General features: G+C 42.1%; 1 protein-coding gene across 2 annotated transcripts; it reads left to right on the top strand.

Annotated features, from left to right (window-relative positions):
* The first annotated feature begins 50,165 nt into the window (after window positions 1-50,165).
* Window positions 50,166-277,573, top strand: svila (supervillin a). Of its 2 annotated transcripts, none has more exons than XM_034172410.1 (36): window positions 50,166-50,370; window positions 125,628-125,691; window positions 150,582-150,673; window positions 153,754-153,817; window positions 158,432-158,559; window positions 158,678-159,287; window positions 168,949-169,818; window positions 172,362-172,532; window positions 173,373-173,407; window positions 175,550-175,614; window positions 184,694-184,830; window positions 185,047-185,332; window positions 189,639-189,704; window positions 190,594-191,086; window positions 195,019-195,178; window positions 200,128-200,257; window positions 208,817-208,982; window positions 212,675-212,755; window positions 213,426-213,618; window positions 218,227-218,384; window positions 221,907-222,053; window positions 224,355-224,491; window positions 230,340-230,487; window positions 240,062-240,207; window positions 240,359-240,534; window positions 247,398-247,539; window positions 247,633-247,906; window positions 252,920-253,074; window positions 253,218-253,320; window positions 261,427-261,634; window positions 264,707-264,840; window positions 264,948-265,103; window positions 266,473-266,616; window positions 268,223-268,344; window positions 272,786-272,903; window positions 275,705-277,573. In XM_034172410.1, exons 1-35 carry the CDS (start codon window positions 50,313-50,315, stop codon window positions 272,888-272,890), a joined length of 6,324 nt encoding a protein of 2,107 aa, XP_034028301.1. In that variant the 5' UTR covers window positions 50,166-50,312; the 3' UTR covers window positions 272,891-272,903; window positions 275,705-277,573. The 2 variants fall into 2 exon arrangements, with proteins under 2 accessions (XP_034028301.1, XP_034028293.1); XM_034172402.1 differs by having other exon boundaries at window positions 247,627-247,906.
* Window positions 277,574-288,358: the final 10,785 nt, after the last annotated feature.

Below are 288,358 nucleotides of genomic sequence, written 5' to 3'. Positions count from 1 at the left end.
CCAATTTCACAGACTTTTACCTCGGAAAAAAAAGTCCTGTTAGAAGTGACTTTTCATAAGCTAAATTAAATGTGATAAAAAAAATTCCAATCCACCTAACCTGCGTGTCTTTGGATTTGGGAGGAAACCAGAGCGCCCAGAGGAAACCCACACCAACACGGAGAGAACATGCAAACTCCACACATAAAGGTCACATAGGGGAATTGAACCCATGACCTTCTCACTGTGAGACAACAGTGCTAACCACTAATCCACCATGCTGCTCACTTTTTCATTTTCTGAATTCTTTTTGACATAATTTTCACAGAAAATTGGTTATCTCTGCTATGCACAAATTTGTCATTGCTTTTTGGCACTTGGTTTCCGACTGATAACTCGAAGATAGACAAACAGTAAAAAGACACATAAAAAGACATTGTAGAACCTTCAGCGCCACATCTGTGTGTATATATTTGAGCCTGCAGGTATAATTTCGACCCTGTCAAAAAAAACCCCAAAAAAACCCCAAATCTTGTTTTTAAAGTAATTTATGTTGTGTGTTGTGGGTGTGGAGGGACTGTCTTGGATGTGATGTCTCTTCAACATTGCGTTGAGATCTGGGACAGTGCCTAGGGAGTGGCAAACTGGGGTGGTGGTCCCCGTATTTAACAAAGGGGGAACAGAGAGTGTGTGCCAGTTACAAGGGCATCACATTACTCAGTCGCCCTGGTAAAGTCTACTCCTGGGTGATGGTGATAGTCGAACCTGTGATTGAAGAGGAACAATGTGGGTTCTGCCCTGGTCGTGGAACAACCGATCAGCTCTTCACTCTCACAAGGATCCTGGAGGGGGCCTGGGAGTATGCCCATCCAGTCTACATGTGTGTTGTGGACTTGGTGTAGGCGTATGATTGGGTACCCCAGGAGACACTGTGGGAGGTGCTGCGGGAGTTTGGAGTGAGGGGGTCCCTCCTCACGGCCATCCAATCTCAGTACTCACAAAGTGAGAGCTGTATTCGGGTGCTCGGCAGTAAGTCAGACTTGTTTCTGGTGGGGGTTGGCCTCCACCAGGGCTACGCCTTGTCACCAATGGTGCTTGTGATATTCATGGACAGAATATCGAGGCGGAGTTGGGGGGAGGAGGGTTTTCAGTTTGGTGGGCTCAGGGTCTCATCACTGCTTTTTTGCAGATGATGTGGTCCTGTTGGCTTCATCGGCCAAAAAATTTGCTGCCAAATGACAGAATTTCCAGTAAGTGATTGAATGACCCTACTGGGTCCTGCCTCTCATGAGAACTGAGCATTCTAGTGAGGCTGTCAGGAGGCCTGTAATTGTATTTGTCATGGTGACAAATGAGTAAGTCCCGCAAAATATTACATTTAGTTTGCTGCTATAACGTCGTCTCTTATGACACAGAACAAGCTCTCCATTTCTCACTTTGTCCAAATGTACCATGTCATATATTTTAGAATGCCATGTGACACTTTCTGGACACTGTGTGACCTGTAATAGCAGGAAAAGTGTTTCCATTGCAGTTTTGCAAAATGAAGCCTTGTCGAATTTCCTGAAAAAACAAAACATAGTGAGCATACAAACATTTGTTCAATATTTGAGAGGGCTTTCCCTTGAATTTACAAATTTCTATTGAATGTATTTTCAATTTCCTACATCAATTTGTGAATTTTGGAGGCTAATGGAAACCCGCCTACTGACTCCAAATACAAAGCTATACTGTATCGACACTGATACTTCAAAAACAGCAATAACTCAAGTGGCCACACTAGTCCAACTCTGAAACAGAAACAGAATTTTTTTTAGAGCTGAAAGCAGCTGTTAGCTCTGAGGCAACATTTTTACTCCTCTACACTTCACTTCTCTGTTTGTTTGGTTGTTTATCCACTTCCTTGTTTTCATAATCATCTGGTATTTAAAACCCTTCACCTGTCTGCATGTCCTCAAACATCACAGCTGACTCGAATAATGGATTTAAACATGACTTGTTTTTGCGCAGTAATAGAAGAAGTTCATAAGTTATATCTGGAGAAGTATCAGCCTCATAATATTTAGGAGACACAGAACCTATGTCACCTATCGCTGACCTCACACCCTGTGTCACTTCTAATCTTATTTGCTGACTGAACATCATCCCAGCTTTGGAGATGTGGAGGTCTTGCTGTCAGCTTTCCAAACCTGGAAATGAGTCACCATTCAAATTGGGAAAGCTTCTGGAAAGAACATGTACCTGAACAAACCAGAGCTGCCAGGTGCATGAATGTTCTCTGAGTACTTCAATTAATCATGTACTTGAATGTAGGATGATAGCTGTGTCACTCTGAAAATCAGGCTTAGTGAGCTTGTGTGCGCATACTAGTGGTGTTTAATCTTTCAGAGGGTTTCTCTTTCATTAAAATCTTTCTCACAAAGAAACCCTGTCAGAATACTACAGATAGGGTAGTCATATCAGGTAACTTCTGGTTATATTCCTCTTGAGCTCCTTTTCTGCAGTAATTTTTGGTCACCCATAGGCAAACTGTATAGAGAACACTAGTTCACCCATTCTGTGAGATTTGTTATTGGGTAAACACACACACGCACAGCCACACACACCATAAGAATATGGAATACTTTATTTTTCTTCTTCTAAATAATCTCCTTTGATATTACAATAAGAAAAAAAAATTATTGTAGACTGAAAACATTCTGTACATACAAACCTGACAGAATAAATAATTTTTCTCCATACATATGTACGTTAACAGAAGCTCATGTAATACTGCTATACACAGACATACACTGGCCTGCATGTGACCGTGTCATCATAACAAACAATCATAAAAACCTTCATCAAGCCTTTTTTAGTCTGCTGCTCAAAATAATTGAATACATATTTGGTTAACTTAACCCTATTTGTTGGACTTTCTACATTTAACCCTCATTTGACCAAGTGGGGTCATGTACAGTTTGACCCCGGGCATATACACTCAACAAAAATATAAATGCAACACTTTTGGTTTTGCTCCCATTTTGTATGAGATGAACTCAAAGATCTAAAACTTTTTCCACATACACAATATCACCATTTCCCTCAAATATTGTTCACAAACCAGTCTAAATCTGTGATAGTGAGCACTTCTCCTTTGCTGAGATAATCCATCCCACCTCACAGGTGTGCCATATCAAGATGCTGATTAGACACCATGATTAGTGCACAGGTGTGCCTTAGACTGCCCACAATAAAAGGCCACTCTGAAAGGTGCATTTTATCACACAGCACAATGCCACAGATGTCGCAAGATTTGAGGGAGCGTGCAATTGGCATGCTGACAGCAGGAATGTCAACCAGAGCTGTTGCTCGTGTATTGAATGTTCATTTCTCTACCATAAGCCATCTCCAAAGGCGTTTCAGAGAATTTGGCAGTACATCCAACCAGCCTCACAACCGCAGACCACGTGTAACCACACCAGCCCAGTACCTCGACATCCAGCATGTTCACCTCCAAGATCGTCTGAGACCAACCACTCGGACAGCTGCTGAAACAGTCGGTTTGCATAACCAAAGAATTTCTGCACAAACTGTCAGAAACCATCTCAGGAAAGCTCATCTGCATGCTCGTCGTCCTCATCGGGGTCTCGACCTGACTCCAGTTTGTCATCGTGACCGACTTGAGTGGGCAAATGCTCACATTCACTGGCGTTTGGCACGTTGGAGAGGTGTTCTCTTCATGGATGAATCCCGGTTCACACTGTCCAGGGCAGATGGCAGACAGCGTGTGTGGCGTTGTGTGGGTGAGCGGTTTTCTGATGTCAATGTTGTGGATCGAGTGTCCCATGGTGGCGGTGGGGTTATGGTATGGGCAGGCATCTGTTATGGACAAAGAACCCAGGTGCATTTTATTGATGGCATTTTGAATGCACAGAGATACCATGATGAGATCCTGAGGCCCATTGTTGTGCCATACATCCAAGAACATCACCTCATGTTGCAGCAGGATAATGCACGGCCCCATGTTGCAAGGATCTGTACACAATTCTTGGAAGCTGAAAATGTCCCAGTTCTTGCATGGCCGGCATACTCACCGGACATGTCACCCATTGAGCATGTTTGGGATGCTCTGGACTGGCGTATACAACAGCGTGTACCAGTTCCTGCCAGTATCCAGCAACTTCGCACAGCCATTGAAGAGGAGTGGACCAACATTCCACAGGCCACAATTGACAACCTGATCGACTCTATGCGAAGGAGATGTGTTGCACTGCATGAGGCAAATGGTGGTCACACCAGATACTGACTGGTATCCCCCCCCCCCCCCAGTAAAACAAAACTGCACCTTTCAGAGTGGCCTTTTATTGTGGACAGTCTAAAGCACACCTGTGCACTAATCATGGTGTCTAATCAGCATCTTGATATGGCACACCTGTGAGGTGGGATGGATTATCTCAGCAAAGGAGAAGTGCTCACTATCACAGATTTAGACTGGTTTGTGAACAATATTTGAAGGAAATGGTGATATTGTGTATGTGGAAAAAGTTTTAGATCTTTGAGTTCATCTCATACAAAATGGGAGCAAAACCAAAAGTGTTGCGTTTATATTTTTGTTGAGTGTATTTTTGTGGGCAATATTTCTAATTTGAATCAGAAAAAAGTTTCCTACCATGAATTTGTCAATCTATTTGCCCTGCATTTTTTCACAGAATTTCACAAGGATCGGCCAGTCCGTGTGGTAAGTATAATCCAAAATTGTGCGGGGTGACTTATGACCCGGGGAAGATCCATGAGATTTTCAACATATCTTCAGATGGCATTGTAATTTGCCAACTCTAATCATTATATTTTATACTCCCATCACACATACGCCGATTGAGGCCGAATTGCGTCAGAATGACACATCTGGCCATAATCGGGAAATGTTGAGGTGCAGTCTGAAGACCATTGGATGGCAGTCTGTGAGCATCTACATATTTGGTCCCATTTGCTCAGCTATCCTGAGTGTTTTGCACATGTTTAAAACACTCTTGGCACCAATGAGATGCAATGCACATCTGATGGTGGCCTCTGTGCACTTTTTGCATCATCTGATCACAGTCTACATATTCTGACGGCATCAAAACAGCATCTGAAATGATATGATCACGGATGATTGAGCTCTGAGATCAATCGGTCACAGCAAAGCCTGCCGGCATGTTGTGCCACATTTGTCCCCTTCCACTGGACCCCAGCCAGGGAGGGCAAAGGAAATGTTAATAATTGATAATGTTGATAATGTTGTAATAACATGCATGTGGCACTGCATGCGCGTCAGAGGCTCGGTGCAGCGCCCGGCAATGCAGCTGAACAGGATGTCCCCCCTGTAATGCACGTATTACTACATGTTCACCTCCTACGTCTGTAGCAGGTATGACGTGGAACTGTTTGCCCAGCACATGATACCATAAATAAACATGCAACTCACCTCCAGTACCTCGTGTTCCACAGCATAGCGGAGACAGGTGGTGAAGTCCCTTTCACTTGGCTGCGCTGTGTGCTGGCAATGTCGATCAGCTGACAAAGATGCATAATGCATCTCTGGCATAAATAAATCCTATGTAAAGTGCCATCCCACACCAATAATCCAACTACAGTTGTGTTAAGATGTGTATCAAATAAAATGGCTACAAAAAAGAGTTTAAAGAAAGAAGAAAAGGTTCGTTGGCCGTGTCTGAAGAATGTTGCGCAGATGGAGAAGTTGGCGCACTGCCAGCACAGTTCAGCAGCAGCTATGGAGTCCAGCTGGACAAATAAAATCTAGCAATGCAAGTATATACTGATCAAACACCTAAAGGGATTTTTCTGTACACAAGCAGGTGATCACTGACCGCTGTCAGCCTTTTTGTTCGCTCTCTGGATGGACAACTCCTGTGCATGCACTCACTGAGAGGCTCGTATAGCCATTATGAAGACAGATACACACTGCTGAGCGCACATTTCAGCCACACCCTCGCACGCCGCTTTGATCACCTGTTCTACGCACGTAGGCACAACGCACACTGCGCGCACATGTGCGTAGCGGCTCGTTCAGCCATTATGAACTCACGTGCACAGCTGAGTAAACATTTCATCTGGCCACACACTCGCACCCTGTTTGGATCACTTGTTCTATGCATGTACATGCGTGTCATGTGAGACACACACACTCCTGCCAGCACACCCTCCTCCTGATGAGAGGTCAGTTTAGCACTCAGAACTCTAAACGCTGTGAGGATGAGTGGAGATTTGATTCCGTGGGTGAGTGAGTGGGTGAGTGACAGCTCCAATGTCAGTACTGTCTGACAGCAGTCTGTGTCATCTGACTGTTGTATGAAATATGTTTGGGCAGCATCCTGCAGGTGTGCACGAGGCAGTCTGGCTGCATTCTGACACAGCAGACCATGCCTCTGTTCCTCCCGACTGCGGCCGGATTATGACCATATTACCTTGTTGGCCTTGTTCCTGCACATTCTTGCTGTGAGATGAGATGAGATATACTTTATTGATCTCACAGTGGAGAAATTATGTTTACACTCCAGTTACCTCAGACAACAATTAGTCCACAATTATTACTTGTTTACCGTAATAATGGCACACATTGTTGGGAAAGTGTAGTGACACGGACCCACAGCAGGGGGCGTAAATGAACGGACAATAGAGGGAGTTAAATTAGAACACTTTACTGTTGTGAATGTCACAACCACACACAGCAGATTATAGAATAGATACAAGTCAATGAATGAAGGTGTCGTGTGGGCAGGCTCGACGATAGGAGACGCCCGTCTGGAGATGAACCGGAACCACACGATTTCCACCGCCACCGAACCCGAAGGATACTGGAGCCGCCAAGTCCCGAAGTCCCCAGGTGGCCACCGTCTCAGCGTGTCGGATCTGGTACTGCTGGCGGAGAACAAAGACAGTCAAGTATGGGTGTGTATACACCCCGTAACAATAACGGTGGGAATTCCACCTCCACCTCTAACACACACTCGTGCAGCGTCTGTTTAACCACTTATCTGACGGGAAGTAGGACGAAACAGTCACGACCCACGCTGGTCCTCTGGTTAGACAGCTGCAACACAATAGCTCTTGGAATCAATCAATACAGGCAGAGAAAGTTACCTCTCAAAGAAGTCGATATCTCGGCGACGTGGTGGAGGTGTCATCCTGCTTTTATCCAGGGTGAGATGCAGATGATCGGTGACAGCTGTCATAGTTGATGAGTGACAGCTGTCACCTCGGCTGTTCCTGTAAGGCGGCAGCGCCCTCTCGTGCCTGAAGCCCGCACTTCAGGCAGGGCGCCCTCTGGTGGTGGGCCAGCAGTACCTCCTCTTCTGGTGGCCCACACAACACACATCAGAATTAAGAACAGCACATACACATTTGACATTGTTTATGTGCACTAAATTTGAAGAAGTCCATCATCCAAATTGAGGAAAGTGGGTGAAGGTCGTGCAGCAACCCTGAGTTGCGCCACCGTCAGCTTGTGGGGGGGACCAGCAGCAGCTAAAATGTGCTGCCCTCGCAGAAGGGAAGGGAGGTGATGTGAGCTGAAGCCGGAGTGTGGGGTGTGTGATGGGGAGTAGGAGGGGGGTGGGGAGAGGGAATGAAGCATACTTCAGCCCTATGAAAACAGTTTATTGTCTTTGTGGGTTGAGATAAGAAAGAAAGGAGCCAAATAATCACCAAGGCCAGAAGACATTCCTCTGGAGGAAAACAGTCGGGCAATTTGTCCTTCAGGCTTGATAAGCCTGCCGTGTTGTGGTTTGAGCAGTGAAAAACACATTTTACAGTTCCACTTGAACAACCAAATCCCAATTATGAATTAAGAATATTCCTAATATATATAGAATATTTCACCCTCGTCGGAGTCCCAAGCCGAATTTTGACGTGTGACAGGGGCTTTACTGTTTTGCAAGGAAGCATGGCCAACAGACCTAGAATAGCAAGATTTAGAGCTGCACAAGCATTGATAGATAGATAGATAGATAGATAGATAGATAGATAGATAGATAGATAGATAGATAGATAGATAGATAGATAGATAGATAGATAGATAGATAGATAGATAGATAGATAGACAGATAGATAGATAGATAGATAGATAGATAGATAGATAGATAGATAGATAGATAGATAGATAGATAGATAGATTTGTCATTACAACAAGTGCAACGAAACTACAAGTGCAACAAAATTATCTTCACACCCAATCACCTCAGACAAAAATACAGCAATTAATCCACAATTATTACTATTTGAACATAATAATGGCACACATCAAAATTAAAACAACCATACATATACATGTGATTGTTTATGTACGCTAAACTTTAAGACAGTCCGTCATCCGAATTGAGGCAGTGTGAGTGTGGCGTGGCCACAGCAGTATCCCGTGCAGCCACGAACTTGGGGGGAGTGGGAGGGTGCGGACACAAAGGGAGGGAGTGGTGGTGGTGGGGCGGGGGAGCGTGCGTCATGTGTGCAGATGAGATGAGTTTGTATCAGTCAGATGAGTTTGTAATAAACATGAAGAACCTTAAAACAATAATTTACATAGAAGTATTACAATATAAAGTTAATGGGGTCATAAATAATCCCATTCGCTCATATTAGTCACTAAAATAGCTTGGTCGCTTGAGGGTTAAATCATCTGAGTAATGTAAAGTTGACAAATTTCCTCACAATATGCAAAATTTACAATTTGGTATGTTATTTTTATGTGTGTATGTTACTGGTTCCTAGATAAGACAAAATATCCATACTCTGCATTATTTTTCTGTTTTAAAATGACAATGTTGTAGTGACTACAACAGTGGCTCTGTATGTTTTGACATTAATATGCCACGTTTATTTCTGCAGCAAAGGTAATGTTGTACCTGCATGTGTTAGTCAGATGCTGCTGAACCAGTTGATCATTACTAATACCGGACGATGTCTGTGTGCATGTGGCCGGGGTGTCGAGGGTTCTGGTTTCTCACTTAACTCCTCACTCATGTACTGCCAGGTAGAAATAATGAAAATCCCTGTAAATTTGTGCAGAAGACATCAGAGCCATTGGTCTCCTTATGAAATGAAATGCTGATAGCTGTGGATAATTGCAGACCTCAGCACAACTAAGTACAACCAGGACACTGAGAGACATCTGACACTACCAGGCAAGTTTTGTTTATAGTTAGGAATATTGTTCTTGTAGTTTATCTTGTATCTTATTTCCTTTGTCAGCTTTAATGTTCAGAATAGGTTGTCTCTTTTTTGATGTTGTTAGCCTGTTTTATTTTTTTCTTTGAGTTGATTTCATGCATTTTTGGTGTAGCATCTGTCTTCATTTCACAGTTTATGGGAAGTGCTTCTTCTCCTTCAGTTCTTGATGCATTTTGATTCAAATGGTTTTGTTTGCTTTGTCTAAACACTGCTCACAAATATTCCATATGGAATTTTGAAATTTAAAAATTTCAGGGAAAATATGGATTTTGTGGTGACAGCTGTGACATTTTCCCAAAATGCTTCTTCTCCTTCAGAAATGTTGAATTTTGGGAAAATAAAGACCTTTGGTGATGAAAACACAGAAATGCACCTAAAATAGGGAATGTTCTCCAATTTCACAGTTGTTGAGAAAACATTTCATCAAAATAACACAACATTCAAAAAAAAAAAAAAAATGACACATTGTCGTAAACATTTTGGAAGAGAACCACAATTATGAGCAAAAAAATATTTAGAGCAGTGTGTAAATTATAATCTCCTAAAACAGTTTACACACAGCTGCATTTCATTTTGGTAGATCAGGTTTCATTCAAAGGTATTTACACAATAGTGTTATTGCTAAAATGACTCTGAAAAAAGGATTATATCTATTGGTAAAGAATTTTATTAACAATATCTCATCATTTTCTTCAACTACATAATGTGTGGAAATAGTTTGTCCTGTCCAGTGAGAGTTGTAGACTCTCATTCGCTTGATGCTACACTCTAAAACATGCTGCTGCGTTATTATGTCCACTTGCTACCTTTCTTTAACATAAAGAGTTCTTACAAGTTTTGGATGTTAAAGTTGAGTTCAACATCCAAAACTTGTAAGAGCTCTTTATGTTAAAGAGAGGTAGCAAGTGGACATAATAACTAAATGCAAGAGCATGTTTTAGAGTGTACGGAGATAAGCGCCAGCACCAATGGGCCTCAGGGCTTATATAGATCTTTCTTGTCAGGTTTCAGCTCTGTTATGGTCTTGGTTCTCATTTTTCTCCTTTTCACTGTGTGATATTGTAGTCATTAGTTTTGTTTTCATTTATTCTCTGGTTATTCTGCTTTAGTCATGTGTCGTTTCTGCCCAGGCTTTGTTTTTTCCATTATGTATGCTTTTGTCACTGGTTTTATTTTCTGCTTTTCTTGGTGTAGTCATTAGTTGTATCATTCCTTGTTCTGTGCATTATACAGTTGTCTCGGGTTTTGTTTTCTGTTCTTTAGTTATGCTGTTTAGTCTATAGGTTACTTCGTTATCTTTATCATCTTTTAGACTTTTAGCCATGTCTTGAGTGTCATTCTAGTTTAGTTTAGTTGCATCTGTTATTCTGTAGTTACTGATTGTACTCTGTTGTTTTCACCGTTAGTATGTTATTCACTTTCTCACTTGCACCTACCTGTCTCATCTTTGTCTTTGTCTGCCTCATTCATGCACTCACACTCTTGCACCCGCCTGTTTCATCTTTGTCTCTGTCTGCCACAATCACTCCCTCTCTCTCTTGCCTCTCTTCCCGCCTCTTGGATTCACTTCACCACGCCACCCTTCCAGAACATTCAGTGACACCTGCGTCTTGTTTCCCTAATTACTGCACCTGTGTTATTTAAGCTCCTCACTTTCTCTAGTCCCTGCCAGTTTGTTGATCTTCGGATCCTTGTTCCAGCCTTTTTTCATAGTTTCATAGTTAGTTTCATATTTTGGCACACTGTGTATCAACCTTGCTTTGTTTTATGGACCTTTCTTTTTGCTTCAGCCCATGTTACAGTGTCTCTCCGTGTGTTTGAACCCAGCCTGTTTTTTGACCACGTTTTTGCCTTGTACTTACCTGTACCTCTGCTTCGCTGCCTGCCTTCCTGTGTACCGATCTCCCACCTGTTTAAAAGATGAAGTCTATTTTTTTTACCTCCAACGCTTTGTCGACGAGTCTGCATATTGTGTCCTCCCACTTTCGGTGCCATGCATCCTCGTGCCATGACATTTCTTCATTGTCTTTGTACTTCTTGAAAACAAAATTAAAGGCACAGTTTGTAGCACACCTTAAGTGACTGCCCGGGCAGCTCCACGATGTCCTCCTTGATGTCATATTGTTTTTCTGGAGCTCAGTAGACTCAGGCTCCGGACAGCATGTCTCAAGTAGAGCGTAAAGTGGCAGAGGCTGTTTGCTCTGAACATCCTCCATTCATGTGAACACACAACTGCTTTGATTTCACTGCAACATTGCATTGAGATTTACACAAATATTTCACTGTGACAATATTGCAAATCTGTATTTCACAGTATTATTTAAACACTGTAATTAATCTGTGGTTCATATGCAGTGCCAAACTGGGTGGGGGTGGGTTCTGTACCAATCACAGATTGATTGGTCCATTAAAACACTAGATTTCATGCATGTGCATCCTGGGCATGGTGCTGCGCTGCAACTTGGGATAGCAGGTGTCCCTCCATCCTACAGGTGCAATAATCATTTTTTAGAGGTTGATGGTGAGAGTGGTTCTGAGGCCACCGTATAACATTTAGTAATGATCAACCTGAAAAAGAACTTTTACTTCTGTACTCCATGTGAGTAATTGCAGCTGCCTTCCCTCAGAGAGGAGCGCACTCCAAAGGGGATAGGGAAAGCCTTTTGGGGCTTCATCTCTGGAAAAGATGAAAACACAGGAAAGCACCTAATATCTTGTCTTTGGAGGGTGGTGATGGATACAGTGCTGAGGGATTGTCCGCTGCATGGCATTATCCAGTTCCAAATCAGAAGCAAATCACACACAAGGACAACCATCTTTCACTGCTTGTAAATCTCCACATTGCAGTTGTTGCACTGTCTGAAGTACGGTGGATCTCAAAAGTATTCACAGCGCTTCACTTTTTCCACATTTTTTATGTTACAGCCTATTTCCAAAATGGATGAAATTTATTTTACCCTCACAATTCTACACACAACACCCCATCATGACTACGTGAAAAAGTTTTTTATTTTTTGAGATTTTTACAAATTTATTGAAAATAAAAAACACTAAGAACACACGTGCATAAGTATTTAAAGCCTTTGCCATGAAGCTCAGGTTCCAACACTGATCATCCTTGAGATGTTTCCACATTTTAACCACAGAGTCCACCTGAGGTAAATTCAGTTGATTGGACATGATTTGGAAAGACACACACATCGACATATAAGGTCCCACACAGTTGACAGTGCATGTCAGAGCACAAACCAAGCAAACTGAACTTTTATAAAGTGTATTCTTTTTTATCATCTGATGTGAACTTTCTACATGCAAATATTATGTGGTTTATGTGTGTTTGTGCATGACAATAAAAAACTTTTAACTCTTAAGTAACTTTGAACGATATTAAGTTGAGGAGTTTCATTTGCATTAATTTTGAATTGTTACTTACTGAAAATAGTAGTCAGTTTATAGTCACGTTTTAGTCATTTTGTTTCTATTGCTTTAGACTGAAGACAGGGGTGTAGGCAGAAATCATAAAATGGGTGGGCCCAGAAAAAATCAGACGGGCCCAACCTTTGGGGTTGTAGGTAAGGTGTAGGTATTATAATACACCGTTTGAAAAAGTATGCCTCATTTGGACATCGCAAGCAACGTTATCACTTAGCCTACAGCACTGGCAAAGTGAGCACACAGACACGACACGTCAGACACAAGTACTCTTCATGGATAATGCAAGCTGCAGTGCAGCGCCACACACACACACACACACACACACACACACACACACACACACACACACACACACACACACACACACACACACACACACACAATCAGTGCAAGTCTGGTAGCCTACTTGGCTCGGCCTAAACCCAAAACGTCAATAGGTATTTAAATAAGGCATTGTTTCAAAAATGAATTCCAAGTTTAATGATGAACACATCTCAGCCTTACACAGACGCAAAGTGTCAGACACAAGCACCCCATGGACAATGCAAGCAGCAACACAACGCTTAGTCATGTAAAGTCCTTTAAAATTAAAATTCAAAATATATCCGCAACATGAAAACAGGTTGGCTCGGCGGCCAAATTATGAAATTGATAAACAATGGAAACCATGGCTCAGCGGCCAAATTAAAAACCATCAGAACGGACACCAACATGATTCGTGGCAGTTGCAATATAATATTAACAATTAGGCCTATTTAGAATAAAAAAGTAATTAATGGTCTCACACTTACATTTGACGAATCCTTTTAATGCTACAGCAGGAGACGACGGGGTTTTTTGTTGAACTCTCTTATCATGTCATCATAGTCCAACGATTCAATCAGTTTTCTTTCAAGGGAAAGCACGGAGAGTGCATTCAGTCTGTGAGTCAACATGGATGTTCTGGTGGACATTTTTATCCATTTAACAGTAGAAAACAGCCGTTTGACAGTGCATGTTGTTATTGGCATTGTGATGAGGGCCGGCAGAAGACTATATTTATTTGAGGAAAAATGTGCTCCCTCGTTTATTGCGGGAGTTACGTTCAAAAATAACCCGCGATAAATGAAATCTGCGAAGTAGTCAGCGCTATTCTTTGCAATTATTATAGATGTTTTAAGGCTGTAATCCCCTCACTACACACTTTTCTCAAATAGGCATTAACATTTTCCCACTTTTCTCTCCTGTGTAAACACTCTCTTTTTCTTCTGTGCGAGAAGATTATAAACAGACACACGCAGAACACAATGCGCGTGCTCTCCCTTCGCTCACTGCCTCCAGAGGTACGGATGAGGGACCCGCAAAGAATCCAAGTCCTCTCTCGGTGGCCACAGAGCTCTGCGGCTGCAGTCAACATCCGGATCAAAACAGCGAGCGTAGTCTCTGACCTGTTGCCAGATTTGGCGCAATTCCGCACAGCAGACAGGAGAGCGGTGTGGCCCGCTGCTGCATTTACTGAGCCCGCAGAAAGCGCATCGGAGGCAGTGAGAGCAATCGCGGTGATGCCGACCGGTGCCACGAACGGCCCGCCTGATAAGGACGCAGAACACAATGCGCCGTTTTTAAAAAAAAAGCATGCAAAATTGCACTAAAAAAATCCATAAAAACTGCGAGGCCGCGAAAGGTGAACTGCGTTATAGCGAGGGACCACTGTACTCTGAAAATGAATTAATAAAAATCACAGAAGATGAACCAGATTTTTTTGACAAAATTTATTAATTGTCGCTCAGTGCTAATGCAATACCATATAATAGGAATACAATGAGGCAACAACAGGTGACTGTCGAGTGTCGACTCAGCCTTCTCATTGGATGGGGCGGGCCTGGCTGACAAGTGGGCGGGCCCAGGCCCATCCAGGCCCACCCAGGCCCACCCTTGGCTACGCGTAAGACTGAAGATACTGTTTGGTAGTTATTTTGCTGAGGGACAATCTTCCACAACAGATATTGAATGTTTCTGGGAACTGATAGGGGCCAATTTGACTTTTTGCCTATTCACAAATAAATGAATGATAAACACTCTGTTGTGTGGGCCGCTGAAGAGGAGGTACTGCTGGCCCACCACCACTAGAGGGCGCCCTGCCTGGAGTGCGGGCTCCAGGCACCGGAGGGCGCTGCTGCCTTACAGGAGCAGCCAGGACAACAGCTGTCATCCATCACTGGAGACAGCTGATCCCAATCAATACGGAGGTATATCAGCAGGACGGCATCTCCACCTCATTTGCCGAGATATCGCCTGACCAAAGAGGTAACAATCTCTGCCCATACATATAATTAACCATTGTTGTATTTCTTGTGGAGCATTTGTAGGACAGCTGACTACTGAACAACTTTTGGATAAGTACTCACCTTCCTACACTCCTGTATCGTTGTTAACGAGAGGTGGAGGTGGACTCTCCACCCTCTGTGTTACTGGGTGCAGCCGCATCCACACCTGACTGTTTTTGTTCCTTGCCAGCAGTACCGGATCCGACGAGCGGAGGCAGTGGCCACCTGGGGATTCGGGACTTGGCGGCTCCAGTATTCCCGGGGTTCGGTGGCAGAGGAAATCGGGTTGGTTCCGGTTCGACTTGGACAGACGTCTCCTATCGTCGAGCCTGCCCACACGACACCGTTGTTATTGGACTCAGTCTCAATATTGTAATCGGCTGTGTTGTTGTGCCTGTTTTCACAACAGTAAAAACAGTGTTATTTGATTCCTCCATTGTCCGTTCATTTGCGCCCCCTGTTGTGGGTCTGTGTTCCTACACTTTCACAACAGGATATCTCGGCCAGCGTCATGGATCCCGAGGGGCGTCAACCGGCTGTTGAACGGCCAATGGAAGAACAGGACGCGCAGGCGTCCTCGGGAGGGGTGATCGGTGAGTTGCAGCGGATCCTCACCGCTTTCACGACTCGGATGGATTTAATGACCGAGCAGAACGTCCTCCTGAACCGCAGGGTGGAGGCTCTCGCCGCACAAGTGGAAGCGCGCCCCCCGGGCGCCGCTGCGGCTCTCCCTCCCGTCGACCCTGTGCGTAACAGCGATGTTCCACTGGTCGTTCAACGACCCCACCCACCTTCCCCTGAAGCTTACATAAGCCCCCCAGAACCGTACGGAGGCTGTGTGGAGACGTGCGCAGATTTTCTTATGCAGTGCTCGCTCGTCTTCGCACAGCGTCCCATCATGTACGCGACTGACGCTAGCAAAGTAGCTTATGTAATAAACCTGCTTCGCGGTGAGGCAAGCGCTTGGGCTACAGCGCTCTGGGAGCAGAATTCACGGCTCCTTCTGACATATGATGGGTTTGTAAGGGAGCTCAGAACCGTGTTCGATCACCCTAATAGAGGAGAAACCGCTTCAACCGTGCTACTGTCAATGAGACAGGGGCGTCCGGAGCGCAGCTGCCTATGCAGTCGACTTCCGCATTGCGGCTGCGAGGTCCGGCTGGAATAGCACTGCCCTCCACGCCACCTTTGTAAACGGACTGTCTTTGGTTCTTAAGGAGCACCTGGTGGCTAAGGACGAACCGCGGGATTTAGATGAGCTCATCAATCTTGTCATACGGTTAGACAACCGGTTAGAAGAACGTCGGCGGGAACGAGACGAAGGGCGTGGCCGGGCACGTGCCGTCCCTCTCCCTTCCGGTTCCGACCGCGCTCCGCCTTCCCCACGCTCCACGGCCCCTGCGCTCCGTGGGGCCACAGCTCCCCCTGCTGACGAAGCTATGGACACGAGTAGGGCAACATTTAGGGCACCAGATGCACAGAGGAGACGGGCCAACGGAGCTTGTTTTGTTTGTGGTGCAATAGAGCACCATATGAGAGACTGCCCCGAGCGGTTAAACTCCAACGCCCGCCCCCTAGAAACTGGGCTAGGGGTGGGCCGAGACATTCACGTGGGACACACCCACATTGCCACACGACTCCCAGTTACGATCCTTTATGAGGACTCAACCCTGAAGGCCCCAGCACTGGTGGACACGGGCTCTGAGGGGAATCTGTTGGACAGCAGATGGGCCAGGGAGATAGGGCTCCCTCTGGTGGCGCTTACCTCGCCTGTACAGGTTCGGGCACTAGATGGCTCCCTACTCCCTCCGATCACGCATAAGACACCACCTGTAACTCTGGTGGTGTCAGGAAATCACCGGGAGGTGATCGAGTTTTTTGTGACTCAGGCCACCTCCCGTGTGGTTTTAGGATTTCCCTGGATGTTGAAGCACAATCCCCGGATCGATTGGCCGTCCGGGGTAGTGGTTCAGTGGAGCGAGACCTGCCATCGGGTGTGTCTAGGTTCCTCGGTTCCTCCTGGCTCCCAAGCTAAGGAGGAGGTCAGAGTCCCGCCCAATCTGGGGATGGTGCCGGTGGAGTACCATGACCTTGTCGACGTGTTCAGCAAGGATCTGGCTCTCACACTTCCCCCCCACCGTCCGTATGATTGTGCCATTGATTTGGTTCCGGGCAGTGAGTTCCCGTCCAGTAGGCTGTACAACCTCTCACGGCCTGAGCGCGAATCAATGGAGACCTACATCCGGGACTCATTAGCTGCCGGGTTGATCCGGAATTCCACCTCCCCGATGGGCGCAGGTTTCTTTTTTGTGGGTAAAAAAGACGGCGGACTTCGTCCATGCATTGATTATAGGGGGCTGAACGAAATCACGGTTCGCAACCGATACCCGTTGCCCCTGTTGGATTCGGTGTTCACACCCCTGCATGGAGCCCAAATCTTCACCAAGCTCGATCTTAGAAATGCGTATCATCTGGTTCGGATCCGGAAGGGAGACGAGTGGAAAACGGCATTTAACACCCCCTTAGGTCACTTTGAGTACCTGGTCATGCTGTTCGGCCTCACAAACGCCCCCGCGACGTTCCAAGCATTAGTTAATGATGTCTTGCGGGATTTCCTGCACCGGTTCGTCTTCGTATATCTAGACGATATACTCATCTTTTCTCCGGATCCTGAGACTCATGTCCGGCATGTACGTCAGGTCCTGCAGCGGTTGTTGGAGAACCGGCTGTTTGTGAAGGGCGAGAAGTGTGAGTTCCACCGCACGTCTTTGTCCTTCCTGGGGTTCATCATCTCCTCCAACTCCGTCGCTCCTGATCCGGCCAAGGTCGCGGCGGTGAGAGACTGGCCCCAACCCACAAGCCGTAGGAAGTTGCAACAGTTCCTAGGCTTTGCTAATTTCTACAGGAGGTTCATTAAGGGCTACAGTCAGGTAGTTAGCCCCCTGACAGCCCTGACCTCACCAAAAGTCCCCTTCACCTGGTCGGATCGGTGCGATGCCGCATTCAAGGAGTTGAAACGGCGCTTCTCGTCTGCACCTGTTCTGGTGCAGCCCGATCCTAGTCGCCAGTTAGTGGTTGAAGTGGACGCCTCGGACTCAGGGATAGGAGCCGTGCTGTCCCAGAGCGGGAAGACCGATAAGGTCCTTCACCCGTGTGCCTATTTTTCCCGCAGGTTGACCCCAGCCGAACGGAACTATGACGTCGGCAATCGAGAGCTCCTTGCGGTGAAAGAGGCTCTTGAGGAGTGGAGACATCTGTTGGAGGGAACGTCTGTGCCATTCACGGTTTTCACTGACCACCGGAACCTGGAGTATATCAGGACCGCCAAGCGGCTGAATCCCAGGCAAGCCCGCTGGTCACTGTTCTTCGGCCGTTTTGACTTCCGGATCACCTACCGTCCCGGGACCAAAAACCAAAGATCGGATGCTTTGTCCCGGGTACATGAAGATGAGGTCAAAATGGAGTCGTCGGATCCCCCGGATCCCATCATCCCGGAGTCCGCTATCGTGGCCGCCCTCACCTGGGACGTGGAGAAGACCGTCCGGGAGGCCCTGACACGAGACCCGGACCCCGGAACCGGACCGAAGAACAAACTCTACGTCCCACCAGAAGCCAGGGCTGCAGTTCTGGACTTCTGTCACGGTTCTAAGCTCTCCTGTCATCCTGGGGTGCGAAGAACCGTGGCAGTCGTCCGGCAGCGCTTCTGGTGGGCGTCCCTGGAGGCCGACGTCCGGGGTTACATCCAGGCCTGTACCACCTGCGCCAGGGGCAAGGCCGACCACCGCAAGACATTGGGATTGCTACAGTCGCTGCCCGTGCCTCATCGCCCCTGGTCTCACATCGGCCTGGATTTTGTCACGGGTCTCCCGCCGTCCCAGGGAAACACCGTCATTCTCACAATAGTGGACCGATTCTCCAAGGCGGCCCACTTCGTGGCCCTCCCGAAGCTACCTACGGCCCAGGAGACAGCGGACCTCCTAGTCCACCACGTCGTCCGTCTGCATGGGATACCATCAGACATCGTCTCCGATCGCGGTCCCCAGTTCTCCTCGCATGTTTGGAGGAGCTTTTGCCGGGAACTGGGGCTACGGTCAGTCTCTCGTCCGGGTATCACCCCCAGACCAACAGACAAGCAGAACGGGCCAACCAGGAGATGGAGCAGACCCTACGCTGTGTGACAGCCGCGCACCCGACGGCCTGGAGTACCCACCTGGCCTGGATCGAGTACGCCCACAACAGTCAAGTGTCGTCAGCCACCGGCCTCTCCCCTTTCGAGGTGTGCTTGGGGTATCAACCCCCATTGTTTCCGGTGGTTGAGGGGGAGGTCGGTGTGCCCTCGGTCCAGGCCCACCTACGGAAGTGCCGTCGGGTGTGGCGTGCTGCCCGTTCTGCTTTGTTAAAGGCCCGGACGAGGGCGAAGAACCATGCAGACCGGCGGCGGGCCCCGGCTCCCACGTATCGTCCTGGGCAGGAAGTGTGGTTGTCCACCAAGGACATTCCCCTTCAAGTGGACTCCCCAAAACTGCAAGAACGATACATCGGCCCTTACAAGATACTCAAGGTCATCAATCCCGCCGCAGTGAGGCTCCAGCTTCCGGCCTCACTGCGGATTCATCCAGTATTCCACGTCTCCAGGATTAAACCCCATCACACCTCACCCCTCTGCACTCCGGGTCCGGCGCCACCTCCTGCCCGGATCATCGACGGAGAGCCGGCTTGGACCGTGCGCCAGCTCCTCGACGTCCGACGAATGGGCCGGGGTTTTCAGTATCTGGTGGACTGGGAGGGGTACGGCCCCGAAGAACGCTCCTGGGTGAAGAAGGGCTTCATCCTGGACCCAACCCTCCTGGCCGACTTCTACCGTCGCCACCCTGACAAACCCGGTCGTGCGCCAGGAGGCGCCCGTTGAGGGGGGGGTCCTGTTGTGTGGGCCGCTGAAGAGGAGGTACTGCTGGCCCACCACCACTAGAGGGTGCCCTGCCTGGAGTGCGGGCTCCAGGCACCGGAGGGCGCTGCTGCCTTACGGGAGCAGCCAGGACGACAGCTGTCATCCATCACTGGAGACAGCTGATCCCAATCAATACGGAGGTATATCAGCAGGACGGCATCTCCACCTCATTTGCCGAGATATCGCCTGACCAAAGAGGTAACAATCTCTGCCCATACATATAATTAACCATTGTTGTATTTCTTGTGGAGCATTTGTAGGACAGCTGACTACTGAACAACTTTTGGATAAGTACTCACCTTCCTACACTCCTGTATCGTTGTTAACGAGAGGTGGAGGTGGACTCTCCACCCTCCGTGTTACTGGGTGCAGCCGCATCCACACCTGACTGTTTTTGTTCCTTGCCAGCAGTACCGGATCCGACGAGCGGAGGCAGTGGCCACCTGGGGATTCGGGACTTGGCGGCTCCAGTATTCCCGGGGTCCGGTGGCAGAGGAAATTGGGTTGGTTCCGGTTCGACTTGGACAGACGTCTCCTTTCGTCGAGCCTGCCCACACGACACCGTTGTTATTGGACTCAGTCTCAATATTGTAATCGGCTGTGTTGTTGTGCCTGTTTTCACAACAGTAAAAACAGTGTTATTTGATTCCTCCATTGTCCGTTCATTTGCGCCCCATTGTGGGTCCGTGTTCCTACACTTTCACAACACAGTCAAAACTACTAAATTTCAAATAATTGTTTTCATTTATTATTATTATTATTATTATTATTATTATTATTAATATGCATATGTCGCGGACATGAATGAGTGAAGCTCGTCAGCATCTCACCATGTCATTTAGGTCCTTCAGACTTTATTTTGAGTAAATGCTTCAGGGGAGGATTAGCATTGGAAAAAAACCTTTCAGCTTCTGGGGGGCTCTGCCCCCACAGGCCCCCTGCCTTTTTAAGCATTTTTCTTTATTTGCCTCTCACATGCCTGGAAAAGCTCCTCACCATCTAACCATGTCCTTTAGATCCTTCAGACTTTTTTCAGGAAAATGGTTCTTGGGAGCATGCCTAAAACCTTTTAGCTTCTGGAGGGGCTCCACCCCCCCAGACTCTCCACCTTTTTAAGTATTTTTCTTTTTTGCTTTTCAGCTGACCCCCCTCATTACAGCCCTCTTAACCCCCTGCCACTTTAAGCATTTTTTTAATGTAGATGTAAATTAATACTCAAAGTTTTCAGCTAGCTGACAGTAGCGCTGTACAATATGGCCAAATTATCATATCTCAATGTTGTCATATAAATTGTCAGTGTCACTTATATACAACCCCTGGCAAAAATTATGGAATCACTGGCCTCGGAGGATGTTCATTCAGTTGTTTAATTTTGTAGAAAAAAAAAAAGCAGATCACAGACATGACACAAAATTAAAGTCATTTCAAATGGCAACTTTCTGGCTTTAAGAAACAGTATAAGAAATCAGGAAAAAAAATTGTGGTAGTCAGTAATGGTTAATTTTTTAGACCAAGCAGAGGGAAAAAAAAAAATATGGAATCACTAATTTCTGAGGAATAAATTATGGAATCACCCTGTAAATTTCCATCCCCAAAACTAACACCTGCATCAAATCAGATCTGCTCGTTAGTCTGCATCTAAAAAGAAGCGATCACACCTTGGGGAGCTGTTGCACCAAGTGGACTGACATGAATCATGGCTCCAACACGAGCGATGTCAATTGAAACAAAGGAGAGGATTATCAAACTCTTAAAAGAGGGTAAATCATCACGCAATGTTGCAAAAGATGTTGGTTGTTCACAGTCAGCTGTGTCTAAACTCTTGACCAAATACAAACAACATGAGAAGGTTGTTAAAGGCAAACATACTGGTAGACCAAGGAAGACATCAAAGCGTCAAGACAGAAAACTTAAAGCAATATGTCTCAAAAATCGAAAATGCACAACAAAACAAATGATGAACGAATGGGAGGAAACTGGAGTCAATGTCTGTGACCGAACTGTAAGAAACCGCCTAAAGGAAATGGGATTTACATACAGAAAAGCTAAATGAAAGCCATCATTAACACCTAAACAGAAAAAAAACAAGGTTATAATGGGCTAAGGAAAAGCAGTCGTGGACTGTGGATGACTGGATGAAAGTCATATTCTGTGATGAATCTCGAATCTGCATTGGGCAAGGTGATGATACTGGAACTTTTGTTTGGTGCCGTTCCAATGAGATTTATAAAGATGACTGCCTGAAGAGAACATGTAAATTTCCACAGTCATTGATGATATGGGGCTGCATGTCAGGTACATCATCAATAAATGCACAAGTTTACGTTGATATTTTGGACACTTTTCTTATCCCATCAATTGAAAGGATGTTTGGGGATGATGAAATCATTTTTCAAGATGATAATGCATCTTGCCATAGTGCAAAAACTGTGAAAACATTCCTTGCAAGAAGACACATAGGGTCAATGTCATGGCCTGCAAATAGTCCGGATCTTAATCCAATTGAAAATCTTTGGTGGAAGTTGAAGAAAATGGTCCATGACAAGGCTCCAACCTGCAAAGCTGATCTGGCAACAGCAATCAGAAAAAGTTGGAGCCAGATTGATGAAGAGTACTGTTTGTCACTCATTAAGTCCATGCCTCAGAGACTGCAAGCTGTTATAAAAGCCAGAGATGGTGCAACAAAATACTAGTGATGTGTTGGAGCGTTCTTTTGTTTTTCATGATTCCATAATTTTTTCCTCAGGATTGAGTGAGTCCATATTTTTTTCCCTCTGCTTGGTCTAAAAAAGTAACCGTTACTGACTGCCACAATTTTTTTTCCTGATTTCTTATAGTGTTTCTTAAAGCCAGAAAGTTGCCAAAGTTACCAAATGACTTTAGTTTTGTGTCATGTCTGTGATCTGCTTTTTTTCTACAAAATTAAACAACTGACTGAACATCCTCCGAGGCCGGTGATTCCATAATTTTTGCCAGGGGTTGTATATGCTGTCCATATTCTTGAGCTGCTTAGGTGGGTAGGGAGAGTTCCCATGGGATAAAAAAGCTTTTCAACCTACCATCCTCAAGACTGATTGGTTCTCAAGACCAGGCACCTAAGTGGCTCTATTCTCTCTCTCTCTCTCTCTCTCTCCTCTCTCTCTCTCTCTCTCTCTCTCTCTCTCTCTCTCTCTCCTCTCTCTCTCTCTCTCTCTCTCTCTCTCTCTTTTTTAAAGATATTTTGGTGTGCCTTAATAAACACTAGTAGAGTTCCACCTTAGATTTGGCATGTATAATAGAAGATATACGTTACTGCATTTTCATATCAATATGATAAACGATATGTCTATGATTTGACACAAAGTGCAGCAACAGTGAAAATTAAACATTCTTAAACAAAACAGTAATAATACCACACTCATTTTGCACTCATCATAAGGTTAGGATACTGTGCCCTCCAAAAGTATTGGAACACTTGGAATTTCACACATTTTAATTTGTTTATGCCATTTTAAATACAAGAAATACAAAAAAAAAAAAAAAAAAAATTCAAATTTCTAAAATTATTTTTCTCAAACTCAAACTGAAAGCAAATCTCTAAAACTTGATAAAACACTGTAAATAATAATCAGTTTTATTGCCAGTTTTCTTCAGACAAGTCAGGGGATGGAAACATGAACATTTCCAAGTCACTGAATATGTCATTGAATATGTACATTATTTACATCAATTATGAAGAAATACAAAAGTTTCTTTCACCAAAACATCAAATCTAGGCTTTCATCTCAAATGTACTTTCTGTCAAATTGTAGCTGAACTTTCAGGTCTTCTTCTTAAGAAAATCCTCCTCTACACTACTTCATCAGGAAGCTGGATTTCATATTTTTAATTCATTTATATCAAGTTAGACCCCATTCCTACCAGGCTGCTCAAGGAAGCCCTACCATTAATTAATGCTTCGATTTTAAATATGATCAATCTATCTTTATTAGTTGGCTATGTACCACAGGCTTTTAAGGTGGCAGTAATTAAACCATTACTTAAAAAGCCATCACTTGACCCAGCTATCTTAGCTAATTATAGGCCAATCTCCAACCTTCCTTTTCTCTCAAAAATTCTTGAAAGGGTAGTTGTAAAACAGCTAACTGATCATCTGCAGAGGAATGGTCTATTTGAAGAGTTTCAGTCAGGTTTTAGAATTCATCATTGTACAGAAACAACATTTGTGAAGGTTACAAATGATCTTCTTATGGCCTCAGACAGTGGACTCATCTCTGTGCTTGTCCTGTTAGACCTCAGTGCTGCTTTTGATACTGTTGACCATAAAATTTTATTACAGAGATTAGAGCATGCCATAGATATTAAAGGCACTGCGCTGCGGTGGTTTGAATCATATTTATCTAATAGATTACAATTTGTTCATGTAAATGGGGAGTCTTCTTCACAGACTAAGGTTAATTATGGAGTTCCACAAGGTTCTGTGCTAGGACCAATTTTATTCAATTTATACATGCTTCCCTTAGGCAGTATTATTAGAAAGCATTGCTTAAATTTTCATTGTTACGCAGATTTTGACTTTATCTATCCATGAAGCCAGAGGACACACACCAATTAGCTAAACTGCAGGATTGTCTTACAGACATAAAGACATGGATGACCTCTAATTTCCTGCTTTTAAATTCAGATAAAACTGAAGTTATTGTACTTGGCCCCACAAATCTTAGAAACATGGTGTCTAACCAGATCCTTACTCTGGATGGCATTACCCTGACCTCTAGTAATACTGTGAGAAATCTTGGAGTCATTTTTGATCAGGATATGTCCTTCAATGCGCATATTAAGGAAATATGTATGACTGCTTTTTTGCATTTGCGCAATATCTCTAAAATTAGAAAGGTCTTGTCTCAGAGTGATGCTGAAAAGCTAATTCATGCATTTATTTCCTCTAGGCTGGACTATTGTAATTCATTATTATCAGGTTGTCCTAAAAGTTCCCTGAAAAGCCTTCAGTTAATTCAAAATGCTGCAGCTAGAGTACTAACAGGGACTAGAAGGAGAGAGCATATCTCACCCATATTGGCCTCTCTTCATTGGCTTCCTGTTAATTCCAGAATAGAATTTAAATTCTTCTTCTTACTTATAAGGTTTTGAATAATCAGGTCCCATCTTATCTTAGGGACCTCGTGGTACCATATTACCCCAATAGAGCGCTTCGCTCTCAGACTGCAGGCTTACTTGTAGTTCCTAGGGTTTGTAAGAGTAGAATGGGAGGCAGAGCCTTCAGCTTTCAGGCTCCTCTCCTCTGGAACCAGCTCCCAATTCGGATCAGGGAGACAGACACCCTCTCTACTTTTAAGATTAGGCTTAAAATTTCCTTTTTGCTAAAGCTTATAGTTAGGGCTGGATCAGGTGACCCTGAACCATCCCTTAGTTATGCTGCTATAGACTTAGACTGCTGGGGGGTTCCGATGATGCACTGAGTGTTTCTTTCTCTTTTTGCTCTGTATGCACCACTCTGCATTTAATCATTAGTGATTGATCTCTGCTCTCTTCCACAGCATGTCTTTTTCCTGATTCTCTCCCCTCAGCCCCAACCAGTCCCAGCAGAAGACTGCCCCTTCCTGAGCCTGGTTCTGCTGGAGGTTTCTTCCTGTTAAAAGGGAGTTTTTCCTTCCCACTGTCGCCAAGTGCTTGCTCACAGGGGGTCGTTTTGACCGTTGGGGTTTTTCTGTAATTATTGTATGGCTTTTGCTTTACAATATAAAGCGCCTTGGGGCAACTGTTTGTTGTGATTTGGCGCTATATAAATAAAATTGATTTGATTTGATTTGCTGCCTGACAGCAGAGCACCAACACTGCACCTGACCCACCACATTTTAAGACCAGTGTGCCCATAGGTGCACAGATAAGTGCAAGTACATTTGGTAGTTACACAGTGTGAGAGCTGTGTATTAAAAAGACAGTTGTGTTGGAAACCAGTAATGATATTTGTGCTTTGCAGCAGGTAGCATATGACCCTATTTCTTCAGGTGCAAAATGTGAGAATGTGAGGTGTCAGTGTTATTGTAGTTAAACTTTGTGATTTGTTAAAAAAAAAAAAAAGAAAAAGCCCCAGAGCATAAGTACGTTTTGTAAGAAGCACATGTTTTTGTTTTTTGTAATAAAACAATTTCCTCAATGGGTGACAGCTGCACTGCGCAACACCTGAATGAATGAGGTCAACAGGAAATGCTGTGAAAAAACAAAACAAGCAAACAAACAAAAAAGTACAAAAATTGATTGCAATTTGGCATGACATCCCTGATCCCCGCCCCAAGTATTTTCTTTCTTCTTTTCATCAGTTGGTCAGCAGAGTTCAATTTGAAATGTACAAATGCAATCCTGTTCTATTAAAACTCATGTGTTTTCTGTTTCATTGCATAAACTCAAAAACGTCATGAAGTCATGAACTTCTTTTTCAAATGTAAAAAAACAAATAAATAAATAAAAATGATTTCTTTGGAGGTGTCCAGCCTGGAGCATGACAACACAAATAGATTTACTAATAATCATTTAATAAAATGATTGGAAAAACCAGATGAAATATCACCCAGTTTCATTATGAATAGCAAAGAGCACTTCAAAGAAATTTCTTTTCAAGCAGAAAAGGGTTCACACACTTTATATTCACTGCTCTTTATTTATATGAATTTTTAGCAACATTTTATTATTTTCTTTATTACAAGGAAATAGATTACACATTTTTTTCAATTTACAAAATCAAAAAGTCAAGCTATAAATGCAATAATCTATTAGGTTCCTTCTTAAAAAACACTTCATACTGAGTAATAAATCACCAACACAGCATTACAAAATCAGTTTTCTATATGTATATTTCTATTTATATTATTTTTCCCCCCACCACATTAAAATGTATGCTTCAGCTTCTGCTCTATATCAGTTCAGACAGTGTGGCTGTGTACACGGGGTCCTGTGCAGCTTTCTCACCAACAAGATGGATATCATGTCATCTGTGAAGGAGCCCACATGGGAATGTTTCCTTCTCTCTGTCTTCCCTCTGACACGTTTTCTTTGCGTGACGATGGTGCAGTCATTAGGTTTTTCTCAGACCTGCTGGGGCGGGAGGCAGAGGTCATGTAAAGTGCAATATGGTCCGAGTGGAAGTGTTTTTCTAATAATAACGCGCTGACTGTAAATGTGAGACTGTGCAGACTGAAATAGCACAGCTGAATGAACATCTGGGGGGAAGATCAGTGTTAAGCTCTGCGTCTGTGCTCCTGTGATAATAAACATAACCCAAATCACCCTCTGTCATCTTTAATTTGGTCATTTGGAATGACTTCTCTTTGATTTTTTAAATATGATTCTTCAATATACTCAACAAAAATATAAACGCAACACTTTTGGTTTTGCTCCCATTTTGTATGAGATGAACTCAAAGATCTAAAACTTTTTCCACATACACAATATCACCATTTCCCTCAAATATTGTTCACAAACCAGTCTAAATCTGTGATAGTGAACACTTCTCCTTTGCTGAGATAATCCATCCCACCTCACAGGTGTGCCATATCAACATGCTGATTAGACACCATGATTAGTGCACAGGTGTGCCTTAGACTGCCCACAATAAAAGGCCACTCTGAAAGGTGCCTAAGGTCTAAGGTCTAAGGTCTCTTTGGGTGCCACTGTAATGTCAAACAAACAGTGCCTTCGGGAGAGTAAGCTACGGAGGATCACTTAATGGAGTGTCTGCATCATTTTGGCTCTGTACTGCATTTGGCTGTGCATGATCCAGCACACAGGCGCAGTGTTGAGGACCCCATTGGCTGAAAAAGGCCAAATGGATGCCTATATTTCACCTGGCTGTGCAGATATAGTGTTATTTTAAAAAGGTGAGGATGGAGCAGTTGTGTGACTCATTAAATGGTGAGTTAAAATATGTAAATGGAATTCTTTTCTGTTATTAAATGTGGAAAAGCTTTGAGTTTTAACATGTTAGTTTGTAAACATTTTCATTTGTACATATGATAGATATGCTTCGGATTCCAGTGATTTTGAGTCTGTCTCCCCCTGTTGACTTACAAGTGCAGTACTCTTCCACCCCTTGCCACTGGGAAAAGGGTAGTTTGTGATGTAAGTGTGCATGCATGCAGTGTGGGAAAAATGAGCTCATGAGAGAAGGAGCAAAACACCCCAAGTCTCCAACTTCATGCACTCAAGTTGAGCTGCACTGTAGATCTTGATGTGGAACTCAGTTACAAAAGAAATACATAGTGACATAATAATATGAAGTGGTAATACTGCTGCAATGGATGGCACAGTGATGATGAGCCCACCCACATCCATTGCACATGTGGAGTTGTGCTAGGAGAGGAATATGATGTATAATCTGTGCCAAATCAAGATCTGGATCGATACCAGATCAGCTGTAGTGAGTGGGAGCAGCCAAAACTTCCCAACAGCTTGACTTTCCCCTGTTTTACCACAGCTATGTGAGTGACAGCTGAGTCACTCAGCTGCCGTGGCTCGAACACATGCATGTAGTTAGGGGCATTTCAGATGCATTTACTGTGTCTTGCATCACTGCTCAATCTTTCAACATCATTTGTCTTTGAAGATGGCTTTCTCCCACACTCTATACCTCTTTGTGGTTTGGGAGTGATTTATACAGGGTGGAATCCCCTGTTTCTTGTTGTTTTTAAACCAGCACATGCAGCTGATCTTACCTATACGAGGTCTGTTAGAAAACTAGACGACCTTTTTATTTTTTAAAAAACTATATGGATTTGAATCATGTGTGATTGCATCAGCCAAGCTTGAACCTTCGTGCGCATGTGTGAGTTTTTTCACGCCTGTCGGTTGCGTCATTCGCCTGTGGGCAGGCTTTGAGTGAGCACTCGTCCACCCCTCTCGTCGGATGTTCATTGTCAGGGAAATGGCTGAGCGATTGGAGCAGCGCTGAATCAAATTTTTTCCAGAAACTGTGAGAGACAGCCAGGTGGAAACCATTCGGAAGATTCAGACGGCTTTCGGTGAGGATACTCTGGGCGTCGAATGACAGGTATGAAAAAACTCACGCATGTGCACGAAGGTTCAAGCTTGGCTGATGCAAGCGCACATGATTCAAATCTATATAGTTTTAAAAAAAAAAATAAAAAGGTCGGATAGTTTTCTAACAGACCTCGTGTATATATATATATATATATATATATATATATATATATATATGTGTGTGTGTGTGTGTGTGTGTGTAAATTTATAAATACACCATCGACTCACCATCTGAACCAACAGTTTTTCCTTTGTCAGATTTTATTATCTACATTGTTTGAGGGGTCATAATTTTTGTTAGTTTAGTTGTGCAGAGAAGTGACTTAGTATAACTGAAGAGCAGCCATTTGACTGTTTTAAGTTGCTGAAATGGATAGAAAAATATATATATTTTTATGTCTGTGATCGCTTTACTAATCACAAAAACTCTGTGTTGCAACAATAAAATCTTTCACCTGGTGGTGCTGTTGTGGATGACTGTTGCCGCGCTTTTGCGCTTTGATGCTTTGTGGCCAGAACCATTTCCTTGCCAGAAAAGCTCTCACTTTGAAGTTCATCATCTTAATATCAGTGTGTCAGGTGATGGCACACTTGTGTTTTAAAGGAATAGAGAGGTGGCACTCATGCCCAAAACACACCCATGACTAAACAAGTCACTAATTGTAAACGGTTTGCACCTGTCTTTACTCTCAGATTATACAGCCAAGTGGAGTTGGAAATGCTCCATATACACTTGCGCTGTGCACTTTAGACTGCACCAAAGTTCAGCCATAGAGGGCCCACAGTATTTTTAGGATGATGATACAATTGTTCATGTTACCCTCATTGTACATGTTTAGACACTTTTTCTCTGTTGCTGTTATTCCACCACTCTATTACTTTTTCTTCCCTTTGTTTCTAATCACTCTCCTTTCCAGCTTCTCATGACTATGCTGTTCGTATTATTTTGTCTGATGAAACATGCTGGAATTTCTCATCTGCTTGAAAGTGCCTTTTCTTTTGCACTCTTTGTTTTCATTTCTTCCCCTTGGTGAGAATCTTTCTTTGGCATCCGTTGTGTGTGTGTCAGCCAAAGGCTGTTGTGTCCTGGGACCTCGTAACCATTGCACTTCTCTCTCTGCAGCCTGGAGGATGTTTGCTGGCTGTGTTGGTGTTGTAGGAATAAGGTCTGGGTAACTCTGGCTGACTAATGAGCCTATGCTAAGCAGCTTTTCATGCTTTGTGCTGTTGTCGTGAACCTGGTTTGGATCTCAGCAGTCAGGAGGAGTGGAACTCTTACTGCCGTGAGGATCACCTCTACCAGAACTGCAGCTGGGACGCTGATAATCTTTTACTCTCAACCCTCCCTCCCCATCCTCTCTCTCCTCTCTCTCTCTCTCTCTCTCTTGCTCTCTCTCTCTCTCTCTCTTGCTCTCACTCTCTAATGCAACCTGACTCCTTTCTGTTTCTCCCTCTCAGTCTGGCCCAGAGCACTGACAAATCGCTTTTGTAGCTGCATCGCCTCCTTGGCAGTTGTCTATCTATCTACTTTCTACTTCATCTGTCTTTTTGGCTTCTTACCTTCCACTGTGATTTTGTTGTTGCCAAAATGTACCAGGACCCGTGGATCTCGAATTATCCAAGTCACTCTAGGTTTGGCAGCCAAGGTAAGAGGTTGTAGGTCTGTGAATTCTGCAGATCTGAGATTTGGAGCTGGTGCGGAGCGGCGTGAGACAGGTTGAGTTTTTGTGCTTCAGGGAGTTGGCATGGAACAAACTGCAGATTTTTTTTTTTTTTTTGCTGTGTCCTGCTTTAAGCCTGATGTCCTTGTGGTGTATCTGTAGCCTCCAGTGACACAGAACATATCTGCAGCAGTGATAAGGGACTCCTATGAGCACTGATTTAGGGCGGCTGCTATTTCAGGCCTTTGCGCCTCATTTAGAGTCTGAGTTGAGTGAAGTTACATGGGCATGTTCGAGCATATTCTTAGTATTAACATGTGCATTCTTGTCTGTTTGTGTACAAACATGAAAACCGGTGTGGTGACAGGTTGCAAGTTGCTGTCATTTCCAAATCAAGTTTCTCCATTGTTGACTGGCTTGAACCCTGCAACAGGTGGTGCACACTCTCAGACGCTGCGGCAATAGGAACCATGGTTTCCATAGGAAAGGAAGTGCTTATGTGGGAGTCTAGGTTAGAGAAGTATGGACTATCTTCAGCTCTCTATTTCTGTTTGAGATATTAAGTCAGCTCTAACATGTTTGTGTATGCATTCAGTACTGGTGTTAAGGAGATAATTAGCTTACTGTCACATCCTGTTTTTAGGTCTGTTTGAAGCTCCATCTGCTTCGCTCTCAGCAAACTTGTGCTTCTTCATTTGTCTTACATACTTTAATGAGCACCTTCACTGGAGGTGCACGCTCTTGTCGTCTCCTGTGTAACTATGTACTATCATATTCATTCATTTTATATTCCTGCTTAGGGCCCCTTCACACATAGTACGAATGTGGTCAAATTGCACATGAATTGCGCATGAAGCAGGAATCATATGCAATACGTGTAAAATTTGAGCTGCCTCTAACGCCTCGTACACCTGTTGCTACAACTATATGCGCACACCAGCAGCTGAAAACAGTCAGGAAATGATTACTTTCGAGCTGGATGTGAAATTGTCTAAGTGCCCCCACAACTGTGGAGTTGCAAAAAGCAACACACATGTGGTGCATGTGTCTCACATGTGTGCGTGTGTCCTCCCACCACACACACACACACACACACACTCACTCCAACACATGTGGCGTGCCGGGGGGGCACACTTGCATTAAATGCTTACAGTTGTTTGCAAAGGTTTGGGCACCCCTGATAATTTTCATGATTTTCCTTTATAAATCATTGGTTGTCTGGATCAGAAACTTCAGTTAAATATATCATACGAGGTCTATTACAAAAGTATCCGACCTTATTATTTTTTTCAAAAACCATATGGATTTGAATCACGTGTGATTGCGTCAGACAAGCTTGAACCCTCGTGCGCATGCGTGAGTTTTTCCACGCCTGTCGGTTGCGTCATTCGCCTGTGAGCAGGCTTTGAGTGAGGAGTGGTCCACCCCCTCGGCGGATTTTCATTGTCAGGAAATGGCGGACTGATTTGGGCTTTTTTTCCATCAGAATTTTTTCAGAAACTGTTAGAGACTGGCAGCTGGAAGCCATTCGAAAATTTATCTGGCTTTCGGTGAAAATTTTACGGGCTTCACAGAGAATAAGGACTGTTACTACAGCTTTAAGGACGGCTTTATGATAAATTTTTCGAATGGCTTCCAGCTGCCAGTCTCTAACAGTTTCTGAAAAAATTCTGATGGAAAAAAAGCCCAAATCATTCTGCCATTTCCTGACAATGAAAATCCATCGAGGGGGTGGACCATTCCTCACTCAAAGCCTGCTCACAGGCGAATGACGCAACCGACAGGCGTGGAAAAACTCACGCATGCGCACGAGGGTTCAAGCTTGTCTGACACAATCACACGTGATTCAAATCCATATGGTTTTTGAAAAAAATAATAAGGTCGGATACTTTTCTAATAGACCTCGTATATCAGATGAACACACTGATATTTGACAAGTGAAATGAAGTTGCTAGTATTTACAGAAAGTGTGCAATATTTTTTTTAAACAAAATTGCACCTGCTATTACTGCTATTATATACAGTTTCTTACAACCACTAATACCTGGTGTCCAATACCTTTAACGCTTTTTCAAAACTCTTTACACAGTTACCACAACATCAGCCTGTGTGGGCTACACATTTAACACAATTGTTCTTCTTTTGACACAAAATACAAACATTTTACATGTTTAAAATTAGTTTCAACTCCTTTTACACACAAGCTCAGTCATGACCAAAACAGCAGGTGTTAACTGGTGAATTTCCAGTTGCTTTCACACAGTTTGTCAAAACAGAAAACCTCATGTTCAAAACTAATGGTTTGAAGATTACATTGATCACAATTCCCCTCTCACCCAGCTCAGGTGCTGGGCTTTTTTCAATCACATCACCAATATTTATTGGCGTATCTTGTGAGGGAAAAGAACAAACGACAAGACAAGGGAGAAGGTGGAGTACTTGCAAAAAACAAGTGAGAAAAATGCCTAGAGGTAGAGGTAGAGGGAGAGTTAGAATGCGTGGTGGGGCTCAGTGTTGGGAAAGTGTAGGAACACGGACCCACAACAGGGGGCGCAAATGAACGGACAATGGAATAGGTCAAATAACAACACTTTACTGTTGCGAACGTGCACAACAAACACAACAAATTACAACAATGGACAAAGGTCAATTCACAAAGGTGTCGTGTGGGCAGGCTCGAAGATAGGAGACGCCTCTCCAAAGTAGAACCGGAACCACACGGTTTCCTCCGCCACAGGACCCCGGGAATACTGGAGCCGCCAAGTTCCGAACTCCCAGGTGGCCACTGCCTCCGCGTGTCGGACCTGGTACTGCTGGCGAGGAACAAGAACACAATTAACGTGGGCGCGTTTGCACCCAGCAACCTGTACGGCAGGGAAGCTACCTCCACCTCTCGTTGGAGAAAAAAGTCTGCAATCACTCACAAAAATCACAAAGGTTACTGTCAAGCAGTCAGCTGAGATTATTACCTTCCAGATAGAACAATATCTCGGCGATGAGGTGGAGATGCCGTCCTGCTGATATACCCCAGTGATAATTGCCGTCAGCTGTCTCAGGTGATGGGTGACAGCTGTTACCGAGGCTGCTCCTGTGGGGCGGCGGCGCCCTCTGGTGGTGGTGGGCCAGCAGTACCTCCTCTTCAGCGGCCCACACAACAGGACCCCCCCCTCAACGGGTGCCTCCTGGCGCCCGACCGGGCTTGTCCGGGTGGCGACGGTAGAAGTCGGCCAGGAGGGCCGGGTCCAGGATGAAGCTCTTCTTCACCCAGGAGCGTTCTTCGGGACCATACCCCTCCCAGTCCACCAGATATTGAAAGCCCCGGCCCATCCGACGGACGTCCAACAACCGGCGCACTGTCCAAGCCGGCTCACCATCGATGATCCGGGCAGGAGGTGGTGCCGGACCGGGTGTACAGAGGGGCGAGGTGTGATGGGGCTTGAGCTTCGACACATGAAACACAGGATGGATCCGCAGTGAGGCTGGAAGCTGAAGCCTCACTGCGGCGGGATTGATGACCTTGAGGATTTTAAACGGTCCTATGTACCTGTCCTGTAGTTTAGGGGAGGCCACTTGTAGTGGGATGTCCTTTGTGGACAACCACACTTCCTGCCCGGGGCGATACGTAGGGGCCGGGGTCCGCCGCCGGTCTGCATGGGTCTTCGCCCTCATCCGGGCCTTCAACAAAGCAGAACGGGCGGCGCGCCACACCCGACGACACTTCCGCAGGTGGGCCTGGACCGAGGGCACACAGACCTCCCCCTCAACCACCGGGAACAACGGGGGCTGATACCCCAAACACACCTCAAAGGGGGAGAGGCCGGTGGCTGATGACACTTGACTGTTGTGGGCGTACTCGATCCAGGCCAGATGAGTACTCCAGGCCGCCGGGTGCGCGGCTGTCACACAACGCAGTGTTTGCTCCATTTCTTGATTGGCCCGCTCTGCTTGCCCGTTGGTCTGGGGGTGATACCCGGACGAGAGACTGACCGTGGCCCCCAGTTCCCGGCAAAAGCTCCTCCAGACATGCGAGGAGAACTGGGGACCGCGATCGGAGACGATGTCTGATGGTATCCCATGCAGGCGGACGACGTGGTGGACCAGGAGGTCCGCCGTCTCCTGGGCCGTAGGGAGCTTCGGGAGGGCCACGAAGTGGGCCGCCTTGGAGAATCGGTCCACTATCGTGAGGATCACGGTGTTTCCCTGGGACGGCGGGGAGGCCCGTGACAAAATCCAGGCCGATGTGGGACCAGGGGTGATGAGGCACGGGCAGCGGCTGTAGCAGTCCCGGAGCCTTGCAATGGTCGGCCTTGCCCCTGGCACAGGTGGTACAGGCCTGGATATAGTCCCGGACGTCGGCCTCCAGGGACGCCCACCAGAAGCGCTGCCGGACAACTGCCACGGTTCTTCGCACCCCTGGGTGACAGGAGAGCTTAGAGCCGTGACAGAAGTCCAGGACTGCAGCCCTTGCCTCTGGTGGGACGTAAAGTCTGTTCTTTGGTCCAGTCCTGGGTCCGGGCTTCGTGCCAGGGCCTCCCGGACGGTTCTCTCTACGTCCCAGGTGAGGGTGGCCACGATAGTGGACTCCGGGATGATGGGTTCCGGTGGATCCGACAACTCCGCTTTGACCTCGTCTTCGTGTACCCGGGACAAGGCATCCGACTTCTGGTTCTTGGTCCCGGGCCGGTAGGTGATGCGGAAGTCAAAACGGCCCGAAGAACAGTGACCAGCGGGCTTGCCTGGGATTCAGCCGCTTGGCGGTCCTGATATATTCCAGGTTCCGGTGGTCAGTGAAAACCGTGAATGGCACGGATGTTCCCTCCAACAGGTGTCTCCACTCTTCAAGAGCCTCTTTCACCGCAAGGAGTTCTCGGTTGCCGACGTCATAGTTCCGTTCAGCCGGGGTCAACCTGCGGGAAAAATAGGCACACGGATGAAGGACCTTATCGGTCTTCCCACTCTGGGACAGCACAGCTCCTATCCCTGAGTCCGAGGCATCCACTTCAACCATTAACTGGCGACTAGGATCGGGCTGCACCAGAACGGGTGCAGACGAGAAGCGCCGTTTCAACTCCTTGAACGCGGCATCGCAACGATCCGACCAGGTGAAGGGGACTTTTGGTGAGGTCAGGGCTGTCAGGGGGCTAGCAACCTGGCTGTAGCCCTTAATGAACCTCCTGTAGAAATTCGCAAAGCCGAGGAACTGTTGCAGCTTCCTACGGCTTGTGGGTTGGGGCCAGTCTCTCACCGCTGCAACCTTGGCCGGATCAGGAGCGACGGAGTTGGGGGAGATGATGAACCCCAGGAAGGACAAAGAAGTGCGGTGAAACTCACACTTCTCGCCCTTAACAAACAGCCGGTTCTCCAATAACCGCTGCAGGACCTGACGTACATGTCGGACATGGGTCTCAGGATCCGGAGAAAAGATGAGTATGTCGTCTAAATATACGAAGACGAATCGGTGCAGGAAGTCCCGCAAGACATCATTAACCAATGCTTGGAACGTCGCGGGAGCATTTGTAAGACCGAACGGCATGACCAGGTACTCAAAATGACCTAACGGGGTGTTAAATGCCGTCTTCCACTCGTCTCCCTTCCGGATCCGAACCAGGTGATACGCATTCCTAAGATCAAGCTTGGTGAATATCTTGGCTCCATGCAGGGGCGTGAACACCGAATCCAACAGGGTAAGGGGTATCGGTTACGAACCGTGATTTCGTTCAGCCCCCTGTAATCAATGCATGGACGTAATCCGCCATCCTTTTTCCCCACAAAAAAGAAACCCGCACCCATCGGGGAGGTGGAATTCCGGATCAACCCGGCAGCCAAAGAGCCCCGGATGTAGGTCTCCATTGATTCGCGTTCAGGTCGTGAGAGGTTGTACAGCCTGCTGGACGGGAACTCAACGCCTGGAACCAAATCAATGGCACAATCATACTGGCGGTGCGGGGGAAGGGTGAGTGCCAGATCCTTGCTGAACACCTCCGCAAAGGTCATGGTACTGCACCGGCACCGTCCCTAGATTGGGCGGGGCTCTGACCTCCTCCCTGGCCTGGGAACCGGGAGGAACCGAGGAACCTAAACATACCCGATGGCAGGTCTCGCTCCACTGGACCACTACCCCGGACGGGCCAATCGATCCGGGGATTGTGCTTCAACATCCAGGGAAAACCTAAAATCACACGGGAGGTGGCCGGAGTTACAAAAAACTCGATCTCCTCCCGGTGATTCCCCGACACCACCAGAGTTACTGGTGGTGTCTTGTGGTGATTGGAGGGAGTAGGGAGCCATCTAGTGCCCGTACCTGCACAGGCGAGGTAAGCGCCACCAGAGGGAACCCTATCTCCCTGGCCCATTTGCTATCAAGCAAATTCCCTTCTGAGCCCGTGTCCACCAGTGCTGGGCCTTCAGGGTTAAATCCTCATAAAGGATTGTAACTGGGAGTCGTGTGGCGATGTGGGTGTGTCCCAACGTGAACGTCTCGGCCCCCCCCTAGCCCAGTGTCTAGGGGCGGGCGTTGGTGTTTAACCGTTCGGGGCAGTCTCGTACCTGATGCTCAATCGAGCCACAAACAAAACACGCTCCGCGGGCCAGCCTCCTTTGTGTGACCGGTGCCCTAAATGTTGCCCTACTCGTGTCCATAGCTTCGTCAGCAGGGGGAGCTGTGATCGCACGGAGCGCAGGGGCCGTGGAGCGTGGGGAGGGCGGAACGCGGTCGGAACCGGAAGGGAGAGGGAACGACGCGTGCCTGGCCACGCCCTTCGTCTCGTTCTCGACGGCGCTCATTTAACCGATTGTCTAATCGTATGACAAGATCGATAAGCCCATCCAAAATCCCGCGTTCGTCCTTAGCCACCAGGTGCTCCTTGAGGGCCAATGACAGTCCGTTTACGAGGCGGTGCGGAGGGCAGTGGCTATTCCAGCCGGACCTCGCAGCCGCGATGCGGAAGTCGACTGCATAGGCAGCTGCGCTCCGGCGCCCCTGTCTCATTGACAGCAGCACGGCTTGAAGCGGTCTCTCCTCTATTAGGGTGATCGAACACTGTTCTGAGCTCCCTCACAAACCCATCATATGTCAGAAGGAGCCGTGAACTTTGCTCCCAGAGCGCTGTAGCCCAAGCGCGTGCCTCACCACGAAGCAGATTTATCACATAAGCTACTTTGCTAGCGTCGGTCCGCGTACATGACGGGACGCTGTGCGAAGACGAGCGAACACTGCATAAGGAAATCCGCGCACGTCTCCACACAGCCTCGTACGCTCTGGGGGGCTTATGTATGCTTCAGGGGATGGTGGGGGGGGTCGTTGGAAACAACCAGTGGAACGTCGCTGTCACGCACAGGGTCTACGGGAGGGAGAGCCGCAGCGGCGCCCGGAGGGCGCGCTTCCACCTGCGCGGCGAGAGCCTCCACCCTGCGGTTCAGGAGGGCGTTCTGCTCGGCCATCAGTCTAACCGAGTCGTGAAAGCGGTGAGGATCCGCTGCAACTCACCGATTACCCCTCCTGCGGACGCCTGTGCGCCTTGTTCTTCCATTGGCCGTTCAACAGCCGGTTGACGCCCCTCGGGATCCATGACGCTGGCCGAGATATCCTGTTGGGAAAGTGTAGGAAACACGGACCCACAACAGGGGGCGCAATGAACGGACAATGGAATAGTCAATACAACACTTTACTGTTGCGAACGTGCACAACAAACACAACAAATTACAACAATGGACAAAGGTCCAATTCACAAGGTGTCGTGTGGGCTAGGCTCGAAGATAGGAGACGCCTCTCCAAAGTAGAACCGGAACCACACGGTTTCCCTCCGCCACAGGACCCCTGGAAACTGGAGCCGCCAAGTTCCGAAGCTCCCAGGTGGCCACTGCCTCCGCGTGTGGTACCCTGGTACTGCTGGTGAGGAACAAGAACCAATTAACGTGGGCGCGTTTGCACCCGAGCAACCTGTACGGCAGGTAAGCTATGCCTCCACTCTCGTTGGAGAAAAAAAGTCGGCAATCACTCACAAAAATCACAAAGGTTACTGTCAAGCAGTCAGCTGAGATTATTACCTTCCAGGTAGAACGATATCTCGGCGATGAGGTGGAGATGCCGTCCTGCTGATATACCCCAGTGATAATTGCCGTCAGCTGTCTCAGGTGATGGGTGACAGCTGTTACCGAGGCTGCTCCTGTGGGGCGGCGGCGCCCTCTGGTGGTGGTGGGCCAGCAGTACCTCCTCTTCAGCGGCCCACAAAACACTCAGGGCTGGATAAGGCATGCAAAAAGATACTTCCCAAGATGCCTGGCCAGAGAAGACATCAGGTGTAATGTCGATGAAAATATGTGGCCCAATGCTGACGACCAAGCAGATTAGCTTTTTTTCTTCCTCTTTTACAGCGATTTGTTCTGCTCCTTTTTCTTTTTGTGTATTTGACAATCCACTAATGAATGACAGCTAAATGCTGATTTTTTTTTCTTCTTTACTGTACTGTAAGTCATTTTCATTTGCAATACAGTAAAGTGTTTAACTCCAAATCCTGTCATTTACTGACGGTAAGTGCACAATCAGGTGTTACCATTTTAATAATGCAATGTTACCAACCTATATCTCATAAAATAATGCCATTAGAGATATTAGAAGCTATTGCTAAGACCCTTGGGCATACCTTTATCTGTGTCGTGCTTTTTACAGTTTGGAAATGCATAAAACAACCTCAAAAATGGTGAATATATGGTGAAAAAATGCAATTTTTTGCATGTTACCTCATTTCTTGTGAAATTTGCTCATTATATAATAAAGCTGATATTTATCCTCTCGAACCTTTCAAAGAACTACACCAATCAGTGACATTCCAGTATTTCTCTGGTCATGACACAAGTTACGGAATCAAAATATCTTCACTTGGAGCCAAGCAGCAGTCATTTGAGTAAAAAATAGGTTTGTAACCAGAATCCAAATTTGTCAATTCATTTGAGAAAACACTATGTTCTAAACATAAATCCTTTGATTTCATAATTCCTGTTTATTAGATTTGACACCTAAATGGATCCCCTACAAAACAGTGCTAGTAATTGTTTCAGTTTTATTGCTGGAACTTCTGGGAAATTCACATAATCAGGGATGTGGATGTCCCCCAAAATATTGTAGTCTCCGTAGTAGCATACTCACAGAGAGGCAACACTAGGTGCAGGAATGATACCAATATTTCACTAGAGTGTCTTTGTCTCAACCATGATCTAGAAATGGAAGTGATATATTTATTTTTAGTACCTCAAGAATGACAATTTGTGCCAAATGTAGTCTCCGTAGAGCCTTGTAGTCTCCGTAGTAGTAGCTCTATACTGGAATCACTTGTAAAACTATGATGGAGGTTTTACAGCAGATTTTGGTCCAGTCTTTTGACTCACATTATAGACACAGAAATAACACCATTTCCAATGCTTTGGTGTGTAACTTTTGGAATAAGAGTTCTTCACAAACCTAATGTAGTCTCCGTAGTACCTGTTTTTGTTCACAAGGATCAAGCACTCAGTCACCAAAAAAATCTAAATGGTATTTGCTCATGAAATTCTGCATGAAGATCCCTTGGGATGTTGTTATCATTGTGAAACAAACTATTAAGCATTATACTGAATTTCATTTTTCGCCAAAAGTGAAACACTAGTGGTACACCTGATTGTGCAATTACTGTGTCTTCTTCCCTCATAAACATTCTGCAAAGCTGCTTTGACATGGGTCATTTTTTGTGCTGAGTGTTGTACAAAAAAAGGACTAACTAAATGTTTCTGTTAGAAGACAACGTATGTCAGTGCTTTGGTAGATTTGGTGAACTGTGTTAGTGTACAAGGTCTGTTAGAAAAGTATCCAACCTTTTTATTTTTTTCAAAAACCTGATGGATTTGAATCACGTGTGCTTGCATGAGCCAACCTTGAACCTTCATGCGCATGCGTGATTTTTTCACGCCTGTCGGTTACGTCATTTGCAGCCTTTGTGTGAGGATGGGTGTAGTCTCTCGTTGTTTTTTCTTTTCAAGGAAATGGTGGAACGACTGGAGCAGCGCGACTGCATCAAATTTTGCCAGAAACTGGGCGACAGCCAGGTGGAAACCATTCGGATTATTCAGACGGCTTTCGGTGACAATCCTCTGGTCATCACACAGATTAAGGAGCGGTACAGCCGGTTTAAAGACGGCTGCACAACGGTGGAGAGCGCGCCATGCTCCGGGTGGCCATCAACATGCAGAAATGACCAGATCATTTCCAAAGTGAACGCTGTGATGATGCGGGACCGTCGTGTGACTATCTGAGAAATTGTGGAAGAGGTGGAAATCAGCACTTTTTCGGCACATTCCACTGTGACAGAAGATTTTGCCATGAAAAGAGTGGCAGTGAAATCCATCGGCATGAAGCTGATGGTGGAACAAAAGCGCCTCCGTGTTGAAGTCTCACAGGACATGCTGTAACATGCCCACCTCTTCCACCATTCGGAAGATTCAGACGGCTTTCGGTGGCTTTTCAGTCGTGTGATTATCCGAGAAATTGTGGAAGAGCTGGGCATGTTACAGCATGTCCTGTGAGACTTCAACACGGTGGCGCTTTTGTTCCGCCATCAGCGGAACTTGATCTGGTCATTTACTTTTCTAACAGACCTCGTATTATTGTATTTTGGAGGTGTGTGTGTTTATTTACACTGCGTGCATTTGATCATGAAATTACCTGTTTGGGGAATTGTGTGTTTCAGGTATGATGTGCGTTGACAGTTTTGAAAAAGTGGTTAAGGTTCTAACCAACAGGTCATAGCAGTTGTAAAAAACTGTAACTATTAAATTAACAGATATGGTAAAATTCCAAACAAACCTGATCTTGTACAAGGCAAAAAATGACCTTTTACCAAAAAACATACAGAAATTGTTCAAGGATCAAGAGGGGGGATATCAATTACGAGGGAAATAAAACTTCAAAATGAACAAAATCCGCACAAACGATTCTGCATTTCATTCTGTGGGGTGAGACTGTGGAACAGTATGAATGAGGAGTTAAAGCAGTGTCCAAACATTCAACAGTTTAAAACAAAATATAAAAATGTGTTTTCGTGGTATACAGGGATGAAGTGTGAGAGTTACTAGGTGTTCACTGGAAACTGTTATTGATTATTTATTTCTGTGTTTTTTTGTATTTATTTATGTTCATTGTTAGTTGGGTCTATCTTTTCTGTTGTGTTTTTTTTTGTTGGGTTTCTTATGTCATTGTCTTTTTCTCAAATTGTATTGTATCATTGTATCATTATTGTTACTATTAGCATTATTGTTGTTGCTATTATTATTATTATCATGATTGCAAATAGTAGTATTTTTAAAGAAACAGGGGTTGACATTTTGATATTTGATATATTTGATCATTATACAGGGAGAAGGGGTGGGATTAGATAAGTTTGGACTTCTCACTGCTTTTTGAACTAACTTTAATTTTATGTTGTCTGTTTTATTTTTTTTTCTTTTGTTATGTTCAAAATAAATCTTCTTCAATTCAGTTCAGTTCAATATCTCAGCAGTCATAGGGCACAAGCCATGCCCAGTGAGGGGAATGGATCAGAGTTAAGATGGACAGCGAAAGTTTAGCACACTGATAAGGCAAACAGCTCCCAAGTAGGATTCCGATCCTTCGTTCATACAATTTTAACGGTTAAATCAAAAACTCATATCCTAAATCTGACAAAAACAGCTGGCAAAATCATTAGTATAGTGGTTGGTACCTGTAATTCCCCAAGATTTGTTCGAACAAGCAATCCTCAGACTTGCAGACAATATTTTATCAGATGTGTCTTATGTACTGCACTCGGAATGTATTTTACTTAACTCAGGAAGGGGGTACAGAGCTCCTCTTTGTAAATATAACCAATGCAAACAGTCATGAGCAGATGGCTCAGGATGGACAGAAAAGATAGTATAAGGTCATGCTGTGCTGAATTTGAACTGAGATGCTGGTATGATTTTGTTGATTATATATCTGTATTTTAATTTTGATGTATTATGCTTTTTTTTTTTTTTTTTTTGATGCATGGGTGTGTTTGGATGTGTTGTTTGTGCAGCAGACCCCTCTGTGCAAGACAAATTTCTCACTAAAGAGACTAATAGACACTTTGACTTTGACTTTGAAAGCTTTTGAAAAGAATCAGATTGTTCATGAATGGCAAAATACTAGCATTGGGATTCGGCACAAGTTTTATGCCAGATGCCTTTCCTGATGCAACTCCAGTGCTACACGGGGAAACACACCCAAGCAGTCTCCCAGCCAAGAACTTATCAGGACCTACTCTGCTTCAATTCTGTCTCTCTCGCTCCTCCCTCTCTCTCTCTCTCTCTCCTCTCTCTCTCTTCTCTCTAAAGATATTTTGGTGTGCCTTAATAAACCTAGTAGAGTTCCACCTTAGATTTGGCATGTATAATAGAAGATATACGTTACTGCATTTTCATATCAATATGATAAACGATATGTCTATGATTTGACACAAAGTGCAGCAACAGTGAAAATTAAACATTCTTAAACAAAACAGTAATAATACCACACTCATTTTGCACTCATCATAAGGTTAGGATACTGTGCCCTCCAAAAGTATTGGAACACTTGGAATTTCACACATTTTAATTTGTTTATGCCATTTTAAATACAAGAAATACAAAAAAAAAAAAAAAAAAATTCAAATTTCTAAAATTATTTTTCTCAAACTCAAACTGAAAGCAATCTCTAAAACTTGATAAAACACTGTAAATAATAATCAGTTTTATTGCCAGTTTCTTCAGACAAGTCAGGGGATGGAAACATGAACATTTCCAAGTCACTGAATATGTCATTGAATATGTACATTATTACATCAATTATGAAGAAATACAAAAGTTTCTTTCACCAAACATCAAATCTAGGCTTCATCTCAAATGTACTTTCTGTCAAATTGTAGCTGAACTTTCAGGTCTTCTTCTTAAGAATCCTCCTCTACACTACTTCATCAGGAAGCTGGATTTCATATTTTTAATTCATTTATATCAAGTTAGACCCCATTCCTACCAGGCTGCTCAAGGAAGCCCTACCATTAATTAATGCTTCGATTTTAAATATGATCAATCTATTTTATTAGTTGGCTATGTACCACAGGCTTTTAAGGTGGCAGTAATTAAACCATTACTTAAAAAGCCATCACTTGACCCAGCTATCTTAGCTAATTATAGGCCAATCTCCAACCTTCCTTTTCTCTCAAAAATTCTTGAAAGGGTAGTTGTAAAACAGCTAACTGATCATCTGCAGAGGAATGGTCTATTTGAAGAGTTTCAGTCAGGTTTTAGAATTCATCATTGTACAGAAACAACATTTGTGAAGGTTACAAATGATCTTCTTATGGCCTCAGACAGTGGACTCATCTCTGTGCTTGTCCTGTTAGACCTCAGTGCTGCTTTTGATACTGTTGACCATAAAATTTTATTACAGAGATTAGAGCATGCCATAGATATTAAAGGCACTGCGCTGCGGTGGTTTGAATCATATTTATCTAATGATTACAATTTGTTCATGTAAATGGGGAGTCTTCTTCACAGACTAAGGTTAATTATGGAGTTCCACAAGGTTCTGTGCTAGGACCAATTTTATTCAATTTATACATGCTTCCCTTAGGCAGTATTATTAGAAAGCATTGCTTAAATTTTCATTGTTACGCAGATTTTGACTTTATCTATCCATGAAGCCAGAGGACACACACCAATTAGCTAAACTGCAGGATTGTCTTACAGACATAAAGACATGGATGACCTCTAATTTCCTGCTTTTAAATTCAGATAAAACTGAAGTTATTGTACTTGGCCCCACAAATCTTAGAAACATGGTGTCTAACCAGATCCTTACTCTGGATGGCATTACCCTGACCTCTAGTAATACTGTGAGAAATCTTGGAGTCATTTTTGATCAGGATATGTCCTTCAATGCGCATATTAAGGAAATATGTATGACTGCTTTTTTGCATTTGCGCAATATCTCTAAAATTAGAAAGGTCTTGTCTCAGAGTGATGCTGAAAAGCTAATTCATGCATTTATTTCCTCTAGGCTGGACTATTGTAATTCATTATTATCAGGTTGTCCTAAAAGTTCCCTGAAAAGCCTTCAGTTAATTCAAAATGCTGCAGCTAGAGTACTAACAGGGACTAGAAGGAGAGAGCATATCTCACCCATATTGGCCTCTCTTCATTGGCTTCCTGTTAATTCCAGAATAGAATTTAAATTCTTCTTCTTACTTATAAGGTTTTGAATAATCAGGTCCCATCTTATCTTAGGGACCTCGTGGTACCATATTACCCCAATAGAGCGCTTCGCTCTCAGACTGCAGGCTTACTTGTAGTTCCTAGGGTTTGTAAGAGTAGAATGGGAGGCAGAGCCTTCAGCTTTCAGGCTCCTCCCTCTGGAACCAGCTCCCAATTCGGATCAGGGAGACAGACACCCTCTCTACTTTTAAGATTAGGCTTAAAATTTCCTTTTTGCTAAAGCTTATAGTTAGGGCTGGATCAGGTGACCCTGAACCATCCCTTAGTTATGCTGCTATAGACTTAGACTGCGGGGGGTTCCGATGATGCACTGAGTGTTTCTTTCTCTTTTGCTCTGTATGCACCACTCTGCATTTAATCATTAGTGATTGATCTCTGCTCTCTTCCACAGCATGTCTTTTTCCTGATTCTCTCCCCTCAGCCCCAACCAGTCCCAGCAGAAGACTGCCCCTTCCTGAGCCTGGTTCTGCTGGAGGTTTCTTCCTGTTAAAAGGGAGTTTTTCCTTCCCACTGTCGCCAAGTGCTTGCTCACAGGGGGTCGTTTTGACCGTTGGGGTTTTTCTGTAATTATTGTATGGCTTTTGCTTTACAATATAAAGCGCCTTGGGGCAACTGTTTGTTGTGATTTGGCGCTATATAATAAAATTGATTTGATTTGATTTGCTGCCTGACAGCAGAGCACCAACACTGCACCTGACCCACCACATTTTAAGACCAGTGTGCCCATAGGTGCACAGATAAGTGCAAGTACATTTGGTAGTTACACAGTGTGAGAGCTGTGTATTAAAAAGACAGTTGTGTTGGAAACCAGTAATGATATTTGTGCTTTGCAGCAGGTAGCATATGACCCTATTTCTTCAGGTGCAAAATGTGAGAATGTGAGGTGTCAGTGTTATTGTAGTTAAACTTTGTGATTTGTTAAAAAAAAAAAAAAGAAAAAGCCCCAGAGCATAAGTACGTTTTGTAAGAAGCACATGTTTTTGTTTTTTGTAATAAAACAATTTCCTCAAGGGTGACAGCTGCACTGCGCAAACACCTGAATGAATGAGGTCCACAGGAATGCTGTGAAAAAACAAAACAGCAAACAAACAAAAAAGTACAAAAAATTGATGCAATTTGGCATGACAATCCCTGATCCCCCGCCCCAAGTATTTTCTTTCTTCTTTCATCAGTTGGTCAGACAGAGTTCAATTTGAATGTACAAATGCCATCCTGTTCTATTAAACTCATGTGTTTTCTGTTTCAGTGCATAAACTCAAAACGTCATGAAGTCATGAACTTCTTTTTCAAATGTAAAAAAACAAATAAATAAATAAAAATGATTTCTTTGGAGGTGTCCAGCTGGAGCATGACAACACAAATAGATTTACTAATAATCATTTAATAAATGATTGGAAAAACCAGATGAAATATCACCCGTTTCATTATGAATAGCAAAGAGCACTTCAAAGAAATTTCTTTTCAAGCAGAAAAGGGTTCACACCACTTTATATTCACTGCTCTTTATTATATGAATTTTTAGCACATTTTATTATTTTCTTTATTACAAGGAAATAGATACACATTTTTTTTCATTTACAAAATCAAAAGTCAAGCTATAAATGCAATAATCTATTAGGTTCCTTCTTAAAAACACTTCATCCTGGAGTAATAAATCACCAACACAGCATTACAAACTCAGTTTTCTATATGTATATTCTATTTATATTATTTTTCCCCCCACCACATTAAAATGTATGCTTCAGCTTCTGCTCTATTCAGTTCAGACAGTGTGGCTGTGTACACGGGGCCTGTGCAGCTTCTCACCAACAAGATGGATATCATGTCATCTGTGAAGGAGCCCACATGGGAATGTTTCCCTTCTCTCTGTCTTCCCTCTGAAACGTTTTCTTTGCGTGACGATGGTGCAAGTCATTAGGTTTTTCTCAGACCTGCTGGGGCGGGAGGCAGAGGTCATGTAAAGTGCAATATGGTCCGAGTGGAAGTGTTTTCTAATAATAACGCGCTGACTGTAAATGTGAGACTGTGCAGACTGAAATAGCACAGCTGAATGAACATCTGGGGGAAGATCAGTGTTAAGCTCTGCGTCTGTGCTCCTGTGATAATAAACATAACCCAAATCACCCTCTGTCATCTTTAATTTGGTCATTTGGAATGACTTCTCTTTGATTTTTTAAATATGATTCTTCAATATACTCAACAAAATATAAACGCAACACTTTTGGTTTTGCTCCCATTTTGTATGAGATTGAACTCAAAGATCTAAACTTTTTCCACATACACAATATCACCATTTCCCTCAAATATTGTTCACAAACAGTCTAAATCTGTGATAGTGAACACTTCTCCTTTGCTGAGATAATCCATCCCACCTCACAGGTGTGCCATATCAACATGCTGATTAGACACCATGATTAGTGCACAGGTGTGCCTTAGACTGCCCACATAAAAGGCCACTCTGAAAGGTGCCTAAGGTCTAAGGTCTAAGGTCTCTTTGGGTGCCACTGTAATGTCAAACAAACAGTGCCTTCGGGAGAGTAAGCTACGGAGGATCACTTAATGGAGTGTCTGCATCATTTTGGCTCTGTACTGCATTTGGCTGTGCATGATCCAGCACACAGGCGCAGTGTTGAGGACCCCATTGGCTGAAAAAAGGCCAATGGATGCCTATATTTCACCTGGCTGTGCAGATATAGTGTTATTTAAAAAGGTGAGGATGGAGCAGTTGTGTGACTCATTAAATGGTGAGTTAAAATATGTAAATGAATTCTTTTCTGTTATTAATGTGGAAAAGCTTTGAGTTTTAACATGTTAGTTTGTAAACATTTTCATTTGTACATATGATAGATATGCTTCGGATTCCAGTGATTTTGAGTCTGTCTCCCCCTGTTGACTTACAAGTGCAGTACTCTTCCACCCCTTGCCACTGGGAAAAGGGTAGTTTGTGATGTAAGTGTGCATGCATGCAGTGTGGGAAAAATGAGCTCATGAGAGAAGGAGCAAACACCCCAAGTCTCCAACTTCATGCACTCAAGTTGAGCTGCACTGTAGATCTTGATGTGGAACTCAGTTACAAAAGAAATACATAGTGACATAATAATATGAAGTGGTAATACTGCTGCAATGGATGGCACAGTGATGATGAGCCCACCCACATCCATTGCACATGTGGAGTTGTGCTAGGAGAGGAATATGATGTATAATCTGTGCCAAATCAAGATCTGGATCGATACCAGATCAGCTGTAGTGAGTGGGAGCAGCCAAAACTTCCCAACAGCTTGACTTTCCCCTGTTTTAACCACAGCTATGTGAGTGACAGCTGAGTCACTCAGCTGCCGTGGCTCGAACACATGCATGTAGTTAGGGGCATTTCAGATGCATTTACTGTGTCTTGCAGTCACTGCTCAATCTTTCAACATCATTTGTCTTTGAGATGGCTTTCTCCCACACTCTAGTACCTCTTTGTGGTTTGGGAGTGATTTATACAGGGTGGAATCCCCTGTTTCTTGTTGTTTTTAAACCAGCACATGCAGCTGATCTTACCTATACGAGGTCTGTTAGAAAACTAGACCGACCTTTTTATTTTTTAAAAAACTATATGGATTTGAAGCATGTGTGATTGCATCAGCCAAGCTTGAACCTTCGTGCGCATGTGTGAGTTTTTTCACGCCTGTCGGTTGCGTCATTCGCCTGTTGGGCAGCTTTGAGTGAGCACTCGTCCACCCCTCTCGTCGATGTTCATTGTCAGGGAAATGGCTGAGCGATTGGAGCAGCGCTGAATCAAATTTTTCCAGAAACTGTGAGAGACAGCCAGGTGGAAACCATTCGGAGATTCAGACGGCTTTCGGTGAGGATACTCTGGGCGTCGAATGACAGGTATGAAAAAACTCACGCATGTGCACGAAGGTTCAAGCTTGGCTGATGCAAGCGCACATGATTCAAATCTATATAGTTTTAAAAAAAAAATAAAAAGGTCGGATAGTTTTCTAACAGACCTCGTGTATATATATATATATATATATATATATATATATATATATATATATATATATGTGTGTGTGTGTGTGTGTGTGTGTAAATTTATAAATACACCATCGACTCACCATCTGAACCAACAGTTTTTCCTTTGTCAGATTTTATTATCTACATTGTTTGAGGGGTCATAATTTTTGTTAGTTTAGTTGTGCAGAGAAGTGACTTAGTATAACTGAAGAGCAGCCATTTGACTGTTTTAAGTTGCTGAAATGGATAGAAAAATATATATATTTTTATGTCTGTGATCGCTTTACTAATCACAAAACTCTGTGTTGCAACAATAAAATCTTTCACCTGGTGGTGCTGTTGTGGATGACTGTTGCCGCGCTTTTGCGCTTTGATGCTTTGTGGCCAGAACCATTTCCTTGCCAGAAAGCTCTCACTTTGAAGTTCATCATCTTAATATCAGTGTGTCAGGTGATGGCACACTTGTGTTTTAAAGGAATAGAGAGGTGGCACTCATGCCCAAAAACACACCCATGACTAAACAAGTCACTAATTGTAAACGGTTTGCACCTGTCTTTACTCTCAGATTATACAGCCAAGTGGAGTTGGAAATGCTCCATATACACTTGCGCTGTGCACTTTAGACTGCACCAAAGTTCAGCCATAGAGGGCCCACAGTATTTTTAGGATGATGATACAATTGTTCATGTTACCCTCATTGTACATGTTTAGACACTTTTTCTCTGTTGCTGTTATTCCACCACTCTATTACTTTTTCTTCCCTTTGTTTCTAATCACTCTCCTTTCCAGCTTCTCATGACTATGCTGTTCGTATTATTTTGTCTGATGAAACATGCTGGAATTTCTCATCTGCTTGAAAGTGCCTTTTCTTTTGCACTCTTTGTTTTCATTTCTTCCCCTTGGTGAGAATCTTTCTTTGGCATCCGTTGTGTGTGTGTCAGCCAAAGGCTGTTGTGTCCTGGGACCTCGTAACCATTGCACTTCTCTCTCTGCAGCCTGGAGGATGTTTGCTGGCTGTGTTGGTGTTGTAGGAATAAGGTCTGGGTAACTCTGGCTGACTAATGAGCCTATGCTAAGCAGCTTTTCATGCTTTGTGCTGTTGTCGTGAACCTGGTTTGGATCTCAGCAGTCAGGAGGAGTGGAACTCTTACTGCCGTGAGGATCACCTCTACCAGAACTGCAGCTGGGACGCTGATAATCTTTTACTCTCAACCCTCCCTCCCCATCCTCTCTCTCTCTCTCTCTCTCTCTCTCTCTCTTGCTCTCTCTCTCTCTCTCTCTTGCTCTCACTCTCTAATGCAACCTGACTCCTTTCTGTTTCTCCCTCTCAGTCTGGCCCAGAGCACTGACAAATCGCTTTTGTAGCTGCATCGCCTCCTTGGCAGTTGTCTATCTATCTACTTTCTACTTCATCTGTCTTTTTGGCTTCTTACCTTCCACTGTGATTTTGTTGTTGCCAAAATGTACCAGGACCCGTGGATCTCGAATTATCCAAGTCACTCTAGGTTTGGCAGCCAAGGTAAGAGGTTGTAGGTCTGTGAATTCTGCAGATCTGAGATTTGGAGCTGGTGCGGAGCGGCGTGAGACAGGTTGAGTTTTTGTGCTTCAGGGAGTTGGCATGGAACAAACTGCAGATTTTTTTTTTTTTTTTTGCTGTGTCCTGCTTTAAGCCTGATGTCCTTGTGGTGTATCTGTAGCCTCCAGTGACACAGAACATATCTGCAGCAGTGATAAGGGACTCCTATGAGCACTGATTTAGGGCGGCTGCTATTTCAGGCCTTTGCGCCTCATTTAGAGTCTGAGTTGAGTGAAGTTACATGGGCATGTTCGAGCATATTCTTAGTATTAACATGTGCATTCTTGTCTGTTTGTGTACAAACATGAAAACCGGTGTGGTGACAGGTTGCAAGTTGCTGTCATTTCCAAATCAAGTTTCTCCATTGTTGACTGGCTTGAACCCTGCAACAGGTGGTGCACACTCTCAGACGCTGCGGCAATAGGAACCATGGTTTCCATAGGAAAGGAAGTGCTTATGTGGGAGTCTAGGTTAGAGAAGTATGGACTATCTTCAGCTCTCTATTTCTGTTTGAGATATTAAGTCAGCTCTAACATGTTTGTGTATGCATTCAGTACTGGTGTTAAGGAGATAATTAGCTTACTGTCACATCCTGTTTTAGGTCTGTTTGAAGCTCCATCTGCTTCGCTCTCAGCAAACTTGTGCTTCTTCATTTGTCTTACATACTTTAATGAGCACCTTCACTGGAGGTGCACGCTCTTGTCGTCTCCTGTGTAACTATGTACTATCATATTCATTCATTTTATATTCCTGCTTAGGGCCCCTTCACACATAGTACGAATGTGGTCAAATTGCACATGAATTGCGCATGAAGCAGGAATCATATGCAATACGTGTAAAATTTGAGCTGCCTCTAACGCCTCGTACACCTGTTGCTACAACTATATGCGCACACCAGCAGCTGAAAACAGTCAGGAAATGATTACTTTCGAGCTGGATGTGAAATTTGTCTAAGTGCCCCCACAACTGTGGAGTTGCAAAAAGCAACACACATGTGGTGCATGTGTCTCACATGTGTGCGTGTGTCCTCCCACCACACACACACACACACACACACTCACTCCAACACATGTGGCGTGCCGGGGGGGCACACTTGCATTAAATGCTTACAGTTGTTTGCAAAGGTTTGGGCACCCCTGATAATTTTCATGATTTTCCTTTATAAATCATTGGTTGTCTGGATCAGAAACTTCAGTTAAATATATCATACGAGGTCTATTACAAAAGTATCCGACCTTATTATTTTTTTCAAAAACCATATGGATTTGAATCACGTGTGATTGCGTCAGACAAGCTTGAACCCTCGTGCGCATGCGTGAGTTTTTCCACGCCTGTCGGTTGCGTCATTCGCCTGTGAGCAGGCTTTGAGTGAGGAGTGGTCCACCCCCTCGGCGGATTTTCATTGTCAGGAAATGGCGGACTGATTTGGGCTTTTTTTCCATCAGAATTTTTTCAGAAACTGTTAGAGACTGGCAGCTGGAAGCCATTCGAAAAATTTATCTGGCTTTCGGTGAAAATTTTACGGGCTTCACAGAGAATAAGGACTGTTACTACAGCTTTAAGGACGGCTTTATGATAAATTTTTCGAATGGCTTCCAGCTGCCAGTCTCTAACAGTTTCTGAAAAAATTCTGATGGAAAAAAAGCCCAAATCATTCTGCCATTTCCTGACAATGAAAATCCATCGAGGGGGTGGACCATTCCTCACTCAAAGCCTGCTCACAGGCGAATGACGCAACCGACAGGCGTGGAAAAACTCACGCATGCGCACGAGGGTTCAAGCTTGTCTGACACAATCACACGTGATTCAAACCCATATGGATTTGAAAAAAATAATAAGGTCGGATACTTTTCTAATAGACCTCGTATATCAGATGAACACACTGATATTTGACAAGTGAAATGAAGTTGCTAGTATTTACAGAAAGTGTGCAATATTTTTTTAAACAAAATTGCACCTGCTATTACTGCTGTTATATACAGTTTCTTACAACCACTAATACCTGGTGTCCAATACCTTTAACGCTTTTTCAAAACTCTTTACACAGTTACCACAACATCAGCCTGTGTGGGCTACACATTTAACACAATTGTTCTTCTTTTGACACAAAATACAAACATTTTACATGTTTAAAATTAGTTTCAACTCCTTTTACACACAAGCTCAGTCATGACCAAAACAGCAGGTGTTAACTGGTGAATTTCCAGTTGCTTTCACACAGTTTGTCAAAACAGAAAACCTCATGTTCAAAACTAATGGTTTGAAGATTACATTGATCACAATTCCCCTCTCACCCAGCTCAGGTGCTGGGCTTTTTTCAATCACATCACCAATATTTATTGGCGTATCTTGTGAGGGAAAAGAACAAACGACAAGACAAGGGAGAAGGTGGAGTACTTGCAAAAAACAAGTGAGAAAAATGCCTAGAGGTAGAGGTAGAGGGAGAGTTAGAATGCGTGGTGGGGCTCAGTGTTGGGAAAGTGTAGGAACACGGACCCACAACAGGGGGCGCAAATGAACGGACAATGGAATAGGTCAAATAACAACACTTTACTGTTGCGAACGTGCACAACAAACACAACAAATTACAACAATGGACAAAGGTCAATTCACAAAGGTGTCGTGTGGGCAGGCTCGAAGATAGGAGACGCCTCTCCAAAGTAGAACCGGAACCACACGGTTTCCTCCGCCACAGGACCCCGGGAATACTGGAGCCGCCAAGTTCCGAACTCCCAGGTGGCCACTGCCTCCGCGTGTCGGACCTGGTACTGCTGGCGAGGAACAAGAACACAATTAACGTGGGCGCGTTTGCACCCAGCAACCTGTACGGCAGGGAAGCTACCTCCACCTCTCGTTGGAGAAAAAAGTCTGCAATCACTCACAAAAATCACAAAGGTTACTGTCAAGCAGTCAGCTGAGATTATTACCTTCCAGATAGAACAATATCTCGGCGATGAGGTGGAGATGCCGTCCTGCTGATATACCCCAGTGATAATTGCCGTCAGCTGTCTCAGGTGATGGGTGACAGCTGTTACCGAGGCTGCTCCTGTGGGGCGGCGGCGCCCTCTGGTGGTGGTGGGCCAGCAGTACCTCCTCTTCAGCGGCCCACACAACAGGACCCCCCCCTCAACGGGTGCCTCCTGGCGCCCGACCGGGCTTGTCCGGGTGGCGACGGTAGAAGTCGGCCAGGAGGGCCGGGTCCAGGATGAAGCTCTTCTTCACCCAGGAGCGTTCTTCGGGACCATACCCCTCCCAGTCCACCAGATATTGAAAGCCCCGGCCCATCCGACGGACGTCCAACAACCGGCGCACTGTCCAAGCCGGCTCACCATCGATGATCCGGGCAGGAGGTGGTGCCGGACCGGGTGTACAGAGGGGCGAGGTGTGATGGGGCTTGAGCTTCGACACATGAAACACAGGATGGATCCGCAGTGAGGCTGGAAGCTGAAGCCTCACTGCGGCGGGATTGATGACCTTGAGGATTTTAAACGGTCCTATGTACCTGTCCTGTAGTTTAGGGGAGGCCACTTGTAGTGGGATGTCCTTTGTGGACAACCACACTTCCTGCCCGGGGCGATACGTAGGGGCCGGGGTCCGCCGCCGGTCTGCATGGGTCTTCGCCCTCATCCGGGCCTTCAACAAAGCAGAACGGGCGGCGCGCCACACCCGACGACACTTCCGCAGGTGGGCCTGGACCGAGGGCACACAGACCTCCCCCTCAACCACCGGGAACAACGGGGGCTGATACCCCAAACACACCTCAAAGGGGGAGAGGCCGGTGGCTGATGACACTTGACTGTTGTGGGCGTACTCGATCCAGGCCAGATGAGTACTCCAGGCCGCCGGGTGCGCGGCTGTCACACAACGCAGTGTTTGCTCCATTTCTTGATTGGCCCGCTCTGCTTGCCCGTTGGTCTGGGGGTGATACCCGGACGAGAGACTGACCGTGGCCCCCAGTTCCCGGCAAAAGCTCCTCCAGACATGCGAGGAGAACTGGGGACCGCGATCGGAGACGATGTCTGATGGTATCCCATGCAGGCGGACGACGTGGTGGACCAGGAGGTCCGCCGTCTCCTGGGCCGTAGGGAGCTTCGGGAGGGCCACGAAGTGGGCCGCCTTGGAGAATCGGTCCACTATCGTGAGGATCACGGTGTTTCCCTGGGACGGCGGGAGGCCCGTGACAAAATCCAGGCCGATGTGGGACCAGGGGTGATGAGGCACGGGCAGCGGCTGTAGCAGTCCCGGAGCCTTGCAATGGTCGGCCTTGCCCCTGGCACAGGTGGTACAGGCCTGGATATAGTCCCGGACGTCGGCCTCCAGGGACGCCCACCAGAAGCGCTGCCGGACAACTGCCACGGTTCTTCGCACCCCTGGGTGACAGGAGAGCTTAGAGCCGTGACAGAAGTCCAGGACTGCAGCCCTTGCCTCTGGTGGGACGTAAAGTCTGTTCTTTGGTCCAGTCCTGGGTCCGGGCTTCGTGCCAGGGCCTCCCGGACGGTTCTCTCTACGTCCCAGGTGAGGGTGGCCACGATAGTGGACTCCGGGATGATGGGTTCCGGTGGATCCGACAACTCCGCTTTGACCTCGTCTTCGTGTACCCGGGACAAGGCATCCGACTTCTGGTTCTTGGTCCCGGGCCGGTAGGTGATGCGGAAGTCAAAACGGCCGAAGAACAGTGACCAGCGGGCTTGCCTGGGATTCAGCCGCTTGGCGGTCCTGATATATTCCAGGTTCCGGTGGTCAGTGAAAACCGTGAATGGCACGGATGTTCCCTCCAACAGGTGTCTCCACTCTTCAAGAGCCTCTTTCACCGCAAGGAGTTCTCGGTTGCCGACGTCATAGTTCCGTTCAGCCGGGGTCAACCTGCGGGAAAAATAGGCACACGGATGAAGGACCTTATCGGTCTTCCCACTCTGGGACAGCACAGCTCCTATCCCTGAGTCCGAGGCATCCACTTCAACCATTAACTGGCGACTAGGATCGGGCTGCACCAGAACGGGTGCAGACGAGAAGCGCCGTTTCAACTCCTTGAACGCGGCATCGCAACGATCCGACCAGGTGAAGGGGACTTTTGGTGAGGTCAGGGCTGTCAGGGGGCTAGCAACCTGGCTGTAGCCCTTAATGAACCTCCTGTAGAAATTCGCAAAGCCGAGGAACTGTTGCAGCTTCCTACGGCTTGTGGGTTGGGGCCAGTCTCTCACCGCTGCAACCTTGGCCGGATCAGGAGCGACGGAGTTGGGGGAGATGATGAACCCCAGGAAGGACAAAGAAGTGCGGTGAAACTCACACTTCTCGCCCTTAACAAACAGCCGGTTCTCCAATAACCGCTGCAGGACCTGACGTACATGTCGGACATGGGTCTCAGGATCCGGAGAAAAGATGAGTATGTCGTCTAAATATACGAAGACGAATCGGTGCAGGAAGTCCCGCAAGACATCATTAACCAATGCTTGGAACGTCGCGGGAGCATTTGTAAGACCGAACGGCATGACCAGGTACTCAAAATGACCTAACGGGGTGTTAAATGCCGTCTTCCACTCGTCTCCCTTCCGGATCCGAACCAGGTGATACGCATTCCTAAGATCAAGCTTGGTGAATATCTTGGCTCCATGCAGGGGCGTGAACACCGAATCCAACAAGGGTAAGGGGTATCGGTTACGAACCGTGATTTCGTTCAGCCCCCTGTAATCAATGCATGGACGTAATCCGCCATCCTTTTTCCCCACAAAAAAGAAACCCGCACCCATCGGGGAGGTGGAATTCCGGATCAACCCGGCAGCCAAAGAGTCCCGGATGTAGGTCTCCATTGATTCGCGTTCAGGTCGTGAGAGGTTGTACAGCCTGCTGGACGGGAACTCAACGCCTGGAACCAAATCAATGGCACAATCATACGGGCGGTGCGGGGGAAGGGTGAGTGCCAGATCCTTGCTGAACACCTCCGCAAGGTCATGGTACTGCACCGGCACCGTCCCTAGATTGGGCGGGGCTCTGACCTCCTCCCTGGCCTGGGAACCGGGAGGAACCGAGGAACCTAAACATACCCGATGGCAGGTCTCGCTCCACTGGACCACTACCCCGGACGGCCAATCGATCCGGGGATTGTGCTTTAACATCCAGGGAAAACCTAAAATCACACGGGAGGTGGCCGGAGTTACAAAAAACTCGATCTCCTCCCGGTGATTCCCCGACACCACCAGAGTTACTGGTGGTGTCTTGTGGGTGATTGGAGGGAGTAGGGAGCCATCTAGTGCCCGTACCTGCACAGGCGAGGTAAGCGCCACCAGAGGGAACCCTATCTCCCTGGCCCATTTGCTATCAAGCAAATTCCCTTCTGAGCCCGTGTCCACCAGTGCTGGGGCCTTCAGGGTTAAATCCTCATAAAGGATTGTAACTGGGAGTCGTGTGGCGATGTGGGTGTGTCCCACGTGAACGTCTCGGCCCCCCCCTAGCCCAGTGTCTAGGGGCGGGCGTTGGTGTTTAACCGTTCGGGGCAGTCTCGTACCTGATGCTCAATCGAGCCACAAACAAAACACGCTCCGCGGGCCAGCCTCCTTTGTGTGACCGGTGCCCTAAATGTTGCCCTACTCGTGTCCATAGCTTCGTCAGCAGGGGGAGCTGTGATCGCACGGAGCGCAGGGGCCGTGGAGCGTGGGGAGGGCGGAACGCGGTCGGAACCGGAAGGGAGAGGGACGACGCGTGCCTGGCCACGCCCTTCGTCTCGTTCTCGACGGCGCTCATTTAACCGATTGTCTAATCGTATGACAAGATCGATAAGCCCATCCAAATCCCGCGGTTCGTCCTTAGCCACCAGGTGCTCCTTGAGGGCCAATGACAGTCCGTTTACGAAGGCGGTGCGGAGGGCAGTGCTATTCCAGCCGGACCTCGCAGCCGCGATGCGGAAGTCGACTGCATAGGCAGCTGCGCTCCGGCGCCCCTGTCTCATTGACAGCAGCACGGCTGAAGCGGTCTCTCCTCTATTAGGGTGATCGAACACTGTTCTGAGCTCCCTCACAAACCCATCATATGTCAGAAGGAGCCGTGAACTTTGCTCCCAGAGCGCTGTAGCCCAAGCGCGTGCCTCACCACGAAGCAGATTTATCACATAAGCTACTTTGCTAGCGTCGGTCGCGTACATGACGGGACGCTGTGCGAAGACGAGCGAACACTGCATAAGGAAATCCGCGCACGTCTCCACACAGCCTCCGTACGGCTCTGGGGGGCTTATGTATGCTTCAGGGGATGGTGGGGGGGGGTCGTTGGACAACCAGTGGAACGTCGCTGTCACGCACAGGGTCTACGGGAGGGAGAGCCGCAGCGGCGCCCGGAGGGCGCGCTTCCACCTGCGCGGCGAGAGCCTCCACCCTGCGGTTCAGGAGGGCGTTCTGCTCGGCCATCAAGTCTAACCGAGTCGTGAAAGCGGTGAGGATCCGCTGCAACTCACCGATTACCCCTCCTGCGGACGCCTGTGCGCCTTGTTCTTCCATTGGCCGTTCAACAGCCGGTTGACGCCCCTCGGGATCCATGACGCTGGCCGAGATATCCTGTTGGGAAAGTGTAGGAACACGGACCCACAACAGGGGGCGCAAATGAACGGACAATGGAATAGGTCAAATAACAACACTTTACTGTTGCGAACGTGCACAACAAACACAACAAATTACAACAATGGACAAAGGTCAATTCACAAAGGTGTCGTGTGGGCAGGCTCGAAGATAGGAGACGCCTCTCCAAAGTAGAACCGGAACCACACGGTTTCCTCCGCCACAGGACCCCGGGAATACTGGAGCCGCCAAGTTCCGAACTCCCAGGTGGCCACTGCCTCCGCGTGTCGGACCTGGTACTGCTGGTGAGGAACAAGAACACAATTAACGTGGGCGCGTTTGCACCCAGCAACCTGTACGGCAGGGAAGCTACCTCCACCTCTCGTTGGAGAAAAAAGTCTGCAATCACTCACAAAAATCACAAAGGTTACTGTCAAGCAGTCAGCTGAGATTATTACCTTCCAGGTAGAACGATATCTCGGCGATGAGGTGGAGATGCCGTCCTGCTGATATACCCCAGTGATAATTGCCGTCAGCTGTCTCAGGTGATGGGTGACAGCTGTTACCGAGGCTGCTCCTGTGGGGCGGCGGCGCCCTCTGGTGGTGGTGGGCCAGCAGTACCTCCTCTTCAGCGGCCCACAAAACACTCAGGGCTGGATAAGGCATGCAAAAAGATACTTCCCAAGATGCCTGGCCAGAGAAGACATCAGGTGTAATGTCGATGAAAATATGTGGCCCAATGCTGACGACCAAGCAGATTAGCTTTTTTTCTTCCTCTTTTACAGCGATTTGTTCTGCTCCTTTTTCTTTTTGTGTATTTGACAATCCACTAATGAATGACAGCTAAATGCTGATTTTTTTTTCTTCTTTACTGTACTGTAAGTCATTTTCATTTGCAATACAGTAAAGTGTTTAACTCCAAATCCTGTCATTTACTGACGGTAAGTGCACAATCAGGTGTTACCATTTTAATAATGCAATGTTACCAACCTATATCTCATAAAATAATGCCATTAGAGATATTAGAAGCTATTGCTAAGAACCCTTGGGCATACCTTTATCTGTGTCGTGCTTTTTACAGTTTGGAAATGCATAAAACAACCTCAAAAATGGTGAATATATGGTGAAAAAATGCAATTTTTTGCATGTTACCTCATTTCTTGTGAAATTTGCTCATTATATAATAAAGCTGATATTTATCCTCTCGAACCTTTCAAAGAACTACACCATTCAGTGACATTCTCAGTATTTCTCTGGTCATGACACAAGTTACGGAATCAAAATATCTTCACTTGGAGCCAAGCAGCAGTCATTTGAGTAAAATAATAGGTTTGTAACTAGAATCCAAATTTGTCAATTAATTTGAGAAAACACTATGTTCTAAACATAAATCCTTTGATTTCATAATTCCTGTTTATTAGATTTGACACCTAAATGGATCCCCTACAAAACAGTGCTAGTAAATTGTTTCAGTTTTATTGCTGGAACTTCTGGGAAATTCACATAATCAGGGATGTGGATGTCCCCCAAAATATTGTAGTCTCCGTAGTAGCATACTCACAGAGAGGCAACACTAGGTGCAGCAATGATACCAATGTATTTCACTAGAGTGTCTTTGTCTCAACCATGATCTAGAAACTGGAAGTGATATATTTATTTTTAGTACCTCAAGAATGACAATTTGTGCCAAATGTAGTCTCCGTAGAGCCTTGTAGTCTCCGTAGTAGTAGCTCTATACTGGAATCACTTGTAAAACTATGATGGAGGTTTTACAGCAGATATTTTGGTCCAGTCTTTTGACTCACATTATAGAACACAGAAATAACACCATTTCCAATGCTTTGGTGTGTAACGTTTTGGAATAAGAGTTCTTCACAAACCTAATGTAGTCTCCGTATAGTACCTGTTTTTGTTCACAAGGATCAAGCACTCAGTCACCAAAAAAATCTAAATGGTATTTGCTCATGAAATTCTGCATGAAGATCCCTTGGGATGTTGTTATCATTGTGAAACAAACTATTAAGCATTATACTGAATTTCATTTTTCGCCAAAAGTGAAACACTAGTGGTACACCTGATTGTGCAATTACTGTGTCTTCTTCCCTCATAAACATTCTGCAAAGCTGCTTTGACATGGGTCATTTTTTTGTGCTGAGTGTTGTACAAAAAAAGGACTAACTAAATGTTTCTGTTAGAAGACAACGTATGTCAGTGCTTTGGTAGATTTGGTGAACTGTGTTAGTGTACAAGGTCTGTTAGAAAAGTATCCAACCTTTTTATTTTTTTCAAAAACCTGATGGATTTGAATCACGTGTGCTTGCATGAGCCAACCTTGAACCTTCATGCGCATGCGTGATTTTTTCACGCCTGTCGGTTACGTCATTTGCAGCCTTTGTGTGAGGATGGGTGTAGTCTCTCGTTGTTTTTTCTTTTCAAGGAAATGGTGGAACGACTGGAGCAGCGCGACTGCATCAAATTTTGCCAGAAACTGGGCGACAGCCAGGTGGAAACCATTCGGATTATTCAGACGGCTTTCGGTGACAATCCTCTGGTCATCACACAGATTAAGGAGCGGTACAGCCGGTTTAAAGACGGCTGCACAACGGTGGAGAGCGCGCCATGCTCCGGGTGGCCATCAACATGCAGAAATGACCAGATCATTTCCAAAGTGAACGCTGTGATGATGCGGGACCGTCGTGTGACTATCTGAGAAATTGTGGAAGAGGTGGAAATCAGCACTTTTTCGGCACATTCCACTGTGACAGAAGATTTTGCCATGAAAAGAGTGGCAGTGAAATCCATCGGCATGAAGCTGATGGTGGAACAAAAGCGCCTCCGTGTTGAAGTCTCACAGGACATGCTGTAACATGCCCACCTCTTCCACCATTCGGAAGATTCAGACGGCTTTCGGTGGCTTTTCAGTCGTGTGATTATCCGAGAAATTGTGGAAGAGCTGGGCATGTTACAGCATGTCCTGTGAGACTTCAACACGGTGGCGCTTTTGTTCCGCCATCAGCGGAACTTGATCTGGTCATTTACTTTTCTAACAGACCTCGTATTATTGTATTTTGGAGGTGTGTGTCTGTTTATTTACACTGCGTGCATTTGATCATGAAATTACCTGTTTGGGGAATTGTGTGTTTCAGGTATGATGTGCGTTGACAGTTTTGAAAAAGTGGTTAAGGTTCTAACCAACAGGTCATAGCAGTTGTAAAAAACTGTAACTATTAAAATTAACAGATATGGTAAAATTCCAAACAAACCTGATCTTGTACAAGGCAAAAAATGACCTTTTACCAAAAAACATACAGAAATTGTTCAAGGATCAAGAGGGGGGATATCAATTACGAGGGAAATAAAACTTCAAAATGAACAAAATCCGCACAAACGATTCTGCATTTCATTCTGTGGGGTGAGACTGTGGAACAGTATGAATGAGGAGTTAAAGCAGTGTCCAAACATTCAACAGTTTAAAACAAAATATAAAAATGTGTTTTCGTGGTATACAGGGATGAAGTGTGAGAGTTACTAGGTGTTCACTGGAAACTGTTATTGATTATTTATTTCTGTGTTTGTTTATGTATTTATTTATGTTCATTGTTAGTTGGGTCTATCTTTTCTGTTGTGTTTTGTTTTGTTGGGTTTCTTATGTCATTGTCTTTTTCTCAAATTGTATTGTATCATTGTATCATTATTGTTACTATTAGCATTATTGTTGTTGCTATTATTATTATTATCATGATTGCAAATAGTAGTATTTTTAAAGAAACAGGGGTTGACATTTTGATATTTGATATATATTGATCATTATACAGGGAGAAGGGGTGGGATTAGATAAGTTTGGACTTCTCACTGCTTTTTGAACTAACTTTAATTTTATGTTGTCTGTTTTATTTTTTTTTCTTTTGTTATGTTCAAAATAAATCTTCTTCAATTCAGTTCAGTTCAATATCTCAGCAGTCATAGGGCACAAGCCATGCCCAGTGAGGGGAATGGATCAGAGTTAAGATGGACAGCGAAAGTTTAGCACACTGATAAGGCAAACAGCTCCCAAGTAGGATTCCGATCCTTCGTTCATACAATTTTAACGGTTAAATCAAAAACTCATATCCTAAATCTGACAAAAACAGCTGGCAAAATCATTAGTATAGTGGTTGGTACCTGTAATTCCCCAAGATTTGTTCGAACAAGCAATCCTCAGACTTGCAGACAATATTTTATCAGATGTGTCTTATGTACTGCACTCGGAATGTATTTTACTTAACTCAGGAAGGGGGTACAGAGCTCCTCTTTGTAAATATAACCAATGCAAACAGTCATGAGCAGATGGCTCAGGATGGACAGAAAAGATAGTATAAGGTCATGCTGTGCTGAATTTGAACTGAGATGCTGGTATGATTTTGTTGATTATATATCTGTATTTTAATTTTGATGTATTATGCTTTTTTTTTTTTTTTTTTTGATGCATGGGTGTGTTTGGATGTGTTGTTTGTGCAGCAGACCCCTCTGTGCAAGACAAATTTCTCACTAAAGAGACTAATAGACACTTTGACTTTGACTTTGAAAGCTTTTGAAAAGAATCAGATTGTTCATGAATGGCAAAATACTAGCATTGGGATTCGGCACAAGTTTTATGCCAGATGCCTTTCCTGATGCAACTCCAGTGCTACACGGGGAAACACACCCAAGCAGTCTCCCAGCCAAGAACTTATCAGGACCTACTCTGCTTCAATTCTGAGATCTGACAGGATCAGATGTACACATAGGCTGGCTGTGAGCTTTTATTTTAACTTATTTATTTATTGTGTGAGTAATCATAAGTATATATGTTCATGTGTCATACTGCCTTTGTTACAACCAGTGTGCTCCAAATAGAATGGAGAACACACACAGCACCTCCATTGGCACCGAGACACATGATGTGGATCAGAGGAATCATTGGCTGTTTTTGAACTATGACAGGAATGTATTGATGGAAGACACAGAACATCTTACATCCGTATTCATTCCAAAATCTAAGACAGTTACATGATTTAGAGTTTGCTACACATCCCAAGAAACTCTGGAATCTCCGTTTTTAAAAACATCCAACCTCCAAACCTCCACAAGCACATTGAAAGCATTCTTATAGTCTATTTTATAAAGGGCTAAGAAATGTCCAAACAGCTTATTTTCCAAGTATCATGTGTCATTTATGGTTGTGATTAGCAAACATTTTTCCAGCAGTATCTTCGTTTTAACTGCATGCGCAATTGTGCATTGTGAAGTTGGAGTGCACTGTCTCACACAGTGCACTCTAGCTCCACAACACTTCCTACTGTTGAACAGAAATTGCAGTTATAAATAAATATGCATGCACAGGCCGGAGCTGGTGATGTTTTGTCAGTTTGTCAGCTCAGCAGCAGTGCAACAAAAACTGGCTAATAACATAATGCATGTTCCTGTTTTAATTATTCTGATCAATGTAAAAAGTGCACGAGCCCAGCACATTGTTCCACCAAGTGCAGCCCGTGTGCACATGTGCCTGCCTCACACAGGTGCACACAAGTATTTCACCTTGCTGGAGTGATAATCTGCACCGCAAGTGTGCTGAGACAGAGTATGTGAGTTTGAGTTCTGGGTGCATAAACACAGATTTATTTTTAAAAATTTTTCTGTGATTTGTTTCCTATTGTTTTGATTGTGATTTGTTTGTATATTCAGTGCAGATTGTCTAAATTCAGAGTGAAAACAGCTGTATGATCTGTTTCTGAGTACAACAGAAGATCTAAAATGTCACCACAACTTTCATTCTGTTGTTTTCATACAGATGAAAATCAGGTTCAACTCTCTCTCCGCCTCTTTGTGTGTGTGTGTGTGTGTGTGTGTGTGTGTGTGTGTGTGTGTGTGTGTGTGTGTGTGTGTGTGTGTGTGTGTGTGTGTGTGTGTGTGTGTGTGTGTGTGTGTGTGTGTGTGTGTGCGCTCCACTTGAACTCTCTCTTAACATGGATCATAACAATAAAAAACTAAACCAAAACAAAACACACCACCCGGGACGTGAACCTTTCAAAACCTCTGATTCTCAGTCAGAGACTTTACCACTGAGCTATGGAGCTGTTCTTTGAAAGTTGCAGGAATCTGCTTCATATCAGGAAGGACATGGAAGTATTACAAAAAAATAAAAAAAAATCCCACACCATATAAAAACACTGCATTTATCAAGCAAGCAATACAAATATGATCCGTCTGTTCCTCTGTAGACGACCCATGGTCACAGACATACAGTCATGAAATGACATGAATGAGAAGCAGTGTGCTCTGATCATGTCCACATCTACTGGTCAGGTGCGTCCAGTCAGCCACACGCATTTTCCGCCCGACACGCATGTCTTGTGGACAGAGCACTACAGCACAGACACTGCATTATGTGGAACAGAGCTCACATGGGTGACGTGACGGTCAGATCGTCCATTGCATGTTCTGATCTGACGGTCCATTTCAACCTGGGGGGCTGTCAGTGTCCGTTCCGTGTGCGCACTTGCTTGCTGCAGCTTGTCGCCACCACGGCGATATATGTATTTATATCCATGTAAATACAGCAATCAGACACACGTGGCTCACAGTGGACAGTTGTTAGTCCATGACTGTCCAAACATAGTAGGTGTTGTCCAACTGGATTGTTTAGAATGGCAGATCACCACAGCTGCTTCTGTCAGAAGCCACGCCTCCTGTGAGTGGAGTGCACATATCCATCCATATAATTGCAAACACGTGGGTGTGCATACATGCCAACCTATACGGATTGTCTGTAAATTATACAGATTTTCCAAGTTTCAGAATCATATGGATGTACAAATAAAGTCTTAGGGATATTCAGGGTTTGGTCTGCAGCGGCTCTGTAATCAACCATTTCTGCTGCGCGACTCCACTTTGATGCATGAACCAAATGAAGCAATGCTTCGAACCACTGGCTCATGGTTCTTTGATTTGCTGCTCTTCAGAAGCGGCAAGTCCACTTCTTAACTCCTCTCAAAGCCATTAAAATATCGTGAGTCGCTTTTGTGTGGATTAAAGTCACTAACTGGGACTCTTGTCATGTTGTAGTCAAGAAACGAGAATCGTCCTCTGTTCCGTTGACACAAAATTGCCGCTTTAAATAAAATGACACCTCTTTCCAAATGCTATAATACAGAAAATAAACTACAATCGACTAAAACTTTTTTTTCTTCCCAAAATGAGACGTCCTGTGTTCTTTATGAATTAAACTGATGCTGATGTGAAGCACAGTGAGCTGTAAGAGCTCAGCTCAGATATATGGAAAGACGTTCATGCCAAAATGTCTGAAAGGAAATGCTTTTGACAAAACTACATATTTTGTTTATTTCTATTTATGTCCAGAGATCAAGGATCCACCATGTAGAGTTTATTATGTCCAAAGTTTAAGGATCCAGTTACCAATTTCATATTTATTTACTTTAAGACTCAATAAAATGTTGTTCAATTCAATTTCAATTTAATCGGCTTATGAAGCGCCAAATCACAACAAAAGCCATCTCAAGGTGGCTCACATAGAACAGTTCAACATAAAAAATTAAAATAAATAAATAAAAATAAAAAAAATAAAAATACATAATTAAAAACAGAAGTAAAAAAATAAAACATGTTATGTGGGCCGCTGAAGAGGAGGTACTGCTGGCCCACCACCACCAGAGGGCGCCCTGCTTGGAGTGCGGGCTCCAAGCACGAGAGGGCGCCAGACCCAGAAGAAGTGACAGCTGTCATTCATCCCCTGCACCAGCTGTCACTCATTCATCATCATCATCACCATCATAAAAGCCGGACTGCAACTCCACCTCCTCGCCGAGAAATCGACTACTACTGAAGAGGTAATTTCTCTGCTGACTGACACTTTGTGTGTATAACCTGAACTTCTGTTGCAGCCGTTTTCCTGGAGTGTTGCCTTGTCTGGGGAATTGGCGTTTGGTGTGACAGCGACGGCTTCGCCTCACATCCCAACCCAGATAAGTGGTTAACCAGGAGCTGCATGAGTGTGTGATTGGAGGTGGAGGTGCTCCCTCCTAACTGTGTATGGACTGTGGATTACTGAGTGTGCGGACTCACACTCATTCATCTTATCTCTGCTTTCTGCCAGCAGTACCAGGGTCGACAGCCGAAGACAGAGGCCACCTGGGGACTCGGGACTTGGCGGCTCCGGTGTTCCTCAGACCGTTGGTGGTGGAAGCCGTGTGGGACGCGGCTTCTCTCTCGTTGGGGGTCTTCTATCTTCGAGCCTGCCCACACGTCACCTGGTGTTAATTGACTGTGCAAATTTCTGTGAATTTAGTTGTGTATTATCACAACATTAAATTGTTACTTTTTGGCTTACTCATTGTCCGTTCATTTGTGCCCCCTGTTGTGGGTCCGTGCTACGACACCTTCCCAACAAAACAGATAAAAATAAAAACTATTCATAAGAAAGAGAATAAAAATAGGGTTTAAGTCTTGACTTAAAAATGTCCATGGACTCCAACTGCCTTACGGTCGCAGGACGACCGTTCCACAGAGCGGGTGCACGATAAGAAAAAGCTCTTTGACCCACTGACATAGAAAACCTGTAAAGCCTACTTTTAGTACACAAAAAAATCACGAGGTATCGATAAGGAATCAGATCAATAAGCGGAATCGATAATGGTATTGATAAAATCTTATCGATACCCATCCCTAATAAACACACGGGGCGAAGTCGAGGATCATTGACATGCCCGTCTGCAACATCGGCACTGGCGAGGCGATTTTCGATACACTTGATGAGGTTCTGAGGTATGTTTTATTTTGTTCATTATATTCAATTTATTTTTCATGATTTTATTAAAGGGGATAGAGAATCAAAATCATCTTTTTCATGTTTTTGGTGTTAGTTCAGAGTCTCCCCGCTGTGGGGAATACACACGAAATGCCAGCAACTTTCAAAACCTCTATTTCAAGTATTTCTCCTTTTTTGAATGGCCCCTAGAAAACAGGCCAATTCGTTTTTGAGAGAAAACTTATGTCACTTTTTCACCAATAGCCCCCCCCCCCCCACACACACACACACACCCACCCCCTTTCACACACGCCCCTTCTAAATTAATTATTCATAAGGTTGTGCCCACCCATTCGTAACACTTGAAGAGGAGCAATGGCGAGCTACAGGTGTGCTTTCCCAGGCTGTTTTAGCGGACTACGATCTTCCCACGGAAAGCAATGTACGCGATCCCTGGCTTTTATTCATTTTTAACCGCATCCCCAGTACATACAACCGCCGACTATTTCTTTGCTCTGCGCATTTCACGGAGGACTTGCACAATTTCGAGCTGGCTTCAGTCGGCATTTAGTACTCAGTAGAGGGTCAGTTCCGACTCTGTGACAAAATCAACCCCAGCAATCAGTACAGCCTGTAATTATCACATTTTCTTTTGTTTTACATTTGTGTTGCGCTATATTCCTGTTGTAAGAATTGTACGTTAGAATGGCACTTTAGCTCTGGTTTGTTACTCTAAAGGGAATGAGCTAATCCCTTAGCAGCTAGGGATGGGTATCGAGAACCAGTTCCTTTCGGGTATCGTTAAGAAATGACTCGATCCACCGACATCAATAAGCTTTGTGCTTAACGATTATGTTATCGGTCCTTCAAAGTGGCCGTTGTTTTGGGGGGTGTTTGTCAGGAAAGTGATCATTTCTGTATTGATTACAGACCCTGCAGCGGGTCTGTAAACAACTTTTCTGCAGCGCGGCTTTGCTTTGAACCTTGAACCAATCGAAGCAGTGCTTCGCAGATTGAAGCATGCTTCGATTATTCTTTCTTTCTTTCGCTTAATTTTCTCCTGCTAAAACCGTAAAGAGCATACGTCTGTGAGTATTATTTACCTTTTCTATGTTAAACCGACCTGTTATGTTCTTCTGAACATAACAGACGGAGCGATGCTAACGCGTTAGCATGTCTATGGCATTTTCAATGTTAAAAGTTAGCATTGCAGCTGTCATCACGTTCGGGTGCATTTGTTTTCAAATAGTAATATTTCTTAAATTTATTTTTGTTTATATATTAATAATCTAATGATTATTATATACAATTTTAGAGAAAGAGGCAAAAAAACCTGAATAGAAACACAACAGAAAATCAATCAATTTCAATTCAATCAATTTTTTTTTATATAGCGCCAAATCACAACAAACAGTTGCCCCAAGGCACTTTAGATTGTAAGGCAAAGCCATACAATAATTATGTAAAACCCCAAGGGTCAAAACGACCCCCTTTGAGCAAGCACTTGGCTACAGTGGGAAGGAAAAACTCCCTTTTAACAGGAAGAAACCTCCAGCAGAACCAGGCTCAGGGAGGGGCAGTCTTCTGCTGGGACTGGTTGGGGCTGAGAGAGAGAACCAGGACAAAGACATGGTGTGGAGGGGAGCAGAGATCGATCACTAATGATTAAATGCAGAGTGGTGCATACAGAGCAAAAAGAGAAAGAAACAGTGCATCATGGGAACCCCCCAGCAGTCTACGTCTATAGCAGCATAACTAAGGGATGGTTCAGGGTCACCTGATCCAGCCCTAACTATAAACTTTAGCAAAAAGGAAAGTTTTAAGCCTAATCTTAAAAGTAGAGAGGGTGTCTGTCTCCCTGATCTGAATTGGGAGCTGGTTCCACAGGAGAGGAGCCTGAAAGCTGAAGGCTCTGCCTCCCATTCTACTCTTACAAACCCTAGGAACTACAAGTAAGCCTGCAGTCTGAGAGCGAAGCGCTCTATTGGGGTGATATGGTACCATGAGGTCCCTAAGATAAGATGGGACCTGATTATTCAAAACCTTATAAGTAATAAGAAGAATTTTAAATTCTATTCTAGAATTAACAGGAAGCCAATGAAGACAGGCCAATATGGGTGAGATATGCTCTCTCCTTCTAGTCCCCGTTAGTACTCTAGCTGCAGCATTTTGAATTAACTGAAGGTTTTTTAGGGAACTTTTAGGACAACCTGATAATAATGAATTACAATAGTCCAGCCTAGAGGAAATAAATGCATGAATATAAAAGCAAATATAAAATAATATATAAAAGCAATGAAAATAAATAATGCTTTCTTTTCAGTGAGAGCAAGGGCAGCCAATCAAACAACGGCAACCGATCAGCGCCAACACCTACTTACATTTCATAATGAGGTTGCCAAATAAGCTCCGAAACGACGCCATTAAAGGAAAATGAGGCATTCTAAACCCAGCATAGTAACATAGCTGTTTCAGAGAGCCTTTTAGGAAGGTTCTGAGTCATTACAGACCCAAACAATTTTTGGGGGTTACATATCACATCACAGAACAAGGATTAATGCCCCATTCAACCTCTCTCTGTCACCTTTAATGTATTTCCACTAGTGACACACAGTTCTTGTTTCTGTAAAAAATAACTAAATTGGACACATTCAGTTCTATAAAATTCAGCTTGATGCATGAATACTAGATCTCTATTGTTTGAAATTCAACTGTGGAGGAAATACTAATGATCCTGACTTTAATGTCATTGTGGCAACTCATAATATGTGGACAAAAACCCAGTTACGTGATACCGCTATGCAGTTGTGTGTACTGTAATAAAACTGATTTTGGTGCGATTTGGAGGTTATAAGGTTTTGTGCTGATTTTATGGATTTTCTCACTTGGTTATACAGGTGGACCCTCACAGGGGTTGACATGTATGGGTGTGTTAAATGTTCATCAAGTGCATCTCTGATGTGCACATCACTCTGATTTCATGTTTTCACACTATTAATGGTTTCCTGCATCACCTGTATGTGTCAGAGATGGCACAATAGCTGTTGAAACATACATATGTATGCCAGGATTTTTGCGTGATGCACCACATGTTTCCACGGTCGTTTCACTTTTGATACATCTGAATGTGAGCATGGGGACAGGCATATGTCACATTTTTGTGTATATGCACGTTTAGTACATGAGGCCCCTGGTCTTCTGCAGGAAGCTGGTTGGTTCTCTGCTAAAAATTGTGATTGGTTATGGTGTTCGGCCAATGGGAGATCTGTGGCTGTGATAAATTAACCAATGTTTAGGCTTAACGAGTGTTTAAGAGCTTCCACTCAGTCTGTTACTGAACACACAAAACACATTTTAGATATTTCTGTGTCCATTATTAAATCAGGTTACTGCAGAAAAACTGAACAAAGCTCTTTAATCCATGTTTTTTGCTTTGTGACTTCTTGTTCACTGAAGCCGGCACCATCACTCTGAATATTCCATCAGGATAGATGACATCAGACACAACCCTGTTCAAAGTGAAAGAGTGACAAACATCATACCTTAACAAGCAGATAGTCTAAACCACAGTGAGGCACAGTGACGTCGTTCCTCATACTCAAATCACGCACTGCGCGTAGGGCACCATGCTGTCTGGGGGGGGGGGGTCCCAAAAAATCAAGCTTATGAAGAATCATCATAATAGGCTACTAGTAACGATATATCTGAAATTTGTGTAAAACATGTTATCGGGTATAAGCAAAATCGGAGGAGGAGGCACGCAGGCAGGAAGCGGCGTGAGCAGCCTCTGTGCGTGTGGCAACGCCTATGTCACAGCAGACAGTTTTCCACTGATGACAAAGGCTGCCGCAGCCCGCGTGTCTCAGCACTGCGCTACAGACAAGAGGAGAGCTCCACATTGTCTTGTCCCACCTGGGAGAAGACTTCCCTGGGGGAAGTGCGCGGACTGTACAGGGCTCTCCTATTGTTTGCTCCCAGACTGGGAGTACCTCGTGCAAGGACTGATTGATCTTGCAGGAAATGACTGTGCAATGGAATCATTGTTGCCACATCGGAATGTTGCAATATTTATTTTTTTTTTACAAGAAGAAAATCACACTGTTCTCATCTTTAACATTTCAGGAGAGTGAAAGTACAATGACTTGGAAGATTAGTGAGTTTTTTTCCTGCTGTTTTCATGTAAGACTCTTCTAAATCCAGACTATGTTTTTTTTAAGCCACTGGATCACTTTAATAGTCTCTAGTGTGACCTCACCTGGATCGTTTTTGGAATCATGTTTTCTGGAATTAGGCTACAGAGAGCTGAATAATCCTTTGTTTACAGTCAGGGCTCTTTAACACTCGCTTTAAATTTCACGTGCGATTAAATTCCCACTTATGCTCACTGATGTTAAATAAGCCTTAACTGTTGTGTAATTGAACATTTTATATCAAAATCACAATTTAGATCCTGCTGAATGTTTTAGTTCTGTATGCCATGTTTAACACTGCAGCTGCTGATTCTTCTCATTATTACTCTGATTATTTTCAGAATGAATTTAGTGTGTAAAATGTCAAATATTTGTGAAAAATTACAATGACTTTGTGATGTTTCCTCCATGAAATGGTACAAAAATATAAAGAGAATTGAATTGGCAATGATCTAAGTGGGAGAAAAGCACGAAATCCTGAATAAGCACAAAGCACAGGATGTGAACCAAATGGCAAGCACCAGCCCTGGTGAGGCAACCTTACAGAACCCGGGAGAGGTCACTTAAAGTGATATTTTTTTCTGGCCCTGATAATTTGTGAACACGCTTTCCTTTAATTGAGCCCTCGAATTAATAAAATGTGAGCACATTATACGCCTAAATTGAGTTCTAAAAATATGAACTTTGTGTTTACATTTAGTCATTTTGAAAGGACATACTTTGACAAAAACTCAGTAATGTCACATTTATGGTTTCATTTCACCATGGTAATTTGTTGACGGTCCCCTAATAGGCTACTCTTTTGTGCACACAATTTAATCTCTTTGTAGGTGCATTTTAGTAAATCGAGATCTCGAATATACTATAACATGCTCATGTTTGAGTGCATGTTTTACAAATTGTGGCCATGTTTAAGTAGATTGTGCACACAATGTTTCATCACGGTAAATTGCATTCTCATTATACTAAATTGTTCCATCATTTTAATAAATCATGCCCTTGTTTTAATAAATTATTGCTTTGTTTTACTAAATTGTGTGCTCGTTTTAGAAATTGTCCTCATTTTACGTACTAAATTGTGCATTCATTTTAAAATGCTTATATGAAAACGAGAACACAATATCGTAAAACGAGAGCACAATTTAATGAAATGTACGCACAATTTAGCAAAATAAGTGTACAATGTAGTAAAAGGAGTGCACATTCTCTCGGTATGAAAAACATTTAACAATGACACTTCTAGGGCTCCATACAACCCAGAGAAAAAGAAAATTAAAAGCAAAAGCTCAAAATGTTTTATTAGTTTCTCATAGACAACTTTGATTTAAATGGTAAATGGACTGCATTTATATAGCGCTTTTCCATCTGCATCATACGCTCAAAGCGCTTTACAATTACGCGTCACATTCACCCCGATGTCAGGGTGCTGCCATACAAGGCACTCACTGCACACCGGGAGCAATAGGGGATTAAAGGCCTTGCCCAAGGGCCCTGAGTGATTTTCCAGTCAGACGGGGATTTGAACCCATGATCTTCTGGACTCAAGCCCAACACCTTAACCACTAGACCATCACCTCCCGATTTGTGGACATTAATGCTGGATTTTATGGTCGCAATTGAATTTTATAAAGAAGATGGTAAAAAAAAGGAGTTTTACCAGCAACGCGTTAGCGGAGCCGGTAAAACAGATATTTGCGACCATAATCCAGCATTAATGTCTGCAAATCATCAGAATAGGGTTATTCCCATTCTAATCCAATTCCATTGTTTCCACGGTTTATTTTTCTGTAAGTAATTCAACCTGGACGAGATGCCTCTCTGCAGGGTCACTTTCCAAATCATTGTGAAAGGTGTGGTTGGCTTGTCAAAGCTTACCGTAGCAGCAGCATCTTCATGCCAAACTGGAAATCCTGTGAGTAGACCCAGATATTTCTCCATCTTGTCAGCTGCATTGAGTTATTCTGTATAAGAATCCACATCAATACTTTCGTATGGCAGTTTAAATCCACTTATTTTGGCATCGTCGTCGTTTCTCTCACTTTCAGCTGACAGCACCATTATTGACACCTGCGTAACAACGCAGTCAGGGCGCGGAGTAATACATCAAATGTGTCGAATATGTGGCCACCGACAGTGCGATATTTTGTGGTCTGAAATCTCACACAATTTACCAAACAGATTTGTGGAACAAATGTATTTGGATTAGAATCTCAAATTCAATCTCAAATGTCAAAATTCTGGTCCCATTCTAAGATATAGGAAAATGCATAATTTTATGGAAGTTAGCTCAGATCAATTGTGGTTAGTGATCTTGACTGTTTATAAGCTCATGTAACATTTTCTCCACATGCCTGATACTTTGAAATGTGGGTATGATGCAGTTTGGGTCATGCTGTAACTTACACTCAACAAAAATATAAACGCAACACTTTTGGTTTTGCTCCCATTTTGTATGAGATGAACTCAAAGATCTAAAACTTTTTCCACATACACAATATCACCATTTCCCTCAAATATTGTTCACAAACCAGTCTAAATCTGTGATAGTGAGCACTTCTCCTTTGCTGAGATAATCCATCCCACCTCACAGGTGTGCCATATCAAGATGCTGATTAGACACCATGATTAGTGCACAGGTGTGCCTTAGACTGCCCACAATAAAAGGCCACTCTGAAAGGTGCAGTTTTGTTTTATTGGGGGGGATACCAGTCAGTATCTGGTGTGACCACCATTTGCCTCATGCAGTGCAACACATCTGCACGAACTGGAGTCAGGTCAAGACCCCGATGAGGACGACGAGCATGCAGATGAGCTTCCCTGAGACGGTTTCTGACAGTTTGTGCAGAAATTCTTTGGTTATGCAAACTGATTGTTTCAGCAGCTGTCCGAGTGGCTGGTCTCAGACGATCTTGGAGGAGACGGCTTATGGTAGAGAAATGAACATTCAATACACGAGCAACAGCTCTGGTTGACATTCCTGCTGTCAGCATGCCAATTGCACGCTCCCTCGAATCTTGCGACATCTGTGGCATTGTGCTGTGTGATAAAACTGCACCTTTCAGAGTGGCCTTTTATTGTGGGCAGTCTAAGGCACACCTGTGCACTAATCATGGTGTCTAATCAGCATCTTGATGTGCCATACCTGTGAGGTGGGATGGATTATCTCAGCAAAGAAGTGCTCACTATCACAGATTTAGACTGGTTTGTGAACAATATTTGAGGGAAATGGTGATATTGTGTATGTGGAAAAAGTTTTAGATCTTTGAGTTCATCTCATACAAAATGGGAGCAAAACCAAAAGTGTTGCGTTTATATTTTTGTTGAGTGTAGTTAAGGGCCCCTTCACACATAGTGCAAATATGTACAACTCAGGACGACTCGCGGCGAAACAGCTTGTATGAGCGAACCACAAAACATTGTGCATGATCCCAGTGTGATGGTTCATGCACACGATGGTGTCTTTCGATACACACAGTTAAAAATTGCTTGGGTGTATGAAGGTCTTGAAATGAAGGACTTTTAAATAGACTGACGCAATTTGTTAATGATAAACTATTGTAGGCTTCAGTGATACACACATATGGGTTTTGTTTTGATATTTTGCTATGAGACAAAAATCTTCCCGCATCTGTCAGTTTGCAGAGGTAATAAAGTATCATGTCATTTGGGTCCTGTAGACTTTTTCAGTAAAATTGTTCTGGGGAACATGTGCAGGGCTACCTTCAGTTTTTCAAGCATTTTTCTTTATTTGGCTCTCACATGCCTGGAAGCACTTCACCATGTCATTTAGGTCCTTCAGACTTTTTTATCAGCAAATGTTTCTGGGGAGCATGAGCATGGCTAATACCCTTCAGCTTCTGTATTGGAATGAGTGGGGACACCAGCGATCATAACCTGATTGCAGAAAAGTCAAATAAATTTGATTCAGAGAAATAAATTGGCAGAAACATCACCTAGAATAAAGGCCCCTTCACACATAACACGAAAGACACAGAAACCTGAAGAAAATCCACAAACCAAAGACGAAATGGGGAACCACGAACCATCCACCTGCTGTTGTGAGGGATACACAATCGCACAAGCGTGCACGACACATTGGCGATGGTTTCATGCACGCTCGTGTGCATACACAAACACAGTGCGAGCAGCTGAGACATGTTGCACCACATCGCGCTGCTGATGTGAAGAAACATCAAATAAAAACCAGCTGTATAATTAGTGAAGATCACTGGGTTGATATAAATAATACATAAAAGGGGATGCAATACAGAACCCCACGGTTAAATAACCCTGGTTAAATAAAAAAATGCCACGGGATTCAAACCCACACACTCTGATTACCAGCTGGAAGCTTTACCACTGCACTACAATCACTGTCTTGTAACAAGAGCGTGAAATGGCTAAAATCAACAAGCAGATAGACGCATTTCCTAAAAAAGAGGAAAAAGTGCTGTCATAACTGACCAAACTTGTTTGTTACGGCGTATTTCTGCTGATATGTGACTGAAAGTGGCATATTTGTCACACTGACTACGTTTACATGCAGCCAATAACCCTTTCATAACCGGAATATTAGCAATAACCTGGTTGTGCACGGCCATGTAAACACCCGCAAAAACCCAAATATGCTGGTTTTTAAAAACCCGAATAAGACCCCTGGGTTACTCCTAACCCGACTAGCAGGTCATATAAACGCGCATCGGGATATCCCCATAGAAAGGAACATTATTTTGTGTTCTGCGCATGTCCTATCCGCAAGGAATCTTGGTCTTTTGAGTATGGCAACTACTTGTATGCGGCGCGCGCAACCCACCGGACACCACAGAAGCAGAGATAAACAGCGCATTGTGTTCTGCTTCCTTATCAGGCGGGCCGGTCGTGGCACCGGTCGGCTTCACCGCAGTTGCTCTGCCTCTGATGCGCTTACTGAGTCTGCGGGCTCGGTAAATGCCGCAGCAGGCCACTCACACCGCCCCCTCTCTGCTGTGTGGAGCTGCGGCAACTGTGGCAACAGGTCCAGAGACTACGCTCGCTGTTTTGATGTGGAGGCTGCCCGCAAGGATAGATTTCTTGCGGAAAAATTCCACAGTGCCGCAGGGTCTCGGTATACCGCAGCTGCAGAGCTCCGTGGCCATGACTTGGATTCTTTGCAGGTCCCGCATCCGTATCCCTGGAGGCAGTGAGCGAAGGGATAGCATGCGCATTGTGTTCTGCGTGTGTCTATTTATAATCTTCTGGCCCAGAAAAAAAAGAGTGTTTACACAGGAGAGAAAAGTGAAAAAAACGTTAATGCCTGTTTTGAGAAAAGTGTATAAAGTGTGTAGTGAGGGGTTTTACACGAAGCAGGATTTGCATGAATGCCAGACCAAATCAAGCACCGGTGGAAGACGTGCGTCGCTGTTTAGATGGGGATATTCCAAATGATACCAATGACCATGTATACAAGAGTAACTCTGTCTGCTTAAGCATGTAAATGGATTATTCCTAATGATTCAGAAACCGGAATATTGACCTTAACCCGAATATTAACGGCATCTAAACGTAGTCGCTGTTGGCTTGTCCTGGTCCTGCGGTGCGCCGCTCACAGCCCTCACGGCCATCACAGCCTGACATGTGCGTCCTGTCAGACATGACATTCAGATCGCCTTCTGTGTGTCAAAACGGCCCATTTCTCCTCCCATCGCAAAAGCCATATATGTTTTCATGTATTTCCACACAAGCACACGTGTGTCTGTCAAAACACGGGACGTGTGCCACAGCTGTGAGGTCCAAAATCTGAGCTGTCTCAACAGCCGTGGGCAGCCAGCCACACCCCCTGTCCTGTCAGCATACAGATCAAGATGTCACTCTGTGATCAGATGAGAGATGCCTCGTCTTTTGGGGGCGGAACCACACGCAAACATGTTGGGGGGGGGCGCGAACCACACGTGTTGTGGGGGAGGGGGCCCACACTCTGGCACATCACATGCACCCTGCAACTTCACACTCATGGGGCACTTTGACAAATTTCACATCAAGCTTGACAGTGATTGTCTGCAGACTGTTTTTGTGCCAATAGTACGAATGGCCACACATTTTCGAAGTGCCATGCAAGCGGTGTTAGATGTTTGTGCGTGTCACCTGGAATTTGGCTGACACCTGCTGCGAGACGGTTTGATGGGCTCTCACAGGGCACACTGTCTTTCAGCCGCTGGTGTGCGCAAATAGCTGTAGCAACAGGTGTACGAGGATGCAGCTACAATTTTACGTTTTGTATACGATTCCTGCTTCATGCGCACTTTATGTGCAATTCAACCAACTTCACACTATGTGTGAAGGGGCCCTAAGGCATGAGGGTGAAGACAGATTGGGTGGACAAATGTTCTCCTCAGACTTGCACAAAGACTGAAACAATTCTTCCCGTTCTGCTTTATTACCTCTGCAAACTGACAGATGCGGGAAGATTTTTGTCTCATAGCAAAATATCAAAACAAAATTATTATTATTGTTATTATTATTATTATTATTAATAATAATAATGCTTGACAGGGGTGGTGGTCAAGTGGTTCGTGCACTTGTTTTCAGACCAGAAGGTTCCTGCTTCAAGACCACCATTCTTCATGTAATGTGGAGAGTTGTGTCAGGAAGCCCATCCAGTGTGAAACGTGCCAAATCAACATGCAGATCCAGCTTCGATCTGCTGTGGTGACTCCAAGTTTTTGGAAAAAAGGGAGAAGCCAAAGAGATTTGCTATTATAATGAAGTGGTTCAGTTACAGTTTGTGGAGACAAACTTGGTTCAGGAAAATGTTGACTGAATTTTCCCAGTGATCAAGGTCATCCTCAGAAGTGTTTATTTTACAATTTATTGAATAGGACAAGATTTCATTATATTACTGATGTTCATATTTGATCCTTATGATAGCACAAACATCTTATGGAGGAAAATTCAGAACTATGACATTTATTCTCTTTTAGGTAGCAGAGGTAATAATGGGTCATCTTTGTTATTCAGGTTTGTGTTCTCTGTTACATATAAAACATGATTCCACACATTATTCAGATAGATAGATAGATAGATGTGCTGTTGTTGATTGGAAGTTGTCTCCCCTTTTTGCTTCCTTTTTTGCTTGTTTGGGAAAAATTGTTGCTTTGTGGGGCACCCCTAAACAAAGTACAGTTACAATAAAATTTGGCACAGATCTTTTATTTTATTAGTAGAACAATAACAACATGTGACCCAAAAGATTTTGTAACATTTGACATTTTGAACTGGTCTACTGCACAGTCACTCAGTTTTTGAGAACTATCTACTCCATGCAGATTTACAAAAACGGCGTGAACCACATTGTCAAAATCTTCTAAAAGATTATCGGAGTGAAAGAAAGAGATTTAAACTCTTTTTGTAATCAAGAGATCCTCCAGAAGGCAGTAAGCATTTTGTCTTTGTCAGGTCATGTTATGTCAGGGGAATTTTCTCTGTTGCCTCCAGTGCACCGTTGTGCTTTACTAGTCTGAAAAACTAACATTTTTTTCAAAGTCATTTATCCCCTCGGCGATTTGACTTTTAAATGCTCCGTAGGTCTGGTTGTTTATTTGTTTGTTTTGGTTTTTAACCTGGCTACTCATTTTAACTCCTTGACAAAGTCTGTTTTATCTTTTTTGTTTTGTTTTGTTTTATTGTTCTTAAATATTGACCCTTGTGGGATAAATAAAGTAGTCTGAAGTTGAAGTTGAAACTTAAGTTTACCATAGAGTGCCATACTGTTTGTATTTCTTTGTAATTGATGTAAATAAAGCCCAAGACTTATACAGTGGCAGCTTTACCATCAGAGAGCCTCATCGACAACTACCACAAAAGACTCCAAGCTGTCACTGATGTTAAATGGGGCAGTACACTGTATTAAGAACAAGGGTATGTCAGCTTTTGATCAGGGTCATTTAGGTAGTTTCTGTTGTCATTATGGTTTAAAAAGAGTAAACACAGTTGTTTGATAATAAATGGCTTCACCCAACCACTAACCATGAGTGAAAAAAGTTTCTGAGGAATCAATTTTGGTGATTCACATTTACCTATCCACACACAGGGAGGACAATAAGTTGTCTTAGGTGATGCTAATATGAGCATCATGTGACTTGTTTTCCTCCATGTTTCTTCATGTACAGTAAATGTCGATAATTTATTATTTACATTTATAATTATTATAATTATATTATATACTGTATAATATTCATACCTCTAAAGATTTCAGGCATTAGTGGTTGAATGGTGTAGAATGTGGTATTTTGGTGATTGTGAGCCTCGGGCACAAGAGCATAGCAGTGGTGGGCACAGTTCTGCTAATCCGCTAACTGCTAATTAGCGAAGCTAACTTTTTTTATTTGTGGATTAGCTTTTCAGTTAATTTTGAAAACCATCAGCAGACCAATTAGCTTCTGCTAAATTTAGTTCAGCTAACTTTCAGTCCACTAACATTTTCTTGCTGGCATAGTGAGGACAGCTTAATGGCCAAAAACATTTGTAAACCCTAAAATCATACATCTTAGTTCCTGTCTGTTGCATGTTTTGCAACAGTTAGACCGCTGTGAGGAGCTCAGTCCTCCCAGAGCAGAAGGGGGTGGGGCAGCAAAAAAAACAAAAAAAAACAAAAAACCAAAAGTCATTTACTTTCCACATGCAACAACACAGACAGTGAGCAGGAGACATGAAATGGAAAGCACTTTTCACTCATGGTTTCATTTCTAAAACAATTAATTCCGGACAGTTTATCAACATAACAGCAACTCTGTCATTTTTACAAAGTGAAACTATCGCACATATCTTTTAAAGTGATGTGCTAATTCTGAAGGTTTGAACGTTAAACACACATGGCAAAAGGCATTATCGGAAAAATGAATCTCTTTTTAATGACCTCCCCCCCACTCAAAATGCATAGAACACTGACATCTACTGGACGAGAGTTTGAATAGCGACCAAGGTGTGACTGGTTGCTAGTCGTTGTGAATCACACTTAACAGAATTTTCAGTTTTGCAAATGCCTTTTTGTACAAATGAAAAAGAGATGACATATTTACGAATGCACATTTATTTGTAAAAAAAAACCCAACACACACAGTACAGTAACTTGTGTGTTGGTTTTTTACAAATAAATAAACCAACCAACCAGTGACTGAAAGGAGACTAATTTTTCCCGTAATGCCTTGTGGTGCGTGTGTCTGTTAACACCTTCAGAATTAGCGCATTACTTTAAAAGATATGTGCGATATTTTCATTTTATAAAAATGACAGAGTTGCCGTTAAGACGATAAACTGTCCGGAATTAAATTTGTTTATAAGTGAAACCATGAGTGAAAAGTGCTTTGCGTTTCAGGTCTCCTGCCCACTGTCTGTGTTGTTGTATGAGGAAAGTAAATGAGACTTTTTTGGGCACAGAGCAGCAGTGAGCAGGGTGCATAAAGACAGAAGCTCTGGCTCGTTCTTTTGGGGTTTGTGATTACTCAGAAGCCTCAGCGGAGCTTAAACTTGAAACTGGCTTATCAGTAGCTGACAGTGTATCAAGTCAGTACTAAAGTTAGCAGTTAGCTGTAACTTCTGTTAAATTTTTTTGGCGGATTTATCGGTTGGTTTGCAGTGAGGGTGTGCACTTTGTGAGTGACCTTCTTGCTGGTTGATGCTATTTCTTCAGGGAGGCAGATTATACAGTAGTGTTTAGAATAATAGTAGTGCTATGTGACTAAAAAGATTAATCCAGGTTTTGAGTATATTTCTTATTGTTACATGGGAAACAAGGTACCAGTAGATTTAGTAGATTCTCACAAATCCAACAAGACCAAGCATTCATGATATGCACACTCTTAAGGCTATGAAATTGGGCTATTAGTAAAAAAAAAAAAAGTAGACAGGGGTGTTCACAATAGTAGTAGTGTGGCATTCGGTCAGTGAGTTTGTCAATTTTGTGGAACAAACAGGTGTGAATCAGGTGTCCCCTATTTAAGGATGAAGCCGGCACCTGTTGAACATGCTTTTCTCTTTGAAAGCCTGAGGAAAATGGGACGTTCAAGACATTGTTCAGAAGAACAGCGAAGTTTGATTAAAAAGTTGGAGAGGGGAAAACCTGCAAAAATTATAGGCTGTTCATCTACAATGATCTCCAGTGCTTTAAAATGGACAAAAAAAAAAAACAGAGACGCATGGAAGAAAATGGAAAACATGGTAAAGGCTCACCCATTGATCATCTCCAGGATTATCAAAGACAGTCTGGAATTACCTGTAAGTGCTGTGACAGTTAGAAGATGCCTGTGTGAAGCTAATTTATTTGCAAGAATCCCCCGCAAAGTCCCTCTGTTAAATAAAAGAAGTGCAGAAGAGGATACAATTTGCCAAAGAACACATGGCCTAAAGAGAAATGGAGGAACATGGTGGTGCAAGCATCATGATATGGGCATGTTTCTCCTACTATGGTGTTGGGCCTATATATCACATACCAGGTATCATGGATCAGTTTGGATATGTCAAAATACTTGAAGAGGTCATGTTGCCTTATGCTGAAGAGGACATGCCTTTGAAATGGGTGTTTCAACAAGACAATGACCCCAAGCACACTATTAAATGAGCAAAATCTTGGTTCCAAAGCAACAAAATTAATGCCTCGCAGATGTGAAGAAATGAAAAACTGTGGTTATACAACTAAATACTAGTTTAGTGATTCACAGGATTGCTAAAAAAGCAGTTTGAACATAATAGTTTTGAGTTTGTAGCGTCAACAGCAGATGCTACTATTATTGTGAACACCCCCCTTTTCTACTTTTTTTTACTAATAGCTCAATTTCATAGCCTTAAGAATGTGCATATCATGAATGCTTGGTCTTGTTGGATTTGTGAGAATCTACTGAATCTACTGGTACCTTGTTTCCTATGTAACAATAAGAAATATACTGAAAACCTGGATTAATCTTTTTAGTCACATAGCACTACTGTTATTCTGAACACTACTGTATGTATATATTAATGTGGAAGAAAGCCAAGGACCTATTGACATGGAAAGTTCTTTCTTTTTAAACCTGAGTTTTTAGGTTCCATTGCCCCAGTGTCTTTGGGGTACTTTTATTGATGGTTATTTCTAGTTTTGAAAACATATACTAATCTACATGAAACCTGCAGGGATCTGTGTCTTAACTCTTCCAGGCTGGTGGAGATACTGTTCTTGGTACATTCAATCTTTACCTCTATCTGAGAAACAGGTATTATTCCAACATGTGGAATGATACCTGATACCTCTGATACCTCTGTGGATACGAGACCGTCGACCATCAGCTTAGAAATGATCTGGCGTTTTCTGCCTCGTTGTCGCAGCTCAGAGCGCGGCCCGCCGAGCGTCCTTAAATCCGTCCTTAAAGCTGTAGTAACACTCCTTATTCTCTGTGAAGCCCGTAAAATTTTCACTGAAAGCCAGATAAATTTTTCGAATGTTTCCAGGTGCCAGTCTCTAACAGCTTCTGAAAAAATTCTGATGGAAAAAAAGTCCAAATCATTCCGCCATTTCCAGACAATGAAAATCCGAGGAGAGAACGGGACCACTCCTTCCACAAGGCGTGCTCGCAGGCGAATGACGTCACCGACAGGCGTGGAAAAACTCACGCATGCGCACGAGGGTTCAAGCTTGTCTGATGTAAAAACATATGAATGAAATCCATATAGTTTTTGAAAAAAAAAAAGGACTGTTACTTTATTGACAGACCTCGTATATAAAAGTATTCCAATATAGAGTCAATGGGGTCATAAATAACCCCACTTGTATATTAGGTGCTAAAATAGCTTGGTTGCTTGAGAGTTAATTCAGTTGATCTAGTAGCTCTGTGGGATATCTTAAGAATTTGTGGGATCCCTAATAACTTGATGGCCATTGTAGCCAGCTGATACACAGGTACTGTGAGTGCTTGGCAGATAGGGGAGCAGAATCTCTGATGTCTTCCCAGTGATATGTGGTGTTCATCGGGGCTGTGTTCTGACTCATTCTCTGAGTGTCAGGTAGGGTTGTGGAGTTCAGCATCTTGAGTGCCTTTGTTGGTGAAGTCAATTTTGCTGACCTTGACTTTACAGAGGATGCTGCTACTGATCCTTGTGGAATACTTGATAAACTTTGTGGACACTTGACAAGCTGGTAAAGAAGTTATAGAGTTCCTGGGTTTCTGGATTTAGCCATCAAAAGTGTATCTGTGTGTGATGAAAGATTCACTTTGCCAATCATAGCATTCAAGACTGCAGGAGCTCACCATGTGAGATAAAGAGAGCTCTGGGAAGAGCTTATAGAGTCATGAGGTTGCTGGACAGAGGTGCATGGCAGTACTGATTCCTTTGCAAGAGAATGAAGGCCCAAATGTTTCGAGTCTTAGGACTTCCTGTCTTACAGTATGATTATGAAACCTGGCCTGTACACAGTGACCTAAGTCAACAAATGCAAGTCTCTGAAACTCAGTGTCTCTGGAAGATATTTGGGTATCACTGGAATGATTTTGAGTCAGATCAGCTGTTGCTTATGCCACTGTCAGTCCAGAGTAAAATGTGACAGACTCTCTATCGGACAATGAAAAGAATGGTGGTTACATGGTTATTGCAGTGAATCATGTCACTGCCTGCAACCATTTGCAAGGAGATGTGGCGCCCACTTTCTGTTGCAAAGCGATCTCCTGATGGGAGGTGACCTATATCCAAATGACCCGGGTATGACTCACTCTCAGACAGACTGGCGAAGTTTGCAAATCCATCTATTTCATAAATGCAGACTAATTGCCAATACGCTGATTGCAAACAATCAGTCAGTCTGCCACCAGTCACAAACCACACATATGTATGTTAGTGATGCATGGATCAGCTCTAACATCATTTGAAGATGTGGTTTCACATAAATCATCTAACCCAGGGGTCACCAACCCTGTTCTTGGAGGGCACCTATCCTGCATGTTTTCCAAGTCTACTTACTCAAGTTACACCAGATTTTTTTTTAAAAGTGGCATTTTCCAGTTCTTGATTGGCTGAGCACACCTGATAGATTTAATTGCCTGGGAGTGGAACAGGGAGAGTTAGAAAACATTCAGGGCAGGTGCCCTCCAGAAACAGGTTTGATGGCCCCTGATCTTACCGATATCCATCTGCACCACTGACTGTCTTCTATATTATAATAGCCAATTAATGTTAGCTTAACAGTGTTGTTAGTGTCATTGATTTATTGTGTTATTGTAGTTCAATTGATTTAGTCAGTTCAATTAAGTGTCATCTTGCCATTATCACAAGTAAGTTAAGTGTGATATTGCCGTTACCATGAGTGATAAGTGTAGTGTGCTTGATGCCTTCAGCCACCCTTCTCTGTTAGTGGGTGTGTAAAAATAAAAGGACCTGCCTGTGGCAAAATGCAGAAAAGATAAAAAGCTCTCTCTCTGTGTGTGTGTGTGTGTGTGTGTGTGTGTGTGTGTGTGTGTGTGTGTGTGTGTGTGTGTGTGTGTGTGTGTGTGTGTGTGTGTGTGTGTGTGTGTGTGTGTGTGTGTGTGTGTGTGTGTGTAACTTCAATCACAGACAAACTGGATAGAGCTGACATTTACTGTTTGGTATGCTTATGTATTTTGGGTCAAGGATGAATGCTGGAACGCTGACAGGACTAATATTTTTTGGAGAAACTATGGATATTTGCTAACAACGCTGAGCAATGGACGTTGATAATTACATTCTGGACTCACATGCCATTCCAGCAGGGGGCAATAAATCATTTCTATATTAAAAGTGTGGGGGTGTGGGTGATTTTATTTAGTAAGTTCAATGTAAGTATATAATATAATTCTAAATACATTAATAAAAATACATGGATGACACAAGACAGTGAAAACACATTTCCGTTGTCCATTTAAAAATCAATGACAAAATAGAAGTTATAATGAAATAAAATAATAATAATTTAATGTTTCATTTTATTTCATTCATATAGCGCCAAATCACAACAAAGCTGTCTGAAGGTGCTTCACATGAGTAAGATCTAACCTTACCAACCCCTAGAGTAAGTACACATGTAACAGTGGTAAGGAAAAACTCCCTTAGATGATGTTGTGGAAGAAACCTCAAGCAGTCCAAACTCAGAGGGTTCACCCACTGCTTAGGCCATTCTAACAAGGTTTTACAAAGTTTTTACAAAGCTGAAGAAACAGGAAACATAAAACCAGAATAACATCAAAAACACAGTCCATTATGGAGTTGAGTACACAAGCAATTGTGCCACAGGCAGGGGGTCACTCAGCACCCTGGGATGCAGGGCCAGCCTTCATCCCTCATGGCATCAGTGGCCCCATCCTCCTGGTAGAATATATTCCAAAGGCAGACTGTAGCGTGCTGCGTCAGCCATGGCATCTTGTAGTCAGCCCAGCACCCTGTGGTGTGCAGCTGTCAGCCTTGTGAGATGTCATCTGTACTTCAGACAGAGAGAGAAAAAAAAAAAAAGCAGAATCAGTCACCCAGAAAAACTGCACCTAAGCCATGAGTTCCCCAGCAATAAATCGACAGGGAAGCAGAGAGAATAGTAATGTGATCGCCGGCTACTAGCCATAAGCTTCACTAACAGGCCCAGACTTTAGATGAAGCCCCCCCCTTTCACACACGCCCCTTCTAAATTAATTATTCATAAGGTTGTGCCCACCCATTCGTAACACTTGAAGAGGAGCAATGGCGAGCTACAGGTGTGCTTTCCCAGGCTGTTTTAGCGGACTACGATCTTCCCACGGAAAGCAATGTACGCGATCCCTGGCTTTTATTCATTTTTAACCGCATCCCCAGTACATACAACCGCCGACTATTTCTTTGCTCTGCGCATTTCACGGAGGACTTGCACAATTTCGAGCTGGCTTCAGTCGGCATTTAGTACTCAGTAGAGGGTCAGTTCCGACTCTGTGACAAAATCAACCCCAGCAATCAGTACAGCCTGTAATTATCACATTTTCTTTTGTTTTACATTTGTGTTGCGCTATATTCCTGTTGTAAGAATTGTACGTTAGAATGGCACTTTAGCTCTGGTTTGTTACTCTAAAGGGAATGAGCTAATCCCTTAGCAGCTAGGGATGGGTATCGAGAACCAGTTCCTTTCGGGTATCGTTAAGAAATGACTCGATCCACCGACATCAATAAGCTTTGTGCTTAACGATTATGTTATCGGTCCTTCAAAGTGGCCGTTGTTTTGGGGGGTGTTTGTCAGGAAAGTGATCATTTCTGTATTGATTACAGACCCTGCAGCGGGTCTGTAAACAACTTTTCTGCAGCGCGGCTTTGCTTTGAACCTTGAACCAATCGAAGCAGTGCTTCGCAGATTGAAGCATGCTTCGATTATTCTTTCTTTCTTTCGCTTAATTTTCTCCTGCTAAAACCGTAAAGAGCATACGTCTGTGAGTATTATTTACCTTTTCTATGTTAAACCGACCTGTTATGTTCTTCTGAACATAACAGACGGAGCGATGCTAACGCGTTAGCATGTCTATGGCATTTTCAATGTTAAAAGTTAGCATTGCAGCTGTCATCACGTTCGGGTGCATTTGTTTTCAAATAGTAATATTTCTTAAATTTATTTTTGTTTATATATTAATAATCTAATGATTATTATATACAATTTTAGAGAAAGAGGCAAAAAAACCTGAATAGAAACACAACAGAAAATCAATCAATTTCAATTCAATCAATTTTTTTTTATATAGCGCCAAATCACAACAAACAGTTGCCCCAAGGCACTTTAGATTGTAAGGCAAAGCCATACAATAATTATGTAAAACCCCAAGGGTCAAAACGACCCCCTTTGAGCAAGCACTTGGCTACAGTGGGAAGGAAAAACTCCCTTTTAACAGGAAGAAACCTCCAGCAGAACCAGGCTCAGGGAGGGGCAGTCTTCTGCTGGGACTGGTTGGGGCTGAGAGAGAGAACCAGGACAAAGACATGGTGTGGAGGGGAGCAGAGATCGATCACTAATGATTAAATGCAGAGTGGTGCATACAGAGCAAAAAGAGAAAGAAACAGTGCATCATGGGAACCCCCAGCAGTCTACGTCTATAGCAGCATAACTAAGGGATGGTTCAGGGTCACCTGATCCAGCCCTAACTATAAACTTTAGCAAAAAGGAAAGTTTTAAGCCTAATCTTAAAAGTAGAGAGGGTGTCTGTCTCCCTGATCTGAATTGGGAGCTGGTTCCACAGGAGAGGAGCCTGAAAGCTGAAGGCTCTGCCTCCCATTCTACTCTTACAAACCCTAGGAACTACAAGTAAGCCTGCAGTCTGAGAGCGAAGCGCTCTATTGGGGTGATATGGTACCATGAGGTCCCTAAGATAAGATGGGACCTGATTATTCAAAACCTTATAAGTAATAAGAAGAATTTTAAATTCTATTCTAGAATTAACAGGAAGCCAATGAAGACAGGCCAATATGGGTGAGATATGCTCTCTCCTTCTAGTCCCCGTTAGTACTCTAGCTGCAGCATTTTGAATTAACTGAAGGTTTTTTAGGGAACTTTTAGGACAACCTGATAATAATGAATTACAATAGTCCAGCCTAGAGGAAATAAATGCATGAATATAAAAGCAAATATAAATAATATATAAAAGCAATGAAAATAAATAATGCTTTCTTTTCAGTGAGAGCAAGGGCAGCCAATCAAACAACGGCAACCGATCAGCGCCAACACCTACTTACATTTCATAATGAGGTTGCCAAATAAGCTCCGAAACGACGCCATTAAAGGAAAATGAGGCATTCTAAACCCAGCATAGTAACATAGCTGTTTCAGAGAGCCTTTTAGGAAGGTTCTGAGTCATTACAGACCCAAACAATTTTTGGGGGTTACATATCACATCACAGAACAAGGATTAATGCCCCATTCAACCTCTCTCTGTCACCTTTAATGTATTTCCACTAGTGACACACAGTTCTTGTTTCTGTAAAAAATAACTAAATTGGACACATTCAGTTCTATAAATTCAGCTTGATGCATGAATACTAGATCTCTATTGTTTGAAATTCAACTGTGGAGGAAATACTAATGATCCTGACTTTAATGTCATTGTGGCAACTCATAATATGTGGACAAAAACCCAGTTACGTGATACCGCTATGCAGTTGTGTGTACTGTAATAAAACTGATTTTGGTGCGATTTGGAGGTTATAAGGTTTTGTGCTGATTTTATGGATTTTCTCACTTGGTTATACAGGTGGACCCTCACAGGGGTTGACATGTATGGGTGTGTTAAATGTTCATCAAGTGCATCTCTGATGTGCACATCACTCTGATTTCATGTTTTCACACTATTAATGGTTTCCTGCATCACCTGTATGTGTCAGAGATGGCACAATAGCTGTTGAAACATACATATGTATGCCAGGATTTTTGCGTGATGCACCACATGTTTCCACGGTCGTTTCACTTTTGATACATCTGAATGTGAGCAATGGGGACAGGCATATGTCACATTTTTGTGTATATGCACGTTTAGTACATGAGGCCCCTGGTCTTCTGCAGGAAGCTGGTTGGTTCTCTGCTAAAAATTGTGATTGGTTATGGTGTTCGGCCAATGGGAGATCTGTGGCTGTGATAAATTAACCAATGTTTAGGCTTAACGAGTGTTTAAGAGCTTCCACTCAGTCTGTTACTGAACACACAAAACACATTTTAGATATTTCTGTGTCCATTATTAAATCAGGTTACTGCAGAAAAACTGAACAAAGCTCTTTAATCCATGTTTTTTGCTTTGTGACTTCTTGTTCACTGAAGCCGGCACCATCACTCTGAATATTCCATCAGGATAGATGACATCAGACACAACCCTGTTCAAAGTGAAAGAGTGACAAACATCATACCTTAACAAGCAGATAGTCTAAACCACAGTGAGGCACAGTGACGTCGTTCCTCATACTCAAATCACGCACTGCGCGTAGGGCACCATGCTGTCTGGGGGGGGGGGTCCCAAAAAATCAAGCTTATGAAGAATCATCATAATAGGCTACTAGTAACGATATATCTGAAATTTGTGTAAAACATGTTATCGGGTATAAGCAAAATCGGAGGAGGAGGCACGCAGGCAGGAAGCGGCGTGAGCAGCCTCTGTGCGTGTGGCAACGCCTATGTCACAGCAGACAGTTTTCCACTGATGACAAAGGCTGCCGCAGCCCGCGTGTCTCAGCACTGCGCTACAGACAAGAGGAGAGCTCCACATTGTCTTGTCCCACCTGGGAGAAGACTTCCCTGGGGGAAGTGCGCGGACTGTACAGGGCTCTCCTATTGTTTGCTCCCAGACTGGGAGTACCTCGTGCAAGGACTGATTGATCTTGCAGGAAATGACTGTGCAATGGAATCATTGTTGCCACATCGGAATGTTGCAATATTATTTTTTTTTTACAAGAAGAAAATCACACTGTTCTCATCTTTAACATTTCAGGAGAGTGAAAGTACAATGACTTGGAAGATTAGTGAGTTTTTTCCTGCTGTTTTCATGTAAGACTCTTCTAAATCCAGACTATGTTTTTTTTAAGCCACTGGATCACTTTAATAGTCTCTAGTGTGACCTCACCTGGATCGTTTTTGGAATCATGTTTTCTGGAATTAGGCTACAGAGAGCTGAATAATCCTTTGTTTACAGTCAGGGCTCTTTAACACTCGCTTTAAATTTCACGTGCGATTAAATTCCCACTTATGCTCACTGATGTTAAATAAGCCTTACTGTTGTGTAATTGAACATTTTATATCAAAATCACAATTTAGATCCTGCTGAATGTTTTAGTTCTGTATGCCATGTTTAACACTGCAGCTGCTGATTCTTCTCATTATTACTCTGATTATTTTCAGAATGAATTTAGTGTGTAAATGTCAAATATTTGTGAAAAATTACAATGACTTTGTGATGTTTCCTCCATGAAATGGTACAAAAATATAAAGAGAATTGAATTGGCAATGATCTAAGTGGGAGAAAAGCACGAAATCCTGAATAAGCACAAAGCACAGGATGTGAACCAAATGGCAAGCACCAGCCCTGGTGAGGCAACCTTACAGAACCCGGGAGAGGTCACTTAAAGTGATATTTTTTCTGGCCCTGATAATTTGTGAACACGCTTTCCTTTAATTGAGCCCTCGAATTAATAAAATGTGAGCACATTATACGCCTAAATTGAGTTCTAAAAATATGAACTTTGTGTTTACATTTAGTCATTTTGAAAGGACATACTTTGACAAAAACTCAGTAATGTCACATTTATGGTTTCATTTCACCATGGTAATTTGTTGACGGTCCCCTAATAGGCTACTCTTTTGTGCACACAATTTAATCTCTTTGTAGGTGCATTTTAGTAAATCGAGATCTCGAATATACTATAACATGCTCATGTTTGAGTGCATGTTTTACAAATTGTGGCCATGTTTAAGTAGATTGTGCACACAATGTTTCATCACGGTAAATTGCATTCTCATTATACTAAATTGTTCCATCATTTAATAAATCATGCCCTTGTTTTAATAAATTATTGCTTTGTTTTACTAAATTGTGTGCTCGTTTTAGAAATTGTCCTCATTTTACGTACTAAATTGTGCATTCATTTTAAAATGCTTATATGAAAACGAGAACACAATATCGTAAAACGAGAGCACAATTTAATGAAATGTACGCACAATTTAGCAAAATAAGTGTACAATGTAGTAAAAGGAGTGCACATTCTCTCGGTATGAAAAACATTTAACAATGACACTTCTAGGGCTCCATACAACCCAGAGAAAAAGAAAATTAAAGCAAAAGCTCAAAATGTTTTATTAGTTTCTCATAGACAACTTTGATTTAAATGGTAAATGGACTGCATTTATATAGCGCTTTTCCATCTGCATCATACGCTCAAAGCGCTTTACAATTACGCGTCACATTCACCCCGATGTCAGGGTGCTGCCATACAAGGCACTCACTGCACACCGGGAGCAATAGGGGATTAAAGGCCTTGCCCAAGGGCCCTGAGTGATTTTCCAGTCAGACGGGGATTTGAACCCATGATCTTCTGGACTCAAGCCCAACACCTTAACCACTAGACCATCACCTCCCGATTTGTGGACATTAATGCTGGATTTTATGGTCGCAATTGAATTTTATAAAGAAGATGGTAAAAAAAGGAGTTTACCAGCAACGCGTTAGCGGAGCCGGTAAAACAGATATTTGCGACCATAATCCAGCATTAATGTCTGCAAATCTCAGAATAGGGTTATTCCCATTCTAATCCAATTCCATTGTTTCCACGGTTATTTTTCTGTAAGTAATTCAACCTGGACGAGATGCCTCTCTGCAGGGTCACTTTCCAAATCATTGTGAAAGGTGTGGTTGGCTTGTCAAAGCTTACCGTAGCAGCAGCATCTTCATGCCAAATGGAAATCCTGTGAGTAGACCCAGATATTTCTCCATCTTGTCAGCTGCATTGAGTTATTCTGTATAAGAATCCACATCAATACTTTCGTATGGCAGTTTAAATCCACTTATTTTGGCATCGTCGTCGTTTCTCTCACTTTCAGCTGACAGCACCATTATTGACACCTGCGTAACAACGCAGTCAGGGCGCGGAGTAATACATCAATGTGTCGAATATGTGGCCACCGACAGTGCGATATTTTGTGGTCTGAAATCTCACACAATTTACCAAACAGATTTGGTGGAACAAATGTATTTGGATTAGAATCTCAAATTCAATCTCAAATGTCAAAATTCTGGTCCCATCTAAGATATAGGAAAATGCATAATTTTATGGAAGTTAGCTCAGATCAATGTGGTTAGTGATCTTGACTGGTTTATAAGCTCATTGTAACATTTTCTCACATGCCTGATACTTGAAATGTGGGTATGATGCAGTTTGGGTCATGCGTAACTTACACTCAACAAAAATATAAACGCAACATTTTGGTTTGCTCCCATTTGTATGAGATGAACTCAAAGATCTAAACTTTTTCCACATACACAATACACCATTCCTCAAATATTGTTCACAACCAGTCTAAATCTGTGATAGTGAGCACTTCTCCTTTGCTGAGATAATCCATCCCACCTCACAGGTGTGACCATTTATCAAGATGCTGATTAGACACCATGATTAGTGCACAGTGTGCCTTAGACTGCCCACAATACAAGGCCACTCTGAAAGGTGCAGTTTTGTTTTATTGGGGGGAGGATACCAGTCAGTATCTGGTGTGACCACCATTTGCCTCATGCAGTGCAACACATCTGCACGAACTGGAGTCAGGTCAAGACCCCTGAGGACGACGAGCATGCAGATGAGCTTCCCTGAGACGGTTTCTGACAGTTTGTGCAGAAATTCTTTGGTTATGCAAACTGATTGTTTCAGCAGCTGTCCGAGTGGCTGGTCTCAGACGATCTTGGAGGAGACGGCTTATGGTAGAGAAATGAACATTCAATACACGAGCAACAGCTCTGGTTGACATTCCTGCTGTCAGCATGCCAATTGCACGCTCCCTCGAATCTTGCGACATCTGTGGCATTGTGCTGTGTGATAAAACTGCACCTTTCAGAGTGGCCTTTTATTGTGGGCAGTCTAAGGCACACCTGTGCACTAATCATGGTGTCTAATCAGCATCTTGATGTGCCATACCTGTGAGTGGGATGGATTATCTCAGCAAAGAAGTGCTCACTATCACAGATTTAGACTGGTTTGTGAACAATATTTGAGGGAAATGGTGATATTGTGTATGTGGAAAAAGTTTTAGATCTTTGAGTTCATCTCATACAAAATGGGAGCAAAACCAAAAGTGTTGCGTTTATATTTTTGTTGAGTGTAGTTAAGGGCCCCTCACACATAGTGCAAATATGTACAACTCAGGACGACTCGCGGCGAAACAGCCTTGATGAGCGAACCACAAAACATTGTGCATGATCCCAGTGTGAGGTTCATGCACACGATGTGTGTCTTTTCGATACACACAGTTAAAAATTGCTTGGGTGTAATGAAAGTCTTGAAATGAAGGACTTTTAAATAGACTGACGCAATTTGTTAATGATAACTATTGTAGGCTCAGTGATACACACATATGGGTTTTGTTTTGATATTTTGCTATTGAGACAAAAATCTTCCGCATCTGTCAGTTTGCAGAGGTAATAAATAGTCTCTGTCATTTGGGTCCTGTAGACTTTTTCAGTAAAATTGTTCTGGGGAACATGTGCAGGGCTACCTTCAGTTTTTCAAGCAGTTTTCTTTATTTGGCTCTCACAGCCTGGAAGCACTTCACCATGTCCATTTAGGTCTTCAGACTTTTTTATCAGCAAATGTTTCTGGGGAGCATGAGCATGCTAATACCCTTCAGCTTCTGTATTGGAATGAGTGGGGACACCAGAGATCATAACCTGATTGCAGAAAAGTCAAATAAATTGATTCAGAGAAATAAATTGCAGAAACATCACCTAGAATAAAGGCCCCTTCACACATAACACGAAAGACACAGAAACCTGAAGAAAATCCACAAACCAAAGACGAAATGGGGAACCACGAACCATCCACCTGCTGTCATGTGAGGGATACACAATCGCACAAGCGTGCACGACACATTGGCGATGGTTTCATGCACGTCGTGTGCATACACAAACACAGTGCGCGCAGCTGAGACATGTTGCACCACATCGCGCTGCTGATGGAAGAAACATCAAATAAAAACCAGCTGTATAATTAGTGAAGATCACTGGGTTGATATAAATAATACATAAAAGGGGATGCAATACAGAACCCCACGGTTAAATAACCCTGGTTAAATAAAAAATGCCACGGGATTCAAACCACACACTCTGATACCAGCTGGAAGCTTTACCCACTGCACTACAATCACTGTCTTTAACAGAGAGTGAAATGGCTAAAATCAACAAGCAGATAGACGCATTTTCCTAAACAAGAGGAAAAAGTGCTGTCTAACTGACCAAACTGTTTGTTACGGCGTATTCTGCTTGATATGTGACTGAAAGTGGCATATTTGTCCACATGACTACGTTACATGCAGCCAATAACCCTTTCATAACGGAATATTAGCAATAACCTGGTTGTGCACGGCCATGTAAACACCCGCAAAAACCCAAATATGCTGTTTTTTAAAACCCGAATAAGACCCCTGGGTTACTCTAACCCGACTAGCAGGTCATATAAACGCGCATCGGGATATCCCCATAGAGAAGGAACATTATTTTGTTGTTCTGCGCATGTCCTATCCGCACAGGAATCTTGGTCTTTTGAGTATGGCAACTACTTGTATGCGGCGCGCGCAACCCACCGGACACCACAGAAGCAGAGATAAACAGCGCATTGTGTTCTGCTTCCTTATCAGGCGGGCCGGTCGTGGCACCGGTCGGCTTCACCGCAGTTGCTCTGCCTCTGATGCGCTTACTGAGTCTGCTGGGGCTCGGTAAATGCCGCAGCAGGCCACTCACACCGCCCCCTCTCTGCTGTGTGGAGCTGCGGCAACTGTGGCAACAGGTCCAGAGACTACGCTCGCTGTTTTGATGTGGAGGCTGCCCGCAAGGATAGATTTCTTGCGGAAAAATTCCACAGTGCCGCAGGGGTCTCGGTATACCGCAGCTGCAGAGCTCCGTGGCCATGACTTGGATTCTTTGCAGGTCCCGCATCCGTATCCCTGGAGGCAGTGAGCGAAGGGATAGCATGCGCATTGTGTTCTGCGTGTGTCTATTTATAATCTTCTGGCCCAGAAAAAAAAGAGTGTTTACACAGGAGAGAAAAGTGAAAAACGTTAATGCCTGTTTTGAGAAAAGTGTATAAAGTGTGTAGTGAGGGGTTTTACACGAAGCAGGATTTGCATGAATGCCAGACCAAATCAAGCACCGGTGGAAGACGTGCGTCGCTGTTTAGATGGGATATTCCAAATGATACCAATGACCATGTATACAAGAGTAACTCTGTCTGCTTAAGCATGTAAATGGATTATTCCTAATGATTCAGAAACCGGAATATTGACCTTAACCCGAATATTAACGGCATCTAAACGTAGTCGCTGTTGGCTTGTCCTGGTCCTGCGGTGCGCCGCTCACAGCCCTCACGGCCATCACAGCCTGACATGTGCGTCCTGTCAGACATGACATTCAGATCGCCTTCTGTGTGTCAAAACGGCCCATTTCTCCTCCCATCGCAAAAGCCATATATGTTTTCATGTATTTCCACACAAGCACACGTGTGTCTGTCAAAACACGGGACGTGGCCACAGCTGTGAGGTCCAAAATCTGAGCTGTCCTCAACAGCCGTGGGCAGCCAGCCACACCCCCTGTCCTGTCAGCATACAGATCAAGATGTCACTCTGTGATCAGATGAGAGATGCCTCGTCTTTTGGGGGCGGAACCACACGCAAACATGTTGGGGGGGGGCGCGAACCACACGTGTTGTGGGGGAGGGGGCCCACACTCTGGCACATCACATGCACCCTGCAACTTCACACTCTATGGGGCACTTTGACAAATTTCACATCAAGCTTGACAGTGATTGTCTGCAGACTGTTTTTGTGCCAATAGTACGAATGGCCACACATTTTCGAAGTGCCATGCAAGCGGTGTTAGATGTTTGTGCGTGTCACCTGGAATTTGGCTGACACCCTGCTGCGAGACGGTTTGATGGGCTTCTCACAGGGCACACTGTCTTCAGCGCTGGTGTGCGCAAATAGCTGTAGCAACAGGTGTACGATGGATTGCAGCTACAATTTTACGTTTTGTATACGATTCTGCTTCATGCGCACTTTATGTGCAATTCAACCAACTTCACACTATGTGTGAAGGGGCCCTAAGGCATGAGGTGAAGACAGATTGGTGGGACAAATGTTCTCCTCAGACTTGCACAAAGACTGAAACAATTCTTCCCGTTCTGCTTTATTACCTCTGCAAACTGACAGATGCTGGGAAGATTTTTGTCTCATAGCAAAATATCAAAACAAAATTATTATATTGTTATTATTATTATTATTATTAATAATAATAATGCTTGACAGGGGTGGTGGTCAAGTGGTTCGTGCACTTGTTTTCAGACCAGAAGGTTCCTGCTTCAAGACCACCATTCTTCATGTAATGTGGAGAGTTGTGTCAGGAAGCCCATCCAGTGTGAAACGTGCCAAATCAACATGCAGATCCAGCTTCGATCTGCTGTGGTGACTCCAAGTTTTTGGAAAAAAGGGAGAAGCCAAAGAGATTTGCTATTATAATGAAGTGGTTCAGTTACAGTTTGTGGAGACAAACTTGGTTCAGGAAAATGTTGACTGAATTTTCCCAGTGATCAAGGTCATCCTCAGAAGTGTTTATTTTACAATTTATTGAATAGGACAAGATTTCATTATATTACTGATGTTCATATTTGATCCTTATGATAGCACAAACATCTTATGGAGGAAAATTCAGAACTATGACATTTATTCTCTTTTAGGTAGCAGAGGTAATAATGGGTCATCTTTGTTATTCAGGTTTGTGTTCTCTGTTACATATAAAACATGATTCCACACATTATTCAGATAGATAGATAGATAGATGTGCTGTTGTTGATTGGAAGTTGTCTCCCCTTTTTGCTTCCTTTTTTGCTTGTTTGGGAAAAATTGTTGCTTTGTGGGGCACCCCTAACAAAGTACAGTTACAATAAAATTTGGCACAGATCTTTTATTTTATTAGTAGAACATAACAACATGTGACCCAAAAGATTTTGTAACATTTGACATTTTGAACTGGTCTACTGCACAGTCACCTCAGTTTTTGAGAACTATCTACTCCATGCAGATTTACAAAACGGCGTGAACCACATTGTCAAAATCTTCTAAAAGATTATCGGAGTGAAAGAAGAGATTTAAACTCTTTTTGTAATCAAGAGATCCTCCAGAAGGCAGTAAGCATTTTGTCTTTGTCAGGTCATGTTATGTCAGGGGAATTTTCTCTGTTGCCTCCAGTGCACCGTTGTGCTTTACTAGTCTGAAAAACTAACATTTTTTTCAAAGTAATTTATCCCCTCGGCGATTTGACTTTTAAATGCTCCGTAGGTCTGGTTGTTTATTTGTTTGTTTTGGTTTTTAACCTGGCTACTCATTTTAAACTCCTTGACAAAGTCTGTTTTATCTTTTTGTTTTGTTTTGTTTTATTGTTCTTAAATATTGACCCTTGTGGGATAAATAAAGTAGTCTGAAGTGAAGTTGAAACTTAAGTTTACCATAGAGTGCCATACTGTTTGTATTTCTTTGTAATTGATGTAAATAAGCCCAAGACTTATACAGTGGCAGCTTTACCATCAGAGAGCCTCATCGACAACTACCACAAAAGACTCCAAGCTGTCACTGATGTTAAATGGGGCAGTACACTGTATTAAGAACAAGGGTATGTCAGCTTTTGATCAGGGTCATTTAGGTAGTTTCTGTTGTCATTATGGTTTAAAAAGAGTAAACACAGTTGTTTGATAATAAATGGCTTCACCCAACCACTAACCATGAGTGAAAAAAGTTTCTGAGGAATCAATTTTTGGTGATTCACATTTACCTATCCACACACAGGGAGGACAATAAGTTGTCTTAGGTGATGCTAATATGAGCATCATGTGACTTGTTTTCCTCCATGTTTCTTCATGTACAGTAAATGTCGATAATTTATTATTTACATTTATAATTATTATAATATATTATATACTGTATAATATTCATACCTCTAAAGATTTCAGGCATTAGTGGTTGAATGGTGTAGAATGTGGTATTTTGGTGATTGTGAGCCTCGGGCACAAGAGCATAGCAGTGGTGGGCACAGTTCTGCTAATCCGCTAACTGCTAATTAGCGAAGCTAACTTTTTTTATTTGTGGATTAGCTTTTCAGTTAATTTTGAAAACCATCAGCAGACCAATTAGCTTCTGCTAAATTTAGTTCAGCTAACTTTCAGTCCACTAACATTTTCTTGCTGGCATAGTGAGGACAGCTTAATGGCCAAAAACATTTGTAAACCCTAAAATCATACATCTTAGTTCCTGTCTGTTGCATGTTTTGCAACAGTTAGACCGCTGTGAGGAGCTCAGTCCTCCCAGAGCAGAAGGGGGTGGGGCAGCAAAAAAAACAAAAAAAACAAAAAACCAAAAGTCATTTACTTTCCACATGCAACAACACAGACAGTGAGCAGGAGACATGAAATGGAAAGCACTTTTCACTCATGGTTTCATTTCTAAACAATTAATTCCGGACAGTTTATCAACATAACAGCAACTCTGTCATTTTACAAAGTGAAACTATCGCACATATCTTTTAAAGTGATGTGCTAATTCTGAAGGTTTGAACGTTAACACACATGGCAAAAGGCATTATCGGAAAAATGAATCTCTTTTTAATGACCTCCCCCCCACTCAAAATGCATAGAACACTGACATCTACTGGCGAGAGTTTGAATAGCGACCAAGGTGTGACTGGTTGCTAGTCGTTGTGAATCACACTTAACAGAATTTTCAGTTTGCAAATGCCTTTTTGTACAAATGAAAAAGAGATGACATATTTACGAATGCACATTTATTTGTAAAAAAAAACCCAACACACACAGTACAGTAACTTGTGTGTTGGTTTTTTACAAATAAATAAACCAACCAACCAGTGACTGAAAGGAGACTAATTTTTCCCGTAATGCCTTGTGGTGCGTGTGTCTGTTAACACCTTCAGAATTAGCGCATTACTTTAAAAGATATGTGCGATATTTTCATTTTATAAAAATGACAGAGTTGCCGTTAAGACGATAAACTGTCCGGAATTAAATTTGTTTATAAGTGAAACCATGAGTGAAAAGTGCTTTGCGTTTCAGGTCTCCTGCCCACTGTCTGTGTTGTTGTATGAGGAAAGTAAATGAGACTTTTTTGGGCACAGAGCAGCAGTGAGCAGGGTGCATAAAGACAGAAGCTCTGGCTCGTTCTTTTGGGGTTTGTGATTACTCAGAAGCCTCAGCGGAGCTTAAACTTGAAACTGGCTTATCAGTAGCTGACAGTGTATCAAGTCAGTACTAAAGTTAGCAGTTAGCTGTAACTTCTGTTAAATTTTTTTTGGCGGATTTATCGGTTGGTTTGCAGTGAGGGTGTGCACTTTGTGAGTGACCTTCTTGCTGGTTGATGCTATTTCTTCAGGGAGGCAGATTATACAGTAGTGTTTAGAATAATAGTAGTGCTATGTGACTAAAAAGATTAATCCAGGTTTTGAGTATATTTCTTATTGTTACATGGGAAACAAGGTACCAGTAGATTTAGTAGATTCTCACAAATCCAACAAGACCAAGCATTCATGATATGCACACTCTTAAGGCTATGAAATTGGGCTATTAGTAAAAAAAAAAAAAGTAGACAGGGGGTGTTCACAATAGTAGTAGTGTGGCATTCGGTCAGGGAGTTGTCAATTTTGTGGAACAAACAGGTGTGAATCAGGTGTCCCCTATTTAAGGATGAAGCCGGCACCTGTTGAACATGCTTTTCTCTTTGAAAGCCTGAGGAAAATGGGACGTTCAAGACATTGTTCAGAAGAACAGCGAAGTTTGATTAAAAAGTTGGAGAGGGGAAAACCTGCAAAAAATTATAGGCTGTTCATCTACAATGATCTCCAGTGCTTTAAAATGGACAAAAAAAAAAACAGAGACGCATGGAAGAAAATGGAAAACATGGTAAAGGCTCACCCATTGATCATCTCCAGGATTATCAAAGACAGTCTGGAATTACCTGTAAGTGCTGTGACAGTTAGAAGATGCCTGTGTGAAGCTAATTTATTTGCAAGAATCCCCCGCAAAGTCCCTCTGTTAAATAAAAGAAGTGCAGAAGAGGATACAATTTGCCAAAGAACACATGGCCTAAAGAGAAATGGAGGAACATGGTGGTGCAAGCATCATGATATGGGCATGTTTCTCCTACTATGGTGTTGGGCCTATATATCACATACCAGGTATCATGGATCAGTTTGGATATGTCAAAATACTTGAAGAGGTCATGTTGCCTTATGCTGAAGAGGACATGCCTTTGAAATGGGTGTTTCAACAAGACAATGACCCCAAGCACACTATTAAATGAGCAAATCTTGGTTCCAAAGCAACAAAATTAATGCCTCGCAGATGTGAAGAAATGAAAAACTGTGGTTATACAACTAAATACTAGTTTAGTGATTCACAGGATTGCTAAAAAAGCAGTTTGAACATAATAGTTTTGAGTTTGTAGCGTCAACAGCAGATGCTACTATTATTGTGAACACCCCCCTTTTCTACTTTTTTTACTAATAGCTCAATTTCATAGCCTTAAGAATGTGCATATCATGAATGCTTGGTCTTGTTGGATTTGTGAGAATCTACTGAATCTACTGGTACCTTGTTTCCTATGTAACAATAAGAAATATACTGAAAACCTGGATTAATCTTTTTAGTCACATAGCACTACTGTTATTCTGAACACTACTGTATGTATATATTAATGTGGAAGAAAGCCAAGGACCTATTGACATGGAAAGTTCTTTCTTTTAAACCTGAGTTTTTAGGTTCCATTGCCCCAGTGTCTTTGGGGTACTTTTATTGATGTTATTTCTAGTTTGAAAACATATACTAATCTACATGAAACCTGCAGGGATCTGTGTCTTAACTCTTCCAGGCTGGTGGAGATACTGTTCTTGGTACATTCAATCTTTACCTCTATCTGAGAAACAGGTATTATTCCAACATGTGGAATGATACCTGATACCTCTGATACCTCTGTGGATACGAGACCGTCGACCATCAGCTTAGAAATGATCTGGCGTTTTCTGCCTCGTTGTCGCAGCTCAGAGCGCGGCCCGCCGAGCCGTCCTTAAATCCGTCCTTAAAGCTGTAGTAACACTCCTTATTCTCTGTGAAGCCCGTAAAATTTTCACTGAAAGCCAGATAAATTTTTCGAATGGTTTCCAGGTGCCAGTCTCTAACAGCTTCTGAAAAAATTCTGATGGAAAAAAAAGTCCAAATCATTCCGCCATTTCCAGACAATGAAAATCCGAGGAGAGAACGGGACCACTCCTTCCACAAGGCGTGCTCGCAGGCGAATGACGTCACCGACAGGCGTGGAAAAACTCACGCATGCGCACGAGGGTTCAAGCTTGTCTGATGTAAAAACATATGAATGAAATCCATATAGTTTTTGAAAAAAAAAAAAGGACTGTTACTTTATTGACAGACCTCGTATATAAAAGTATTCCAATATAGAGTCAATGGGGTCATAAATAACCCCACTTGTATATTAGGTGCTAAAATAGCTTGGTTGCTTGAGAGTTAATTCAGTTGATCTAGTAGCTCTGTGGGATATCTTAAGAATTTGTGGGATCCCTAATAACTTGATGGCCATTGTAGCCAGCTGATACACAGGTACTGTGAGTGCTTGGCAGATAGGGGAGCAGAATCTCTGATGTCTTCCCAGTGATATGTGGTGTTCATCGGGGCTGTGTTCTGACTCATTCTCTGAGTGTCAGGTAGGGTTGTGGAGTTCAGCATCTTGAGTGCCTTTGTTGGTGAAGTCAATTTTGCTGACCTTGACTTTACAGAGGATGCTGCTACTGATCCTTGTGGAATACTTGATAAACTTTGTGGACACTTGACAAGCTGGTAAAGAAGTTATAGAGTTCCTGGGTTTCTGGATTTAGCCATCAAAAGTGTATCTGTGTGTGATGAAAGATTCACTTTGCCAATCATAGCATTCAAGACTGCAGGAGCTCACCATGTGAGATAAAGAGAGCTCTGGGAAGAGCTTATAGAGTCATGAGGTTGCTGGACAGAGGTGCATGGCAGTACTGATTCCTTTGCAAGAGAATGAAGGCCCAAATGTTTCGAGTCTTAGGACTTCCTGTCTTACAGTATGATTATGAAACCTGGCCTGTACACAGTGACCTAAGTCAACAAATGCAAGTCTCTGAAACTCAGTGTCTCTGGAAGATATTTGGGTATCACTGGAATGATTTTGAGTCAGATCAGCTGTTGCTTATGCCACTGTCAGTCCAGAGTAAAATGTGACAGACTCTCTATCGGACAATGAAAGAATGGTGGTTACATGGTTATTGCAGTGAATCATGTCACTGCCTGCAACCATTTGCAAGGAGATGTGGCGCCCACTTTCTGTTGCAAAGCGATCTCCTGATGGAGGTGACCTATATCCAAATGACCCGGGTATGACTCACTCTCAGACAGACTGGCGAAGTTTGCAAATCCATCTATTTCATAAATGCAGACTAATTGCCAATACGCTGATTGCAAACAATCAGTCAGTCTGCCACCAGTCACAAACCACACATATGTATGTTAGTGATGCATGGATCAGCTCTAACATCATTTGAAGATGTGGTTTCACATAAATCATCTAACCCAGGGGTCACCAACCCTGTTCTTGGAGGGCACCTATCCTGCATGTTTTCCAAGTCTACTTACTCAAGTTACACCAGATTTTTTTTTAAAAGTGGCATTTTCCAGTTCTTGATTGGCTGAGCACACCTGATAGATTTAATTGCCTGGGAGTGGAACAGGGAGAGTTAGAAAACATTCAGGGCAGGTGCCCTCCAGAAACAGGTTTGATGGCCCCTGATCTTACCGATATCCATCTGCACCACTGACTGTCTTCTATATTATAATAGCCAATTAATGTTAGCTTAACAGTGTTGTTAGTGTCATTGATTTATTGTGTTATTGTAGTTCAATTGATTTAGTCAGTTCAATTAAGTGTCATCTTGCCATTATCACAAGTAAGTTAAGTGTGATATTGCCGTTACCATGAGTGATAAGTGTAGTGTGCTTGATGCCTTCAGCCACCCTTCTCTGTTAGTGGGTGTGTAAAAATAAAAGGACCTGCCTGTGGCAAAATGCAGAAAAGATAAAAAGCTCTCTCTCTGTGTGTGTGTGTGTGTGTGTGTGTGTGTGTGTGTGTGTGTGTGTGTGTGTGTGTGTGTGTGTGTGTGTGTGTGTGTGTGTGTGTGTGTGTGTGTGGTGTGTGTGTGTGTGTGTGTGTAACTTCAATCACAGACAAACTGGATAGAGCTGACATTTACTGTTTGGTATGCTTATGTATTTTGGGTCAAGGATGAATGCTGGAACGCTGACAGGACTAATATTTTTTGGAGAAACTATGGATATTTGCTAACAACGCTGAGCAATGGACGTTGATAATTACATTCTGGACTCACATGCCATTCCAGCAGGGGGCAATAAATCATTTCTATATTAAAAGTGTGGGGGTGTGGGTGATTTTATTTAGTAAGTTCAATGTAAGTATATAATATAATTCTAAATACATTAATAAAAATACATGGATGACACAAGACAGTGAAAACACATTTCCGTTGTCCATTTAAAAATCAATGACAAAATAGAAGTTATAATGAAATAAAATAATAATAATTTAATGTTTCATTTTATTTCATTCATATAGCGCCAAATCACAACAAAGCTGTCTGAAGGTGCTTCACATGAGTAAGATCTAACCTTACCAACCCCTAGAGTAAGTACACATGTAACAGTGGTAAGGAAAAACTCCCTTAGATGATGTTGTGGAAGAAACCTCAAGCAGTCCAAACTCAGAGGGTTCACCCACTGCTTAGGCCATTCTAACAAGGTTTTACAAAGTTTTTACAAAGCTGAAGAAACAGGAAACATAAAACCAGAATAACATCAAAAACACAGTCCATTATGGAGTTGAGTACACAAGCAATTGTGCCACAGGCAGGGGGTCACTCAGCACCCTGGGATGCAGGGCCAGCCTTCATCCCTCATGGCATCAGTGGCCCCATCCTCCTGGTAGAATATATTCCAAAGGCAGACTGTAGCGTGCTGCGTCAGCCATGGCATCTTGTAGTCAGCCCAGCACCCTGTGGTGTGCAGCTGTCAGCCTTGTGAGATGTCATCTGTACTTCAGACAGAGAGAGAAAAAAAAAAAAAGCAGAATCAGTCACCCAGAAAAACTGCACCTAAGCCATGAGTTCCCCAGCAATAAATCGACAGGGAAGCAGAGAGAATAGTAATGTGATCGCCGGCTACTAGCCATAAGCTTCACTAACAGGCCCAGACTTTAGATGAAGCCCCCCCCTTTCACACACGCCCCTTCTAAATTAATTATTCATAAGGTTGTGCCCACCCATTCGTAACACTTGAAGAGGAGCAATGGCGAGCTACAGGTGTGCTTTCCCAGGCTGTTTTAGCGGACTACGATCTTCCCACGGAAAGCAATGTACGCGATCCCTGGCTTTTATTCATTTTTAACCGCATCCCCAGTACATACAACCGCCGACTATTTCTTTGCTCTGCGCATTTCACGGAGGACTTGCACAATTTCGAGCTGGCTTCAGTCGGCATTTAGTACTCAGTAGAGGGTCAGTTCCGACTCTGTGACAAAATCAACCCCAGCAATCAGTACAGCCTGTAATTATCACATTTTCTTTTGTTTTACATTTGTGTTGCGCTATATTCCTGTTGTAAGAATTGTACGTTAGAATGGCACTTTAGCTCTGGTTTGTTACTCTAAAGGGAATGAGCTAATCCCTTAGCAGCTAGGGATGGGTATCGAGAACCAGTTCCTTTCGGGTATCGTTAAGAAATGACTCGATCCACCGACATCAATAAGCTTTGTGCTTAACGATTATGTTATCGGTCCTTCAAAGTGGCCGTTGTTTTGGGGGGTGTTTGTCAGGAAAGTGATCATTTCTGTATTGATTACAGACCCTGCAGCGGGTCTGTAAACAACTTTTCTGCAGCGCGGCTTTGCTTTGAACCTTGAACCAATCGAAGCAGTGCTTCGCAGATTGAAGCATGCTTCGATTATTCTTTCTTTCTTTCGCTTAATTTTCTCCTGCTAAAACCGTAAAGAGCATACGTCTGTGAGTATTATTTACCTTTTCTATGTTAAACCGACCTGTTATGTTCTTCTGAACATAACAGACGGAGCGATGCTAACGCGTTAGCATGTCTATGGCATTTTCAATGTTAAAAGTTAGCATTGCAGCTGTCATCACGTTCGGGTGCATTTGTTTTCAAATAGTAATATTTCTTAAATTTATTTTTGTTTATATATTAATAATCTAATGATTATTATATACAATTTTAGAGAAAGAGGCAAAAAAACCTGAATAGAAACACAACAGAAAATCAATCAATTTCAATTCAATCAATTTTTTTTATATAGCGCCAAATCACAACAAACAGTTGCCCCAAGGCACTTTAGATTGTAAGGCAAAGCCATACAATAATTATGTAAAACCCCAAGGGTCAAAACGACCCCCTTTGAGCAAGCACTTGGCTACAGTGGGAAGGAAAAACTCCCTTTTAACAGGAAGAAACCTCCAGCAGAACCAGGCTCAGGGAGGGGCAGTCTTCTGCTGGGACTGGTTGGGGCTGAGAGAGAGAACCAGGACAAAGACATGGTGTGGAGGGGAGCAGAGATCGATCACTAATGATTAAATGCAGAGTGGTGCATACAGAGCAAAAAGAGAAAGAAACAGTGCATCATGGGAACCCCCCAGCAGTCTACGTCTATAGCAGCATAACTAAGGGATGGTTCAGGGTCACCTGATCCAGCCCTAACTATAAACTTTAGCAAAAAGGAAAGTTTTAAGCCTAATCTTAAAAGTAGAGAGGGTGTCTGTCTCCCTGATCTGAATTGGGAGCTGGTTCCACAGGAGAGGAGCCTGAAAGCTGAAGGCTCTGCCTCCCATTCTACTCTTACAAACCCTAGGAACTACAAGTAAGCCTGCAGTCTGAGAGCGAAGCGCTCTATTGGGGTGATATGGTACCATGAGGTCCCTAAGATAAGATGGGACCTGATTATTCAAAACCTTATAAGTAATAAGAAGAATTTTAAATTCTATTCTAGAATTAACAGGAAGCCAATGAAGACAGGCCAATATGGGTGAGATATGCTCTCTCCTTCTAGTCCCCGTTAGTACTCTAGCTGCAGCATTTTGAATTAACTGAAGGTTTTTAGGGAACTTTTAGGACAACCTGATAATAATGAATTACAATAGTCCAGCCTAGAGGAAATAAATGCATGAATATAAAAGCAAATATAAAATAATATATAAAAGCAATGAAAATAAATAATGCTTTCTTTTCAGTGAGAGCAAGGGCAGCCAATCAAACAACGGCAACCGATCAGCGCCAACACCTACTTACATTTCATAATGAGGTTGCCAAATAAGCTCCGAAACGACGCCATTAAAGGAAAATGAGGCATTCTAAACCCAGCATAGTAACATAGCTGTTTCAGAGAGCCTTTTAGGAAGGTTCTGAGTCATTACAGACCCAAACAATTTTTGGGGGTTACATATCACATCACAGAACAAGGATTAATGCCCCATTCAACCTCTCTCTGTCACCTTTAATGTATTTCCACTAGTGACACACAGTTCTTGTTTCTGTAAAAAATAACTAAATTGGACACATTCAGTTCTATAAAATTCAGCTTGATGCATGAATACTAGATCTCTATTGTTTGAAATTCAACTGTGGAGGAAATACTAATGATCCTGACTTTAATGTCATTGTGGCAACTCATAATATGTGGACAAAAACCCAGTTACGTGATACCGCTATGCAGTTGTGTGTACTGTAATAAAACTGATTTTGGTGCGATTTGGAGGTTATAAGGTTTTGTGCTGATTTTATGGATTTTCTCACTTGGTTATACAGGTGGACCCTCACAGGGGTTGACATGTATGGGTGTGTTAAATGTTCATCAAGTGCATCTCTGATGTGCACATCACTCTGATTTCATGTTTTCACACTATTAATGGTTTCCTGCATCACCTGTATGTGTCAGAGATGGCACAATAGCTGTTGAAACATACATATGTATGCCAGGATTTTTGCGTGATGCACCACATGTTTCCACGGTCGTTTCACTTTTGATACATCTGAATGTGAGCATGGGGACAGGCATATGTCACATTTTTGTGTATATGCACGTTTAGTACATGAGGCCCCTGGTCTTCTGCAGGAAGCTGGTTGGTTCTCTGCTAAAAATTGTGATTGGTTATGGTGTTCGGCCAATGGGAGATCTGTGGCTGTGATAAATTAACCAATGTTTAGGCTTAACGAGTGTTTAAGAGCTTCCACTCAGTCTGTTACTGAACACACAAAACACATTTTAGATATTTCTGTGTCCATTATTAAATCAGGTTACTGCAGAAAAACTGAACAAAGCTCTTTAATCCATGTTTTTTGCTTTGTGACTTCTTGTTCACTGAAGCCGGCACCATCACTCTGAATATTCCATCAGGATAGATGACATCAGACACAACCCTGTTCAAAGTGAAAGAGTGACAAACATCATACCTTAACAAGCAGATAGTCTAAACCACAGTGAGGCACAGTGACGTCGTTCCTCATACTCAAATCACGCACTGCGCGTAGGGCACCATGCTGTCTGGGGGGGGGGGTCCCAAAAAATCAAGCTTATGAAGAATCATCATAATAGGCTACTAGTAACGATATATCTGAAATTTGTGTAAAACATGTTATCGGGTATAAGCAAAATCGGAGGAGGAGGCACGCAGGCAGGAAGCGGCGTGAGCAGCCTCTGTGCGTGTGGCAACGCCTATGTCACAGCAGACAGTTTTCCACTGATGACAAAGGCTGCCGCAGCCCGCGTGTCTCAGCACTGCGCTACAGACAAGAGGAGAGCTCCACATTGTCTTGTCCCACCTGGGAGAAGACTTCCCTGGGGAAGTGCGCGGACTGTACAGGGCTCTCCTATTGTTTGCTCCCAGACTGGGAGTACCTCGTGCAAGGACTGATTGATCTTGCAGGAAATGACTGTGCAATGGAATCATTGTTGCCACATCGGAATGTTGCAATATTTATTTTTTTTTTACAAGAAGAAAATCACACTGTTCTCATCTTTAACATTTCAGGAGAGTGAAAGTACAATGACTTGGAAGATTAGTGAGTTTTTTTCCTGCTGTTTTCATGTAAGACTCTTCTAAATCCAGACTATGTTTTTTTTAAGCCACTGGATCACTTTAATAGTCTCTAGTGTGACCTCACCTGGATCGTTTTTGGAATCATGTTTTCTGGAATTAGGCTACAGAGAGCTGAATAATCCTTTGTTTACAGTCAGGGCTCTTTAACACTCGCTTTAAATTTCACGTGCGATTAAATTCCCACTTATGCTCACTGATGTTAAATAAGCCTTAACTGTTGTGTAATTGAACATTTTATATCAAAATCACAATTTAGATCCTGCTGAATGTTTTAGTTCTGTATGCCATGTTTAACACTGCAGCTGCTGATTCTTCTCATTATTACTCTGATTATTTTCAGAATGAATTTAGTGTGTAAAATGTCAAATATTTGTGAAAAATTACAATGACTTTGTGATGTTTCCTCCATGAAATGGTACAAAAATATAAAGAGAATTGAATTGGCAATGATCTAAGTGGGAGAAAAGCACGAAATCCTGAATAAGCACAAAGCACAGGATGTGAACCAAATGGCAAGCACCAGCCCTGGTGAGGCAACCTTACAGAACCCGGGAGAGGTCACTTAAAGTGATATTTTTTTCTGGCCCTGATAATTTGTGAACACGCTTTCCTTTAATTGAGCCCTCGAATTAATAAAATGTGAGCACATTATACGCCTAAATTGAGTTCTAAAAATATGAACTTTGTGTTTACATTTAGTCATTTTGAAAGGACATACTTTGACAAAAACTCAGTAATGTCACATTTATGGTTTCATTTCACCATGGTAATTTGTTGACGGTCCCCTAATAGGCTACTCTTTTGTGCACACAATTTAATCTCTTTGTAGGTGCATTTTAGTAAATCGAGATCTCGAATATACTATAACATGCTCATGTTTGAGTGCATGTTTTACAAATTGTGGCCATGTTTAAGTAGATTGTGCACACAATGTTTCATCACGGTAAATTGCATTCTCATTATACTAAATTGTTCCATCATTTTAATAAATCATGCCCTTGTTTTAATAAATTATTGCTTTGTTTTACTAAATTGTGTGCTCGTTTTAGAAATTGTCCTCATTTTACGTACTAAATTGTGCATTCATTTTAAAATGCTTATATGAAAACGAGAACACAATATCGTAAAACGAGAGCACAATTTAATGAAATGTACGCACAATTTAGCAAAATAAGTGTACAATGTAGTAAAAGGAGTGCACATTCTCTCGGTATGAAAAACATTTAACAATGACACTTCTAGGGCTCCATACAACCCAGAGAAAAAGAAAATTAAAAGCAAAAGCTCAAAATGTTTTATTAGTTTCTCATAGACAACTTTGATTTAAATGGTAAATGGACTGCATTTATATAGCGCTTTTCCATCTGCATCATACGCTCAAAGCGCTTTACAATTACGCGTCACATTCACCCCGATGTCAGGGTGCTGCCATACAAGGCACTCACTGCACACCGGGAGCAATAGGGGATTAAAGGCCTTGCCCAAGGGCCCTGAGTGATTTTCCAGTCAGACGGGGATTTGAACCCATGATCTTCTGGACTCAAGCCCAACACCTTAACCACTAGACCATCACCTCCCGATTTGTGGACATTAATGCTGGATTTTATGGTCGCAATTGAATTTTATAAAGAAGATGGTAAAAAAAGGAGTTTTACCAGCAACGCGTTAGCGGAGCCGGTAAAACAGATATTTGCGACCATAATCCAGCATTAATGTCTGCAAATCATCAGAATAGGGTTATTCCCATTCTAATCCAATTCCATTGTTTCCACGGTTTATTTTTCTGTAAGTAATTCAACCTGGACGAGATGCCTCTCTGCAGGGTCACTTTCCAAATCATTGTGAAAGGTGTGGTTGGCTTGTCAAAGCTTACCGTAGCAGCAGCATCTTCATGCCAAACTGGAAATCCTGTGAGTAGACCCAGATATTTCTCCATCTTGTCAGCTGCATTGAGTTATTCTGTATAAGAATCCACATCAATACTTTCGTATGGCAGTTTAAATCCACTTATTTTGGCATCGTCGTCGTTTCTCTCACTTTCAGCTGACAGCACCATTATTGACACCTGCGTAACAACGCAGTCAGGGCGCGGAGTAATACATCAAATGTGTCGAATATGTGGCCACCGACAGTGCGATATTTTGTGGTCTGAAATCTCACACAATTTACCAAACAGATTTGTGGAACAAATGTATTTGGATTAGAATCTCAAATTCAATCTCAAATGTCAAAATTCTGGTCCCATTCTAAGATATAGGAAAATGCATAATTTTATGGAAGTTAGCTCAGATCAATTGTGGTTAGTGATCTTGACTGTTTATAAGCTCATGTAACATTTTCTCCACATGCCTGATACTTTGAAATGTGGGTATGATGCAGTTTGGGTCATGCTGTAACTTACACTCAACAAAAATATAAACGCAACACTTTTGGTTTTGCTCCCATTTTGTATGAGATGAACTCAAAGATCTAAAACTTTTTCCACATACACAATATCACCATTTCCCTCAAATATTGTTCACAAACCAGTCTAAATCTGTGATAGTGAGCACTTCTCCTTTGCTGAGATAATCCATCCCACCTCACAGGTGTGCCATATCAAGATGCTGATTAGACACCATGATTAGTGCACAGGTGTGCCTTAGACTGCCCACAATAAAAGGCCACTCTGAAAGGTGCAGTTTTGTTTTATTGGGGGGGATACCAGTCAGTATCTGGTGTGACCACCATTTGCCTCATGCAGTGCAACACATCTGCACGAACTGGAGTCAGGTCAAGACCCCGATGAGGACGACGAGCATGCAGATGAGCTTCCCTGAGACGGTTTCTGACAGTTTGTGCAGAAATTCTTTGGTTATGCAAACTGATTGTTTCAGCAGCTGTCCGAGTGGCTGGTCTCAGACGATCTTGGAGGAGACGGCTTATGGTAGAGAAATGAACATTCAATACACGAGCAACAGCTCTGGTTGACATTCCTGCTGTCAGCATGCCAATTGCACGCTCCCTCGAATCTTGCGACATCTGTGGCATTGTGCTGTGTGATAAAACTGCACCTTTCAGAGTGGCCTTTTATTGTGGGCAGTCTAAGGCACACCTGTGCACTAATCATGGTGTCTAATCAGCATCTTGATGTGCCATACCTGTGAGGTGGGATGGATTATCTCAGCAAAGAAGTGCTCACTATCACAGATTTAGACTGGTTTGTGAACAATATTTGAGGGAAATGGTGATATTGTGTATGTGGAAAAAGTTTTAGATCTTTGAGTTCATCTCATACAAAATGGGAGCAAAACCAAAAGTGTTGCGTTTATATTTTTGTTGAGTGTAGTTAAGGGCCCCTTCACACATAGTGCAAATATGTACAACTCAGGACGACTCGCGGCGAAACAGCTTGTATGAGCGAACCACAAAACATTGTGCATGATCCCAGTGTGATGGTTCATGCACACGATGGTGTCTTTCGATACACACAGTTAAAAATTGCTTGGGTGTATGAAGGTCTTGAAATGAAGGACTTTTAAATAGACTGACGCAATTTGTTAATGATAAACTATTGTAGGCTTCAGTGATACACACATATGGGTTTTGTTTTGATATTTTGCTATGAGACAAAAATCTTCCCGCATCTGTCAGTTTGCAGAGGTAATAAAGTATCATGTCATTTGGGTCCTGTAGACTTTTTCAGTAAAATTGTTCTGGGGAACATGTGCAGGGCTACCTTCAGTTTTTCAAGCATTTTTCTTTATTTGGCTCTCACATGCCTGGAAGCACTTCACCATGTCATTTAGGTCCTTCAGACTTTTTATCAGCAAATGTTTCTGGGGAGCATGAGCATGGCTAATACCCTTCAGCTTCTGTATTGGAATGAGTGGGGACACCAGCGATCATAACCTGATTGCAGAAAAGTCAAATAAATTTGATTCAGAGAAATAAATTGGCAGAAACATCACCTAGAATAAAGGCCCCTTCACACATAACACGAAAGACACAGAAACCTGAAGAAAATCCACAAACCAAAGACGAAATGGGGAACCACGAACCATCCACCTGCTGTTGTGAGGGATACACAATCGCACAAGCGTGCACGACACATTGGCGATGGTTTCATGCACGCTCGTGTGCATACACAAACACAGTGCGAGCAGCTGAGACATGTTGCACCACATCGCGCTGCTGATGTGAAGAAACATCAAATAAAAACCAGCTGTATAATTAGTGAAGATCACTGGGTTGATATAAATAATACATAAAAGGGGATGCAATACAGAACCCCACGGTTAAATAACCCTGGTTAAATAAAAAAATGCCACGGGATTCAAACCCACACACTCTGATTACCAGCTGGAAGCTTTACCACTGCACTACAATCACTGTCTTGTAACAAGAGCGTGAAATGGCTAAAATCAACAAGCAGATAGACGCATTTCCTAAAAAAGAGGAAAAAGTGCTGTCATAACTGACCAAACTTGTTTGTTACGGCGTATTTCTGCTGATATGTGACTGAAAGTGGCATATTTGTCACACTGACTACGTTTACATGCAGCCAATAACCCTTTCATAACCGGAATATTAGCAATAACCTGGTTGTGCACGGCCATGTAAACACCCGCAAAAACCCAAATATGCTGGTTTTTAAAAACCCGAATAAGACCCCTGGGTTACTCCTAACCCGACTAGCAGGTCATATAAACGCGCATCGGGATATCCCCATAGAAAGGAACATTATTTTGTGTTCTGCGCATGTCCTATCCGCAAGGAATCTTGGTCTTTTGAGTATGGCAACTACTTGTATGCGGCGCGCGCAACCCACCGGACACCACAGAAGCAGAGATAAACAGCGCATTGTGTTCTGCTTCCTTATCAGGCGGGCCGGTCGTGGCACCGGTCGGCTTCACCGCAGTTGCTCTGCCTCTGATGCGCTTACTGAGTCTGCGGGCTCGGTAAATGCCGCAGCAGGCCACTCACACCGCCCCCTCTCTGCTGTGTGGAGCTGCGGCAACTGTGGCAACAGGTCCAGAGACTACGCTCGCTGTTTTGATGTGGAGGCTGCCCGCAAGGATAGATTTCTTGCGGAAAAATTCCACAGTGCCGCAGGGTCTCGGTATACCGCAGCTGCAGAGCTCCGTGGCCATGACTTGGATTCTTTGCAGGTCCCGCATCCGTATCCCTGGAGGCAGTGAGCGAAGGGATAGCATGCGCATTGTGTTCTGCGTGTGTCTATTTATAATCTTCTGGCCCAGAAAAAAAAGAGTGTTTACACAGGAGAGAAAAGTGAAAAAACGTTAATGCCTGTTTTGAGAAAAGTGTATAAAGTGTGTAGTGAGGGGTTTTACACGAAGCAGGATTTGCATGAATGCCAGACCAAATCAAGCACCGGTGGAAGACGTGCGTCGCTGTTTAGATGGGGATATTCCAAATGATACCAATGACCATGTATACAAGAGTAACTCTGTCTGCTTAAGCATGTAAATGGATTATTCCTAATGATTCAGAAACCGGAATATTGACCTTAACCCGAATATTAACGGCATCTAAACGTAGTCGCTGTTGGCTTGTCCTGGTCCTGCGGTGCGCCGCTCACAGCCCTCACGGCCATCACAGCCTGACATGTGCGTCCTGTCAGACATGACATTCAGATCGCCTTCTGTGTGTCAAAACGGCCCATTTCTCCTCCCATCGCAAAAGCCATATATGTTTTCATGTATTTCCACACAAGCACACGTGTGTCTGTCAAAACACGGGACGTGTGCCACAGCTGTGAGGTCCAAAATCTGAGCTGTCTCAACAGCCGTGGGCAGCCAGCCACACCCCCTGTCCTGTCAGCATACAGATCAAGATGTCACTCTGTGATCAGATGAGAGATGCCTCGTCTTTTGGGGGCGGAACCACACGCAAACATGTTGGGGGGGGGCGCGAACCACACGTGTTGTGGGGGAGGGGGCCCACACTCTGGCACATCACATGCACCCTGCAACTTCACACTCATGGGGCACTTTGACAAATTTCACATCAAGCTTGACAGTGATTGTCTGCAGACTGTTTTTGTGCCAATAGTACGAATGGCCACACATTTTCGAAGTGCCATGCAAGCGGTGTTAGATGTTTGTGCGTGTCACCTGGAATTTGGCTGACACCTGCTGCGAGACGGTTTGATGGGCTCTCACAGGGCACACTGTCTTTCAGCCGCTGGTGTGCGCAAATAGCTGTAGCAACAGGTGTACGAGGATGCAGCTACAATTTTACGTTTTGTATACGATTCCTGCTTCATGCGCACTTTATGTGCAATTCAACCAACTTCACACTATGTGTGAAGGGGCCCTAAGGCATGAGGGTGAAGACAGATTGGGTGGACAAATGTTCTCCTCAGACTTGCACAAAGACTGAAACAATTCTTCCCGTTCTGCTTTATTACCTCTGCAAACTGACAGATGCGGGAAGATTTTTGTCTCATAGCAAAATATCAAAACAAAATTATTATTATTGTTATTATTATTATTATTATTAATAATAATAATGCTTGACAGGGGTGGTGGTCAAGTGGTTCGTGCACTTGTTTTCAGACCAGAAGGTTCCTGCTTCAAGACCACCATTCTTCATGTAATGTGGAGAGTTGTGTCAGGAAGCCCATCCAGTGTGAAACGTGCCAAATCAACATGCAGATCCAGCTTCGATCTGCTGTGGTGACTCCAAGTTTTTGGAAAAAAGGGAGAAGCCAAAGAGATTTGCTATTATAATGAAGTGGTTCAGTTACAGTTTGTGGAGACAAACTTGGTTCAGGAAAATGTTGACTGAATTTTCCCAGTGATCAAGGTCATCCTCAGAAGTGTTTATTTTACAATTTATTGAATAGGACAAGATTTCATTATATTACTGATGTTCATATTTGATCCTTATGATAGCACAAACATCTTATGGAGGAAAATTCAGAACTATGACATTTATTCTCTTTTAGGTAGCAGAGGTAATAATGGGTCATCTTTGTTATTCAGGTTTGTGTTCTCTGTTACATATAAAACATGATTCCACACATTATTCAGATAGATAGATAGATAGATGTGCTGTTGTTGATTGGAAGTTGTCTCCCCTTTTTGCTTCCTTTTTTGCTTGTTTGGGAAAAATTGTTGCTTTGTGGGGCACCCCTAAACAAAGTACAGTTACAATAAAATTTGGCACAGATCTTTTATTTTATTAGTAGAACAATAACAACATGTGACCCAAAAGATTTTGTAACATTTGACATTTTGAACTGGTCTACTGCACAGTCACTCAGTTTTTGAGAACTATCTACTCCATGCAGATTTACAAAAACGGCGTGAACCACATTGTCAAAATCTTCTAAAAGATTATCGGAGTGAAAGAAAGAGATTTAAACTCTTTTTGTAATCAAGAGATCCTCCAGAAGGCAGTAAGCATTTTGTCTTTGTCAGGTCATGTTATGTCAGGGGAATTTTCTCTGTTGCCTCCAGTGCACCGTTGTGCTTTACTAGTCTGAAAAACTAACATTTTTTTCAAAGTAATTTATCCCCTCGGCGATTTGACTTTTAAATGCTCCGTAGGTCTGGTTGTTTATTTGTTTGTTTTGGTTTTTAACCTGGCTACTCATTTTAACTCCTTGACAAAGTCTGTTTTATCTTTTTTGTTTTGTTTTGTTTTATTGTTCTTAAATATTGACCCTTGTGGGATAAATAAAGTAGTCTGAAGTTGAAGTTGAAACTTAAGTTTACCATAGAGTGCCATACTGTTTGTATTTCTTTGTAATTGATGTAAATAAAGCCCAAGACTTATACAGTGGCAGCTTTACCATCAGAGAGCCTCATCGACAACTACCACAAAAGACTCCAAGCTGTCACTGATGTTAAATGGGGCAGTACACTGTATTAAGAACAAGGGTATGTCAGCTTTTGATCAGGGTCATTTAGGTAGTTTCTGTTGTCATTATGGTTTAAAAAGAGTAAACACAGTTGTTTGATAATAAATGGCTTCACCCAACCACTAACCATGAGTGAAAAAAGTTTCTGAGGAATCAATTTTTGGTGATTCACATTTACCTATCCACACACAGGGAGGACAATAAGTTGTCTTAGGTGATGCTAATATGAGCATCATGTGACTTGTTTTCCTCCATGTTTCTTCATGTACAGTAAATGTCGATAATTTATTATTTACATTTATAATTATTATAATTATATTATATACTGTATAATATTCATACCTCTAAAGATTTCAGGCATTAGTGGTTGAATGGTGTAGAATGTGGTATTTTGGTGATTGTGAGCCTCGGGCACAAGAGCATAGCAGTGGTGGGCACAGTTCTGCTAATCCGCTAACTGCTAATTAGCGAAGCTAACTTTTTTTATTTGTGGATTAGCTTTTCAGTTAATTTTGAAAACCATCAGCAGACCAATTAGCTTCTGCTAAATTTAGTTCAGCTAACTTTCAGTCCACTAACATTTTCTTGCTGGCATAGTGAGGACAGCTTAATGGCCAAAAACATTTGTAAACCCTAAAATCATACATCTTAGTTCCTGTCTGTTGCATGTTTTGCAACAGTTAGACCGCTGTGAGGAGCTCAGTCCTCCCAGAGCAGAAGGGGGTGGGGCAGCAAAAAAAACAAAAAAAACAAAAAACCAAAAGTCATTTACTTTCCACATGCAACAACACAGACAGTGAGCAGGAGACATGAAATGGAAAGCACTTTTCACTCATGGTTTCATTTCTAAACAATTAATTCCGGACAGTTTATCAACATAACAGCAACTCTGTCATTTTTACAAAGTGAAACTATCGCACATATCTTTTAAAGTGATGTGCTAATTCTGAAGGTTTGAACGTTAAACACACATGGCAAAAGGCATTATCGGAAAAATGAATCTCTTTTTAATGACCTCCCCCCCACTCAAAATGCATAGAACACTGACATCTACTGGACGAGAGTTTGAATAGCGACCAAGGTGTGACTGGTTGCTAGTCGTTGTGAATCACACTTAACAGAATTTTCAGTTTTGCAAATGCCTTTTTGTACAAATGAAAAAGAGATGACATATTTACGAATGCACATTTATTTGTAAAAAAAAACCCAACACACACAGTACAGTAACTTGTGTGTTGGTTTTTTACAAATAAATAAACCAACCAACCAGTGACTGAAAGGAGACTAATTTTTCCCGTAATGCCTTGTGGTGCGTGTGTCTGTTAACACCTTCAGAATTAGCGCATTACTTTAAAAGATATGTGCGATATTTTCATTTTATAAAAATGACAGAGTTGCCGTTAAGACGATAAACTGTCCGGAATTAAATTTGTTTATAAGTGAAACCATGAGTGAAAAGTGCTTTGCGTTTCAGGTCTCCTGCCCACTGTCTGTGTTGTTGTATGAGGAAAGTAAATGAGACTTTTTTGGGCACAGAGCAGCAGTGAGCAGGGTGCATAAAGACAGAAGCTCTGGCTCGTTCTTTTGGGGTTTGTGATTACTCAGAAGCCTCAGCGGAGCTTAAACTTGAAACTGGCTTATCAGTAGCTGACAGTGTATCAAGTCAGTACTAAAGTTAGCAGTTAGCTGTAACTTCTGTTAAATTTTTTTTGGCGGATTTATCGGTTGGTTTGCAGTGAGGGTGTGCACTTTGTGAGTGACCTTCTTGCTGGTTGATGCTATTTCTTCAGGGAGGCAGATTATACAGTAGTGTTTAGAATAATAGTAGTGCTATGTGACTAAAAAGATTAATCCAGGTTTTGAGTATATTTCTTATTGTTACATGGGAAACAAGGTACCAGTAGATTTAGTAGATTCTCACAAATCCAACAAGACCAAGCATTCATGATATGCACACTCTTAAGGCTATGAAATTGGGCTATTAGTAAAAAAAAAAAAAGTAGACAGGGGGTGTTCACAATAGTAGTAGTGTGGCATTCGGTCAGTGAGTTTGTCAATTTTGTGGAACAAACAGGTGTGAATCAGGTGTCCCCTATTTAAGGATGAAGCCGGCACCTGTTGAACATGCTTTTCTCTTTGAAAGCCTGAGGAAAATGGGACGTTCAAGACATTGTTCAGAAGAACAGCGAAGTTTGATTAAAAAGTTGGAGAGGGGAAAACCTGCAAAAAATTATAGGCTGTTCATCTACAATGATCTCCAGTGCTTTAAAATGGACAAAAAAAAAAAACAGAGACGCATGGAAGAAAATGGAAAACATGGTAAAGGCTCACCCATTGATCATCTCCAGGATTATCAAAGACAGTCTGGAATTACCTGTAAGTGCTGTGACAGTTAGAAGATGCCTGTGTGAAGCTAATTTATTTGCAAGAATCCCCCGCAAAGTCCCTCTGTTAAATAAAAGAAGTGCAGAAGAGGATACAATTTGCCAAAGAACACATGGCCTAAAGAGAAATGGAGGAACATGGTGGTGCAAGCATCATGATATGGGCATGTTTCTCCTACTATGGTGTTGGGCCTATATATCACATACCAGGTATCATGGATCAGTTTGGATATGTCAAAATACTTGAAGAGGTCATGTTGCCTTATGCTGAAGAGGACATGCCTTTGAAATGGGTGTTTCAACAAGACAATGACCCCAAGCACACTATTAAATGAGCAAAATCTTGGTTCCAAAGCAACAAAATTAATGCCTCGCAGATGTGAAGAAATGAAAAACTGTGGTTATACAACTAAATACTAGTTTAGTGATTCACAGGATTGCTAAAAAAGCAGTTTGAACATAATAGTTTTGAGTTTGTAGCGTCAACAGCAGATGCTACTATTATTGTGAACACCCCCCTTTTCTACTTTTTTTACTAATAGCTCAATTTCATAGCCTTAAGAATGTGCATATCATGAATGCTTGGTCTTGTTGGATTTGTGAGAATCTACTGAATCTACTGGTACCTTGTTTCCTATGTAACAATAAGAAATATACTGAAAACCTGGATTAATCTTTTTAGTCACATAGCACTACTGTTATTCTGAACACTACTGTATGTATATATTAATGTGGAAGAAAGCCAAGGACCTATTGACATGGAAAGTTCTTTCTTTTTAAACCTGAGTTTTTAGGTTCCATTGCCCCAGTGTCTTTGGGGTACTTTTATTGATGGTTATTTCTAGTTTTGAAAACATATACTAATCTACATGAAACCTGCAGGGATCTGTGTCTTAACTCTTCCAGGCTGGTGGAGATACTGTTCTTGGTACATTCAATCTTTACCTCTATCTGAGAAACAGGTATTATTCCAACATGTGGAATGATACCTGATACCTCTGATACCTCTGTGGATACGAGACCGTCGACCATCAGCTTAGAAATGATCTGGCGTTTTCTGCCTCGTTGTCGCAGCTCAGAGCGCGGCCCGCCGAGCGTCCTTAAATCCGTCCTTAAAGCTGTAGTAACACTCCTTATTCTCTGTGAAGCCCGTAAAATTTTCACTGAAAGCCAGATAAATTTTTCGAATGGTTTCCAGGTGCCAGTCTCTAACAGCTTCTGAAAAAATTCTGATGGAAAAAAAGTCCAAATCATTCCGCCATTTCCAGACAATGAAAATCCGAGGAGAGAACGGGACCACTCCTTCCACAAGGCGTGCTCGCAGGCGAATGACGTCACCGACAGGCGTGGAAAAACTCACGCATGCGCACGAGGGTTCAAGCTTGTCTGATGTAAAAACATATGAATGAAATCCATATAGTTTTTGAAAAAAAAAAAGGACTGTTACTTTATTGACAGACCTCGTATATAAAAGTATTCCAATATAGAGTCAATGGGGTCATAAATAACCCCACTTGTATATTAGGTGCTAAAATAGCTTGGTTGCTTGAGAGTTAATTCAGTTGATCTAGTAGCTCTGTGGGATATCTTAAGAATTTGTGGGATCCCTAATAACTTGATGGCCATTGTAGCCAGCTGATACACAGGTACTGTGAGTGCTTGGCAGATAGGGGAGCAGAATCTCTGATGTCTTCCCAGTGATATGTGGTGTTCATCGGGGCTGTGTTCTGACTCATTCTCTGAGTGTCAGGTAGGGTTGTGGAGTTCAGCATCTTGAGTGCCTTTGTTGGTGAAGTCAATTTTGCTGACCTTGACTTTACAGAGGATGCTGCTACTGATCCTTGTGGAATACTTGATAAACTTTGTGGACACTTGACAAGCTGGTAAAGAAGTTATAGAGTTCCTGGGTTTCTGGATTTAGCCATCAAAAGTGTATCTGTGTGTGATGAAAGATTCACTTTGCCAATCATAGCATTCAAGACTGCAGGAGCTCACCATGTGAGATAAAGAGAGCTCTGGGAAGAGCTTATAGAGTCATGAGGTTGCTGGACAGAGGTGCATGGCAGTACTGATTCCTTTGCAAGAGAATGAAGGCCCAAATGTTTCGAGTCTTAGGACTTCCTGTCTTACAGTATGATTATGAAACCTGGCCTGTACACAGTGACCTAAGTCAACAAATGCAAGTCTCTGAAACTCAGTGTCTCTGGAAGATATTTGGGTATCACTGGAATGATTTTGAGTCAGATCAGCTGTTGCTTATGCCACTGTCAGTCCAGAGTAAAATGTGACAGACTCTCTATCGGACAATGAAAAGAATGGTGGTTACATGGTTATTGCAGTGAATCATGTCACTGCCTGCAACCATTTGCAAGGAGATGTGGCGCCCACTTTCTGTTGCAAAGCGATCTCCTGATGGGAGGTGACCTATATCCAAATGACCCGGGTATGACTCACTCTCAGACAGACTGGCGAAGTTTGCAAATCCATCTATTTCATAAATGCAGACTAATTGCCAATACGCTGATTGCAAACAATCAGTCAGTCTGCCACCAGTCACAAACCACACATATGTATGTTAGTGATGCATGGATCAGCTCTAACATCATTTGAAGATGTGGTTTCACATAAATCATCTAACCCAGGGGTCACCAACCCTGTTCTTGGAGGGCACCTATCCTGCATGTTTTCCAAGTCTACTTACTCAAGTTACACCAGATTTTTTTTTAAAAGTGGCATTTTCCAGTTCTTGATTGGCTGAGCACACCTGATAGATTTAATTGCCTGGGAGTGGAACAGGGAGAGTTAGAAAACATTCAGGGCAGGTGCCCTCCAGAAACAGGTTTGATGGCCCCTGATCTTACCGATATCCATCTGCACCACTGACTGTCTTCTATATTATAATAGCCAATTAATGTTAGCTTAACAGTGTTGTTAGTGTCATTGATTTATTGTGTTATTGTAGTTCAATTGATTTAGTCAGTTCAATTAAGTGTCATCTTGCCATTATCACAAGTAAGTTAAGTGTGATATTGCCGTTACCATGAGTGATAAGTGTAGTGTGCTTGATGCCTTCAGCCACCCTTCTCTGTTAGTGGGTGTGTAAAAATAAAAGGACCTGCCTGTGGCAAAATGCAGAAAAGATAAAAAGCTCTCTCTCTGTGTGTGTGTGTGTGTGTGTGTGTGTGTGTGTGTGTGTGTGTGTGTGTGTGTGTGTGTGTGTGTGTGTGTGTGTGTGTGTGTGTGTGTGTGTGTGTGTGTGTGTGTGTAACTTCAATCACAGACAAACTGGATAGAGCTGACATTTACTGTTTGGTATGCTTATGTATTTTGGGTCAAGGATGAATGCTGGAACGCTGACAGGACTAATATTTTTTGGAGAAACTATGGATATTTGCTAACAACGCTGAGCAATGGACGTTGATAATTACATTCTGGACTCACATGCCATTCCAGCAGGGGGCAATAAATCATTTCTATATTAAAAGTGTGGGGGTGTGGGTGATTTTATTTAGTAAGTTCAATGTAAGTATATAATATAATTCTAAATACATTAATAAAAATACATGGATGACACAAGACAGTGAAAACACATTTCCGTTGTCCATTTAAAAATCAATGACAAAATAGAAGTTATAATGAAATAAAATAATAATAATTTAATGTTTCATTTTATTTCATTCATATAGCGCCAAATCACAACAAAGCTGTCTGAAGGTGCTTCACATGAGTAAGATCTAACCTTACCAACCCCTAGAGTAAGTACACATGTAACAGTGGTAAGGAAAAACTCCCTTAGATGATGTTGTGGAAGAAACCTCAAGCAGTCCAAACTCAGAGGGTTCACCCACTGCTTAGGCCATTCTAACAAGGTTTTACAAAGTTTTTACAAAGCTGAAGAAACAGGAAACATAAAACCAGAATAACATCAAAAACACAGTCCATTATGGAGTTGAGTACACAAGCAATTGTGCCACAGGCAGGGGGTCACTCAGCACCCTGGGATGCAGGGCCAGCCTTCATCCCTCATGGCATCAGTGGCCCCATCCTCCTGGTAGAATATATTCCAAAGGCAGACTGTAGCGTGCTGCGTCAGCCATGGCATCTTGTAGTCAGCCCAGCACCCTGTGGTGTGCAGCTGTCAGCCTTGTGAGATGTCATCTGTACTTCAGACAGAGAGAGAAAAAAAAAAAAAGCAGAATCAGTCACCCAGAAAAACTGCACCTAAGCCATGAGTTCCCCAGCAATAAATCGACAGGGAAGCAGAGAGAATAGTAATGTGATCGCCGGCTACTAGCCATAAGCTTCACTAACAGGCCCAGACTTTAGATGAAGCGAGGCCGAGACCTGTTCCATTGCTAATAAGATGATTTAAAGGGATAAGAAGCATAATTCCATACTATGCAAGTATGCTAGCTATAAGAGAGGGAAAATAGATGCGTCTGGACTTGAATGTCGTTACAGAATCTGACTTTTATCTCCGTAGGAGGATCATAACACAAAACAGGTATTTCTCATCTTATGCACAGATTTGTGCATATGAACATTTTTATGCAATGTATGGAATTTACCAACTTGTAGACTGAGTAATATGTGTAAATATACACCCAGCTCTGGCCATCCGTACATAGAGCATGTATTATTTGCAAATGAAAGCTGCATGAGCATGCAATCTTATCCACATGTTACATTCTTTATTTCCTTAAATTAATAAGTACTCAGTTAGTAATTATGTTGAGTTAGAAACAGAAGTGTAGCCTCAGTGGTGTCAAAACCTACAAAAAACACCTGTGTGAACTTCATTAGGAAATAATTTTTCATAAAGACAGCAGGGTGGTGATGTCACAAGAGTGCAAGGGATTCTGGGACAATAAATGTAACAATAAATACTTGTCTACTTATTTTATTTATCAGAAAGTTTTATGTTTGGTGTTGTGGTGAGCATGTTAAAGCTTTTTAAACCTTGTTAAAATTATGTCCATAAGTACTTTTGATGTCTAAAAATAGAAGCAAGACAACACCATGAGGGAATAGTCATTGTGAATGGCAGAGCTTAAAACTACTGATTGATGGGCGGGTGAAACCTGCTGGTGCATTTATTTTATTTACAGTTGTATGCAAAAGTTTGGGCACCCCTGATAATTTTCATGATTTTCCTTTATAAATCATTGGTTGTCTGGATCAGAAATTTCAGTTAATTATATCATATAGCAGAGGAACACACTGATATTTGAGAAGTGAAATTAAGTTTCTAGTATTTACAGAAAGTGTGCAATAATTTTTTTTTAAACAAAATTGCACCTGCTATTACTGCTGTTATATAACTATGAAAATTAACAGACATAGTAAAGTGAAATGAAGTTTCTAGTATTTACAGAAAATGCAATAATTATTTAAACAAAATTGGGCAGGTGCATAAATTTGGGCACCCTTGTCATTTTATTGATTTGAATACATTTAGCACTAATTATTTGAACACAAAATTGGTTTGGTAACCTCACTGACCCTTGACCTCCTTACACAGGTGAATCCAATCATGAGAATGGGTATTTAAGGTGGCCATTTGCAAAAGTTTCCACTCTTTGCATCTCTTCTAATGAGTGGCAACATGGGAGCCTCTAAACAACTCTCAAATGACCTGAAAACAAAGATTCTTCAACATCATGGTTTAGGGGAAGGATACAAAAAGCTATCTGGGAGATTTCAGCTGACAGTTTCCACTGTGAGGAACATAGTGCGGAAATGGAAGACCGCAGGCATAGTACTAGTTAAGGCCCAAAGTGGCAGGCCAAGAAAAATCTCAGCTAAGCTGAAGCGAAGTATGGTGAGAACAGTCATAGTCAACCCACAGACCTGCTCCAAAGACCTATAACATGATCTTGCGGCAGATAGTGTGTCTGTGCATTGTTCAACAATACAGCGCACTTTTCACAAGGAGATGCTGTAATGCAGAGGAAGCCTTTTCTGCGTACACGCCACAAACAGAGTCGGTTGAGGTAAGCTAAAGCACATTTGGACAAGCCAGCTTCATTTTGGAATAAGGTGCTGTGGACTGATGAAACTAAAATTGAGTTATTTGGACATAACAAGGGGTGGTATGCATGGCTGAAAAAAAGAACACAGCATTCCAAGAAAAATGCTTGTTACCTACAGTAAAATTATGAGGTGGTTCCATCATGCTGTGGGGCTGTGTGGCCAGTGCAGGTACTGGGAATCTTGTTAAACTTGAGGGTCACATGAATTCCAGTCAATATCAGCAGATTCTTGAGAACAATGCTCATGAATCAATGACAAAGCTGAAGTTGCGCCAGGGCTGGATCTTTCAACAAGACAATGACCCTAAACACTGCTCAAAATCTACTAAGGCATTCATGCAGCGGAACAAGTATAACATTCTGGAATGGCCATCTCAGTCCCCAGACCTGAATATTATTGAAAATCTGTGGTGTAATTTTAAGCGAGCTGTCCATGCTCAGAAACCAACAAACCTGAGAAGTTTTGTAAAGAAGAATGGTCCAAAATACCTTCAACCAGAATCCAAACTCTCATTGGAAGCTATAGGAAGTGTTTAGAGGCTGGATCTACAAAAAATTGAGGATCTACTAAATATTGATGTATTTTTTTTCTGTTAGGACACCCAAATGTATGCACCTGCCTAATTTTGTTTAAAGACGTATTGCACACTTTCTGTAAATCCTATAAACTTCATTTAATTTCTAAAATATCACTTTGTTTATCTGCTATATGATATATTTAACTGAAATTTCTGATGCAGAAAACCAATGATTTATAAAGGAAAATCATGAAAATTATCAGAGGTGCCCAAACTTTTGCATACAACTGTATTTTTGATACTTTGTGTCTCACTGCTGTGTCCATACATAAATACTTTGATAGCTGCTTCATAAAAGTTGATTTTCTTCACTCTCATAGCTGTTATTACAGTGAAGAATACAAACAACTCCCGTGTGTTTCTACATATGATTAATTTAGGGCATTTCTGAATGCAAATCATCATAAATATGCACAGGCATGTGCTTTAGAACATGAATTTTATCATCACCTGATACTTACTGACGTGCGTCTGAATGGCGTCCATCTGTTTGATGAATACAGATATTTTTTTTCTACTTACAGACATATTAAATTTTGTTCATATGACAGCACTGAGACCATTTGCAAAGCACAGTTTGTTAAATGAAGGCCCTGAAGTGGCAATGGAGTGGTTGTCTGCCTGGGTAGTTTCCAACTAGGACCCAGGCTGCTGGTTAGTGGAGCTTATATGGTGAAGTGTGGCACCAATGTGTGCTTGCTGGCCTGACAGCAATCAACATCAGTTTGATTAATTGACGTAAACCATGAGCTCTGTATGACATTGCTCTGCAGTGTGTCCATTCATTAAAAACTGAAAACAAGTTCCGCTATTCATAAATGCATTCAGTCATTGGACTGTGAAACCTGACTTAATGTTTTTCACCTTTTCTTCTTTCCAAAGGACTTGGGAGTGACTGCCACATGAAACCTTGCAATCCTCGACTTCTACAGAAGAGAGCTTTGAGGTAAGATACACAAGACAAAGGTATTAAGAGAACAACATAAAAAATACATAAAGGAAAACCTGGGGCAGTAATTCAACTAAAACATCTAACGTTGGTTTGGAGGAATGCTATGGCAACAAGTGCAACCTCTGGTCTGTGGTGGATCCAGAGATTACCACTGCTGCACTGCTGTCGTGTTTACGTTTTTTTTTTTTTGTTTTTTTTTTAAGGGTGTTTAAATGTCTTAAAGGAAAAGGTTTAAAGTTTGGGAAAGTCAGTTTGTCAGAGGAAGAGTACCATTTAATCATCTGGACAGGCAGTCAAAAATCAGGGTGGGGATTGTTAAGGGCCCTTTCACACATCATGCAAATTTGGTCCATTTGCACAAAAAGTGTGCATGAAGCAGGAATCATAATCATATGCTGATTCCAATGCCTTGTACACCTGTTGTTACAAATATTTGCACACCAGGGGCTGAAATACAGAGTGTGTGCTGTGAGAGCCCATCCAACCCTCTCGCGGCAGGTGTTGGCCAAATTCCACCTGACACACACGAACATCTAACACCACTCTCTTGGCACTTAGAAAATCTGTGGCCATTCACACTATCATCATGAACACAGTCTGCAGATGATCACTGTCGAGCTGGATGTGAAATTTGTCTAAGTGCCCCACAAATGAAGTTGCCGAGTGCACATATGGCATGCCAGAGTGTCGGCTCCCCCCACAACACCTGTGTGCTTGTCCCCCCCCACAGGTGAGGCATCTCTCATCTGATAACAGAGTGATATCTTGGTCTGTGCACTGACAGGACAGGGGGCATGGCTGGCTGCCCACAGCTGTTGAGACAGCTCAAGTTCTGGACATCACAGCTGCAGCACACGGGACTTGTGTGTGGTTGTGTGGCCATACATAAAAACACATATCGCTTTTCCACAGGCTGGAGAAACGGACTGTTTATTCATGGGGACACACAGCAGGTAATCTGAATGTCACGTCTGACAGGACATGCATGTCAGGCCATGAGGGCCGTGAGAGCTGTGAGCAGCGCGCTGCAGGACCGGGACAACCCAACAGTGCAACAAATATGCATGCCACTTTCAGTCACATATCAGCAGAAATACACCGTACCAAACACTGTTTGGTCAGTTATTACAGTGCTTTTTTCTTTTTTTAGAAACAGGTTTATCTGCTTGTTGATTTTTAGCCATTTTATGCTCCTGTTACAAGACAGTGATTATAGTGCAGTGGTAAAGTTTCTGTCTAGTAATCAGAGTGTGTGGGTTCAAATCCTGTGAGTGGCATTTTTTTTCTAACCAGGGTTATTTCACCACGGGGCTCTGTATTGCATCCCCTTTATGTATTATTTATATCAACCCAGTGATATTCACTAATTATACAGCTGTTTTTTATTTATTTTGCTCCACATCAGCGGCGTGATGTGGTGCAGCTCTTCCCATGGAACACACTGTGTTCATGCTTGAAAGACACCATTACGTGCATGAACCGTCACACCAGGATCATGCATGCTTGCCTGTCTGCGCGATATTTTGTGGTTCGCTCATACGAGCTGTTTCGCCGTGAGCCGTCCTGCGCTGTACATATTTGTACTATGTGTGAAGGGGCCCTAAAATTTAACATTTGTTGCACTGGCTGTGTGTCAGTTCAACAGCTGCAACTGCAATTAACTAGTCTGTCCCATTTCAAAGGCGCTTTGGAAAGTGGCGGGCGTGTGCTCCTTCCCCTAAAAATGAAGGATAGGTGTTTGTCCTATGTGAAGTGAAATGCTGCGATTTGACACTAAAGAAATAAGTTGAATTGAACTGAAGAGTGTACCCTTTGAGACTCAAACAATACCATGAGTCATTGGACCCCCCCCCCAAAGACATATTGGTTGATCATTAAAAAAAGCACACTTTTAGGTTCCATATGTACAGTTATTCAAAAAAAAGGTAATGTTTATAATTAAAGTACTGAAAAATTACACCCATTACATGCGGTTGTCACTAGCAGATGTCAAAGTTCCCAAGCAATGGGGCTACATTTGAAAAGCCTAATGATACAAGAGAAAATGTTCCATGGGCTAGACTGTCTCATTTCAGAGTGGTTGGTTCCAGCCTCCACTGTATTTGAAGGGTTGAAGTATGAAAATCTTTGTGAGACAAAGCCCTTAGATGGGTGCAGATCCTGAAATATACCATTCTTACCAGTGGCATATGCTTGAACAATGCCATAAACATGCTAAATTAATTATAGGTCTTATGGTCAGCTACCTGAAAATACATATTTAACCTTGGACCTTAAACCTTAAAAAATAATGCTTCAAGAATTTCACAGTAACGTGGTGTCTATTAGAGATAGCCCAGGGATCACTAATCCTGATCATGGATATGTCTTCCATATCTCCCAGCTACAACCACAGGTAGATCTGACATTAATCTGGTGTTTCCTTGCTTTTGATTGACTGAGCACACAGGACAGGTGATCTCCAGGAGAAAGTTGGTGATACCAAGCTAGAGTGTCTTAACTTAATGTCCAGCATTTTATTATTTTTCTTAAGTAATTACTTTATGATCTATTTTCTCTCAGGTTATGTCAAATTTGAGAACCATGCTCCAAAAGACAAGGATTTTTTTTTTTTTTAATTACATCCGCCAAGGACGTAATAAATTATTTGTCTGTCTGTCTGTTAGCAGGATCACATCAAAACTACTGCATGAATTTTGACAAAATTTTCACCACAGATAGATATTATGCTATGGTAGACCCCATTACATTTTGGAGGTGATCCGGATCCAGATTCTGGATCAAGTTGTCACTTTAAATAGGCTTTGAAGAATTACGACAAAACTACTTCACAGATTCTCACCAAATTTGCACCACAGATAGATATTAGGCCACTGAAGACTTTATTGAATTTTGGAGGTGATCCACATCCAGATTTGAATTCTGGATCAAGATTTCCCTTTATATAGGCTTTGAAGGATTATGTCAAAACTAATGCACAGATTCTCACCAAATTTGTACCACAGATAGATATTAGGGCATGGAAGACTCCACTGATTTTTGGAGGTGATCTGGATCTGGATTGGTGGGTGTCAGAAATCTGTGATTGCTCTTGTTTTTATTTATAACTGCTCCTAAGTGAGCTGTAGCTTCAAAATGCTAGTCCTGGTGCCAAGTTCTAGTTAAACCCTGCAGTGGTCTGCTTTTTTCATGGGTTAATTTTGTAGTTGTTGACACTGTGTTAAGCCTTGGTCCCACCGAATAATAATCCATGAATAATGATCCACGTATGGGTGTGTCAGCGATTATTTGAAGAATGGTCCACGTTTTAAGCCGTCACATATCCACTACTAAGGCGCCTCTATGTGCCTTTCTGTACCTTGCATGTGCCAGGTATCAGCCTCTAGTGAGCTACAACCGAACTGTCATTTGAGACCCATCCAGCCTCATGTCACGTGGCTCATGTCGCCGCATATGATCCACGTCAAGCCACATATGATCCATGTAGCGCCATGTTAACGCGACATTGGTACACTTTTCGGCATGGGTTTGGTCCAAACCTCCAGTCTTTCCACACTTGGTCCCTTTAAAGTGTGGGTTTTCAATTCACAGCATCCATTCAAGATGTCACATTTTTAAACGCAGTCTGAAAAAAGACGCTGCACTGAATGAGTGCACACCTCCGCGCCAGGGGATAACTACTTTGGCACGACACTGGCCGGTGTGCACCAGGCTGCTGTTCACTTGTGTTCCAGAGTCAAATGCATCAGGTCTGTGTGTTCACCCAGCTCTCTGTGAGCACACACACACACAAAAAAAAAACACTAGAATGAGGTGGCCACTTTAAATAAATAAATGGACTGCATTTATATAGCGCTTTTCCATCTGAATTAGATGCTCAAAGCGCTTTACAAATAATGCCTCACATTCACCCCGATGTGAGGATGCTGCCATACAAGGCGCTCACTACACACCGGGAGCAACTAGGGGATTAAAGACCTTGCCCAAGGGCCCTTAGTGATTTTCCAGTCAGGCTGGGATTTGAACCCAGGATCTTCTGGTCTCGAGCCCAATGCCTTAACCACTAGACCATCACCTCCCCCCACTTTAATTATATACACCCACTGCCACAACTGTGGATCACTTCCCCCCCCCCCCAAAAAATATTTTTTATTTCTTCCATGGCTTACAGTCATCATCATCCAACTTTTAACTTTATGTTATGTCTGAAAAATCCCTCTTTTGCGCTCTTATTCTGTGTTCCTAGACAGCTCTGCCTTCATTCTTGCAGCTTCACTGGTGTTGTTTCTTCCACCACTTTAAACATACAGCCACTTTGACACCGTGATCCAACTTTTAACTTTGTGTTCATCCTGTATTGACTGCAAAATCACTCTTTTGCGAGCTGGTGTTTTGCGTAAATGCTCGTGTTGGGTACCAGTCAGTGCGCACAGAGTGCGCCTCATCTGATCCATTAACAAAATCTATCATAAACATACTTTTACAGCTAGGAATGAACATGCAACTGTTTTACCAAGCTCTAAAAACATTACAGATAGTTACCTTTAAGCTGTTCCAAAATACATTCCTCATGGAGCAGGAGAGAGAGAAAAAAGTCCAGATGAAACAGTCTTCTGTGATTCCAGAAGTGATTAGAGGTGTTTTCAACATCCAAGGTTTGACAGAAAATGATGAATCCGCTACAAAATAATTATTTTATATATAGCGTCCGGCACACAAAGCAGGTGGGACAACCTGCCTCCATGCTGTTTTTGCTAAATTTTGAACATTTTGAAATTAGTCCCACGCTCAGAGATGAGCCTCGTTAACCGAAGATACTGCCTCTCAGAGCCACTATTCTCCCACGATAGTTCAATAACTCCTCTCGTAGCAAAAACAAAACAAAAAAAGCATGCTGTGTGGCATTATTCATCCTTCATTATTTGGTGGGAGCAGGGCTTTAGAGAGATGTAGGAGTTTTACTTTGGTGACTGGCCTCTGTGTGGATGTTATTATGTTTCAATAATTAGGAGCATGTCTGGTGCTATATTGCTTCTCTAAATAAATGTTAATTCAATGTACAGAACACAAGAGAACTGTCATACAATACAATACAATTTATCCAAAAGATAAACAACAAAAAAAACAGTCTCAACCATGCTGTGTGTGCTTCTTTGCAATGTGTTTGTGTGTACTTTTCATATAATTATTCAATGTTGAGGCAACAGTACTGACACTAGTGTATCTCAAACAATTACACACAACAGATTTGAAAATAATATTAAATTTGACATGTTTTGATTTTCTGCCTTCTGCCTCAGCAAAATTTAACAAAAGTAATTTTAAATAGAACCTCAATGAGAGATTTTGTGTGATGTAACAGATGAGCTCATTGTATATAAATTTTGTCAGCTTGAAGTCAAAACCTCCGCCCTTGTCCTTCACACACTATAAAGTTTGCTTCATGAGGACACTGTGAAGCCGGGCTCTCTGGGTGTGCTTTAGACTTGAAAACAGTGCATACTTCTGTTGGAAGAAAGGATACTGAGCCATAAATATCCTGCTGCTGCTCTTTTGATTAGAAAGGATTAACCAGCCCTCACATTTCTTTGCTGAAGTGTTGCTGAAACAGACAAAAACAAGTCATGTTTTCCTAATTTCCTGTCTGTGTCTTGACATCATTAATCTGGAAGTTAACATACTTTTCAAGTTTAGCAGCAACACACTTATCTGAGAGAGAGAGAAAATGTTTGTTTGTAAAGTAGAGGTGGGCGGATCGATCCTAATATCGATACCAATGCTGGTATTGATATTGAACGATCCTCGTGTAAAAAGATCAATACTCAAGCTTTTTTTTTCCTCTCTCCCACACGCACTGACTGCTGCGCACGCAGATTCATCAAAGTCTACTCTCTGTGTGTAAGAGTAGCGCTGCGCTGTGTCACACAACACGGAGCAGCGCATCCTTGTATTGTGTTTGTCAGCCCTCTACCTCAGGAGATTTTGTTTTAAGTTGTGTTGAGTGATATTTTTTTAAACAAAAGTTGATTGTGATAATAAACTATTTTGATATTTTAATATTAAAAAGTATCTATCGGTGATACTGGGCCTGTATTTATTTGGTATTGGATCGATACCAATTCCCGTTATCTCCCACCTCTAGTGTAAAGTCTTTTCACAAGGTCCAAATATTCCGGTATGCAGTGCTATAAAAAAGTCACTTTTAAAAATATCTTGAAAGCTGACTGGTAAACCACTGTCTCAAGAGAAGTGTAAAATGTGCCTTTTTTTCATAAAACATCAATGGCAGCTGGTGCTAAAAATTTTAAGGCGGGGGGGGGCGCACCGTTAGAGGAAACAAATTTTAAAAAAGCACTTCATACGGGGGCAACAAAAGAACAAATCAAAATCACAACACAACCTTCTTTACTGCTGCTCAACACCATTCAGACACACTACTTGAACAGAAATTTTTCCCTCCTTTCTTTCTGGACTGCAAATTTTCTCAATGTCCAACTGATTAAAGTCCATCATCTCCGTCACCAGTTTCTTTTCTGTCAGTACATTCAATCTGTCCTGGTTTCTGGTGTTTCTGAGAAACATTTAGATTCTTTTGAAGGTGGAGAAGCACCTCTCAGCTCCTGCGGTGGTCATGGGTGTGGTGATGAGGATCTATAGTGGAGTAACAGTCTCTGAAAAGACATCTCCAAGATTATTTTCCATGAACAACTGGAAAAGGTCCACAGCACCACAGCAGGTCTTGAACTCCTCCTTGCTGTAGATCAGACTGAGCTCTGTCTTCAGCTTGCTTCCTCTGAACATCAGATCGACCTTCAAGGTGCTGCTGAGGGCATCTTCAGGAACTGTTGTGTGGTACTGTGTGAACCTGTCTCCATGCAGCAAAGTGGCACTGATTGAGATGGTTGGTGAAGGAGAATTGTTCCCTCGTGTGTCCTAATATAGTGTCACAGACCTACAGAGAGAAGAATAAAAACACTGAGTCCCAAAACAACCAAAGTTAAAACCTTTGCGTTGTCATTTCCACCATTTTAAAATCATTTCTTGTGTCAACTGAAAAGTGTCCTATATTATACATGATGTCTCAGGATAAAGATTTTAAGCACAAGTATAATCTTATCTGCAATTAAATTGATGCTTTAAACCTAAAGGTAAAACTATGCAATCCATTTTTTGTATAGATTTACATTAAAAAGTACAAACAAAACAAAAACAAAGAAAAAAAATTTACAAGCATGCACAAGAGGGCAGACGGCTCACACCAGCCGACCTGTTCTCACAACAAAAATGGAGGCTGTCAACCCGAGAATACTGATTTCTTTCTTGAGGTCAATCTCACCTCTTCTGTGATCCTCTGATGGTTCTCTGGACTCAGGACCCGACATCTCTTTGCTGGATGGGAGCTGCTGCTGTCCTCACTGCTCAGTTCAGTCATCGAATGGAGCGTATTTCTGCAGTCAACAAAATATTTACAAAAATAACCAAAAATGAAGACAGTTAATAATAAAGGCAGAAAGTCAATCATCATAATAATAATAATAATAATAATAACAACCAGATCAGTTGGATGTCCTGTTGGAACTGCTGGATACATATGGACTGAATCAATGGTTTTCCTTTGTAGTTTGGCATAGAGGAGGTCCATATGTGACATGATACGATGGAAAAGTTGCAGGAAGAACTTGAAATCTGGATGCTCCAGTAGCAGGATGAAGGCTGCTGCTTCTGTGACAGTACTGGGCTCAAAGTCACCGGAGTCTTGTATGGTCTCAACAAAGCAAATGAGGTCCTTCCTGTGCTCAAACACTGTGTTGATGGCACGGCTGTGAAAGTTCCATCTGACAGTGCTGGATGTTGGCAGCCTATGGGCCACAAGTTTATCAAGCACACCTGTTTACTTGGGGGATCTTGAAAAAAGCTGGTGAAGCCAGAAAGGTTGGGAAAAATAGGTCCTTACTTTGGATATGTGAGAGGTGGCCTGTTGCATGGTCAGGTTGAGCTGATGTGTGTAGCAGTGGATGTAGTCGGCATTGGGGTACAGGTCGTCTGATCTTCAGGAAGAATGGCAGCAAGACGCTCTTTCAGTGCTGTGGAGATGGACACTGCTGTAGCTGACTGCATGGGGATGAAATCAAAAAATCTTTCCTGCAGGTTGTTTCTCGGATCAATGTAGCACAGCACCAGCACAAGTTGGGACCAAGTGGCAATATCCATGGTTTCATCTGCCTGAATGGATAAAAACTCACTGCTCTGGACTTCTTTGATGATTTCCTCCTTCACAACAGACAGCATACAGTCCAGCAGCTCATTTTGCACTGTTTTTGAGGTCCCCTTTAATTCTGTGGCGTTTGCTATGTGCTCTTTCGACACCCCGTCAAGAGAGGCACCAAAGTCCACCAATCCATGGAAAATCCCAGGGTTGTCTGAGCTCTCGCTGTCATCATGGCCTCTTAAAGCCAACTCAAAGGCTCCACAAAATTTTACACAGACTATTATTCTTGAGAGAATGTGTCGATTTTTGTTCACCTCTTCATTGTGCCTCCTGATGCCAATCCTGTAGTGTTCATCAAGCTGTTCATCTATGCTGTGTCGTCCAAAAAAGTCACCCTTAAACAGTTGTCTAAATGGCTTTGGCTGCTCTCGTGCCGTTTGCATTTCTCAGAGAGGTGCTTCAGGTCCAGAACCCCCACTGTGGTCCACAACACATCGGTGCCAACAGTTTGAAACACCAAACACTGGAAACAATAAAAGGCATTACTCACACTGCAGCCTGCTAGCCAGCTCCACTTAGCACAGCATGAGCAGGAGAATCCCCAGTTGTAAGCTCGCCCCAATCATTTGCCTGCTGCTTTATCTGTAAATCAGGTTGATCAGGTCCAAGTTCCTTTATCCTCTTTTTTTCTTCCAGTGAACGCTTTGAGAACGGGTTATTTTTTTAATCAATAACCGAGTTTTCTGCTGATCCACTTGTAGCAGCCATTTTCCACACCGGCAGGAGAGAGAAAAGGCTTGTATCATCTTTGCACATGAGTACGGCGTCGGGTGCGGTGACATGTGATTGACAGCACTCATTGTCCAATCACATGAGCACAAGAAACACTAATGCTATACAATTCACTGTCAATAAAAATGGAAGTGTTGGGGCGCAGTTCTGTGCACCCAAAAGGCAAAAGTGAGGTGGGCCAATCAGGGAGAACCATCAGATCACATGCTGGGCAAAAGTTAAAGGCTTGCCGTTGACCCCTGTTAGACCGGCGCCCCTCAGTTAATAAATGAAATGTTCCCGCTCCCTGTGCCGTGCCTCTCCTTCCGCTTGCTGCTTGGGGTTGGGCCTCACATGTCACACCCTTTTAATGCACTTCACCAGGTTAGTACCTGCACGCACATCATATTGGGTAGTAAGTAGCACATTATAGGGTTCATAGAGTTTTGCAGTCGGGTGTTGGGGATGGGTTTGTAGGGCAGTCTGTGGCGCAGCTGTGCACTGCAGCCTTCCACTGCAATCTCCATCCGCCACTCCTGCCCTGCAATTTTAATGCACACACTTTCTTTCCACACATTTAGTAAACACCTTCACTAATTTAGAGTCGGGGTACCTAGACGGTGGTGGGTTTGCGGGGCAGACTGTGGTGCAGTCCGTGTTCCGCGGCCTCCCACAGCAGTCTCCCACCTGCCATCTCCTACCCTGTTTTTAATGCAACACTTAATCTTTTCTCACTTAGGGGGTCACACACAGCAAGGGAAATTAATTATAATAACTATGGTGGGGTTGGTAGGTAGGGTGAGTGCAGCATGTGGGGTTGGCCCCAAATGGCTGTGGATGTCTGGGGCTCCGGGGTGGGGGTCTGCCTCGCCGGTTCTGCTGTGGTCCCCGGGCCTTGCTCTGGGGCCCGGGGTGCCATGACCCGTTGGGGGGGTGGGTGGTGGCGGTGGGGCGCGGGAGATGCGCTGGGGGGTGATGGCTCCTGGGGGGTTGGGGTCTGTGTTCTCCGTGGGATTTTGCCCTGATCTTGGGCTTTGGTGTTTGGGGTGGGGCCCAGGGTGGGGGGTGGGTTGGGAGCTGGGGGGAGAGTTTGGAGGGGTCCTGCTGGCTACACTGGGGGGGCTTGGGTGTCGTGGGGGCCTTGTGCTTCCTGGCCATGGGGGTTGGGCCTCGCCCTGGTATGCCTCGGTAGTCCCTGCCCGTGTTTTGGATTCGGGTGTGGTGGCTCCTTTGCCCCCCATCATTGCTGCCTCTCGCTCCCGCCTTCGGGGGCCGTGGCCCTAGTGGTGTGGTTCTGGGGTCCCCCTATTGGTGGGCTCCGCCGGCTTCTCCCCATGCCTCATTGGGGGGATTGGTGTTGGGCGTGCGTTCCGGCAACGCCGGGCCGCACCCCTGTTGGATTGTTGTCTGCCCTGGTGGCTCTGGGGGCTGCCATTCCTGGCCCCTGTGCCCTTCTGCTGCCCTTTTGTCCTGGTTTCTCCTGGGGCCCTGCATCCTGGGCCCGTTGCCATCATTGCTCGCGGCCGGCCGTATGGCTTTGACGCGCCGGAGTGGTCCATGTCATATGGTAAGGTTCTGTACTTTAGTCTTGGCCCAACACACCAGCCACAGTAGTAATCGGATATTTAGCTGTGATCTGGGTCTCTGTGTGTGGATGGTTGCGTGTTTGTGGCCGTCACCACAATTCAGTTTTGGGTGCGCTCAAGGGGATTAACACTCTAGTGTCCTAGATTAGGGTATGGATGCTCACTAATTACACAACAGACTGTTGCTGTCACTGTTTGTTCATGTGTGGTTGTTTGTCCTGGCAGGTTGTATGGATGAGGCCCTGTCTCCTCGGTGTCTCACTTCACAGTTATTGCCTTCACCACTTGTCGTTCGTTCGTGTCTGTCTTTGTGTTGTTTTGGTGGTCGGCCCTTCCTGATAGAAGTTGTCGGTTGGCTTTGAGTTGGATGTTGAAGGCTGTCGGGAAGGGCGGATGGGGTCACACATATATACACACACACCACATTCACTCACACACTACATACCTTCTGTCTTGCAAGAATAAATTGAATATATGTGTATTAATGTTCCTAAATGGTTCTGCCAGTGTGGCACTTACCATTACTTTATACAGTAGTGTTCAGAATAATAGCAGTGCTATGTGACTAAAAACATTAATCCAGGTTTTGAGTAGCCCCAACCAGTCCCAGCAGAAGACTGCCCCTCCCTGAGCCTGGTTCTGCTAGAGGGTTCTTCCTGTTAAAAGGGAGTTTTCCTTCCCACTGTCGCCAAGTGCTTGCTCATAGGGGGTTGTTTTGACCGTTGGTTTTTTTTCTGTAATTATTGTATGGCTTTTGCCTTACAATATAGAGCGCCTTGGGGCGACTGTTTGTTGTGATTTGGCGCTATATAAATAAAACTGATTAGATTTGATTTGATTTGCTCATAGGGGGTCGTTTTAACTGTTGGGATTTTTCTGTAAGTATTGTATGGCTTTTGCCTTACAATATAAAGCGCTTTGGGGCGAGTGTTTGTTGTGATTTGGCGCTATATAAATAAAATTGATTTGATTTTGATTTGAATGAGGTGTCCCCTGTTTAAGGATGAAGCCAGCACCTGTTGAACATGCTTTTCTCTTTGAAAGCCTGAGGAAAATGGGACGTTCAAGACATTGTTCAGAAGAACAGCGTAATTTGATTAAAAAGTTGATTGGAGAGGGGAAAACTTATATGCAGGTCCAAACTATTCCAGAAAGGGCCGAGACGGTGCAGGTTTTCTTTGCAGCCACTTCTTTCTTTCTTTCTTTCTTTCTTTAATATTTATTTCATTCATTTAAAAGAAAAAAACAGAAAAGCAGAAATAAAGCATCACAAAACACCAGAATGAAAAGGAGCAGAGAGAAGAACAAGTCTTATGTTTTCTGCCCCTTTTTACAATACAATCTTTCAATATCCACCGTCATTATTCGACATTATTCAACAGATTTCATTTCTTTAACTTGTCACATACCACTGACTTATTTCATAATTATGACCATTATTTAATAGATTACATCTCTGACAGGTTACATTTGAAACTTAAGACATTTTAAACATTATTAACAGATTACCTTTTTTGACTTTTACAGCCCACTGACTTATTTCATACTTTCATACTTACTTAATACATCTAGTTTAATACGTTTTTAAATAATTTAAGCGACCTTAATTCTTTAATTTCTTTGTTGAGATTGTTCCATAATTTTACACCATTTACTGCAATACTCCGTTCATTTACTTTGGTTCTAAATCTTGGTTTATTTAAAGACTTCTATTCCTTTCAGTTTATAACTACTTACTCTTTTTTCAAACATATTTTGAATGTTTGTAGGTAAAGTATTTTTATTAACTTGGTACATTGTTTGTAATATTTTCAAATCGACTGAATCATGAAATTTAAGTACCCTATACTTAATGAACAATGGATTAGATGGATCTCTAAAACCACTGTTGCTATTCACTTTTAAAGCTCTTTTCTGCAGAATAAATAAAGGTTGTATATAAGTTGTATATGTTGATCCCCAAATTTCTACACAATAAGTTAAATATGGGACAATCAATGAATTGTACAATGTTAATAAACCATAACTATTTAATGAATATTTTACTTTATGCAAAACAGCAATGGCTTTCGCTATTTTTCCTTTTATATAATTTATGTGTGACTTCCATGTAAGATCTTCATCAATCATGACTCCTAAAAATTTTGTTTCTTTTACCCTTTGTATATCCATTCCATCTATTTGTAATGACACATTATTTTTTTCACTCTGTCATTAAACAATCTGAAATTTGTCTTATTAATATTTAATGACAATCTGTTTATATCAAACCAATGTTTAACTTTTTCCAACTCTGTATTTATCACTTGTGTTACTTCCTGTATATCTGATCCAGAGTAAAACAGCATTGTATCATCAGCAAATAAAATGCTGCCAAGCACATTGGATACATTCACAAAATCATTGCTATACAAAATAAACAGTTTGGGTCCAAGTACCGATCCTTGTGGTACTCCATAAATAATGTTACACAATTCTGATTTGGTATTATTTATCTGAACAAACTGTTTTCTATTTTCTAAGTAGCTTTTTACCCACTGATGTGCAATACCTCTTATTCCAGATTGTTGTAACTTGTGAAGCAATCTTGAGTGGTCTATAACATCAAAAGCCTTTTTCAGGTTGATAAAAATACTTACAAAATAATCCTTATTTTCTGTTGTTGATATTTTCTCTATTAATTCCATAATTGCCATAGCTGTTGAATGTTTTGTTCTAAATCCATACTGAGCATTATTTAAAATATGATGTTTCTCAATGAATTTATCCAATCTTGTCACAAAAACTTTTTCCATAATTTTAGAAAACTGTGGAAGCAATGATACTGGCCTGTAATTAGAAAAATTATGTTTGTCTCCATTTTTATATAATGGGACTACCTTGGCAATTTTCATTTCGTCTGGAAAAATCCCTGTTGACAGAGACAGATTACAAATATAAGTAAATGGTTCAATAACAGTTTCTATTATACTTTTTACAGTCATGTCTAAATCTTCATGGTCAGTTGATCTTTTGCTTACACAGTTTTTTACAATATTTCTTATTTCATCTTTTTCCACATTGTCCAGGAAAATACTATTGACCGTATTTACAAGTGTATGTAATTTATCTTCTACTATTGGTTTATTTCCCACCAGACTTGATCCTACATTTGAAAAATAATTATTAAACCCATTTGCAACTTCTTTTATGTCATATATCTCTTTATTTTCCTTGACAAAGTAATTTGTCTTCACTGACTTCAGCAGGTGATTTCACTGATGAACTCATCCCACCTGTTCAAAGGGATGTTAATCAGTGAAATCACCTGCTGAAGTCAGTGGCTGCAAAGAAAACCTGCATCCTCTCAGCCCTTTTTGGAATAGTTTGGAGACCACTGATTTAAAGCATTGATCTCCAATGCTTTAAAATGGACAACAAAAAAAAAAAATAGAGATGCGTGGAAGAAAACGGAAAACAACCATCAAAATGGATAGAAGAATAGCCAGAATGACAAAGGCTCACCCATTGATCAGCTCCAGGATGATCAAAGACAGTCTGGAGTTACCTGTAAGTGCTGTGACAGTTAGAAGACTCCTGTGTGAAGCTAATTTATTTGCAAGAATCCCCCGCAAAGTCCCTCTGTTAAATAAAAGACGTGCAGAAGAGGTTACAATTTGTCAAAGAACACATCAACTGGCCTAAAGAGAAATGGAGGAATATTTTGTGGACTGTTGAGAGTAAAATTGTTCTTTTTGGGTCCAAGGGCTGCAGACAGTTTGTGAGATGACCCCCAAACTCTGAATTCAAGCCACAGTTCACAGAGAAGACAGTGAAGCATGGTGGTGCAAACATCAAGATATGGGCATGTTTCTCCTACTATGGTGTTGGGCCTATATATCGCATACCGGGTATCATGGATCAGTTTGGATATGTCAAAATACTTGAAGAGGTCATGTTGCCTTATGCTGAAGAGGACATGCTCTTGAAATGGGTGTTTCAACAAGACAATGACCCCAAGCACACTAGTAAATGAGCAAGATCTTGGTTCCAAACCAACAAAATTAATGCCTCGCAGATGTGAAGAAATCATGAAAAACTGTGGTTATACAACTAAATACTAGTTTAGTGATTCACAGGATTGCTAAAAAAGCAGTTTGAACATAATAGTTTTGAGTCTGTAGCATCAACAGCAAATGCTACTATTATTGTGAACACCCCCTTTTCTACTTTTTTTTTACTAATAGCCCAATTTCATAGCCTTAAGAGTGTGCACATCATGAATGCTTGGTCTTGTTGGATTTGTGAGAATCTACTGGTACCTTGTTTCCCATGTAACAATAAGAAATATACTCAAAACCTGAATTAATCTTTTTAGTCACATAGCACTACTATTATTCTGAACACTACTGTATGCAGACAGGGGAAAAATGATGTGTTCAAAACATCATAGTTATTAATCCATACATTGTGAAACCCCTTTTGATGACAGGTACTGACAGGCTATCATTTTAAGCTCTCAGTTGTTTGTCTCTGTTTCCCGGTCAATTACGTTTGGACATTTCTCTCTCACTCTGTGTTTGTCTGCACCCTGTAAGCCAGTTAGTAAGTGTTTTGTTCTTGCAGCTTTTGACTGTTGTTTTTTGTTACTCTCTGTTTGGCTTTCACCTTGGCTGTGGTTATTTTTGGATCACTTGTCACATGCAGTGGTGGGCACAGTTCTGATAATCCAATAACCGATAATTATCGAAGATAATGTTTTCATTATTGGATTATCTTTTTAGATAACTTTAAAAACCATTGTCGGACTAATTATCTTGCGATAAATTTTTGTCTAATTTTTAGACCGATAACGTGGTAAATAAAGCTGAACAGCTACAAATATTTATAAAACTTAAATGTTTCGTAGCTGATGTGTAGTTCTACCATCTGCAAAACAGAGAAGAGCTGCTTTAAGAAGAAACCGCTCTATCCTCTGCAGGCAAAGGAGAACTGGTCCCCCCCCCAAAAAACTCATTTCTTTTAACCCCATACTGATACACAGGCAATATCACCCAAGTCATACAGAGGCATACATTTTTAACTTATGGTTCAACTTTTAACCAAACTAATGTCAGACAAGTTATTTAAATTAATGTCATGTCTGAAGTTTTATAAAGTGAAAATATCAGATATATGTTTTAGTTTTAAAGTAATGTGCTAATTTTAAAGGTTGTAGTGTGGAAATATGCTGTGACCAGCAGTGCATTATGGGTAGGATAGGGTAATCTCAGTACATTCACGACATGAGAAATGCATTTGAAACACTCTGATCAGGCTCTACAGACAACAGTATTAAACTCTAGTGCCTAAAACTCTCATGAATATATTCTCTGGGTTTATAGACGTTGTTATTGTGTCTCCATTTATTAAATTCCATGCATCTTAAATGTAGCAGACACGGATTATCTGGAATTTTGTTTTGGCAAGTTTTCAAGGTCTCTATTGCCATCTACTGGCCAGTACTGTTCATTCGCCTTATTGACGTATCCCATAATCCCTTGCGTGCCAGAGAGTCGCTGCAGTCAACATAGAGAATCAACACGATGACAGTTGTAAATTAATATTATACTACAAAAATTTATTTTTTTTATGCTTTTCGTCACGTTAATAAGAGACTGCATGCATGATACCCTGAAAACTTGCTAAAACAATTTTAACAAATAATCTGTGTCTGTTACGTTTAATCTGCGTGGAATTTATTAAACGCAAACCAAATTTCAGACATATATATTAGTCTCAAACAAAGAGGACAAACAGTGTTGTAAAGAACAATAATCAAGACGTTAAAGAGCAAACTTCACTTTCCCCCGGAACGACATGATCAGGAAGTGATTCTAGCTCACAGAAGCACCTATTGAAAATAACGGAGAGACAGCCTGTGATTCTCGCATGTTTACATAAAATAAACACAATAACGTCTATAAACCCAGAGAATATATTCATGAGAGTTTTAGGCACAATATAAAAATAGTTTTATGTTGCAATATTAATGGTGTTGTCTGTGTGCAGCGGTTAAAGTGCAGCGTGATCAGAGCATCTCAATGCAGTTCTCAATGTTACTGCGATCTCGCAGCACGGCCAGCCAACATTTATGTGTCAAGACAATACTGAGTGCACGTTTTACAATATAATAAAACGTGCGCACAACATCATAAAATGAGTGCATATTCTCTCCACATGCAAAACATTTTGCGATGACACTTCCAGGGCTCTGTAAAAATGCCTGTTTTTACAAATAAAAAAAATGGAATATTTTACAAAAGCACAATTGTCTGTAAACACCAACACACAACACACGTCACAGTAATGTGTTGGTTTACATAATGAATGACTGAACCAATCAGTGTTTAGCAGAGGCACATATACCCAGAATCCTTTGCGATCTGTCTGTGTTTGTTACTAAACCTCAGAATTAGTGCATTATTCAATATTAAAAGATATATGTTATATTTTAACTTTGTACAAATGACAGAATTGACATTAATGGAGTTATTCTATCAGTATTAATGTTATTTATACATCAAAACCATAAGTCAGCACTGCTTTATTTTCCAAGACCTCGGCCTGACCGGAGCATTGTGATTGGGTAGAGAGCTGAGCTTTGTGACTGCTCTCAGCTTGCTTCTGTGCTGGAAGCCATTTAGTAAACATGTAAACATAGTCTTTCTTGCCCACAAAAAAGAAGCCAGCACCCATCGGGGAGGTGGAGTTCTGGATCAGCCCGGCAGCTAATGAGTCCTGGATGTAGGTCTCCATTGATTTGCGCTCAGGACGTGAGAGGTTGTACAGCCTGCTGGACGGGTACTCAACGCCCGGGATCAAATCAATGGCGCAATCATATGGACGGTGCAGGGGAAGAGTGAGTGCCAGATCTTTGCTGAAGACGTCAGCAAGATCGTGGTACTCCTCGGGCACCTCCGTCAGATTGGGGGGGACTTTAACCTCCTCATTAGCAGTCAAACCGGGGGGAACCGAGGATCCTAAACACTCCCGGTGGCAGGTTTTGCACTGAGCCACAACCCCAGACGGCCAATCAGTCCGGGGAGCGCCACTAGAGGGAGCCCTACCTCCCTTGCCCATCTGCTGTCCAGCAGATTCCCTTCTGACCCTGTTTCCACCAGTTCTGGGGCTTGAAGGGTTAGATCCCCACTCAGGATTGTAACTGGGAGATGTGCAGAAATGCGTGTGTGTCCCACATGAATTTCTTGGCCCACCCTTAGCCCAGTTTCTAAGGGCGGGCGTTGGTGTTGTCGTTTTGGCCGTTTGGGGCAGTTTTTCTGTATGTGCTCTTTTGAGCTGCAGAGAAAACACTCCCTGCGGGGCAGCCTCCTCATTCTGTCATCTGATCTCATTTTGGCCCTGCTTGTTTCCCTAGCAATGTCAGCAGGGGGAGCTGTTGCCACACGGAGCGCTGCGGCTGTGGAGCGTGGGGAGGGCGGAACCTTTTCGGACCCGGAAGGGAGAGGGACGGCAAGTGCCCGGCCACATCCTTTGTCTCGCTCCCGACGGCGTTCTTCTAACCGATTGTCTAACCGTATACCCAGGTCGATAAGCCCGTCTAAATCCTGCGGCTCGTCCTTGGCCACCAGATGCTCCTTTAGGACCAGAGACAGTCCGTTTATAAAGGCGGCGCGGAGCGCAACAGCATTCCAGCCGGCTCTTGCAGCCGCGATGCGGAAGTCAACTGCATACTCGGCTGCACTGACGCCCCTGTCTCATAGACAGCAGCACCGTTGAAGCGGTCTCGCTTCTATGTGGGTGATCGAACACCAGTCTGAACTCCCTCACAAACTCAGTATATATCGTTAGGAGCCATGAATTCTGCTCCCAAAGCTCCGTAGCCCAGGCGCGTGCCTCACCTCGAAGCAAATTAATCACATAAGCCACCCGGCTAGAGTCCGACGCGTACATGACGGGACGCTGTGCAAAGACGAGCGAACACTGCATTAAGAAGTATGCGCACGTCTCTACACAACCTCCGTATGGTTCCGGGGGACTTATGTATGCTTCAGGGGAGGGTGGGGGGGTTCGTTGAACGACCAGTGGAATGTCTATATTTGGCACCAGGACAGCAGGAGGAGGAGCTGCAGCCGCGCCTTGGGTGCGCGCTTCCACCTTTTGCTCTGCTCGGTCACTAGGTCCATCCGAGCAGTGAAGGCGGTTAAGATGTGCTGCAACTCACCTAACACGCCTCCTGCTGGCACCTGTGCGCCCTGCTTTTTCATTGGTTGTTCAACAGATGGTTGACGCCCCTTGGAATCCATGATGCTGGCCGAGATATCCTGTTGGGAAAGTGTAGTGACACGGACCCACAACAGGGGGCGACAATGGATGAGCCAAAAGTATAACACTTTACTGTTGTGAATGTGCACAACGAAATACAGACAATCACAGAATTTGTATGCAATCAATATACAAAGGTGACGTGTGGGCAGGCTCAAGGATAGAAGACGTCTGTCTAGAGAAGAGCCGGGCCCCACATGATTTCCACTGCCAACGGGTCTGAAGCACACCGGAGCCGCCAAGTCCTGCGTCCCCAGGTAGCCACCGTCTCCAGCTGTCAGACCTGGTACTGCTGGCAGGAAACAGAAACAGTTAATGGTGGGTGTGTGTACACACCCAGTAAACAGTCAGCAAACACGTTCTTTCTGTAGCCGGGTGGGAAAAACACCTCCACCTTTAATCCAGAAAACTAGGCATGTGCAGAAATCTGTGAGTACTTATCCAAGTTTGGCGTGGGGAGCGAAAACGTAAGCCCTCCACGCACCACAAACCCAGCCTCCAGCTGCAAGCACTCACCAACTGCAAAAGTACAGATACAAAAACGGTCAGCAATACGGCTGAATAGTTTACCTATTTGGTAGACGATATCTCGGCAGCGAGGTGGAGATGCTGCCCGGCTTTTATGATGGTGGTTGATGAGTGACAGCTGGCGTTGATGATGAGTGACAGCTGTCACTCCCAGTTGCTCCCGTGGGGCGGATGCGCCCTCTCGTGGTGGGCCAGCAGTACCTACTCTTCAGCGGCCCACACAACACCTTCGTTCATATTAAAGAGCCGTTCAAAACAATCGGCTCGTTCGCGAACGTCACAACACTACTTCTGATACATTTTTGGGTGGTTTATCGTTTTATCTTTATCAAAGATAACTTTTCTGTTATCTGGTTATCTGTGTCCACCACTGGTCACATGGGAGTATTTTGTCACCAGTTGTCTGTTCACTGTCGCTTTGGATCATTAAACACCTTGGGGTTTTTTGCACCTAACCCCTTGTGTCCTGCTGCCTGCATCCTGGGGTCCAATCCCAGTTCCTCAGTGGTTCCTACACCCCATAATGTCAACATGAGAAATGTTTTTTTGAAATTTTTGCAAATTTATTAAAAATAAAAAAATAAATTAAAAACTCAGAAATCACATGTATGTAAATATTTACAGCCTTTGCTCAATACTTTGTTGATGCACCCTTGGCAGCAATTACAGCCTCGAGTTTTCTTGAATATGATGCCACAAGCTTGACTCACCTATCTTTGGGCAGTTTTGCCCATTTCTCTTTGCAGCACCTCTCAAGATCCATCAGGTTGGATGGGGAGCGTCAGTATACAGGCATTGTCAGATCTTTCCAGAGATGTTCAATCAGATTCAGGTCTGGGCTCTGGCTGGGTCACTCAAGGACATTCACAGAGTTGTGCTGAAGCCACTTCTTTGATATCTTGGCTGTGTGCTTAGGGTAATTGTCCTGCTCAAAGATGTCCCAGTCTGAGGAAGAGCAACATGGAGCAGGTTTTCATCCAGGATGTCTCTGTACATTGCTACATTCATCTTCCCTCAATCCTGACATGATGCTGCCTCCACCATGTTTCACTGTAGGGATGGTATTGTCTAGGTGATGAGCAGTGCCAGGTTTTCTCCAAACATGAGTTCAACCTTTGCTTCATAAGACAAGAGAATTTTGTTTCTCATGGTCTGAGAGTCCTTCAGGTGCCTTTTGGCAAACTCCAGGCAGGCTGTCACGTGCCTTTAACTAAGGAGTGGCTTTGTGGCCACTCTACCATATAGCCCTGATTGGTGGATTTCTGCAGAAATGGTTGTCCTTCTGGAAGGTTCTCCTCTCTCCACAGAGGAATGCTGGAGCTCTGAGAGAGTGACCTTTGTCTTCTTGGTCACCTTCCTGACTAAAGCCCTTCTCCCCCGATCGCTTAATTTAGACGGGCAGCTAGGTGATGGAGACCACTGTGCTCACTGAGACCTTCAAAGCAGCAGAAATGTTTCTGTATCCATCCCCAGATTTGTGCCTTGAGACAATCTTGTCTTGGAGGTCAATTCCTTTGACTTTATACTTGGTTTGTGCTCTGACATGCTCTGTCAACTGTGGGACCTTATATGTAGACAGGTGCATGCCTTTCCAACTCATGTCCAATCAACTGAATTTACTCCAGGTGGATTCCAATTAATTAATAAGCTGTAGAAACATTTCAAGGATGATCAGTGCAAACAGGATGCACCTGAGGTTAATTTTGAGCATCATGGCAAAGGCTATGAATACTTATGTAAGTGTGATTTCTTCATTTTTCTTAACAATTTTGCAAAAATGGAAAGAAAAAAAACTTTTTCATATTGTCTTTATGGGGTATTGTGCATAGAATTTGAGGAAAAAAATGAACTTCATCTGTTCTGGAATAAAGCTGTAATCATGAATGAGTGAATGAATGAATCATAACAAAATGTGGAAAAAGTGCAGTGCTGTGAATAGTTTCTGGGTGCACTTTATATACAGTTGTGCTCAAAAGTTTACATACCCTGGGAGAATTCTTGTTTTTTGACCATTTTTCAGAGAATATGAATGATAACACAAAATCTTTTTTTCCACTTATGGTTAGTGATGACATGTAATGTCAGCTTGGAGTCTTTTGTGGCAGTTGTGGACGAGGCTCTCTGATGGTAAAGCTGTCACTGAATATGTCTTGGACTTTATTTACATCAGTTACAAAGAAATACAAACTATGGTAAATCTGCATGGAGTAGACAGTTCTCAAAAACTGAGTGACTGTGCAAGAAGTATAAGAGTGAGTAAAGACACCCAGACAACCCAGAAGAAGTTATAGGCTTATGTAGCTGTGATTGGAGAAATTGTTTTTTGAGGTATTTCAGAGAAATAGGTCTATTGTGTATATAGAAATTGCTTTAAGGCCCCTTCAGACATAACATGATTGATGCCAACTGGCGCACAAAGGAGGAATTACATGCCACTTTTGAGAAATCTGAGCCTCATACAGCTGTTGCCACAACCATTCTCACATACAAGCGGCCGAAAGGCAGCGAATTCCCTGTGTGTTCCCATTCAACCCCTCTCTCGGCAGGTGCTATACACAAACATCTAACACCGCTCGCCAGGCACTTAGAAAAGGTGTGGCTATTTGCGCACCTGACATGATAGTAGACAGCAGGTGACCACATTTGAGCTGTCTGTGAAAAGTGTCTAAAGGTGCCCTGACACTTGCACGACTTTGATCCACGCACTTGCATGCACTTCGTCGTGACGATCCCCACCCTCTGTGCTCCCAGCTGGATGCCGCGCTTTATTTGGCTGGATGCCACGGGTTGTGCGCTGGATGCTGTGTATATAAAATAATTATTTTGTATTGGATTAATCATTTTCTTTCTGAGGTGGCTGTTGAAAATGCCTCTAATCACATCCGGAATAACAGGGACGTGTTCTAGCTGCTGCTTTTTTCTCTCTGTCTCTCTCTCTGTCTCTCTCTCTCTCTCTATGCTTAATGAGGTGGAGAACACATTTGGAACCATCTAAAAAGGTAATTATTTGTAATGTTTATATTGTAATAGCTTGGTAAAACAGTTGCATGTTCATTCCTTCTTATAAGTAGCTGTATAAGTACGTTTATGATAGATCCTTCAGACAAGCTGTGTTCTAATGCGGTGTGCTGACACAATCACTCACACTCACACACAGTGCTTCTGAATTGTTTACACAATGTTCACTTGACGTTTATGTAATTATGTGTGATGGAGATTTTGAGCATTTCAAAATTTTCTTTGCGCACGTGTTTTTGCGCAAAGCTGCACACAGTTTACAATGGTTTACAATGAGTCTGAGACAAATTTACTCTCCAGAGTGCTTGCAAGTGCACGGCTCAGTCGTGCAAGTGTCAGGGCACCATAACTGCCCCATGATTGTGGCGTTGCCAAGCAATACACATGGGTGTGACTGTGCTGAACTCCCCCCCCCCCCCACACACACATAAATGGTGTATGGAGTGTGGCGTTGTCGTCTGCCCCCCCAACACACATGCACACACACACCATCAATCCAACATTGTCAGCTGTGGCTGGGAGTCCTGGAGTCTGGTTGCTGTCCAGCGCAGTGCACTGCAGAACAGCTAACCGCTGTGCACTGTAACTCATCTGGTGAACACGCACGTGTGTGCAGGCACTCACGCCGTCATGAGGCCAGAGCCTGAGCGCGTGGGACAGGCTTATGTCACTTCCAGCACATAAATTGTAGTTTACATGACAATGTGGAAATTAAATAAAACACATAAGGGTAAAGGTGTGAACTCATTCATGTCTGTTCGCTTTGCTCATACGCTTTGCTGTGGACATACAGTGTCTGTTAGCTGACCATCGACTGACTGACAGCTGGACCTGACCATGCACACAAGGTGTTACATTATAGACACAGACATCAGACAGATAATGGACAAAAATAATAATACATACACTTAACTAAAATCACAGAACAAAGCAATAGAGCATGAGCCTTTTTTCTGTGAGCTGACAAGATCCTCAGTCAAAGGTGGGCATGTCCCCCTGTGACATGCAGATGTTCAGATATCTGTGCTTGCAAGTCACAGCTGGAGAACATCTGTACTGGCTTGTAGGCTATAACCTGGCATATCTTTGCCATGAGGCACAGACGTTGGCATGCTGTCCTCATGTGGAAATAAATGAAAATCATTGCTTCAGCTGACCACCGCATCAGTGCATCGCAATGCTGGTGAATATCATGCCACGCAGAAAATCACCACGAGGTGCGTGTCACTGCGGGATCTCCCCACATTGTAATAATTACAACACATATCACATTTGCAATGCAGTCACCAGCGTATCTCTGCACGCTGGACACACCATGCCAGCTGATGTGTTCATGACATGAGAGCTGACTCCTCATGAGATGGGAGCCAGGCTGATGTCTTCATGAGAGGAGCGCATCAGGTAATTCATGTAAAACATAAATGGGTGAACAGTAATTCATGTCATTTCATTACTTCCTGGTGTACGACTAGGCGGAGTCTAAGTTGTAACAGGAATTAAGTATTATAAATTGTGGTGTTTTTTTAAATATTTTGTTCTGCTGCTGTGTGCATGACCTTCTACGTGCTCGCACTGTGTTCGTGCGCGCTAACAAGAGCATGCATGATACTGCAGCGCTGGTATTGTGCACACCTGTCCGACCGTGCATCCCTCCTGACAGCAGGTGGAATGTTTCGCAGTTACCAATTTTGTTTTTGCTTTGTGGCTTTTCTTCCGGTTTCTGTGTCTTTCATGTTATGTGTGAAGGGGCCCTTAGATCTTTGAGTTCAGCTCATGAAAAATGGGAGCAAAAACAAAAGTGTTGCATTTATATTTTTGTTCAGTGCACATCTATAATGAAAGGGCCTGGGAGCTGGAAGTTTTAAAGGACATAAATTGGGTCATTAATTTTCTCCCCAGTATTTTGATCAGTTTTACACCAATAAATGCAGTGACAAGAGTGATAGCATCTACGCATGGATAATATAAGAATTCTGCAAGATTTACAAATCAAAGCACAGGTGCTCACCTGGTGTTCAATGGCAGCAAGCATTGTGAACCCAAACAAAATATACAGTAAAACCTGCATGACGTGCAGTTGTATATGAAAAGCCATTTATTCCATATTCATATCAGACATCAGTTTACTTCAATCTTTACCAGCATTAGTTGAAGATTTGGCTGCACTGGTTTGGCATTTTGTTGTACTAACTGACCAAAAATTCTGATTAGTCCCTCATTTTCAGCACATATATGGAATAAGTGCCCAAATGGCTTTCCACAGCAGTTGTCCTCAAGGGTGCAAAGACCTAGGCCAGTGGCCAACAAGCAATCTTTTTAGATTACTGTTCTAAATAGTTTGGCTGACTAGTTATGTATAAAGTCAGATTCTGTCAGTGAGCTCATTCCACCTACTTTTACTTGCAAATTCTTTTTCCCACAGCTCAGCCTTGTCTCAGTAAAAGTTGGTATTTTTCTTCACTCCTCAGTTTTCACAAGGAATTCTCATTTGAAGAAAAAGGTGACCCAGCCAAAGGGACCAATAATATCGATAGCACTCTCCTTGCTAATCTTCCAAAGGGTGAGTAAGTTTTCTTTAATTAGTTGCATATTGGTCACACAGTCACTTTTGCCAAAGGTTTGAAAATTCATTGTTGTGGAAGCACAGATGTTTTATCAAGTGAATCAGTGTGACACATTGTCTGACATCAGCTTTGTAAAGGCACAGCCCTTGTATCACCAGTTAGAGGTGCCGGATGGGACATCCAGCTGTTTCCCAGTCTGCTGAAGGCCCTGAAGGTTATTTTGTTTCAGTCATGACAACCCATCTCTTGTCTAATTCTCTAAGGCCCAAATCTGTGTGTCTATTAGTCTGTCTGGTGAAAAACGTAAAAACCACAGATAGATAGACTGTCTGTGACACACTGGCATCCTGTTCAGGGTGTACCCCGACTCATGCCCTATGACACCCCAGTGACTCTTAATTGGAGTAAGTGGTTGAAGATGAGTGAGTGAGTGAGACAGATTTTTTTCAGGCAACATTTAAAATTATCTGAGGCTGTGCAGTAAGATTTTTATAAGCATTAATAAGTCCGCCAAGGAATAAAATAATCAGTGTTTATTTATTTGTCTGTCTCTCTGTCTGTCTGTTAGCAAGATTATGTCAAAACTACTGCACAGATTTTGACAAAATTTTCACCACAGATTGATATTATAAAAATAATGAATGTTTATGAGTTCAATGGTACGAATATTTCTTGAGGTGAAAGCTGGAACCTACCATTCAATGTGGCTTGTTGAATGGACTTGCCATGTCAAATCTCAAGTCATAATGACCTCCAGTTGTCTGCAAGCTGACTTGAGAATTGACTTGAGACGTGCAGATTGATGACTTGAGAATGACTTGACAGTGACTTTGTCCCCCCTCTGCTGATTAATAGAGGGACTTCATTGAACATGTACCAATTGTATCTAAGACAACAGGATCTGAATATTTAATTTACAACTACAAATGATAAAGAACACAAAGCTCATACAGGCATTTTAGCATTTCGTTATATTTATTTATTCTTTTGCTCCATTTTTTTTTTTAGCAATGACATTTTTACCCAAGATTGTTCATTTGGCCAGTTGGAATGTGTTTCACATACTGCACATGAGCATGTTGTGGTTACTCATGAAGATGTTGATGCAACATTATAACGCCACCATTATCTTGGCAACAAAATGAACTTTACCTGTATATTTTGTCCAGCCCAGTCTCATTTTTTTTTTGTGCTCCCGTGACAAAATTAGTCAAATTTTCGTGATGGGGTTTTTTAACTCACTATTCCTAACCCTACTCCTACACCCCAATCCTAACCTTAACCTAATTTTACTCTTCCCCCCCACCCTAACCATAACCACCCTGACCCCCCGCTTCACTTTTAATTTTGTGCAGCCATCACGGAATGAATTAGAATGAATTCGTGTTGCTGTGACGAAAATGGGGCGCTTTTCGTCACAATATCACAAACCAATAGATTATTGTATATTTCGTGCTGCTGAATCAGGACTTGCCGTGAGACTAGGGTGATTTTGTCATAGACAGCCTGTATTACTGTTGCAACATCTCCATCACACACGTATTTAAATCATGAGAACATTTTGCTACAAGGACAACTATAAGGAGATTAAGCTACATGGGTGAGAAACACAGGATCCAGTGCATCCAGAAAGTATTCACAGAGCTTCACTTTTTTCCATATTTTATGTTACAGCCTAATTGCAAAATGGATGAAATTAATTTTTTTCCAACAAAATTCTACACACAACACAATGACTTTTTTTTTTAAGATTTTGGCTAGTTTATTAAAAAAAAAGAAGCAACCAAGAAAGCACATGTACATAATCTTTCACAACCTTTGCCATGAAACTCCGAGACAGGATTGTCTCGAGGCACAAATCTGTGGAAGAATGCAGAAACTTTTCAGCTGCCTTGAAGGTCCCAAGCATTCCTCTGTGGAGAGAGGAGAACCTTCCAGGAGGACAGCCATCTCTGCAGAAATCCACCAATCAGGACTGTATGGTAGAGTGGCCAGATGGAAACCACTCCTGAGTAAAAGGCACATGGCAGCCAGGCAGGAGTTTGCCAAAAGGTACCTGAAGGACTCTCAAACCAGGAGAACCAAAATTCTCTGGTCTGATGAGAAAAAGATTGAACTCTTTGGCATGAATGCCAGGCATCATGTTTGGAGGAAACCAGGCACCATCCCTACAGTGAAGCATGGTGGTGGCAGCATCATGTGGGAATGTTTTTCAGTGGCAGGAACTGGGAGACTAGTCAGGATTGAGGGAAATATGAATGCAGCAATATACAGAGACATCCTGGATGAAAACCTGCTCAAGAGTGTTCTGACCTCAAACTGGGACAACGGTTCAACCATCAGCAGGACAGTGACCCTAGCACACAGCAAGATATCAAAGGAGTGGCTTCACAACAGCTCTATGAATGTCCTCGAGTGACCCAGCCAGAGCCCAGACCTGAATCCAATCGAACATCCCAGATCCAAAAATGGCTGTGCACCAACGCTCCCCATCCAACCTGATGTAGCTTGAGAGGTGCTGCAAAGATGAATGGGCAAAAATACCCAAAGATAGGTGCACCAAGCTTGTGGCATCATATTCAAGAAGATTTGAGGCTGTAATTGCTGCCAAAGGTGCATCAATAAAGTATTGAGCAAAGGGTGTGACTACTTACTTACATGTGGTTTCTTAGTTTTTTATTTTTAATACATTTACAAAAAAAAAAAAAAAATGTTGTCAGTATGGGTTGTTTTGAGTAAAATTTTGAAAGAAAAATTAATTTACTCCATTTTGGAATAAGGTGTAACATAACAAAATGTGGAAAAAGGGAAGTGCTGTGAATACTTTCTGGATGCACTGTATGTTGACATTTGTCAAAACCGCTTTGATGCACCAGCATAATTAAACCAAAGAAAATGTCCTCAACCACTGACCAGTATGAAACTATTTCATTAATTTCCGTATTTTGTGCCTTACACTTTATTCTGTAACGTAATTTGACCTTGTCAAATTTTCATAAAACATCATGCCAAACCATGGCTACTTTTTAAAGCAGTGTGCTGTCAAAAACTGTGTGTTTTCTGTGTTCAAATTTAGTGTCTGAATTGAGAAAGCGATTTGAGGGCATTGCTACATCCACACATGGCTGGGAAATGAACAGGTGAGCAGATGACGTACACCTACAATAAGGTGAGCAGTGTTTTTAGCCCCTGCTGGTCGAAGGCCCGAAGGGGGATTATGTCGTGGCAATTTCCATCTGTCTGTCCGTCCCTCCCAAAAAGGGGTAAGTGTTCTGAAATCAACTCCTCTCACATTTCAGAAGGAATTTTGTTCAACTTGGTACAAGTCCTTGTTACAACCTCTGGGAAAAATTATGGAATCACCAGCCTCTGAGGATGTTCATTCAGTTGTTTAATTTTGTAGAAAAAAAGCAGATCACAGACATGACACAAAACTAAAGTCATTTCAAATGGCAACTTTCTGGCTTTAAGAAACACTATAAGAAATCAAGAAAAAAAGATTGTGGCAGTCAGTAACGGTTACTTTTTTAGACAAAGCAGAGGAAAAAAAATATGGAATCACTCAATTCTGAGGAAAAAATTATGGAATCACCCTGTAAATTTTCATCCCCAAAACTAACACCTGCATCATATCAGATCTGCTTGTTAGTCTGCATCTAAAAAGGAGTGAACACACCTTGGAGAGCTGTTGCACCAAGTGGACTGACATGAATCATGGCTCCAACACGAGAGATGTCAATTGAAACAAAGGAGAGGATTATCAAACTCTTAAAAGAGAGTAAATCATCATGCAATGTTGCAAAAGATGTTGGTTATTCACAGTCAGCTGTGTCTAAACTCTGGACCAAATACAAACAACATGGGAAGGTTGTTAAAGGCAAACATACTGGTAGACCAAGGAAGACATCAAAGCGTCAAGACAGAAAACTTACAACATGTCTCAAAAATCAAAAAATGCACAACAAAACAAATGAGGAACGAATGGGAGGAAACTGGAGTCAACGTCTGTGACCGAACTGTAAGAAACCGCCTAAAGGAAATGGGATTTACATACAGAAAAGCTAAACAAAAGCCATCATTAACACCTAAACAGAAAAAAACAAGGTTACAATGGGCTAAGGAAAAGCATTCATGGACTGTGGATGACTGGATGAAAGTCATATTCAGTGATGAATCTCGAATCTGCATTGGGCAAGGTGATGATGCTGGAAGTTTTGTTTGGTGCCGTTCCAATGAGATTTATAATGATGACTGCCTGAAGAGAACATGTAAATTTCCACAGTCATTGATGATATGGGGCTACATGTCAGGTAAAGGCACTGGGGAGATGGCTGTCATTACATCATCAATAAATGCACAAGTTTACGTTGATATTTTGGACAATTGAAAGGATGTTTGGGGATGTTTCAAGATGATAATGCATCTTGCCATAGAGCAAAAACTGCGAAAACATTCCTTGTAAAAAGACACATAGGGTCAATGTCATGGCATAGGGTCAATGTCAACGAGTAGATCTGATTTGATGCAGGTGTTAGTAGATGAAAATTTACAGGGTGATTCCATAATTTTTTCCTCAGAATTGAGTGATTCCATATTTTTTTCCTCTGCTTGGTCTAAAAAGTAACCGTTACTGACTGCCACAATCTTTTTTTCTTGATTTCCTATAGTGTTTCTTAAAGCCAGAAAGTTGTCATTTGAAATGACTTTAGTTTTGTGTCTTGTCTGTGATCTGCTTTTTTTTCTACAAAATTAAACAACTGAATGAACATCCTACGAGGCCGGTGATTCCATAACTTTTGCCAGGGGTTGTATAAGTTGGAAATACGCAGATGGCCTTTGGTTTGATTAATCAAGGGCCATGGAAGGTAGTTTCATGAGTGGGTGCCTGCATTCTGAAATCAACTCCACAATTTTAGTCGGAATTTTTGGAAACTTAGTGCAATTCGATGCTACCCTCAGCTATGGACGACCTCCTGTATGGTACCAGTTCAGAAAAAATGGCCGCCACACCTGAAGGACTTCAGCAGCTTCAGGCCGGTGGCACTGACATTCCATCTGATGAATAACCTGGAGAGGCTGGTCCTTGGACATCTCCAGTCCCTGGTGAAATCCACTGCAGTTTATGTACCAGCCTGGCATCGGAGTGGATGATGTCATCTACCTCCAACATAGAGCTCTCTCCCACCTGGAATAGTCTGGGAGCACTGTGAGAATCATGTTTTTTGGTTTCTCCAGTGCTTTCAATACCATACAATCGGTGCTTATGAGGGACACTTGTGCACCCCGCCTCTCATCCTGGATCTTGGACTACCTCACAGAACGACCACAGTACGTGAGGGCTCAGGACTGTGTCTCTGATACGGTCATCTGCAGCACGGGGGCCCCGCAAGGAACCGTCTTGGCTCCCTTTCTGTTCACCTTCTACACTGTAGACTTCATGTACAACTCTGCCAAATGTCACCTGCAAAACTGCTCTGATGACTCTGCAATCATTGGGTTCATCACTGAGGAGGATGACAGAGTAAAGAGGGGTGACCCAGGACTTTGTGGACTGGTGTCAGCGGAACCACCTCCATATCAATGCGGTGAAAAACAAAGAGCTGGTGGTGGATTTCCACCGGCGCTCTCCATCGACACCAGTGAACATCCAGTGAGCAGATATTTAGATAGTGGATTCTTACAAGTACCTGTTTGTTCACCTAAACAATAAACTGGACTGGTCAAACAACACTGCTGCACTTCATAAGAAAGGCCAGAACAAACTCTACCTGCTGAGGTGACTCAGGTTCTTTGATGTGCAGGGGGCACTTCTGAGGACCTTCTTTGACTCTGTAGTGGCATCAGCAATTTTCTACAGAATGGTCTGCTGGAGCAGCAGCATCACAACTGCTGAGAGGAGGAGACTAGACAAAGTGACAAAGGAAGGCCAGCTCTATCCTGGGAAGTCCCCTAGACTCAGTGCAGGAGGTGGGAGAAAGGAGGATGATGGCTAAGCTATCATCCCTGCTGGAGAACACCTCCCACCCCATGAGTGACACCCTGATTGCACTGGAAAGCTCCTTTAGTGACAGGCTGCTCCACCCCAAGTGTGTGAAGAAGCAATACTGCAGGTCCTTCCTTCCTGCTGCTGTCAAACTCCACAACCAGCACTGTTCCCAGTAGATCACAAATATCATTGTAGTAATAATTTTTCTGTCTCCCATGTGCAATAATACTACACATTATTGTGTAATAATTATTTGTACACTTATGTACAACATCACTTGAACTTGCATGTGTTATGGTTAGAGGTCCAGATGGGGCTGGTCCAGTACAAACGATGAACTCAAATGCTGGGAGCAAAGAACAGAACTGGTTGTGAACCAAAAAAAATATTTATTTACAGTAACTAGATAAATAATAATGCTGCGCTGGGAGGGCTTGCAGAGTGGAGAGTCAGCCTGCTCGTAGCAGTGGAAATTAGGGAGCTGCAGGTTCCCGAGTCAGTCTTGTAAGAGAACTGAAATCCAGGAGTATATGGTACTAGAGCCGAGGCCAGGTGGGACACACAGAGCTGAGAACAGGAACTAGGAGAATGGAGGAGAGAAGAGGTGAGTGATTGCAATCGTAACACCTTTAACAACAGACAGTTCACTGAAGGCTTAAAACAGGAATGTTCAGTTATGGAAATAATGTTCACAGTCTAGGAAATAAGGTTTGCTGTTCAGGAACCGCTCAGTTCATGAATATCTTCAGAGGTCAAAGGTCAGGTGCTGCGCGTCTTGTGTTGCAGTTACAAATTAAGCAGGAATTTAGAAACGACTTGGAAATTTCTTAGTAGTTCAATATCAGAGTTCATACATTTCTGGGAAACAGTTTTTAAAAATAGGTCTTGGTACTAGTTCTTGAAACAGTTCAAGGAGCCAGTTCTTGGAAACAGGTCTTAGTCATACACAGTCACAAATAGGGGCAGGGTGAGAATGGGATGTCACAGAACATGAAGAAACTTAACTGAAGTGTGGCTGAGAGCCTGAGAGTTCCAAAGTAACGCTGTGCAGAATGTGGAGTGGGAGCCAAGAACGTATGCAACAAGGAAGCCACGCAGGAGAGTGTCTGGAAACAACAAAAACATCAGCGAGTTCTAATACGCAAATTAGAGTTGACCAGGTTACCTTGGAACGAGCTGCGGAGAGGTCAGACGTCAGAGCGCATGGAAGTGGCAGGAAAGACGAGGTCAAGGTCATGGAATCTTCACGATCAGGATGCAATGCAAGAATCTGGCCGTCAGTGAGCTGAAAGCTTGGGTTTAAGCAACCTGTTGCTGATGAGCCACTCATGAACATCAGGTGTGTATCGATGATTAGCAGGTGTTCCTCCGCTCAGAGTGCGCCATCTGGGGGAAACTAACAAACTACACACAAGGTTAAAAACAGACGTGCAATATTACAGTGCATTCTTTTTTTCTTGCTTGTAAATAGTGTATATATTATTCAGCACAGAAGTTGACTTCTGTGTATTTTTGGTATTTATTTTCTTTTATCTTATTTCTGCATACTTTGCACACTTGTCACGAAACTGCCAGTTTCATGAGTTGGTGTCTGCATTCTGAATTCAACTATCACATACCTTGAAATGTTATCAGAATATAGCAAACACTTGTACCAAAGCATTTGCCAGTGAGGGATATTGTACTCTGAGTGCTCCTGTTTGTATTGTTGATGAGCTCCAAACATGACAAACAGGGACAGATCCTTCTGCTGTTTGTCTGTGTGTAGGAAGGAACGTATTGCTCAAGAGTTAGAGGGAATGGATGGCAACATGTGCGGCTTGGTGGCCAAACGACTTCTGGAAGAGGACATGTTACGACACACACGGGTCTCTGATGCATGTGTGCCCCGTGGTGGTGAGATTCATGTATTTAGGCAGTTTTTATTTTTAATTTAGTTATCAGTATTAATGTTTTTTTGTGTACTTATATGGGAGGAAGTCTTTAATATCACTTTCCTGCACCCCATTTTTAGTTCAACAGTACGGTATGGAGGGACTAGAAAAAACAAAAATGTGCCAAACAGCATCAGACCAGCTGTCCCAAAGTCATCATCAGTCCCCCATCAACAAAGAGCCAGTTTATGGTTCAGGCTGTACTGCCTCAGAGCGAGAATCCAAGGATGAACGCATTGCCCGCTACAAAACAGAGCGGCATCGGCAACTGGCTGATCACTATGGCATTGTCTGGGGTCAGGAGTTCAAAATGGATGAGTCCTCCAGAGGCAGTAGTGGGCAGAAAGATCGTGATGACACAGAAAAATGCAACACTGGGGATTTTCATGGAGAAAAAGTTCAAAATTCCCACACCAACACCTCAGCCACTGGCACAAAAGCAGGACACGAGGTCTACCAGCACAGCCACCCTGACCCAGACTATGAACCAAGCTGGTCCAAGGGGTACTCAGACAGAGAGCGGTTGATGAACCTGGAGAACCAATGCAAGGCTCAGCAAGACAGCGACGCTCTCCCTGAGCCACCATGTGCTCCTTTATATATGGATGTATCATCATCAAGTAAACCTGTGGGACATCCTGTGGGCCTGTTTACTGAGGAGCAGAGCTACGACATCCTCAGTCCACAGACGTAAGTGCTTTTCTCATATGAAATCAATTTTTTATCTGTCCTCTCCCCAATACTTTGTTTCTTATCTGCTTGTTAAATTTGTTGAAACCAAATGATTAACATTCCAGGCATAGATTAGCCGTGAAGTATTACTTTGTATTTGAAAAGTGTTTGATATCTCACCATCAGTGTGTTTGGTGATAGTGATGCTTTGGAGACCAATCCTTCTACAAATAGTTTAAAGAGGACTCCCACATGAATCAGAGTACCGTTATCATTCACTGCATGAGTCTAATCAGTGGGACTGAGTGTGCCTTTATCTCTTATCTCGATCACTGTTCTTACTCACCCATGTTCCCCTGAAGTCACTCTGCGATGGTACTTTTCTTCAGACTGAGCACCGAGGTGGTTACTGTATTGTTGCTGTTGTTGTTTACTTGCGCTGGCTATTTCAGCTGTGTTTCTTAGTGTGTTTTTGATCGGGCAGTGCTGAGTGTGAGCAAGCAGAATCACATCATCATTTTAGTGTATATTTCAGCTTAATTTTTCTGTTGCACCTCCTCTCTGCAGTGACAGCAGAATGATGCATTTAGACAGCATTTTGTTCATTATTGGAAAAGAGGAATTTATTCAAACTAATCAAAGCACAGTCTTATTAGTTTTAGTTAATATTAAGGTGGTAATTAAGGTCTACATGAGGTTCATTCAAACTACATGAGGTTCAGTTTGCCACGAAACAAAAGTCTGCTTTTAAAGAGCTCAGAATCCATCAGGTTTTTGTGTCACGGCCGACAGTGAATGAGTTAACTCTGTCACTGCAATATGAAAACATTAGGGCCCCTTCACACATAGTGCAAATAAAGTACAACTCGGGGCAACTCACGGAGAAACAGCTCGTATGATCGAACCATGAAACATCACGCCGACGGGCAGGCGTGCACGATGTTGGTGTGACGGTTCGTGCATGCGGGAACACACTGCCAGCAGCTGCATGATGTGGTTACACATCATACAGCTGCTGTGAGGAAAAAAAAAAAGAAATCAAAAAATACATGCTGCAACAGTTTTGTGCACGTGGGAGCACAGCAGCTTTTCATAGCAGCTGGGTGATGTAGTTGTCGCCCATAAAAAAAAAAAAAAATACATGCCACCCATGGAACTCGAACTCGCGCCTTCCAAAAGCTCTGATTGCCAGTCAGAAACTTTACCACTGAGCTACAATGGCTGTCTTGTGAAAGCTGCGCGAACTTGCCTGATATGAGGAAGTAGATGGACACATTTAAAATGAAATAAACTCACACACCATATAAAAACACTGTATTTATCAAACGGGCAATACAAATATGATCCATCTGTTCCTCTTTAGATGACCCATGGTCACTGACGTACAGTCATGACATGACATGAATGAGAAGCAGTTCGCTCTTCTTATGTCCACATCTGCTGGTGCGGTGCGTCCAGCCGACCCACGCGTGTCCTGCCCGCATGTCTTGTGAATGGAACACCGCAGCACAGACACCGTGTCATGTGGAACAGAGCTCACGTAGGTGACGTGACAGTCATATCGCCCGCTGCGTGTTATCATCTGCCGGTCCATTTCAACCTGGGGGTGTCAATGTGCACGCCGCGCATGTGCTCGCTCACTGCAGCCCGTCGCCACTGTGATATGTTTTTATGTCCACTTGATGACAGCAAGTAGACACACGCACATCACAGTGGACAGTTGTCGAGATTCACGAGATTCATACCTGCACCTTACTGATTGCCAGCCTGTAACTTTACCATTGAGCTACCATCGCTGGCCTGTAAATGATGTGGGAAAATGCCTGAAATCAACAAAGAGATGGATGTATTTAAAAAACAAATAAAACCACACACCATAAAAAAACACATCATTTCATTGAATACGTCTTATCATCCATCCATGCAGTGCAACACGCGCAACTCACGCATGGCACGTGTGTGTGGGGGGGAGCAGACACTCTGGTACCTCACGTGTGTGTTGCTGTTTTGCAAAGCCACACTCGTGGGGCACTTAGACAAATTTCACATCCAGCTCGACAATGATCATCTGCTGACTGTTGTCGTGTTAATAGTACGAATTTCCACACACTTTCTAAGTGCCACACGAGCAATGTTTGTGCATGTCAGCTGGAATTTGGCCAACATCTTCCGCAAGAGGATTCGATGGGCTCCCACAGCGCACATTCTGTCTTTCAGCCGCTGGTGTGCACAAATAGTCGTGCTCAATAGCCAGTGGTGGGTACAGCTAACCAAAAAGTTAGCTTCGATAACAGCCCTTACCAAAAAGTAGTATATGCAAGTATGTTCCAAGTATACTTCTAGTTTACTTTTTATATACTTATCAGTACTATTTATTGGTAAGGGAGATAATCAGCTGACTGAAAAGTTATCTTATATAAAGCTAAACCGATAAATCAGCTGACTGAAAAGTTATCTTATATAAAGCTAAACCGATAAACCACCAGAAAATTTATCGGAAGCTACAGCTAACCAATAACTTCCAGTATTGTCTCCAATACACTTGCAACTACTAAGTTGATTTTGAGTTTTAACACCACAGTCACTTCTGGTAGCATCACAGGCAACCACAGACCCAAATAATGAGTCAACACTTCCAGCTTTGAGCACCCTGCCCTCTGTTGGAAGCTCCTGTTTACTACATAGCTTGCAGCACAGACACAGTTGAGCAAAGCAGCAAAGTTCAACTCTCTACTCAGTAACAGCCTCGCCGTAAGGCAGAGGTCTTGGAAAATAAAACAGTGCTGACTTATGGTTTGGATTTAAAAATAAAATTAATACCGATAGAATAACTCCATGTCAATTCTGTCATTTGTACAAAGTTAAAATATAACATATATCTTTTAATGTTAATTAATGCATTAATTCTGAAGTTTTGTAACAAACACAGACAGATATGAAAGGGATTATGGGTAAAATGTGCCTCTGCTAAACACTGATTGGTTGACTCATTCACTCTATGTAAAAACCAACATGTTAATGTGAGGTGCGTGTTGGGTGTTTACATATATAAATGTGCTTTTGTAAAATATGCCATTTTTTTATTTGTAAAAAAAGGCATTTTTTTTTGGCCCAGATTATTGCGTTCCCTCGCAATAGTTTTTGCGTTCCCTCGCAATAACCTAATATCATATTAAAGCTCATGCCTATCAGAGCACACAGTGAGTGGAATCAGGTGGAGGGAGACTGAATGCATATGCACGCACACATACTCACACACACACAGCAGACGGCAACAGGATTCATGACAGATGAGGGAGTAAGTTGCTACACCTTACACAGCTGTAAGACTCTGTATGAAATATAGTTTATTTATACAACAGTGGTAGTAAGTAGCAACACCTGTTAGTGTGCCTTATGAACGTTTGTTTTCTTTTCTTTTTTTACCGTCCTCTCGTGAATCCTGTTGCTGTCTGCTGTGTGTGTGCGCGCGCGCGCATATGTGTTCAGTCTCCCCCCCACCTGATTTCACTCCACTGTGTGCTCTGATAGGTGTGAGCTTTAATTTATATGATAATAGGTTATTGCGAGGGAATGCAAAAAACTATTGCATGGGAACACAATAATATTGCGAAGGAACGCAAAAGGTATTGCGAGGGAACGCAATAATAATGCGAGAGAACGCAAAGGTATCGAAAGGGACTGCAATAATCTGGGCCAAAAAAATTGATCCACCATGGCCCCAGACGGGCTCCGTACATTTGCAAAAAAAAAAAAAAAAAAGAAGTCAAGTTGTAATTAAATAACCGTCTGATATAACCGGTGTCAAAATAAATAGAACACTTCCATCTTCTGGTGTCCAGACGGTCATACTGCCATGAACACTACTGGCCAGTAGATGGCAGTAGAGACCATGAAAACGTCATTCATTCATCTTCTACCGTTTAGTCCAGTTAAGGGGGCTGGAGCCTATCCCAGCAGTCATAGAGTGCAAGGTGGGGTACACCCAGGACAGTCGCAGGGCCAGAAACAGACAAACAAACACAGACACACACACCTATGGACAATTTTTAAAGAGTCCAATCCACCTAACCCGCATGTCTTTGGATGTGGGAGGAAACCAGAGCACGCGGAGGAAACCCACGCAAACACGGGCAGAACATACAAACTCCACACAGAAAGGCCACGGGAATTGAATCCATGACCTCCTGCTGTGAGGCAACGGTGCTAACCACTAAGCCACCATGCTGCCCACCATGAAAACTTGCCAAAACAAAATTCCAGATAATTGGTGTCTGATGCATACAAACACAATAACAACGTCTATAAACCCAAAGAATACGAGGTCTGTCAATAAAGTAATGGTCCTTTTTATTTTTTCAAAAACTATATGGATTTCATTCATATGTTTTTACGTCAGACATGCTTGAACCCTCGTGCGCATGTATGAGTTTTTCCACGCCTGTCGGTGACGTCATTCGCCTGTGAACACGCCTTGGGAAGGAGTGGTCCCGCCCCCTCGTCGGATTTTCATTGTCTGGAAATGGCGGAATGAAAAGGACTTTTTTTCCATCAGAATTTTTTCAGAAGCTGTTAGAGACTGGCACCTGGAAACCATTCGAAAAATTTATCTGGCTTTCGGTGAAAATTTTACGGGCTTCACAGAGAATGACTGTTACTACAGCTTTAAGGACCCCTTTAAGGACACTCGGCGCGCCGCGCTCCGAGCTGCGACGATGCGGCACAAGCCACCGGACCATTTCTAAACAGATGGCTCTGTGGATACGAGACCGTCGTGTGCTCTTTCTCTGGTTATCACAAAAGCTGGACATCAGCCATTTTCCGTCAGATTTCACTTTTAACAAGAGATTTTGTCATGGAAAGCCGCGCGTAGGCTTCGCGCGTAAAGACCGGTTTGCTTTGGAAGCGAGACAAAGGAACACCTCCGTTTCGGCGTGTCAGAGGACAAGTTTGGACATGTCTATCTCGGCTTTCAATGCTTACCAGTCCAGTAAGTATCAGTGAAATTGTGGAGAGCTGGACATGTCCAAACTTGTCCTCTGACACGCCGAAACGGAGGTGTTCTTTTGTCTCACTTCCAAAGCGAATCGGTCTTTACGCGCGAAGCCTCCGACGAGACGAGATCAGATCTCTTCTTTCATCTGTAATGGAACCAGCAGCTTGGCCAGTCCAGGTCATGTCCAGGCTACCAGCAGAAGTCTGCTGTTAAACAGTTAAAGATGTGTGACTTTAAAACACATCCAAACTCTCTCGTGTCAGCACTGGCCCCTCTTTGTTCCTGTTTTTGTCTCAGTTTTCATAAGTTGGACTGTGTGTCTGTGGTGCAGCATGGTGGTTGTGTTGGCGGTTGACTCAGTTTGACTCCACAGTAGAACCTTTAACCCACAGCTGCTCCTGATCAAGGTTCTCCCCTCAGGGTATCAGGCCTTTAAAATGAAAGAAATAGATAATTTTCAGTGCAGATATTATCTGTCTGTAACACACAAATAGTGATGGGAGTGGGAGGAAAAAAACCTTGATTCTTAGGGGAAAGTTAATCATCTGAACACTAGAACTAGCAGCCTGCTGCTGCTCAGCCCCGCCCAGCTGGGAAATTGGGAGGTCGATACTTTCCAGTATTGCATAAAATCAGTTGTACACAATCTTAATATTACATTGCCCTCTAGTGGCTAGTGACAGTTACTCAGTAGCACCCACTGAGTGGGTGAGCCTCATCCTGGACATATATTTTTTTTAATTTTAACATATTAAAACAGAACCACACCAAAAAAAAAAAAAAATAAAAATAAAAAAACATGCAGTTTATCGAAAATAGAGACAAACGTATTCAATTGGAAGACCCCACGATTCTCCACTTCAGTGAGGCTGTGCCCCTCTACAAAGTGTTGCTTAAATCACTGAGCAAGTATTTGAATTGAGGGCACCATAAGCCCAAAATAGTTATCATTCCCTCTTAACTTTGCACTTAGCCTTTCCAATGATAATACTCTGAAAATTTCTTTATGCCATTGACTTACTGTTGGTGGCTTATCTTTAATCCACTTAAACAAAATACATTTTCCTGCCAAGTATAAAAGTTTTCTGATTAATTTTGACTTATTCTTGTCGGTCAATTTATTGGGAGATGGTAGCCCTAATAGAAACAGACCTGAATCTTAAGGACCTTTGACTCTGGAAGCATCGCGGATCGGTCTAAAAAGCATTATTTTCAATGAGACACTTCAGAAACGTGTCACAGAACTGCTCATTTATACACAGCAGTTTTCTGAAGAAAAAAAGAAAAAAGGTTTCTTACATTAGAACACTTGTAATTAAAATAGTAAAAAATAAATGATTCATCTGTAAATTAAACCCAACTTACCTGTTCTTTCAGATGAGATGATTTCTTGTTTAGCATACTTGGACATTTATTTTTAGACAAATAAAATAGCATGGAAATTAAGGTGTACATTTTTAAGTTAGGTTATTCATATCTACATTTCAACCAGAAAATACAAATGTTTATTATAAATGCAACAGGAGATGATTTAACAATGACTGCAGTGTGATTGTGAATTATGTGACATAAACTTCATGATGAAATCTTTTTTTAATTCAGTTAGTTCAACTTGTAATTATGTCAGACTATGTGATTGCCTTTAATGTTGTGATCAGGACAGAGTAATTTCTAAAATATGAAATTGACTAGTTGATTGTGAATGTTTTAAAATTGTGCACAATAGAGGCCGGGCTGTGCAACTGTTTTTTGACTGAACTTTGACTTCATGGACATTTTTAATGATCCATTCATTTAATGTTAAAATATAAAATGAAACAGCTTTTTAAAAAATAATAAAATAGTTGCTGTTTAAAGAGCCTTTGTTTTATTTAGAAGCATAGAAACAGGTGGTGGTTTGCTGGACTCTCAGGACATTTAACCAGATGAAGGTCTCTTCTGCAGCTTTAACCTCTGGTGGAGTTTTTGAAGACACTTATGTCCCATTTTGAAGAGCAGAGATGTTTTCTTCTGGCTGGAGTTCATGGTGTTCAGCTCATCACTGGAAGTTTTTGAAGTGGGTCTGAATATAGGTTGCCTGCACAGCAAATGTTCCTGATTGTGGGATGAATTTAAAAAATTCTTAAAATATAAGGAAACACTAAACAGTTACTCCCCCCCCCCCCCCCAAAAAAAAATGCCAGAAAAAAAATTAAAGTTATTTAAAGTTGAGGTTTTTGTGGTCTCAGAAGTAACAATAAAGCTGGAGCTTTATTTGGTAAAAAATAACAACAGACTGAACCATTTACAAATTACAAAAATACGAATTCAAAATGTTCATAATGTTTGGCAAGATATAAATCTCTAAATATTTGAATCCAGAGTCAGACAAAGCAAATAGGAAATCATCAATTACACTACAATTCCCTAATGGCATTGCAATTGTTTTGTCAAAATTAACCTTATGGCCTGATAAAGAACCAAATGTTTTTATAACAGACGTAACAGCAGGAATGGAGTTCTCAGGTTTAGTAATAAACAGCAAAACATCATCTGCATATAGCAAAATTCTATGTTCAAACCTTCCAATTTTTTTTATCCAGAAATACAATTGTGACTTTGAATGGCTTCAGCCAATGGCTCAATTGACATTTAGCAAAGGTTTGTGGGGAAATTGGACTGTCTTGATGTGTCGATCTTCCAAGCCTAAACTGTACAGATCGAATACCATTCACAAGTGCACTTGCTTTAGTAGAGCCATATAGCAATTTGATCAGATCAATAAAGCCTTGCCAAGATCAGACTTCTCCAAAACCACAAACAAACATGTCCACTCCACGTGATCAGATGCTTTTTCAGCATCGAGCGATATGACAAACCCCTGGGATTTGGTAAAATTAGAATGTTCAATAATATTCAGCAGCTTTCGCATGTTACTAAAAAGAGTCAATTCTTAATAAAACCTGTTTCAGCTTGTCTAATGAGTGTTGGTAAATAATTTTCTAACCTTCTTGATAATATTTTTAAAAAAAATGAAGCTGTCTACAATTATCAAAGTAACTTGGGCGATAAGAGCTACACTGGTCCGCTGGTTTCCCTTTCTTTAATATTAAAGAGATATGCCCTGAATATAATGTGGCTGGAAGAGTCCCTGTTTCTGCCGAATGCCGGTACATATTTAAAAGTGGCCTAACTATTTGATCTTGAAAAGTTTTGTAAAACTCTGGGCCATATCCATCAGGCTCACCCACTTTTCCACTTTGAAGAGATTTAATTGCAATTAACACCTCTTCTTTTTATTGGCCCTCCAAGGACAGCCTGATCTTCTTCTGACAAGGATGGTAAATCCCGTTTTTCCAGGAAATAAAAACATCATTTTGTGACACTGAAGCCTCTGATGAATAAATCTTTAGATTAAAAAAAATCCATTATATTTACTTACTTTCTGCTTTCGTAATGGTTGAATGGCTCTTCATATATCAAGCAACTGTAGATCAGAATATAATTTCTTAGTTGCCCCTCTCATTCTATACAAGTTGAGTTTTTAGCTGGAGTTTGTTGGTCTATCTCAGGATCCATGGTACAATTAAAGTTGCCTGCCGGGATACTAAATTTGGTCATATTAGAAGAGATTTCAGCTAGAAGCTTAGAGTAAAAGTTTTTAAAATAAATATTCAGAGCATAAATACAACCAATCAAAATAATTTTCCCATACAAATAACCTCTACTAACAACATATATAACTTGATCGTCTGTAATACATTTTAGAAAGTAAATGTAGTATTTTTAGGAATAAATATTGCCACACCTCTTTTACTAGATGAAAACAATGAATAGTACACTTGTCCAACCCACTCTCTCTTAAGCTTTTTGTGCTCCTCATCAATAAGGTGAAAGAGCTATGTTCCTCTTTTCCTACTTAATCCACATTAGTATTTTTTAATGTTTAACAGCTTTATTTATTCCTTTAACATTCAAAGAAATATACTTATTTGTACTCATTACAAAATAAAAATTGTATATTTAGTTATCGTGTGACAGCATTTTGTACACTGGTAGAGGTAAAGGCACATATTAAACTGGAGAAAATTGCATTAATAGACAACACTCAGATTTGCTCAGACAAATGTAAAAAAGGTACAAAAAAATTGGGTAATAAAAAAGTATGATCATGGCTAAATAGTTCAATGTACCCAAATACCAGAGGTAGAACAGTCCTCAGAAAAAATAATTCAGGCCTCCAAAGCACCTGTTGCGAATGCACGCTAAAGAGCAAGCTCCAATTTCCCGCTCTCGTGACGGCACCCGCAACCTTCTGACAAAACTTTCATTTACAAAGTAAGAGTTACCTTATGTAATCAAATTAAAAAAATAAGCATATCAACAGTCACCGGTGAGTCATTGCTCAGTATCGATTGGGGTATAAAAAAAAAACCCATAAGAAACGCCTCGTGGATGTCCTGATCCTACCGTTCAGTTATTTGCATGGTTCATCCAATGCCTCCACGGCACTTGCTGCTTTCTCAGGGGAGTCACAAGAAAAATTCTTACTATTATGCAAAAAACGAAGGGTAGCTGGGTAAAGCATAAGTGGACCATTTTGAGAAATCAAGTACAATAGCTGTCTTTTTTTAAAGTGTGTTGTGTGGCTATTGAGTATGGTTATATATTACCAATGTTAACCAGTTCTTTATTTCAATAAAGAATTAGAGTTAAGGAGACGCCTGCCATGGATGGGAGCCACCTGATGGGACCAGAACTGGTAAACATCAGAGAAGCCCTGATATACTCCAAACCAGCTCAACAACCCTTTAACCATTACCAGCTAGAGACACCAGGCCTCCAGTTAGGCTACTACCAGCCTCAGAGCCACAAAACAGAGCCACCTGGAGGGCAGGAAGATGGTGATTATCACTATCTGTCAGTGTCCTCTGCACCTGTATCCAGAGCTGGGCAGCATCAACTGACACAGGATGAAGAGAATAAATACTCCAGCCGTATAAAGATGAATGGCCTTCTAAAGAGTAGGAAAGCAGTGTTGCCTTCTGAGATCCACCACAGCGAGAGGAGCATCCAGGATCATCAGGAAAGAAAGCTGAAAGAGGAGGTAGGGACATCGAGGGGAGGCCAGATAAGGGAGGATAAAGATCCTGCAAAAGAACAACACAGATTCATAATCAGAAATTCATGGGGCAATACACCTGAAGTGCCCAGATGCAGAGAGCAGTCCACTCACCTCCACCCAGCGAACAGCAAGCTCAAAGAGGATGACAATACCATCCACAGAGTGGTGGCCGCTACCCATTTCCAGCCTAATCCAACTCATGTCATGATAACAGGAAACTCCATGTCCAGTATTCCCATGAGCCACACTGTGTCACAAACAGGACCTTTACAGTGGACTGTTCCAAGCTGTACTGAGGGTCCCAGAGAGGTTGGAGGAATTGAAGGTGCCCAGATATCCACGGAAATATTCAGTAATGGACTGAGTCTCCAGGACCACCGAGTTCCTGTGGCCCACCTCAGACATGCCTTTGTGGAAGGCCCAAGCACCACCGGTGCAAACTTAAAGCTGTAGGTTAAAAATTATAATGTGGCTCAATGCCTTTTGACAAGAGTCATCTAACATGGCATGGCGATTAAATGCATCCGTGTGGCACAGTGTGTCCTGCAGTAAACTTACAAAACTGCTGAAATCTCAAAGTGTATTCCAGGCTTTATGTTTACACCAAATGTTTATGCATCAGTTGAAGAGTTCTCAAATGTGGAAATAATAATCGTACAGTGCATCCAGAAAGTACTCACAGCGCTTCACTTTTTCCACATATTGTTAGGTTACAGCCTTATTCCAAATGGATGAAATAATTTTTGTTTTCCTCAATTATCTATACAATACCCCATAATGACAATGTGGAAAAAGTTTCTACAGTTTAATTTGAGTCCACCTGGGGTAAATTCAGTTGATTGGACATGATTTGTAAAGGCACACACCTATCTACATATAAGGTCCCACAGTTGACAGTGCATGTCAGAACACAGAGCCACTCTTTAGTAAAAAGCAAAATCAGCAGCCCGCCTGGAGTTTGCCAAAAGGCACCTGATGGATTCTCCGACCATGAGAAACAAAATTCTCTGGTCTGATGAGACAAAGACTGAACTCATTGGTGTGAACGCCCAAAGATAACAACAATAAAAATCAGGCATATTACTTTGTCACTGTATATAGGCCCCCTGGCTCATACTCTGAATGCTTAGATGATTTTGGTGAGTTTATCTCTAACTTGTCAACTACTGCAGATAACATTCTGATTACTGGTGACTTCAACATTCATATAAATAAGCTTTCTGATCTCCTCTGCAAATCATTTATGGAAATTATGAATGTATTAGGATTCCAGCAATACATTCAGGATTTGACGCACATTAGTGGAAATACCCTGGATTAGGTTCTCGCACATGCTTTGCTGTCACAAATACTGACATCATGCCTGTTGCATCAGTGGTTTCTGATCACTCACAAAAACAAGCATAACTCAAAGTTCTTGGTTGACACGGTGGCAACACTTATTCATGGACAACCATCTACAGTTGTGCTCAAACGTTTACATACCCAGGCAGTATTTTTGCTCTTTTGGCCATTTTTAAGAGAATATGAATGACAACACAAAACTTTTTTTTTTTTTTTCACTCATGGTTAGTGGTTGGTTGTAGCCATTTATTGTCAAACAACCGTGTTTCCTCTTTTTAAATCAAAATGACATGAGAACTACCCAAGTGAATCTGATCAAAAGTTTACATACCCCTGTTCTTAATACTGTGTATTGCCCCTTTTAACATCAGTGACAGCTTGGAGTCATTTGTGGTAGTTATGGACGAGGCTCTTTGATGGTAAAGCTGCCACTGAATATGTTTCGGACTTTATTTACATCAATTACAAAGAAATACAAACAATATGGTACTCTATGGTAAATCTGCATGGAGTAGACAGTTCTCAAAAACTGAGTGACTGTGCAAGAAGTAGAAGAGTGAGGAAAGCCACCAAGACACCCAGACAACCCAGAAGAAGTTATAGGTTTACGTGGCTGTGATTGGAGAAATTATGCACAGTGCAAGCTTTGCATTTTGCATCACTGCTCTTAGCTTCATAGTGGAGTAAAGCAGAGAAGGATTTTCTTGTTGCTGAATGCTGATAAATTATACTGTATTTGTCTTTCTGCCTCCTGATTCTGTTTTTCTCCCTGTTTAAGGTGCAGCTCCATCCAGAGATGGGAGTGGGTGTTTTCCTCTGCAGGCCTTCCGTCTTGTGCACCAGCATGGACTCCCAAAATCTCCCAAAATTTCCTGTATAATTTCCTGTATTGTCTATTGTGTCGGTAGCATGGCCCAAGCAAAGGGTCACCCCTTTCAGTCTGGTCTGCTTGAGGTTTCTTCCTCAAATCATCAGAGGGACATTTTCCTTACCACTGTCACCTGTGTGCTTGCTCTAAGGTTAGACCTTACTTGTGTGAAGTGCCTTGAGACAACGTTGTTGTGATTTGGTGCTATATAAATGAAAATAAATTGAAAATTGAAATTTAAAGATAGGTGCACCAAGCTTGCAGCATTATATTCAAGAAGACTTGAGGCTGTAATTGCTGCCAAAGCTGCATCATTTATTTTTAATAACTTTGCAAAAACTTCAGCAAATAAATGTTCTTTTTTCATGTTGTCATTATGGGGTGTTATGAGCAGAACTTTGAGGGAAACAAATTAATTTACTCCATTTTGGAATAAGGGTGTAACATAACAAAATGTTGAAAAAAGTGAAGCGCTGTGAATACTTTCCAGATGCACCGTACGTTACTGCCTAACACTTAGCCCTCCATGACTTGAATGTCTTGGGGTTTATTGGAACATTTATTTCTGTTGTTCTTATTTAATGGAAATGCGTATGTGCCTTTTGCTGATAACTCTGCATGTTCTTGCTCACATGCTTAATTTAAAACCAAGGCTGTGGCTGAATAAACATTCTGAAGTTAAGCTGCAGTTCTGGGTTTGCCAGACTTTGCTTACTGCACACTGTGTCTTACTTCAGTACTGTCTTTAAAGATCTTGCTTATTCTCTTGGGTTTGTTCAGCAGTGAGGTTGACGGGGAGAGGGCCAACGTGGGCTACACAGCCCCATGGAGAGTAAAGAGGGACAGGGCACGCAGGCCCGTACAAAGCATCAGTGCTGGAGACAGCAGCATATCCTCAGAGAGGATGAGGACACGGTCCATCACTGCTGCAGAGTGCAATGGGACTGATAGGTACTGTACTGTGGACAAGAATGGCTGCACTGTAAACATTTTTAGTTGGCTCAACTTAAAAAAATGAGTGAACTAGTTGCACTAATTATTTTGAGTTCTACCTACTCTTCCATTAGTGGTGTCAACATAAAAAAAATTTTTTTTAAGTTGAGGCAACTAAACATTTTTTACAGTGTGTGCGTTCACACTGAAAAATATTCAAATAACCATGCAGGTTAAAAAATAAATAATTTTCAAATGATGGCTGTTAATAATAAGAATAATAATTTTACCTCTGTCAAGGAGGTTATACTGTATCGTCAATTACTTATATTTGTAGATAATACAGGGTAGGGCTTTTACTCAGTGAAGCCGCAATTACCAACCTCTGACTGAAATACAAGTTGAAAATATGACATTAACACACTAGTCGGAGTCAGCTACTCGGTAGTCATAGTCGAACATTAGTAGTCATACCAACTGAAGTAAAAATCAGTCGTGAAAGTTAAAGGGCTTGTCAGTGGTTATCAGATGTTTTGGAATGAAATAGGAGTTGACTTTGTTGGTTAATTTCCTGAGAACTGAAGACTTCTGGAATGCCACTGATTTCTCCACACTGCATGTCATTTTCCTTTATTTCTAACAGCGTCCAAAACAAACAAAGAAACAAAAACAAAATGCATTGCTGTTTACTCTCTTTACCTCCTCTGTTACTCACACCTTCAAACCCAAACCCATTATTTTTCTTTCACATCAGTGTGATTAGTGTTTTTTTTTTTTGTTTGTTTTCTTTTTTTTTTTTTTTTTAGATACAAGTACCTTTGGATGATTTTTATTTTTTCTCTCTTCCTGCTTTTTAAGGTCATGTGGAAGTTCAGAGGTTGTTTCCACTCAAGGTAATTTGTTTTTACAACTCTTGCTTTTGCAGATATATGTGAATGTATATCTTTTGTGTTGAACTTGATTTTTTAGAATATCCTTGAACAATAAATGTGTCAATAATATTAACAAATAATAATACACAGATTAAATAAAACTGTTGTGGACCTCTCAGAGCGCAGTAGTGAGTGGGTGTGTTGCCGGCTCTTGTTCTGGTGCCATGAAGGGCGTTTGTTTATTGTTTCCGAGGCATCCTGGGTTTTTGTTCTGTGTCTCTTGCACACGTGGCACATTCACATCCACTTGTGGTGAGGTTGGGTCCACTATTTTGTTGGGTGGCTGGTCTGTGATCCCACTGTGATTGTATCTCACTTCTTCAATTCTTAAGACCCAGGACTTACAAACTGCCAGGATGACTGATTGCAGGTGTTGAGCTGTCACAGGTGTTACCAGTTACATCTCCACTGATGAGATCCAGAGAGAGAAAGACACAGCCAGCAAACCAGTAAGAATCACAACAGTGCAGCTTGGAAGCTAACCAGTGACCCAAGGTGAAGTCTAGATGCTTTTGGTACTAGGTTTCTTCAGAAGGTGCTTGGACATTGCTGAAAGACTTTGTGTCAAACGAATGGTTACTTAAAGAGTCTCAGATGTATTTTGTCAGAACATCAGCTGTGCCATTTTGGCCATGTAGCACATTTCTTTTGGCATGATCCAGCAGGTGCCTCATTGTTGATGACCCCAACAGCTGGAGAAGGCCAAGGGGATGCCCACCTTTCACCTGGCTGCAGTAGAGAGATGGTTGCTTTAAAGAGGTGGGGATGGACTGTTGTCTGCCTGGGTGATTGCCATAGAGGACCCAACGCAGTTCCATATTGTGATGAACGAGGCAACATGCAGCATCAGTGCATGCTTCCAGACCTGGACTGTCCTTAAATGCAATGCAAGTAGAACGGAACTCAGAAAGTGAATACCTATGCCAACATCCAAAAGACCTCTTTTTATGTCTCTTTCAACTTTTTTCTTTAGTCTCTATTTTAATTTTTTTTTATTCCAAGAAGGATTTTCCTCTGATGTATTATCACTTATATCTCGATTACTGATCTTTGTTCCTGATTGCTCATCTTTGATTGCTGATCCTTGATCTTGACCTTTGATCAAAATTAATCTTTGATGCTGATTATGAAGCTTTATTTATGACCATTCATCTTTGAACTTCGTGTTTGATCTCAAGTGATCCAGATTGCTCACTGTTGTTCAACTTTGAACCTAGTCACTGAATTTTGATTGTAACTGCTAATGACTGGGCTTGAGAAGTGGCCCATAATCCTGATCTACTAACTTTATTCCTGATTGCAGACCCTGGTTCTGATTACTGAAATATCAGGGATCAAACTTACAAGGAGGTTGTGCATTTGTTACCAGTGGTGTGCCTGTCTCTCTGAGCGATGTTCTGAAGAAAGAATGAGTACAAGAGTGTGCAAGATTATTTGGATGTGTCACAGTGATATTTAAGATGTGGGAAATACAGGCTCAAAGCTGCACTCTGTAAACAAAAGTGTTCGGTTTACCATACTTGTTATTAATGGGTGTTTTGTATTCCAAACATGGTATCAACCAAACAGATCGGTACCTGTCCTTCCCTTTAAACTGGTTAGTGCCAGGTACCTGGTGTTGAGGAAGCAAGCAAGTGGGTGCAAGTGAAAGGATTTGTGGCTTGTTCACCTGTCAGTTGCCAACAAAACATCTTTGGATTAAGTCTGCAGCAAAAAAAAAAAAAAAAAAATCCAAATTCCTGAAGGGGATGAGACTCTATGGCTCCCACAAGATGGGATTTCTCCCCCAGTCAAGGCCTGTTCCCAGTTATAACTGAGTGGACTTGAAGTATGCATGTGAAGTGTTGTGTCCAAGAACACAGACAGGTAGTGTGACATCAAATCTAACCTAGGTACACATATTGGTAGTTCATCCCACTGAGCTACCTGCTCCACAGGTATTCACATTTCTATAGCTGTCATACTATTCAAGCTGTTGTAAAAAACCACAAAGTCAAACATCTCTGACAACAGTGGGAACTGATCAATAGAAATCATTCTTGATTTCTTTTCTCTTGTTGAATATTTCAGCCAGATTCTCCTTTGTTTTTTCTCCCTGTGTAGCTGATGAGGAGAAACTGGATGAGCTGGCCAAACTGAGTGTTGCCGCAAAGCGCTCGCTGTTCAGGGTGAGTGCTGTCCTATCTTTCACCTTGAGCATTCCTGTTCCGTGACTCTACACATATTTCTTTTTATTATTGTGCTTGACCAGCACAGGTGGACAAATGCACCCCACAAGACCACTAATATGGGATTATTTGCCCTTAGTGTGGATTTTTGAGTGCAGTTGCTATGGTTCCAGACTGTTTTTGCCCCTCCCTCCTCCTTCAAAGGGCTTTTGTTAATCATGGGGAACAGATCCTTCTCTGAAAAGGGAAACATATCGACAACAAAACAGACTGAATTTATATGCAAAGCTATGTGGACTTGAAAAAATAAGACTGAAGAATTGAGAGTGTAGGTGGCATCCAGTAGAATCAAAGAAAAGATGACATTGAACAATTTGCCTGGTAAACACTATCAAAAACAGATATAGAAAGGCAAGAACCAAAAACAACTGTATGCATTTCATCTGGAAATTCAAAGGGTACACAGTAAATTTTGCTGAGTAAAATTTACTCTGCTGGGATGACATTTGATCCCAGTCTAAATAGGGTAAAAAAAACACTCTATTGTAGAGTTAAATCAGCTCTACCTTTGTCGCTGACCAACCCCCCCCCCCCCCCCCCCCCCCCCCTTCACTGCACATGCATAATTTCCGAGCTCAGATGCTTTGTGGATGGACTGTCTTCACCCAAAGCGATCAAATGGATTAATGGGATTATTAACCATCAAATGACAACTAAAGTCAGTTTTGAGCAGAAACAAGGCAGTTTTAAACAGAAACAAGGTGTTAATCTGTGACGCTTTGAAATGATGGACGTTCAGTGAACACACCAGCTAGTTGCCCGTGCAGCAGCGGCGCTCTGATCGCTTTCTCCGCCTTTTCTGATGAGATAATGCTGAATTTATGTGGAAATGATTGTTGTACAAAAGCTTCAGATATCTGTCGCTGAGATAGATGATGAATGGAGTGCAGCTTTAGTCAGAAACGAGGTGATAATCGGTGAACCGCAGCTGATGATGCATGTGCAGTGAAGGCAAAGCAGATCGAGTTTTAGGGGGGACCATTCGGTCTGCGGCACTGTCAGTGCAAGTGATTTTACTCCAATAAGTTGATTTTACACTGTGTTGAGTTGATTTAGCCCCGTGGTAGAATATATTTAACTCTATTTAGACTGGGACCAAATCTTATCCCAGCAGAGTAAATTTCCTGTGTAGAGTCAGTAAGGTAAGCATGCCATGTATGACAGCAATGTAAAAACAGTGCATGTCGAAGTAAACTTTTATGAATAAGAAATGTTCCAGATAGCTAGTGCTGCTTTTTACAAATTTCTCCCCCTTCATAAGAAGGGTGACAGATATACATGAACACAGGCTATAGTATTTATGTTGTTTTGGTTGTGACACTGGGAGCAGGCACTGGTGCCGTGCATCACCACATCCACCCCACCATAGATCCACCCTAGATCCTAGATAGCAACAAAGCAGGAAGAGGACAATGCATCCGCTCCTCTTGAAAGTCACCATCTACCTGCCATATCTACTTACTGCAGCCAGGTGAAATGTGGGCATCCCTGTGCCTTCTCCAACCAACAAGTTCTCATCACTGCGGCACCTGCATGCTAGATCATGCACCACATATCCAAAATGTTGTGGCTGGTGCTCTCTGCCAGTGCAAGTCATACTTCAATTCTATTCATTTTATTCATGTAGTGCCAAATCACAACAAAGCTGTCCCAAGGTGCTTCAAATGGGTAAGATGTAAACTTACAAACCCCCCTGAGCAAGCACATAGGCAACAGTAAGAAAAACTCCCTCTGGCGGTCTTGAGGAAGAAATCTCAAGCAGACCAGACTCAGAGGGGTGACCCACTGCTTAGGTCATTCTAACAGTTATAAGCAGTTCCAAAAAGTGCATGATGGTGCAAGTCCATCTTAAAGCCGAGCTGACAGAGTCCAAGGTCAGTCCCACATCCATGCCACCAGTTAGGCTGACCAGATACCCCACTTTGTTCCCCAAATTGAGATGGTTTCCGGTGTTGTTGTTGACAGTCAAGCTTCAGTTTTGAAATACATGTTTAAAACACACATTTTTAAATGTGTGTTTTAGTTCTAAATACAGTAAATATTCAGCTCTGAATCTTTGGGTTCTGATAGGTACTGGTGAGAACCAGTGAGCCTCCTGTTTTGGGCCATATTGTCATCATTTATCAAATAAAATAAAGACAGTCTTATGAAGTTGGTTGTGATACCTTGTTGGTAAACACATGGTCCCAGAATCCACTTTTGCTTGTTCTTCACACCACGCCAAATTTTCAGTGTGTCCAAAATCGACATACTGCATGGAGGTTTCATAAAATTCTGTCAGGCTGGGGGGTAGCGAGGCACAGAATGAGGCTGGACGCAACATGCAGACTCACAGGCTGGCGTATGAGTAAAGGCTGGGTCTTTAATGGAGACATGGGTACGGTACACAAGCAAGCAGTCCACGGTGCAAAAGTACAGATAAGGGTGAGATAATAAGTCGAGGTCCAAAACAAGCAGAGTTCAGTAAACCAGCAAACAGGGCAATCAGAGCAGAGGCAAAAACACAGCTAGGCAAACAACAGAACAGTGATGTGAGCTGGTAAGTGACAGTGTTGACAAACGAGCAGGGAGGAAGTGAACAGATGCAGTTTAAATAAGAACAGGTGGTAATTGGATAATGAGGTGCACGTGGTGGGAGAAGGATCTGGAAAGGAGGTGTGTGTGGTCAGGTGAATCCAAGCGGAGAAAAGAGATGCAAGAAAAGGCAGCGACAAGTGGGCAAGGAAATGACAGACAAAACGGGGTGTGGCCAACAGATGAGGAAGTGCAGGTGCAGGACAAGAGAGTGCGATGATCAGGGGAGACAGTGATAACAAAGAAGCTGAGTGTGAACACGTGAGAATTGAGATGAGTGCAGACGCGGGACAGACAAAGACAGGATGAGACAGACAGGTGTAAGTGAGCAGTGACGAGAATTACAGACATGACAGCTAAAGACCATACAAAGGAAACATGAACAGGTAATCAAAACTTGAACAGGACTGAAAAGCAAACCAGAAGATAAAGATAAACTACATAAAACTAATCAGAGAATAATAGGAAATTAAACACTATGACAAAACTAAACTGGAACAGACAGACAAAAACTATAAGTAAAACAGAAACTAAGTGATAACAAAACCTGACATGAAAGTACTACATATAACAGAAATGAGAACAGCAAAAATAAGCAGACGATAACTAAATGATAAACCATGAAAATACTGACTGATTGAACAAAACAAGAATGGAACTGAAACATGGCTGAAATATAAATGTGACAAAGCAAAAATAGAACATAGAATAAACACATGATGAAAATAACAATTAATAAAACAAAGCTGGGGCAGATGGAGATGCACTATAGAAGCCTAAATTGGGGCGGGGCACGACAAATTCCAGAAATTAGTGGAATTACTTGGAAAAGCTTTATATGAAAGCTAGCATCTTTAGTCTTTCCCTGTAAGACTGTAAGTATGCAGATAGATACCTGAAACATCTATTTATCTATTTCCCACCACTTATTCTAGGTTGATATATCAGTACACTGATTAAAGTATCCCAAATGTTCTCCTTCTCCAGCGACTTCCTCTAGTTACTCCTGTGGGATCACAAGACATTCTCAGGCCCGACGGGACATATAATCTGTCCAGCATGTTCTGGGTCAACTGCCTGTTCTCCCTAAACTGGGTCACTTGGTCCTGCCTGAAAAAAGTCATGGTGCAAGTGTCCATGGTGCAATGAAATACCATCACCAAATCACATCAACTGACTCATTTCAAGTTACAGAGCAGTGGTTCTATTCTGAGCAACGGTTAGAGCTCCTCACCCTGTCACTGAGCACGTGCCCTGTCACCCTGTGAAGGACGTTCATGACCTTCATCATCATTTCAATATTAAATATGTTTAATGAATGAAATGGACACTATATAAAATAAATTATTAACCAAAAACATTTGCAGATGCACCTTGGATTTGCTGTGGCGACCCCAAGTGCAAAACAAGGGAGCAACCGAAGAGACTTACTATTGTCCAGTAATCTACACTATTTTATAGTGGCAATGTGGGTCAGTGTGAGGCAAAACATCCATCAAATTTAATACATTTTTACCTCTGCCAATGAAGGTGGGCTGAGATTATTTTTTTGACCCTGTTCGTTTGTCTATTTGTGAACAGCCGGGAACCCGCAATTTTCATATATCATTATGACATTTTTACAGAGGATTCATATCCTCCTAGGGAAGAACTGATTCATTTTTCAAGGTCATAGGTCAAAGTCAGGAAAGATCTTGGAAAAATGCAAAAATTCTCTATCCTTTATCGCCCCTTCACACATAACACAACTGAGGCTGAATGGCACATGAAGGAGTATCCAAATGGCAGTCGTGAAAAATCTGAGCCACCTCAAATGCCTTGTATAGCATTCAGCACAACCATTTAGCCATAGCACATGCATGCAATATTCGCGTGTCGCTCGCACTGGAAACCCTTTCGAACGGCAGTCAAGATGAGGTCACACTGCCATCTGATCGTGGTTGCAACATTCGCACAGCATGTCGTGTGCAGGTCTGACATATTGGGCCATGGCTGAGGGGCTGCACAAAATCAAGGGTCACATTGAACCCTGACCAAATGGCGCGGTCGAGCCAGCCTTCACAGCAGCGGCAGAATGACAGAGAATGACGTTGCGAGTACCCATTCGACCCACTCTCGGCCAGAGTCCAGGTGCCACCCACAATCATCCAACACCACTCGCGGGACAATTTAGAAAATGCGGTCCTATTCGGGCGGCCAGCACAAATGTAGATTACAGGACACCGCTTTCAAGCTGTGGTCCACGTGGTGAAAACCCCAAGGGCAGTCAGTGTGTTGTGTCCACCCCCCCACAATAAAATGGCATGTGAGTGTGTCGTTCCCCTCCTCCACCCCAAGTAACAGAATGACGTGTGGGTGTGGTCCCCCCCCCACACACACACACAGACACACGCACACACCACGATCCTACATTGTTGAGGTGCAGCTGAGGTGGCAAAGGCTCAATTGGTAGCCGAAGTGCAGTGCCATTGCTATCCAGCACAGCGCGCACATCTGGACTGCTGTTATGCTCATGATGGAACAGCTGACAGCTGTGGAACACCCACCATGGCATATCCAGCATGTCCCACTGGAGGTGGAATCACCGGCCAGCAGCATACCCACACCACCACAACAGAAATAAAAATAAAATCCCAGCTGCTCCAGCTGTGTGTCACAGCGCCAGTGTGCCATCCAACCAGAAGAACATCACCTTTCAACATACCACCTCGATGCACATGTGTGGGCAGGCTCTCATGACATGGTGAAAAATAAAACAGCTCACCAGCCCACTGCACCTCATGTGACATGCAATCACAACATCCACACAGTCTGTCCATCATATGACAGCCTGACTGACAGATCAGTGTGGGCAGCTCATTTGCCCCACATCCTGGAGCCATGAGGCCATTCACACGAGCACTTTGCAGCTCCAGACAGGTGGGCATGTCACTGGCGAGGTAGTCATCATGTCGCAGCTGACTGCTGTGTCATTGCTACTCACAGCTGGAGAACACATATCGTGCCATGAAGAACATCACCTCTCAACATGCCACTGTGATGCACGTGTCGGCATGCTCTCATGACATGGTAAAAAAAAAAAAAACACGTCACCTTTGGAACACGTTCAGTTGCACCTTGAGCTGTGTTGGTGGATGAATCAGTGAGTCGTGCGGCTCACTGTGTGAGCTGAGTGATACATGTAAGATGAGAAATCACTGTGTCAGAGTCCTGATCTGACAGGGTCTGGACTTGGGTCCCCATGGTGTCCATGGTTTGTTGGATCTTTCTCAGGAATTGTCCTTAATGATTCAATGCCTGTTGGATGGGGTCTCCCACTGGGTCCATGTTGTGGCCAGAGACTTCTGTTATGGTTCGTGGTTCGGGTGGAACCCAACCATTTCAGACTATGGACCCACATGTAGGGAGCTGGACACAGAGAGGAGTTCAAAAAGAAAAAAATATATTTATTTACAATAAATAAATGAAATGCTGTGCTGGGATGCCTACAGTATAGAGAGTGGCCTGCCTCCTGGTGGTGAAATAAGGGACCTGCAGTTTCCCGGGCCAGTCTTGAAGGAATAATGTCAACTAAGGATTGTATGACCAGAGCCAGGTGGAATGCTCGCCTCAGCAACCAGGAACTCAGTTCTTTATCATAGCACAGTCACAAACAGGGATGAGCAAGAAAGGGATCTCACTGAGACGAGGGGAACTTAACTAGCGTGTAGTTGAGACGCGCTCTACACCGAGAGCCGAGGAGTTCCCAAAGTGAAGTAGCTGTGCAGGTACTCAGAGCCAGGATCCAGGTCTGCTTGGGAGCCTTCCTGGAATCATCTGGAACACCAGGAAAAGACAGTTCGCTCTAATACAGGAATTAGAGGGGGAGGCCAGCGTTACCTGAGCGTAAGCTGTGGGAAGCTTTGGCATCTTGAGCATATAGCTGGAAGACGCAGTCAGGGTCATGGGTCAGCTATCAGGTTTGGTCCTCCTGGTATCTGTCTGGATTATGCAACGAGGCTCTGAAAGCTGGTGAGGCAAAACGAGGAAAGCAAGGTGACAAACGACAAACAAATGACAAGTCTCTGGCAGTTCATGAACAGAAAGTCAGGGTTTAAATAGTCTATCAATAATCAGTCACTCATCTGATCCAGGTGTGAAAACAAGACTGAGGGTGCCATCTTATGGAGAAACAAACACATGACACTGGTAAAACAACAGAGCAAAAACCAGAATCAAGGAGAAATCCTGACAGTTACCTTACAAAAATGCAATTTACTCAATCACATTTTCCAAGACAGTAGTGAACAAAATGTGAAACATTTCTGACTCATTATTATTACATTTGTGATCATTTTCAGTCACATTGAGCCCAAAACGCATTTTGAGTTTAATATACTGTTTAAACTGAAACTTACTGTTGGAACAAGGAGGTTCTTAGCTTTCTAAAGACATCACATCAGTTGTCAGTGTAAACCAGATATTAAAGACAAGTCACAATATCACTGAACTGTGCAGAACAAAAAAGAGGAAGGTGTCTCAGTACATTGGTTCTTATCATGTCTGTGCATGACTACATTTGTGTTTTCCACCACTTTCCACATTTTAATGTTTTTCAGTTTTTTCTTGTTCAGTGAAAGAAATTTAGTGTCTGTTGATCTTTAACAAATCTATCAAAGTCAGGCTGAATGTCTGAAGTGGACAGATGATCATCAGTGAGAGAGGACCTGTACCTGGATTTATTAAACTTCATCAAAATTCAGCATTCGGCATCCACCTCTCTCTTCTTGGCCTGAGCGGACATTTTTGAGGAGCAGTGCACAAAAAACCAGGCTGCAAAATAAAAGCAATGCGGTTTTAGTTCAGTCATAAAGGCCCGGTCACACGACGACAGCAGAATGAAGGAGAAAAAGTCAAAAAGTCACAAATCATCAGGAAAAGTTGGACGAATGATTTATGTGGTTGTCGTGTGCTTCCCCCCCCCACCAAAGAAAAGAAAAAACTTAGCAGCTCAGCTGAGAGTCTGCAAATGACAACAACTTCAGTGAGCTTAATTATAGTAACACACCGCATTTTATTGTCAGTAACGATAACAGCATTTTAACGATGGAAACAGCAATTAGTTACATTACCTGTTACTGAAAAAAATAATGCAGGTAGTAACTGCATTTATTTTAACAGTGTTATTCCCATCAGTGACTACAAGTCATTATAGTGCATATTAGACGTCCTGTTCTCAACAAGCTATCCAAACTATGTCTTCGAGCAAAGCAGAGCCATAAATAACAAGAGTAAAAGTGTCATAATTTGCTCAGGTTTTTTCCTAAAAGTTAGATCAGCTTGAGTATTTGAAGAGATTTGAATTGGAAACTCTCAGACAAATTAAATTGATACCAGATATTCTTACCAGATATTTAATGTGAAGTGTGATGAATTAGATGATTTGGACATGAACAAATGGCCACAATTAAATGTTCTTCAGCATACGCTCAGATGGATACTTTTAAGGAAGAGAGTGGCTATACGCCCAACTGTTGGGTCAGTAAAGTAAATTCGCGAGCATATACGCCCAACCACAACTAACCAATGAGCACGCTTGTAAGTTCACTTCCGGTTTCAACGCGGGAGGGAAAAAAAGCGGATATTTTCTCACCAGCTGCGGGAGGGTTCGCAGCCCGTGGAGGAGCTGTGATCTAAAACGGTTCTGTTTGGCTCATCACACCCAGGGAACAGTGTCAAACTAACACCATCTTACAGGCAATAAGCAGCATTTTGTTCAAAAACTTTCGTCGTTGTTAACAGGCTTCCGTTCAAAATGGTTATGAAGTTTGTCTGTTTTCATCCATTGCGGTGTTTTTGCAGTAATTAAAGACAGCGCCGTTAAATGTCAAACATACGCCACAATAGAGCCTTAAAAAGTGGTGTACAAAACGTAGTTTAGATGCACAAAACATGTCAAATACACGATCATGGTTGGGCGAATAAGATAACATATTATATTTATCTGCTCAATGGTTGTGCATGTAACGTTCAATGTATGACTTATCTGCCCAAACGGTTGGGCGAATAAGGTAAGACATTATATTTATTTGCCCAATGGTTGGGCGTATAGCCTTTGCCTTTAAGGAAACATGCAAGAGGACGACCAGGAGAAACCTGGAGGAACACTGTGTGGGGGAAAAAAAAAATGCCACTGTGTGGAATAAACTGACTGCAAGTGAAGAATATGTATGCAGGTTACCAATGGGAGAGGGGTTCTCTCCACATATTGGTCATTTCCCCAATTATATTACTGCAGTAAACATTAAGTTTTGCACAAGGTATAATGTCACTGTAGCTCAGAACTCAGTGAACATCAGTCATCATTCTAGAATTCTTTTTATTCTTGTACTTGATGATTATATTTAAAAATGGGATGACATAAACTATACAGGAATGACATTCTTTCACAAACACTCTTATCCAGGAACTTGAGAAGAATGCTGGCGACAGATTCCATAAACTGCCATCTCGGAATGCAGCTGTGGACAGGAGAAGAAGATGGGCACAAGACCGATCCAGAACTCAGCCAGTTACCACTGAGGAGGTGGTTGTCGCTGCCACGTAAGTGTCTGTATCAGGCGTCTCTCATCCTTCAAAACATTCCAGTTGATTTGGTGTTAAAACATATAAAAACACGAGTGAATGAAATGGGATCACAGTTTTTGAACTCCATATTTGAAGGCTGCAGTTGGTGCAGGGTTTTCTGCGATTCTCTCATTGTTCCCAGCATCTCTCATTCCTCTGTCTCTGTGTCTGTGGGTGTCATGCTTGTCTCAGACTTCAGAGTTCTTTACAGCAAAACAGTGGGACCCAAAACAAACAAGATTCTCAGGAGGCCCAGGGTTCTAAGCCAAAACTCACAATGGAGGTCAAAGTCCAGAACCAGTGTACAGGTCAAGAAGAGCCTGACGTTTGCACTCTCAGTCTAGCAGAAAAGATGGCACTTTTCAACCAACTGGCTCAGCCTCCCATCAGGGTTACCCAAGCCAAAGGGAATACACGCCAGCGGCGGGTCAACACTCGCTACCAGACCCAACCTGTCACACTGGGAGATTTGAAGCAGGTGAGTATAGTGTATTTAACCCAGAGAACAAAGAGCATTGTTTTGATTTAACCAATAGCCAAAGTTGTTCAAACTGGTCCAGTCACACAGTACATGGCACAGAACATGTCAGCTATAGCAGAGAAAGGAGATTTCTACAATTAAATAAGCAGATTTACTTTATCCTCCAAATTATTCTACAACAATCTCTAGATGACAGAATGCAATCTGTCTGTACAATCTGTGTCAGTTGCATTACACACTACATTATACACTATACACTACATTGTAGTTTGCAACCTAGTTTTATCAGCCTAAAACAAAGCTAATCTCTCTGAGATTCCTGCAAAGGGACACTGGGTGACTCTTTGTTTTCATTTCTACTTTCATTTCATTTTTGAATCAGAAATTATAAACAGCTATGTTTTACCTTTTCCTTGTTAAACTTTGAAATTTCAGTTTTCATGTCTGTTAAGTGCCTCACGCCCTCTTACTGCTGTGATAGGCTACAGCCCCCCCCCCCCCCCCAACCCCCGTGACCCTTAATTGAGAATCATGAAACACAGGAGGTGATGGTAAACTGTTCATTGTGCCAGTAGATGGTAGTCACATGAGTTCTGCCTTGATATTGAGAGTGGTGTGGAAGTTGTTTCTCAGATATGGGAAGGATGTAAATTTTAGGACACATCATCAGTAGTATGCCTTTGAATCAGGGGGTGTTTCAGCCTTTCAACACTAGACACCCTCATCGAAGGTGGCCAGCTACAGGATGATCAAGCCTGAACTTATGTCCCATGCCCAATCATGAAAATTGCCTGGTTGTTTAAATGGTGCAGCCCAGGACCAAGCAGGGCAGGGGCGTTCTCTTCCCTGAGTCAAGCCTACAGTGGACTGCATACCTTGTTCACTCTCCTCCTGGAGGGTTCTGACGTGAGTTCTTAAGTGGGGTTTGGAGTGGGGAGAATAGTGTGCAGGTTATGTTGCTGTTCTTTGAGCCCAGCAAGGGTTCTTCTGCTTGACCCATATCCACTGGCTGCCTCTTTCAGCTGCTTCAAAGACTGATCTGAAGAAGCCACAAGGCTTCTGCATCCCACTTCAACCAGATAGACTTTCGTTTTCCATCCTCATTGTAGAGCATCTGCTGCCAGTTCTGTGTAGCACAGTTTCTTGTGCTCATAGGCCTCTTCGGTCAAACTCTCCCATGGAACTGTGAGTTCTATGATGTAAACAGACTTCATTGAGGGGGACCAGAGTACAAAGTCTAGCCTAAGGGTGGTGGCTACAATCTCAGGTGGAAAGATTAGTTGTTGGCCAATATCAACTAGCATCTTCCTATCCTGGGCCATTGCTAGCTGTCCAGCTTCTGGTTTGGTAGGGGGGTGGTTGAGTTTTTTTTCTGTCCATCTTGGATGAATGTTGGTGCCGTGATGGAATTGGTTGCTTTGGGTGGCAAGGAGTTGGTGGTCTTCCTCTTGCTCTCAAGAGCTGCGGCCATACTCTTGATGATCAGGTTGTGCCTCCAGGTGTAGCAGCCTTGTGTGAGGCTGGTCTTACTACCAGTCAGGATGTATTTGAGAGTCACTAGAGGGGGCAAAGGGCACAACTTGGGTCCTCTCTATACCACTGGTGGAGGTTTTTTTGGAGATGGGAGCACATCATAGGTAGTTCTTATGATGAAGCTTATGCTGCTCCATTTCCCAGAGCTCCCTTCAGGTGAGCTTTCTTTTCCAATGCTTCCTACCTCATCCATTGTCCTTGCTTGGCAAGACAGACAGCCCTTCACACTTCTTTCAACCTCCTCCTGACTGCGCACCTCCTCCTCATAGCAGGACACTAGTGGTAGCACCAGTTTCCTCCTCTCTGATGTTGAGGCCTTGTGCCAAGTTAGTTTCCTTGCTACTTGCATGTCCAGCCTCCTTTCCCAGCTGGACATGCCCCACAATGTTATTGTGCCTCAGGGCTAATGTAGCTTGCTGGACCACATTGAATGGTGTCCATTTCCATCCAGTTAACAGGGGTGGTGCAGCATTGCTGATGGTCTGGTCTCTAGTCCTTCAAAGTCATCTGAAGTCTCGCTTTAGAGCACTTGTACTCTTCGGTGAGGCCCGTGATAGGCAGTTCGAGGACCCCTTTGCCTTAGAGACTGATGGTAGTCAGACAGCGTGAGACCCCGACCCATTTCTTCATGTATGAAGTCATGGTTCCCTCAGTCTTCTCCACAGTTGTTCTTGGGACCTCATAGATAGTGGCCATCACCCGAGGTTGAAGTCCAAATTGCAAGCACCAGCGCTTGAGTTTCTCTGGCAATAATGTCTTATTAATGTTTTCCAAACTGTTGGTGATGTCCTTCCTTAGTTGCTGCACCTGATCTTTGTCCCTGAGGTTTATGTTGTTGTACCATCTGCCCAAGCTGTTGACAGGTTGCTCAGACATCATTGGAATTGGGTCATCACTAATGCAGAACTTCATGTGTTTAAGCTCTGCCTTGACTATTGAGATGCTTCATGACGTGTTTGTTTTGATTTTCATCTGAGCTCACTTGATGTTCTTCTGCAGTTTTCCAAGTAGCTGCCTGGTGCATGCTACAGTAATGGTCAGAGTCATGTCATCCATGTGTGCCCAGATAGGTGGAAGGCGGATCCCGTTCTTAGTTAGCTCACCTCCCACCAACCCATCTTGAGGCCCTGATGATAACCTCCATGGCCACTGTAAAGGCCAGAGGTGAGATTGTACAGCCTGCCATGATGCCTACTTCTACGCCATGATGTTCCAAAGTCAGCAGTTGTGAAGCACAGTTGCAGGACTTCAAAGTAGGCTTTTGTTAGATGAGTGATGGAACGTGCAAGAACTTGAAGGATTCACAGAGGAGGTAATGGGGAACAGCTCCTAAGACATTACCCAGGTCAAGGAAAGTGACATAAAGGTTTCTTTTGTCCATCTTCGCCACTTGGATCTGGTGCCAGATCATATTGGTATGCTCCAAGCAACTAGAGAACCCAGGAATGCCAGCCTTCTGTATGTATGTATCGACGTACTTGTTTTTGTCCAGGTAGGTGGACAGCCTCTACGCTATCACATGGAAAAAAATAAGTGGGTATATAGAAAATTGATGGGTGTCTTTTGAACTCAACATGTAATGGTGCAAAAAATGGCACGGTTTTCTCTTTTTTTAAAACTGGACGGTATCTGTCAAAGGTTTGCTTTTATGTGATTTACAACGCTGCTACTGATTGTTAGGTAACACTTATATTTGTGCATTGTTCTGGAAGCTAAAGTGAAGATGAAGACAAGTTAAGTATGTTGTTTTTCTACAGTCTTGTACTTGCACTTAGGATGGCCTCCCATTACTGGTTTTTGATACCCAATTGGGTATTTTTTTGTTTGTTTTGGGTTTTTTTTTACCTTTATTTAACCAGATAATAACAAATGTGACCTGGCAAAGAAAGGCAGCAGCACCATCCGTTTTGCACCATTTTGGTGAAAAAACAAGAAAATAAAAACGCAAATAGTCTGGAAATGAACACAGGTGTAATCGGTGGTGAAAGTAGTCCTGTATAACCATGTGAGCAATCAAGAAGGTTATATAATTTGTGATGTCAGGATAATCACAGCCACACAACATGGATAACTGGATTCAATTGGTGCAGATCAGGAGTAATTTTGTGTAAAAATAGATGAAAGTGGTGAAGCAGGACCAATATGCAGTAATTGGGACCTACCACTCTCTGAGCAGAAGCCTACTTGTCATCCTTGTAGTGGATATAAGCTCATACAATATTAAATTAAATCTGAAATTTAATTACATACTACCATGAAAACTGCTCCTGCTTAGAAGCAGGAAACAATGTTAAGTTTGCTATTAATCAGTCTTTGATCTGAAAGTCATGCGTTTTGAGTACAATTGATTAAACATCTGTCTTCAGCTTGACACAAGACAACAGAATCAGTGTAATATTTACAGATTTATTTCCATATGTACAGGTACAAACACACGTGACTGAGAATTTGAGAATATGGACAATAATTCATGTTGGTGAGAGATGTAAAAAGCAAGGGAAATGAAAGAATGAGGCACTAAATATAGAAGTTAATAAGAATAAACCTGGTTAGAATTTAGTGATGATGTTTTGATCAATGTAGTACAACACTGAAAAAAGAAATCATCATGGGTTATCTTTAATAATAGTTAAAAACATAAACAATATGGTACTTTCCGCCCATGGGCTGGAACTTGTGTGCTATAACATGCACTATGCTACAGCTTAAAGGAAAATAAAACATGGACATTGTGTGTGAGCATTGTAGTATTGACTTGTTTCTGCTGCAGGAGTCCTCAGACACAGACATCAGTGATGAGCAAGAGCTATGTCTCAGCCCAATAGAGCACCAGCAAGTAAGGTTCCTATGAACCACCATCAGGCACTGCTTGAAGCATGGGAGAATGGCTCAACTATGGCATGCACCTCTTTTCAAATATGGTCTTGTATTTCTCAGGAAGCCTCATAGTTTATGGTGAAAGCATTTCATTTTAGCTTATCTCTGTTTTGTGATTTAATGATGAGAGTGGATGCATGGCAGGCTTTTGCAGTAAGTTTGTTCTGGGAGAGGCGGCTCACTGTACACAGTGTGGGTCATCCATCGTTCCAGATGAGGCTGTGATGTGTTCGTATTTGATACTACAGACTTTTACAGGAGCTTGTTTCTGTGATAGAGAGAACATAACTGGATCAACTATATGTGACATTAGCTCATCCAAAGCAGGAACTGTTTCATTTTAATTTTTTTTTTTTTAATAGTTATCACATTTTTAAAGTTTATATGAATGCTTATTTCCCATCTCATCAGTTTCATCAGTTCCAGGCACATGTGACTATGCCTATTGCTTACCTTTCCAAGAACAAGACACATCTACATTGACCCAAGTCATCAAGCTACCAGTCGTTCCCCTCCTTGTCTGTGATGACCTATCCTTACATTCAGGAGCAATCACAGACTGGGTTCACATTATGAAAACTTGATATAAGATCTGGTTTGATGACCTGCATGACCTTGAAAGTATTATCTTTGTGGTGATTTCTCAGGATGGGATGCTTGACGGACAGCTCCATCTGTATATCAGATCACAAATTTGTATTGGGATGCATTGGTTTTAATAGATGGTTTCTGGCATGGATTTGTGACACTGCAACTGCCTTTTATGATATACTGCTGTTTGAGAACCTTGAAGTTCAAGCCGACACTAAACTAAATCCTTTTTCACTCTGTATTTTTGTGTTGCACAGCTTCACAATGGAGCAGGCTCCCAGTATGGATCAACATCATCCTCTTCTCTGAGACCAGGAGACACCTTTTCCAAGGACCATGCTGGAGACATCCAAATAATCAGGGACAAAACCCAGGTAGCGTTCATCCCATCTTCCAATGGTAGGTTTCTTCATCCAGGCTCCCAAAAACAACCTGCAGACAGCTGGATGATCCAGGACTCAATGGACCATAAGTGGCAGCATCATGAGAATGTCTGTCTTGAAGAAGAAATGGATATAGGAGGAGGACAAAGGAAATACCGCTCTCCTGAGGGGACAGCCAAGCTGGCTACTAAGACACAGTTCCAGAGTGGAAAAGATAGCAGAGAAGACAAAAGACTGACAAGATGGAGGCAAGATGGAGACTTGGAGAGCACAGACAATCATATTCTCCTCGAGAGTCAGGAGCAGAAGAGGGATCTGAGAGAACAATATGATCCAGAAAGCCAGAAGAGCAAAGCTTTCAATGGAGGTAAGAGAATTTTAACTGGGAATTCAAAATTCCAGTTGACCTTGTAATAGCATTTCCCCATGCATGTTTTTCATGTTTGGTGGTGCTTATGTGACTCCCCTCAAATCAGGAGGCGCATAACAAAAGCAGTGTACAGAAAACATAAACCTACCATTTTGATTGGAACACTGGGATAGGTAACACCAAAGAGGACCCCCCGCCCCGAGTAACTTCAGTAACCTAAGAAACACAAAAGCAAATGTATAAATGTTAACACTGTAAAAAAAAAATAAAAAAAATACAAACAGGGGACCTGCTAAATCACAGCAAATGGGAAAAATAATGTGTTCTTGAAGCCTGAACTCCAATATTGAAATAAGAAAGTAATGATTCAAGGAAATGCTATTACAAGGTCAACTAAAATACGCTTTGTACATGAGGCCCCAGAAATTTAAAGACAATAATAAGGTATCACTATCTGCAGTATGAGAGAGTCAAGTATAAGTCTCCATCACAGAGATGAATAAAATATTTGTGCCATAAGCAATGAGATGTCTGTAGTAATTTACTGTCCAGTGGGACTTACCCAGAGGCACCTACTGAGAACTGTTCTCCACTGAATGGGATTGATCAGACTACAACCTATCTGCTCTGGGTTCCCAACTCTCCTTCTTCCTCTGAAAAGTGTGTGTGTGGGGGGGAAGCTAATGTTTAATTTGGATTCAGGAAATATTGGTGCACCTGGATGTCATATAAGCATTACAGTCACCAGAATGTATCCCAGCTGAACACCTACGAGAGACATAGCATGACCATGTTGGACAGCGCTGTTCACTGTCATCATCAAAGCACCAAATCAGGGAATATCTGTTTGGAAGAATAGTGTTCCACCTCCCAGTAGAGTTCATGAGACTTGTAGAATCAATGCCAAGTCACGCTGAAGTTGTTCTGGCAGCTCACATCAGCTCAACACAAACAATGAAACCAGTTTTTTTTATAAAGTGTATCTCTTAATGAATGAATGAATTAATTAATTAATTAACTGTAAAATCTGCAAGCACTATAACATTAAAGTGCAAGACAAATATTACAAACATGAGCCTTTGACGGTTACCAAAAACAAAGCAGCTGCAATACTGTGGAACATGCCAGTTCAAACTGACAATGCGATCAAGGTGAACAGACAAAATATAGTTGTGAAAGACACGAAGGAGAGAACATGTCATGAACATGTCTGTCCCCACAAACAGAAACACCTCTTTGAAAACAAAAGAAAAACTCTCCAAGTATAAAGACCTAGAAATAGAAACAAAGAGAACATGGTGCAAGAAAATAATGATAATGCCAGTGGTCAGTGGTGTTCTTGGGCTTGTCAAGAAGTGGATCAGAAAATATACCGGCCCATGTCTGTGGGCCATGAAGGGTTGAAGGGAAGGAGAAACAGCAATAAACTTAAAGCTTTTTCACTGCATTGTGAAATGATTGATTGTTTTTCAGGTAGCAGCATATTGAACAGTTAAGATCAATTTCACAAGCTGCTTCACAGATTTTTATTCATTGTATGTTCATGTAAAAGGGTGGTAAAAGATGCACATGGTAATGTGCTGACAAGTGTGGAGTGTGTGCTGAGAAGGTGGAAGGAATATTTTGAAGAGCTGATGAATGAAGAAAATGAGCGAGAGAAAAGGCTGGATGATGTGATGAGAGTAAATCAGGAAGTAGAAGAGATTAGTAAGGAAGAAGTGAGGGCTGCTATGAAGAGGATGAAGAGTGGAAAGGCAGTTGGTCCAGATGACATTCCATTGCAGGCATGGAAATGTCAAGGAGAGATGGCAGTAGAGTTTCTTACCAGATTGTTTAATAAAATCTTGGAAAGTGAGAGGATGCCTGAGGAGTGGAGACGAAGTGTGCTGGTTCAAGATATTTTCAAGAACAAGGGTGATGTGCAGAGCTGCAGTAACTACAGAGGCATAAAGTTGATCAGCCACAGCATGAAGTTACGGGAAAGAGTAGTAGAAGCTAGGCTTAGAAAACAGGTGAAGATCTGTGAGCAGCAACATGGTTTCATGCTGAGAAAGAGCACGACAGATGCAATGTTTGCTCTGAGAATACTCAATTTTTTTTTATTTCAATTTATTTTCATTTATATAGCACCAAATCACAACAGAGTTGCCTCAAGGTGCTTCACACAGGTAAGGTCTGACCTTACCAACCCCCAGAGCAACAGTGGTAAGGAAAAACTCCCTCTGAGGAAGAAACCTCAAGCAGACCAGACTCAAAGGGGTGACCCTCTGCTTGGGCCATGCTACAAACATAAATTACAGAACAATTCACGGACGAATATACAAGAAATGCTGTTGGTGCACACGAGGGCCGCCAACACAAATACAACTCCCATCTCTGGATGGAGCTGCACCTTAAACAGAGAGAAAAAACAGAATCAGGCATCAGAAAGACAAAAAATAATGTATAATTGCCAGCATTAATCAACAAGAAAAACAGAAGAAATACTAAGGTGATCGCCAGCCACTAGCCCTAAGTTTCACTAAAAGACCCAGAATTTAGGTAAAGTTGAGGCTGCGACACGCTAATAAAATGAATTAAAAGAGTAAAAAGCGTTAAACAAAACTGTACCAGTATGCTAGCCATATGAAAGGGAAAAGAAGTGCGTCTTAAGTCTGGACTTGAAAGTCTCCACTGTTTTATTGACACAGGGAGACCATTCCACAGAACAGGGGCACAAAAAGAGAAAGGTCTGTGACCCGCAGATACTGTTGAAGTACAGAGAAGGCCAGAAAGAGTTACATTGTGTGTTTGTGGACTTAGAAAAAGCTTATGATAGGGTGCCAAGAGAAGAGCTGTGGTATTGTATGAGGAAGTCTGGAGTGGCAGAAAAGTATGTTAGGGTAGTGCAGGACATGTACAAGAATAGTGTGACAGCGGTGAGATGCGCAGTCGGAATGACAGACTCATTCAAGGTAGAGGTGGGATTACACCAAGGATCAGTTCTGAGTCCTTTCTTGTTTGCAGTGGTGATGGACAGGTTGACGGATGAGATCAGACAGGAGTCCCCATGGACTATGATGTTTGCAGATGACATTGTGATCTGTAGTGAGAGTAGAGAGCAAGTTGAGTCTAGTCTGGAGAGGTGGAGATATGCTTTGGAGAGAAGGAGAATGAAAGTCAGTAGAAGCAAGACTGAGTACATGTCTGTGAATGAGAGGGAGCCCAGTGGAATAGTGCAGTTACAAGGAGTAGAAGTGGTGAAAGTAGAGGAGTTTAAATATTTGGGGTCAACTGTTCAAAGTAATGGAGAGTGTGGTAGAGAAGTGAAGAAGAGAGTGCAGGAAGGGTGGAGTGGGTGGAGAAAGGTGGCAGGAGTGATTTGTGACCGAAGAATATCAGCAAGAGTGAAGGGGAAGTTTACAAGACAGTAGTGAGACCAGCTATGTTGTATGGTTTAGAGACGGTGGCACTAACAAAAAGACAGGAGGCAGAGCTGGAGGTGGCAGAGCTGAAGATGTTGAGATTCTCTTTGGGAGTGACGAGAATTGACAAGATTAGGAATGAACATATCAGAGGGACAGCTCAGGTGGGACGGTTTTGAGACAAAGTCAGAGAGGTGTGAGTGAGATGGTTTGGATCCAGGGTATATAGGGAAAAAGATGCTGAGGATGGAGCCACCAGGCAGGAGGAGAAGAGGGAGGCCAAAGAGGAGGTTTATGGATGTGCTGAGGGAGGACATGCAGGTGGTTGGTGTGACAGAGGAAGATACAGAGGACAGAGTGAGATGGAAACGATTGAGCTGCTGTGGCGCCCCGTAATGGGAACAGTCAAAAGACAAAGAAGAAGTATGTTCATGTAAAAACAAAATAATAATAACAATGTAGTTTTAATGTGGGAAAGCACCATTACCCAACTTGATTGTTTGGTTTGTCTGCTTTTTGTAACAGAGCTACAGAAAGTCTGTGTGTTCACAGCCAAGCCAGCGTCTGGCTCAGCCAGGAGTCTGTGTGAACTTCCAGCAGATGACAACGAACCAACAACCAGTCTGGTTCAGCTTGAGAGGCTGAGTGACACAGTGATGGCCAGACGCATGTCCATCAAAGAGAGGTGGGCCTTGACTTGAGATTCCAATATTTTTAATTGTATCCATGGGTTCTACACTCCATTGTCCCTCCCATACAGTGCAGATGCCAAATCAGGCTGTGATACAGATGCTCAGAATGCTGTCGATGGTGCACCTGTGGAAGGTGGTGCTGTGCCAGTTTTTAGGTTCAGTTTAAATCATATCCGTGAGCATGTGCTGATGCAGTACATCACCACATTCACCATACCACAGAACTGCCCCAGGTCTCTCTCTCTCTCTGTCTCTTTCTCAATTTCAATTCCAAAAAGGCTTTATTGGCATGGGAAAAATACATTTACATTGCCAAAGCAAGTGTGACATAAAACAACAAATATAGGACTGTCTGTCTCTCTTTCTTTCTCTGTTGGTCTCTCTCTCTCCCTCTGTCTCTGTCTCTCTCTCAGTTTTTGTCGAAGCTTCTGAAATATGACATCACGCTTTCAGGAAACTCCGCTCAACTTTAATACGTTTGTCTATAAACCACTTAGATCACCAAGAAATTTGCTCTTTAGAATGCTGAAACAACACACAGGGCCATTCAAGACACTTGGGCGTCCTGTCAATTTTTTTTTTTGGGACACTCCACGGACTCTCTGAACTTTTTGATCTGATTAAAGCTGTTATGTGGTGCGACAAGACAGCAGTTCGTCTCACTGCACCTCTGGAAATGTGAGTGACAACTGCTTTTACACATGCACAAATGTAAAACAATGAAATAAATCAGATTAATGGTTTACATGTACCGAAGAAATCACAGTATTGGGGAGAAATCCAGGTGTTTTAATCTGATTTCTCATAATCAGATAAGTCATTATCTGTTACGGTTTGGCACCAAGAAGTAAACAAGTTCAACCCCAATATGCAGAGCAGCTAGGACACAAAAGGTAAATTCCAAGAATCAGTGTTTAATTAACAAACAAGAGTTTCACAAATAACTCAAGCCAGGGTAGAGAAAGTCAAAACAAAATTACAGTTCTACACCCATCTGGGTGAGGGCTTCCCAAAAAAGAAGAGTTCAAAAAAAAAATTCAGTCTCAACCCACTCAGGGTGAGTGGAATCCAGGACATGACGAAGTGAGGAAAAACTAAGACAGTCAATACACAAAGGGAGTGCAAAAATTCAGAACTGAGTCAATACAAAAAGGGAGTGCAAAAAAACCAACACTGGCTACTTACTGAGACAGGAGGACAGGAAGACACAGGAGACCAAGAACGCATTATACAAATACAAACAATGAACAAGCAAGGAACTAACACCACAGTGAGACCTTAAATAACCAGCTGAACTAATTAGACACAGATGTACTGATTAGACAGTATCAATCAATCAATCAATTTTTTATATAGCGCCAAATCACAACAAACAGTTGCCCCAAGGCGCTTTATATTGTAAGGCAAGGCCATACAATAATTACGTAAAACCCCCAACGGTCAAAACGACCCCCTGTGAGCAAGCACTCGGCTACAGTGGGAAGGAAAAACTCCCTTTTAACAGGAAGAAACCTCCAGCAGAACCAGGCTCAGGGAGGGGCAGTCTTCTGCTGGGACTGGTTGGGGCTGAGGGAGAGAACCAGGAAAAAGACATGCTGTGGAGGGGAGCAGAGAGTATGAAGAGTACTAACAAAGGGGGAACACATGGAGGCAGCAGAAAACAGAACATACATTGGTGACTAAACAAGACAATTATGAGAAGTGGAAAAAGGCAGACACAAAGTGACACAGATAACTCATGATATAGAAATAAGCCACAAACCCCAAGAGACACTATAATACAACCAAGAAGCAAAAACACTGGCGTATAAATAAAGGCAAGAAAGACCTGGAGACCTGGGCACTGAAAACAGAAAAGGACAGACCTGACACAAAAATCAAATCAACCCCATAAACAGATGGTACCACAATAATTATTGGATAAAGCATATTGGATTTTGCTGTTTACATGACCACTAAACCAGTGATTCTCAACCGGGGTGCCGTGATCGATCGTCAGGGGTGCCGTGGGTATTTTTCATATTCGCGATTATTTTTCATATTCGCGATTACCGTGAATTATTTATTTTATCCACAAAGCATAAAACGACTCAGAATCTGACATCATTGTTCTGCAGCCTCGCTCTCGTCTTAAGGCGGGACAATAACAAGGAGGCTGACGGCCGATTAAAACAGTACCGTCTCCTTCAAAAGCCGCGTCTAAAATGCGGAGCTGTCGGTGTGTGTGTCTGTGCCTGTGTGTGCACGCGCGCGGAGTTAACAGGCTGCAGACTGCGAGGGAGGGGGTGGGTGAGGGAGGGGAGGGGGTGAGTGAGGGAGGGGAGGGGGTGGGTGAGGGAGGGGAGGGGGTGAGTGAGGGAGGGGAGGGGGTGGGTGAGGGAGGGGAGGGGGTGAGTGAGGGAGGGGAGGGGGTGGGTGAGGGAGATTCCTGAATGCAGGCGCGACACGTTCAATCAATCAATCAATCAATTTTTTTTATATAGCGCCAAATCACAACAAACTGTTGCCCCAAGGCGCTGGGGCAACAGTGCGCAGCGAGCGCTGAGCAGAGAGAGGATTTTAAATGGAGTGAACATGTTAACAAAACGAAAACGTGAAGCTTTTACTTCTCTCTGAACTTTCTCTAAAGGTGTGATTCTGCCGTTACCGTCCTGTTCACACCATGTGCGCGTCGTATGCTGAATTTATGAGATCATGAGATGAAATAAACGGTCAAATATCTTTAAAAACATATTTAAAAAATGAGAATATATGAATAAACTGAGATACACAAAAAAAACAAATGTTCAGACGCACAGATCACAAAAAGCAGGTGAGAACTCTGAACTTTAACAGCTGTTATTTTCCAAAGGTATTTATTTGTTCAGTCTTGAGCTTAATGTAGTGTTTAAGCACAAAACGTGACTGATGAGGAGAAACAATTTCAGAAATGCAACAGAAACAACCACAAATCAGAAAAAGTTGGGACTGTATGTAAAATGAAGATAAAAATAAAAATGTTGCACCATTCCCAGTTTCACAGAACCCAAACGTTCTTCCAGAGTTGTGTAATTATACTACAATAGTAGAATATAAAGAAGGGGAAAAAAAGAAAAAAAATAGACAATACGTATATTCGTCAATCGCAATTATTTGTCTGACAATTAATCGTCTCCAGAAATGTCTAATCGTGACAGCCCTACTTGAGATCAGAGCGCACGCAAAATGCTTGAGGATTTTCGAAATGCAATGTTTTCTGTATCGATTTTCTATTGCGATAATTGGGTTTTGCGCAAAACCAGAGGTAATAGCATTATAATATTATTTTAGTTGGTGGTGTGCCGCAGGATTTTGTAAATATAAAAAGGGTGCCGCGACTCAAAAAAGGTTGAGAAACACTACACTAAACAATCAGATAATGTCAGTAATCAGATAGGACATGGATTTTTATGTGCAGGAAAATAGGACCAATGTAATTTTGTCCATGAAAAATTTCATTAGCAACCTTTTATTTTATGGCATTTGGAATGACGGCATAAATAAAATGAAACTAGCATGTTGCCCATGGGATCCACAGGCTCTAGATTGGGCAGTGTGTATAAAATAGGTAGCTGACATTTTCAAGGGTGTTAATAAATTATGGAAAGTTTCTATAATAAATTGGAATGGCGTGTGAGTCCAGAATGTTTTAGTACCTTAGACTGCAACACCTTTTTTGAAGAACTCAGCCCTTTTATATTCTTTTAATTACATAATTTTTTTAATGTTAATTTTGAAGTCTTCATCTATTTATAAAGCATTTCGGTTCATGTTATCATATACATGTGATCATTATTATATTATTATTATTTTTAATTACTTCTACTTTGTCATTTAATTTTTAAATGGACCATAATGGAAATAAACTTTCTTGTGCCATCCATGTAATTTTAATGTATTTACAATTATATTATGTACTTACATTGAACTTACAAAATAAAATCACACAGACAAGCATGTAGGCTTTTAATATATAGATGATTGACCACCCCTTGCTGGAATGGTGTTCAGTGTTGTTAGCTAATATCCATAGTTTCTCCAAAAATATTAGTCCTATCAATGTTCCATTTTGACAGCGTTCATCCTTGATCCAAAATACATAAGCATACCAAAAGACAAATGTCAGCTCTCCCCAATTTCTCCGTGATCGAAGTAATACACATGCATGCTTACATGTACACAGGCCACTTAGCTTTTAATGTATAGATGATTTACCGCCCCCTGCTGGAATGGCATGTGAGTCCAGAATGTAATTACCAACATCCATTGTTCACTGCTGTTACCTAATATCCCCAATTTCTTTGAAAATGTTTGTCCTATCAATTTGCTGTTTTTGCAGCGTTCATCCTTGGCCCAAAATCCATAAGCATACCAAACAGCAAATGTCAACTCTCCCCAGTTTCTCCATGATCAAACTCATACACACGCACACATACACATACACAGAGGCCACTTGTCTTTTAATATATAGCTGCATCAGGGGCTGATACATACCTAGCACACTGTACACACTGCAGTATAAATGTTCAAGAAAATATACATATGTCTGTAATGTATCACTTCATTGTATGACTTTTGTGTGACTTCATTATGAAGCCGTTTGAGTCTATCATTTTGTTGGATCAATAATTGCTTTTGATTATCCATCTGGACTTCTTGGTTATTGAGATATTCAGTGCATCTGGAAAGTATTCACAGGGCTTCACTTTTTCCACATTTTGTTATGTTCCAGCCTTATTCCAAAATGGATGTAATTCATTTTTCATTCCATCCATTCCCATTCATTCCATCTTTCACCTCATGAAATATTCTTACCATTACACTCATGAACATTCATTATTTGTATAACAACCCACTGTCTCTGCAGTGCTTGCAGAACAGTTATTTCTGTTTATATGATCTTTGTTTAAAATCCTGTCTCCAGAGTGGCCTTGTTGAAGAAGAGTGGTGAAGAGGATTGGAGGAACCGAATCAAGAAGCAGGAAATGGTAAAGGTGGTTGAAGGTCACCAGCATGCTCATCTCTGGGAGGTGGAGCAGAGCATCTGGAAGAAGGTAACTAGCTGATGTGTGCATTCACTGAGTCCACTCCAAAAGTACTGCAATGACCAGCACAATTCATTTGTTTTGCTGTACACTGAAGATGATTGGGTTTGAGATCAAAGAATGAATATGAGAAGAATACAGTTCTGAATGCCAGCTTTTATGTACTCGTATTTATACAACCCCTGGCAAAAATTATGGAATCACCGGCCTCGGGGGATGTTCATTCAGTTGTTTAATTTTGTAGAAAAAAAGCAGATCACAGACATGACACAAAACTAAAGTCATTTCAAATGGCAACTTTCTGGCTTTAAGAAACACTATAAGAAATCAGGAAAAATAATTGTGGCAGTCAGTAACGGTTACTTTTTTAGACCAAGCAGAGGGAAAAAAATATGGACTCACTCAATTCTGAGGAATAAACTATGGAATCACCCTGTAAATTTTCACCCCCAAAACTAACACCTGCATCAAATCAGATCTGCTTGTTAGTCTGCATCTAAAAAGGAGTGATCACACCTTGGAGAGCTGTTGCACCAAGTGGACTGACATGAATCATGGCTCCAACACGAGAGATGTCAGTTGAAACAAAGAGGATTATCAAACTCTTAAAAGAGGGTAAATCATCACGCAATGTTGCAAAAGATGTTGGTTGTTCACAGTCAGCTGTGTCTAAACTCTGGACCAAATACAAACAACATGGGAAGGTTGTTAAAGGCAAACATACTGGTAGACATCAAAGCGTCAAGACAGAAAACTTAAAGCAATATGTCTCAAAAATCGAAAATGCACAACAAAACAAATGAGGGACGAATGGGAGGAAACTGTAGTCAAGGTCTGTGACCGAACTGTAAGAAACCGGCTAAAGGAAATGGGATTTACATACAGAAAAGCTAAACGAAAGCCATCATTAACACCTAAACAGAAAAAAAACAAGGTTACAATGGGCTAAGGAAAAGCAATCGTGGACTGTGGATGACTGGATGAAAGTCATATTCAGTGATGAATCTCGAATCTGCATTGGGCAAGGTGATGATGCTGGAACTTTTGTTTGGTGCCGTTCCAATGAGATTTATAAAGATGACTGCCTGAAGAGAACATGTAAATTTCCACAGTCATTGATGATATGGGGCAGCATGTCAGGTAAAGGCACTGGGGAGATGGCTGTCATTACATCAATAAATGCACAAATTTACATTGATATTTTGGACACTTTTCTTATCCCATCAATTGAAAGGATGTTTAGGGATGATAAAATCATTTTTCAAGATGATAATGCATCTTGCCATAGAGCAGAAGCTGTGAAAACATTCATTGCAAAAAGACACATAGGGTCAATGTCATGGCCTGCAAATAGTCCGGATCTTAATCCAACTGATAATCTTTGGTGGAAGTTGAAGAAAATTGTCCATGACAAGGCTCCAACCTGCAAAGCTGATCTGGCAACAGCAATCAGAGAAAGTTGGAGCCAGATTGAAGAGTACTGTTTGTAACTCATTAAGTCCATGCCTCAGAGACTGCAAGCTGTTATAAAAGCCAGAGTGGTGCAACAAAGTACTAGTGATGTGTTGGAGCGTTCTTTTGTTTTTCATGATTCCATATTTTTTTCCTCAGAATTGAGTGATTCCATATTTTTTCCCCGCTGCTTGGTCTAAAAAAGTAACCTTTACTGACTGCCACAATTTTTTTTTTTTCTTGATTTCTTATAGTGTTTCTTAAAGCCAGAAAGTTGCCATTTGAAATGACTTTAGTTTTGTGTCATGTCTGTGATCTGCTTTTTTTCTACAAAATTAAACAACTGAATGAACATCCTCCGAGGCCGGTGATTCCATAATTTTTGCCAGGGGTTGTACTTACTTGTGTTAAAATGCATGGAACATAGCACCTTTTAGGCCCTATCTTCCACCAAGTGCAAAATAGTGCACAGGACAGAGGAGGTGTTATTGCTAGGTTCTGCCTGATGCAGTTGTCATTTTCTGGCTTGTGAATACGTTGATGAGTTAGATTCCCACTTATGCTACCTGTCTGTAGACTCTGCTGTACTTCACTCTGCAGACTGCAGATAAGTAGTGGCACCAACGCACCTGTATGGGACATACAATGGTATGTAAAAGTTTGAGCACCCCTGATGATTTCCATGATTTTCCTTTATAAATCATTGGTTGTTTGGATCAGAAATTTCAGTTAAATATATCATATCGTCACCTTCCTAAAATAATAGCCCAATTCATGTTTTGGAAATATGACTTAGGCCATTATTTTAGGAAGGTGATGATATAGCAGACAAACACAAAGATGTTTGAGAAGTGAAATGAAGTTTCTAATATTTACAGAAAGTATGCAATAATTATTTAAACTAAATTAGGCAGGTGCATAAATTTGGGCACCCTTGTCATTTTATTTATTTGAATACATTTAGCACTAATTACTGGAACACAAAATTGGTTGGTAAGCTCATTGACCCTCAACCTCCTTACACAGGTGAATCCAATCATGAGAAAGGGTATTTAAGATGGCCATTTGCAAATGTTTGTCCTCTTTGCATCTCTTGTAATGAGTGACAACATGGGTGCTTCTAAGCACCTCTCAAATGACCCGAAAACAAAGATTGTTCAACATCATGGTTTAGGGGAAGGATACAAAAAGCTATCTGAGATTTTAGCTGTCAGTTTCCACTGTGAGGAACATAGTGAGGAAATGGAAGACAACAGGCACAGTACTAGTTAAGGCCCGAAGTGGCAGGCCAAGAAAAATCTCAGATAAACTGAAGCAAAGGATGGTGAGAACAGTCCTAGTCAACCCACAGACCTGCTCCAAAGACCTACAGCATGATCTTGCTGCAGATAGTGCCTTTGTGCATCATTCAACTATACAGTGCGCTTTGCACAAGGAAATGCTGTATGGGAGAGTAATGCAGAGGAAGGCTTTTCTGCATACACGCCACAAACAGAGTCGCTTGAGGTATGCTAAATAAAGCACATTTGGACAAGCCAGCTTCATTTTGGAATAAGTTGCTGTGGACTGATTAAACTAAAATTGAGTTATTTGGATATGACAAGGGGTAGTATGCATGGCAGAAAAAGAACACAGCATTCCAAGAAAAACACTTGCTACCTACAGTAAAATTTGGAGGTGGTTCCATCATGCTGTGTGGCCAGTGCAGGCACCAGTGAGCCTCTAGGTCACTTATATATTGCTATCAAATTCCTGAGGACATTTGCTGGGATTGAAATCTTGGGCCTCATTTTCCACTCTTCACAAAACAGCACAGATCACAAGGGTTAATGCAGTTTCCAATCAACACTTTTCTTATTTTCATGGCCAGTCCCTGCATTTATAAATAGTGAGTGCATGCCCAAGGGCATGCTGGTCTTAATATGAGGTATGTGCAGTGTTGCATGACTATACAATGGACAGTCATTGTACCATGGACCAACAAAAAAACTTGTCAGACTTTGAGTGCACTGTCTTTATGGCATGTATACAACACAATATTCACTTATGCCTTACATTGGTGGGTTACTATGTGCACAGACTGTCCTTGGATATTCAGTGAAACAAAATTGAAAACAATTAAACAAAATATAAGGAAACATCAATAGGACATCACAAAACTGACACAACAAAGTGGATGATGAGGTGGCTTTCCAATATGTAGACCTGGGTTCAAATCCTGCTCATGCTACCTGTCTGTGTCATTGGACATGACACTTAATCTACATTGCCTCAGTCCACCCACCTGTAAAAATGGGCACCAACCTCCATTGGGAAAGTAAATTGTGAGACATCATTGTGAAGCACTTTGAGCATCTGCTTGATGGGGAAAAGTGCTGCAGAAGCAGTTTGTCATCACTTCTAGGATCGTTGTTGGCTCCTTATCATTTTGATGCTTTGTGCACCAATTTGTAAACTGGCCCGAAAACATTTAACTTCAGTTTGCTGTCTGAATAGCCAGGCTTCAGTGCGTTCCAGAGATGAAAAGGAGTAGAGTGAGAGATGGCAATCTAATTAATTTATTACCCGAGGCCCTCAAATATGGTCATCGTGTGTTGCAAAGACTTTGCGTCCATCTGTCTGTCTGTCTGTGCTCAGCAAAGGTCCAGTCCTATTACTATCGAAGTCTTCAAATTCACAGGGAACATTCTTGGGACACAGACCTTAGACAAGTTCTAAGATGGCTAACCTTGACCTATTTAAGAAGTATTTTAAGAGGTAAACATGGCACATTCTGTTTCAATCTGTTCGGTGTTTTTTAAAGTGAAAGAGTAGAGCTGCCCTGTAACGTCAGTGGCAGGTCTGTCTTAAATTGCTTCATTTATGTTTTTATGTAGCATGTTTCTCATATATTATGCAAAAGCTAGTGAGAAATAAACACTTCTAAAACTGAAAACACTGGTTTTGGAACCTAATAACACCTCTAAAGTGATTTAGAAGACATTTTGCTGACGTGATCATGATGTCACAGGCTGGTTTAACAAGCTGCAAAACTCACCATCTTTGTCATTTATTATGTGAAAGCTAGTAAGAAATAAACACTTCTAAAACTGAAAATGCTGTTGTTGGAACCTAACACCACCTCTGGAGCAAAATTATGGATGTTAGTGCAAGGCCTCATGCAGATGCCGTTAAAACATAGATTGTTTTTGATTGATTAATTGATTGATAGAGGGGCTTTATTGAACATGTACAAATTGTACATAAGACAATAGGTGTTGTGGTTAGAGGTCCAGATACGACCGAACTGTTACAGGCAATGGACTCAAACACTGGGAACAAAGAAGAGAACTGGTTGTGAATGAAAAGAAATTCATTTACAATAAATAAATAAATGAAAATGCAGTCATTGTGTCATATGGAGGAGACTGCTACCAGTACATTCCCGATTACCAACAACAAGTGATATCTGTCACCAAGCCAGCACACCTGCAAGGAGACCACGAGGAAGCAGATACTCTCATAGCCTTCCATGCTGCCAGCATCACATTAGGACACATAATTGTCAAAGCCTCAGACACAGACGTGCTGGTGATCCTAATAGGTGCTATTGGATGTCGATGTCCAGACGTGCATGGCGAACATAATCCTGGACTGTGTGAATGGGAATACGAGGCGATTCATCAATGTCTCAAACATTGCTGAAGTCCTCGAGGAATGCAAGTCCGGTCTACCGCGAGCACTCCCAGGGTTCCATGCATTTACAGGATGTGATTTCACATCAGCGTTCTACAGGTAAATTCACTCACTCGGCATAAATATTGCAACTTCAGAAATATTTGGTTGGCCCTTTGTTAAGAGAACCATACAGGAACATCATGCTACCTGATCAGGATCAATAATCATAATCCAAGTTGGAGTGATTATAGTAGTCCTCCCTGTGTCAAATAAATTGGTATGACTACTGATGAACAACAAGCTGCAGGGCGTGGTACTTTGGAGGTGTCTGGCTCAGACCCCCCACCACTGAAAATGTCTGTCACTGCTCATTTCTCATAAAGTGGTCTGTACTGATAAATTTGAAGTTAGTTTCAAGTTGTTACCCCATAAGCTGAGCTAGCTCAGCTGCAGGACGTGGTACTTTGGGGGTGTCTGGCTTGGACCCCCCCCCCCCCCCCCCCCCCAGCACTGAAAATGTCTGTCACTGCTCATTTCTGAGAAAGTGGTTCATACTGATAAATTTGAGGTTGGTTTCAAGTTGTTACCCCACGAGCTGATCTAGCATGATTTTTGGTGCCCTTTTTTTTAGGTCTGGCAGGGGTACCCCACCACCAAAAACCTCTGTCATTGGTCATTTCTAATACACTTTATCATACTTATTATATTTTGACTTGCTTTTATTTGTTACTTACAAGAACTAAGCTAGCTCAAATTTTCCATGTATTATCCTGCCCCTGAGGACCACACCCACCAGCAGGGGACCAGCAGACTTCCATTTCTTTGTTTGTTCAGGTGCATAGATCCTTGCTGGACAGAACAAATTTTGTTACTTTTCCAGCTAGGCTGACCCCTGTGGGCTCCCGGTCTAATGGCAACCTGTCTCTGCTGCCGTTCGCGTCGTGCCCGGTGTGAACGCAGCTTGAGGCTGAGAGGAAGGCTTCTGAAAACACCAAAAGTTCAACAACCTCTATTACGGAAAATGGAGGAGGCCAGGTTAAATTGAGATGAGCTGTAGGAAGCTCAAACGTCAGAGTGCATAGAAGCGGCTGGAATGATGACGTAATGATCATGGAGAATCAATGTAGAATCTGGCAGTGACTGAGCTCAAAGCCGGGGTTTAAGTAAGCCGCTCCTGAGCAGGAGCAGATGAGCATCAGGTACAAGTAGATGATGAGCAGCAGGTGTTTCTCAGCTCTGTAGCGCGCCACCTGGAGGGAAAACAGATAAACACACAAGAGTAGACAGAAGAGAAGAGAGGCAGACAAAAGCAGCCCACGACAATAGGATCTTAATAAATAATTGAACAACTGCAAATTATAAACACAATGCTCAAACGGCCCAGGGTATTTTAGCAATGCATTATATTTTTAGATTATGCCCAAAATACAACTATGATTAAATAAATGACTTCATACCAAACCTTTTCACCATGAGTCTTACTTTCTGCTCAGATTATGTGTCACATGAGAAGCAAAGTGCAGTTGCCCCAAATGCACTTGCACCATGAACTGTAGACTGCATGCAGTGGATTATTAAGATCACCCAACAGACTGTCTACTGTTGTAGACAGTCTCATTGGTGTGAAAATCAAGAAAATGAATAAATAAATAAATCCTCTGTAGGTTACTGATGATGTTTTGTGTGACACAATGACAGTTGTGACATGTTTATTAGTTCTGTTTTCAGAAAGAACATAATATTGGATTTTTATGAAAAAAATCTTAATCCATTGCTACTTATATTTCTTGCTGTAAGAGATTAAGAATTCGCCTTATTGACGTTTCAAATCCTGCAAAATCTCAGAGAGGTCGTCGCTCTGCAAGATCTCAGTAACACTGAGCTCTGCACTGAGACGTTCTGATCACGCTGCACTAACCGCTGCACACAGACGACACCATTAACATCGCAACATAAAACTATTTTTATATTGTGCCTAAAAGTCTCATGAATATATTCTCTGGGTTTATAGACATTTTTATTGTGTTTATTTTATGTAAACGTGAGAATCACAGGCTGTCTCTCCGTTATTTTCAATGGGCGCTGCTGTGAGCGACATTCGCTTCCTGATCATGTTGTTCTGGAGGAAAATGAAGTTTGCTCTTTAACCTCTTTATTGTTCTTTTCAACACTGTTTGTCCTCTTTGTTCCAGACTAATATATATAATATGTCTGAAATTCGGTTTGCGTTTATTAAATTCCACGCAGATTAAATGTAGCAGACATGGAATATTTGTTCTAATTGTTTTAGCAAGTTTTCAGGGTATCATGCAGCAGTCTCTTATTAACATGACGAAAAGCATAAAAAATACATTTTTGTAGTATAATAAACTGTCATCGTGTTGATTCTCTATATTGTTTAACTGCAGCGACTCTCTGGCACGCAAGGGATTATGGGATACGTCAATAGGGCGAATGGATATTTTCCTGAAAAGTCAGATTTGGCAGTACTATTCAGAACTATTCAGTATGCATCATGGTATCGCTAATGGTGAACTCAATGCGGTCATTGTATAACACCTAAATAGACCCTTGTCATTTAATTAGTGGTGGATTGTATGTCATGTGGCATTCATTGCTTGTTCCATTGTACAGAAAAATACTCATATGTTTGATATTGTTTGACATCATTTTTGTACACGTTTCCATTCACAGTGCATTTTGGCTCTATCGAGCAACTCCACTACCATTTCTTAAAAATGCATCCAATGCATGAGGAAGCTAAATCCATTACGCCATAAGTCAATTCTAAACTTGTGCAGTGTTCTCAGGGCATCTCTAGTGGGCGAAGAAGCACTGTCAGATGAAGAACTGGACAAGTTCCTGTCACCATTGTTTTACTAGATTGAGGAAAGCAGACATGTGCTTCCCTACACTCCACTTGCATCCTCAGCGGGTCTCGCTGAGCTCAGTGTTGTGTTGGAAGCTCGCCTGCTGGGTCGTCCCTGCCTCGCTGCTCTCGCTGCCGTGTTCCAACAAGAAACTGTAATTTTAAGTAAAATATTTGGGCTATTATTAAACATTAAATGACAAAACATGATTCAAAATAGTTTTCATTTGTTTTCAGTTGAAATATATTCCAAATGCACTGAAAGGTGCCAATAAAATGTATGAAATAAATGTGTGACGGAAAAAAACAATATGCTACACTAAACAGTGATGCACAAACATATCGCCAAATACTGTCAGTAAACACACTGTTGAAACCCCCTGTCACAGGTGTAGTCTCACACGCTGTGTGTGTAAAAACACTGTTGAGCCATCGAGGTGCGTCACTGTACATGACGCATTGCTGCTTGACGTGTGAACATTTCATTGACTCAAACAGATTTATTTTTACGCTATACACATTACTTTATACACTGTACGCGGCTCTGTGAAAGAGACATGATAGCAACTTCTCTGTTTCTCCTTCCTTAGAGAATACCTGATGATGCAATAGATTTCCAGCCGGCTGAGGGTCATGTGTCCATCCAGAAGAGAAAACAGCTGAGAGAAGCCAGAGAGGTGGTGTGGAAGAACAAACGCCAACAAGCTGCCGGTGACTCCATCCAGTTAACTGCAGCTGGTCACGATATGAACAAAGGTCAGAGAGCAGCTAACCTATTAATGAGAAACTGCATATATTCACATTTTTTTTGTAATATCTGCATTATGGCTTCAATCTCTTTATGGCATTCATTATTCACATAGCTCCATCAAGGCCATAGAGTGAAGAAAAAAGTATTTGATCGATTTTGCAAATTTTGGACACTGGCTAGGCCACTCCAGGACCTTGAAATGCTTCTTAAGGAGCCACTCCTTAGATTCCCCAGCAGTGTGTTTGGGGTCATTGTCATGCTGGAAGACTGAGTCACAGCCCATCTTCAATGCTCTGACTGAGGGAAGGAGGTTGTTTGCCAAAATCTCACAATACATGACCCCATCCATCCTCCCTTCAATATGGTGCAGTCGTCCTGTCCCATTTGCAGAAAAGCACCCCCAGAGTATGATGTGTCCACCCCCATGCTTCATGGTTGGGACAGTGTTCTTGGGGTTGTTCTCATCCTCCAAACACATTGATTGGAGCTGATACCAAAAAGCTCTGTTTTGGTGTCATCTGACCACATGACCTTCTCCCATGCCTCCTCTGGATCATCCAGATGGTCACTGTTGAACTTCAAATGGACCTGGACATGTGCTGCCTTGAGCATGGGGACCTTGCTGCCTTGCAGGATTTTAAACCATGACAGCATTGTGTGTTACTAATGTAATCATTGCGACTGTGGTCCCAGCTCTCTTCAGGTCATTAACCAGATCCTCCCATGTAGTTCTGGGCTTTCTCAGAATCAGCCATACCCCACGAAGTGAGATCTTGCATGGAGCCCCAGACCGAGGAAGACTGACAGTCATGTTGTGTTTCTTCCATTTTCAAATAATTATGCCAACAATTTTTGTCTTCTCACCAAGCTGCTTGTCTATTGTCCTGTAGTCCATCCCAGCCTTGTGTAATTTTGTCCCTGGTGTCCTTAGACAGCTCTTTGGTCTTGGCCACAGTGGATAGGTTGGAGTGTGATTGCGTGTGTGGGCAGGTGTCTTTAATACAGGTAACAAGTTGAAACAGGTGCAATTAATACAGGTAAAGAGTGCAGAATAGGAGGACTATTCGTAGAAGACTTCATTCCATTCCATTATTATGCAGATGATTGCAAAATTTACTTGCCCTTGAAACAGAATGATGTTCTTCCTTTGAAACAGCTTCTGGTATGTTTAAATGATATTAAATCTTGGTTGGCTTTGAATTTTTTAAATTTTAACGAAAACAGTGGTGAAAACCACTAGTAAACAAGCAGTGAACAGGGCGAGTGGTGACGTTAGCGGAACGCATCAGAGCGCAGCTCGTCTGAACGATTATAACAAGAAGGTAAATCTGTTATAAACAGGAATAAATACTGTAACAGCTGCAGACCAGAAGGAAAAAACATGCAACTGTTTTATCAAGTCTTGACAATGTAAACAAGTCAAATAATTACCTTTTTAGACAGCTCAAAATGCTTTCTGCAGCTGGAACTGTTCGCTGCAGCTTCCTCTGTGATTCAGGAGGCAATTTGCAGAATAAAATTATTAATCTGCCACAAAATAATTATTTTATATACGCAGCATCCAGCACACAGCGCGTGGCAGCCGGTAGAACAAAGAACAGCGTCCAGCTGTGAACACAGCGCATCTGATTTGCATCCGCCGCAAATCAGATGTAATAAAAACACTTTATTCGTGGCCAATCTTTATGCAGTCGCTACAACTTATTTTCAGTGGTGGGCACAGATAACCAAAAAATTAACTTCAATAACAGATAATCAGATAACTGAAAAGTTATCTTTGATAAAGATAAACCGATAAACCACCCAAAAAGGTATCAGAAGTTACAGATAATCGATAACCGATAAATTTCAGTATTGTTTCTGGTACATTTGCAATTACTAAGAAGCTGAAATTGACTTTTAACATGATCGCTTTTGAAAGCATCAAAAGACCCAAAGAATGAGCCAGTATTCCCATGTTTGACCATGCTGTCCCCTGTAGGAAGCTGCACAGAAAAATCCTGAGAGCACCCACAAAATCAGTTCTCTACTAATCATAATGCTCCGGTCAGGTGGAGGTCTTGAAAAATAGTCATACTAACTTACGGTTTTGTTAAAATACTGATAGAATAACTCCATTAATGAAAATTCTGTAATTTGTACAAAGTTAAAATATAACATACATCTTTCAATGTTGAATAATGCACTAATTCTTAGGTTTTGTAACAAACACAGACCGCAAAGCATTCTGGGTAAAAGTGCCTCTGCTAAACACTGATTGGTTCAGTCATTCATTATGTAAACCAACACGTTAATGTGACGTGTGTCGTGTGTTGGTTTAAAGCTAAATGTGCTTTTGTAAAATATTCCATTTTTATTTGTAAAAAGGCATTTTTACAGAGCCCTGGAAGTGTCATCACAAAATGTTTTGCATGTGGAGAGAATGTTTGATGTGCACACGTTTTATGATGTTGTAAAACGTGCACTCAATATTAGTACGTAAGTACATTTATTTATATAGTGCCTTTCACAGACATAAGTCACAAAGCACTTCACAGGTTAAAAGGCAATAATAAATAATAAAAACATAGATAAAACAAAGGACAAGGTTAACAATTGGTCAGTTCTGAAAAGCCTTATCTTGACACATAAATGTTGGCTTTACACTGTGCGTGTTTTGGCCATTTTTCAGATGATTTTTCATTCGTGCGAGAATTTTTTGGACCGAGTTTCAGGTTAATCGCGTGTCCTGCATCGTGTAGTCCTGCATCCAGTTCTTTGTCAGTTCTCCTTTGGACGGCAATTCATCGGAAGATAATTAGTCCGATGATGGTTTTTAAAGTTATCTAAAAAGATAATCTGATAATGAAAACTAATTATCTATTATCGGAAGTGTGCCCACCACTGTCCCAGTGCACTGCCAGGCTGCAAATCCCTGTCAGTTGCGGATATCAGCAGATGACGGCGGCTATACAGCGCATATATTGAGTATGTTTGTGTATGTATGGAGTATGTAAGGCAGATGTCATCCGTAGCCAAAATTTTGTGCAGCTCAAAAATCCTGGAAACGGAAAAACGTGCCTCTGCAGACAATTGCGGACGTATGCGGATGTCAGCCGACTCATACAAGCATGTTTTATGGATACTGCGGATGTTAAGAAAATGAACCAATTTTGTGCGCAACCCATACGCAAATGCTCCTAAACGCCAGTGGGACAGAGCCCTTAGACATGAGCCTCAGGCTGCGCCACTGTCCAAGGTTCTGAAAGAGTCGAAAGAAAACGCCTGCTGTGGGTCTGTGCTGCATTACATCACTCCTCACCAGTGCTAAGCATCATGGAAGTCACTCACATCTGATCACATCTCCTTTCTAAAAAAAAAAAAAAAAAAAAAGAAAAAACCATGCATCAATAACTTATCCACTATGTACTTTTTGCAATAGCGATTAATTGTTCAGAATAAATTACACTGGGCAATTCCTTTTTTATGATCACACTTTGTTTTAAAACCATTGTCAGCTTATGTCTGATTTTATACCAACATCTTGTAATGAGTTATCAACTTACAAAAACATTCACACATTTCTATGTGTGCACCAGTTAGTGTATAATATCCTGGTGGTCTACGAGACCACCACAAACTTGCTTTCTATCTGCATGATTTTAACACATCGCATTTGTGAACAAGTAAAGCAAGTTTGTGGTTGTGTTGTTTGTAGAGTACAAGGCTGCTCTAGAGCTGAACCAAGAGACAGAGGGTAAACTGGACGCAGAGTCATTCCAATTGAAACTCAATCAAGGTTAATTTGCTGGCTGCAAAGTCATCAGGCCTCAACTTTCACCTTATTCATTCCACTTAGTGCTGTCAAAGAGATTCCAGAAAGGGTCAAGAGGGTGCAGGTTTTTTGTAACCGCTGACAGAAAATGGAATAAGTTCATCAATGAAATCACCTGCTGGAGTTGGTGCTTGCAAAGAAAGCCTGCATGCTCTTTGCCTCTTATAAAATGTTTGTGATACCATAGATATTTTTTTTCCCACTCGCTGTATTTACATAAGGTAGTCTCACATGATTACTGACCAATCACCAAAGGATTTATGCAATATTTAAAAGATTAAATATTCAGAACCCCTGGGGGATTGACTGTTGTTTAGCTTTACCGTATCTATTTATTTGTATTAGCAAGCTTATTATTATAGTCTGCAAAGTTACCATATTTTTCAGAGTATAAATCACAACAGAGCACATCACACCTTTCTTCTGTATTATCAACTATATAATTTGGGATTTTTGGGAATTTGGGATTACATTTTCATACATTTTCAACTGCTTATCTGGGATCGGGTCGCGATTTAACATTTAAATATCATAAAATGGCATACTGATTCTGTTGACTTTCACAGAACTACTTTTGTTATTCTTGTTACATGTAATAAAGAGTATCTCTGCATGTATTTTGTATTATGAACAGCATCATCATACAGCTCCATGGTGTCTGCACAGCCAGAAACTACAATTACAGCAACAGAAAAGAAATTTAATGGACTGGAAACTTTCATTGACAAAACCTCCAAAGTCTTTTGCCATGTGGACAAGCTGAACCCTATCAGCCACAAGACGGACACAGATGACTTTGATACCATCTTTGGACCTCAGATGCCAAAGTGAGTTCTTTCAGCAAGTATTAAAAATGCTCTCTTTTTTGTTAAAAAAAATCTTTGAAATAAGTACTAAAGTTTACAGTGAGGCAAATATGTAAGTATTTGATCCACTGTACACTTTAGTAAGTTTTCCTCACCTACAAAGAATGGAGATGTCTATAATTTTTTTTATCGTTGGTGCGCTTCAGCTGTGTACGGAGCCCTGGAAGTGTCATTCCAAAATGTTTTGCATGTGGCGAGAACGTGCGCACGTTTTGTTATATTGTGCGCACGTTTTGTTATATTGTCGTGACACATAAATGTTGGCTATTAGCCATCAAACCAGCAGACAGTGTCATACATTTCCCCTTTAGAAATGGATCTGGTCAGAGTGTATCATCATGGTTTGGGCGCACAAGGACATAAAGAGAACTCCAGCTGCCCAGCATGACATCATCTGGAGTTTAAGCACATTAAAAAGTATGCTGAGGCGAAGCGTCTCCCCGTCGTGAGGATGACAATTTAGGTTATATTATGAAGTTCATTTTGAACAAAAGGAAAACGTGCGCATGTTTTATTAATTTGAGGTCTCAATTAAAAGAAAACGTGCGCATGTTTTATTAGTTTGAGGGCTCGATTAAAAGAAAACGTGCACACGTTTTATTAATTCGAGGGCTCGATCAAAGGAAAACGTGCGCACGAATTATCACGGCCATTAAAACGTGCGCACGTTTTATTAATTCGAGGGCTCGATTAAAGGAAAACATGTGTACAAATTATCATGGTCAGAACTTTAAGTGACCTCTCCCGGGTTCCATAACTGTGAGAGACAGAATCTTAAAGAAAATCAGAAAATCACATTGTATAATTTTTAAATAATTAATTTGAATTTTATTGCATGAAATAAGTATTTGATCACCTACCAACCAGTAAGAATTCTGGCTCACACAAACCTGTTCATTTTTCTTTAAGAAGCCCTCCTATTGTGCATTCTTTACCTGTATTAATTGCACCTGTTTGAACTTGTTACCTGTATTAAAGACACCTGTTCACACACTTAGTCAATCACACTCCAACCTGTCCACCATGGCCAAGTAAGACCAAAGAGTTGTCTAAGGACACCAGGGACAAATTTGTAGACCTGCACAAGGCTGGGACTACAGGACAGTAGGCAGGCAGCTTGGTGAGAAGACACCTGCTGTTGTCGTTAATATTAGAAAATGGAAGAAAAACAAGATGACTGTCAATCTTCCTTGGTCTGGGATTTCATGCAAGATCTCACCTCATTGGTTAAGGATGATTCTGATAATGCCCAGAACTACACAGGAGGACCTGGTCACTGACCTGAAGAGAGCTGGGACCACAGTCACAAAGATTACATTAGTAACACACTACACCATCATGGTTTAAAATTCTGCAGGGCAGCAAGGTCCCCCTGCTCATGCCAGCACATGTCCAGGCCTGTTTGAAGTAGGGATGGGTATTGAGAACCGGTTCCTTTCGGGTATCGTTAAGAAATGATTCGATCCACCGACATCAATAAGCTTTGTGCTTAACGATTCTGTTATCGGTCCTTCAGAGTGGCCGTTGTTTTGGGGGGTGTTTGTCAGGAAAATGATCATTTCTCTACATTGATTACAGACCCTGCAGCGGGTCCGTGATCAACTTTTCTGCAGCACGGCTTTGCTCTGAACCTTGAACCAATCGAAGCAGTGGTTCGCAGATTGAAGCAATGCTTCGATCTGTTGCTTTGTTTGTACTTTCTTTCTTTCCCTTAATTTCCCCCGCTAAAACACTAAAGAGCATACATCTGTGAGTATTATTTACCTTTTCTATGTTAAACCGACCTGTTATGGTCTTCTGAAACAGTTGATAGATGTATTTTATAACTTAAAAATGGGAGCTATGCTAACGCGTTAGCATGTCTGTCATTTTCAATGTTAAAAGTTAGCATTACGCATTTGCAGCTGTCATCACGTTTGGGTGCATTTGTTTTCAAATTGTAATATTTCTTAAATTTATTTTTGTTTATATATTAATAATCTAATGATTATTATATACAATTTCAGAGAAAGAGACAAAAAGAACCTGAATAGAAACATGACAGAAAATATATAATAGCAGCTAACAATGAACATAAATAAATAAATAAATACATACATACAGAAATAAATGTTTCCTGTGAACACCTAGTGACTCTTACACCTCCATTTCATCCCTGTCTTTTTTAAGTTTAATGACAGTTTGTTTCAGTCAAACCATATTTTCAATGTGTTAATTTCTTCAGTGATTTCCTCCAGAACTATCTACCAAACTAGAAAACTGCTGCATCCTAGTAAGAGCAGAATACTACTGGAATGAATTTGAATAAGGAAAGTTGTTTTTTTTTTTCTCACCTAAATGGATGCTGCACTCACTGCAGTTTATCTTTCAGAGCTTCTAGAATTCAAACATTTTCGTGCAGCTGGTGTTAGGGGTAATTTTGGGTTTCAGCTTTTTGTTTTTCTCCACTTTCATCCCTGAATATGTCAATCGTGAGTCACGTTTGTGCGGATTAAAGTTACTAACTGGGACTCCTGTCTTGTTGCAAGAAAGAAACGAGAATCGTCCGCCGTTCTGTTCACACAGCTCCAAACGCTGCGCGGCTCTCTGCCGAGTCAACTTAGAACGATAGAATCCAGTCTGAATTAATAACTTCAAAGCGAAACACCGTTTTGTTTATTTTTATTTATGTCCAGAGATCAAGGGTACAGTGACCAATTTCATATTTATTTACTTTAAGACTCAATGAAATACATAGAAAACCTGTAAAGCCTACTTTTAGTAAAATTCACAAGAGGAATCGATAAGGAATCGGATCGATAAGCAGAATCAATAATGGCATCGATATCGATTAAAATCTTATCAATACCCATCCCTAGTTTGAAGTTCACCAGTGACCATCTGGATGATGACTGCACTGTATTGAAGGGAGGCCATGTATCGTGAGATTTTGGCAAACAATGTCCTTCCCTCGGTAAGAGCATTGAAAAGGGATCGTGGCTGGGTCTTCCAGCATGACAATGACCAAAATACACAGCCAGGGCAACTAAGGAGGGGCTCTGTAAGAAGCATTTCAAGGTCCTGGAATGGCCTGGCCAGTCTCCAGACCTGAACTCAATAGAAAATCTTTGGAGGGCGCTGAAACTCAAAACCTGAAAGATCTGGAGAAGAACTGTATGGAGGAGTGGACCAAAATCCCTGCTGCAGTGTGTGAAAACTTGGTCAAGAACTACAGGAAATGTCTGAGCTCTGTAATTGCACCAATTACCTGTACCAAATATTAAGGTCTGTTTTTCTATTCTGCCAAATACTTATTTAATGCAATGAAATGCAAATGAATTATTTAAAAAAAATCATACAATGTGATTTTCTGACTTTTTTTTTAGATTCTGTGTCTCACAGTTGAAGTGTACCTACGTTACAAATTACACACCTCTCCATTCTTTGTAGGTGGGAAAACTTACTAAATCAACACTGGATCAAATACTTATTTGCCTCACAGCATGTCAGATTGTCTTTAAGCAAGACAATCTGTTCAAAACAATTACCGTATTTTCCGGACTATAATTCACACCGGAGTATAAGTCGCACCAGCCACTTTATCCATTATAAAGAAAAATAAACCATAAATAAGTCCCACTGGACTATAAGTCGCATGGACATACAGGTATGTTAACATGAAAAGTTCAGATGATAATATTGTGATGGCTACCGTTTTCGGATGCATATTTCACCAGTCGTAACTTGTAATCTGCAGAGTATGATTTACTTTTGGTGGCATTGTTTCAGGCCTTCTCCGTTGTCTTGTTAAGTTATCAGTAATGTTGAAATTTTTATTTTTCTATGGTAGTCAGAAGTCGCAGGAACAGTCACACAAGCCTTGAGCTCCCTCTCGTGAGCTGCATTTTACCTACAGATATGTTTGTATTTTGCAGACCACATTGCAAGCCGAACCATAACCCGCACCATCGCTGAATGGTTCTTTTCTAACATATTACCGGCTGTGGACCATAGTACACACCAGGTGTCAGCTTCCGATGTTCATGCAGCACCTACCTGCGCAGCTCATGACCTCCCCGTTGTGTCGACGCCAGCTCCCTCCAAGTGCACACGCTAATCCTCCGCCGGCGCTCACCCAGTGCTCCCACGCAGCTCTCAGTGTCAACTTAAACACTCTGCTCACACTGATATCCAAGGGTTGAAGCTGTTTTGTTAGCCCTCCCAAAATAACAGCAAGCACCGTGTTCGTCTGCTTCACACGCTGTTTCACAATCATTGTCTGGGTGAGGTGAGGAATACACGTCCAATGTTCTGTTCTCCAATTGGTTATCGCGACCAGCGTAACCTATAGGGCAGCCGCCATACTACAGTGCCCATGATGCATTGCATTTCCATTTCTGGTGGCCATTTTAAAACATAGAGCGACTCTGTCATGTAAAATTGTTTTATTACGGTAAATTAATTGAGAATCTACCGGTATATTTTTCATTTATAAGTCGCTCTGGAGTATAGGTCACACCCCCGGCCAAAACATGTAAAAGAGTGCGGCTTATAGTCCGAAAAATATGGTAATCACTTCACCTTTCCCAGGCTGGCCTCAGAGATGGTGCATCACAAGCGAGCGGTGCGACCGGCACGTAATGTCCAGGCTTCCAGGAACCCTCTGAAAATGCTGGCTGCCAGAAAAGATATCAGACATGAATACACAGAGCAGAGATTCAACATGGGCCTGAGGACAACTGAGCAACGTGAGTGATGGTGGAAGAGAAGTTGTTAAATTCATGAGGCAAATACACCCAAAGGTAGAACATGTAACATCTTCATTTTTTTTTTTTTTTTTTTTCTTTCTGAAAATGTGTGCCATACAGTACTTGGAATTACAAGTTGTGTGTGAGCATATTCATTTCTTGTATCTTTACAAGTAATGTCTGTCTCTGGTGGATATAAACAAATGAGTTGTTCTTAAGGAATTTTTAAACAAGTGCAGGCATGTGCACCGCTGCTGTGGGGGGGGGGGGCACACATCAAAAAACCCCCGCAATTTTTAATATTTAATCCCTCTTATCGAGTGGACAATACAAGTATGATCCTTCTGTTCCTCTGTATATTACCCATGGTCACAGACGTACAGTCAGGAAATAACATGAATGAAGTAGTGCACTCTTATCATGTCCATATCTGCTGGTGCTGCATGTAAATTTGATCATGGACAAACTGAGGAGAGTTGACATTTTCCATTTGGTATGCTTATGTATTTTGGATCAAGGGTGCATGCCGTCAAAGCAGAAAGTTGATAGGACTAATATTTTTGTAGAAACAGATATTAGCTAATAACACTGAACAATAGATGCTGATAATTGCATTCTGGACTCACACACCATTCCAGCAGGGGGCGGTAAATCATTGTCCGTGATTTCATTCAGTAATTTCAATGTAAGTACACAATATAATTGTAAATATGTTAAAAATACATGGATGACACAAGAAAGTGAAAACACTTGTTTCCATTGTGGTCCATTTAAAAATCAAATGACAAAATAGAAGCATTCATAAAATATTATAATCGTACTACAATACTACTACTATTAATAATAATAGTGTGTATATGATAACAAGAACCTAAATAATTTAGAAATACATTAAGACAGTAAATTCACATTAAAAAATTATGTAATTACCAGCAAATAAAAAGGGTTGAGTTTTTCCTCTAAAAATTGTTGATGTTGAAGGTCTAAGGTTCTAACAACATTCTGGACTCACACACCATTCCAACTCATTGTAGAAACTTTGCATAAGTTATTGCCACCCTTGTAAAATGTCAGCTACCTGTTATATAAGCACTATCCAATCTAGAGCCCATGGATCCCCACAGGCAACACGCTAGTCTGTATAATAAAACCCAAGTGGCCTTTGTTTGCATGTATGCGTGTGTATGGCTTTGATCATGGAGAAACTGTGAAGAGCTGAGAATTGCAGTTTGGTATGCTTATATATTTTGGGTCAAGGACAAACGCTGCAAAAATGGAAGGCTGATTGGACCAGTATTTTGTTGACAAATTAGCAATATTAGCTAACAACAGTGAACAGTGGACATTGTGCTGCAATGCACCATGGGAGTTCAAGGTTTTATTGTGATTTTGTCACAGACAAACTGGAGAGAGTTGACATTTGCCATTTGGTATGTTTATATATTTTGGGTCAAGAATGAACACTGCCAAAATAGAACATTGATAGGACTAATATTTTTAGAGAAACTATGGATATTAGCTAACAACACTGAACAATGGACGGTGATATTTACATTGTGGACTCATACGCCATTCCAGCAGGGGGCTGTAAATCACCTATATATAAAAGCGTGTGCACGTATGTGTGATTTAGTATGTTCAGTGTAAGCACATAATATAACTGTAAATACGTAAGAAATACATGGATGACACAAAAAGTAAAAAGCATTGTGGTCCATTTAAAAATCAAATGACAGCATTGAAAAAAAAATAATAATAAGAAGAATGATGATAATAATAATAATAATAGTGTGTATATGATAACTTGAACATAAATAATTTATAAATACATTAACATAGTAAATTAACATTAAAAAAATTAGGTAATTAACAGGAAATTAAAGGGTTGCGTTCTTCTTCTAAAAACTGTTGAGGTCTAAGGTTTAAAAACATTCTAGACTCACACGCCATTCCAATTCATTATAGAAACTTGGCATAATTTATTACCACCCTTGAAAAATGTCATCTACTTTTGTGTGTGCATCTGTCAACCAATGTCTGTGTCCTTCCGTTTATGGGTTTGTATTTAAGTCCTCTGTTTGTTCCTGCATTTACATTGGTGTGTTTATTGTCTGCTGTCTGCACCACGGTTTGTGCCCAGCATGTGCCCTTCCGTATCTGTCATTTGTGTATGTCCTCCTTGTGGTTTGTCCTCTGTCTTGGTAATTGGTCTGTTTTTCCTTTTGGCTTTGTGTTCTGTCCCCTGTCTGCATTTCTGTGTCTTATTGTCTTTGTCATTATTGTTCTCGCTGGTTATCTGGATTGTCCCCTGTATTATCACTTAGATTTACTTTTGAGTTCCATATTAGTTTTCTGCTGTGGTGTCTTGATTAGTGTTTAGTCCCTGTTATAGTTATGTGTTGCTCCCCTTTTAACTGTTTTCTTGCCAGTCTTTCCACTTTGGCATGTTATACACCTTTGAGTTCCTTGTTTGTTTTTGGCATTATGAATTTAGATTGGTATTTTGGTTTTGTGATTTTTCTTCTTCTTAGGTTATGTTTTGGTTATGGTCATGTTTTGTTTCTACTTACTTTAGATGTCTATTTAGTTTCTGATCACCTTATGTTGTTAGTCGTCACATGACCTTTGAACCTGTCACACACCTGTCCTCTAGAGATGGGAATCTCATCACTGACAACGATTTGATATGCATCTTGATACACTACCAGAGATACAATACATATAACAATAATGACGATACCATACGATACGATTCATCCCTGTTCCTGATTTGATGTGATTTGATATGTATTTGATGGCGATTCAATTCCTCACAATGGGATACAATGCGATTTGGTGTGATACGATGCGATTCAACTTGATGCAAAGAAATTACACCAAAAATTAAATTTAAAATAAGAAGCTGCAATTCAGTATGGTACTATGGTATTCGTCTTATTATTCTGATTCTACCAGGGGCAGAGGATTTTTGTTTTACTCCTTATAATCAGCAAATTTACCAGATTCAACATTATGGAACAGGAATAAGTTCCCTCATATGTGGAACCTGCAGAACGTAAACAGTAAACAGTAAGACATCACTCTCAATGAGTGACTTAAAGTCACTCAATGTCTACTGATGAGAAGTCAAGATGGATCAGTTGTCGGCCTGGGTGGTTGAACTTTAGGCAGTTCCACTGAATGCAGTGATGCATGGCCCAGTGCGGACATGACATTCTGTGATCCAGTCTATAATGAAGCTGTGTCAGCACAGTCCCAGGAGATCTGTGAGTTACAAGGCTCCCAACACCCTCCATCATCACTTGTGATAACAGTGAAACTATTTAAAACTACTGTTTGACTGTCCTATAATTTGGTTCTCCTACTGTTGTTCCTGTAAACTTGTCTACACTGATCACTGATTTGTTTGAATGTGAAATCAATACAAACATACATCCAAAAGGGTGTTTAAAAATAGTCATTCAGCCTGACCTCTTGTGTGTCTTTGTTTTTTGTCTGATTGTACTGTCCTGTTCACTACAGTGAGTCACACGTCTGGTTTCTCTGAGCCACCTCTGACTGGTAAGAAGAATTTCAGCAATTTCAGTCAGGGCAGCATCAATTTTTCAGAGCAGATGTCCCATAACAGCGCTGTACCGTATAAGAAGCTCATGCTCCTCCAGGTCAAAGGTCAGTTATGTGGCCAGGAACAGATATATTTTTCCCCTTACAGGCTAAATATGCTTTTGGATTTATTTTTCCACTTATTGCTCTGCATGACATAAAATGCCTTTGTAATAATTATTTTTAACAGGTAAACAGAATTATTGCAAGATGGAACACTTGTGTATCGTGATATGTGTTTTACTGTAAATTATGTTTGTTCCTATATTGCATACATTCAATCAACGCAGTAACTGTAAATTAAAAAGGAAGCAACAAGTTTTCTTGGTTTTACAAGCTATTAAGTTTAAAGCTGGACTGAGAATGAAAGATGAGAAATGAGAGAGCAGAAAGGCCTTAAAAATACCTTTCTGTTGATAATCAAGGCCAGAAAAGGACCTTATGAAATGTAGCACGTAGCAGCACCCTCTAGTGGTCATCTGGACTCTGCACTTACCAACAAGATTTCACAAGAAACTTCATAGGCCTGTCTGCCTTTATTGTAATTTACATTAAAAAAATACTATGGCCCAAAATAGGAGGTTTGCTGGTGCTCACCTGTATGTATCAGATGAAATCAAACTTTCAATCCTTAATATGCAGTATATTTTATAATTACCTGCTACTTAAGTAATTTTTTGCAAACACTCACACAGTACTAATCCTGTACATGGTTTGCTAATACAGAGAAAATATGCAGTTTTCAAACAGGCACACATCTTGGCTATACAGTCATGGTCAGTCCTTTTGTACACTTTGCTAGGTCCAGGTGACTTGCTTTTTTAAGATTCAACAGCTTCAAGAGTCTTTGTCAGTGCATGAACATATGTTCACCCATTCAGAATTGCGGGAAGGACTAGTGTGTGTGTGTTCACAAGCCTGATGGCCTGTAGACAAAAGATGTTGGCCAGTCTTGTTGCCCTGGACTTCACTCTTCTGCAATCAGGTAGAGCCTACAGGAATGTGTAGAGGTGGTGTTGGGGGTGTCTCCTGTCCCTAATGATGATGTGTGCCTTTCTTGTGAACCTAGTATGGTAAATGTAAAGGTACTGGAGTGATAGGAAGGTTACTCCTGAGATGAATTATGCAGTTGTAATCACACCCTGGGTTTTCCTGTCCTGAAAAGTGGTTCCATGCCAGACTGTGATGAAGCTGGTAAAAATATGCATGAGTGCTCACCTTGAGATGTTACTGAGGATTGTTCGTATTTCCTCAGACTTCTTAGAAAGTGCAGTCACTGCTGAAAGTATGAATATGGAGGATGTTCCTTCAAAGAGATGTCATCTTTTTTAGATGACATCTAAAATCATAGAAGTAGAGCCCCCACTGGACAGTGGGGGTTAGAAGAGTACACAAAGACCAAAATATTTGAGCACCCCCTTTACTGCTTTTTTTTACTAATAGCCCAATTTCATAGGCTTAAGAGTGTGCATATCACGAATGCTTGGTCTTGTTGGATTTGTGAGAATCTACTGAATCTACTGGTACCTTGTTTCCCATGTAACATTAAGAAATATACTCAAAACCTGAATTAATCTTTAGTCACATAGCACTACTATTATTCTGAACACTACTGAATACTTGTATATGCATACCTCAATACAAGCAACACACAGATGTATGGTGAATTAACAGGGAAGCAATTAACACTAAGAAAATAAATTTTCATCATAGCTGTTAAACCAGGACTACCACTTTGAGAAGTTAGCTCTTCCAGTGTTGAAACTCTTGCATTACAGTAGTTTGTGACCATCTGAATTGCCAACATAAGCCAGGATTACCAAAGTCATAACAAAGCCTGAGTTTGTTTTTCATGAAATTAGTAATTTAATTTATATTTGCAAATGCTCAAAACTTTTACTGCTGTCAGAATTGTGGTTTTGTGGGCAAGTTTGTCCCACCGCTGAGTCCAAAATAGCAGATAAAAAACAGGAGTTCAGAATGGCAGCGCTGGTCAGCAATGTGGCATCAAAAAACCACAGTAACATTGAAGGCTAGAGAGCAGGGTGGAATCAAATACGTAGATAATGATCAATAACCCCAACAGTGAGGGGACATGTGAAGGCTGAAGTCAAAAACCTGAAACTTAAAATAACCAGAGTGAACACAAGGAAAAAGTTACAAAAGCACAACAAATAAATACCAAAATAGGAGAATATGAAGTGACATGGAAGGAAAATACCAGAAATAATTCAGAATGACCTATAATGTTTTGCCACAACAGCAAAATAGAACAAGAGCCAAAACGTGATCCATGACAACATGGCTGTACCTTTTACGATAACCCAGGCGTCCTGACTTGTGTTTCTTCCTGTCTGGGAACCACAGGTAAACGACACATTCAGACCAGACTGGTGGAGCCCAGAGCGTCGTCCTTGAACAGCGGGGATTGTTTCCTGCTCATCACACCACACCACTGCTTCATTTGGATTGGAGAGTTTGCCAACAAGGCCGAAAAGACTAAGGTGGGTCTTCCTTTGCAACGGTCACGCTCAATTAAGTAAATAATGCTGGAAATTAAGGAGGAAGTTGGTTTTGGTTTGCAATTTGTATTGTTCATCATCCCCACATTTTGAGTTTATTGATCTGGAGCCAGTGGTGGGCACAGTTCAGCTAATCCAATAACAGATAATTATCGAAGCTAATGTTTTTGCTAGCGGATTAGCTTTTCAGATAAGTTTTAAAACCATCATTGGACTAATTATCTTCTGATAAATTTAGGTCTGATAAATTTCAGTCCAATAACATTTTTTGTAATCCCTAAAATCAAACATTTTAGTCCATCTGTTGTGTGTTTGTAGCAGACTGGCTGCCTGTCGCTTGCTGATGACATCATCATTAAGCGCAAAATGTGATTGGCCGGTCGACACAGGGAGCATTATGGGTAGTGTAGTTCAGGTTCACTTTGAACGTTACAGTGAGTCGTCCACTCAACACAAAAACAAAATGGACTAATTTTAGCATTATTTTATTTTATTTTTTTGCAGCTGATGGTATAATTTAATCGCCAAGACTCGTCAGGGAGAGGAGCTCTCACGGCGCAACTGTGTACAAAGGGACTTTTCGTCACTGTTTAGACATTGTTTTGGATTTTTTTTTTTTTTAAAAGGATACTTTTTGTAGATTATTTATTCAGATAAATCCCACTGAAACTAACAGGTAAGAATTTATATGTCTTTTACTCTGCCAATCAATGCATTAATGGACATATTTCAGTTGTTTAAGCCGCAGAGTTCAAAGCGTGTGAAAAAAGCAGCAGCTTTTGAGTTCATAAATTACAGTGTATCTAATACCAAGATAAACTGTCACTTCTAACACTGTGTTTTACTGCTTTTGAAAGATGATGACAGTGGTTGGGGTTTTATTTTTTGTTTATTCATTTTTCGTGCGTTCTTATGCGTTTGTGGTCCTTGAATTTACCCAGCAGCGAAAAGTGAAAGTGAAACTGGTTTATCAGAACCTGACGTGTAATATGATGTGGCCATGTCCGAATCAATACTAAAAGTTATTGATTATCGGTTATCTGTAATAAAGATAAATTTTTTAGCAGTTTAGCAACGTAATAAAAAATAACTTTTCAGTTATCGGATCAATGGTTATGCTGCGTTTACACATAACAATGACAAGTCACGAATGCCACAAAGTACACATTCTTGGCCGCTGATCACGAATGTGATGATTTGAGGCAGAAGTGTCAGGTGTCCTCAGGAACTGCTGCAACCCATTACCACACATTACGATTAATGGCATGTGTTGCTGGCGAATTATCAGGAACCATTACGCACAGTCAAGAATAATGTTCCGTGCTGTTGCGAGCCGTTCTGTGCTGTTCCACGCTATTGCGCGTAACGGCGCATCGTTACGTTCAGTCACGTTGTGAATGAGGTGAATTGTCTCCACACACACCCCCATATTCATCCATCAGCTGCTGAACAATTCAGATCGCTCCAGTTTGCTCCTCAAAATCCACAGCAGAAGAACTTTGTGATTGCATGCTTAGTTGGGCTCTGTGCCACTGAGTGGCGCAGAAAGGAGGAGGAGACTGAGAGAGCCACATGTGTGGCTCCACGCGTGTCTCGTCTTGAGTTTTCCCAAACATCAGGAACAGCAGCAGCAGCAGGTGGAACACCTGCAGGAGCGTGCTGATGAGCATTGGAATGAAACTTTTAGCCAACTTGGCACCACTGTCCTTCTTCAGCATACTGCAGCAATGAAACTGAATGTGGTGCAGCAGGGTTTAATTGTGCGCATGTCAGAGAAGAACGCTGTCACGCTGTTTTAAGGATCACCACTAATCAAGACGAATCAACATGCTCAGTTAAGTCCTCCACAACATGAGGCGAAATGAGGGTGGTGGGTGACATTCGTGGAAGATTTTTTGACAGCCAAAAACATGCTCCACGAAAATCACAAATGTCATGCACTAACACGCACTATTAAGAAACCTACTCAGATGCATCAAGTCACATTAACAATGTCAGGAATGTGCCAAGAATGATGCATATATGACATTCGTAATGCCTCCTGCTTATGTGTAAAAGCAGCATTATCAAAGCTAACTTTTTGGTTAGCTGTGCCCACCACTGCCTGGAGCAAACTTCACATCTAAAAATAGAAGGCACTCAGACAGACGCGTATTCCCGACCAGAATACCCACGTTCACTTGTATTTATCATCAACCATCTTAATCTTAATGAATTTTTCAGTTAACTGTTTATGAATGCTTATAGGAGAAATTGACTGGAGAAATTGTGTACAGTGTATCATGATGCTTGCACCACCATGCTTCACTGTCTTCACTGTGAACTTTGGCTTGAATTCAGAGTTTGGGGGTCGTCTCACAAACTGTCTGCGGCCCTTGGACCCAAAAAGAACAATTTTACTCTCATCAGTCCACAAAATATTCCTCCATTTCTCTTTAGGCCAGTTGATGTGTTCTTTGGCAAATTGTAACCTCTTCTGCACATCTTTTATTTAACAGAGGGACTTTGCGGGGGATTCTTGCAAATAAATTAGCTTCACACAGGCGTCTTCTAACTGTCACAGCACTTACAGGTAACTCCAGACTGTCTTTGATCATCCTGGAGCTGATCAGTGGGTGAGCCGTTGCCATTCTGGTTATTCTTCTATCCATTTTGATGGTTGTTTTCAGTTTTCTTCCATGCGTCTCTGTTTTTTTTTTTTTGTCCATTTTAAAGCATTGGCGATCATTGTAGATGAACAGCCTATAATTTTTTGCACCTGCATATAAGTTTTCCCCTCTCCGTTCAACTTTTTAATCAAACTACTCTGTTCTTCTGAACAATGTCCTGAACGTCCCATTTTCCTCAGGGTTTCAAAGAGAAAAGCATGTTCAACAGGTGCTGGCTTCATCCTTAAATAGGGGACACCTGATTCACACCTGTTTGTTCCACAAAATTGACGAACTTACTGACTGAATGCCACACTACTATTATTGTGAACACCCCCTTTTCTACTTTTTTTTACTAATAGCCCAATTTCATAGCCTTAAGAGTGTGCATATCATGAATGCTTGGTCTTGTTGGATTTGTGAGAATCTACTGAATCTACTGGTACCTTGTTTCCCATATAACAATACAAAATATACTCAAAACCTGGATTAATCTTTTTAGTCACATAGCACTACTATTATTCTGAACACAACTGTATTATCTGGGTTTTTAGATGTTGTTATTGTGTTTGTTTTATATAAACATGCGAGACTCTCAAGTGATTTCTCTGTTATTTTCAATGGGAATTGCTGTGAGCCGCGATTGCTTCCTGTTCTTGTCATTGTGGTGGAAAGTAAAGTATGCTCTCATAATGTCTTGCTTATTGTCCTTTACAACACTGTTTGTGCTGTTTGTTCCAGAGTAATTTATATAACATGTCTGAAATTCAGTTTGCGTTCATGAAGATCCATGCAGGTTAAACGTAGCAGACATGAAACATTTGGAATATTTGTTTTAGCAAGTTTTCAGGGTCTCATGCATGCAGTCTCTTATTAACGTGATGAAAAGCATAAAAATTTACAACCCCAATTTCAATGAAGTTGGGACATTGTGTAAAAACAGAATACAATGATTTGCAAATCCTCTTCAACCTATATTCAACTGAATACATCACAAAGACAAGATATTTAATGTTGAAACTGATAAACTTTATTCTTTTTGTGCAAATATTTGCTCATTTTGAAATGGAAACACGTTTCAAAAAAGCTGGCACAGTGGTATGTTTACCACTGTGTTACATCACCTTTCCTTCTAACAACACTCAATAAGCGTTTGGGAACTGGGGACACTAATTGTTGAAGCTTTGTAGGTGGAATTCTTCCCCATTCTTGGCTGATGTACGACTTCAGTTGTTCAGCAGTCCGGGGTCTCCGTTGTCGTATTTTGCGCTTCATAATGTGCCACACATTTTCAATGGGCGACAGGTCTGGACGGCAGGCAGGCCAGTCTAGTACCCACACTCTTTTACTACGAAGCCACGCTGTTGTAAAAAAGACATTGCTTGGATGCCAGCATGTGTTGCTCCAAAACCTGAATGTACCTTTCAGCATTGATGGTGCCATCACAGATGTCTAAGTTGCCCATGCCATGGGCACTAACACACCCCCATACCATCACAGATTCTGGCTTTTGAACTTTATGCTGGTAACAATCTGGATGGTCTTCTTCCTCTTTTGTCCGGAGGACACGACGTCCATTATTTCCAAAAACAATCTGAAATGTGGACTCATCAGACCACAGCACACTTTTCCACTTTGCGTCTGTCCATTTCAAATGAGCTCGGGCCCAGAGAAGGCAACGGCGTTTCTGGATGTTGTTGATGTATGGCTTTCACTTTGCATGGTAGAGTTTTAACTTGCACTTGTAGATGTAGCGATGAACTGTGTTAACTGACAATGATTCTCTGAAGTGTTCCTGAGCCCATGCGGTAAGATCCTTTACACAATGATGTCGGTTTTTAATGCCGTGCCGCCTGAGGAATTAAAGGTCACGGGCATTCAATGTTGATTCTCTATCTTCTGATTATATTATGGACTGTAGATGCATCCATTTCAAAATGAGCAAATATTTGCACAAAACAATTTCAAACTGATAAACAAAAGTTTATCAGTTTGAACATTAAATATCTTGTATTTGTGGTGTATTCAATTGAATATCGGTTGAAGAGGATTTACAAATCATTGTATTCTCTTATTTACATTTTACACAACATCCCAACTTCATTGGAATTGGGGTTGTACATTTTGGTAGTATAATGTTCATTTGCAATTGTCATCATGTGGTTTCTCCATGTTGTTTTGACTGCAGCGCCTCCCTGGCATGCAAGGGATTATGGGATATTGCAATAGGGTGAATATCTGAGCATCTTCATGTTGGCAATGCTTACTCTCCCCATGTCACAAAGGACCCATAAGTGGATATACATGGAGGCGGAGCGTTGGCGATAAAAAAAATCTGAACATGGTGCTATCTGGTTAAGAGGTTAACTTCAGTTTGAGTGTTTACTAAATCATATTTTGGGGGGCTGCACTGTGTTTCTCATAACAGTTTGCTTTGGTGCTTATTTTATCAGTAATCGCATCCCAGACATTTGTCATGAAATGCTTAAAACAACAGACAGCCCTTCACTACAGCTAGCTGCTCCACGGAGTGGCCTTTGAGCTACTGATGCTATGAGAGTCGGCGGAGCTCAGCTTAGCAGCAGGAATTGTGAATGGACTGCATTTTTATAGCGCTTTTCCATCTGCATCAGACGCTCAAAGCGCTTTACACATCAATGGCTCACATTCATTCCAAAGTGAGGCTGCTGCCATGCAAGGCGCCCACTACACACTGTGAGCAACTAGGGGATTAAGGACCTTAGTGATTTTCCGGTCAGGCTAGGATTTGAAAAGAGGATCCTCTGGTCTCAAGCCCAATGCTTTAACCACTAGACCATTACTTCCCCTAGAAAGAAAAGTGAAGAAGAAAAGTCACTTTAAAAGGTAGTGCACAGTTATGATAGTCCAGTAGCCAAGCTATGACACTGACCTGAGGCTTACAGAAAATAAGCTCCAAGCAGGTGGGTAAGCTACAGCGAGTCAGAATCTTCATGATACCAGGGAGCATCATCCACAGTCATTCTCTGTATATGCATGTAATGGGAAGTGACAGTGCCATCTGTTGTATACCTATCACACTGTGTGCTGCTTTGCACAGGGTAGAAGTAAGGAACATTAAAGATTACGGATGGACCTTTGGTGAATGTATGCATTTTAATGACTTTGACTTGAGAATGGACTTTTGTCTCTTGTTCTTTCAGGCTACAGAGCTGGCGAACTTTATCCAGAGCAAGAGGGACCTGGGTTGCTGTGCTAGTGACGTGCATGTCATTGATGAAGGCATCAACATGCAGAGCCCCATTGCCAAGGAGTTCTGGAGGATTCTGGGAGGGCAGACAAGTTATCATTGTAAGAAGTAAACCTGACATAAACTGAGCTTTCAGAAAATGATGTGTAATATGCCATGAAAGCATGCGCCTTTCAGTCTACTATGCATGCAGAATTACTAGGCTAAGTTGTATTCCTGAGGATTAATTGTTTTATTGAACAAATAAAATCCTCTGTCAACTCAAAAATGTTATTAAACCTCAATCAAAATTCAATTTCTAAAAAGTAATAAATTTCCCCTTAAGGATAAATTTTCAAAAGCAGACAGCTTTGAAATACTGACAGCAGCGACACTTGAGACCAATACAGTCTGACAGTGATGTCATACATCATATACATGATTCCCCAGACTTGTGTGAGGTATTCTCTCTTTCTCTGGCTTCTAATCCAACTTGGCGGAAAACGCTCTGAAACAGCTGCATTTCTGTGTAAATATGACATGCTTCTCATATAGTATGTAAATGTTAGTGAGAAATAAACACTTCTAAAACTAAAAGCGCTGTTCTTATAACCAGATAACACTTGGTGATTTACAAGATAGCTTGCGCCCCTCCCCCACACACATATGTGGTGTGTGGGGGGATAGCACACTTGCATGACAAGCTGATATGTATTTACAGACATGATGACATGGGGGCCGGACAGCCGGGCTGCAGCGGCCACACACAGCACACGTGAGCAGGCTACTCCTTGTGAAACAGGCGATCTGAATGTGTCGTGTGTCCGGCAGAACACGCGCGTCGCAGGACTATGACAATATGACAAGCTAAGAGTGCCACAAATACGCCAATTTCAGTCATGTATCACCAAAAATATGCCGTTTTGTCAGTTATTACGGTGCTTTTTTCTCTTTTTAAAAAAACAAAACAAAACATTTATCTCCGTGTTGATTTTAGCCATTTTACGCTCCTGTTTTAAGACAGTGATTGTATCGCAGTGGTAAAGTTTCTGTCTGTTAATCAGCGCTTTTGTAAATTGCAGGTTTGAATCTCGTGAGTGGCATTTATTTTTTATTTAACTGCAGGGTTCTGTATTGTGTCCTCTTTTATTTATTATTTATATCAACCCAGTGATATTCATTAATTATACAGCTGGTTTTTATTTTATTTTTCTCCAGATTAGTGGGGCGATGTGGTGCAACACATTCCAGCTGCTCGCACTGTGTTCATGCATGCACACTATGGTTCCTGGTTCCCCATTTCCTGTTTGGTTCACGGAGTTTCTGCATCTTTTGTGTTATGTGTGAAGAAGCCCTAAAGAAAGCATTCATTATGGAATTCCCCCCAGATAAATATGTTCTCTTCATTAAAATGAGCTGTAATTTTACAAGACTTTTCTAAAATAAACCTACATCATAATTCAGATGGAACTAAATTTTGTCAGCTTAGTGAAATCTGGGTGGCCCTATGCTTTAAAGTTGCAAATTCACCTGCATGTCTTTGGAAGTGGGAGAAAGGCAGAGAACCTGGAGGGAACCCACATGAAAACAGGGAGAACATGCAAAATCTACGCAGAAAGGACCGGGAGGGACGTGATCCCAGGACCTTCTGGCTGTGAGGCAATAGTGCTAACAACTAAGTAACCACTGAAAAATTGTTATGCAACAAAATTAAAAACTAAAATGAGTCCATCCCACTTATTTATTTTCATTAATTTGCATAAGTACACCCCCCCCCCCCACACACACACACACACTTTTTACACTTTTTACAAAAATATTCAGTCACCAATATTTCCACCCTTCTTTTCAGTAACATGGAGTCTGTCAGATTCCACTGGTCTACAGCCAGAATGCTTCTGATATAAAGATAGTCAAACTTTACTCATTTTGGGCTGCGTAGAATGAAAATGTTGTTTGAAATTGTTGATTGGCTGTAGTATTAAGAAATGCAACTACTGTGCTACTAAGAATTAATATATAACCCTTTTGCTGATTTTTAAAGTGTTACAAAAAGAGAACAGGTGAAATATTATACAAACAGTCAGAGAAACATACAAAAAGACCTGTGTTAATGATTTTTCATGAAAACTCTACTGTTAACACAATATAATTATGTAGACACAAAAAGTAATACTTTGTATATCTTGGAAACAGTAGCCAATTAGCCATTGTTATTGTCATATTTGAATTCAACATGCCAAAATCAATAATAAATAGCACATTTTGTTTCTGAAGCAGACATTTAAATATTTGTATACCAATGTTCTTGACCTATTGAACGATTTTTTTCATGCAATGGCAACCCCAGCCTCCCAAATGGTTTTCACAGGGGTGTATTGTTTTCCCTCACTGTAAATCTCATGTTTAAGAAGAGCCCACAAGTTCTCAGTAGGGTTTAAGTCAGGTGAGGAAGCGGACCATATCATTATTCTGTCATCTTTGAGGCCTTAGCGTGCTGGTCGAGCAATGGAATACTTGAATGCATGTGATGGAGCATTGACCTGCATAAAATCATGGTCTTCTTGAATGACATAGACTTCCCTGTAGCACTACATGAAGAAAGTTGGAAGTAAGTTTGGGAGCTGATTTTAACTCAGTTTTTTTTTTTTAACCCAAAAAGGTCCAGCTAGTTCATCCTTAAAGTGAGAGGGCCACCCAAATTTAAGTAAACTGACAAAATTTAGCGCCCCTTCACACATAGTACGAATAAGTACAACTCAGGGTGACTCATGGTGGAACAACTCGTATGATCGAACCACAAAACATCGAGCCGACGGGCAGGTGTGCATGATGCCGCTGTGGCAGTTCGTGCATGTGGGAACACAGTGCAAGCAATTGTGCGATGTGGTTACACATCACGCAGCTGCTGTGAAAAAAAAATACATGCCACCCACGGGATTCGAACCTGCAATTTCCAAAAGCTATGATTGCCAGTCAGACACCTTACCACTGACCTACTATCACCGTCCTGTAAAAGGTGCAGGAAAATGCCTGATATCAAGAAAGATGTGGACGTATTTAAAAAAAAATTCAGCTGTACACCATATAAAAACACCGCAATTTATTGAATCCCTCTTATCAAACGGGCAATACAAGACGTATGATCCGTCTGTTCCTCTGTAGATCACCCATGGTCACAGACGTACAGTCATGAAATGAAATGAATGAGAAGCAGGGCGATCTTATCATGTCCACATCTACTGGCGGCGTGTCCAGCCAGCCCCGCGCGTGTGTCCAGCCTGGCACGAGTGTCTTGTGAACGGCACACAACAGGACTGACACCGCGTCATGTGGAACAGAGCTCACGTGGGTGATGTGACATTCAGATTGCCTTCTGCGTGTTATGATCTGATGGTCCGGATCACCTGGGGTAGCCTGTCAATGTGCACGGCATGCGCGCTCGCTGCAACCCATTGCAACAGCGATATGTTTTTATGTATGTCCACGTGATGACAGCAAGCAGACACATGCGCATCACAGTGGACAGTTGATAGTTCATGTCCGTCCAAACACGGTACATGTTCCCCAGCCGTGACGTCCAGGACCACAGATCTCCACAGCCACTCCTGTCCGTTCAGCGCACACACCAACATGTCACTTTGTCTGTTTGCAAAGCCACACTCGTGGGCACACTTAGACAAATTTCACATCCAGCTTGACAGTGATCATCTGCTGATGTTGTCATGTTAACAGTGTGAATGGCCACACATTTTCTAAGTGCCAAGCGAGCGGTGTTAGATGTTCGTGCATGTCACCTGGAATTTGGCCGACACCTGCCACGAGAGGGTTCGATGGGCTCTCACAGCGCACATTCTTGCAGCCGCTGGTGTGCACAAATAGTTGCAGCAACAGGTGCACGAGGTGTAAGAGGCAGCTATGATTTTACATGTATTGCATTCAATTCGCATGCGCAATTCGACCAAATTCGCACTATGTGTGAAGGGACCCTTCGTTCCTACTGAAATCCAGGCATTATAATGTCAGTTTATTTTTGAAATATCTTGTAAAATTACAGCTAATTTTAATTAAGATAACATATTTTTCTGGGGGAATTCCATAATGGATATTTTCTCTCTCTTTTTTTTTTTTATGCCGTCTGCAGGAGGATGTGTATGTGCGCATGCATGAACTTTTGAAAAGACCGGAAGTCACTTTGATGCGATGCGTGATGCTGACATCCTTGATGTCTTTTAAATCACTCCAGAGGTGTTATTAGGTTACAAAAACAGCACTTTTCATTTTAGTGTTTAGTTTTTATTTCTCACGACCTTTTACATACATAATATATGAGAAACATAAATTAGATTATATTAGATTTTTGCAGAAACACAGCGGTTTGGAGTATTTTCCACAATTTTGCTTCAGCAACCACAGAGAGACAAGCCAGTGAGGTCACGGTGCCTCTCCACTCTGGCTGTTACCGTGTCCTTCCCATAATACCTTGTGCAAGTCGGGGAAAGCCCCCACATGATCTCTGATGTCATTGTTATTCACTGTATTGGTCTCAGCCTTCACTGCCATAAGTAGTTCAAGTCGTTCATGTTGTACTTTTAGATACTTCAGGTAGGTTAGAGTTTTGAAATATGGTGGCACTGGAGGATCTTGGTAGTGCCAAGATTACTATTATTATTGCTTTTTTGTGGCTTACCTCCATATTTTCTTAACACATTTCTTGTGACAATTAGCAATAAAATGTTTGTTCAGTGATCGTGCCTCAGTAGCTGAACGATTTCAAGAGTGTTCCAACCCTCTGAAATGATTTCATATATATATGGATGTGTGTGTGCAAGCATGACCTTTGAGTCAAATTTATATATATATATATATATATATATATATATATATATATATATATATATATATATATATATATATATGAGGTCTGTTGGAAAAGTATCCGACCTTTTTATTTTTTTCAAAAACCATATGGATTTGAATCACGTGTGATTGCATCAGACAAGCTTGAACCTTCGTGTGCATGCGTGAGTTTTTTCACGCCTGTCGGTTGTGTCATTCGCCTGTGAGCAGACTTTGTGTGAGCACTGGTCCACCCTCTCGTCGTTTTTTTTATTGCGAATAAATGTCTGAATGATTTGGAGCTTTGCTGCATCAATTTTTTTTCCAGAAACTGTGAGAGACCTCCAGGTGGACACCGTTCGGAAAATTAATATGGCTTTCAGGGACGATTTTATGGGGATTATACAGATTAAGGAGTGTTACTGCTGCTTTAAGGACGGCCCACAACTGCTGAGAGCGCAGCGCGCTCCCAGCGCTGATTGACATGCTCAGACCGCGCTGAAACAACCAGATCATTTCCAACGTGAAGGCTTTGTTGATCCGGGACCTCGTCTGACTTTCACAAAAAGGCAGAAGTCGTGGACATCAGCACTTTTTCGGCACATTCCACTGTTGCAGGACTTTTTTTCATGGAAAGAAAAGCGGAGGGACGTGCCACGGAATCGTTCATTACGCGGGACAAAACCACCTCCGTGTTGGTCTCACAGGACGGCTTTCAGGTGGATTGCAGATGGATTCCGGTGCTTTTCAGTCGTGTGATTATCCGATTGTGATTGTGCATGAGCTGGACATGCCCCAACATGTCCTGGAAGGCTTCATCACGGCGTTGCTTTGTGGCATGCGGCTCCACCGCGACGCGCAAAACTCCTCCGCATGTCTGTCTTAATGTGCTGAAAAAGTGCTGATGTCCACGTCTTTTCACAATTCCTGTGCTAGTCAGACGACATACCGGATCAAGACAGCGTCCAGTTTAGAAATGAATGGCACATTCCACTGTTACAGGAGTTTTTGTCATGGAAAGAGGAGCGGCTCCACAATGATTGTCTGCAGGCTGTTGTCGTGCCAAGAGTGTGAATGGCCACACATTTTCTAAGTGCCAAAGGGTGTTAGATGTTCGTGCATGTCAGTGGAATTTGGCCAACACCTGCCACAAGAGGGATCGATGGGTTTGCACTGCGCGCACTCTGTCTTTCAGCCGCTGGTGTGTGCAAATACAACCCCAATTCCAATGAAGTTGGGACATTGTGTAAAATGGAAATAAAAACAAAATATGATTTGCAAATCCTCTTCAACCTTTATTCAATTGAATACACCACAAAGACAAGATATTTAATGTTCATACTGATAAACGTTATTGTATTTGTTCAAATATTTGCTCATTTTGAAATGGATGCCTGCAACACGGTTCAAAAAAGTTGGGACGGGGCACCAAAAGACTGGGAAAGTTGATGAATTCTCAAAGATCACCTAATTGAAACAGGTGAGTGTCATGATTGGGTATAAAAGGAGCTTCCACAAAAGGCTCAGCCCTTCACAAGCAAAGATGGGGCGAGGATCACCACTTTGCATACAACTGCATAAAAAAAAATAGTCCAAGTTTTTAAGAACAATGTTTCGCAACGTTCAATTGCAAGGAGTTTAGGGATTCCATCATCTGCAGTCCATAATATCATCAGAAGAATCAGAGAATCTGGAGAACTTTCTACACGTAAGCGGCAAGGCCAAAAACCAACATTGAATGCCTGTGACCTTTGATCCCTCAGATGGCACTGCATTAAAAACCAACATCATTGTGTAAAGGATCTTACCATGTGGGCTCAGGAACACTTCAAAAACCATTGTCAGTTAACACAGTTCGTCGCTACATCTACAAGTGCAAGGTAAAACTCCATGCAAAGTGAAAGCCATAGATCAACAACATCCAGAAATGGCGCCGCCTTCTCTTGTTCTGAGCTCGTTTGATATGGACAGACAAAAGGGGAAAAGTGTGCTGTGGTCTGATGAGTCCACATTTCAGATTGTTTTTGGAAATCATGGACGTCATGTCCTCTGGACAAAAGAGGAAAAAAATCATCCAGATTGTTACCAGTGCAAAGTTCAAAAGCCAGCATCTGTGATGGTATGGGGTGTGTTAGTGCCCATGGCATGGGCAACTTACACATCTGTCATGGCACCATCAATGCTGAAAGTTACATGTGCAACACATGCTACCATCCAAGCAACGTCTTTTTCAGGGACGTCCCTGCTTATTTCAGCAAGACAATGCCAAGCCACATTCTGCATGTGTTACAACAGTGTGGCTTCATAGTAAAAGAGTGCGGGTACTACACTGGCCTGCTTGCAGTCCAGACCTGTCGCCCATTGAAAATGTGTGGCACATTATGAAGTGCAAAATACGACAACGGAGATCCCGGACTGTTGAACAACTGAAGTCATGCATCAAGGAAGAATGGGAAAGAATTCCACCTACAAAGCTTCAACAATTAGTGTCCTCAGTTCCTAAACACTTATTGAGTGTTGTTAGAAGGAAAGGCGATGTAACACAGTGGTAAACATACCACTGTCCCAGCTTTTTTGAAATGTGTTGCAGGCATCCATTTCAAAATGAGCACATGTTTGCACAAAAACAATAGTTTATCAGTTTTAACATTAAATATCTTGTCTTTGTGGTGTATTCAATTGAATATAGGTTGAAGGGAATTTGCAAATAATTGTATTCTGTTTTTATTTACATTTTACACAATGTCTCAGCTTCATTGGAATTGGGGTTGTGTGTGTGTGTGTGTATATATGAGGGCTGTCAAAGTATAGGTCCTTTTTATTTTTTTCAAAAACTATATGGATTTCATTCATATGTTTTTATGTCAGACATGCTTGAACCCTCGTGCGCATGCGTGAGTTTTTCCACGCCTGTCGGTGACGTCATTCGCCCGTGAGCACTCCTTGTGGGAGGAGTCGTCCAGCCCCTCGTCGGAATTCCTTTGCCTGAGAAGTTGCTGAGAGACTGGCGCTTTGTATGATCAAAATTTTTTCTAAACCTGTGAGACACATCAAAGTGGACATGGTTCGAAAAATTAAGCTGGTTTTCGGTGAAAATTTTAACGGCTGATGAGAGATTTTGAGGTGATACTGTCGCTTTAAGGACTTCCCACGGAGCGAGACGTCGTGCAGCGCTCCCAGGTGCTGTCGTCAGCCTGTTTCAAGCTGAAAACCTCCACATTTCAGGCTCTATTGATCCAGGACGTCGTGAGAGAACAGAGAAGTTTCAGAAGAAGTTGGTTTCAGCATTTTATCTGGATATTCCACTGTTAAAGGAGATTTTTTTAATGAAAGACGTGCGGGCGGATTGCAGGGTCGGCTCGCAGCCGCCGCGACGCTCCGCTCCTCTGCGGACGGGTCCGCGCGTCGGGATGCAGCCGGCGCAGTACGGTGGCACAGGAAAAACACCTCCGTGTTGATAACCATTTGTAAAATCCAGGCGGCTTTTGATGGCTTTCAGTGGAGTGAGTATATGAGAAATTTTAACAGCTGGACATGTTCCAACTTGTCCTTAAGGCTTCCAATGGAGGTGTTTTTCCTGTGGCCGAGCGTCACCTCAAAATCTCTCATCAGCCGTTAAAATTTTCACCGAAAACCAGCTTAATTTTTCGAACCATGTCCACTTCGATGTGTCTCACAGGTTTAGAAAAAATTTTGATCAAACAAAGCGCCAGTCTCTCAGCAACTTCTCAGACAAAGAAATTCCGACAAGGGGCTGGATGACTCCTCCCACAAGGAGTGCTCACAGGCGAATGACGTCACCGACAGGCGTGGAAAAACTCACGCATGCGCATGAGGGTTCAAGCATGTCTGACGTTAAAACATATGAATGAAATCCATATAGTTTTTGAAAAAAAATAAAAAGGACCTATACTTTATTGACAGACCTCGTGTATGTATGTATGTATGTATATATATATCTATATATAGATATATATATATATATATAGATAGATAGATAGATAGATAGATAGATAGATAGATAGATAGATAGATAGATAGATAGATAGATAGATAGATAGATAGATAGATAGATAGATAGATAGATAGATAGATAGATAGATAGATAGATAGATAGATAGATAGATAGATAGATAGATAGATAGATAGATAGATAGATAGATAGATAGATAGATAGATAGAAGTGCTTACTTTTTAGTGTCTGTGGGTTTTTTAGGTATTATTTTGGCCAAATTTGAAGTGACAAGTTGCCTAATAATTATACAGACTTTGACATGGTTTTAATCACTTTAGGCCACACCCTTCCTTCATTCATTTTCTATATCGGCTTATTCCAGTTATAGATCACAGGGGAGCTGAAGCCTTTCCCAGTGGTCACTGTGTGAGACAGGGTAACCCCTGGACAGGCTGCAAGTCTATTGCAGAGCCACATATAGACAGACAGATTTAAAGTATCTAGCTCACCTAATCTGCATGTCTTTGAAGTCCCCATGTTCGCATACAAACTCCACATAGAAAGGACCATGCAGGAAGTGATCTCAGGACCGTCACTGTAATCCAACAGTCCTACCCTTTAAGCCACCATGCTGCCCACAACCTCCCTCATTACACAAATGCATAATGCATGAGAAATCTTAAGATAAGATAAAAAAAAAAATAAGCAACAAACAACAAATAATTAATAATAAAATTAAATCCAATAAGCATTCAGGTTTACATAGCTTGCAAAAGGAAAATATGAATACAAATAGTGATAAGGTCAGAATACACACTTGCCTCAAAGTTGTGCATGCAGTGTATACATACCTATTTGTGAAGTTCCTCATTGCTTACTATCGCCATTATTTCTCCTTACAGCAGTCGTAACTTCAGACATAGATGAGCTGTACGAGAGTGCCATTGCGGAAACAAATTGTATTTACCATCTGAGTGATGACAAACTGGTTCCAGATGATGAATTTTGGGCCAAGATACCTAGCTGTTCCCTGTTTAACCACAAGGAGGTTTGAGCTCTGAAATATTTTGTGTATTTTTTTCATAAAACATGTATTTGTCCTAATTTTGCCATAACACACAGAATTACTTATTTTTGTTTAAAATGTAATGTCCAATAAATGACAAATACTAAACTGTCTATATTTGTTGTCAATGCAGGTTTTGGTCTTCGACTTTGGCAGTGAGATGTACATATGGCATGGGAAAGAAGTGACACTGGCACAAAGGAAAGCGGCATTTCAGCTGGCCAAGTACCTGTGGAATGGAACTTTTGACTACACAAACTGTGGCATCAATCCTCTGGACCCCGGGGAAAGCAACCCACTCATACCAAAGTATGGCAATTCCTTAGGCTGTATATGTATAATGGGCAAACCCTTTGTGATGTCACCCATAGGTTTTCTGATGACTGGGTTAGAAGCTCAAGTTGGTTGGTTCTAGCAGTCCCCGACTCCCACCCAACCTATAAGTGGATAAAAGAGTTGAGCCTGGGTGTGACAAATGAAGCCTTAACGTGCCCACTTATCTTGACATTATTAAGCTATCTAAGGCTAACAGGTTAGGTAATCTGGGTTCAAGTGGTTGATTAATGCATTTTTTTCAAATTGGGATTGGGTGCAGTTATTAAAAATCATGAATCCCTGTATAGCCTCAATAATCGGTACACTATCAGCAAGCTATCACACACATACTCATCTTCAACCGCTTATCCAAGACTGGGTCGTGGGCAGTGGTGGGCACAGATAACCAAAAAATTAACTTCGATAACAGATAATCAGATAACTGAAAAGTTATCTTCGATAAAGATAAAACAATAAACCACCCAAAAATGTATTGGAAGTTACAGATAACTGATAACAGATAAATTCCAATATTGACTCTGGTACATTTACAACTACTAATTAAACAAATTTAAGTTTTAATGCCACAATAGCTTCTAGTAATATTAAAAGTAACAACAGACCCAAACAATGGCAGTAGAGGCCTTGAAAACAAAATTCCAGATAATCCCTGTCTGCTACATTTAAAATGCATGGAATTTAACAAACACAAATACAATAACAACGTCTATAAACCCAGAGAATATATTCACGAGAGTTTTAGGCACTAGAGTTTAATGCTGTTGTCCGTGGAGCCTGAACAGAGTGTCTGAAATGCAATTGTCCTGTCGTGAACGTACTGAGATTACATCATCCTACCCATAATGCACTGCTGGGCACAGCATGTGCTCACAAAACCTTAAAAAATAGCACATTACTTTAAAACTAAAACATATATCTGATATTTTCACTTTATAAAACTTCAGACATGACAGTAATTTTAAATAACTTGTCCAAAATTAGCCATTTCTCCTTTGTCTACAGAGGATAGACGCTTTTCATAGAAGCAGCTCCCTTCTGTTAGCAGAGGGTATAACTGTCCATCTGTTACAAAACTTTTAACAGGTAGGTGCTGAACTGATTTTAAATTTAAAAAATGCTTTCGCTGTTCAGTTTTGTTTATCGGTCTAAAAGTTATCGGACAGCTTTATCGGTCTAAAAGTTATCGGACAAAAATTAATCGGAAGATAATTGGTCCGATAATGGTTTTTAAAGTTATATAAAAAGATAATCTGATAATGAAAACATTATCTTTGATAATTATCTGTGTAGCGGGAGACTGCTGTTCCCACAATGCAGTTCTACGGATGTTGTATGGACTTCCTGGGTTGAGTAAAGACGGTAACTTTGCACGAAGCTACGGGGTCGTGTCCTGTTTGTACATAGTGTCAGAAAGTGCGAACTGCCTCCACCGTATTTTCGAGTGCAGTACAGTGCAGTTAACTTGCGGAAGTTTTCGTGCAGTTGCAACCCGAAAATGACCGGCATGCAGGCGAAACGCAGCCAAGACGGACACCCGCGCTAGCTACAAGGTGGGTGCACTCTGTTAAGCACGGCCCTACATGTCGGAGGAGGGAGACGTGGTTGGCTCACCGGACAGTTCGGATTCTGGACGCGAAGTAGCCAGAGATCCACTGATCACGATGGCGACCACTGTACAAATAACTCCCCCAAAGACATTTGACTTTTCTCATCCTGCTGAATGGCCAAAGTGGATCAGAAGGTTCGAAAGGTTTCGCATTGCAACCGCTCTCGACAATAAGCCTGACGGATATCAGGTCAACTCACTCCTGTATGCTATGGGAGATGCTGCTGACGATGTTTTGGCTGTCTTACCACTGAGTGATGCAGATAAAAAGAATTATGCAACTGTTAAAGAGGCATTAGAGAAGCATTATATTGGAAAACACATCATTTTTGAAAGAGCACAGTTTAATTCCAGGCGGCAACAAGAGGATGAAAGTGCAGAATCATTCATCACAGCTCTACACAAACTTGCAGAAAACTGTGGATTCGGAGTGCTCAAAGATGAACTTATAAGGGACAGAGTTGTAGTTGGCATAAGAGACAAAAGACTGTCCGAGCAGCTACAAATGGACTCAGAGTTAACTCTTGCTAAAGCCATTCAGAAAGTCAGGCAGAGTGAAACTGTAAAGAAACAACAATTAATACTTCACAGCAGCTCTGCAGAAGAGAAAACACTGAACATGGACACTATAGGGACAAACATGAAAAGAAGAAAAACACAGACACAGCAGAAGAAAGAACAAATGCCAATCAAGCAAAGTGAAAAGGAATGTGGCCGCTGTGGCCGCAAGAACAAGCACTCATGGAAAGATTGCCCAGCTAAAGAAGTACAGTGTCGAAAATGTCAGAGGAAAGGACATTTTGCTGTAGTCTGTCGCAGTAGTGACGCTGCAAGGTTACGTGAAGTGACAGAAAATCTAAAAGATACAGACAGCGAGGATTGTGTGTTCCTGGGAGAAGTAGGGACAGTGAGGTCACAGCCCTGGATGCAAAAGGTCAAGTTAAATGGGGAAAACATAAACTTTAAACTCGACACAGGGGCAGATGTTACGTCTATTCCAGAGGGACTGTACAGACCAGACAGGGATGGTAAGCTGCAGAAACCTAAGAAGACACTACTGGGGCCAGGCAGTTACCCACTCAATGTTAAAGGCTGCTTTGGGGCACAGCTGGCAGTGAAAGGGCACAGTGTATCACAGGATGTCTACCTTGTGTCAGGCCTAGTACAGCCACTGTTAAGCAGACCAGCATGTGAGGCTCTAGGCCTCGTGTACAGAGTAAACACAGTCACTGAATCAGAGACAGATTTCAGAGCAGCTTACCCAGACGTGTTTAATGGTTTAGGAATGCTGAAGGAACCATATCACATTGAGCTAGAGCAGGGAGCCATACCTGTAGCCCTATCTGCCCCACAACGTGTTCCACTTCCCCTCAGAGATGCAGTGAGAACAGAGCTGCACAGGATGGAAGAGATGGGAGTTATCGCCAAAGTCACTGAGCCTACAGAGTAGTGTTCAGGCATTGTTGTGATCCCCAGACCAGCAAAAAAGCCCCCCAGAATATGTGTGGACCTCACACCCCTGAACGCAGCAGTAAAAAGGGAACGCCATATTCTCCCAGCAGTGGATCAAACACTAGCAATGATGAAGGATGCTAGAGTGTTCACAAAGCTCAATGCCTGTTCTGGATTTTGGCAAATTCCTCTCACACCCGAGTCAAGGCCGCTCACAACCTTCATCACGCCTTTTGGAAGGTTTCAGTTCAACCGCCTTCCTTTTGGCATAGCATCGGCACCGGAACATTTCCAAAGGAGAATGTCGCAGATGCTGGAGGATTTTGAAGGTGTGATTTGTCATGCCGACGATGTGCTTGTGTATGGCAGAGACAGGCAGGAGCATGACCATAGGTTGCACTGTGTGCTCCAAAAGTTTCAGATGGAAGGTCTCACTCTGAACGAGAAGTGTGAGTTTGCTAAAAGTGAAATCATCTTTGTGGGACACAAAGTTTCAGCAAAAGGTATTGAGGCTGATCCCAACAAGGTAAAAGCAATCCAACAGCTGCCACAGCCTCAGAATGTGGAAGATGTGCACCGTCTCATGGTAATGGCCAACTATCTCACAAAGTTCATGCCACAATTAGCCACAATCACCACACCGCTAAAAGAGCTACAAAAAGAGAGAAATGAGTGGACGTGGGCGGAGCCACAGGAAACAGCATTTCAGAGACTAAAAGCGATACTAAGCTCTCCTGAAGTGCTCGCTCAGTACTCTAACTCAGCAGATACAAGAGTTGCTGCTGATGCTTCGCCATACGGTATTGGAGCTGTTCTTACTCAGAAACAGTCCGACGGCTCGTGGCGACTAGTGACATACATCTCAAGAGGACTCACAGACACAGAGAGACGCTATGCGCAGATAGAAAAGGAGGCGCTTGCTGTAACATGGGCATGTGAGAGACTTTCATCTTACCTCATGGGACTACAGTTCACCTTGATTACGGATCACAAACCCCTGGTTCCCCTCCTGAGCACAAGAGGCCTGGACGACCTACCTCCACGCATTCTGAGATTCCGCCTCAGACTACTGCGCTTTTCTTTTAACATTATTCAGGTTCCAGGGAAGAACCTCGTCACCGCTGATGCCCTGTCGTGAGCGCCGCTGGAGGGCCCGCCCTCTGCAGGGGACCTTCAGCTGGAAAAAGAAGTAGAGGTCTTTGTGGACTGTGTTGTATCCCATCTTCTAGCCACGGACAAAAGGCTGGAGGAGATTAAACTAGCACAAGGTAAAGATGAACTGTGTAAAAAGGTGGTAAATCACTGTTTGTCAGGTTGGCCAGAAAAGTGTAAGCTAGATCCAGCGTTAAAGTAGTACTGGCAATACAGAATGGACTTAAATGTAGCACATGGTCTTCTCATGAAAGGAGAGAGACTGGTGATACCACCTCCACTGAGAGTGGATGTTTTGGCATGTCTCCATGAAGGCCACCAGGGCATTTCAAAGTGCAGGGCTAGAGCTAAAGAGGCTGTGTGGTGGCCGGGCATTTCAACTCAAATAGAACAGGTGGTAGACAGGTGTGAAATATGTCAAAAGCACAGGGTACAGAATCGTAAACCACTGTTACCAACTCCTGTTCCTGACCGCCTGTGGCAAAAAGTTGGCATGGATCTTTTTGAGTGGTCACAGAAACAATATTTGCTGATTGACTTCTTTTCTCGATACATTGAGATAGCTGAACTGAAGCACACAACTGCAGAGGTCACTATTAAAGCTGTAAAAGAGGCCTTTGCAAGACATGGAGTTGCAGAGACTGTGGTATCAGATAACGGGCCGCAGTTTTCATCAGATCAGTTCAGACAGTTTGCTAAAGAGTACCAGTTCACACATGTCACGAGCAGCCCCAGGTACCCCCAAGCCAATGGGGAGGCAGAGCGCGCTGTTTGTACCATTAAAGATCTGTGGAAAAAGGACTGTGACTACAACAGAGCACTGCTCGTGTACAGAGCCACCCCACTGGAGCACGGGTTCTCACCGGCACAGTTCCTCATGGGGAGACACCTGTGCAGCTCCCTACCACAGTCTGCAGCCAAGCTGGTGCCCAACTTGGCCCGACTTGAAGACTTTTCGAAAAAAGGATGAGGAGGGGAGGTGTGAGCAGGCAAGGCAATATAACCGGAGACACCGTGCCAGACCGCTCCCAGAACTAGAGACAGGACAGAAAGTGTGGATAACTACTGAAGGAACCACTGGAGCAGTAGTTAGACCTGCCAATGCTCCCAGATCTTACGTGGTAGAAACAGACAGGGGTTTTCTAAGGAGAAATAGGTGCCACCTTAGACCAACAGGGACTGTTACCAGATCTGGACGAGTCGTGAGACCTCCAGAAAGGTTGGATATGTAAATCTACTAATGGTATGCATTCATGCTTATAGAAATGTTTGATAGGCTGTAAAAGAGAACGTTTACCAGAAATACATCTGTGTTCTATGTTAAAAGTAACTGTACGACAAAAGTATTTAAAATGTTCACATTGAAGAATGCTCCTCAGTTATGTTTTTTGTGAGCCATTTTGAGTTGTTTTCATAGAGATGTCTTTAGCTAAAAGGAGGAGGTGTAGCGGGAGACTACTGTTCCCACAATGCAGTTCTACGGATGTTGTATGGACTTCCGGGGTTGAGTAAAGACGGTGCTACGGGGTCTTGTGTCCTGTTTGTACAATCTGTTATCGGATTATCAGAAGTGTGCCCACCACTGGTCGTGGGGGACTGGAGCCTATCCCAGCAGTCATATGGTGTGAGGCAGGGTACACCCTGGACAGGACGCCAGTCTGTTGCTGGGCTCAGCAAGCTAGCAGTACTTGCTAATTGCTGCACATGATGCAAAACATCCAAATCAAGCAACACTAAAATTTAACTCAACAGGAATAGTGGAGTACAGAGCACAGGCTTCTTAGATGATCCGTTGCTACTGCAACAGCAACCCCAACCCAGAAAATGAGTGAAGTCTCTCTGGAGAGCCCTTGCTAAATGAACAATTACTTAAGTAGATTCACATGAGGTGTACTACTTGCATTGAAAGGTGAGTTCTGGCATTACATCTAACAGCACATGTCCCTGAACATGATCATGCACACAGGTGTTTCAGTGCTGAAGTCCCCAAAACCCATCTATCTGGCACTCAGAACAGTTCCCCGGTGTGGTGGATGATGAACATGATCACTTTATAACAATCTCTACTTTTCTGTTTCATAAAACTTTGTTTTGGGCAAATTCTATATGGGAGTAAAAGTACACACTTGTTTCATACAAAAACACTGACAATTATAACTTTCTGAGGGAGAACAGTCTTTCACAGTCTGTAAAGGCAGCAGTATCTTAATCTTGAACATTTATTGAGCTCATTTTATTCTCTTTGCACTGGACATTTTCCCCACTTATACATACTTCCTTATAGCTTAGCCAGTTTTCTAAGAAACCAGCGACTTGAGTTTGACAAAATAGAAATTTAATTATTGTATGGATTTGTGTCAGTGAGTGGCTTTGGAATACTGACTTTTAACATTTTGAATTAAAGCAGTTAGTGCCTTTACAGAGGAACTGTAAGAAATGAGCTCCAAAGAGCACTGATGCAAATGCACTGATGTTCAGTTGGAGTTGATGCTAAAATCTAAGGTTTTTCTGAAGTATTTCACTAGCCTTGATGTTCTAAGCACTGTAGAAGCTCTGTGGGCACCCTGACGACACTGTGAAAGGATGAAGTGTTGGAAAAGTATTTATGCATTCTCTTCACTTGTAGGAAAGGTCAGGGTCGACCTGACTGGGCTATTTTCGGCAGGCTCACTCAACACAATGAAACCTCCCTCTTCAAAGAAAAGTTCCTGGACTGGAAAACATCCATTCCCACTAACGACAGTAATGACAGCATCTATGATGAAAAGGTATCAGTAGAACATTTCACATTCATTCCATTTCCCTTCCCTCTCTCTCTGTTATTTATTTACATCCAAATCCTTTGTCATTTTCAGACGCAGTCCTCCTCAGATCCACCCTGTATGTATCAAAGCTTGGGGATGCTACCGCTCCACCAGTCCCCTGCCGACACCATACTGGAAGGACTAAATGTGGGGCGGGGTTACGGCGTGGTGGAGGACGAGCAGAGGTGTATGTATGAAATCAGCACGATGACAGTGGAGGCATGGCACATTCTACAGTTTGATTACAGCCGTCTGCCACGTCAGAGCATCGGTCAGTTCCATGAGGGTGACACCTATGTGGTGAAGTGGAAGTACACCATCAACTCTGCAGGTTAGAACTGCACGTGTTGTTTACCATATTTGATGCATGTTCTTGTTCCTGTCAGCGCACACACACGCACACACACACACACACACACACACACACACACAGATTTTGAATTCCTGTAGTCTCTTTATGCTTGAACAGTCATGCCGTATTCGGCGTCTCAGCACCCTGGGCAATTCTGCTTGACGTGGGGTGGGCGTTTGCACAAACTTGACCAAATACTACATTTGTCAGACCACCCATTTCAATAAAATGTCTGATTTCCTCACAAATAAAGAATAAATCACCTGTCTGTCTGTTTTTCATATATATTTTATATATATATATATATATAAACAGACAGGAGCACAGTGCCAGCAAATGTTTCAGTGTCAAACTCATAGATAAGAGGTTTTCTGGCAAGTAAAGGGCTCTGTGACCAAACAATCTAAATGCAGGAGCAGCAGTCATTCACAGCAGGGTTCACTGAGGTGAAGCATTTGAGTGCTCCCTGCAACAACCCCTCATCATGCGCCTCTGACCACCCACTTGTCTCCATATCTCACAAAGCAGAGACATCCTCCAAACCTTCCAACCTGTGCTTTTCTTCTGATGTGCTCATTCTGAATCCTGTCCAACTTCATCACTCCCAAGGCAAATCACATTATCTTCAGCTCTGCCACTTCCAGATCTGCCGTTTGTCTATTTATCAGTGCCACCACCCGTAAGGCATACAGCACTGCTGGACTTACTATGGTCTTGTCGACTTTCCCCTTCACTCTTGCAGATATTCTTCAGTCACACATCACTCTTGCCTCCTGCCAATCCACCCTCCTTTCTCCACCCTCTTCATTCTGCCTCCACTTTCTTCTTCACCTCTCTACAACACTCGCCATTACTTTGGACAGCTGATCCCAAGCATTTGATCTCATTTACCTTCACCACCACTAGTCCTTATTCACACACATATACTTCATCTTACTCCTAGTGACTTTCATTCTCCTTCTCACCAGAGTGTATCTCCACCTCTCCAGGCACGTGTCAACCTGCACTCCACTCTCACTCCAAATCACATCTCCAAATTGACCTGTCCATCACCACTGCAAGCAAGAAAGGGCCCACAGCCTTGATGTAATCCCACCTCCACCTTGAATGCATCGGCCATTCCTACTGTACATCAAACTGCTGTCACACTGTCCTTGCACATGTCCTGCTTCATCATCATACTTCATCATATTTCTGGCCTTTTCTTTACATCTCCATCAGCACTCTTAGCACAAACATTGCATCTGTAGTGCCCTTTCTCTGGATTAAATCATAATGCTGTTCACAGATTTTTTTTTCCTGTTTTCTAGGCCTAGTTTCTGCCACTCTTTCCCACAACTTTATGCTGTAGCTGATCATCTTTATGCCTCTGCACATAGTTCTGCACATCAGCCTTATTAAAAATTAGAACCATACATATAGATACATATATACATACATACATGCATACATCTTCAACCACTTATCCAGGATCGGGTCGTGGGGGACAAGAGCTCCAGCAGCTCCAGGGGACCCCAAACTTCCCTTTCCCGGGAAACATTAACCACATCTGACTGGGGCATTCCCAGGCCAGTGTGGAGATATAATCTCTCCACCTAGTCCTGGGTCTTCCCCAGGTTCTCCTCCCAGATGGATGTCCATGGAACACCTCCCTAGAGAGGACCCCAAGGGGCATACTTACCAGATGCCCAAACCACCTCAGCTGGCTCCTTTCAATGAAAAGGAGCAGCGGCTCTACTCCAAGCTCATCACGAATAACAGAGGTTCTCACCCTATCGCTAATGGAGACACCAGCCACATTCCTGAAGAAACCAACCTGGTCTCACAGCAAGCCGTGATTCAGCAGCATGAAATATACATTAATCTATTGGTTCGTAATATTGTGACAAAAAGCGCCTCATTTTCGTCACGGCAGCACGAGCTCATTCTTATTCATTCCCTGATGGCTGCACGAAATTAAAAGTGAAGCGGGGGGTCGGGGTGGTTATGGTTAGGGTGGGCGGAAAGAGTAAGATTAGGTTATGGTTAAGGTTAGGATCAGGGTAGGAGTAAGGTTAGGAATAGTGAGTTAAAAAAAAATCTTGTCACGAAAATTTGACTCATTTCGTCACAGGAGCAAAAAAAAAAAAAAAAAAACGTGAGAATGGGCAGAGGAAACCCATTTCGGCCTCTTGTACCCACGGTCTAGTTCTTTCTGTCATGACCCAACCCTCATGAACATAGGTGCGAGTAGGAATGAAGATTGACCAGTAGATCGAGAACTTCACCTTTTGGCTCAGTTCCCTTTTAATCACAACAGTACGGTAGAGCAAATGCAGTACTATCTCTGCTATGCCGATTCACCGGCCAATCTCACGCTCCATTGTCCCCTCACTCATGAACAGGACCCCACAGTATTTGAACCCCTTCACTTGGACCAAGACCTCAAACTGGAACCAACATGTTTCTTTTCCACTCCTGCACAGCCATCCTGCTTTTCGTACACCTGATCCCATCAGATTTCAAAAATGATGCAGAGTAGGTCCTGATAAGTACTTGGCTGGGAGACAGCTTGGGAAGACCAGAGGCTGTGTTTCTTTCTCCATATAGGACTGGGCTTGTCTCAGGCATGGCATCAGGTGTAAAACCTGTGCCATATCCCAGTGCAGAGCTATACTCAATCTGCTGTGGTGACTTGAGCAGCCGAAACACAAACAACAATACTTCTTCTCCATTCCTCAGGCAACCCCTCACTTTCAAAATGTTTTAATAAACAACAACACTGCCATCTCTCCTAAGCATTTCAGTTCATCTACTGGTATATCATCTAGGCCAACTGTCTGTCTTCTCTTTATCCTCTTCACAGCCATCCTTACTTCATCCTTACTAAACTGTTGCACTTCTTGATTTACTCTCTCCACATCATCCAGCCTCCCCTTTCTCTCATTTTCTTCGATCGACCCCTCAACTGCTCCATCTTCTCAACATACTCTCCTCAGTTGTCTGCACATTTCCTGCTGTATCCTTTTCCATCCTAACCTGCTGCGCATCCCTTCCACCTTAGCCCTTCTCTCTGACCAATCGGTACAAGTCCTTTTCTCCTTCCTTAGTCAACTTCACATAGAACTCAGTGTATGCCCTTTTCTTAACCTTTGCCAATTCTTTTTTCACCTAACCCTTTATACTCCTGTCTTCTTTCTTCATTTTTGACTATCCCATTCTTTTTCGCCAACCTCTTTCTCCTTATACTTTACTAAACATCTTCATTCCACCTAGTCTCCTTGTCTTCCTTCCACTGTCTAGATGTCACACCCAGCATCTTCCTAGCTGTCTCCCTCCCACAATTGCAGCAGCTGTGCAGTTTTACAGAATTACTTAATCTCCAGTGCCTGTCTCACCTCCTCCCTGAAACCATCATCCATCATCTGAACCTTCACAGGAAAGTTTGCTGAGTAAAATTTACTCTGCTGGGATAACATTTGGTCCCAGTCTAAATTGAATTAAATATACTCTACCGCAGTGCTAAATCAACTCAACATAGTGTAAAATCAACTCTTACTGGAGTAAAACCACGTGCATTGACTTGATGGTGTCACCGACTGAACGTTTTGCCCTAAAACTTGATCCGCCCTGCCTTCACTGTGCATGCATCATCAGCTGTGGTTCACTGATTATCACCTCGTTTCTGCTTCAAACTGCACTCCAGTCATCATCTATCTCAGTGACAAATATCTGAAGCTTTTCTACAACAATCATTTCCACATAAATTCAGTATTATTTTATCAGGAAAGGCGGAGGAAGCACACAGCTACGCGGGTTGCTAGCTGTTGCGTTCACTGACCGTCCGTCACGGATAAATGCCTCATTCCTGCTTAAAACGACCTTGTTTCTGCTTAAAACTGACTTTAGAATGATTTAAGAGGTTTTACCTTGTCAGCTGATGGTTAATAATGTCATTAATCCATTTGATCGCTTTGGGTGAAGACAGTCCATCCACAGAGCGTCTGAGCTCCGAAATGACGCATGCACAGTGGAGGCAGGGAGTGAGGGTACGATCGTTCACTAAGCAACACCGGTACAGCTGATTTCACTCTACAACAGAGTGTTTTTTACTCTATTTAGACTGGGATCAAATGTTATCCCAGCAGAGTAAATTTTACTCAGCAAAATTTACTGTGTTGGCTCCAGGCTCACTCTTGTCCTCTTCTTTACCTCTACAGTCACCCTGCAATTTGACATTCAGTGCTGACTAGCTGCACTCTCCCCTGCCACCACTTTACACTTTCAAAATCCTTTTAGGTTTTATCTCCTTCACAGGATGTAGTCCACCTCTATGCATCTCCCTCCACTCTCATTCGTCACCCTGTGCTCTTCCTCCTTTTAAAAAAGAATATAACATCCATTTCCACCGGGTTTTGCAAAATCTACTTCCATCTGCCCTCTACATTTCTCTCTTTGATACCATTATCTACCCATTGCTTCCTCAGCACCTCTGCTACATTCACCAACATGCCCATTTACACTGGCTTTGTTCCTCCTATTTATATCCTGCACTTTAACACCATTGAATATTTGTAGTGAGATTTTATTATTATTCATAACTCTGACCTCTTACTAAAAATCATTGTATCTATATATTTACTTTATATTATATTGTGTAGTATATATTGTGAGCCAGCATGCATGGACCCATGCATACTGTTTTCCAAGCATCCATTCTGTTTTATGTGCACGTGATTCCATCACATCTCAAAAGTGAAGTAGAGTAGGTGAGAAGGGCCTCGGGTGCAAAACATGTGCCAAATCCATATAAACACCATTTGTCTGATTGACAGGCATTCATTCCAACCATAATGACCTTCCTATCTCACTCTCTTCAGCCATCAAATCACTTTGTTTCCAGCTCTCATAACAAGGAAGAGGATTTGGGTTTGAAGAGGATTTTTGTTTTTCAGGGCATTATGCAAGAACCGGTTTTAGATAACTGTCTTTCTCACAATCTGTTCTCTCTAGTTGGAAGGAGGAACAGCTTAGATGAGCTGAGCACCTTGACTGATGGATCAGAGAGATACTGTTACTTCTTCTGGCAAGGCCGGTACTCCACCATCAGTGACAACGTGGCATCAGCACTTATGAAGACTGAGCTCGATGTGGAGCGGGGAGCTGAGGTACAGTCAGGAGAATGTGATTGTGTTTATCAGAGGATTCCTGTCCTCCTCTCCCTGGATAGGAACACAGATCATTACATCTGCTAACCAACGGAGAAGTGTGAAGGTTATGTGATTACCTGTTTCATTGGATCATGATCCAGGTTCAGGTCCAACAGGGCAAAGAGCCTCCAAGTTTTCTGCAGTGCTTCAGAGGAGGGATGGTCATCCACTCTGGGAAGAGAGAAGAGGAGGAAAACTCACAGAGTAAGTTCATTAAAGGAGACAAATTAGTGTTGCTGTTTCATATCTACAGAGTTTCACCTTCATAGTGTTTACATCAAGAGTCAAGACTACCCAGTGAATGGGGCATGTTTCAGGCTAAATGAAAGGATCATCATGAGTAGCAGTTGTTGGTAATTCAGCATATAAATCTTGGAAGGTAAAGGTGGAGGAAAATGTATGAAGGTGACCATTTTGACATTACAAATAAACACATCAATATACTTGTCAGTTTAGGAATACTGAAAAGCCCTGAAGAACACAGATAGTGAGGTGGTGAATAGAAAACTTATTTACTCTGCAAAGACAAACCTCTGATTCCTTATAGGACTTTCCAGATTAGAACACCCTCCAGGGTGACTTCTTCTTCTTTAGGAAGACCAGAGACTGTGTGTGTTAGTCCAAGTAGAACAGGAGCTGCATCAGGAATGGTATCCCCCATAAAATTTGTGCTTAATCCCAATGCGGATCAATACTTCATCCACTGTGGCAACCCTAAAGACCAGGCGGAGCTGAAACATTGATCATACATTTCCAAGTCACCAAATAGGTTTTCAACTAAATTTACATCAGTCATCAGTCTTTATGTTCCCTAATGCCATATACCAACACAGTGCAGAGTAGCTACCTAAACTCTGTAAGTGAGATAGAGTATCTCGTCAATAGTTTTACATCCTCATTGAAGACAACTTTGGATGCTGTAGCTCCTCTGAAAAAGAGAGCTTTAAATCAGAAGTGCCTGACTCCGTGGTATAACTGACAAACTCGCAGCTTAAAGCAGATAACCCGTAAGTTGGAGAGGAAATGGCGTCTCACTAATTTAGAAGATCTTCACTTAGCCTGGAAAAAGAGTCTGTTGCTCTATAAAAAAAGCCCTCCGTAAAGCTAGGACATCTTACTACTCATCACTAATTGAAGAAAATAAGAACAACCCCAGGTTTCTTTTCAGCACTGTAGCTTTAACTAGTAATGACTTCATGACTTTCTTTGCTAATAAAATTTTAACTATTAGAGAAAAAATTACTCATAACCATCCCAAAGATGTATCGTTATCTTTGGCTGCTTTCAGTGATGCCGGTATTTGGTTAGACTCTTTCTCTCAGATTGTTCTGTCTGAGTTATTTTCATTAGTTACTTCATCCAAACCATCAACATGTCTATTAGACCCCATTCCTACCAGGCTGCTCAAGGAAGCCCTACCATTAATTAATGCTTCGATCTTAAATATGATCAATCTATCTTTATTAGTTGGCTATGTACCACAGGCTTTTAAGGTGGCAGTAATTAAACCATTACTTAAAAAGCCATCACTTGACCCAGCTATCTTAGCTAATTATATAGGCCAATCTCCAACCTTCCTTTTCTCTCAAAAATTCTTGAAAGGGTAGTTGTTAAACAGCTAACTGATCATCTGCAGAGGAATGGTCTATTTGAAGAGTTTCAGTCAGGTTTTAGAATTCATCATAGTACAGAAACAGCATTAGTGAAGGTTACAAATGATCTTCTTATGACCTCAGACAGTGGACTCATCTCTGTGCTTGTTCTGTTAGACCTCAGTGCTGCTTTGATACTGTGACCATAAAATTTTATTACAGAGATTAAAGCATGCCATAGGTATTAAAGGCACTGCGCTGCGGTGGTTTGAATCATATTTATCTAATAGATTACAATTTGTTCATGTAAATGGGGAATCTTCTTCACAGACTAAGGTTAATTATGGAGTTCCACAAGGTTCTGTGCTAGGACCAATTTTATTCACTTTATACATGCTTCCCTTAGGCAGTATTATTAGACGGCATTGCTTAAATTTTCATTGTTACGCAGATGATACCCAGCTTTATCTATCCATGAAGCCAGAGGACACACACCAATTAGCTAAACTGCAGGATTGTCTTACAGACATAAGGACATGGATGACCTCTAATTTCCTGCTTTTAAACTCAGATAAAACTGAAGTTATTGTACTTGGCCCCACAAATCTTAGAAACATGGTGTCTAACCAGATCCTTATTCTGGATGGCATTACCCTGACCTCTAGTAATACTGTGAGAAATCTTGGAGTCATTTTTGATCAGGATATGTCATTCAAAGCGCATATTAAACAAATATGTAAGATGGCTTTTTTGCATTTATGCAATATCTCTAAAATTAGAAAGGTCTCAGAGTGATGCTGAAAAACTAATTCATGCATTTATTTCCTCTAGGCTGGACTATTGTAATTCATTATTATCAGGTTGTCCTAAAAGTTCCCTGAAAAGCCTTCAGTTAATTCAAAATGCTGCAGCTAGAGTACTGACAGGGACTAGAAGGAGAGAGCATATCTCACCCATATTGGCCTCTCTTCATTGGCTTCCTGTTAATTCTAGAATAGAATTTAAAATTCTTCGTCTTACTTATAAGGTTTTGAATAGTCAGGTCCCTTCTTATCTTAGGGACCTCATAGTACCATATCACCCCAATAGAGCGCTTCGCTCTCAGACTGCAGGCTTACTTGTAGTTCCTAGGGTTTGTAAGAGTAGAATGGGAGGCAGAGCCTTCAGCTTTCAGGCTCCTCTCCTGTGGAACCAGCTCCCAATTCGGATCAGGGAGACAGACACCCTCTCTACTTTTAAGATTAGGCTTAAAACTTTCCTTTTTGCTAAAGCTTATAGTTAGGGCTGGATCATGTGACCCTGAACCATCCCTTAGTTATGCTGCTATAGACTTAGACTGCTGGGGGGTTCCTATAATGCACTGAGTGTTTCTTTCTCTTTTTGCTCTGTATGCACCACTCTGCATTTAATCATTAGTGATTGATCTCTGCTCCCCTCCACAGCATGTCTTTTTCCCGGTTCTCTCCCTCAGCCCCAACCAGTCCCAGCAGAAGACTGCCCCTCCCTGAGCCTGGTTCTGCTGGAGGTTTCTTCCTGTTAAAAGGGAGTTTTTCCTTCCCACTGTTGCCAAGTGCTTGCTCACAGGGGGTCGTTTTGACCGTTGGGGTTTTTCCGTAATTATTGTATGGCTTTGCCTTACAATATAAAGCGCCTTGGGGCAACTGTTTGTTGTGATTTGGCGCTATATAAATAAAATTGATTTGATTTGATAAAGAAATACAGTGCATCTGGAAAGTATTCACAGTGCTTCACTTTATCCACCTTTTGTTATGTTACAGCCTTATATCAAAATGGAGTAAAATCATTTTCCCCCTCAGAACTCTACTCACAACACCCCATAATGACAACATGAAAAAAGTTTTTGGAAATTCTTGCAAATGAAATTAAGAAATCACAGCAAGAAGGACATGGGTTCACTTCCCGCCTTTGGCCTTTCTGTGTGGAGTTTGCATGTGCTCCCTGTGTTTGCGTGGTTTCCTCCGGGTGCTCCTGTTTCCTCCCACATCCATAGGCATGCAGGTTAGGTGAATTGGAAACTTTTGTCCATAGGTGTGCGAATGGGTGTGAATGTGTTTGTTTGTCTATTTGTGGCCCTGTGACAGTCTGGACATAAGTATTCACACCTTTTCATCAATACTTTGTTGATGCACCTTTGGCAGCAATTACAGCCTCAAATCTTCTTGAATATGTTGCCACAAGCTTGGCACACCTATCTTTGGGTATTTTTGCTCATTCCTCTTTGCAACCCCTCTCAAGCTCCATCTGGTTGGATGGGGAGCGTTGGTGCACAGCCATTTGCAGATCTCTCCAGACATGTTCAATCAGATTCAGGTCTGGGCTCTGGCTGGGCCACTCGAGGACATTCACAGAGTTGTCCTGAAGCCACTCCTTTGATAGCTTGGCTGTGTGCTTAGGGTCATTGTCCTGCTGAAAGATGAACCGTCGCCCCAGTCTGAGGTCAGAGCACTCTGGAGCAGGTTTTCATCCAGGATGTCTCTGTGCATTGCTGCATTCATTTTTCCCCTCAATCCTGACGAGTCTCCCAGTTCCTGCCACTGAAAAATATCCCCACAGCATGATGCTGCCACCACCATGACTCACTGTGGGTATGTTGCCTGGTTTCCTCCAAACATGATGCCTGGAATTCACACCAAAGAGTTCAATCTTTGTCTCATCAGACCAGAGAATTTTGTTTCTCACAGTCTGTGAGTCCTTCAGGTGTCTTTTGGCAAACTCCAGGTGGGCTGCCATGTGCCTTTCACTAAGGAGTGGCTTCCATCTGGTCACTCTACCATACAGGCCTGATTGGTGTATTGCTGCGGAGATGGTTGTCCTTCTGGAAGGTTCTCCTCTCTCCACAGAGTAATGCTGGAGCTCTGACAGTGACCATCAGGTTCTTCGTCAACTCCCTGGCTAAGGATTGCTCAGTTTAGATGAGTAGTCAGGTCTAGGAAAAGTCCTGGTGGATCTGAACGTCATCCATTTATGGCTGAGGTCACCGTGCTCATTGGGACCTTAAAAGCAGCAGAAATGTTTCTATACTCTTCCCCTGATTTGTGACTCGAGACAATCCTGTCTTCGACGTCCTTTGACTTACCTTGGTTTGTGCTCTGACATGCACTCAACTACAGGACGTTATAGGTAGATAGGTGTGTGCCTTTCCAGATCATGTCCAATCAACTGAATTTACCCCAGGTGGACTCCAATTAAGCTGTAGAAACATCTCAATATGATGGATCCAGTGGAAACAGGAAGCAGCTGAGCTCAATTTCAAGCTTCATGGCAGATTGAAGGCTGCAAATACTTGCTATACTACATGTGATGTGTTTGAGTTTTTATTTTTAATAAATTTGCAAAAATCTAAAAAAAAAAAACAACTTTTTGTTATTATGGGGTATTGTGTATAGAATTTTGAGTTAAAATGAATTTCATCCATTTTAGAATAAGGCTGTAACATAACAAAATGTGAAAATAGTGAAGCGCTGTGAATATTTTCCAGATTCACTGTACCTCAGCAGGCACTGGTTGAGAGGTGGGGAACACTGAACTCCGTCTGCAATACAATTCTGACATGAAAAAGTCCCACAGGGTCGCTTACAGGCAACTTGTTCACTGCTGTCCTTATTACAACAACTAAAGTGTCAGACTTGGACCATGAGAATGTCAAATTCTTGACTAAGAAATCACAACAGGATTTCAGACTGTTAAAACCTTTTCAATATGAAGCCTGGCAACCGGGACAAACACTACTAGTACTGGCTACACAGAACCCAAAGCATTATGGGTTTTAAACATCTAAGAGAAACTGAAATCGGCCTCACTGCGGAAGTGCAAATTTTCTTTTAGTGGGATTTGGAAGGAGGTCACAGTCCACACGTGTGGCTTAAGCAGCAGCTGGATCAAACTCCTACGTCAGCATTTTCTGTCTCCCTTCAGCAAGATGAAAGAGCTGTGTGGGCACCTTGAAGCCTGAGCTGAAGGAAGTGATGAATTGCACTCATATGTGATGAGTGATGGTCCAGTGACATAGTACCATCATAGAAAGAAGGAAGACTTTCTATTTACTTAGCACCATAAATTTGCAAAAATCTCAAAAAAAAATTTTTCACATTGTCATTATAGGATGTTTTGTATAGAATTTTCAGGGAAAAATTAATTTCATCCATTTTGGAATACGGCTGTAACATAAAAAATGTGGAAAAAGTGAAGCACTGTGAATACTTTCCGGATCCACTGTATCAGCGCTGTGCTACTGTATGCTAAAGGCATATGTATAGACTCTTATGTTTGATGGTCTAAAAGTCATTCTCTGTTCCACTCCAACATGAAGCTGTGTGTGTGTGTGTGTGTGTGTGTGTGTGTGTGTGTGTGTGTGTGTGTGTGTGTGTGTGTGTGTGTGTGTGTGTGTGTGTGTGTGTGTGTGTGTGTGTGTGTGTGTGTGTGTGTGTGTGTGTGTGTGTGTGACTTCAATCCCTGAGAAACTAGGGAGTGCTGATATCTGCCATTTGGTATTTTTATGTATTTTGGGTCAAGGATGAATCCCACTAAATCAGTACATTGATAGGGCTAATGTTTTTAGAGAAACTATGGATATTAGCTAGCAACATTGAACAATGGATGTTGATAATTACATTCTGGACTTACACGCCAATCCAGCAGGGGGTGGTAAATCATTTATATATTAAAAGCAAACTGACGACTGTGTAGGTGTATGTACGTGTGTGTGCGTGATTTTATTTAGTAAGTTCAATGTAAATACATAATAGTAAATACATTAAAAATTCATGGATAACACAAGAAAGTGAAAACTCTTAGTTCCATTGTGGTCCATTTAAAAATCAAGTGACAAAATACAAGTAATAATAAAATAAAATAATAATACTGATAATAATAATGGGGTGTATATCATAACAGAACCTAAACAATTTATAAATACATTAGGACAGTAAATTTACATTAAAACATTACGTAATTAACAGAAAATAAAAGGGTTGAGTTCTTCTAAAAACTGTTGAGGTCTAAGGTTCTAAAAACATTCTGGACTCACACACCATTCCATCTCATTGCAGAATTAGAAACTTTGCAAAATTTATTACCACACTTGAAAAATGTCAGCTACCTATTTTATAAACATATATTATATTTCTTAATAACTGATATAAATGAAAATGAGGGGCATAGTCAGAGACTTGGAAATGTTCATGTATTCATCCGATGACTTGCCTGAAGGAAACTGGGTGTAAAAATGTTATTTTATGAACAATAATCATATTTAGTTTATCCAATCACTTATGGCCTCTTAAAATGGAGGGCCTGTGTTTAAAAAGAGCTGTAATTCCTTATTTATTACCTCCGCCAAGAAGGTTATGTTTTCGATTGCGTCCATTTGTTTGTTGGTTGGTTGACTTGTTAGTTAGCAGAATTACTAAAAAAAAATCCTCAACTGATTTCAATGAAATTTTTACCAGGGGTGTATCTTGGCCTAACTTAGAAGTGAATAAATTTTGGTAATGATCAAGAACACGATCCGGATCCAGTAATTTTTTTAAGGATTCTTTATCATTGTAGGATAAGGCCAATTTCAACATTTTTGCATTGAACTTCATGAAGACGGGTCACAAAGGCTGAACAAAAATTAAGTTACGACACAACAATAATTTAGCATTTGTTTCTCCTCATTGAATAAACTTGTTTTTAGAAAATAAAAATAAAAACGTGTAGTTCATGCAGTTTCTCTATATAAATACATTTGCTGAAGATCTAAGGGTTTAACCCTCTGGGGCCGACGCTGTCGTATACGATGGCTGAGACTGAGCTTTACTAAATTATAAATAACTTTTTAATGATATGAGATAGATACTTACTTTTTTGCTGAAAAGTTAACTCCGCGGACTTTCGAGCCACCATCCATCTTTGTACTCCTCATAGAAGCTGTGTGATGATGTGCGCAATGTGAGTGTCCAATCGGAATTGGTTCACCGTCACATGGTTTTCCAAAATCCAGTCGTAGGGCAGATTCACCTCACATGGCACACCAAAGATTGTTTTTAGGAGTGATGTCTTACTAGTTTATTATAGTTTGCTGTGTGTTTTGAATAAATGTGTGTGTAAAATTATTTCTGCTTTACTTTTTCCTTTCTTATTTCTGATTATAAACCTTTATTACACTTATAAAACACAACTGTATAGCATATATATTTTGAAAGTACAGGTTGTCCTGAAAAAAGAGACATAAAACTTGATTGTGGGATGCAGGGAGAGCTGTTAACAGCAATAATAAAACATTTATGCCAGGCGAGTGAACTGTCCAAAAAATGCCCTCGGACCCTAGAGGGTTAACCACTGAATCTGAAACATGACGGTAGATGCGTGAAATGATATGGAATAAGTCTCTTTGCCAAAGGGTATTCCATATGATGTCAGTGACCCTATGACCTTGGCGGAGGTTTGCGCTCTGCGAGTGCTTCTAGTTCATGTTATTTTTGTTAAAACCTTGAATTAAAGCTGTAAGTGTACACAACAAACACGTTGATTCATCTTGATTTCAGCTCCATTGTGGTGGCGTAAAGGTGACATTGTCACTGTCCAACTACTTATGGACTTGACTGTATATGTTCATAATCTAAAATGTTATTGGAAATAAACTGGGAGCCTCTTCCTTCTCTTTTCCCCATGTGTCCATTTCCTTCATCTCCCACTCATCCCCTCTGTCTCACAGAAGACTGGCATCTGTACTGTGTGCGTGGGGAGGCGGAGGTGGAGGGCCACCTGCTGGAGGTTGCCCTTCATTGCAGCAGCCTGCGGTCGAGGGTCTCGATGGTGTTGCTGAGTGTCACCAGAGCCCTAGTCTACCTGTGGCATGGCTGCAAGTCACAGAACCACACACAAGAGGTGGGACGCATCACCGCCAACATGATCAAAGAAAAGTAAGTGGTATCGTCATTCTAACCCCAGGAAAGTAATCTGTAGGTATTCTTGAAAATTTTACCCTTATCAATACACCTGGGGTCCAACCAGAGGCCAGAGTATCAGTTTATATATTTTCTGAACTGTGAATATTATTCAGCTGAAAATATATGTAACTGTCACCTATATAGTCACTTATTTTGATTCATTAAATACTGTGGGCTCCATAATATTTTTTTTTCTTGCTTCGACCCCAGTTTCATATAATTAATTGTACAAGCTAAAGCTTAATGGTGCCCCAACCCATCCTAAACAACATATCAAAAGTCCTGATGAATCCTCCTGGTGCTCACCTAGAAATTCAAGACGGGTGATTTTTGTAAGCTTTAGTTAGTATAACGTTATACTGTATAGCATGAAAATAGCAAAATGTCAATGCTTTTGACCTACCTCTAAAAATTTATTTATACAAACCAAATTTTACACAGCATGTTTTCTCATCAATTGGAATCTATTCAGGGTATTAAATTAGGATTAAATTCCAAAACTTTCCAAAATAAGGACCACCCTAATAATGCACGTGTATAGATAAGTGCATGGCACTGTGGTCAGCAAGCAGTTAATACCAATAATAACATTTTGTATGTAAGCGCAATAACAACAACATAAGAATCATGCAAACAAAATCCCAAGCAGAGGGACATCTTTCTTCTCAAACACACCTGTTCAAGAACAACACATAACTTGCAGATTATTTAGCTGACTAATCCTTAACTACAACAGAATATGTCTCTGTCTGTGACTCACAGCTCACGCTCTCTCCCTGTCAGTCTGTTGTGGACTGTCAATATTCCTTATTTCCTGACTTTTCAGTTTCTCTGTGGGTTGCAACGGGAGTGGGAGTGGGATTAAATTAGATCTGAAAGTTCAGTTCAGCTCAAGCAATTAATTAGCTGATTCTGACCTTCAGTCTGGACTGACCACAGCAGCCTGGGGTCTTCTGCCTTCGCTGGCCTCATTCCTGTAACCCAGAATGTTGAGGGTCGTGGCCAGCTTTAATCCATAATGAAACAAAAGGCAAAGGCTCAAATTGGTTTTGGTGGTGGTGGTGGGGGCTGGGGGAGTCCATTAAAGTCTGTGAGCAGAAATGGGGAGAGGTTTTATTCATGTAACTTGTTGCAATACTTTTTGTCAGTAACATTCATAGCAGAAAATCCTCTCAACTGAGTTACACAAGATCAATGCTGTATCCTAGGGGTCTGTAACCACCCTCGGAAAGTAATTTGACATTCCACTTTTAACACAGGCTTGAGCTTTATTTGATCATACATTTTACACAGACTAAGAGTATGATACAAGCATTGTTTAGTCATCAGCTAGGATGTTAGTCATGGACAGCTTCATTTTATGCTGCCTGACAAACGTGATCAGTTGGACCATTCTTCGAGCAAATTTTATTACACTGATAAGTTTGAATTGGAGGAATTAACAGCAAACAAGCTCGAAGTGGACATACCAAATAGACTAATAAGATGAATACACAGCTCCAAACAGCCATACAATAAACAAATTATTAACCTCACTTACTCAGTTAATAATCCTTTATTATTATTATTATTATTATATTTTACTTCTATTTTATTTGATTTTTAAATGGGCCACAATGGAAACAAGAGCAATCACGTATTTCTGGCATCCACCAATGCAAATCTGGATCAACTTCAAAATTCAGTGGAGTCTTCCATGCCCTAATATGTATCTGTGGTGCAAATTTGGTGAGAATCCGAGAAGTAGTTTTAAAATAATCCTTCAAAGCCTCAATAAAGGGAAATCTTGATCCAGAATATGGATTCACATTACCTCCAAAATTCAGTGGAGTCTTCCATGCCCTAATATCTATCTGTGGTGCAAATTTGGTGTGAATCTGTGAAGTAGTTTTAAAGTAATCCTTCAAAGCCAATATAAAGTGAAACTTGATACAGAATCTGGATCACCTCCAAAATTGAATGGAGTCTTCCTTGGTTTAATGTCTGTCTGTGGTGAAAATTCCCTCAAAATCTGTGCAGTAGTTTTGACGTAATCTTGCTAACAGTCAGACAAACAGACAGACTGACAAATAAATGAATAAAAGCCTATTATTTTGTTACGCCCTTGTTAGACATAATTAGTGTTTTAATTTTCTTGTATCATCCATGTATTTTTAACGCATTTACAATTATATTATGTACTTACTAAATAAAATCATGCACTCACACTTTTAATATGTAGATGATTTACTACCCCCTACTGGATTTGTGTGTGAGTCCAAAGTGTAAAAATCTGTGCCCAGTGTTGTTAACTAATATATGTAGCTACTCCAAAAATATTAGTCCTATCAACACCTTGGCTGGCGACAAGCAGCTGGCTTAGAACTGGTGCGGACCAGGGGAATCCAACTGTTTAATTAAAACAAAGCACCCTGGTGCTGTTCATCTTTGACCCAACCAGCAAATGTCAGCTCTCCCCAGTTTGTGCGGGGAGAGCTGAGAGGTTTTAGCCATGCTAATGCGCCCCTGAAGCATTTACTCAAAAAAAAAAAAAAGTCTGAAGGACCTAATGACATGGTGAGATGCTGAAGAGCTTTTCTTGTTCATGTCCGTGACATGTACTGTACATATTAATATAGATATCTGCAAGAATGCCCAAAGGAAAAACATTAAGATACTCTGGTGGGGTCCACGTGGAACCCATGTGGACATATTAGTACATTTCACAACATGTACTAATGAGGTTTAAGGAACACTGTGGTGGCCAAGCCGTCAATGCGCTTGTTTCCAGAGGCTTCCTGGTTTAAGACCACCCCTACCAATTCTCTGTGTAATGTGGAGTTGCATAAGGAAGGATATCTTTCATAAAACCTGTGCCAAATCAACATGCAGATCCATATGAGATCTGGTGTGGTGACCATGAGTGGAAAAAGGGAGAAGTGAAAGAGCTTTGTTTCTGGTGAGGGAAGTAAAATTTTAACTGTAAACTTGTAACTGATGTTGAATGATGACTTTGTAAAAGTCGTTATTGTCAGTCACTGTGTCTGTGTGTGCGCGTCTCTGCAGCTGTCCTCTGGAAACAGGCCTCCACAGCAGCTGCAGAGTCACTATCTGGGAATGCAATGAGGGAGCAGAGCCCAAAGGATTCTGGGAAGCTTTCGGGAAACGAGACAGGAAAGCGTATGACTGCATGCTGCAAGGTGAGTAAACCACAGAGCACAGACCCTCATATCTTCTGTACTGCACACAGTCACAGAATGTGGACAGGATTTTATATTATGTGACTGGCCATACCTTTGACCCTCAGATATAGGGAGGTTTAACTTCACACCACGCCTGTATCAGCTCTGCCGATGTTCAGGAGAATTTATAGCTGTGGAGTTTCTCTACCCAGCCAGAAACCCAAAGCTTGTCAACTCGATGCCTTTCCTACAGGAAGACCTCCACACAGCATCGCAGCCAGGTATACACACATACAAACATTTATCTATGTACATAGGTGTGTTTTAGAGATGATTTATCACAAACTACACTCATAAACACAAGTTTTATTGTGAGAGAGAATGTGGGGTCGCAATAAGCACAGTTGCGGAAGACAGTGGTGGGCACAGTTCTGCTAATTAGCAAAGCTAACTTTTTTGTACAGAGAAGAACAGAAGGAGTTGCATTGTGTGTTTGTGGATTTAGACAAAGCTTATGAGAGGGTGCCAAGAGAAGAGTTGTGGTATTGTATGAAGAAGTCTGAAGTACAGAGAAGTATGTGAGGGTAGTGCAGGACATGTACATATAGTGTTCAGATTCAAGGTAGAGGTGGGATTACACCAAGGATCGGCACTGACTCCTTTTGTGTTTGCAATGGTGATGAACAGGTTGACGGATGAGACCAAACGGGAGTGTCCGTGGGCTATGATGTTTGCAGATGACATTGTGATCTGTAGTGAGAGTAGAGAGCAAGTTCATTCTAGCCTGGACATGTGGAGATACGCTCTGGAGAGCAGGGGAATGAAATTCATTCAAAGCAAGACGGAGACATGTGTATGAATGAGAGGGAGCCCAGTGCAATAGTGCAGTTACAAGGAGTAGAAGTGGTGAAAGTAAATAAGTTTAAATACTTGGACCAACTGTCCAAAGTAATGGAGAGTGTAGTAGAGAGGTGAAGAAGAGAGTGCAAGCAGAGTGGAGTGGGTGGAGAAAGGTGGCAGGAGTGATATGCGGCTGAAGAATATCTGCAAAAGTGAAGGGGAAAGTTTACAAGACAGTAGTGAGACCAGCTATGTTGTGCGGCTTAGAGACGGTGGCATGAACAAAGACAGGAGGCAGAGCTGGAGGTGGCAGAACTGATGATGTTGAGATTCTCTTTGGGAGTGATGAGAATGGACAAGATTAGAAATGAACATATCAGAGAGACACCTCAGATGGGATAGTTTAGAGACAAAGACAGAGAGGTGAGACTGAGATGGTTTGGACCCAAGGTACATATGGAGAAGGATGCTGAGGATGGAGCTACCAGGTAGGAAGAGAAGAGGGAGGCCAAACAGGAGGTTTATGGAAGTGCTGAGGGAGGAAATGCAGGTGGTTGGTGTGACAGAGGAAGATACAGAGGACAGAGTGAGATGGAAATGACTGATCTACTGAGGCGACCCATAAACAGCTGAAAGAAGATTTAACCACCGGACACCTTATTGACATTCAGGACCATGGGCTAAATTTCCTCATTTTCATTGTTCTTCAAGTTCTTTTTAAGAATGGAAACCAAAGTTATGTTTGTCTCCATTTTCTGTATCTTAAGTGCAGTTCCATATCAGTGAGCCTGGTTTCTCTTTCCAACAAAGCTTTGTTCCTGGTCGACAACCACCATGAGGTGTACCTGTGGCAGGGCTGGTGGCCTCAGGACAGTAATAAGACCAGTTCAGCCCAGATTGCCTGGGACTCAGACAGAAAGTGTGCCATGGAGACTGCACTGCAGTACAGCACAGGTATTCATCATTTTTTTCATTTAACCATATTCTGTTCCAGTGGACCACAAACTCACACTTTCTAAGATCATCACATCCACCAACCCATCAAACTCTCTCAATCATCTTCAACCGCTTATTTGAGATCGGGTCATGGGCAACCTATCAACTCTCTTACAATATTTAAAATTACATTTTTGAGGCATCCCCTAGAGTCATTTAATGTTTTTAACTTTGGTCTTTCCTTGTGATAAAACCTTTTAAATATTTCCCACACTTTAACATCTTCTTACACCCCTGTCACACCATGAAGATTTAGCCAGCATATGATGACTGTATTAAAAACACTAGCATATGCTGGTGCATGTCAAATAAGTTATGGGTACGTGTTGTCTAAGTTAAGAGCATGTTGAAGCACACTGATATACGGCGAGTACATCGAAAAATTTTGGGCATGCACAATATATTTGATGCTGTCCATTGATTGGCTCAACAACTGAAAGTTGCAGTCCTCATGCGTACAATTCAGACTGTTACAAATATTAAAACCATTCACATACACAGTAAATATAAAGTCTTAATCTTATCTGTTGTATTGTTTCATCGTTTCATCATCACAGCCTGATGAAAACTTATTCACATAAAGGGTCCTGATTTTGGAAAACGACATCTGGAAATACTTTAATTCCTTGCCGTTGCTGAAGAAATGTAACGTTTTAAAATAAGTCCCTCTGTGTTTGTCTCTCAGGCTGAACCAGAAAACACCAGCACTTTGTGCCACAACAAGAAAATTAACTTATTTTAAATGTTGAAAGTCACAGCGCCTCATTCATTCACATCAGCGTTTATCACAGCGATTCTTCAGCATTCTGCACGTGATGAAAATAAATCCCATGAACCACCAAGATAAAAATAAAACAAAATAAAATTTAAAAAATGTTAAATTTCTCTGTGTGGAGGGAAGAGGCTGCATGACAGTGTACGTGTGCACGACGGTGGTGGGCACATCTAACCAAAAAGTTACAGATTGCAGCTCACAGCGATTCCCAGTTTTGACTCCATGTCGAGTGAAGAAGCTGCAGACACGCGTGTGTTCGGCAATATAATGTGCAGCTCTGACATGAACCACTTGGTGGAAATGGGGCTGTCAGTCGCCTGTACAAATCCATAAATAAATCCAAAAATTAATGGGACTATTAAGATAATCATTCCTCTGCTGATGCCACTTCCTCCTTCTTCTCCAATGTCGGGACTCACCTGGTTTTTAGTGGCACGCAGTTCAAAATCCGAATATTTATCTCTTCAGTAACTGCGCACCAGGAAAGGATAAATTTCAAACCGTTGTTTAATTTAATTAGTGTTAAATATAAACAAACAAACATATCATGTCACCTGTACTTTAAACTGTATTGTGCTGGTGCATGGAGGCAAAATGACAAAAATTGTTGCGTTGTCCAGTTACTTATGGCCCTGACTGTAAAAGAAGGACTCGGCTCTTCAGTTGAACTTATTTCACTCTGTTGCTGACATTGTTCTTTGTCATCATAATAAAACTGTCTCACTGTTTGCCTCAGACACTGATGTATTTTCCCCATACTCAAGCATAATTTCTTTTTCCTTGTTACAGAAAAGAATGAGAAAAATCCACCTAAAGCATATTTAATCCATGCTGGTCTGGAGCCTCTGACCTTCACTAACATGTTTCCCAGCTGGGAGCACAGAGAGGACATCGCTGAGATCACTGAGAGGGTGTGTGATCAAAAGCACTCATGCTCCCACCATCAGTGCTTGTTTATAACTCTTTGTGAGCTCAAATTATTGTGGTGCTAAACAGCACATTCTTAGATATATTTGTGTGCTTAACTATTGTTTTATTTTGTTTTCTTTATTTGTTTTGGTATTAAGTATTTATTTTACTTAAGGATTGTTTCCTTATTTACACTCAACAAAAATATAAATGCAACACTTTTGGTTTTGCTCCCATTTTGTATGAGATGAACTCAAAGATCTAAAACTTTTTCCACATACACAATATCACCATTTCCCTCAAATATTGTTCACAAACCAGTCTAAATCTGTGATAGTGAGCACTTCTCCTTTGCTGAGATAATCCATCCCACCTCACAGGTGTGCCATATCAAGATGCTGATTAGACACCATGATTAGTGCACAGGTGTGCCTTAGACTGTCCACAATAAAAGACCACTCTGAAAGGTGCAGTTTTGTTTTATTGGGGGGGATACCAGTCAGTATCTGGTGTGACCACCATTTGCCTCATGCAGTGCAACACATCTCCTTCGCATAGAGTTGATCAGGTTGTCAATTGTGGCCTGTGGAATTTTTGGTTCACTCCTCTTCAATGGCTGTGCAAAGTTGCTGGATATTGGCAGGAACTGGTACACGCTGTCGTATACGCCGGTCCAGAGCATCCCAAACATGCTCAATGGGTGACATGTCAGGTGAGTATGCCGGCCATGCAAGAACTGGGACATTTTCAGCTTCCAAGAATTGTGTACAGATCCTTGCAACATGGGGCCGTCCATTATCCTGCTGCAACATGAGGTGATGTTCTTGGATATGTGGCACAACAATGGGCCTCAGGATCTCATCACGGTATCTCTGTGCATTCAAAATGCCATCAATAAAATGCACCTGTGTTCTTTGTCCATAACAAATGCCTGCCCATACCATAACCCCACCGCCACCATGGGCCACTCGATCCACAACATTGACATCAGAAAACTGCTCACCCACACGACGCCACACACGCTGTCTGCCATCTGCCCTGAACAGTGTGAACCGGGATTCAGCCATGAAGAGAACACCTCTCCAATGTGCCAAACGCCAGCGAATGTGAGCATTTGCCCACTCAAGTCGGTTACAACGACGAACTGGAGTCAGGTCGAGACCCTGATGAGGACGACGAGCATGCAGATGAGCTTCCCTGAGACGGTTTCTGACAGTTTGTGCAGAACTTCTTTGGTTATGCAAACCGATTGTTTCAGCAGCTGTCCGAGTGGCTGGTCTGAGACGATCTTGGAGGTGAACATGCTGGATGTGGAGGTCCTGGGCTGGTGTGGTTACACGTGGTCTGCGGTTGTGAGGCTGGTTGGATGTACTGCCAAATTCTCTGAAACGCCTTTGGAGACGGCTTATGGTAGAGAAATGAACATTCAATACACGAGCAACAGCTCTGGTTGACATTCCTGCTGTCAGCATGCCAATTGCACGCTCCCTCAAATCTTGCGACATCTGTGGCATTGTGCTGTGTGATAAAACTGCACCTTTCAGAGTGGCCTTTTATTGTGGGCAGTCTAAGGCACACCTGTGCACTAATCATTGTGTCTAATCAGCATCTTGATATGGCACACCTGTGAGGTGGGATGGATTATCTCAGCAAAGGAGAAGTGCTCACTATCACAGATTTAGACTGGTTTGTGAACAATATTTGAGGGAAATGGTGATATTGTGTATGTGGAAAAAGTTTTAGATCTTTGAGTTCATCTCATACAAAATGGGAGCAAAACCAAAAGTGTTGCGTTTATATTTTTGTTGAGTATACTTTCAGTCTTTTATTTGTTGGAATGTGCATGTTGGACTGGATTGAACCGGTTTTACCACTCAGAACAAAGAGATTCAGGTTACATTATAAATCATATGTGCCGTTATCTCGCAGGTCATGGGCGGGGGGTGGGACCTCCCTCAAATGCCCACGGGGACCAATAATGGAAGGATTTTGCGAACTAAGGTCCGCCTTTGTCACGCCAATGTTTTGCTTTATAAAAAATTTTCTTCAGAATCCGGTTTTTCACCATGATTTTGAAAAAATTTAAAAGTGTGAAATAGTTCAAGTTTGCACTTTGTGAGGGACAGCATTACAGTAAGAGCCGGGGGAAAGTAACAAGATATTTAAATCATTTTGTCAGTCATGGTCTAAATTAAAATCCTTTTTTCTTCTTCTGTTAAAGGATTGTACTGTACAAAATTATTTCATTACAATGGCACTTGTCAGTGGGTGGGATATATTTGGCAGCAGGTTACTATTTTGTCCTTGAATTTGATGTGTTGGAAGGAGGAACAATGAGGATGCATAATGCTACATTTACATACAACCCCAATTCCAATGAAGCTGGGACGTTGTGTAAAATGTAAATAAAAACAGAATACAATGATATGCAAATTCTCTTCAACCTATATTCAATTGAATACATCACAAAGACAAGATATTTAATGTTCAAACTGATAAAATTTTTTGTTTTTGTGCAAATATTTGCTCATATTAAAATGGATGCCTCCAACACATTTCAAAAAAGCTGGGACAGTGGCAACAAAAGACTGGGAAAGTTGATGAATGCTCAAAGAACACCTGTTTGGAACATTCCACAGGTGAACAGATTAATTACAAACAGGTGAGTGTCATGATTGGGTATAAAAAGAGTATCCCCAAAAGGCTCAGCTGTTCACAAGCAAAGAAAGTGAAAGCCATACACGCCTTCTCTGGGCTCGAGCTTATTTGAAATGGACAGATGCAAATTGGAAAAGTGTGCTGTGGTCTGATGAGTACACATTTCAAACTGTTTTTGGAAATCATGGACGCCGTGTCCTCCGAACAAAAGAGGAAAAAGATCATCTAGATTGTTACCAGTGCAGAAGTTCAAAAGCCAACTTCATTGGAATTAGGGATGTATAATGACGACAAGTCATGAATGCCGCAAAGTATACATTGTTGGCTGTTGATCACAAATGTGATGATTTGGGGCAGAGGCATCAGGTGTCCTCAGGAACTGTTGCAACCTGTTACCACACGTTACGATTAATGGCACGTATCACTGGTGAATTATGACAAACCATTACACATGGTCAATAATGTTCCACGCTATTGCACGCAACAGCGCATTCTTATGCTCTGTCACAAATCTGCCAGGAACAGCCCAGTCTCATGTTTTTTTTTTTGTTTTGTTTTTTAGCGTGCCGTCACGAAATGAGTCAAATTTTCGTGAAGGGGTTTTTTTTTTTTTGACTCACTATTACTAACCCTACTCCTACCCCTAACCTTAACCATAACCTAATCCTACTCCTTCCCCCCACCCTAACCATAACCACCCCGACCCCCCATTTCACTTTTAATTTTGTGCAGCCATCACAGAATGAATTAGAATGAAATTGTGCTGCCATGACAAAAATGAGGCGCTTTTCGTCACAATATTACGAACCAATAGATTAAGGTATATTTCATGCTGCTGAATCATAACTTGCCGTGAGACTGGGTTGGTCAGGAATGTTGTGAATCAGGCAAATTGTCTCCACACACCCAAAATTCATTCTGTTAGCTGCTGAACAGTTTATATCGCTCCAGATTGCTCCTCAACATCCTGATGAATCCACAGCAGAAGAAGAACTTTGTGCTTAGTTGGGCTCTATGCCAGTTTCCATGTCAATTCGTAACAATGTGTGAAAGTTTGGGCTCCAAGAACCATGACAGGAACCACTATGAACACTGTCACGCTCTATTAAGGATCAATGCTAATCAAGATGTATCAACATGCTCAGTTGCAAACTCCACAGCATGAGGCAAAATAAAGGTGGTGCGTGACATTCGTGGAAGATTTTTTTTGACAGTCAAAAACATGCTCCACGAATATCACAAATATCACGCACCTGCACGCACTGTTAAGAAACCTATTCAGAAGTGTTAAGTCACGTTAAGAATGTTAGGAATTACCACAAATAACAGAAAAATGACATTTGTAACATGACCTGCCTATGTGTAAATGCAGCATTAAGATTTGGGAGACTTTGACAGGGGCCACATTGTGATGGTTTACAATTGGACAAGAGCAACTTCTAAACTGCAACTCTCATAGGTTGCTTCTCCTCTGTAGTGATGAGTACCTCCCAAAAGTGGTCCAAGAAAGGAAACCATTTCAGCCATGGTCACTGATGTGCATGGGGAGTGAAGACTGACCCATGTGGTCTGATCTAACAGAAATACCTGCTTCTAATATTTTATTGTCAGATACCATAGTGCATTAATGTCAGATACCACAGCACACCTTCAGAGGTCTTATGGAGTCCATGCCTTGATGGATCAGGGCTGTTTTGGTGGCAAAAAGAGGACCTACACAATATTAGGCTGGCCGTTACAATGGTATGGCTGATCGGTGTAGTTTGCTTGTGTGTGTTGTCTCAGGAAGCTGAGGTATGTGACCACATTATTCTGGTGGAGGATGTGTTGGCCCGGCTGTGTAAAACCATGTCCTGTCTAGCAGATCTGGTAGCCTCTTCACCGGTCTGATGAAGACTTGCAGGTACAATTAAATACAGATACATTTTTTTCCCCACATTCAAGATATTTTAGAATGTCAGTCAATTACAGCATTTTTTGGCATTTGGATTTCTGCAAATAAAAATTAATAAAATAAAACCTTTGAACAGTGACAGGAAAGATGATGTGAAATTCCATCTTTATATTTCAGCATTACTTGTCAGCATTTCCACTGATGTTTGGAGTATCTTACACATCTATAAATAGACATTTACTAACTAACTAAATAACTGTATCTTCAATCTCATGCAGTATAAATCTTATGATTCCTGTTCAAAAAAGTGCTGGGTCCTCACTTCCTCGCAAAGCTGCTCAAACCAGCGTCATACTAAAGAAACCAAAAAAAAAAAAAGAATGACAGTGTACTTAAGGTACACATCCAAACTGCATGTAATTCGCTGAATTCCATGCAGGAAGGGAACACATTATGAGAAATACTGTTTGTTTGGGTTCCAAAGAGTACAAATTTTCACTTCAAACCATCGCTGCTGATTATTATTATTATTTTGATCATTCACGTTGAAACTAAACTGAACTAAATTTGATATTAATTAATTTAATCTGTAAAGATTTGTCCTTGTATGCTTGGTTTGCCAAACTGAACATCTGTGATCTCCCATCCCCCAGATGACACCTCATCAAGAACCCTTAATCATCAATAGCTGATATTGCCACATAGGCAAAGTATTACTTTGAGAAAACTTTGACAAGCACTACTACAGTACAGAATTACATTCACAATTGTGACTTGAAAGTTTTCTGTGCATTAAAGAAGTCTCATGTTGTCTTTTTTCCAGGAGTAGCATAGACTTCTCTGAACTGGGAAGTATCTGGTTTGGACCATCACACACTGAAATTGTGTTTTGTGATCAGGCAAACAAGTATTCTGTTTTGGAAGAATTTGATGCAGTGTGGTCAAGGCCAAAGATGAAATGGACTGTGCAGAGTTATAATTATAATAATAAATATATTTATTCAGGATATCCTGGCTAGCCACAGTAAACAGTATTAAATACAGCACACTGAGTCGCTTTACAGCAGGGTCCTCACACATTCAAGCATTTGATTACCATTCATACGTCATTGGTCAAATTTAATACCATAGCACATTGTGACTAAAATTAAAATTGTTAAAGATCACAATAACAAGTCCAAAGTCAGGTTCTGTCATGGTATGGGGTTGTGTCAGTACCCGTTGAAAAGATAATTTATACTTCTGTGAATTCAGTATTTCAGAAAATACATTGAGATTTTAGGACAACATATGTTGCCTTTAAGACAACATCTTTGTCAGGACCATCCATGTATTTTTCAACAAGACAATACAAATGTGCTTGCAGGAAGAATGGGACATAACATCACCTGAAATGCTTTGTCACTTGATCCTCAATGGCAAAATTTCTTTTAAGTCCTTTTTTAATGTGTTGTCACTCTTAATTGAAGGGGAATGGGTGTATATTAGCAGTGACTTTATATTTGACCTTGGCCTTTAATCTATGACCTTGACATTAACTGCATTTATGAACTAAGTTTGATTGAAATTGCTCTTTGTGTTTTTTAAGATATCGATACAGACAGACAAATGAACAGACAGACATAAACAGACATACATGGTATTACAATGGCCTCTGCAGTTCGGCTAACCATTCAGTGTTAGAGAGCTCAACCCATATGAATCATATGGGTCAAGCTCATGGGCGCAGTTTGGTGGGGGATAGGGGGGAATGTCCCCCCCCCCCACCTTTTCAACCAGGGGGGACAGAATATGGTATGCCCCCCCCAACCTTCTGACATATATGTGTGTACTTGAAACATGCTATGCCAGTCTTATGTGCAAAACCATGTTAGAATAGTATCTTTGTTTCTGCAAGTTTGTATTTTTAGCAGCATTGACTTGTTTACAACACCAGTTTCTTGTTTGTCACATTCAGAATTTTCTGGGACTGCATTTGCCCAGATTTGAAACCAAAAATAGTTGCCTCTAGGGATTAGTGTCTACACATAAGTATCAATGGACCATATGCTAATTTACTAAATTCTGAAAGTTAGAAAAGGAAATCAGAAAAGTTATCTGGGACCTCAGAAAGCCCATCTGCAATTATTGCTTGATCTCCAAAATCAGTCTATACAAGCGAAATTATGTTCAGTATGAGTGTTGTCATTAGTGCCACTTCAAAAATTAAATTCATAAGTAATTTATCCTAAACTTATGATCTGTTGTTTTTTCAAACTTATGCAAAAACAAATCTTGAGAAAAAAAATACAATATGTGATAGATAATAATTATTAAGAGCCTGTTCTTTTATATTTATGAATACATTTTACCATATTGCAGTTGTTTTTTTAATGAAAACTCAACCTATCATTCTTTTTGAGTTCTACACATGTGGTGATACCTTATTTACACCAGGATGTTAATAAAATCAATGCTGGCTATTCTCAGAATAAAGTACTTATATCCACAGTTTAAAATTGTATAAGTTAAATGGTGTCCACTTTATGGTCTTCTCAAAACATTAAAATTACTGTTCTGGATGCTCAGAATGCATCTGAGCTTATGTAGAAACCATTGGCTTCTGGGGGCCTAAAGCGGCCGGGCCTCGCACTTTGTCCCCCCCAATTTGTAGTTCTAAATTGTGCCCTTGCATATGAAAGGGAGCTTTGAATAACAAAGCAACAAATGGCATCGTGTCTACAAGTTATGCTCGTCTGTGCATGTGGAAGACGAGCATGCAATCCTGGCACAAACTGAGTGAAACCAAGTATTGTACTGCTCTTTCACAGGTGAATGTTTCATTCCACAGAAATGGCCAGAGAGCACTATGGGGGTTTACCTGGCTGGAAGCAGGTGAACTTCAAGAAAGCCAAAAGAGTTTTCTCAGATAGTTGGCACCAAAGCGACGGCATCAGATGTGGAGAACAGTCACAACCAGTGCTCTAAACAAAGACTCAGGAATGGCCTCTACTGAGTAAATCCAACAATGGGAGGTTTATGGAAAAACAAGGACGAGGTGGCGTGTGAACGTGTTCAGTGCCCAAGAGGGGTTGAAGCTCCTTGTGGTTAGGTTTCACTTTTTAGTTTATTTTTATTATTTTATTTGCCTGTAAATCTGTCATCTACTGGAATGGGAGCAGGTCTGCCTACCTGTTTGTTATTACCCCCCCCCCCCACCACCCTGCCACACACAGACTCTCTGCTTGTGTTATTGCCCCAAGTGTGTAGGTTTATTCAGTGCAGTATTTTACATTTTTAGGACATGCATATCAGATTTTTTAAATGACTTATAGAATTTTAAATGAACTTAAAATATAAATTGTCATGTTGAGGTGTTTATGACATTGACAAATACAGCATCAGAGAAGTGGACATATTTCATGCTCCAGCTTGTTTTACAGTGAAAAGGAAGCAGCAGCACTGTGACAGTGGCCACGGCACATTTTTGTTCTTCCAAGTCTGGGTTGAACTTTATTCATGGAAATTCTTAACAGTTATAACTAAAAGCAATAATAAAAAATAATCACAATGATGAGGAAACCTTGACTTGTCTACCTTATGTGCTCTCATCAGTCCTTTGAGGACAAAGTTTTTTCTTCCACCACCAATCCCAACCTGTCAAACAGTACACCTGTGGAAACCTTTCCAAACTGCTTCCACAGTGCTGGTACAAGCTTATTCCGATGGAATGCTGAGGCCTTAAATCCTGTTTTGCTGCAGAACCTTATCACCTTCACTATTTGCCTTTTACAACTAATGCAGATTCTTTTTGGATGCATCTACCATAATTTCCGGACTATAGAGCGCACCTGAATATTATCTGCACCCGCCAATTTTAAAAAGAAAAATGAAACTGTACATAAATAGGCCGCACTTGTCTATAAGCCGCGGGTCTCCACGTTGTAACATGAGATATTTGCACAGAAAGATGTTAGACAAAGATTATTCAACTTTTAATTAAATACGTACCGTAAATGCTTTTTTTCCCTGAAGCGTTACATGTAAATATTAAAGCACACGTCATCCAGCACACGTGCACGGGGTGTCTCTGCTCCACACGGACAACTGAGTAATTTTAACTTTTTCTTGAGATTTCATCGCGTGCAGCCAGGATCACATGGAGTCGTTAATGATGCTCTGACTTTTTTGACTTGTTGCACCAAGACAGAGAACCGGTGTGGAAGGGTGGGAAGGCTCCGTTCCTGATCTGACGGTGCAACTCTTGCGTCAGAGAGGGACTTTTCTTCATTAAAACAAACAGGTAAGACCTTATATTTACACTGTGTGTGAATTTACACCGCATGAGGAGCGCAGCTTTCAGGAAATCACTTAACAGCATCAATTGATGTATTTGGACTTATGAAAAAGCCTGTAAAAATTCATAAATTAGCCACATCACTGTAAAAGCTGCGGTGTTAAAAGCGTGTGAAAAAAGTAGTGGCTAATAGTCCGGAAATTACGGTAGCTTTGTCCTTTAAAGTGCAGAAATAGAAGAAATAAAGATGAACAGGTGTGATTTAGGTGAAAGATGGTTTTATTTTACAATGTATTATAGTGTCTTGCTTCTGTGTACAGTTTGTATACTGATACCATTCTACATTATTCAAGATTGTGAAAATGTGAAGTGCTACAGAAATAAACCTGAAAGTTGTGCATCAGAAAATGCTTCTTACATGTGATCTTAACTCATTTAATTTACGTACTGAATGTAGCACAGTAGTACAGTAAACCTAGGGTATCTCCACCTGCAGCTGTCATCTATTGGAGCTGGCTCTCTGTCCATATCGTGTTTGGGAATATGTGATGATGCTAAATGTTGCCAAATCCACTACACTATGGAATCACACTGGATCATGATTGGGAACCTCCAGGTAAACCATCAGTTATCCCTACCTCCCAAAAGCACCAGCAGCCAGGTGATACATGATATCCATTGGCCTGTGCAATGTCATATTTGACATTCCTCACATTGCAAATCATCTGTGTCTCCTTAAGTGACGCTTATTTGACACAAGTCACTGCAGTGATTTAGAAGTTGAGACCAGTTGTTGGTTTTCTGTCACCAGTTCAGGTACAAGTCTTTTAACCATACAGTAAGACTGGAAGCACAGAGATCTTGAAAACCAACTCCAAACTCCCTGTCCAGTGACTACAACACTCAATAAGCACTTTCTTGGTGTCTGTGTCATAACCTGAGGACATGAATGTCATTGCCCAAGGTACACAGTAAATTCACCAGTGGTAATTAACACTGACAGTGAACATATGGTCACACTCTGGCCAGTATTCCATAACTTTAACTAGTGATGACTTCATGACTTTCTTTAGCTAACAAAATTTTGACTATTAGAGAAAAAATTACTCTATAACCATCCAAGATGTATCGTTATCTTTGGCTGCTGCTTCAGTGATGCCGGTATTTGGTTAGACTCTTCTCTCCGATTGTTCTGTCTGAGTTATTTTCATTAGTTACTTCATCCAAACCTCACATGTTTATTAGACCCATTCCTGCCAGGCTGCTCAAGGAAGTCCTACCATTATTATGCTTCAATCTTAAATATGATCAATCTATCTTTGTTAGTTGGTTATGTACCACAGGCCTTTAAGGTGGCAGTAATTAAACCATTACTTAAAAAGCCATCACTTGACCCAGCTATCTTAGCTATTATAGGCCCATCTCCAACCTTCCCTTTTCTCTCAAAGATTCTTGAGAGGGTAGTTGTAAAACAGCTAACTGATCACCTGCAGAGGAATGGTCTATTTGAAGAGTTTCAGTCAGGTTTTAGAATTCATCATAGTACAGAAACAGCATTAGTGAAGGTTACAAATGATCTTCTTATGGCTTCGGACAGTGGACTTATCTCTGTGCTTGTTCTGTTGGACCTCAGTGCTGCTTTTGATACTGTTGACCATAAAATTTTATTACAGAGATTAGAGCATGTCATAGGTATTAAAGGCACTGCGCTGCGGTGGTTGTGAATCATATTTGTCTAATAGATTACAGTTTGGTTCATGTAAATGGGGAATCTTCTTCACAGACTAAAGTTAATTATGGAGTTCCACAAGGTTCTGTGCTAGGACCAATTTTATTCACTTTATACATGCTTCCCTTGGGCAGTATTATTAGATGGTATTGCTTAAATTTTCATTGGTACGCAGATGTACCCAGCTTTATCTATCCATGAAGCCAGAGGATACACACCATTAGCTAAACTGCAGGATTGTCTTACAGACATAAAGACATGATGACCTCTAATTTCCTGCTTTTAAACTCAGATAAAACTGAAGTATTTGTACTTGGCCCCACAAATCTTAGAAGCATGGTGTCTAACCAGATCGTTACTCTGGATGGCATTTCCCTGATCTCTGGTAATACTGTGAGAAAATCTTGGAGTTATTTTTGATTAGGATATGTCATTTCAAAGCGCATATTAAACAATATGTAGGACTGCTTTTTTCATTTACGCACTATCTCTAAAAATCAGAAAGGTCTGTCTCAGAGTGATGCTGAAAAACTAATTCATGCATTTATTTCCTCTAGGCTGGACTATTGTAATTCATTATTATCAGGTGTCCTAAAAGTTCCCCAAAAAGCCTTCAGTTGGTTCAGAATGCTGCAGCTAGGTACTGACGGGGACTAGCAGGAGAGAGCATATCTCACCCGTGTTGGCCTCTCTTCATTGGCTTCCTGTTAATTCTAGAATAGAATTTAAAATTCTTCTTCTTACTTATAAGGTTTTGAATAATCAGGTCCCATCTTATCTTAGGGACCTCGTAGTACCATATTACCCCATTAGAGCGCTTCGCTCTCAGACTGCGGGCTTACTTGTAGTTCCTAGGGTTTGTAAGAGTAGAATGGGAGGCAGAGCCTTCAGCTTTCAGGCTCCTCTCCTGTGGAACCAGCTCCCAATTCAGATCAGGGAGACAGATACCTTCTCTACTTTTAAGATTAGGCTTAAAACTTTCCTTTTCGCTAAGGCTTATAGTTAGGGCTGGATCGGGTGACCCTGGACCATCCCTTGGTTATGTTGCTTTAGACGTAGACTGTGGGGGGGGTTCCCATGATGCACTGTTTCTTTCTTTTTTGCTCCGTATGCATCACTCTGCATTTAATCATTAGTGATCGATCTCTGCCCCCCTTCTCGGCATGTCTTTTTCCTGGTTCTTTCCCTCAGCCCCAACCAGTCTCAGCAGAAGACTGCCCCTCCCTGAGCCTGGTTCTGCTGGAGGTTTCTTCCTGTTAAAAGGGAGTTTTTCCTTCCCACTGTGGCCAAGTGCTTGCTCATAGGGGGTCGTTTTGACCGTTGGGGTTTTTCATGGTTATTGTATGGCCTTGCCTTGCAATATGGAGCGCCTTGGGGCAACTGTTTGTTGTGATTTGGCGCTATATAAGAAAAAAGTTGATTGATTGATTGATAAGACAAAGAGTAACAATTTAATGTTGTGAAATGCACAACTGGATACAGACAAAGATACAATGCCAATTAAACACAAGGTGACGTGCGGGCAGGCTCGAAGATAGGAGACCTCTGGCGATCAAAGAGCCGGGACCCACACAGCTTCCACCACCAACGGCCTGAAGAACACCGGAGCCGCCAAGTCCTGAGTCCCCAGGTGGTCACTGTCTTCTGTTGCAGACCCTGGTACTGCTGGCAGAAGATGAAAAACAGTCAATGGTGAGTTTGTATCCACGCACCCAGTACTCCTTCACCTACAGATCTTCAAGGAGGGAAAACCTCCACCTCCAGAAACAATTTCACCCGTGCAGCTCCTGTTAGTCTCGTTCCTGGATGGAGTGAGAGGCGAAGAACGTCGCCCTCCCACTATCCGCCAATCCAGCTTCAGACAGAGCCCGCAGGAACACGGCTGCACACAGAACAATGTTAAATACAACGATAATCACAGCAGAGAAGGTTACCTTAGACGGTAGCTGATTTCTCGGCGAGGAGGTGGAGTAATAATCCGGCTTTTGTAGGGACGGCGGTGATTGGTGACAGCTGGTGTAAATGAGTGACAGCTGTCACTCTCTGTCTCGGCGCCCTCTCATGCTTGAAGCCCGCACTCCAAGCAGGGCGCCGACTGGTGGTGGTGGGCCAGCAGTACCTCCTCTTCAGCGGCCCACACAACAGGACCCCCCCCCCCCCCCAACGGGCGCCTCCTGGCGCCCGACCAGGCTTGTCCGGGTGTCGGCGGTAGAAATCGGCCAGGAGGGCCGGGTCCAGGATGAAGCTCCTCTTCACCCAGGAGCGTTCTTCGGGTCCGTACCCCTCCCAGTCCACCAGATATTGAAAACCCCGGCCCTTCCGACGGACGTCCAGGAGCCGACGAACAGTCCATGACAGGAGAGCTTGGATCCATGGCAGAAGTCCAAGACGGCAGCCCTGGCTTCTGGTGGGACGTAGAGTCTGTTCTTAGGACCGTTCCCCGGGTCCGGGTTCCTTGCCAGGGCCTCCCGGACGGTCTTCTCCACGTCCCATGTGAGGGTGGCCACGACAGTGGACTCTGGAACGATGGTCTCGATGGGGTCTGACAACTCGGCCTTGGCTTCCTCTTCGTGCACCCGGGACAGTGCGTCGAATCGTTGGTTCCTAGTCCCGGGACGGTAGGTGATCCGGAAGTCAAAGCGTCCGAAGAACAGGGACCAGCGGGCTTGCCTGGGGTTCAGCCGCTTGGCGGTCCGGATGTACTCCAGGTTCCGATGGTCTGTGAAAACCGTGAAAGGCACCGTAGCTCCCTCCAACAGGTGTCTCCACTCTTCAAGAGCCTCCTTCACCGCGAGGAGTTCCCGATTGCCCACGTCATAGTTACGTTCAGCGGGGGTCAACCTGCGGGAAAAGTAGGCACATGGATGGAGAACCTTGTTGGACTCCCCGCTCTGGAACAGAACGGCTCCTATCCCTGAGTCAGAGGCATCCACCTCCACTATGAACTGGCGAGTAGGATCAGGCTGCACCAGAACTGGTGCAGACGAAAACCGGCGTTTCAACTCCCTAAACGTGGCTTCGCAACGATCCGACCAGGTGAAGGGGACTTTAGTGGAGGTCAGGGCAGTCAGGGGGCTAACAACCTGACTGTAACCTTTAATGAACCTCCGGTAGAAATTTGCGAAGCCGAGGAACTGTTGCAGCTTCCTACGGCTTGTTGGTTGGGGCCAATCTCTCACCGCCGCAACCTTGGCCGGATCCGGGGCGACTGAGTTGGAGGAGATGATGAACCCCAGGAAGGACAAAGAAGTGCGGTGGAACTCACACTTCTCGCCCTTCACAAACAACCGGTTTTCTAGTAACCGCTGCAGGACCTGACGTACATGCTGGACATGAGTCTCAGGGTCCGGAGAAAAGATGAGTATATCATCCAGATATACGAAGACAAACCAGTGCAGGAAGTCCCGCAAGACGTCATTAACCAATGCTTGGAACGTCGCGGGGGCATTAGTGAGGCCGAACGGCATGACCAGGTACTCAAAATGACCTAACGGGGTGTTAAATGCCGTCTTCCATTCGTCTCCCTTCCGGATCCGAACCAGGTGGTACGCATTCCTAAGATCTAGTTTGGTGAACATTTTGGCTCCATGCAGGGGCGTGAACACCGAATCCAACAGGGGCAATGGGTATCGATTGCGAACCGTAATCTCGTTCAGCCCTCTGTAGTCAATGCATGGACGGAGTCCGCCGTCTTTTTTACCCACAAAAAAGAAACCCGCACCCATCAGGGAGGTGGAGTTCCGAATCAACCCGGCGGCTAAGGAGTCCCGGATGTAGGTCTCCATCCATTCCAATCGTATCTTTCTGAACTCTTCTGCATCAGACTACACTGTGTCAATGTTTACAATGTGTTTGAGCAATAACAGGTGAAGTTGCTCATAAACTTTAAGGTTCTTAAATAGTTATTACGACCACTCTTAAAACTTCAGTTATCTTTATAATTTTATTACTGGTAAATTTTTAGAATTAATGTAGATGAGATATACTCATTATCATTTATCTGGGAACTACTTTTTTTGCAGGAATTCCTGAGCAAAAAGTAGTTCCCAGATAATTGTGATATATTCCTGTGAGATAATGAGTATATCTCATCTAAATCAATTTACCAGTAATAAAATTATAAAGAGAACTGAAATTTTTAGACTGGCCGTAATAAATAATTAAGAAACTTAAAAGTTTATGAGCATTGTAAACATTGACACGATGGAGTTTGATGCGGAAGAGTTCAGAAGATATGATCAGAATGTTTTGATTAACATTTACAGTTGGCGAGGAAAGACTTGGGTGTTAAATTCGTGTTAGTCAGAACAAGAATCTGCACTGTAAGAGATCTATCTGGGAAGAGACACATTCTGTGTGTTGTCGCTCCGAGAGCGGCACACTGAGCAGTGTGACGAAAGTAGTACGGCGAGCTCAACCTGTGGGTGAGCTATCCCACAATGCGAAAATAGCAGAGATGTTGGTCCAATGCGAGCGGCACTCTGAGCAGGGTGCGTGACAGTGTGATGGGCATGCCCCAGTCTTCTTTTTTTCTGGGGACGTTACAGCGCCACACACAGGCCTGGCATATGTACTACAACGTTAAATGAAGCTTTGAGGCACAGAATTTGCCTCAACCATTTTTTGTAATAGAATTATTCGAGTTACTCGATTAATCATTTCAGCTCTAATCATGACAAAGTAATTATCGTTGCAATGCTGTTAAACGCTGTCTCTTTCAGCTCCAAATGTAGACTGAGAGAGAACTTCTAATATGCACGTACCACAAAACAGCAAGGGGTGTTCATTGACCGAAATACTCAACGTTTGCACGAAAGTAAGGTACATAAAATATCACTCCTTTGTTGATACAAATAAAGAGCCTCACAACAATGTTGTGGTTGATCAAACATAATGATTGAGTGCTAAATAAAATTATAAAAGTATGATAAATGAACTCCCTCCCTCGCTGTCAGCATTTGGAGCATACCAACTCACTTGAACAGGGGCTTAAAGTTAGCTGAAATACCAAGATACACTATTACAGATTTACACATTGCTCATGGTGAATATATTTCTCATTTGTTTGCTGTGGTCATGAAAAATATGAACGCTTGTTTTCCCTGCACAATGTCTTGTGCAAAGAAAGCAGGTCATTGTCATGTGACCACAGTGGAGGAAGTAACCCTATCATATCACCCCTAACCTAATTCATATTGCATCCTGGTGCCTTCTTTGGCATTTCTAGTTTTTAAAGCAAGTTTATAATCTTCTTATGGGATTTGCTTTTGAAATAATCTTTTCCCCATTTATAATGTAGAAAAATTTCATATTCAAACTTCAGTGCCTCTTCAACAAAACAAATTATCCACACAACTGTAGAACCAAGCCTCTGCCAGCTTTAATTTTTGGGTAACAGGTGTGACATATTTGTTCACTCCAGGGGTCTGTGCACAATGTTGATTGAATAGTTAAAGTTCTTGAGATTAGTGGTGGCAGGAAGAAGTGTTTTTTCTGAGCCCATGGGATTGCAGTGTTTATTCAAAAAGTGGTGCGATGACACTGAAGTATATTGTTACCTCCGCCATGGAGGTTATGTTTTCGGTCGCGTTTGTTTGTTTGTCTGTCTGTCAGCAGGATAACTCAAAAAGTTTTGAACGGATTTTCATTAAATTTTGTGGAGTGGTTGGAAAGAAAGAAAGAAGAACAAGTGATTAAATTTTAGTTGTGATCCGGATCACTATCTGGATCACGATGCTAACACGTTAGCATGTCTATGGCATTTTTAATGTTAAAAGTTAGCATTAAGCAGTTGCAGCTGTCATCACGTTCGGGTGCATTTGTTTTCAAATTGTAATATCTCTTAAATTTATTTTTGTTGAAATTTTGTGGAGTGGTTGGAAATGACAAGAGGAACAAGTGATTAAATTGTAGTGGTGATCCAGATCCCGATGCTAACGCATTAGCATGTCTATGGCATTTTCAATGTTAAAAGTTAGCATTAAGCAGTTGCAGCTGTCATCACGTTCGGGTGCATTTGTTTTCAAATTGTAATATTTCTTAAATTTATTTTTGTTTATATATTAATAATCCAATAATTATATACAATTTTAGAGAAAGAGACAAAAAATAAAAAATAAAAAAAATAGATCACTCTACCAAGGAGGGAATCTCTTTAGGGTCAGTGACCCTATGGCCTTGTTTAGAGAAGTGTTTCATAAATGTTAAAAAATTCCTGTATTTGCAGTTTAGTTGAATAATAAATTGAATTTTGTCTCTTATTTGTTTTTGTCTATAAGCACATGCAATATCAATATCAGTGCTCAGATGACAGTAGCTTCTGGGAAAGGTGCAAGTTGCAATAAACTGTGATGCCAAGCGCTAAGGATACATGCTATCCAGTCACAGCAGATGAAACTTTTTTACTACTGAGCAAACATCATTGTTACACTTTTTTAGGTTCAATGATTCCACGGCGTGTAGATGTTATGGCGTCAGTGACCCCATGGCCTTGGCGGAGGTTTGCACTCTGAGTGCTTCTAGTTGTTTGAACTTTTTTCTGACTAGATACTAGCATCGAGGAGACTGGAACAGTAACTGCTTTATGGGGCCCTCCCAACCTGGGTATGGTTATCAATGCATTTTAAGACCTCTGTTGCATCAGGACAGCTCAACCAAGTTTGATAGAAATTGCTCTGTGACAGTAGCTTCTCTCACTCAAAGTCTAAAAATGTAAAGCTTAGTTATAAACATAAATTCAAACTCCTAAGTCAGAGTATTTTTGACTTAATTTGCAGCAGTCATTATGAAATACAAATGTTGTTGCACTATCTGGTGAATCTATCTGGAGTACTTGCTGTACAACTGATTGCCTGTGTTAACTGTAATCTGTTTGTCCATATGCAGTGCATCCAGAAAGTACAACCCCAATTCCAGTTAAGTTGGGGCGTTGTGTAAAATGTAAATAAAAACAGAATACAATGATTTGCAAATCCTCTTCAACCTATATTCAATTGAATACACCACAAAGACAAGATATTTAATATTCAAACTGATAAACTTTATTGTTTTTGTGCAAATATTTGCTCATTCTGAAATGCATGCCTACAACATGTTTCAAAAAAGCTGGGACAGTGGTATGTTTACCACTGTGTTACATCACCTTTCCTTCTAACAACACTCAATAAGCTTTTAGGAACTGAGGACACTAATTGTTGAAGCTTTGTAGGTGGAATTCTTTCCCATTCTTGCTTGATGTACGACTTCAGTTGTTCAACAGTTGTCTCTGTTGTCGTATTTTGCGCTTCATAATGCGCCACATATTTTCAGTAGGTGACAGGTCTGGACTGCAGGCAGGCCAGTCTTCCTGCACTCTTTTACTACGAAGCCATGCTGTTGTAACACGTGCAGAATGTGGATTGGCATTGTCTTGCTGAAATAAGCAGGGACGTCCCTGAAAAAGACGTTGCTTGGATGGCAGCATGTGTTGGTCCAAAACCTGGATGTATCTTTCAGCATTGATGGTGCCATCACAGATGTGTATGTTGCCCATGTCATGGGCACTAACACACCCCATACCATCACAGATGCTGGCTTTTGAACTTTGCGCTGGTAACAATCTGGATGGTCTTTTTCCTCTTTTGTCTGGAGGAAACGACGTCCATGATTTCCAAAAACAATTTGAAATGTGGACTCATCAGACCACAGCACACTTTTCCAGTTTGCGTCTGTCCATTTCAAATGAGCTCGGGCCCAGAGAAGGCAACGGCGTTTCTGGATGTTGTTGATGTATGGCTTTCACTTTGTGTGGTAGAGTTTTAACTTGCACTTGTAGATTTCGCGACAAACTGTGGTAATCCTCTGGGGCTGACGCCGTCGTAAACGATGGCTGAAACCAAGTTATACTAAATTATAAATAACTTTTTAATGATATGAGATAGAAACTAACTTTTTTGCTGAAAAGTTAACTCTGCAGACTTTCCAGCCAGCCATCCACCATATGTACTCCATACACCATTTGTACTCCTCATAGAAGCTATGTGATGACATGCGCAATGTGAGTGTCCAATCGGAATTGGTTCACCATCACATGGTTTTCCAAAACCCAATAATAGGGCAGATTTACCTCACGTGATAAACCAAAGATTGTTTTTAGGAGTGATGTATTACCAGTTGGCCCATTTGAATAGCCCCCTGGCTGCTGGCTCCAATGCGCCCTGCACCATTACGCACAGCAATCAGTGAAAGTGAGCAGATGGAGCAGACGGAGGGCCTCTGATGACAATCTTACGTGCTCAAACAAAGAGTGTGTGAGTATCAGGATTGCTCCACTAGTTTGCCTGTGAATGTTATTGGATAAGCCTGTGGCAAGCTCTCTTGCTAAAGCACTACCATATCAATGGAGCAAGGGGGAGGGGTTGCTCCTCAAATTGTGAATGAGCCTCGAAGTGTGAAAGTTGGTTTTCGGCCTTGCTGCTTAAGTGTAGAAAGTTTTCCAGATTCTCTGAATCTTATCGACTGTAGATGAAGGAATCCCTAAATTCCTTGCAATTGAACATTGAGAAACATTGTTCTAAAACTGTTGAACTATTTTTTCACTCAGTTGTTTATAAAGTGGTGATCGTCGCCCCATCTTTGCTTGTGTCCTTTTATACCCAATCATGACACCCACAATTAGTGTCCTCAGTTCTCAAATGCTTGAGTGTTGTTAGAAGGAAAGGTGATGTAACACAGTGGTAAACATACCACTGTCCCAGCTTCTTTGAAACGTGTTGCAGGCATCCATTTCAAAATGAGCAAATATTTGCACAAAAACAAAGTTTATCAGTTTGAACATTAAATATCTTGTCTTTGTGTTGTATTCAATTGAATATAGGTTGAAGAGGATTTGCAAATCATTGTATTCTGTTTTTATTTACATTTTACACAATGTCTCAACTTCATTGGAATTGGGGTCATATTCACAGCACTGCAGTTATTTTTATTTTTAATACATTTGCAAAAAAAATTTTTTCATGTCATCATTGTGGGGTGCTGTGAGTAGAATTTTGAGGTAAAAATGAATTTCATCCATTCTGGCATAAGGCTGTAACATAACAAAATGTGGAAAAAGTGAAGTGTTGTGAATACTTTCTGGATACACTGTATATAGTTGGACTACGTATAAAAATAGCTACATTTTAAATGGTTACTGCAGCATTAAGGAAAAGATGCAATCAACAGGGATAACTACAGCAAGTCACTCTCCAACACCTTAATGGACCTGACTGTATCCTGACTTTTGTGCCTTGTATGTAATTAACTATGACTGTGGCTCAAATTTGCATTCTTTGAAGGCTGCATTCATTGACTGCATGTGTCAAAGTAGTGCAGTGAGACCGTCTCATTGTGAAGGCTCCTTGGAATTCAGTCTATCAAGGTGGCAAAGTTTGAGTATCTTTATTTCAGAAGCATTTTGGCTGTAGACCAGTTAACAATAGC

This window comes from Thalassophryne amazonica, chromosome 1, assembly GCF_902500255.1.
Source record: "Thalassophryne amazonica chromosome 1, fThaAma1.1, whole genome shotgun sequence".
Classification (NCBI taxonomy): Eukaryota; Metazoa; Chordata; class Actinopteri; order Batrachoidiformes; family Batrachoididae; genus Thalassophryne; species Thalassophryne amazonica.
The sequence above is the reverse complement of the archived record's forward strand: the minus strand, read 5'-3'. Positions and strand labels throughout refer to the sequence as shown.

What these genes read in the sequence shown, in the direction of transcription:
- svila (XM_034172402.1), top strand. Translation starts at nt 50,313, where the DNA reads ATGTACCAGGACCCGTGGATCTCGAATTATCCAAGTCACTCTAGGTTT. An exon ending in GAGGTGGTTGTCGCTGCCAC is followed by an intron (nt 184,831 to 185,046) that starts GTAAGTGTCTGT and finishes TGCTTGTCTCAG; the next exon opens with ACTTCAGAGTTCTTTACAGC. An exon ending in CCAATTGAAACTCAATCAAG is followed by an intron (nt 212,756 to 213,425) that starts GTTAATTTGCTG and finishes TATTATGAACAG; the next exon opens with CATCATCATACAGCTCCATG.